General features: G+C 38.3%; 1 protein-coding gene and 2 long non-coding RNA genes across 4 annotated transcripts; 2 read left to right on the top strand and 1 right to left on the bottom strand.

Moving 5' to 3' along the window:
* Positions 1–35,537: 35,537 nt before the first annotated feature.
* Positions 35,538–39,946, bottom strand: LOC131995388 (uncharacterized). Its single transcript, XR_009397452.1, has 2 exons — positions 39,865–39,946; positions 35,538–35,834 (listed from the first exon to the last, which is right to left on the bottom strand). It is a non-coding gene; the product is annotated as an uncharacterized LOC131995388 (long non-coding RNA).
* Positions 39,947–46,722: 6,776 nt separating this feature from the next.
* LOC131995154 (uncharacterized) lies at positions 46,723–166,854 on the top strand. Its single transcript, XR_009397209.1, has 3 exons — positions 46,723–46,859; positions 166,456–166,608; positions 166,667–166,854. It is a non-coding gene; the product is annotated as an uncharacterized LOC131995154 (long non-coding RNA).
* An 87,905-nt stretch (positions 166,855–254,759) lies between these two features.
* Positions 254,760–265,955, top strand: LOC131995111 (uncharacterized). Of its 2 annotated transcripts, XM_059363064.1 has the most exons (3): positions 254,760–255,007; positions 255,131–255,278; positions 264,570–265,955. In XM_059363064.1, the coding sequence occupies exons 2-3, from the start codon at positions 255,268–255,270 to the stop codon at positions 265,468–265,470; spliced, it is 912 nt and encodes a 303-aa protein (XP_059219047.1). In that variant the 5' UTR covers positions 254,760–255,007; positions 255,131–255,267; the 3' UTR covers positions 265,471–265,955. The 2 variants fall into 2 exon arrangements, with proteins under 2 accessions (XP_059219047.1, XP_059219046.1); XM_059363063.1 differs by having other exon boundaries at positions 254,760–255,278.
* Positions 265,956–286,553: the final 20,598 nt, after the last annotated feature.

Raw genomic sequence — 286,553 nt, 5'->3', positions numbered from 1 at the left:
AGACGGACGGACAGACGGACGGACATGGCTAGATCGACATAAAATTTCACGACGATCAAGAATATATATACTTTATGGGGTCTCAGACGAATATTTCGAGTAGTTACAATCAGAATGACGAAATTAGTATACCCCCCATCTTATGGTGGAGGGTATAATAATTTGGTAATGTCGGCATCTTCCTTTATCAATTTTGTACATGGTAAGGCATTTTTATCCGCATTGAATTTTTGGACAAGTAACTTTTTTATTGCTTTATGTTTTAGGTAAAACTATTGAATTAAGAACAGTCATCATAGAATGGATTTCATTAGTTATCCATAATGATTTAATACAATAATATATTTTATTTCTATTAGTAAATCTCAGAGAGGAACAAGGTCATAGTAGTACTAACATAATATTTATTACGTTAAAATTCATCAATAGCCTTAGTGTATCTGAAGTGACTCGTCCGGAATTCAGATTAAACCACAAGAATATGCTTCATTATAATTTGAGTAAGTTATGTTAGGTTTAAGTGGCAGTCTGCCATCGTTGCTGGCAATCTTCAGTCTGTCAGCATGTTTTCCGATTAGACAGTTTTTTCCGATTAGTACCTGTCATTACGCACATAAAGACTGAGACGACAGTTCTTGCCAGTAAGAGGAAAGCGGTAGATCTCTTCAAGTCTAGATTTGGCAACATAGTTTTGGAAAGCTCACAGCCCCCTCTTTGTGACCATCTATCATTTGTCCTTCGGGCCTGGTCCTGAAAACTTAGCTTACAAGTCGCTAGAGGCATACCCACAGATTCCAGCTTCCCTGGAATGTTTAAGGTAGTTCCTAGTCTCGCAAGCTCGTCCACTTTACAATTCCCTAGAATATCTCTGTGGCCCGGCACCCAGAACGGGTGAGTTTGGAACTGTTAAGCCATCTCGTTGAGAAATCTGCGACAGTCGAGGGGGGTTTTTGTGTTCAGAAATACCAGGGATTTAATGGCTACCTGGCTGTCTGAGAAGATACTTATGCCAATTATTCTTATGATATTATATCTTAGCCATTCCACCACACTGCAGTGGTCGGGTAACCTTTGCAATATGATCAGTTTTAAACCTTTAAAGTACACCCCAAAGCCCACCTGGTCGTCTAGTTTGGAACCATCCGTATAGAAGTCTATGTAACTTCTATTACCATGGATACCGTAGATCCAACCAGTTCTATCAGGAACGGTGGTATAGTACTTTTTTTTTATCAAAAAGTGGTGTGTAATCCACACTGCCTGGAACATCGGACATTATATCAAGGATAAGCAATTTGTCTAGCCACAATGTACAGAGGCATAAGAAATAGCATTAAATTCAGTGCATCAGATGGTGTCGTCCTCAGTGCTGCTGTGATGCACAAACATACCATCCTTTGATCCGATTGAGTATGAACAGTATGTGGACTTTCGAAGCGCCGTCCACCAGCGCAATTCCATGGCAGCCGGTTGTACGCATCGGATTGACCCGATGGAATCCTCATCGGCATGGGCTTCATGAGTCGGAAGAGCATACTGGTCGCAGTGATCCAGGAGACAAAGCTGACCAACACCTGCAGGTTTCACAGTTGTCACGGATACAAAGTGCTACGTAAGGATCGCTCAAGGAACGGAGGTGGGGGATTGGGCTTCGTGATACACCATTCCGTGCAATATAGACCTATCTCGCCTGCGCATGCCGCTAGTGACCCCTACATGGAGTAAATGGGGATAGCAGTCAGGTCCGGTACTGCCGAGATAGAGCTATACAACGTGTACATACCACCGGTTGGTAGCTGTGTCCCAATTAATGGCCAAACCTACAACCCCGACATAAGTGGGTTTCTATCTGGCCATAATCGTCTGGTTCTAGGGAACTTTAATGCGCATCACACTTCATGGCATTCTCCCCTAGGTAACGACCAGCGTGGCATAGCTTTGTCAGAGCAGATTGAAAGCTCCACGTTTTGCACGGAGAATTAGGATGCCCCCACTAGGATTACGAGGAGTTGCAGCAGCTCGCTAGACATCCCCATTGCATCCCCTGATCTCCTGAGGGACGTATCCTGGCAAGCCGTCATCTCTTTGGGGTCAGACCACCTGCCCATAATTCTCACCATCGACCGACCACCCGACTTCATAACTTCTGAGCGCCGGACGTTTATCAATCATAAGAAGGCCGATTGGACTGGCTTCAGAGAGTATACCAATCGCCGCTTCAGTGAACTGCCACCCCCCTCTGATGTGCTTGTGGACGAGAGCAAATTCCGAGACATCATTAACGCAGCAGCAGCTCGCTTTATACCAGCCGGTCGAATACCCCAAGTGCGGCCCAATTTCCCGGCGCATGCAGTGGTACTCGCAGATGAGCGTGATGGGATTCGTGCTATGGACCCCACTAACCCCAGAATCAGCGAGCTAAATCTGGAAAAAAAACAGGTTAGTCAACGAACATAAGGGGAATTTGTGGCTGGACCACTTGGAGCAATGTAACTTAGGCACCGGTGTAGGCAAACTTCCGTCTACTGTTAAGTCACTCTCGAACCGCGGTAGACGGGATTACAGGACCTCAGTCACTTTTGGCGAAATAACCGTGACTGATCCGAAGAGATGCGCCAGGTTGATCAACCGTCAATTTATTGTGCATCCCGAGAGAGACAGGGCAAGGAGGAAAGCTATTGGCCGATGAACAGCCATCACAATTTACCGTGGGCGAAGTTACGAATGTCATTGGTGGCGCCAAATCGTCTAAGGCGTTGGGCCCCGACGGAATATCTACATTGATGTTGAAGAATCTGGATTCACATGAAGTTGAGTACCTTACTACTGTCTTTTAACACTTTTATAGTTCCCAATGTCTGGAAAATGGCAGAGTGATCCCGCTACTGAAGCCTGGGAAAGACCCGAGATTGGGGGAGTCGTACAGACCGATCTCCCTTTTCTCACCAGTGGCAAAGACGCTTGAGGCATTACTCCTCCCGAGCCTCGTAGGAGAATTTCCATTCGCCGAGCATCAACATGGATTTCGAAGACAGCACAGCAAAACAACAGCTTTGCTTGCCATCACCGCACACATTTGCCATGGCTTCAATCAGCCCAGGCCGTGTGATTGGACGGTCCTCGTGGCACCGGACCTATCGAAGGCATTCGACACGGTCAGCCATGCCAAATTACAAGCTTGGAACGCTGGGTAGCGTCCAGCCAGGCTTGAAACGCTGGGTCGCGAATTATCTGTGTGGTCGCCAGTCATTTGTGGAATTTAGGGATAAGAAGTCGAAGCACCGTAAATTGAAACAGGGAGTTCCCCAAGGTGGTGTCATATCTCCGGCACTGTTTATCCTCTACCTATCCTCCATTCCACCCCCCCATTCCACCCCTCCATTCCACCCCCCCATTCCACCCCCCATTCCACCCCCCTACCGGGTGAATGTAGTCCTTGGAGAATGACGCCTCCCATTGCACCTGAAGAAATTGACCTCCCCCGGTAAACCAGAATAGTTCTGGCTCAATTACCTTCCGGCATATGTAGCCGCCTCAACTCCTACAGAGCAAGGATTGTTGCCGACGTGCAAGAAGTATGTCCCGATTTTAATCAGGTGTTGCAAGATACACGTCTCCTGTTTAATTGCCCGGCCAGACCCACTCGACTCAGACACAGATCCCTGTGGACGCACCCCATCTTAGTCGCAGGGTTCGTGGGTTTTGATACTCAACAGGAAACAGGTGCCACTGTAGGTAACTTGTATCTCCTGCTGAAAGGTACAACTTCGATCTTACACGGATTTACACCTAGACCACTTTCGGTAGCCTACTTAGCTGTTGCACGTAGAGCTTCTTGAAATATATTCCTTATAATGCTGTTAAACTTTCCTCCAACCGCAATTGCCACGTCATCAGCATATGCGACCACTTCTACCAGAGACAATAGTATATTTTTATTGGTTTAATTCCAAAGTAAAGGGCACAATGCACCTCTTTGAGGTGTTCCTCTGATGACCCATCTTTTCAGATCCCAATACTGCCGTAATACATCTTTAAGTAAGTAATTAATAAACTTTCTTACAGTAGAGTAGATGTTTGGAAACGTCAACTTCTTAATGATTGACGTCGGTTTTACATTATTGATATATTGTATTATATATTCCCTCACTGCAAGTTAACCCTCTTTTTTTTTAACCCTGACAATACCATACATTCTTGATTTATAGAACTTGTTATTCCGGGCTTCAACTAGTATTTCTTCAAGGTGGGTATTGACTTTAGTTTTCACTGAGAAACTCCATAAAAAAATAATGAACATAATCTCACTGAATGGAAACTTAACATTTAGCCATCTTTCGACTTGGTAAAGCTACGCATTGAAATGTTGTACATATATGTAATGGGCTAACTGAAATACAACGAAATATTGATCTGAGGCCAAACAAAGCATATATATATATATATATATTCTTGATAGTGTTGACATTGCAGGTTGATTTAGCCGCTTTTGACTGAGTAAAGCTACGCGCTTAAAATTTTTCACAAATGCTATCTACTAGTGTAGGTCAGTTGGAAATGTAATGGGCTAATTACCACCCAACTTAACTGAAATTTGCACGTAAAGCTTTTATACGACTTTCAAGCATGGTTAAAATCGGGCCATAACCCAATACTGCCAGATCTTTTTCGTGAAAAATCGTTAAAAAATCGTAAATTTTTTTCTTAAAATATATCATAAAATCGTTACATTTAAATTCGACCTTTTCGTACAAATTTCCCAATTTTCCGTGGGTAGTAATCCTCTGGAAGGTCAAATTATGAGGTCTGATCGATTTAGTTTACTATGACATTAAAAAAACAAAAACATTTCAATATTTAATATCCAGAGGCAAAAATTCAATTAAATTTTCCTTTGTCACAAACTACTAATGCAATCATCTCTAGAGTCAAAACTTTAAGAAATTTTCTCCAAAGTCAAAATTTGACTGAAATTTTCCCTAAACATAAATTTCAATGAAATCTTTAATAGAATTTTCTCAAATGACAAACTTTCAATGAAATGTTGAATAAAGGCAAACTTTCAAATGGAAGACAAAGAAATTCTAAAAAGTAAATTTTATTGAAATTTCGATTTTCTTCTACAACTTATCCTGTTATTATAAAGAGCTAATATAGTACAGAACAAGTAAAAGCGTGCTAGGTTCGGCCGGGCCGAATCTTATATACAATCCACCATGGATCGCATTTGTCGAGTTCTTTTCCCGGCATCTCTTCTTAGGCAAAAAAGGATATAAGAAAAGAGTTGGACCACAATTAAATTATATGTTGGAGACCTGTGTGAAATTTCAGCCAATTCGAATAAGAATTGCGCCCATTGGGGCTCACGAAGTAAAATAGAGAGAACGATTTATATGGGATCTGTATCGGGCTATAGACCGATTCAGAACATAATAAACACGTTTGTTGATGGTCATGAGAGGATCCGTCGTACAAAATTTAAGGCATATCGGATAATAATTGCGACCTCTAGGGGTCAAGAAGTCAAGATCCCAGATCGGTTTATATGGCAGCTATATCAGGTTATGAACCGATTTGAACCTTATTTGACACAGTTGTTGAAAGTAAAAATAAAATACGTCATGCAAAATTTCAGCCAAATCGGATAGGAATTGCGCCCTCTAGAAGCTCAAGAAGTCAAATCCCCAGATCTGTTTATATGACAGCTATATCAGGTTATTGACCGATTTCAACCATACTTGGCACACTTGTTGGATATCATAACGAAATATTTATAGAGGCTCAAGAAGTCAAGACCCAAGATCGGTTTATATGGCAGCCATATCAGGTTATGGACCGATTTGAACCATACCTGGCACAGTTGTTGGATATCATAACAAAACACGTCGTGCAAAATTTCATTTCAATCGGATAAGAATTGCGCACTCTAGAGGCTCAAGAAGTCAAAACCCCAGATCGGTTTATATGGCAGCTATATCAGGTTATGGACCGATTTTAACCATACTAAGCACAGTTGTTGGATATCATAAGAAAACACGTCGTGCAAAATTTCATTCTGATCGGATAAGAATTGCGCACGCTAGAGGCTCAAGAAGTCAAGACCCAAGATCGGTTTATATGGCAGCTATAACAGGTTATGGCCCGATTTGAACCATACTTGGCACAGTTGTTGGATATCATAGCAAAACACGTCGTGCAAAATTTCATTCCAATCGAATAAGAATTGCGCACTCTAGAGGCTCAAGAATTCAAGACCCAAGATCGGTTCATATGACAGCTATATCAAAACATGGACCGATATAACCCATTTACAATACCAACCGACCTACACTAATAAGAAGTATTTGTGCAAAATTTCAAGCGGCTAGCTTTACTCCTTCGAAAGTTATCGTGCTTTCGACAGACAAACGGACGGACGGACGGACAGACGGACGGACATGGCTAGATCGACATAAAATGTCACGACGATCAAGAATATATATACTTTATGGGGTCTCAGACGAATATTTCGAGTAGTTAAAAACAGAATGACGAAATTAGTATACCCCCCATCTTATGGTGGAGGGTATAAAAATAACGTCTTAAAAAGACGGGCCTTTTTTGGTACAAAAATAGAGATAACAGACTACACAACTATATTCAGCAAAAAAGTTACCCCATTTTCATATATAGACCTGATACCCTGAATTATTATGTTACAAAGTAAAACAAGTAAAAGCGTGCTAAGTTCGGCCGGGCCGAATCTTATATACCCTCCACCATGGATCGCATTTGTCGAGTTCTTTTCCCGGCATCTCTTCTTAGGCTAAAAAGGATATAAGAAAAGAGTTGCTCTGCTATTAAAACGATATCAAGATATGGTCCGGTTCGGACCACAATTAAATTATATGTTGGAGACCTGTGTGAAATTTCAGCCAATTCGAATAAGAAATGCGCCCATTGGGGCTCACGAAGTAAAATAGAGAGAACGATTTATATGGGATCTGTATCGGGCTATAGACCGATTCAGAACATAATAAACACGATTGTTGATGGTCATGAGAGGATCCGTCGTACAAAATTTAAGGCATATCGGATAATAATTGCGACCTCTAGGGGTCAAGAAGTCAAGATCCCAGATCGGCTTATATGGCAGCTATATCAGGTTATGAACCGATTTGAACCATACTTGGCACAGTTGTTGGGTATCGAAACAAAACACGCTGTACGAAATGGGATAAGAATTGCGCCCTCTAGAGGCTCAAGAAGTCAAGACCCAAGGTCAGTTTATATGGCAGCTATATCAAAACATGGACCGATATGGCCCATTTACAATACCAACCGACCTACACTAATAAGAAGTATTTGTGCAAAATTTCAAGCGGCTAGCTTTACTCTTTCGGAAGTTAGCGTGCTTTCGACAGACAGACGGACGGACGGACGGACGGACAGACGGACGGACGGACATGGCTAGATCGACATAAAATGTCACGACGATCAAGAATATATATACTTTATGGGGTCTCAGACGAATATTTCGAGTAGTTACAAACAGAATGACGAAATTAGTATACCCCCCATCTTATGGTGGAGGGTATAAAAATTCGTCAAAACGTCAAGCGTCAAAGCAAAAATAGCCAAGCGCCAAAATGCAAAATTTCAGTGAACAAATTGTCAAAATGGCGTGAAATTGTCACGTCTGGCAGGCCTGCCGTAGCCCTAAGTACAACCGGTCGACTAATTTGGCTTCTTTAGTATCTAGAGGGCGTAATTATTGTATTATCCGATTTGGCTGAAATTTTTCACTTGGTTTTTTATGACTTTTAATAGGCAAAACAAATATGGTCCATATCATTTTTTAACATGATGTATCGCCTATATATTTGAAACAGTGTTTCGAAGAACGTGTCAAATGCAATCCATGGTGGAGGGTATATAAGATATTTCCCGGCCTAACTTAACGAGCTGTTACTTTTAATTTTCAAATACAATAGATTGTGTATTTTGCAAACTATACCATGTTCAATTTAATGTTGTAAAATAATAAAAGCTCTAACTTTTACCAATTACAAGCAGATCTCAGTTGGTAATTCAAACTTTTTCCGTGTTTACTTCAATTATATTGAAAGCCGTCCATTTTCGCTCAACTCCATTATGATTTAAGATCTTCTGTATTGCACATAATTGCAATTATTGGCATGGGATTATTTTTTTTTCTGTACGAACAGAGTAATGTGCAATAGTGTGTGGATTTTGCCCATCGTTGGTCTATGCGCTCATATTTCACTCGAGGTAGGAGAAAATAATTATTGGTCCAGTAAACAAATAATTTTTTTCGGATATCGAAACACTTTTTCCATCAAAGAGTTCTTTCAAAAGAAAGGTCTTTTTATCGTAGGCAAAGCTGCTAAAGGGTTTACAATAAACAAAGTTATTTACGTTCAATAATGGTAAATTTATGGTTAACATTTGATATGTTGAAACCAAACGTTACACAGTTACAAGAAAAGAAAATCTTTGTTATCAATGTATTTTTATACCCTCCACCATAAGATGGGGGGTATACTAATTTCGTCATTCTGTTTGTAACTACTCGAAATATTCGTCTGAGACCCCATAAAGTATATATATTCTTGATCGTCGTGACATTTTATGTCGACCTAGCCATGTCCGTCCGTCTGTCCGTCCGTCCGTCCGTCTGTCTGTCGAAAGCACGCTAACTTCCGAAGGAGTAAAGCTAGCCGCTTGAAATTTTGCACAAATACTTCTTATTAGTGTAGGTCGGTTGGTATTGTAAATGGGCCAAATCGGTTCATGTTTTGATATAGCTGCCATATAAATCGATCTGGGGTCTTGACTTCTTGAGCCTCGAGAGTGCGCAATTCTTATCCGATTGGGATGAAATTTAGCACGACGTGTTTCGATATTATATCCAACAACTGTGCTAAGTATGGTTCAAATCGGTCCATAACCTGATATAGCAGCCATATAAACCGATCTTGGGTCTTGACTTCTTGAGCCTCTTGAGCGCGCAATTCTTATCCGATCAGAATGAAATTTTGCACGACGTGTTTTGTTATTATATCCAACAACTGTGCCAAGTATGGTTCAAATCGGTCCATAACCTGATATAGCTGCCATATAAACCGATCTTGGGTCTTGACTTCTTGAGCCTCTAGAGTGCGCAATTCTTATCCGATTGAAATGAAATTTTGCACGACGTGTTTTGTTATGATATCCAACAACTGCGCCAAGTATAGTTCAAATCGGTCCATAACCGGATATAGCTGCCATATAAACCGATCTTGGGTCTTGACTTCTTGAGCCTCTATAAATATTTCGTTATGATATCCAACAAGTGTGCCAAGTATGGTTGAAATCGGTCAATAACCTGATATAGCTGTCATATAAACAGATCTGGGGATTTGACTTCTTCAGCTTCTAGAGGGCGCAATTCCTATCCGATTTGGCTGAAATTTTGCATGACGTATTTTATTTTTACTTTCAACAACTGTGTCAAATAAGGTTCAAATCGGTTCATAACCTGATATAGCTGCCATATAAACCGATCTGGGATCTTGACTTTATATGGCATATCCAACAAGTGTGCCAAGTATGGTTGAAATCGGTCAATAACCTGATATAGCTGTCATATAAACAGATCTGGGGATTTGATTTCTTCAGCTTCTAGAGGGCGCAATTCCTATCCGATTTGGCTGAAATTTTGCATGACGTATTTTATTTTTACTTTCAACAACTGTGTCAAATAAGGTTCAAATCGGTTCATAACCTGATATAGCTGCCATATAAACCGATCTGGGATCTTGACTTCTTGACCTCTATAGGTCGCAATTATTATCCGATATGCTTGAAAAAAATTTATAAAAATATAAAAATGTACGACGGATCCTCTCATGACCATCAACAAACATGTTTATTATGGTCTGAATCGGTCTATAGCCCGATACAGATCCCATATAAATCGTTCTCTCTATTTTACTTCGTGAGCCCCAATGGGCGCAATTCTTATACGAAATGGCTGAAATTTTACACAGGTCTCCGACATATAATTTAATTGTGGTCCGAACCGGACCATATCTTGATATCGTTTTAATAGCAGAGCAACTCTTTTCTTATATCCTTTTTAGCCTAAGAAGAGATGCCGGGAAAAGAACTCGATCTTGGGTCTTGACTTCTTGAGCCTCTTGAGCGCGCAATTCTTATCCGATCAGAATGAAATTTTGCACGACGTGTTTTGTTATTATATCCAACAACTGTACCAAGTATGGTTCAAATCGGTCCATAACCTGATATAGCTGCCATATAAACCGATCTTGGGTCTTGACTTCTTGAGCCTCTAGAGTGCGCAATTCTTATCCGATTGAAATGAAATTTTGCACGACGTGTTTTGTTATGATATCCAACAACTGCGCCAAGTATAGTTCAAATCGGTCCATAACCGGATATAGCTGCCATATAAACCGATCTTGGGTCTTGACTTCTTGAGCCTCTATAAATATTTCGTTGTGATATCCAACAAGTGTGCCAAGTATGGTTGAAATCGGTCAATAACCTGATATAGCTGTCATATAAACAGATCTGGGGATTTGACTTCTTCAGCTTCTAGAGGGCGCAATTCCTATCCGATTTGGCTGAAATTTTGCATGACGTATTTTATTTTTACTTTCAACAACTGTGTCAAATAAGGTTCAAATCGGTTCATAACCTGATATAGCTGCCATATAAACCGATCTGGGATCTTGACTTCTTGACCTCTATAGGTCGCAATTATTATCCGATATGCTTGAAAAAAATTTATAAAAATATAAAAATGTACGACGGATCCTCTCATGACCATCAACAAACATGTTTATTATGGTCTGAATCGGTCTATAGCCCGATACAGATCCCATATAAATCGTTCTCTCTATTTTACTTCGTGAGCCCCAATGGACGCAATTCTTATACGAAATGGCTGAAATTTTACACAGGTCTCCGACATATAATTTAATTGTGGTCCGAACCGGACCATATCTTGATATCGTTTTAATAGCAGAGCAACTCTTTTCTTATATCCTTTTTAGCCTAAGAAGAGATGCCGGGAAAAGAACTCGACAAATGCGATCCATGGTGGAGGGTATATAAGATTCGGCCCGGCCGAACTTAGCACGCTTTCACTTGTTTTTATATATTGTGTATCTTCCATTGACAGACAGTGGAACCTTATTTGACACAGTTGTTGAAAGTAAAAATAAAATACGTCATGCAAAATTTCAGCCAAATCGGATAGGAATTGCGCCCTCTAGAAGCTGAAGAAGTCAAATCCCCAGATCTGTTTATATGACAGCTATATCAGGTTATGGACCGATTTCAACCATACTTGGCACAGTTGTTGGATATCATAACAAAACACGTCGTGCGAAATTCCATTCCAATCGGATAAGAATTGCGCACTCTAGAGGCTCAAGAAGTCAAGACCCAAGATCGGTTTATATGGCAGCTATATCAGGTTATGGACCGATTTTAACCATACTTGGCACAGTTGTTGGATATAATAACAAAACACGTCGTGCTAAATTTCATTTCAATCGGATAAGAATTGCGCACTCTAGAGGCTCAAGAAATCAAGACCCAAGATCGGTTTATATGGCAGCTATATCAGGTTATTAACCGATTTGAACCATACTTGGCACAGTTATTGGATATCATAACAAAACACGTCGTGCAAAATTTCATTCCAATCGGTTAAGAATTGCGCACTTTAGAGGCTCAAGAAGTCAAGACCCAAGATCGGTTTATATGGCAGCTATATCAAAACATGGACCTATATGACCCATTTACAATACCAACCGACCTACACTAATAAGAAGTATTTGTGCAAAATTTCAAGCGGCTAGCTTTACTCTTTCGGAAGTTAGCGTGCTTTCGACGGACAGACGGACGGACGGACGGACAGACGGACGGACATGGCTAGATCGACATAAAATGCCACGACGATCAAGAATATATATACTTTATGGGGTCTCAGACGAATATTTCGAGTAGTTACAAACAGAATGACGAAATTAGTATACCCCCCATCTTATGGTGGAGGGTATAAAAACTAAACGAAATAACTTTTGTTGTAAACGAAACATTTTTGGTCTAAACTAATTTTTGAGCTTTCGCGTAAAAGAGTCATTCTTTATCATAGACGAAAATCCTAAAAGTTTTGTGATTCACAGAATCAAATATAGACCTAAATTTAATCGATTATTTATGGTATTGACTTTTAAAAAACTTATCAAACAATATAAGAAGGGCAAATGATTGTGTCGAATATATCTTTAACTGTACCAATTTAATTTATATTTAATAGCATAAATTATGCGTTGATCAAGAGTATATTATGCTCCCTGTCACACACATGTAATGCGTAGAGATGGGTTTCTACCGGGTAAATACCTAATGCTTGGGTATTTATTGGATAAATACCCAATAAATTCCTTTTTTGGGTATTTATTTGGGAATTAATAATTTTGCAAATATCTGGGGTATAAAAACAATTTGTATGTAAACCTGATCTCATAAAATCGGATTTTAGTTATATGCAGCCACTATTTAAACCGATCTACAGAATTCTTGAGGCAATAAATTTGTAATTTTTCCTCCGATTTCGATGAAAATTGTCACAGTCAGTTCTGGTAGACCCCTATTCATTTGTGTGTAGTGAGCACATTAAAGAAGCATTTTCCATCCGATTTTGATGAAATTTGAAATAATGAGTTTTGGTAGACCTCTACACCTGTTTGTTGAATATCGTTCAGATCGAAACATATTTGGATATAGTTGCCATATAGACCGATCTTCCGATATAGAATATTGAGCCTATTAAAGGAGCATTTTTCATCCGATTTGGTTGAAATTTGAAACAGTGCGATTCAGATCGTACCATATTTGGATATAGCTGCCATAAAGACCGACCTTACAATATAGAGTATTGTATGTAATATTGTGTATAGTATCTTGTCCACATTCTCTATATGGCCCATCGGAACGATATTCGACAAAAAGATTTAGAGGGGTACTCGCTGGAACTCGCTGTGCCAAATTTCATCGAAATAGGATGAAAAATGCTGCTTTTATAGGCTCATTACACAATATCGGGAGACCGGTATATATGGCAGCTATATCCAAATATGGTCCGATCTGTACCACATTGAGTACAGATGGTTAGGGGTCTACCAGAACACACTGTGTCAAATTTTATCGATTTCGGGTAATAAATGGCCTCATTACCCTTTATCGGGAGATCTGGTTTCATCGAATTCGTAGGAAAAATGACCAATTTATTGCTTCAAGACTTTAAGTCTGGAGTTCGGTCTATATAGCGGCTATATATAACTAAAATCCGATTTTATGATATCAGAAGATCAGGTTTATATATAAAGAATACGAAATCATCAAAAATTTTTTGAAAATGTTTTTATACTCAAGATATCTGCAAAATTAGAAATACCCAGCTTTTGGGTATAAATGGGTAAATACCCGGGTATTTATTTGTTTTTTTCGAATGGGTTATTAAACAATCCCTATAAAGTTTGGAGCAAATATGTTCAATATGTAATAACTACGGTTGACAAATGACATCTGTATGGCAGCTATATCTAAATCTGAACAGATTTCGAGCAAACTCAGATATTTGGGTAGTCGTATATATATTTATATATATATATATATATATATATATATATATATATATATATATATATATATATATATATATATATATATATATATATATATATATATATATATATATATATATATATATATATATATATATATATATATATATATATATATATATATATATATATATATACGACTACCAAAATATATATATATCGCCCGATATTCACTGCAAGAGCCGCAGCAAGCACATCTATTGGCCGATCCCACCTAAATTGTGTACAACGCTTTCCTCGACGACTACCAAAATATCTGAGTTTGGCACTTATATCTTAATCTTGACCGATTTCTATGAAATTCACCTGTATTTTCGAAAGTCAAGGGAAATCGTTCCTGCAAAATTTCAAGAGAATCGGTTTACAAATGACCATTTTATTGCATTACTACTGCAAATCGGACGAACATATATATGGGAACTATACCAAATTCTGAACCGAATTTTTACAATTTCAATAAGCCACAAAAATTTCTACGCCAAATTTGAAGACGATCGGATGAAAACTGCGACCTGCAGTTCGTACACAAATTAACATGGATTGACAGGCTGACAGACGGTGATTCTAAGTCGATTGGTATGCCTATCAATGGCTATATCTCTCTATGTTCTGGATGTTACAAACAAATTCACTAAGTTATAATACCCTGTACCACAGTAGTGCTGTAGGTAAAAAGACGTTTCTGCTGGGTGATGTTACGTTTTGACAGAATCGAATAAAATCCTACTTCTAATCAAGGTTTGAGTGGCTTGAACATTTTTCAATGTAAAACAAAGTTATTTTTGCTTTGCTGCCTCTATTTGGAAGTCAGAAATTCAAACCCTGCTTCTTATTCTTCTGAAGCTTTTCCATAAAATTAGAATGGTATTTGGTGAACTTTAGCATTAATACGCTATTTATAATTTATACAGGTGCAAATTGATTTAAAAGTTTGCAAACACCATATAAATTGTTTTTACATTAATAACACTTTTTAACTCGTTTACTTGTAGTAATGTATATAATGATGTACTTCGTCTGGAACCTTTATTAGTATTTAACAAGTAAAAGCGTGCTAAGTTCGGCCGGGCCGAATCTTATATACCCTCCACCATGGATCGCATTTGTCAAGTTCTATAAGAAAAGAGTTACTCTGCTATTAAAACGATATCAAGATATGGTCCGGTTCGGACCACAATTAAGTTATATGTTGGAGGTCTGTGTAAAATTTCAGCCAATTCGTTTAAGAATTGCGCCCATTGGGGCTCACGAAGTAAAATAGAGAGAACGATTTATATGGGATCTGTATCGGGCTATAGACCGATTCAGACCATAATAAACACGTTTGTTGATGGTCATGAGAGGATCCATCGTACAAAATTTCAGGCATATCGGATAATAATTGCGACCTCTAGGGGTTAAGAAGTCAAGATCCCAGATCGGTTTATATGGCAGCTATATCAGGTTATGAACCGATTTGAACCTTATTTGACCCAGTTGTTGAAAGTAAAAATAAAATACGTCATGCAAAATTTCAGCCAAATCGGATAGGAATTGCGCCCTCTAGAAGCTCAAGAAATCAAATCCCCAGATCTGTTTATATGACAGCTATATCAGTTTATGAACCGATTTGAACCATACTTGGCACAGTTGTTGGATATCATAACGAAATACTTCGTGCAAAAATTCATTCAAATCGGATAAGAATTGTGCCCTCTAGAGGGTCAAGAAGTCAAGACCCAAGATCGGTTTATATGGCAGCTATATCAGGTTATGGACCGATTTGAACCATACTTGGCACAGTTGTTGGGTATCATAACAAAACACGTCGTGCGAAATTCCATTCCAATCGGATAAGAATTGCGCACTCTAGAGGCTCAAGAAGTCAAGACCCAAGATCGGTTTATATGGTAGCTATATCAGGTTATGGACCGATTTGAACCATACTTGGCACTGTTGTTGGATATAATAAGAAAACACGTCGTGCAAAATTTCATTCCAATCGGATAAAAATTGCGCACTCTAGAGGCTCAATAAGTCAAGACCCAAGATCGGTTTATATGGCAGCTATATTAGGTTATGGACCGATTTGAACCATACTTGGCACAGTTGTTGGATATCAAAACAAAACACGTTGTGCAAAATTTCATTCTGATCGGATAAGAATTGCGCACGCTACAGGCTCAAGAAGTCAAGACCCAAGATCGGTTTATATGGTAGCTATATCAGGTTATGGACCGATTTGAACCATACTTGACACAGTTGTTGGATATCATAGCAAAACACGTCGTGCAAAATTTCATTCCAATCGGATAAGAATTGCGCACTCTACAGGCTCAAGAAGTCAAGACCCAAGATCGGTTTATATGGCAGCTATATCAAAACATGGACCGATATGGCCCATTTACAATACCAACCGACCTACACGAATAAGAAGTATTTGTGCAAAATTTCAAGCGGCTAGCTTTACTCCTTCGGAAGTTAGCGTGCTTTCGACAGACAGACGGACGGACGGACGGACGGACGGACATGGCTAGATCGACATAAAATGTCACGACGATCAAGAATATATATACTTTATGGGGTCTCAGACGAATATTTCGAGTAGTTACAAACAGAATGACGAAATTAGTATACCCCCCATCTTATGGTGGAGGGTATAAAAAAATACTCTAAAACTTTTCTTTTTCTTGCGCGTTTGCTTTTGTTTTATTTTTTGTCCTTTTAAGTTCTTAATAACCATTACCATAAAATAACTTTGAGGACCACAAAACCACGGAAATAAGCAGAAAAAGATACATTTCTTACAATTTTCTTGACAGTGACATCAAATATTACTATTTACTGCCAGAGGCAACGTAGACCCCCAGGAACACGTAAACCTTTGGAAATTGTTTTAAAATATCGAATAGCTTATTTGAAGCATTTACCATATTTGATTAATTTGGTATCCGTTTTCGACGTCGCAGAATTATTGACGTTGGTCTATAAATCTAGGTGAAGGTGGATATCAGGGACGTAGCCAACATTTTTGTAGGAGTGGGGGGCCCATCCCACTTTTTTCCAGAATCGGCAAATTCCAAAATTCTTTTACAAATTCCAAAATTCTTCTTGTGTTATTGGTAAAGATACCTAAATTTTTTTTTTTGAAATTGTGGTCGTTATTGGTTGCAGGAATTGACCAATCGGCGGTGGCGTTTGTCATAAATTCAAAGCTAAATTTAATCCTAACCTTTCAAAGCCTTCAAAGTGTGGTTGTCTTTGCAAATATCTCAGTTTTATAGTGAACGTTTTGGCGAACAAGCTTCAGTATTTTGATGATATTTTTTAATTGCGCTGATTTTTGCACTCAAACTTGTTTTATGACTTAAACATGTTATTATTTATGTCAGTCTATTGGTTTTAAATGACGTTTATTTCTATAAAATTTTACGCAAACGAACCGAAAACATTATGCAACTATAATTGTTAAATATTTCAAAAAAAAAAAAAAATTGCGGCCAATTTTTACGAAGAACCATGTTGGCGCTAATTTCTTCTTCAAACTTAATCAAATCGATCGAAAATCCGTCAACTGTTTCCGTATATGTTTATAATTTGTACCATGTCTTTATCAGTCCTAAAATATTCCTAATTTATTGGAATTGAAAAGGTGGTCGAACTAAAAACCAGAAACACGATAAGATTTTAACTTTATTACAATTGTAAACTTTTTTCTTTCTTTGCCCACTAATAGATGGTAAATGACCTAGCGGCATATGTAAGTGTTATATAAAAAATGGTCTGATAGATAAAAGTCTGCTGACTAATATGAATTTAACACATTTTATAATTTATTACTATTACCTTTTGTAGATAATGCATTATGGCCCACGAGTCCATAATGTACCATCCGTGCAAATTTCACGAAAATCGGTTCAGCCGTTTTGAATCTATATGGAACACACAAACAAACAATAATTTATTTGTATGTATATAGGTAGCTGAGCCCGGCCCGTATCGCTGAGCCTTCATTTTCACCACGCGAAAAATATGTTTCTTATTTTTACTCTACAATTTTTACAACATTTTAACTAATAAGATTTATCTCCAAAATTGCTTTTCTTTAGAAATTTTTGTATTTATATCTATTTTTTCTTTGGCAAAGATTAGCACTTAAGCTACCTTAAACACCGAAAACAACCGCAACGAAATTCCTATATTTTATTTTTCGTTATTCAAAGGACCGATAGGTTGTCAAAACAAAGATAAATGCTGTATGAGTAATTTTGACCACTCTACCCTCTGTCTGTTTATGTTTTCAAATTAGGACCATCTGCTGGCTGTTTTCAATTGGATCAACTAAATCAAATTAAAAACACCCAGTAGATGGCACTAATTTAAATGTTAGTGCTATTCGCTTGGAGTGGATCATATGACTACCTATTAAATAGTCACCATTTAGTCTTTTTTAAATTAAATCAAATTGCCATATTAATCGATTTTCTGAATTAATTTGCCAGTCTATATAATTGGTGCGGTGGCGATAGTTCTTACTATTAAAGCATGTAAAACTTTTGAACAAAGAAGTGCCGCCCAGCAGCCGTCGTTTGGTCTTGTCGATCGATGAGCAAAAATGGTTGCAACCTTAACGTTAGGGTTTGCAACTTATGCTATCACGCTGAACGTCATAATTTTGGGGGCATGGCGGCCTATATTTATTTATGTCCCCACACATCAAATCACACGGTGTCCTGTTTGGTCATTATGATTGATCGACTGTTTTGCGGTGAGGTGGTCAGCTAGATACATGAGCAGAATAAACATATCAGATTCGCAGTCCACAATCTTATACCTTTAATTTAACCCCATATTGTCATGATTGGTGTATTCAACGGTTTGATGGAGGGCGTCTATATGAGGATTGTGTCTAAAATCTTTGTCAAAATTTCGAACCGAACACTGATTTTGGTAATAAAATTCAATGATTTGCAAGCGTTGCTCGTTAGTAAGTCTATTCATGATGAAATGTCAAAGCATACTGAGCATCTTTCTCTTTGGCACCATGTCTGAAATCCCACGTGATCTGTCAAATACTAATGCATGAAAATCCTAACCTCAAAAAAATCACCCTTTATTACGCTGAAATTTGGTCATTAGAAGATTGCATTAAAATTTTGTTTTTACTAGAATTTCATTACAATTTTGTCCTCAACAAAATGTCGTCTTTCCTTGGCTACGTTTCTGGTAGATATATGCAAACGCAGAAATTAGCTTATTTTCCAATGCTTCATATTGACATTAGCGGCCAAAATAATCTCCAAGAACATTCTACCATTTCGGGATTTAAGTTGCATAATATATGATTGAATTTTGGCTCACACCTCTTTGGACAGAAGTTTTACATGGCATAGAACCTCACAAATGTTGTCAGCATTAGGAGGGGAAAACCACCGTTGAAAATTTTTTTATGGTCTCGCCGTGATTCGAACCCTGGCGTTCAGCGTCATAGGTGGACATGCTAACCTCTGCGCTACGGTGTCCTCCAGACAGATAGACATAACTAAATCGAATCAGAAATGAATTTTAAGACGATCGGTACATTTTATAATAGTTGAAGTTGATCTTCTTAGCGTTGCAAATTGTAAGAGTTTAAAGTGTCCTTCGAGCAATTTCATTAAATTTTTTGTGATGTATGGTTTTTATCGAAGTTGAAGTTTTGTTCAATTTGTTTGTAAATGGTAGCGAATGGGTTATGGTTATATGTATGAAATCTTGGTCATACGCTACCATGTCCACTTCTAATTATTGCTCACAACAAAATAAGTCATTTACATCAGATGTTATTAGTATATATCTAATTTACGGATTACAAATAAAAATGCGGTCTAAGTATGTATCGGCAAAGTAATTGATGATATGAGTGGTAATGGTATGAATACTCGTACATTAATTCTCATGCTTCGTATAAGACGCGAATGGAAACACCGCATTAATTCTACACAATCTCGAATCATAATTGCGGTGTTGTTTTCGAAGCGATCTAATATATATATATATATATATTTTTATACCCTCCACCATAAGATGGGGGGTATACTAATTTCGTCATTCTGTTTGTAACTACTCGAAATATTCGTCTGAGACCCCATAAAGTATATATATTCTTGATCGTCGTGACATTTTATGTCGATCTAGCCATGTCCGTCCGTCTGTCCGTCCGTCCGTCCGTCCGTCTGTCGAAAGCACGCTAACTTCCGAAGGAGTAAAGCTAGCCGCTTGAAATTTTGCACAAATACTTCTTATTAGTGTCGGTCGGTTGGTATTGTAAATGGGCCATATCGGTCCATGTTTTGATATAGCTGCCATATAAACCGATCTTGGGTCTTGACTTCTTGAGCCTGTAGAGTGCGCAATTCTTATCCGATCAGAATGAAATTTTGCACAACGTGTTTTGTTATTATATCCAACAACTGTGCCAAGTATGGTTCAAATCGGTCCATAACCTGATATAGCTGCCATATAAACCGATCTTGGGTCTTGACTTCTTGACCCTCTAGAGGGCACAATTCTTATCCGATTTGAATGAATTTTTGCACGAAGTATTTCGTTATATCCAACAACTGTGCCAAGTATGGTTCAAATCGGTTCATAAACTGATATAGCTGTCATATAAACAGATCTGGGGATTTGATTTCTTGAGCTTCTAGAAGGCGCAATTCCTATCCGATTTGGCTGAAATTTTGCATGACGTATTTTATTTTTACTTTCAACAACTGGGTCAAATAAGGTTCAAATCGGTTCATAACCTGATATAGCTGCCATATAAACCGATCTGGGATCTTGACTTCTTAACCCCTAGAGGTCGCAATTATTATCCGATATGCCTGAAATTTTGTACGATGGATCCTCTCATGACCATCAACAAACGTGTTTATTATGGTCTGAATCGGTCTATAGCCCGATACAGATCCCATATAAATCGTTCTCTCTATTTTACTTCGTGAGCCCCAATGGGCGCAATTCTTAAACGAATTGGCTGAAATTTTACACAGACCTCCAACATATAACTTAATTGTGGTCCGAACCGGACCATATCTTGATATCGTTTTAATAGCAGAGTAACTCTTTTCTTATAGAACTTGACAAATGCGATCCATGGTGGAGGGTATATAAGATTCGGCCCGGCCGAACTTAGCACGCTTTTACTTGTTTTTTTTTTTATATTACCAATATTTAATTTCGTTTCTGAATTTTTATACCCACCACCGAAGGATGGGGGTATATTCATTTTGTCATTCCGTTTGCAACACATCGAAATATCCATTTCCGACCCTATAAAGTATATATATTCTTGATCAGCGTAAAAATCTAAGACGATCTAGCCATGTCCGTCCGTCGGTCCGTCTGTCTGTTGAAATCACGCTACAGTCTTTAAAAATAGAGATATTGAGCTGAAATTTTGCACAGATTCTTTTTTTGTCCATAAGCGGGTTAAGTTCGAAGATGGGCTATAGCGGACTATATCTTGATATAGCCCCCATATAGACCGATCCGCCGATTTAGGGTCTTAGGCCCATAAAAGCCACATTTATTATCCGATTTCGCTGAAATTTGGGACAGTGAGTTGTCTTAGGCCCTTTGACATGTTTCTTTAATTTGGTCCAGATCAGTTCAGATTTGGATATAGCTGCCATATAGACCGATCCTCCGATTTAGGGTCTAAGACTCATAATAGCCACATTCATTATCCGATTTTGCTGAAATTTGGGACAGTGAGATGTGTTAGGCCCTTTGACATGTTTCTTCAATTTGGTCCAGATCGGTTCAAATTTGGATATAGCTGCCATATAGACCGATTTCTTGATTTTTGGTTTTGGGCCCATAAGATGCTCATTTATTGCCCGATGTCCCCGAAATTTGGAGCAGTGAGTTAAGTTAAGCCCCTTGACATACTTCTGCAATATCGCACAGATCGGTCCAGATTTGGATATAGCTGCCATATAGACTGATATCTAGGTTTTAGGTTTTGGGGCCATAAAAGACGCATTTATTGTCCGATGTCGCTGAAATTTGAGACAGTGAGTTTGGTTAGGCTCTTCGACGTCCTTCTTCAATTTTGCCCAGATCGGTCCAGATTTGAATATAGCTGCCATATAGACCGATCTCTGGATTTACGGTTTAGGGCCCATAAAAGAGGCATTTATTGTCCGATTTCGCCGAAATTTGGGACAGTGCTTAATGTTAGGCTCTTCGACATGTTAATGCAATTTGGCCCAAATCGGTCCAGATTTGGATATAGCTGCTATGTAGACCGATATCTCGATTTAAAGTCTTGGCCCCATAAAAGGCGCATTTATAATCCGATTTCACTGAAATTTGACACAGTGACTTATATTCGGCTTTTCGACATCCGTGTCGTATATAGTTCAGATCGGTATGAGGTATATGAGTATAAGGTATGAAATTTTCACTGAATTTTTATGAAAGGTGGTTTACATATATACCCGAGGTGGTGGGTATCCAAAGTTCGGCCCGGCCGAACTTAACGCCTTTTTACTTGTCATATATGTTTTTGGAATTTTTTCAAACTTTTTATGTTAAGAATAAAATTGCGGTGTTTCTATGGTTTTTCAAAAGCTCATCATAGCACGGCACATATAAAAGACACATGAGCATATGTATTTGCTGTTGTAGTTTGAACTCAGGCGTCGCCCGTTTTCTTTATACACATACATCAGCACCACCGCAAAATCATTAGTCTTTTTATATAAACCGGTTGCGTTGATTAGAGTTAAATAATTCCGTTAGTTGGATTGATTCACAACGACAAGTAATTATGCGGTGCACTGCCAATTCGATACATCGCCGCAGATCTCTGATTTACATTAAAGCAGTGCTTAAATAGCCACTGTAGGTCCAAAAAAGACACCCATCATGCAAATTCATTGTATTGTGTATAAACCGGAAATCCTTGCAATTAACGAGGTAGTGGAATAGTTAAGATATAAGTCATGAAGACTGGCATAAATATCTTTCAGACAGGCAGACACCCACTAAATCTCTGAGGAACATATTTCAGAATTCAAAAAAAGCCTTCGACTGTCGCAGATTGCTCAACGAGATGGCTGAGCAGCTAAAATTCACATGTTCTGGCTCCGGGCCTCAGATATATCCCAGGGAATTGTTAAGACGGCAAGTTTGCGAGACTAAGAACTTACTTTAATTGGCTATGATAGAATATTTGTTCCACTAGCCGAACGTAGAATAGCGTTCCAAGCGCCTCGATCTTCTGCGCTTATTATAAAATCTCTGACACCAAGTTTCGAGGTGTCTCCCACAGCTTGATCTTTCCATCGGGCTTTTGGTCTTTTGCGGTTTGCATGTACCACCGTGTTTGCCTTCAAAAGACTTCTTTGCTGGAGCTTCTTCATCCATTCTGACAATATGACCTAGCCAACGTAGCCGTTGTATTTTGATGCGTGTAACTATGCTATCGTCATCATACAGCTCATACAGCTCGAGGTTCATACGTCGCCTATATTCTCCGTTAACGTAAACTGGTCCATATATTTTACGAAGAATCTTTCTCTCAAATACTCCAAGCACTGCCTCATCTGCTTTCACAAGTACCCATGCTTCAGAACCATATAACAGCACGGGTAGTATCAGTGTCTTGTATAGTGCGATCTTCGTCTGTCGAGAGGTGGCCTTGTTTCCAAACTGCTTACTTAGTCCAAAGTAGCATCTGTTTGCGAGTATTATTCTTCGTTTTATTTCAAAACTGGTGACATTCGTTTCGGTTACGGCGGTGCCGAGATTGATAAAGTGACTGACTGTCTCAAAGTTGTGGTTCCCAACTTTCTCCATTTTCTTTATCTGCTCGGTTGTGCAAGGCTTTTTGGGAGTTGAAACCATCCATTTCGTCTTATCTCCATTTACTGCCAGACCCATTTTCACTGACTCTCTTTCGATTCTTTCAAAAGTTGCAGTTAATACTTCCGATGACCTACCTATGATATCGATGTCGTCGGCATGGGCGAGTAGCAGTGTTCTCTTGTGATTAGTGTGCCATATCTATTCACATCTGCATCTCGTATAATCTTCTCCAGCAGGATATTAAAGAGATCACACGATAGGCTGTATCCTTGTCTGAAACCTCGTTTGGTACTAAATGGTACGGAGAGATTCTTTCCTATTCTTACTGAGGAACGCGTATCAGCAAGTGTCATCCTGCAGAGTCTTACTTATTTAGCAGGGATACCAAACTCAGACATGGCTTGAAATACTTTTGAACGTAAAGGAGTGTCGAAGGCGGCTTTGTGGTCAACAAAGAGATGGAAGGTGTTGATTTGTTCTTCTCAGGTCTTTTCCAGGTTTTGGCGCAGTGTGAATATCGGGTCTAGGGTGGATTTACCTGGTCTAAAGCCGAATTAATAGGGCCCAATTATCTCATTGACTTTAGGTTTTAATCTTTCACGCAGTACGCTCGAGAGTATCTTGTATGCGATGGGGAGGAGACTTTTCCTCTGTAGTTGGCACATTCCGTCTTGTCTCCTTTCTTGTGTACGGGACATAGTATACTGAGGTTCCAATCATCAGGTGCGTTCTTCTAGCCAGATTGCGCAGATAAGCTGATGCATGCGCCTTATCAGCGTGTCGCCTCCGGTCTTAAATAGTTCAGCGGGTAACCCGTCGGCTCCTGCTGCCTTGTTGTTCTTCAGTCGGTTCACTGCTACTTGGACCTCATTCTGACTAGGAGGTAATTATTCTATACCGTCATCACAGATTGGTTCTGCGGTGTAGGTAGGTCCTCTTCGCCGCCAACGTCAGACACTAGCAGTTGGGTAAAATGTTCTTTCCATATCCTCAGCATGATATCTGTGTCAGTTACCAGATTTCCTTCTTTGTCCGGAGGATGTGCCTGCACCAAAGCCATCGGTTTGATGTTTTATTCTTTGGTAGAATTTCCGGACTTCATTCTGACTCCTGTACATCTCAATTCGCTCACACTCACGTCTTTCCATTTCCGTTTTCTTTCTACGGAATAGACGTTTCTCCTCTCTCCTTTGCTCCCAATACCTCTCCATCATCTGGCGCGTTGCTACTGATTGCAGGGTTGCTCTATATGCCGCATTCTTCGCTTCAGTAGCATCTCGACACTCTTGGTCGTACCATGGGTTTCTTGGAGGAGGCTTCCGATACCCAAGTACGGATTTCGCGGCATTTTCCATGGAGTGGGCAATAGTTTAGAGTCTAGGAACTTCCTTACACATTTCAGCGGAACTTTAATCTGATAGTACAGCTCTAGCGACATGTAAGCTAAGTCTTTAGGATCAGGCCCGAAGGGCAACAAATGATAGAGGGTTACAAAGAGGAATTGCGAGCCTTCCATAATTATGTGGCCATATCTAGACTTAAAGGGGTCTACCACTGTCACTGGCTAGAAAAGACGTCTCAGTTATAGTGTCCGTCGTGATAAGTTACAGTCTGATCGGTTGATATGCTGACAGACTGAAGATTGCTGGCAGATAGTAGGAGTTCCACTTTAGGTTCTTATTTCTTTGCGAACTTGTCTGATTTAGCGGATGTGAAAATTCGCAAGTTGTTGGGCTTTTTAAAACGATCTGGCTTGTTTAACGGAAGGACCTAGAAGGCATCATCTTTCTCCTGTTTCTGTGCATTGAAAAATTTAAAAACTTGGATAAATTTACAAAATTGTGCATTCAATTGAAAAATTAGCTGAAATCGGTCCTATAAAGTAATATGTTAGGTTTAAAGGAGGTTGCGGATATTAATCGGTCCTATGGCTCTATGGACCAAACGCCCCCAGTAGTCAGCTTGTTGTGCGCTCTAAGTAGTTAAAAGTTACCTCGAAAAAGAAAGTCAAGTTAGGAATTCCGTGCTACTTACAAAATCTTTAATTGTTTTCCATACCACTCCATTAAGTTGTTTCATGTGTGGTATTATGTTTGCACCTAAGAACTGGGTTCTCTACGCCGCGAAAGCTGGCCAAACGTCCCATTATCTACACATGCCCTACACTTGCAATCACTTGCCGCACCGATTTTCCATGAGTGAGCTCGTAGTTCTGTGTCTTGTTATGATACGGAAAGCTATACTGATTTCCTTCTTACTTCCTTTCAGTAATAGCCTTATCTTCTCACGATCCTGATCTTCTCATAAGATTTCCGCCATGTTTACGCCCTTACTCGAACTACATCGACGCCAAAGGCTTCGGGTCAACCAAGTTTGTTGACGGCAGTCCTCTGGCCTTCACTGCCAAACCGTCTGCTTTTTCATTTCCCCTTATTCATTTATGGCCCGGAATCTAAACGATGCGGAACGAGCCATCCTCAGAGAAGGCGTAAATCTCTTTCTTGAACTCCAAGGCTGTTGGTGATCTCACCGTCCTGGTTGTAAAAATGTTCACACTCGATATCCGCGTTAGCACCACACCACCTCACGCATTCCCTGATCGCCCAGATCTCCACCTGCAGGACCGTATTATAGTCAGGCAGTCTAAAACAGATTTCAGTTCCTGGGTTCTCAATGTATTGGACTATCCTCGGATTTAGGCCCCATTTGGAGCTTACGGCCCGTCTACATATTGCCCAACATTTGTGAGCCTTCAGGACCGTACCTGAATGTGACACTTCTAATTCGGTTTCCTGTCCAAGATCACACCCAAGTATTCGACCTTGTTAGATATCGAAATCGTTCTATTGAGGAAGCGTGGTGCGTCAAATTGGCCCAACCTATAAAGTGCGATAAAAAAAAACTATAAAAGGCGATAAAATGCCCCTCTGTATCGTGGCCTGTGCCACTTCCTCCTTAATATTTATGTCATGGGATACACAATTTATCCATCTGTTCTTTAGCATATGGTTTATCCAGTGTCTAGGAATCTGATCCACCCGTTACTGGTCTAAGGATTGTATCGGTGCGTCGGTCCGCACATTGTTAAAAGCCCCCTCGAAGTTAATACATACCGTCAGTGTGTACGTCTTGGCATCGGAGGATTTTTCTATTTTATGCACAACCTTGTACAGGGCAGTCTCCACCGACCTTTCGTTTTACTGGGTATGCTGTTTGTATTTGAACGGTAAGCTGGATGTCCTACTCTTTATCATAGTATCCATAATGCGTTCCATGGTTTTGAGTAGAAAGGACGTAAAGCTTATAGGCCTGTAAGCCATCATCCTTGCTTCCTGCAGGCTTTCGTAGTATATGCAAGTCACATGCACACTGTGAAAATAGTGGCCAAGTGGGGCGCCAGATAGTCCGCCCCTTTCTGTAGTAAGGCCGGAAATATTCCATTAGGTCCGGGTGACTTAAATGGTTTGAAGCTCCTCAAGGTTTCCTTTCTTTTGTTTTGATAAGCCTTCGATCAATGTCATTATTCCCTGATTCCGGCGTCTTAGGGAGTCCCGTCGTATTATGTGGAAAATGCGTTTTTATTAAAAGCTTCAATATGTCCTCCTTTGTCTTCTCTCACTACCATGTCGCCTACTTACGTTTCAGTTAGGACATAGGTTTTTGGCGGCGTCATTAACGCTATCGATCTATTCGCAGAAAAGCTTCCAAGAGTCAGCTTTTTTCGCGCTGGTAATCTTATTGTATACCTTGAGCCGTGTGTAATACACATCCCAATATAAATTCCGAGTTTTAATGACGTGCTCTGTTCAAAAGTCTGTGGACCTCTTTCCCAATATTGCGAATCTCCCCGGTCATCCAGGGTTTTTCTTGGGCTGATTTCCTTTCCCGACAACTATCTTCGAAGGACCCTGTTGATATTGTCGTCAATGTCTTCTATGCTTGGACAATCTAAATTATCATGCCCAAGTTATCTTCTGAGTAGTCTTCCGAATTTTGGTAAATTAGTTTTCAACTTATGCCATTCTAAACCTAATGTGGCGATGGTCAGAGAAAGAGTGTTCCATTAAGAAACCTTGTAATCCTGAATCTCATCGATTAGATTTTCCGAACATATTGTCACATCTAAAACCTCCTTCCAAATCCTATTAACAAATGTAGCTTTGTTACCAATATTAAGCGTTCTTAGATCTTTCGTATACAAGAATTCTGCCAGGGCTTGGCCCCGCTTATTAATGTTGGTACTACCCCATGAAATGAGAGAAATACCATCACACCCTATTAGTACCTCATTTCCTATCTGTTTTGCTTTCCTCACCAACCGTTGCAGCTCCGACGTAGGTGGCGGTGTCGGAGAGTCGAAAGGTAGATAAAGTGTTACCAGGTATGCTCCACCGTCTCCCTGTCTCACCACTGTTGCATCAGTCGTTGACATCTCTGGGGAAAATACATAATTTAAATTTGTATGACAAATAACGCAGGTCCCCGGCCGAGTTCCAGTATTAGCATAGAACAATTGGTAGTTGATATGGTTCAGTCCAGAAACTTTGTTCCGGGTCGTCCAGAGCGTGTGTAGCTTCCTCGACCCGGTGGAGGTTTATCTGGAAGACCTCAATCATTGGTCCTCCCTTAAATGGACTTAGATGGAGTTGGTGATGGTCTCATCACTGCTTCCTGTTCTTAAGGTTGCATTGAGTTTCCCGTTACTGCACAGCATAATGATTTAATACTTGGATCTTTGCCTATACTAGTCTTCCGAATCTTGAGAAAGCCGGTAATGGCTCCATCATTGGGTCCCTGGTCGTTAGGCTGTATTGAGTCTACCGTCCCTGCACTGCCTGTACTAGTCTTCCTTATCTTGAGTAAATGGGCTTCTTGGGAGAAGGTTATGTTCTCATCGTCTGCTCCCTGTGCGTTAGGCGGCATTGAGTTCTCTGTTACTGCACTGCCTGATGTTTCAGCATTGGAAACTTTATCCATCTAAGTCTTCCTAATCTTTAGAAAGTCGTTGGTGGTTCCGTAGTCGGATGTGTTGGATCTCACGCCCCTGCACTACCAGATGTTTTAGTATTAGGATCTTTGCTTGTCCTAGTCTTCCCAATATTAAGAGAGTCGGCGATTGTCTTGTCGTCGGCCCCCTGTCCGTTAAGCGGTATCGAGTGTCGAAGAACGTCGAGCTTTGCGCCCCAGAGAGTGTGGATACTTCTTTCGAGCTTTTTGACGGTATCAATTTATTTTGCTGACGCAAAGTACAGCGTTAAGATGCAGCCTCTATACTCGCAACTCATAAATTGTATATGTGGACCCCCTTCAGAGTTCAACACATGTTGGATAACTCGATCGTTTTCCAAATGCCTCACCTGGTACCGACGATCTGGTGGAATCCCACCGGATGCACAGCCGATATCGATGACTGTGTCGGCATCATTTCTGTTGTTCTTCCTTGCCACTCCGACGTAAATGCACCTTATCTTTCTCAGCGACCATCTTCCCCTACCGTGATGACTGTGGCTTCCTTTTACAAGTCATAGTCTTCCATGAACAGGGAACAGGGCAGTGCGCTTTTTCCGTTGCTGTTCCGACTTTGTCTCCCTCCTCAGGACACTGTCTGGCGTCTCCATTGCGGGGTGGCTGGATTGGTCTTCCCAGAGTACTTGAAAGCGGAGAGCTCTTTTTTTCTTCAGCGTCTTGGCAGTGTTATGCTCTTCGGGAGATCTTCTGCAGAAGTGCCTGGAATGTCAGTTCTATCCCTTCCAGCATCCTGCACTTTCGCCCGATAGTGCTGCCGGTACACACTTCGCTTTCTCGGATCGTAATGTGAGCTTAGCACGGCCATCGCTCACTTCTGCCGTCATCCCGCTATCCTCATCTCTCGATTCGGCTGCGATGATTTTTTCGTTGACACCGCCGCTGTCTGAATCTGAATCGGAAACACCACCTTTACCTAAAAGCTGGGAACGAATTTGGCATCCCTCTGATTTATTCATCTCTTCCTCATTTGTTAGTCTGACGACTGGTTGTGCGCTTGAAGCACCGCCTCCGGTCTTAAAGAGTGCAATTAGCAGACTGTTCGACCAAGTAATATAGGTTCATTACGATTAATAAATATAAACAAGTAAAAGCGTGCTAAATTCGGCCGGGCCGAATCTTATATACCCTCCACCATGGATCACATTTGTCGAGATCATTTCCCGGCATCTCTTCTTAGGCAAAAAAGGATATAAGAAAAGATTTGCTCTGCTATTAGAGTGATATCAAGATATGGTCCGGTTTGGACCACAATAATATTATATGTTGGAGACCTGTGTAAAATGTCACCCAATTCGAATAAGAATTGCGCGCTTTGGGGGCTCAAGAAGTAAAATAGAGAGATCGATTTATATGGGAGCTGTATCGAGCTATAGACCGATTCAGACCATAACAAACACGTATGTTGACGATCATGAGAAAATCCGTCGTACAAAATTTCAGGCAAATCGAGGCTCAAGAAGTCAAGTCCCCAGATCTTATATACCCTCCACCATGGATCACATTTGTCGAGATCATTTCCCGGCATCTCTTCTTAGGCAAAAAAGGATATAAGAAAAGATTTGCTCTGCTATTAGAGTGATATCAAGATATGGTCCGGTTTGGACCACAATAATATTATATGTTGGAGACCTGTGTAAAATGTCACCCAATTCGAATAAGAATTGCGCGCTTTGGGGGCTCAAGAAGTAAAATAGAGAGATCGATTTATATGGGAGCTGTATCGAGCTATAGACCGATTCAGACCATAACAAACACGTATGTTGACGATCATGAGAAAATCCGTCGTACAAAATTTCAGGCAAATCGAGGCTCAAGAAGTCAAGTCCCCAGATCTGTTTATATGACAGCTATATCAGGTTAACATTCGATTGGAACCATACTTGGCACAGTTGTTGGATATCATAACAAAATTACATTTAAATCCTATAAGAATTGCGCACTCTTGAGGCTCAAGAAGTCAAGAGCCAAGATCGGTTTATAAGGCAGCTATATCAAAACATGGACCGATATGGCCCATTTACAATACCAACCGACATACACCAATAAGAAGTATTTGTGCAAAATTTCAAGCGGCTAGCTTTACTCCTACGGAAGTTAGCGTGCTTTCGACAGACAGACGGACAGACGGACGGACAGACAGACGGACGGACATGTCTAGATCGACATAAAATGTCACGACGATCAAAAATATATATACTTTATGGGGTCTCAGACGAATATTTCGAGTAGTTACAAACAGAACGAAATTAGTATACCCCCCATCCTATGGTGGAGGGTATAAAAATATAAACCAAACCCCCGAGGTTTATTCAACCTATGAGGACTTTCAAGTTGATATTTCTATTTGTTCGACTGCTATAGTGATTTCGTCAGACGTACGGACGTTCATACCTAGGTCGACTTATAGCGTCAAGGAGATGAAGAATTTGAATATATAAACACACGAATCAGATTTCGTTTCTATTGAAGATTTACATAGATTCCTATTGCGATAACAAACATTGATACCGAGGTCATTCCCTACAATATATTGTCTAACCGCTGCCAAAAACAGTGCTGTTTGGAAAATTTCAAGTAGAAAACCTTTTAGATTTTGCTCTTTATTGAATGACCAATGATTCGAGGTGGTGGTTTATATAAAAAGGCTCTCTCAAAATCAATGGTCAATGCTTCAACAATTTTAACTTCTACAAATATTCTATCAAATTAATTCAAATTGGCAACTCGCTCCCAGCTGCCAGTGTCGAATGGATAGTGTCGTATTAAACAAAACCAAATATTCGAACATAAAAACCACAATTTAATTTTCCGTTTTAAAGCTCTTTCCATATTGCCATAAACTTCATTGGTCGGGGCTCTTTAGAGCTCCACCGAGACGTAAGAGGCAGTGGGAGGGAATATCTTATTGCCGATGATGATGTTGCGGGCTGGAAGTGTGGTCTGGTGGCGAAATGACGTTTGCTGCTGTTTTTTCTTCCTCCGGGCGGCCATCACTGACTACCACTGTCATTACGACTTTTTAAAGTTGTCAACACAATTTAAATATATAACCAATTCAAAGTAAATGTACAAAAATCCCATTACCCTGTATATGCCAAGTGGAGTATTTGACTCGGAGCAACCCTTCAGAGGATGCTGCAAAAGCAGCAGCTAGTCAGATCGAGGCGAACCAAGATATGATGGCAGAACTTTTGCTTTTAAACAATTTACACATAACACTTGCTTGGTCGATGGTGTTATGACCGTATGGTCGATTGTTTGGTCGAGCGTTGCTGGTGCCAATAAACTTTTCGCTCCTCCTTTGAATAGCCCACTCCAACGTCCACATCACTTCAGGGCTTTAGATGTGTATAGGACTCTATTTCAGGGATTGTGTGTGTGTGTGTGTGTGTGTATGAGTGTTTATATCCATGCTAGCCAGCATTTGTATTTGAAATCGGTAAATATCCTGTTTTTGGGTTTAGGTTTTTCATCCTTTCTGTGCCTAAAAACTTCAAAAGAACTCTTAACAAAATATCATCAATACCATGACAACAATTTCCAAATCACAACGGAACAGAAAGCAAAACATTAGCAACCAAAAAAAATGACTGGACAAAGGGGGGCAAAAGTGGCCTATAAGACACCCTAAAATTCGCTTTTGGCAATACTGAATATTTAAGATATGTGTTGCCGTATTAAGAAGTTGCTCCTTACTCAAACATAGTTTAGGTGTTGGCTGTGAATACTTACACTACACCCAGAGAAACTAGACTGCTGATATCAGAAAACACTGTCTGCTGACATGAAATCAAATTGTGTGAACTTATCAATAACAGTAAAAGTACTTACTACGTATTAGTATTTATTTCCCCAATTTTTGGCGTACGTTGTTTAAATATGATTTTAGGAGTAAATTTGTCTGCTGTTATTTCAAACCGTTAAAAATGTATACAATTGTAGGAAATTAGAAAAAACTTTATGTTATATCCCCACAAAATTTTGTAGACGATATGAAACATAAAACTTTTTTTTATGTATATATTACATATTTAGGCTGTATTTATTCATCATCATCTAAAGCAGCAGAAAATGTTTCAAATTTTTGCAAAATTTACTGCTGTTTCATTTTAACCTGATTTTCTGATGTTATAGCTAACATTTTTGATGTCTTTACCATCAAATTCTAAGAAACGACCCATCCAGAAGATGTTTTACGAACTACTATTCAGACTTTGCCATTTTCAATGATATACAAAAGAGTTTTTGAAATGTTTTAGTTTACGCTTGAAGAAGAACACAAATATTGATCAAAAGTTCTTATATAAGATTCCCTAACGCTGTAAGTGTTGTCTTACATCTATTCAATTTATTGTAATTTTGAGGTGCACAGGTGTGAAAAATGAAGGCCCGAAAACTTAATAACATTTTTAAATCCTTAATTTTGCATTATTTTACTACACTTTAAATTAGAGCTTAAGCCATTTCATAATTGTATGTCCTCACAGATGTGGTTAATAATCCACAAGTAAAGCTTAAGAACGACGAGACAACTGTTATTGTTTTAGGTAATCACACCAAGGCAATTGACTGCATCAACCACAATATCTCTTTGGGAAATAGGTAGATCATTTAAGATTTTCTTACACTGCCACCTGTCTAATATTATAACATTTCTCTAAGAACCAAAAGGTACACTTTCACCCATATCCGCAAATGATGTACCAAAAAAAGGATCCGATTGGTGCAAGCAAAATATAAATAAGTAAAAGCGTGCTAAGTTCGGCCGGGCCGAATCTTATATACCCTCCATCATGGATCGCATTTGTCGAGTTCTTTTCCCGGCATCTCTTCTTAGGCAAAATAGGATATAAGAAAAGATTTGCTCTGCTATTAGAGTGATATCAAGATATGGTCCGGTTTGGACCACAATTAAATTATATGTTGGAGACCTGCGTAAAATGTCAGCCAATTCGAATAAGAATTGCGCCCTTTGGGGGCTCAAGAAGTAAAATAGAGAGATCGATTTATATGGGAACTGAATCGGGCTATAGACCGATTCAGACCATAATAAACACGTATGTTGATGGTCGTAAGAGGATCCGTCGTACAAAATTCCAGGCAAATCGGATCATAATTGCGACTCCTAGAGGCTCAAGAAGTCAACCATACTCAGCACAGTTTTTGGAAGTTATAGTAAAACACCTCATGCAAAATTTGAGCCAATTCGGATAAAAAATGCGCCCTCTAGTGGCTTAAGAAGTCAAGACCCGAGATCGGTTTATATGGCAGCTATATCAGAATATGTACTGATTTCAACCATACTTAGCACAGTTGTTGTAAGTCGTAATAAAACACATCATGCAAAATTTCAACCATACTTTCAACCATACTCAGCACAGTTGTTGGAAGTCATAACACATAATACTTTTGAAATTTAGGCGCTTTTAACAATGAATAGACTAACACACTTCTGCAATTCTTGGACCGGTACCAGCTGGGCCGAACTTTCATAGACTGGATGCCATATTTAAGGTAAAAGATGGATAAGGTGTGTGTCTCATAGCATCGAGTTAAGAGATAATGTACCGCAGGACATGCTGCAGGGATACCACTATTATATTTGGTGACTACTACAAACTGCTTGCTGAAGAGCTACTTGAACCAGCCAACATGCATACTGGTTTAAAATACTCTTGACGGGAAAGTTTCCTAGCCATCTTTGGAATGGCATTTAACTGGGCAGTACCGATGGATATCACCATCAATCCAGAGAATACGGAGATCTGCATTTTCTTAAGGGGACCTTCGTTTCCGGGATAGAACGATCTCAGTATCAGATACAGTTAAATTCTTGAAATGATCTTGAACAGAAAACTGAGCTGGAAGTAGCACATTCAGGATCTTTGTTGAAAAAGCCGAGGACTGAATCTCAAGATGGTCCACTGGCTGGAAAGTTTGACTAGGACGATTCTGACTTACGCCGATTCTGACTTACGCATGGTGGACCACAAAGGAGAATAAGTGCAACGTAAAAATGTTAAAACAGCTCCATCGGACAGTTATCTTGGGATAAGTAGGGCTTTGAGAATCACGTCGACCAGAACGTTGGAAACCATTTTGAATATCAGCCCCTTAGTTTTACGGATAAAGTATGAGGTATTACTCGTAGCTAAAACAAAGTGAAATGGATTAAAGGTAGGAGCAGGCAGCATCAATGTTAGATTTTATATCTAAAACCATTAGGAAGTGATGGAGCTGCAGAGGTTTCGAATCGAAAACCTGTGTTATTACAACCAAGGATGCTGAATAAACGAGTGTTACCCTAGCTCCAATGCCACGTGGTACCTACTATCTTCACCATGAATACGATATCCAACATGTTGGAAAGTCAATTAACTTAAAATTTCAGCCAAAGCACCTTGTCGAAACTTGAGAAGTAGAATCAAGAGATCGGTTCATATGGGACCTATATCCAAATATGAACCTATTACCTTAGTTGTGTAAAATTTTCAAATGACCGGATTTATTTGCTGAAACGCTAGCGTAATTTTGACCCACCGTGAAATGGACAGAGCTTGACCGACTTGATCATAGTGATCAAGAATATTAATATTAAGGTCTTACAAATGGAATGAGGAAATTAGTGTATCACCATCCTACGGTGGAGTTTACAATAATAATGAGTCGACGATATGATGCAAAAAGGGAAAAATATTTAATATACCGCTGTCGGTATCGCTGGTGCTTTGAAAAGTTGAGCATAAAAGCTAACAAACCAAAATTTTGTTTAAGCATCTTGTACTTATTGTGCAAATCGTCTATATCTCTCCTCTATCTGTCAGCCAGGCAGGCCAGGCCATAAGTCTGCGTCTCTGGGAAACAATTTCTTTCTTGTGCGTGAGTTTGGTTGTGTATATTGAACGTCCGTTTATTTGTTTATATGTGTTTGTGTGCAATGCTAAATGGATGAATGAAATTCGATACTATTATTATGTGGATCGAATCTTGGGGATTCATTTTATTGTCAATCGTTGAAATTGTTGACGACGATGAGTTCGTTGTTGTTGCTTCTGTTGTCTGCTGTATTATTGAAGGTTGGTTATATGTTTGCTGTTCCAGCAAATGATTGCTGTTTCACATAATTATAGATTTCCTTATTTCTCGGTGTCATTTACCAAACGGTCCTCACTCCCCCATACAACATTACATCGTTGGATGATAATTGGCAAAATACAATGAGGAACTGGTTCCATTTGTTCCGGCTTCATCTTTGACAAACAACTGTAGGGATTTAATGTTATACAAATTAATAAAAATAAAATAAATAAAGAAAATAGCAAACTTTTACAGTCTAATGCATATACATTTAAAAAAAGCTCTATAAATCGAAGATAGGTAAAATATGCATTTACAAACAAAACATAGCCTATTTCATCCTCAATAAACCTATTTTAAATTTGAAAAAGTTATTATTGGTTTAACTTTTGTTTAGCACCATAATAAAATAACATATCTCAATGCAACGAGCATAAACCCATATGAATGAATGCGAAACAAGTAAAATCACGCTTAGGTCGGCCGGGCAAAATCTTTTTCATTTACTATTATGGTATTTTTATATTAATGGATCTGTCTTAGCATGAATATTTCCGCCAAATTCGACATAAATTTAAAAACAAGAAAAAGCGTGCTAAGTTCGGCCGGGCCGAATCTTATATACCCTCCACCATGGATCGCATTTGTCGAGTTCTTTTCCCGGCATCTCTTCTTAGGCAAAATAGGATATAAGAAAAGAGTTGCTCTGCTATTAAAACGATATCAAGATATGGTCCGGTTCGGACCATAATAAACACGTTTATTGATGGTAACGAGAGGATCCATCGTTTCAGGCATATCGGATAATAATTGCGACCTCTATGGGTCAAGAAGTCAAGATCCCAGATCGGTTTATATGGCAGCTATATCAGGTTATGAACCGATTTGAACCTTATTTGACACAGTTGTTGAAAGTAAAAATAAAATACGTCATGCAAAATTTCAGCCAAATCGGATAGGAATTGCGCCCTCTAGAAGCTCAAGAAGTCAAATCCCCAGATCTGTTTATATGACACCTATATCAGGTTATGGACCGATTTCAACCATACTTGGCACAGTTTTTGGATATCATAAAGCATATCATAAATACTTCGTGCAAAAATTCATTCAAATCGGATAAGAATTGTGCCTTCTAGAGGCTCAAGAAGTCAAGACCCAAGATCGGTTTATATGGCAGCTATATCAGGTTATAAACCGATTTCAACCATACTTGGCACAGTTGTTGGGTATTATAACAAAACACGTCGTGCGAAATTCCATTCCAATCGGATAAGAATTGCGCCCTCTAGAGGCTCAAGAAGTCAAGACCCAAGATCGGTTTATATGGCAGCTACATCAGGTTATGGACCGATTTGAACCATACTAGGCACAGTTGTTGGATATAATAACAAAATACGTCGTGCAAAATTTCATTCCAATCGGATAAGAATTGCGCACTCTAGAGCCTCAAGAAGTCAAGACCCAAGATCGGCTTATATGGCAGCTATATCAGGTTATGAACCGATTTGAACCATACTTGGCACAGTTGTTGGATATCATAACAAAACACGTCGTGCAAAATTTCATTTCAATCGGATAAGAATTGCGCACGCTAGAGGCTCAAGAAGTCAAGACCCAAGATCGGTTTATATCGCAGCTATATCAGGTTATGGACCGATTTAAACCATACTTGGCACAGTTGTTGGATATCATAGCAAAACACATCGTGCAAAATTTCATTCCAATCGGATAAGAATTGCGCACTCTAGAGGCTCAAGAAGTCAAGACCCAAGATCGGTTTATATGGCAGCTATATCAGGTTATGAACCGATTTGAACCATACTTGTCACAGTTGTTGGATATCATAGCAAAACACATCGTGCAAAATTTCATTACAATCGGATAAGAATTGCGCACTCTAGAGGCTCAAGAAGTCATGACCCAAGATCGGTTTATATGGCAGCTATATCAAAACATGGACCGATATGGCCCATTTACAATACCAACCGACCTACACTAATAAGAAGTATTTGTGCAAAATTTCAAGCGGCTAGCTTTACTCCTTCGGAAGTTAGCGTGCTTTCGACAGACAGACGGACGGACGGACGGACGGACGGACAGACGGACGGACATGGCTAGATCGACATAAAATGTCACGACGATCAAGAATATATATACTTTATGGGGTCTTAGACGAATATTTCGAGTAGTTACATACAGAATGACGAAATTATTATACCCCCCATCTTATGGTGGAGGGTATAAAAAGTTCATATGACAGCTATTTTCCATTTTTACACCAATTTAAGAGCCATTTTAATCAAATTGGATTCTAATCACCAGACCGTTTTTTTTTGGGGCTATACCTGTACGGTGCGTGATGTTGTAGTTTGTAGTGGACTCAGATTTTACCAATAGTGAATCCGTTTTCGGATTTATAATCTTCAACAGCTGCCCTCACTTTCGCTCCTGCTGAGAATGAAATAATGATATGGACAACCCTCAAGCAAGAATATTATACAGAGAAGATTAGACAGTTCACAGATAGCGTCGTCTTGGTGTAGGCGATACAATGAGAACCCATTAATTGTTTCTCATTGTATCGGTAAAACTATGAACACGGTAAAACTATGAACACTAGACGGGTTGGAACTTTGAGCTCCGATTTGTATGATTTGCAACTGCAGTCGCGGACAATCAGCGGTTTCGAGTGGAGATTCTCAGAGAAGCAACCCGACAACGGCTCTTGCTTAAATTCTGACTGCCTGTGATACGCGATAAGACAAGGCGATTTAGTGGCAACTTTAAATATACAATGGCTTTAACGATCCCGCAGCGATCGGTGGTATACACCGGAAGAAGCTTGCTTGACGACGACCATATACATATCTAGCGAAAAAAAAAAAACAATTGAGGTTGAGTGCGAAAAACTTTTTCCAGCGTCACATTATTTTATTGACGGAAAACTTATGTTGTTGCTGTCGAAGCCACATTTCCGTATATGAAGGTAGCGATCCTCGTAAAGCTCCATAGGTGAACAAGCTTATTCCAGTCTACAGGACCAATCGCCGCGGGAACATGATGGTTATTTAAAGGCGCCAATACCGTATGGTGCTCATAGCCCCGTGCCGAGCGGAAAACTAATAGTTAATTCTACTCGGACGAAGCAAAGCTAGAAGAGAGATCCCAAAGGCCAAGTTCTATTTCCTCTTGCTAACCATAGCAGGAATGCATCAGGTGGTATGGCTTTAATACTAGATTGTCGAGTGGATAATAATTGCGACCTCTAGGGGTCAAGAAGTCAAGATCCCAGATCGGTTTATATGTCAGCTATATCAGGTTATGAACCGATTTGAACCTTATTTGACACAGTTGTTGAAAGTAAAAATTAAATACGTCATGCAAAATTTCAGCCAAATCGGATAGGAATTGCGCCCTCTAGAAGCTCAAGAAGTCAAGACCCAAGATCTGTTTATATGGCAGCTATATCAAGTGATGGACCGATTTAAACCATACTTGGCACAGTTGTTGGATATCATAACAAAACACGTCGTGCGAAATTTCATTCCAATCGGATAAGAATTGCGCCCTCTAGAGGCTCAAGAAGTCAAGACCAAAGATCGGTTTATATGGCAGCTATATCAGGTTATGGAGCGATTTGAACCGTACTTGGCACAGTTGTTGGATATAATAACAAAACATGTCCTGCAAAATTTCATTTCAATCGGATAAGAATTGCGCACGCTAGAGGCTCAAGAAGTCAAGACCCAAGATCGGTTTATATGGCAGCTATATCAGGTTACGGACCGATTTAAACCATACTTCGCACAGGTGTTGGATATCATAACAAAACACGTCGTGCAAAATTTCATCCCAATCGGATAAGAATTGCGCACTCTACAGGCTCAAGAAGTCAAGACCCATGATCGGTTTATATGGCAGCTATATCAAAACATGGACCGATATGGCCCATTTACAATACCAACCGACCTACACTAATAAGAAGTATTTGAGCAAAATTTCAAGCGGCTAGCTTCACTCCTTCGGAAGTTAGCGTGCTTTCGACAGACAGACGGACGGACGGACGGACATGGTTAGATCGACATAAAATGTCGCGACGATCAAGAATATATATACTTTATGGGGTCTCAGACGAATATTTCGAGTAGTTACAAACAGAATGACGAAATTAGTATACCCCCCATCTTATGGTGGAGGGTATAAAAATCGTACATACCAGCACCAATAACTTGAGATGCAGCAGTATCTTCGCAAGGACGTCGAGGGCGAAGATTTTAATGGACTTCCCAATAGGGAAGTAACAACCAAAATGGTGAAGTCACGCACTATCTTGAAGTTCTCGTCTTCCCTATCTTGAAGTTCTCGCCTGCTAGTTCTCGCTAGCAGCAAAAATTTTAAAGAAAATAATTCCTTTTAAATTTTTATAGACAATTTGTCATTGTCAAATAACCGGAATTGCCAGATAAAACACCAAAAAATTCGAAAAATGTTCAATAATTATTTAATGAAATTATGTGTTTGTGAATACGAAATTTTAAAATCAATTTATTAAGAATAAGTGAAGACGTGCTGAGTTCGGCCGGGCCGAATCTTAGGACCAAGTATGATCGAGAGACCGGTTTACATGGGAGCTATATCAGGTTATAGACTGATTTAGATCGTATTTGGTACAGTTGTTAGAAGAAAATTCAGAATGCAAGATTTCAGCGAAATCGGATAAAAATTGCGGTTTCCAGGGTCTCAAGAAATCAAATCGGGAGATCGGTTATATGGGAGCTATATAAAGTTATAGACCGATGAACATTACTTAGCACAGTTGTTGGATGTCAAACAGAACACTACGTGCAAAATTTCAGCCAAATCGGACAAAAATGCGGCTTCCGGGGGCTCAAGAAGTCAAATCGGGAGATCGGTTTGTATATGAGCTATATCTTAATCTGAATCGACATGGCCCATTTGCAATCCCCAACAATGTTAAGTATACGTGCAAAATTTCAAGTGTATAGCTTTACTTGTTCTACAACTTCCGTGATTTCGGCAGACGGACGGAGATGGCTAGATCGACTTAGAACGTCGAGGCGATCAATAATATTCATACTTTATGGGGTCTTAGACAAATATTTCGAGGTATTACAAAGGGAATGACTAGATTAGTATACCCCCATCCTATGGTGGTGGGTATAAAACTTGCTAAGTTCGAACGGACCGAATCTAATATACCCTCCACCATCTATCTCATATTGCGTTGTTTTTTTAACACACAGACACTTAAAAATGATATTAGGTCAGGTAATAAATTCCAAGTTCCCCATTTTTGTATAAGAATTGTTTCCTGTAGTTGAGTTAAAAATCAAATGGAGAGATTGGATTATGTGATAGCTATTTCAGATTAAGAAACTATTCGGTTTATGCTTGGTATTGATATTGACGGACGAACAAATGGACTGGCCGACAAGGCTAGATCAACATAAAATGTCACGACGATCAATAATATATAAACTTTATAGGGTCACGAAACAATACTTTGAGGTGTTAACGTAATGCCTAGAGTAGTATACGACCTTCTAAGGGTAGAAGGTAAAAATACGCTCAGGATTAGATTATGTGATATTGTGGGAAGCGCATTTAATTGAGGATATCGATGAACGTAAAATAAAATAATTAGGGTATAAGCATTTGATAACTATTTCGGATTCAACAAGAACTGGAGATGTGATAACATATGTGGAAGACAAATTAAGCGTGGAGGCAGGCTATGAAAGCATCGAGTTTTATGACCATTTTCAGATGACTTCAATATAGACTGGCCGAAAAATAATACAAACAATTATATTACAAGAATAACATCATCATCAGAACTATTACTATATTATAACAAACTACTATAAAACAAGTAAAAGCGTGCCAAGTTCGGCCGGGCCGAATCTTATATACCCTCCACCATGGATCGCATTTGTCAATTTCTTTTCCCGGCATCTCTTCTTAGGCAAAAAAAAGGATATAAGAAAAGATTTGCTCTGCTATTAGAGCGATATCAAGATATGGTCCGGTTTGGACCACAATTAAATTATATATTGGAGACCTGTGTAAAATGTCAGCCAATTCGAATAAGAATTGCGCCCTTTGTGGGCTCAAGAAGTAAAATAGAGAGATCGATTTATATGGGATCTGTATCGGCCTATAGACCGATTCAGACCATAATGAACACGTATGTTAATGGTCATGAGAGAATCCGTCGTACAAAATTGCATGCAAATCGGATAATAATTGAGACCTCTAGAGGCTCAAGAAGTCAAGATCCCAGATCTGTTTATATGACAGCTATATCAGGTTATGAACCGATTTGAACCATATTTGGCACAGTTGTTGGATATCGTAACAAAACACGTAGTGCAAAATTTCATTCTGATCGGATAAGAATTGCGCACTCTAGAGGCTTACGAAGTCAAGACCCCAGATCGGTTTATATGGCAGCTATATCAGGTTAAAGACCGATTTAAACCATACTTGGCACAGTTGTTGGATATAATAACAAAACACGTCGTGCAAAATTTCATCCCAATCGGATAAGAATTGCGCACTCCAGAGGCTCAAGAAGTCAAGACCCAAGATCGGTTTATATGGCAGCTATATCAAAACATGGACCGATATGGCCCATTTACAATACCAACCGACCTACACTAATAAGAAGTATTTGGGCAAAATTTCAAGCGGCTAGCTTTACTCCTTCGGAAGTTAGCGTGCTTTCGACAGACGGACGAACGGACGGACGGACAGATGGACGGACATGGCTAGATTGACATAAAATTTCACGACGATCAAGAATATATATACTTTATGGGGTCTCAGACGAATATTTCGAGTAGTTACAATCAGAATGACGAAATTTGTATACCGCCCATCTTATGGTGGAGGGTATAAAAAACACACAAAAATAAATGAAAATTGGATAATTTGACAATATGAATGCATTAAAATATCAGCAGAATGCGAGAGCCAAGAACAATTAAAATCGTGCTAAGTTCGGAAGGGCCGAATCTCGGGAACCAACCAACATGGATTCTGCTAAAATATGGGAGCTATATCTGGTTATAGACCGATTTGGACCGTACATGGCACGGTTTTAGAGAGTCATAACATAAAATTTCAGCCAAATCGGATACAAATTGCGGCTTCAAGGCGCTTAAGAAGTCAAATCGGTTTATATTGTATATATATCAGTTTCTTAACCGATTTAAACTGTACTTGACACAATCGTTAAAAGTCTTAACAGAACGCCGCATGCAAATTTTCTGCTTAATCGGAAGTGAAATCGGGAGATCGGATTATATAGGAGCTATATCAAGTTGTTGGAAGTCATAACTAGTTGGAAGTCATAATTAGTATACCCCCATCCTATGGTGGTGAGTTTAAAAAGAAACAAAGTTGAATGCCTTAGATATTGTTTAGAGAATATATATGGATGACATTAGAATTCAAAAGCAATCGAAAATATGAACGATGAAAGTTTCATAGATCATTGTCTTGAGAATACTGTGAAATAAAGTCAAAGCTAATAAGTGTTGATAGTACTGCGATAGAACGTAATCTGCTCTTCAAGGTTTTATTACTATAAAATTCAGTCCCCAACTAAATATGATGTCGTCAAAATATAAATTTCTTCCAGCGTTATTTTGTAAAATTTATTAGGAGTAAAGGCAATGATCAATTAAAACAAATAAAGAGGCATTAAGTTCAGCCGGGCCGAACTCTGGATACCACCTCGGGTATATATGTAAACACCCTTTCGTCTTAATCCGTTAAAAATTGAATAACTTATGCACCCAAATTCGGCACGGACATTGATAAAGCTTTTATGGGCTTTAGACCCTTTATCGGCAGATCGGTCTATATGACAGCTATATCTAAATATAGTCCGATCTGAACTATATTTAGGTTCTACGTTGGGAATCATAAAACTACTCACTGTTTCAGTTTTCAGCGAAATCGGGTAAAAAATAAAGCTTTTATAGGCTTCAGACCCTTAACCGGGAGATCGGTCTATATAGCAGCTATATCTAAATATAGTCCATTTTGAACCATTTTTAGGTCAGATGTCGGTAGGCTTAAATAACCTACTGTTTCAAATTTACCCACCCACTGTTTATAAATTTATTTATCGGCAAATCGGTATATATGGCAGCCATATATAAATATGGTCCGATCTGAACCATATTTGTGTCAGATATCGGGAAGCCTTAATATACTCACTGTTTCCAATTTCAGCGAAATCTTATAAAAAATAAAGCATTCATGGGCATTAGACCCTTTATCGGCAGATCGGTCTATATAGCAGCTATATCCAAATATGGTCCGATTTGGCCCGTTTAAGAACTAAATCAGCGTGCATAAAAAATACGTATCTGTACCAAATTTCAGCTCAATATCTCAATTAGTGAAGTCCGTAGAGTGATTACAGCAGACGGACGGACAGACACAAGGACATCGTTAAATCGTCTTAGAATTTTAGGACGATCCGAAATATATGTCCTTTGTAAGGTCGGAAATTGATATTTCGATGTGTTGCAAACGGAATGACTAAATGAATATACCCCCTATCCTATGATGGGGGTATACATAGAATCTGTATATATAAAGGGTTATTTTTATACCCTCCACCATAAGATGGGAATATACTAATTTCGTCATTCTGTTTGTAACTCCTCGAAATATACGTCTGAGACCCCATAAAGTATATATATTTATGATCTGTCCATGTTTTGATATAGCTGCCATATAGAACGATCTTGGGTCTTGACTTCTTGAGCCTCTACAGGGTGCAATTCTCGTCCGATTTGACTGAAAGTTTGCATGTGGTGTTTTGGTATCACCTCCAACCATACTCCTAAGTATGGCTCAAATCGGTCTATGTTTTGATATAGCTGCCATATAAACCGATCTTGGGTCTTGACTTTTTGAGCTTCTAGAGGGCGCAATTCTTGTCCGATTTGACTGAAATTTGTCATGAGGTGTTTTGTTATGACTTTCAATAAATGTGCTTAGAATGGTATATAACCTGACATAGCTGCCATATAAACCGATCTGGGATCTTGACTTCTTGAGCCTCTATAAGGTGCAATTCTCATCCGATTTGGCAGAAATTTTATACAACGGCTTCTCTCATGACCTTCAACATGCGTGTTTAATATGGTCTGAATCGATCAATAGCTTGATACAGCTCCTATATAAACTTATTTCCCGATTTTGCTTCTTGAGAACCTACAAGGCGCAATTCTTATCCGAATGAACTGAAATATTACACAATGACTTCTGCAATGTTCAGCGTTAATTTACGGTCCAATTCAATATAAACCGATTTGACTTCTTGAGCGCCCTGAAGCCGCAATTTGTATCCGATTTGGCTGAAATTTTATTTTATGACTCTCTAAAACTGTGACATGTATGGTCCAAATCGGTCTATAACCAAATATAGCTCCCACATTTTAGCAGAATCCATGGTGGTTGGTTCCCGAGATTCGGCCCTTCCGAACTTAGCACGATTTTACTTGTTCTTGGCTCTCGCATTCTTTTGATATTTTAATTCATTCATGGTGTAAAATTTTGCAATTTTCAATTATTTTTGTGTGTTTTTTTATAGTAGTTTGTTATAATATAGTAATAGTTCTGATGATGATGTTTGTATTATTTTTCGGCCAGTCTATATTGAAGTCATCTGATAATGCTCATAAAACTCGATGCTTTTCATAGCCTGCCTCCACACTTAATTTGTCTTCCAAATATGTTATCACATCTCCAGTTCTTGTTGAATCCGAAATAGTTATCAAATGCTTATACCCTAATTATTTTATTTTACGTTCATCGATATCCTCAATTAAATGCGCTTCCCACAATATCACATAATCTGATCCTGAGCGTATTTTTACCTTCTACCCTTAGAAGGTCGTATACTACTCTAGGCATTACGTTAACACCTCAAAGTATTGTTTCGTGACCCTATAAAGTTTATATATTATTGATCGTCGTGACATTTTATGTTGATCTAGCCAATATCAATACCAAGCATAAGCCGAAAAGTTTCTTAATCTGAAATAGCTATCACATAATCCAATCTCTCCATTTGATTTTTAACTCAACTACAGGAAACAATTCTTATCCAAAAAGGGGGACTTGGAATTTATTACCTGACCTAATACCATTGTTAAGTGTCTGTGTTTTAAAAAAACAACGCAATATGAGATAGATGGTGGAGGGTATATTAGATTCGGTCCGTTCGAACTTAGCAAGTTTTATACCTACCACCATAGGATGGGGGTATACTAATCTAGTCATTCCCTTTGTAATACCTCGAAATATTTGTCTAAGACCCCATAAAGTATGAATATTATTGATCGCCTCGACGTTCTAAGTCGATCTAGCCATCTCCGTCCGTCTGCCGAAATCACGGAAGTTGTAGAACAAGTAAAGCTATACACTTGAAATTTTGCACGTATACTTAACATCGTTGGGGATTGCAAATGGCCCATGTCGATTCAGATTTAGATATAGCTTATATATTTATAAACCGATCTCCCGATTTGACTTCCTGATTTGGTTGATTTGGCTGAAATTTTGCACGTAGTGTTCTGTTATGACATCCAACAACTGTGCTAAGTAATGTTCATCGGTCTATAACTTTATATAGCTCCCATATAACCGATCTCCCGATTTGATTTCTTGAGACCCTGGAAACCGCAATTTTTATCCGATTTCGCTGAAATCTTGCATTCTGAATTTTCTTCTAACAACTGTACCAAATACGATCTAAATCAGTCTATAACCTGATATAGCTCCCATGTAAACCGGTCTCTCGATCATACTTGGTCCTAAGATTCGGCCCGGCCGAACTCAGCACGTCTTCACTTATTCTTAATAAATTGATTTTAAAATTTCGTATTCACAAACACATAATTTCATTAAATAATTATTGAACATTTTTCGAATTTTTTGGTGTTTTATCTGGCAATTCCGGTTATTTGACAATGACAAATTGTCTATAAAAATTTAAAAGGAATTATTTTCTTTAAAATTTTTGCTGCTAGCGAGAACTAGCAGGCGAGAACTTCAAGATAGTGCGTGACTTCACCATTTTGGTTGTTACTTCCCTATTGGGAAGTCCATTAAAATCTTCGCCCTCGAAGTTAGATACTGCTCCATCTCAAGTTATTGGTGCTGGTATGTAAGAGTTTTTTTAAAATATTACGTTAATGTAATGTTCAAAGTAGGTGACAATTACCTCCCTAAACTCCAAGACTTTTTCTTGACCCTACCGCCTTGGTAGTTATCGCTTCTACAATGTTCCGCGTTTATTTACGGTCCGAATCGGACTTTAACTTTAAATAGATCCAATAGCATAAAGTTCTTATTCATTATTCTTTGTTTGCCTAAAAATATAATACCGCGCATAGAACTCAACAAATGCGATCCATGGTGGAGGGTATATAAGATTCGGCCCGGCCGAACTTAGCACGCTCTTACTTGTTTGTTTATAGATTATTTCATGCAATTGTTGACCGTGACTGCGCCTCAAAAAGTCCATCCACTTAGTCCAATTTTGGCATACTCTTTCCAACATTTCGGCTGGTATCCCACGAATAAATGCTTCAGTGTAGTCTTCCAATGCGTCAATGGAAGCGGGCTTGTCTGTATAGGCATGAGCCTTAACATACTACCACAAAAAATAGTGTAAAACTCGCCCCTGTGGAATGTGGTGTTGTCTTGTTGAATCCACATGTTATGCAAGTCAGCCTCTTACATTTTGGGCAAAAAAACAAGTTTGATATCTTCTCACGGTAGCACTCACCATTTACAGTTAAGCTACGATTCGCATCATCTTAAGAAGTACGGTCTAATGATGCCGCCAGCATATAAACCGCACCAAACAGACTTTTGCTGAGTGCATTACTCTTGCAATGCTTCTGGATGATCTTCACTTCAAAATCGACAATTCAGCATATTTATGTACTCAGTGAGCCAAAAGTGAGCTTCATCGCTGACAACAATTTTTCGATAAAAAAGTGGATCAACTTTGCTAGAGCCCATTCACTAAAAATTCTGCATTGCGGAAGGTCGTTCGGCTTCAATTCTTGCACCTGCTGTATTTTGAAAGGCTTCTAACCTAAATCCTTTTGTAAAATTTTCCACGTTGTTGAGTAACGGAGGGTCAAAAGCTTTAAACGGCGATGTATCGATAGTTGATGGTCGTCATTAACAATGAAGATGTTTCACAGTGAAACAAAACACGAAACGTGCGTGAGCTGTTTAAACCCCAACGATGAAAGATACACCAAAAAGATAACAGCCTAAACAAGTAAGAGCGTGCTAGGTTTATATGGGAGCTGTATCAAGCTATTGATCGATTCACACCATATTAGAAACGTATGTTGAAGGTCATACTTGGATCTAGACTTCCTGAGCCAATAGGGCAATTCTCATCCGATTTGGCTGAAATTTTGCATGATGTGTTTTGTTATGACTTTCAATAACTGTGCTAAGTATGGCCAAATCGGTACATAACCTGATATAGCTGCCATATAAACCGATCTGGGATTTTAAATTCTTGAACCTATAGAGGGCGCATTTCCTATCCGATTTGGCTGAAATTTTGTATGAGGTGTTTTGTCATGACATCCAACAACTGTACTAAGTATGGTTCAAATCGGCTTATATGACAGCTATATAACCTGATATAGCTGCCATATAAGCCGATCTAGGGGCTTGACTTCTTGAGCTTCTGGAGGGCGAAATTCTTATCTGATTTTGTTGAAATTTGTGCATCAAAAATCGAAATATGATCCGATTTTTGAGTACAAACCACTGTTCAATTGTGTATAACAAAATATTGGTCTTTTTAGTAGCTATATCTAAAAATAAACCGATCTGAACCATATACAACATGGGTGTCGAAAAGCCTAAAATAAGTAAATGTGTCCAATTTCAGTTAAATCGGATTATAAATACGCATTTTTTGGGGCCATGGCTTTAAATCGAGATATCGGTCTATATGGCAGCAATATGCAAATCTTGATCGATTTAGACAAAATTGCAGAAATATGTGCAGGGGCTTAACTTAACTCTCTGTCCCAAATTTCTGCAACATCGGAAAATAAATGCGCCTTTTATGGGCCCAAAACATTAAATCGAGGGATCGGTCTACATGGCAGCTATATCCAAATCTGGACCGATCTAGGCCAAATTCACGAAGGATGTCACAACGCACTGTCCCAAATTTCAGCAAAATCGGATAATAAATGTGGCTTTTATTGGTCTAAGACCCAAATCTGCGGATCGGTCTATATGGGGGCTATATCAAGATATAGTCCGATATAGCCCATCTTCGAACTTAACCTGCTTATGTGACAAAAAAAGAATCTGTGCAAAGTTTCAGCTCAATATCTCTATTTTTGAAGACTCTAGCGTGATTTCAACAGACAGACAGACAGACGGTCAGACGGACGGACATTCCTAGATCGTCTTAGATTTTTACGCTGATCAAGAATATATATATATACTTAATGGGGTCGGAAATGGATATTTCGATGTGTTGCAAACGGAATGACAAAATGAATATACCCCCATCCTTCAGTGGTGTTCCTTATAGACTCAGAAACTGCTGAACCGATTTTCTTGACATTTTCACAGATGGTGCATATTGATCCCATGGTGAAAATGGGGTATTAAATTTTCTGATATCTAAAGGGGCGGACCCTCTCCCTTACCCTAATTTTAAAAAAATTTAAATTTCGGTGATGTGTATTGCTATTTAAGCGAAATTTTGTGTGCTATCTTATAGTAACCTACAAACAAAAATTTGGTATCCAAATTTTGGATGGGGTACCTAGGGGGCCGCCGCACCACCAAAACCAACCAAATATATATATATAGTCCAATCACGACAATATGTGACTCAAATGAAAGGTATTTAAGAGTAGAAAACGTATCTGATATCCAATTGTCTTACCAAGTGTTTGGGGGACCGCCCCAACCCCCAAAACACCCCTAAAACGGACATATTTACCGACCATGGCAATACGAATCTAATATCAAAATGTGTGACCAAGTGTTGGCCACCCAACCTAAAAACACCACCAAACAGGACTTATTTACTGACCATCGCAGTATGGGGCTCAAATAGAAGGTATTTGAGTGTAGAATACGAATATGATATCCAAATGTGGAACCAAGTGTTTTGGGGACCACCCCTTCCCTAAAACAACCCCAAAGGGCACAAATTTACGAGCATGGCAATATGGGGCTCAAATAAAAGGTCTTTGGAAGTACCCCACGGATCTGATATCAATATTCGGGAAAGAGTTTCTAAGGGGCCAACCCACCCCATAACACTTAAATAGGAAGTATTTGCTGACCATTGCAATATGGTGCTGAAGTAAAAGGTACTTTAGTACTCTAAAGCTTACACATATTTCCGAAGCTGATATATATATTCAGAGAAAGTCACTGAATGGCCGCCCCATCCCCCAAAACACCCCCCAAACCGGACATGTTTGCCGACTATGCAAGTATGGGGCGCAAATGGAAGGTGTTTTGGAGTAGGCCACGAATCTGATATCAACATGCGGGACCAACTGTTTAGGGGACGTCCCACCCCCAAAACAACCCCCAAATAGGACGAATGTGCTCACCATGGCAATTTGGGTCTTCAAGAGAGTGGAGCTCTCCACAAAGCGGACATATTTGCAAATTTTGCAATAAGGGGTATTTGAAGTTAGAAAACGAATTTGATATCCAATATCGGGTTCAAATAAATGATATTGAGAGTAGAGCACGATTATGATTTATTTTCAGGGCTAAGGGTTTGGGGGACAACCCCACTCAACAACACACACCTAAATCGGACATATTTACCGACCAGGTCAATGTGGGGCTTAAATGAAAAGTATTGGGAAGTAGAGCACGAAATTGATACCCATTTTTGGGACAAATTTTCTGGGGGTCTACAATTATATATTGACCATCGTAATATGGGGCTCAAGTAAAGGTATTTGGGAGTAGAATACGAATCTGATCACCAAATGTGGCACCATGTATTTGGGACACCACCCCTTCCCCAAGAGTACAAATTTACCGACCAAATGAAAGGTATTTGGGATTAGAAAACGAATATGATAACCAATTTTGGGGCCAAGTGATTGGGTACGTCTCATCCCATAAACTTCCCTCTAACCAATGGCAATATGGGATCAATATGTATGGTATTTGAGAGAAGAGAACGATGAGGATATTTTTGTTAGGGCCAAGTGTCTGGGGACCAACTCACCCTGAAAACACCCATAAATCGGACCGGTCAAGGCAATATGGGACTCAAATGAAGGTATTTGGGAGTAGATCACGAAATTCATACCCACTTTTGGAACCACTGGGGGTCCACACCACCCCCTACACCCAACAACCGCCACCCTGGGAGCCTTCTTACTCCCATAATCCCCATGAGTTTATCGGGCTCAAATAAAGTTCCTTAAGAATGGAATACATCTAATATCCAAACTCAAATGACCATAAACCCGTTGAGCGAATTCATAAATCAGTAAAGATCATATGGGATTCAGATTAAGGCATTTAATTGTTAAACTGCTAGCCAAGCGATATATAATTTAAAACTACTTTTTTAAAATACTGGTGTTAACTAGTATAATTCGTCGACGCGTGTATTTCGACATATGTACATAGAAACATACACATTTGAAAAGCATGTAATAATACTCCATTCATTGCTAGAACAGGCAAAGAAAGCACTAAGACTCATATTTGATTTGAAGCTAGATAATTGTAAAATCCCAACTTTGGCATGTTTTTTGACTAATTTTGACAGTACGGATACACACACACCCACGAACAGCTGTTTTTTAATGAACAAAACAGGGCTAAGTTAAATATAACAAATTGAAAATTGGTAAAGTTTCTTAAATTAATTCAAGTGCTGACAATCAAGTGTAAATTTCAATACAGACTCAGTTGTCACAACCAAACCCCCATCCTGCTATGTAGTAGTAGGATGTACAGTGAAGACGACCACACTCACACGTACGCAAACAAGGAAATGAATTCTCTGCCACGCTTGAAAAGCATTTTTCTGTGGTATGGCGAACGTGTACGTGAGTATGTCTGAATGCGCTGTTGGATGCGTGCGAATGTATTTGTCCTTCGTTTCTAGAGCCTATTATGCATGTATTTGAGAAGATATTTGAATTAATTTTTCGCATGAACAATTATGAAATTAATTTTCGTTTACATATTCACTTTTGTTCCCGTGCATGCCTTCTGGATTTCTTGACTTTGCTCGAAATTTCATGACAACTGACACATTAAATTTGTTGCCATCTGAATTGCCTTCTGTCATTCAATTGCGACCGACTTAATTTCCGTTTCCTACGACGTATATTTTGAAGTCACTTTATTCTTCAAAAAGAAAAAAACGAAATGAATGCACAGGCGAATCCTATTTAATCGTTATGCCAAATATTTCAATATTGAACCCAATGGACTTCTAAATAGCAAACATTAAAGCAATAAACAATGGCTATTCGCAATAACTATTTGTTGTCGGAAAATTCCATCGGAAAATCTTCCCATGTTTTCTACCCTCGGTCATGAAATATTTATTAGTTCGAATGATTTTTTTGAAATACAGCGCTAAATGTATGGATGAAGATAAGCCAAAGGACAAGCGGGCAATTAGAAAGGCAGTACAATTATACCTCGATTTAATTCGACATTAAAATTACTCTAAAATATACAAGTAGAAAGGCCACCACCACCTCGGCTGGTGGGCCGGGCCGGTGGTTATTATACCCTCCACCCTCTTTCATCAAAATCCGGTGAAAATTGCATACCTTATATCCCATAGCAGTTATATCGAAATATGAGCCGATTTGGACCAAATACTTATAAGTACAAGTCACTGTTCAATTGTGTTTAACAAAATATTATAATTTTTAGTGGCCATATCTAAAAATGAACCGATCTGAACCATATACAACATGGATGTCGAAAAGCCTAACATAAGTCAATGTGTAAAAATTCAGTTAAATCGGATTACAAACGCGCATTTTTTGGGGCCAAGACTTTAAATCGAGATATCGGTCTATATGGCAGCAAAATGCAAATCTTGATCGATCTAGACCAAATTGCTGAAATATGAGGAGGGGCTCAATTTAACTCTCTGTCCCAAATTTCTACAACATCGAAAAATAAATGCGCCTTTTATGGTCCCAAAACATTAAATCGAGAGATCGGTCTATATGGCAGCTATATTCAAATCTGGACCGATCTGAGTGAAATGGAAGAAGGATATCGAAGGGCCTAACACAACTCACTGTCCCAAATTTCGGCGACATCGGACAATAAATTAGTTTTTTATGTCCCCAAAACCTAAAACCGAGAGATCGGTTTAAATATCAGCTATATCTAAATCTAGACCGATCTGTGCCATAATGCAGAATTATGTCAAGGGGCTTAACTTAACTCACTGTCCCAAATTTCGGCGACACCCTAAATCAGACGATCGGTCTATATGGCAGCTATATCCAAATCTGGACCAATCTGAGCCAAATTAACGAAGGATGTCGAAGGGCCTAACACAACTTACTGTCCCAAATTTCACCAATGTCGAATATTAATTGTGGTTTCAACGGGCCTAAGACCCTAAATCGGAGGATCAGTCTATATGGCAGCTATATCCAGATCTGGACCGATCTGAGCCAAATTCACGAAGGTGGGCATAAAAATACTACAAAGTAAAGTTTTCATTCAAGTTTTTTTTGCTTGTTAAGGCGAAGATCATTTTATTATACCCTCCACCATAGGATGGGGGTATACTAATTTCGTCATTCTATTTGTAACTACTCGAAATATTCGTCTGAGACCCCATAAAGTATATATATTCTTGATCGTCGTGACATTTTATGTCGATCTAGCCATGTCCGCCCGTCTGTCCGTCCATCCGTCCGTCTGTCTGTCCGTCCGTCTGTTTGTCGAAAGCAAGCTTACTTCCGAAGGAGCAAAGCTAGCCGCTTGAAGTTTTACACAAATACTTCCTATTAGTGTAGGTCGGTTTGTATTGTAAATGGGCCATGTCGGTCCATGTTTTGATATAGCTGCCATATAAACCGATCTTGGGTCTTGACTTCTTGAGCCTCTAGGGGCGCAATTCTTATCCGATTGGAATGCAATTTTGCACGTAGTATTTTGTTATGATATCCAACAACTGTGCCAAGTATGGTTCAAATCGGTTCATAACCTGATACAGCTGCCATATAAACCGATCTGGAATCTTGACTTCTTGAGCCACTAGAGGTCGAAATTATTATCCGATTTGCCTGAAATTTTGTATGACAGATCCTCTCATGACCATCAACATACGTGTTTATTTTGGTCTGAATCGGTCTATGGCCTGATACAGCTCCCATATAAATCGATCATTCTATTTTACTCTTTGAGCCCACAAAGGACGCAATTCTTATTCGAATTGGCAGACATTTTACACAGGTCTCCAACATACAATTTAGTTGTGGTCCAAACTTGTGGTCCATATCTTGATATCGCTCTAATAGCAGAGCAAATCTTTTCTTATATCCTGTTTTGCCTAAGAAGAAATTCCGGGAAAAGAACTCGACAAATGCGATCCATGGTGGACGGTATATAAGATTCGGCCCGGCCGAACTTAGTACGCTTTTACTTGTTTTATAGTTGTCATTTCGTGACGAGCTCAATGATCGACGAGTTTTTGCAATGGAAAAGTCAAGCTAGAGGATTCCACAACACCAACTATGGTATCACTCGTTGTGAGCTCTTGGCTAAAGCTGCCATTTATCATAAAAGATTGGGTGAGCGGGCTTCAAGGTCGTACATTGGTAGGTTTTATTTATATCGAATTCATTGCGAAAACCGCTTTATGATATAGGTACAACACTAACCAAGTTCGACACCCTGTCTACAAGATGTTCTTTTCTATGGCATGTGTTTTGTGTTGTAGTGATGCATTTCTTGTACACACAACTAAAATTACTTCTATGGTACACACATATTCCTGTGGACCTTTCAAAAGTTTAGTTAATAGATCCGGACACTCGTTGCTATTCTGAGTGTCAAAGTTCGAATCCCGTCCGGGCAAGTTTTTTGCCCTAAAGGCGAAGATCATTTTATTTTATAAAGCTGTCTGTTGAAATAACGATACTGCCTTTTAAAATAAAGAGATGGGCTATATCGGACTATATCTTCATATAGCCCCCATATAGACTGATCCTCCGATTTAGGGTCTTAGGCCCATAAAAGCCACATTTATTATCCGATTTTGCTGAAATTTGGGACAGTGAGTTGTATTACGCCCTTCGACACCCTCCTTTAATTTAGCCGAGATCGGTCAAGATTTGGATATAGCTGCCATATAGACAAATCCGCCGATTTAGGGTCTTATTCCCATAAAAGCCACATTTATTATTCGATTTTGCTGAAATTTGGAACAGTAAATTGTATTACGCCCTTTGACATCCTTCTTCAATTTGGCCCAGATCGGGCAAGATTTGGATGTATATAGACCGATCCGCCGATTTAGGGTCTTAGGCCCATTAAGGCCACATTTGTTGTCCGATTTTACCGAAATTTGGGACAGTAAGTTGTGTTAAGCCTCTCGGCATACTTCTGCAATACAGCACAGATCGTTAAGCCCCTCGGCATACCTCTGCAATACAGCACAGATCGGTCCAGATTTGTATATAGCTACCATATAGACCGATCTGTCGATTTAAGGTTTTGGGCTCATTAAAGGCGCATTTATTGTCCGATGTCGCCGAAATTTGGGTCCGTGAGTTAGGTTAAGCCCCTCCACATATTTCTGCAATTTGGCTCAAAGCGGCCCAGATTTGCATATAGCTGCCGTATAGACCGATCTCTCGATGTAAGTTTTTTGGCCGCATTCATTGTCCGATTTCGCCGAAATGTAGGACAGTAAGTTGTGTTGGGCTATTCGACATTTTTCCGAAACTTGGTCGAAATCGGTATAGATTTGGATATGGCTGCCATATAGACCGATATCTTGGTTTAAAGTATTGGCCCTTTAAAAGGCGCATTTATAATCTGATTTCACTGAAATTTGACACAGTGACTTATTTGAGGCTTTTCGACATCCTTGGTGCATATGGTTCAGATCGGTTTATTTTTAGATATATCTACTAAAAAGACCAATATTTTGTTATACACAATAGACTTTTATTTATTAGTATTAGGTCCATATCGGAACATATTTCGATATAGCTGCTATGGGGCATATGCGCATTTTTCACCGGATTTTGACGAAAGGTGGTTTACATATATGCCCGAGGTGGTGGGTATCCAAAGTTCGGCCCAGCCGAATTTAACACCTTTTTACTTGTTTGTTTAAATTTAGATACAAAAGGCCATGCCAGTCATGTGCAAATTAGTAGAGCAATGACAAACGATGTAAGCTGGCTCATCTACATTTCAACATGAATACCTATGGATGGACCAGGTAGCTTCTTTACAATAATATTCCACAAATTAGAATCATCTCTTCCAACAAAATTTCTAAACAAATTCTAAACCATAAGAAGTAGGATAAAATTTTTAAAGCAGATTTGACAAAACCTCATATTTTTTAAGTAAGAAATGTAGTTTTAGCAGTAAGAAATGTTTGCTAATACAGCAGCACGATGTTTGCTGAAACAGTAGTAATGTTTGCTCTCCTATTTTCAGCTGACAGAATCTTCTGTTTTATCAAAGGTTTTTGCTGTTTTGTCCTGTTGCCATGTTGCAACTCTAGGTCTGTTATGGTACTGGTTGTTTGTTGAAGAAAATTTCATGTATCGTGGTATTTTGACCAATTTAATATATTCGCTTTTGTCAAATCGGATAAAAAAGTAAGAGGGTAGAAATTTTTGGTATGTTTTTGTTGTTGAAAAAGGATGCGTGTCGATCAATGGCTGTGTGTCTCGTTATTTGGTAGACACTTCGCTACTTTTTATGAAGAAATGAGGTTTGGAACAGAGCTACGGAAAAAAATGTGGCTAGAGTTGCTTAGCACAGTTGTTGGAAGTCATAACAGAACACTACATGCAAAATTTCAGCCAAATCGGACTCAAATCGATTTACATGGGAGCTATATCTAAATCTGAACCGATATGGCCCATTTGCAATCCCCAACAACCTACATCAATATTAAGTATCTGTGCTAAATTTCAAGCTGCTAGCTCTACGCGTTTGACCACTATCGTGATTTCGACAGACGAACGGACATGACTAGATCGACTCAGATCGTCGAGGCGATCGAGAACATATATAATTAGGCCTTTTATTCAAAGTGTGACTCTATAATCAACAAGCTAGGGCATGCTCCGCTGCGCCTTCTTTTACTTAATATGGAACAAAACTATCCTTTCCAAATTTATTTTCAACAATTAAAGAGATTTTAGTAAAATACCTTGCTACGAAAAATAGTATATGTATATGGCTTGACTAATAAGATAACAAAATAAATGCCTTTATCTGAATCCCATATTATCTTTATTGGTCTACGAATTCGCTCGAAGGGTTTAGTGTAATTTAAGTTTGGATGTTTGATGTACTCCACTCTTAAAAACATTATATGATCCCGACATTACCATGGGGATTTTGGAAATTGGATGGCCCATAGGGTGGTGATTGGTATGTTTATGTCTGGTTTGGGGCATGGGCCCAAAAAACTATAAATATCGAACTCCACTCTCTTTAAGGCCCAAATTGTCATGGTGAGCAAATGCGTCCTTTTTGGGTTTACTTAAGGGGGTGGGTCGTCCCCAAGACAGTTTGTCCGGAATGCTATCAGATTCGTGGTCTACTACCAAATACCTTTCATTTAAGCCCCATATTGCTATGGTCATAAATTTGTCCTCTTTGGGGGGTGTTTATAGAGGCGGGCAGCCTATGGTTTCTAGTCTTAAATAACTTTCATTTGCGTCCCATAGTGTCGTTTCAGAATTTGGATACCAAATTTTAGTTTTTAGGTTACTATAAGAGATCGTACAAATTTTCGCTTGAATCGAACTACCCCTCTCCAAGATCAGTCGTTTCTGAATTTTAGGATAAGGGGGAGGGTCCGCCCCTCCTTCAGACATCAAAAATGTAGTACCCTATTTTCAACACGGGATCGTTATGCACAACCTGTGAAAATTTTAACAAAATCGCTTCAGCCACTTTTGAGTCTATACGGAACACACAAACAAACAAACCAACAAACCAATAAACAAACAAGCACAAATTGATTTTTACACCCACCACTAAAAGATGGGGGTATATTCATTTTGTCATTCCGTTTGCAACACATCGAAATATCCTTTTAAGACCCTATAAAGTATATATATTCTTGATCAGCGTAAAAATCTAAGATGATCTAAACATGTCCGTCCGTTTGTCCGTCTGTCTGTTGAAATCACGATACAGTCTTTAAACATAAAGATATTGAGATCAAATTTTGCACAGAGTCATTTTTTGTTCATAAGCAGGTTAAGTTCGAAGATGGGCTATATCGGACTATATCTTGATATAGCCCCCATATAGACCGATCCGCCGATTTAGGGTCTTAGGCCCATAAAAGCCACATTTATTATCCGATTTGGCTGAAATTTAGCACAGTGAGTTGTGTTAGGCCCTTAGATATCCTTCATCAATTTGGCCCAGATCGGTCCAGATTTGGATATAGCTGCCATATAGACCGATCCTCCGATTTAGGGTCTAGGGCCCATAAAAGCCACATTTATTATCCGATTTGGCTGAAATTTGGGACAGTGAGTTGTGTTAGGCTCTTAGATATCATTCATCAATTTGGCTTAGATCGGTCCAGATTTGGATATAGCTGCCATATAGACCGATCCTCCGGTTAAGGGTCTAGGGCCCATAAAAGCCACATTTATTATCCGATTTGGCTGAAATTTGGGACAGTGAGTTGTGTTAGGCTCTTAGATATCCTTCATCAATTTGGCTTAGATCGGTGTAGATTTGGATATAGCTGCCATATAGACCTATCCCCCGATTTAGGATCTTAGGCCCATAAAAGCCACATTTATTGTCCGATTTTGCTGAAATTTGGGACAGTGAGTTGTGTTAGGCCATCCGACATCCATCTCTAATTTGGCTCAGATAAGTCCAGATTTAGATATAGCTGCCATATAGACCGATCTCTCGATTTAAGGTATTGCGCCTATACAAGGCTCATTTATTGTCAGATTTTGCCAAAATTTGGGGTAGTGAGTTATGTTAGGCCCTTCGATATTTTTCGTCAATTTGGCTCAGATCGATCCAAATTTGGATGTAGCTGCCATATAGACCGATCTCTCGATTCAAGGTTTTGGGCCAATTAAAGGCCTTTTTATTGTCCGATGTCTCCGAAATTTGGGACAGTGAGCTGTGTTAGGCCCTTCGACATCCTTCCTTAATTTGGCCCAGATCGGTCTAGATACGAATATAGCTGCCATATAGACCGACATCTCGAGTTAAAGTCTTGGCCCCATAAAAGACGCATTTATAATCCGATTTCACTGAAATTTGGCATAGTGACTTATGTTAGGCTTTTCGACATCCGTGTTGTATATCCTTCAGATCGATTTATTTTTAGATGTAGCTGCAAAAAAAGACCAATATTTTGCTATATACAATTGAACAATGATTTGTACTTGTTAGTATTTTGTCCGAATCGGAACATATTTCGATATAGCTGCTATGGGGCATAGGGTATGCATTTTCACCGGATTTTGGCGAAGGGCGGTTACGTACGCTACCAACTCGGCTACTGGGCCGCCCTATATAGGATTTAAGTTGTAAAAAAAAACAAACAAAAGCGTGCTAAGTTCGGACAGGCCGAATCTTATATTCCCTCCACCATTGATCGCATTTGTCGAGTTCTATGCGCGGTATCTCTTTTTAGACAGACATAGAATATTGAATTAGAACTGTTATGCTTTGAGAGCTATATCAAGTTAATGTCCGATTCGGACCATAAATGAATGCTGAACATTGTAGAAGTCATTGTGTAATATTTCGGTTCATTCGCATAAGAATTGCGCCTTGTAGGGGCTCAAGAAGCAAAATAGGGTGAGAGGTTTATATGGGAGCTGTATCAAGCTATTGATGGATTCAGACTATATTATACACGTATGATGAAGGTCATGAGAGAAGCCGTTGTACAAAATTTCAGCCCTCTAGAAGTTCAAGAAGTCATGATCCCAGATCGGTTTATATGGCATCGGTTCTAGAGGCTCAAGAAGTCAATACCCAAGATCGGTTTAAATGTCAGTTATATCAAAACATGAACCGATATCATAACAAACACGTCGTGCAAAATTTCATTCCAATCGGGTAAGAATTGCACCTTCTAGAGGCTCAAGAAGTCATGACCCAAGATCGGTTTAAATGGCTGCTCGATATGGCTAGATCGATATAAAATATCGCGACGATCAAGAATATATATACTTTATGGGGTCTTAGACGCATATTTCGAGGTGTTACAAAAAGAATGACAAAATTAGTACACCCCCATCCTATGGTGGAGGGTATAAAAATATATTAATGTTCACTCAAGAAGTCAATACCCAAGATCGGTTTAAATGTCAGCTATATCAAAACATGAACCGATATCATAACAAACACGTCGTGCAAAATTTCATTCCAATCGGGTAAGAATTGCACCTTCTAGAGGCTCAAGAAGTCATGACCCAAGATCGGTTTAAATGGCTGCTCGATATGGCTAGATCGATATAAAATATCGCGACGATCAAGAATATATATACTTTATGGGGTCTTAGACGCATATTTCGAGGTGTTACAAAAAGAATGACGAAATTAGTACACCCCCATCCTATGGTGGAGGGTATAAAAAGCCGTTGTAGCAGTCTGCTCTGATATTTAAAGGTGAATATTCCAAAAGAAATTTAATTATTTTGCAAACAAAAACATCATTTAATTTTCTCACAAAATTTACAGAAAGGGTGAACATTAATATATTTTTATACCCTCCACCATAGGATGGGGGTATACTAATTTCGTCATTCTGTTTGTAACTACTCGAAATATTCGTCTGAGACACCATAAAGTATGTATATTCTTGATCGTCGCGATATTTTATATCGATCTAGCCATATCGAGCAGCCATTTAAACCGATCTTGGGTCATGACTTCTTGAGCTTCTAGAAGGTGCAATTCTTACCCGATTGGAATGAAATTTTGCACGACGTGTATACACGATAGTATATACAATATATTCTTGATCGTCGCGACATTATATGTCGATCTAGCCATGCCCGTCCGTCTGTCTGTCGAAATCACGCTAACTTCCGAAGGAGTAAAGCTAGCCGCTTGTAATTTTGCACAAATACTTCTTATTATTGTAGGTCGGTTTGTATTGGAAATGGGCCATATCGGTCCATGTTTGGATATAGCTGCCATATAAACCGATCTTGGGTCTTGACTTCTTGAGCCTCTAGAGTGCGCAATTCTTATCCGATTGGAATGAAATTTTGCACGACATGTTTTGTTATGATATCCAACAACTGTGCCAAGTTTGGTAAATCGGTTCATAACCTGATATAGCTGCCATATAAACTGATCTTGGGTTTTGACTTCTTGAGCCTCTAGAGGTCGCAATTATTATCCGATTTGCCTGAAATTTTGTACGACGGATTTTTTCATGACCATCAACATACGTGTTTATTATGGTCTGGATCGGTCTATAGCCCGATACAGCTCCCATATAAATCGATCTCTCTAGTTTACTTCTTGAGCCCCCAAAGGGCGCAACTCTTATTCGAATTGGCTGACATTTTACACAGGTCTCCAACATATAATTTAATTGTGGTCCAAACTGGACCATATCTTGATATCGCTCTAATAGCCGAGCAAATCTTTTTTATATCCTTTTTTGCCTAAGAAGAGATGTGGGGAAAAGAACTCGACAAAAGCGATCCATGGTGGAGGGTATATAAGATTCGGACCAGCCGAACTTATATGGCAGCAATATGCAAATCTTGATCGATCTAGACAAAATTGCAGAAATATGTGGAGGGGCTTAACTTTCTGTCCCAAATTTCTGCAACATCGGAAAAAATTCGCCTTTTAAGGGCCCAAAACATTAAATCGAGAGATCGGTCTTCATGGCAGCTATATCCAAATCTGGACCGATCTGAGTGAAATGGAAGAAGGATGTCGAAGGGCCTATCACAACTTACTGTCCCAAATTTCGGCGGTATCGGACAATAAATAAGCTTTTTATGGGATTAAAACACCAAATTGGAGGTTAGGTCTATATGCCAGCTATATCCAAATCTGGACCGATCTGAGGCAAAATAACGAAGGCTATAGGAGCGCATAACATAACTTACTCTCCAAAATTTCAGCAATATCCGATAATAAATGTGGCTTTTACGGGCCTAAGACCCTAAATCGAAGGATCGGTCTATATGGCAGCTATATCCAAATCTGAACCGATCTGGGTCAATTTGAAGACGGGTGTCGAAGGGCTAAACACAACGCACTGTCCCTAAATCGGCGGATCGGTCTAAATAGGGGCTATATCAAGATATAGTCCGATATAGCCCATCTGCGAACTTAACCTGCTTATGGACAAAAAAAAAATCTGTGCAAAGTTTCAGCTCAATATCTCTATGTTTAAAGACTGTAGCGTGATTTCAACAAACAGACGGACGGACATGTCTAGATCATCTTAGATTTTTAAACTGATCAAGAATATATACACTTTATAGGGTCGGAAATGGATATTTCGAAGTGTTGCAAACGGAATGACAAAATGAATATACCTCCATCTTTCGGTGGAGGGTGTAAAAAATAAATGTTTAAGTTAATTTTTTTATAAATGCGAACGAAACGTGAATTGCAAGTGTTAGTCAGCTATATATTGGGTTGCCTAAAAAGTAATTGCGGATTTTTTAAAAGAGAGTAAATGCATTTTTAATAAAACTTAGAATGAACTTTAATCAAATATATAATTGCCATTTTGTTCGATAACCTCTTGCCATCTTCCTGGCAAATTTAGTATTCCACGCTCATAGAACTTCTGGCCTTTATCTGCGATTTTATAGCCAAGTGCGATTTTATAGCCTCATCATTGCCGAAAGTTTTACCATTTAAGGAGTTCTGCAAAGATCGAAATAAATGGTAGTCTGATGGTGCAAGGTCAGGGCTATATGGTGGATGCATCAAAATTTCCCAGCCAAGCTCGATCAGTTTTTGGCGAGTGACCAAAGATGTGTGCGGTCTAGCGTTGTCCTGGTGGAATATAGTACCTTTACGATTGACCAATTCTGGTCGCTTCTCCTTGATGGCTGTATTCAATTTGTCCAATTGTTGACAGTAAACATCCGAATTAGTCGTTTGGTTCCTTGGAAGCAGCTCAAAATATCGTTCTACTAATCGTACAAATCGTTTTCGACTAACGTTGTTGTAAACAATCCATTTTTCATCTCCAGTTATGATTCGTTTTAAAAACGGATCGAATTCATTGCGTTTAAGATGCATATCACAAGCGTTGATTCGGTTTGTTAAATGAATTTCTTTCAATACATGTGGTACCCATATGGTTACCCATGACGCCAAACAAACAAATGTAAACAAAATTTCGCGCACTTTTTTTTCTAAAGCAAGCAAAAAGTAACAGCTGATAACTGACAGAAGAAAGAATGCAATTACAGAGTCACAAGCCTTTGAAAAAATTTGTCAACGCCGACTATATTACTACTATATTACCGACAATTACTTTTTGGGCAAACCAATAATTTGTACTGTTAGCTTCACTGAAACTTAACAAGTAAAAGCGTGCTAAGTTCGGCCGGGCCGAATCTTATATACCCTCCACCATGGATCGCATTTGTCGAGTTCTTTTCCCGGCATCTCTTCTTAGGCAAAACAGTATATAAGGAAAGATTTGCTCTGCTATTGGAGTGATATCTATGTATGGTCTGGTTTGGACCACAATTAAATTATATGTTGGAGACCTGTGTAAAATGTCTGCCAATTCGAATAAGAATTGCGCCCTTTGGGGGCTCAAGAAGTACAATAGAGAGATCGATTTTTATGGGAGCTGCATCGGGCTATAGACCGATTCAGACCATAATAAACACGTATGTTGATGGTCATGTCGTACAAAATTTCAGGCAAATCGGATAATAATTGCGCCCTTTAGAGGCTCAAGAAGTCAAAACCCAAGATCGGTTTATATGGCAGCTTTATCATGTTATGAACTGATTTGAACCTTATTTAACACAGTTGTTGAATATCATAACAAAACACGTCGTGCAAAATTTCATTCCAATCAGATAAGAATTGCGCACTCTAGAGGCTCAAGAAGTCGAGACCCAAGATCGGTTTATATGGCAGCTATATCAAAACGTGGACCGATAAAAAAAAATTTCAAGCGGCTAGCTTTACTCCTTCGGAAATTATCGTGCTTTCGACAGAAAGACGGAAGGTCGGACGGACATGGCTAGAGCGACATAAAATGTCACGACGATCAAGAATATATTGTATATACTTTATGGGGTCTCAGACGAATATTTCGAGTAGTTACAAACAGAATGACGAAATTAGTATACCTCCATCCTATGGTGGAGGGTATAAAAATGAATAATCATTATTCAATGTTCCCTCTTTGATTAGGCATAAACTGAACATGTTAAACAATTCCATATTTGCAAATAAACTTTTACTTTTAAACCACAGTTTATTACTCGATATAAAAGCTTTAAGGTAAAATATTCATGGGAAGAAGTTATGGCTACTACCTATTTGTATTAGGTAGTAGCCATAACTACTTTATTCGTTCTCTTTATACCTGATACGTTAAAATTAATTGTCATAGAACATGAAAAAAAAAACATTTCTAAGAAATACTTCACTATTTCCAAATTTAAATGTAACGGGGCCATGGCCGTCTTTTTCAAGTTTGGGAAGACTATGATAGGCAAATATCCTTATATTGAGTCATCAGGCGGCGCACTCAATACCGCTTAACGGACAGGGGGCGGACGACGAGACAATCACTAACTTTCTCAATATTGGGAAAACTAAAATAAACAAAGATCCAAATACTAAGGCATCAGACAGTGCAGGGGCGAGATATCCAACAAAACCTAACGAACAGGAACCCGTCGACGGAACCATCAATGACTTTATAGAGATTAGGTAGACTAGGATGGATTAATATCCTAATATTGAAACATCAGGCAGTGCAGTGACAGATAACTCAATGTCATCTAATACACAGGAAACAGACGGTGAGCCATAACATACTCCCAAGAAACCCATTAACTCAAAAATTGGAAGACAAGTATAGGCAAAAATCTTAATATTGCAACATCAGGCAGCGTAATCACGCCACAAAGATGAAAAAGTTTCTCTCAAAAACCCATGGCCAAACTGAAACATTAGTAGACGACATGTTGAGGCTTTAATGAAAAAGCATTTTCCCCAGGTTAACGCGGGACTCACGTAGACACCGGAATCTTGAAATAATCAGGTTGATCGAAGGTTTATCATAACGAAATTTATGGTCAAGGAAGCCATGAGGAGCTTCAAACCACTTTAGTTACCCGGAACTGATGAAATATTACCGGCATTACTACAGAAAGAGGCAGACTATCTGGCGTCTCCTCTGGCCACTATTTTTTTAGCGTGCCTGGGTCCTGTATAAACTCCGAAAAACTGACAGGAGACAAGGGTGGTATTTATACCTAAGCGCGGCACGGCAAGTTATGCGGCACCAAAGGCCTACAGACTTGTAAGCTTTACGTCCTTTCTACTCAGAACGATGAAACGTATTGTGGATACAATGATTAAATACAAACAGCATGCCTATATCAATGAAGGGTCAGTGGAGACTGCCCTGCACGAGGTTGATCATAAAATAGATGAATCCTTCCATGCCCGAACGTACACATTAGCGATTTGCATTGACATCGAGGGGACGGTGCGTACCAACACATTAATCCAATCCTTAGACCAGTACCGGGTACTTAGAGACTGGATAAACCATATGCTAAGGAACAGGTTTTGCTGGCGATGTGGTAATACTTCCTATGGGTAAGAATCCAAACCAGCTATGCAGAAGGGCCAAAAGGTGGACTAATTTCAAGTACCACATTTCATCAACAAAACGATTTCGATATCTGACAGGGTCAAATACTCAGGAGTGATCTTGGATAGGAAACGTAATTGTAAGTGTCGCTCGATATGGGGCCTGAATCCGAGGACAGTTCACTGGCTCGACAGGAGCGTGATAAGACAAATACTTACTTACGCCTCTGTAGTTTGGTGGACTGTTATGGAAAAGGGGTGCAACAAAAGTCCATAAAACAGGTTCAGAGAACATGTTGTATTTGCATGGGCGGAGCGATGAGGACCACGCCCACTAGGGCACTGGATTCTAGACATATAGATTAAGTATTCTTGTTTTTAATTCAAGCTCGAGGTCTTTCTGGAATTTCTCTTTTCTTTATTATTTATGCATCGACATTTCGCATTTCAATCAAATGCATTTTCAAGATATGGTCTACAAGAAATTAAATTTATTTTTAAACTATTGACATCACTGTATCTATTTTTTATTTAACTTACATACTTAAGTGAGAAACAAAACACAAACAACAATTTTATAGTTATGCGAACGTCTGCAACAGTCGTTGTCTGCTTTGCTACTGTTGTGAAGTTATTATTGTACTTTGTTCACTCGTTGTACCAATATTCTATAGTCTCGCGTATCCCTCTGTGTCTGCTTTGTAATTCATGCGTTTTGTTGTTGTCGTGTTGATGATGTGCATAGTTTTTAGTGTTAGTCTCTTGTTGTAATTTATCTCGTAATCTATTATTCTTACTTTCTCTAAGTCTGGCTCATGGTGTTCTGTTGCACAGTGCTCTGCTAATACCATTTTTTGGTGTGTGTTTCTACTTCTTTATTTAATGTCAGATTTATGGCCTGCCAGTCTAGTTTTTAGTTATTTTTGGTGGTTCCGATATATAATTTTTGGCACCCGGTAGTTGCATCTTCATTTGATTTGATCTCGTTTACTACATTCGATTTCTCCATCAGTGTCAGTAAATAAGGATCTAAGTGTGTTTCTGGTTTTGTGTGCGATTTGTATTTTGATTTTTCTATGCAATTTGCGTTTTTAAATCTCTGACAGTTTTGGTACATATGTTATGGATTTGTATGTTATTGGTTCTCCCCCATACTGTTCATTGATTTTTTTTAATAATGATTCAATGACTGTTAATGGGAAACTATTATTTTGAAGGATATTGATGATTTTCTTTTTGGATGGTGTAAATGATAATTTAATATTCTGCCTGATGATGAAGGCTTCTGATACCAGTTGATTAAAATATTGCTGTCGTATAAATTGCATATCCAAGTATGGTAAACTATTGTTTTCTTCTGTTTCTATTGTGAAATTGATGCTTGAATTAAAACCATTGGATGTTGCCAAGATTTGTCTATTGCACTTGTTTTGCTTATCCTAAAAAGGTGGTCCACATATTTCGTCAAGATCCTAGGTCTAACATCATAGTTTGAAAGGCATTCATCCAGTAGCTCCTTCATTATAATATCGGCCAATATTGGTGATGCCCCCGAACCCATGGACAAACCTTTCTTTTGCATATATAGCTTGTCCTTATATTTAAATGCCGATTTTCTTGGATGCTGAATCGTAGTATTCTGAATAAAAGACCCTTTGTCATGGTTGTAAAATTTTGAAGAATTGTCCACTTACTTTCTATCTTTCTTCTTATATTTAAAAATCAATTTGTGTTTGTTTGTTTGTATGTTCCTTATAGACTGAGAAACGGCTGAACTGATTTTCTTGAAATTTTCACAAATGTTGCATAATGACCCCGTGGTGAAAATAGGGTACTATATTTTTTGATATCTGACGGGGGGCAGACCCTCCGCCTTACCCTAATTTTCAGAAACGCCAGATCTCGGAGATGGGAGGTGTCATTAAAGCTAAATTTTGTGTGCTCTCATATAGTACCCTAAAAATAAAAATTTGGTATCCAAATTTCGGATGGGGTACCTAGGGGGGCTGCCCCACCCTAAAACCTACCAAACACATATTTAGACTAATCACGACAATATGGGACTCAAATGAAAGGTATTTAGGATAAGAAAACGTATCTGATATCCAATTGTCGGACCAAGTGCTAGGCGGACCACCACAAGCCCCAAAACACCCCTAAATCGGACATATTTACCTACCATGGCAATATGGTACTCAAACCAAAGTTATTTGCCAGTAGAATACGAATCTGATATCCAAATGCGGGACCAAGTTTCTGTGGGTCCACCGCTTCCCCAAAACACCCCCCAAACTGGACTTATTTACTGACCATGGGAATATGGGTTTTTAATAAAAGGTATTTGGGTGCAGAATATGAATCTGATATCCAAATATGGGATCAAATTTTTGGGGGGCCGCTTCTCCCCAAAAACATCCCCCAAAGGGTACAAATGTGCGACCATAACAATATGGGGCTGAAATGAAAGGTCTTTGGTAGTAAAGCACGAATTTGATATCAATATTCGGGAAAAGTGTCTATGGGGCCACACCACCACAACACCACCCAAATAGTAAGTATTTTCTGACGATTGCAATATGAGGCTCAAATAAGAGCGTTTTTAAAGTTGAACACGAACCCGATATACATTTTCAACTCACTGAGGGGCCGCCCATTCCACAAAACACCCCCCAAGCCGGTCATGATTGCCGACATGGAAATATGGGGCTCAAATTAGAGATATTTGGGAGTAGACCACGGATGTCCCACCACCATAACAACCACTAAATAGGACGTATTTGCTCACCAAGACAATTTCGGTCTTAAAGAGAGTGGAACTAAATATTCATAGTTTTTAGGGCCAATACCCCAAACCGGACATATTTACTGACTTTTGCAATAAGGAGTTTAAATCAGATTAGAAAACGAATTTGATATCCAATTTTGAGGCCAATTCCAATAAATAAATGATATATAGTTATATGAGAATAGAACATGCTGCTGATATATCTTCCGGGCTTAGTATTTGGGGGACCACCCCAATCCCCAAAACACCCCTAATTTTTTACTGACCATCGCAGTATAGGGCTCAAATAAAGGTATTTGAGATTAGAAAACGAATTTGATAACCTATTTTTGGGCCATGTGTTTGGGGGACGCCTCATCCTGTAAACTCCTCTTAAGCCAATGGCAATATGGGGTTTAAATAAATGGTGTTTGAGAGAAGAGCACGATGCTGATATTTTTTCAGGGCCAAGTATCTGGGGGACCACTTCTCCCCCGAAAACACCACTAAATCAGACATCATGAGAATATCGGTCAGCTCCCATATAAATCGATCTCTCTATTTTAATTTTTGAGCTCGCAAAGGGCGCAATTCTTATTCGAATTGGCTGACATTTTACACAGGTCTCCAACATATAATTTAATTGTGGTCCAAACCGGACCATATCTTGATATCGCTCTAATAGCAGAGCAAATCTTTTCTTTTTTTTTGCCTAAGAAGAGATGCCGGGAAAAGAACTCGACAAATGCGATCCATGGTGGAAGGTATATAAGATTCGGCCCTGCCGAACTTAGCACGCTTTTACTTGTTTTTATAAAAGACGCTATCAAAAACTGGAAAATAAACAATCTGCTATTCGTTAGTAAACTTTAAATATAATTACATTTGATTTAATTCATCTTTTACAATTATCGTCAACTTTTCCTCTGCACCTCCTCTGCACCTCCACTGGCCTTGACTATTTGTTACTCTTATTCTGTTTATTATTTTTCATACGTTCCACCATTTGTATGGGGTATATTAATTTCGTCATTCCGTGTAAAACCTCAAAATACTCGTCTAAGATCCCGTAAAGAATATATATTCTTGATATGACATTTTAAATTGATCTGGCCATGTCTGTCCGTCCATCCGAATCTTTGCACAAATACTTCTTATTAGTGTAGGTCGGTTGGAATTGCAAATGGGCCATATTGGTTCACTTTTTGATATGGTTGCCATATAAACCAATATTGGATCTTGACTTCTTGAGCCACTGGAAGCCACAATTTTGGTCCGATTTGGCTGAAATTTTACGCGTAGTGTTCTTTAATGACTTCCAATAAACTTTACATGCCACAATTTTTGTTTGGCTGAAATTTTTTATGTAATGTTTTGTTATGACGTCTAACAACTGTGCCAAGTACGGCCAAAATCGGTCTATAACCTCATATAGCTCCCATATAAACCGATCTAACGATTTGACTTCTTGAGCCCTTACCAGCCGAAATTTTTCCCGGCTTAGCTGCAATTTTGCACGTAGTGTTCTATTACGGCTTCCATGTGGTGTTCCGTTATGACTTCCAACAACTGTGCCAAGTACGGTCCAAATTGGTCTATAACTTGGTATAGCTCCCATGTAAACCGGTCCCTTGATTATTTTTGTTCTGTTCCTAGAAGCTTTATTTTTTGCTGGTTTGACAAAGTTTGGTATGCAGAATAAAATAATGTCCATCAACAAAATTTATTTTGTATACATTTTTAGCAGAATCCATGGTGGTGGGTTCCCAAGATTCGGCCCGGCCGAACTTAGCGCGCATTTACTTGTTTCTTCTTACATCCCCTACATAATTAAGCAGCAGTCATTTTAAGCAAACAACAGACTTTTCGGCAGTAAGCCTGCTATACTTAAATTGCAGTACTACTGCGGTAATAGCGGAACTTTAAAGGAAATTACTGAGGAGCAGCAAATACTGAATATCTTATGCTATCTGCGGATGCCACTTGTATTCATACAATAATACCGAAAAACTTGCTTGTTGTAAAAGCATTGCTTATTATTTGCTACATTGAAAATAATTTTTCAGAGTAGAGGATTTCTTGTTCGATTTGCAAAAACTTCAATTCATTTTTTCTTTGGCCAAACTTGGGCATCATTTACGAGTCTAATTGCATTGCAACCAAAGCTTTAAAGTTGTTGTGTAAATATTCCGTCAACTTTGTAAATAATCACTGACGATAACTCTATTTAACGGCATACCAATCGAACGTTTTATGCGTTCGGGTTTTTGTGTTTGCAATTTCTCCATTTCGCTACGACTTGCTTTGTTTCTTGTTTTATGTTGCTGACTTTCATACATCACAACAAACGAATCACTTAATCAGCATCGACGGAAACGGAAATTGTTACACTTTGTTCGTGCACACCCTCACAGTGAACACAGGCATAAACATATGTGCACTTATATTCATATATATATAAATGAATGAATGTTTAAGGGCTAACGAAAAAAGTGTGCATTAAGGTGGCAAAATGCCTATAACGCCGATCGCCTGGGTTCGAATACCCGCGTGACCACAGAAAATTGTTTCAACGGTGGTTATCTCTAAACAAATGCTGGCTACATTTGTGTTGTACAAAGTGGTGTCGCTATGCTGCACGCCGTTCGGACCCGGCATAAAAAAGAAGACCCCATATCATTGAGCTTAAAACTTTATTCGGACTGCACTCATTGATATGAATGAAGTATCCCCTGATCCTAAATGGAATGTTCATGAGAATTTAGTAGTTAGTTTTTGACCTTTTTATACCCACCACCGAAGGATGGGGGTATATTAATTTTGTCATTCCGTTTGCAACACATCGAAATATCCATTTCCGACCCTCTAAAGTATATATATTCTTGATCAGCATAAAAATCTAAGACGATCTAGACATGTCCGTCCGTCTGTCTGTTGAAATCACGCTACAATCTTTAAAAATAGACATATTGAGCTGAAACTTTGCACAGGTTCTTTTTTTGTCCATAAGCAGGTTAAGTTCGAAAACGGGCTATATCGGACTATATCTTGATATAGCCCCCATATAGACCGATCCGCCGATTTAGGGTCTTAGGCCCATAAAAGCCACATTTTTTATCCGATTTTACTGAAATTTGGGACAGTGACATGCTTCGTCAATTTGGATCAGATAGGTCCAGATTTGGATATAGCTGCCATATAGACCGATCCGCCGATTTAGGGTCTTAAGCCCATAAAAGCCACATTTATTATCCGATTTTGCTGAAGTTTGGGACAGTGAGTTGTCTTTGGCCCTTCGACATCTTTCTTCAATTTGGCCCAGATCGGTTCAGATTTGGATATAGCTGTCATATAGACTGATTTCTTGATTTAAGGTTTAAGCCGAAATTTGGGACAGTGAGTTAAGTTAAGCGCCTTGATATACTTTTCCAAAATCGCACAGATCGGTCCAGATTTGGATATAGCTGCCATATAGACCGATATCCAGGTTTTGGGTTTTGGGGCCATAAAAGACGCATTTATTGTCCGATGTCGCTGAAATTTCAGACAGTGAGTTTAGTTAGGCTCTTCGACGTCCTTCTTCAATTTTGCCCATATCGGCCCAGATTTGAATATATAGCTGCCATATAGACCGATCTCTCGAATTAAGGGTTTGGGCCCATAAAAGAGGCATTTATTGTCCGATTTCGCCGAAATTTGGGACAGTGCTTTGAGTTAGGCTCTTCGACATTTTAATGCAACTTGGCCCAAATCGGTCCAGATTTGGATGTAGCTGCCATGTAGACCGATATCTCGATTTAAATTCTTGGCCCCATAAAAGGCGCATTTATAATCCGATTTCACTGAAATTTGACACAGTCTTATGTTAGGCTTTTCGACATCCGTGTCGTATGTGGTTCAGATCGGTTTATTTTTAGATATAGCTATTGTACTTAGGGGACCACCCCAATCCCCAAACACCCCGAAATCTGGCATATTTACCGACTATGTCAATGTGGAGCTTAAATGAAAATTATTGGGGGTAGAGCAAGAATTGATACCCATTTTCGGTACCAATTTTCTGGGGTCTAACCCTTTCCCAAAATGCCCCACAAACAACAATTTTTTAGTGACCATCGCAATATGGCGCTCAAGTAAAGGTATTAGGGAATAGAATACGAATTTGATATCCAAATGTAGGACCATATATTTACGGCATCACCCCTTCCCCAGAGGGTTCAAATTTTTCGACCATGCCAATATGTGGCTCAAATGAAAGGTATTTCAGGTATTCCTCTTAAGCCATATGGGGTTAATGGCCTCCCATCCTTTAGTGGAGGGTATAAAAATAAACCGATCTGAACCATATACAACATGCATGTCGAAAAGCCTAACATAAGTCAATGTGTCAAATTTCAGTTAAAACGGATTATAAATGCGCATTTTTTGGGGCCAAGACTTTAAATCGAGATATCGGTCTATATGGCAGCAATATACAAATCTTGATCGATCTAGACCAAATTGCAGAAATATGGGGAGGGGCTCAACTTAACTCTCTGTCCCAAATTTCTGCAACATCGGAATATAAATGCGGAAATTTTATAGGCCCAAAACATTAAATCGAGAGATCTCTCTATATGGCAGCTATATCCAAATCTGGACCGATCTGAGCCAAATTGACGATGGATGTCGAAGGGCCTAACACAACTCACTGTCCCAAATTCCAGCAAAATCGGATTATAAATGTGGCTTTTATTGGCCTAAGACCGTAAATCGGCGGATCGGTCTATATGGGGGCTATATCAAGATATAGCGCACCCTCGAACTTAACCTGCTTATGGACAAAACAAGAATCTGTTTATACCCCCCATCCTTCGGTGGGGATTGGGTTATCAGATTATTGGGCCAAAAAATGGAATGTTTCCCATTTCTTGCTTCCGTCGTCCATTTTATCATGGTTTCGTCAACATGTGAATGCTCATGCAATCTAACATTCCGAAATTTACTGGATACAGATGACGTACTGGCTCTTTGGATGAATTCTTCGTTTTTAGAGCCTTCGTCAATTTATGTATTAAACGAATTTGCCAAAAGTTCGTTATAGAGAGATTAGTTTGTGTACGAATTTCAATTTTCGCCCTAAAAAATTCTTTACAGAAAAGTTTTTGTTATAGAGGGGCTAAAATAGCTGAAAAAAACTGAAAAAATTGTGTTTTCAATTCTTATTCGTTATATTGGGTTGCCCAAAAAGTAATTGCGGATTTTTTAAAAGAAAGTAAATGCATTTTTAATAAAGCTTAGAATGAACTTTAATCAAATATACTTTTTATACACTTTTTTTCTAAAGCAAGCTAAAAGTAACAGCTGATAACTGACAGAAGAAAGAATGCAATTACAGAGTCACAAGCTGTGAAAAAATTTGTCAACGCCGACTATATGAAAAATCCGCAATTACTTTTTGGGCAACCCAATAGCTAACAATTCGTTATAGGGGCGTTGTTTATAGAGAAGTTCGACTGTATTCTAAAATTATAATGGGACAATCTCTAATTAGGAACTATGGAAAACAACTTAATAGAGATATATCGCTACCTACATCACGATGAGGAAATATGTCTGGATGATCTCCAATGTTGGTGCTACCTCGAACATAGGTGTGCAACGTAGTGAAAGCAACAACATAATAGAAATAAATGAAAATCTCTGAAGGTATTAATGACATATAAATTAACTAAGTATATTCATATCGTTTGGCAATTTCAAAATTTTGGACATCTGGTCTTTTCAAATATGGTCTGGCTTTTTTTGATTGAAATGGCTTTTCAACATGATTCTCACACCTATTGCACCCATCTTATTGTCTGTACGTCCGTATAAATACATGGATGTACAGACATTCATTTATATGCCAATATGGTGCAATATAACTCTGATTGTTAGTGTATGATGGTAGCTCTTAAATTACACTTTATTCAATTTTTTCATTACCATTTTCGGTGTGCTATTTTCGCCGTCGTTCGGTTTGGCGTTTGTTTTTTGCTCTTTATTGGTGGTATTAAAATTGCACAACACGTGCATTTTACCTTTTTCACAATGTAACTTTATGGAATAAATGAATGGGTTCCATGTTGAACCTCCCATGTACACTTTAGGCGTTAGTGGCCCGACAGTGAACAGAAGGACCAGCGTTTGACAAGCTCAATGATGTACACAATTTATGGGAACTAGCGGAAGTGTTTACTTACTGCCACCGGATTTTCGCCTATTTTTGCCAGAGGAGAATAAAGCCGGTTGCTCTTTTCCGAATGCGTGCGTTTGAGGTTGATGTCGCACTAAGAAGGAGACATGCATTGGTACGGACGATATTCGTTGTACTCTTTGATATCACGTTAAAGTGATTTTCACATATAAAACGTGATTGTAATTCAAATATGTTCTTTATTTTATTTTTGTTGCTGAGTGAGGAAGAGGTGGTTTTACACGTAACAGTCTACTAAGGCGGAAACGGAAACGTTAAAATTTTAACATTCGAAACTCTATCAGATTGGGGAATTGAGGCGCTAGTCACCTGAGACTTGCGCATATACATACATATGTATGTTTGGTCAGGTGATGAAAGTGGAGCAATCTCTGTAATATTGCTTTCAGTCCAATAAAGGAATTGCAAAAATTTAAACATTCTTATGGAATTGTGCTGACATAAATTGAATATGTAGAATATTATCAAGATTTTTCTAATACTAGCCGGTACGTATAGATTTCTAATAACAAAAAATGGTATTCATATCTAGTCAACAAATTGTCAAGAGAAGTAGTTGATTGTTCTAATTAAATTGAAAATAAAAAAATCATGCACTCCACCGTAGCGCAGAGGTAAGCATGTCCACCTTTGATGCTGAACGCTAGGGTTCAATCCTAATCCCAATCCGAGAAATAAAAAAAAAAAGTTCAGCCGTGTTTATCGCCTCCTAATGCTGACGCCATTTGTGAGGTACTTCGCCATGTAAAAACTTTCTCCCCAAATAGGTGTCACTCTGGGGCACGACGTTCGGACACGGCAGTAAAAAAAAGAGGCACTTTATCATTGAGCTTAAACTTGAATCGAACAGCACTCATTGATATGTGAGAAGTTTACCTCTGTTCCTCATGGAATGTTCATGGTTCAAATTTGCAATACAAACCAGTAAGGAAAGGCAAAGTCGGGATGATCCAAAAATAGAATACTAATAATAGTCTACGTGTTACTTCTAATGCATGGAACCGATGCATACCTATTGAAATATTGTACAGAACATTGTATGGCCATTAAAGGGCCATTTCGGATAAAAGATACATCTGGAAGCTATGTCTAAATCTGATTTAATTTTAATGATATTTTTTTGGGACGACAAATAAAATATCTCGTGCCAAATTTTGTAAATATCGGACCGAAATTGTGTCTACTACAGCCTTAAATGGCTATATAGGATGAAAGATATATATCGGAGCTATATCTTAATCTGGTCAGACTTTGATGAAGTTTCGCAAACGTATTGGGACGTCAAATAAAACATCAAATGCTAAATTTTGTAACGATCGGATCAATACTGCGGTTACATCAGGCTTAAAAGGCGATATCGGATGAAAGATATATAGTTGAGCTATATCTAAACCTGAACAGATTTTTATACAATTTCGCAAGTTTACTATGGACGTCAAACATGTCATGCAAATTTTTGTAAGGATGGGTCTAAAACTATGAGAAATATATCTAAATCTGATCGGACTTCGACGAAATTTTGCACACATACTGGGGACGTGAAATAAATATCGGAACAAAATTGTGGCTACTAAAGACTTTACAGGCCACATCGGATAAAAGATATATGTGGGATATATATCGAAATCTGAATCGATTTTGATGAAATTTTGAACACATTTTTGGATCAATAGCGTTCGTCCTTTGCCCAAAAAATGACTTGTGCAAAGTTTTATGGCAGTGGGACAACAAATGCGACATGTACTTTGGTTACAAGAATACATGGACTCACAGACAAATAGACGAACATGGCTAATTCAAATCAGAAAGTGATTCTGAGTCGATCAGTATACCTATCAATGTATCTAGCTCTTCTCCTTCTTAGCGTTGCAAAAAAATGCACACATGAATAATACCCTGTACCACAGTGGTGGTGTAGGGTATAATATTAAAAAGTTGGACCAGTTCCATTTAGCCAGTACTTATGAATAAGGAAAAGCGTGCTAAGTTCGGCCTGGCCGAATCTTATATACCATGGATCGCATTTGTCAAGTTTTTTGAATGACTTCTTCAATATATATATGAGCTTCATCAAGTTATTGACCGATATGGACCGTACTTGTCATGGCTGTTAGAAGTCATAGAAAAATATCACCTACAAAATTTCGGGCAAATCAATAAATATTGCGCCCTCCAGTGGCTCGGAGTGTCAAATTGAGAGATCGGTTTATATGTCAGCTATATCAGGTTATCAACCGATTTAGACCATACATGGCACAGTTGTTGCGCTCTCTAGAAGCTCAAAAATTCTAATCGGGAGATCGGTGTTTTTTAGTTGTTGAAAGTGATACCAAAACACCACGTGCAAAATTCCAACTAAATCGGATAAGAAGTTCGCCTTCTAGAAGCTCAAGCCAAGATCCAAGAACGGTATATATGGCAGCTATATCAAAACATGGACCGATTTGGCCCATTTACATATTCAACTGAACTACACTAATAAGAAGTATTTGTGAAAATTTCAAGAGCTTAGGTTAACTCCTTCATAAGTAAGCGTGCTTTTGATAGACAGACGGACGGACATGGCTAGATCGACTTAAAATGTCATGACGATCAAGAATGTATATACTTCATGGGGCCTTAGACGCATATTTTGAGGTATTACAAAAGGAACGATGAAATTAGTATAAGCCCATCCTATGATGGAGGGTATAAAAAAATTTTACAATTGCAAACCTAATGTTGATAAAGCGATGTCCACTTACTTCACCCCTCATTTAATTATACAATAGTAATAAATATTTGCAATTTATTTTTGTACCCACCACCGAAGGATGGGGGTATATCCAATTTGTGATTCCGTTTGTAACACATGGAAAAATTAATATCAGACCCTATAAAGGGTATTTATTCTTGACCATCATAAAAATCTAAGACTATCCAGCAATGTCCGTCCGTCTTTCCGTCTGCCTATTGAAATCACGCTACAGTCTTTAAAAATAGAGATATTGAGCTGAAACTTTGCACAGATTCCTTTTTGTCAATGTTCTTGTTTGAACCGTTGAATGGAGCGAACGTTTTGTTCTTTCACTCCGCAAGAATTTTCCTGTAACCCGTCATAGGTCATTATTTTTTTAAGAAAAATTTTAAGTCACTCAAGGATAGCTGCAATAGAGGTATCCAATAGATGACTATTCAACATGGACTTTTGGCGAAGACACCTGGTTCGAGTCTTAGTTTTTCTTCGCATGCCTATAGTTTACCTAGGCCATCGACCTTCCCCGTCAAACATACACGCTCTTTAAGAGGTTGGAATAATAGAAGACACATCGCTCTCAGGTTTATTGAGAGGCTCAGTGCGAATGATCCTAAGACTCTCACCAATAGGGAGAGAGACTTCCTAAATTGAGCTCGGGAATTCGCTACACAGGCAACCTCAAAGACTACACGTCTAGATTCGGGCAAACCAAGAACCTTTGCTAATGTCGTAAAGGACAGTTTGGTGATGGCAGTTGTCGACAAGGGAGAGAAGAGGGCTGGATACTTAGGAATAATTGGAGTGGGGTGGTCAATGGACTGTCATCAGTAAACTCCGATGTCTTTGCGGAATTTCTTGGGTCTCCTCCAGTTTGTGACTATGCAGGCTGGTTTCGGATCCGCTACAGACTAATTGCCTTCGGGATCAACGCTCAATTGAAATGTATCGTTGTGCGATAAAGATTGGTGAGATCAGGCCAGGTGCAACACTAGATTTAGTCAAGAAGGAAGATATTCCTTCTCGACCAAAGGCGCATGCTTAGATACCAAGGATTTCCTCAGATCCTGAATCCATGCTTGGAAGACTAAGGGAATGTAATATCAATCTTTCAACCACCGACTGGATGTTTGGTAGATTGGATGAGGCTGACGGTGACCGGGGACATGCAGTATTCGTACTAAACTCCGACTGTCTCGGAGACCTCACCAAGTCTGAAGGGGTTGTATCCTACGGATTCAACAAGATGACACTAGAGGTCTATAGAAGCGGTGGTGTTGGAGAATCTGGAGACGCCTCATCAGTTGATACTGAACACTTGCCTGAGGAATTATCGACCATATCGCTAAAGCCTGGCAGATTGCAGGAGACTAAAAATCCCCCTGCCACAATCGAGACAGGAGGGGATGGCATCGAAACGGGTCCCGACTATTCCTGTTTGGGTGGATCATCCAGTTTGACTGGGCTCAAGGTGTGCGCCAGCGGGGAAGCACGGAACTCAAAGAGTACTTCGACTGCTTCAGTTAGTGAAGCATCTAAGAAGAAATCATTTACACCGCAAGTGTCCAGTGTGCTGAGGAATAGTGCTTCCACAGGTTTCTCACCTGCCCCTGGATGCGTACGGAAGCTTTTCATGACAGATCGGATCTTGTGAGGATGAACTCCAGGCGTAATCGGAAAACGAGGCTAACACAACAGTGGTGGAAGTTCTGCATCCTGACTATTGTCCGGTTTCTACAGATAAATCTCCATAATTGTATGGCCGCTTCGGCGGCACTAAAGGCCTTCCTGATGGCAGGGGTATTTGACGTGGTTCTTATCCATGAACCATGGGTGTGTGGAGGGATGGTTCGTGGACTAAGAATTCCGGGATTTAATCTACTCAAGGGTGCGGGGAATGGGAGACACTGAGCCTTTATTACTCGGTACAGGCAGGAGGTACTACATATTACCTTTGTATCGGAAGATATCAGTGGAAGAACATGCGACTGAGAAGTTTTGGATGATCACAGCTTCTCTGATCACCGTTTCATTAGTTTCTGCCTTGGAGAAAATACTACAGAAGTGGTCCCTCGGCTAAACAGAAGAAAGGCGGATTGGAATAAATTTCAGTACAAATTCTGCACGTCTATCCCTTCTAGAATAGAAAGAAGTAGAAACTGCGGAGGCATAACGATCAAGCGGATCTAGAAGGCCCTGAATGACTCGCTTGTGTCAGCATGTCCTAGTACCAAGCCAAGGGGCAAACAGTGACCGCCATAGTGGATCTCAGAGCTGGTTGGTCTAAAGAAGGACTGCAGAAAACTCTTCAACAGAGCAAAAGCCACAAGAGCACACCCCGATTGGAACATCTATAAGGCTGAGCTAAGAAAATATTAGGGCGAACTGAGAAAGACTCAGAAGAAAATCTTTGAAGAATTCTGAAACTCCGTTGAGGATACATCTGAGGCCCCTAGACTAAGGAAGATTCTGTCCTCTGACTGTTCAGAAGTCAGAGAATGTATGGACAATGTCTAGTGAGGAAACACTAGATCTACTCGTTAATACACATTTCCTGGGAAATTCTCTAACGCACATTTATGCTCTCCTTTATGCTGAAGACTCTTGATAGGATGATAGAAACATATCTTAGGGCAAAGATACCTGGAGATCGCCCGTCGCGGCATGCATATAGTAAAGGCAAATCCACTGAAACAGCCCTTCACGACCTAGTCGGTCTCTCGCTGTCAAGGAATATATGACTGTTCAGAAGTCAGAGAATGTATGGACAATGTCTAGTGAGGAAACACTAGATCTACTCGTTAATACACATTTCCTGGGAAATTCTCTAACGCACATTTATGCTCTCCTTTATGCTGAAGACTCTTGATAGGATGATAGAAACATATCTTAGGGCAAAGATACCTGGAGATCGCCCGTCGCGGCATGCATATAGTAAAGGCAAATCCACTGAAACAGCCCTTCACGACCTAGTCGGTCTCTCGCTGTCAAGGAATATACAATGGTAGCATTACTTGACATTGAAGGTGCTTTCACTAATGTAAAACCAACATCAATCATGAAGGAGTTGGAGCATCTGGTCTAGGCATCATCTCCACCGTAAGAACGTTTTTTAACAACTCACTTACTAAAAAATGCAATACGGCAGGCTTGGGATCTGTGGATCTAAAAAGGTGGGTCAGCCGAGGAACACCTCATGGAGGTGTACTGTCTCCCCTACTTTGGAATATAGCCATTAACAATATATTTTTGTCTCTGGAAGAAAAAGGCGTAAAGTTGTCGCGTATGCTGATGACGTAGCAATTGCGGTTAGGGAAAAGTTTCCCAGCACTCTAAGATATAAACTTCAGGAAGCTCTACGTGCAACAGCAAAGTAGGCTACCGAAAGTGGTCTGGGTATAAATCCGTGCAAGACAGCAGTAGTTCTTTTCAGCAGGAGATACAAGTTGCCTACAGTGGAACCTCGCTTCTTGGGTGGAGAGAATGTTCCACCGTCAGAAAGCGCACAATATACTTTGCTGGACAGGAAATTGAACTTCAAATCCAACATGTTGGAAAAGGCAAGAAAGGCCACTCTTGTTCTATACACCTGCAAGAGAGCTATTGGCAAAAGCCATGCATTGGGTATATATTGCAGTTGTCAGACCAATAATGCTATATGGCGTTGAGGTCTGGTAGACGGCGCTTCAAAAGTCCACATACTGCTTAATACTTAACCGGATCCAAAGGATGGCTTGTTTTTGCATCACAGCCGCACTTAGGACAACACCATCTGATGCACTAAATTTAATGCTACATCTACTGCCTCTGGACATTGTAGCTAGACACATGGCAGCGACCTCCAGTAAGGTTAAAGGAGCTTTCTCATTGGTCATGTGGCGGCTACGGACACTGTGTTATCCTTGCTACAATATTCGATGTTCTAGGCAGTGTGAATTACACCCTACCTGAACCGCTTTTTTGGTAAAAAGTACTGTACCACTATTCCCGATAGAACCGATTGGAACTACGATATCCCTGGTAACAGAAGTTACATGGACTTCTATACGGATGGTTCCAAGCTAAACGACCAGGTGGGCTTTGGTGTATACTCTAAAGATTTAGAACTGGCATAAACAACTTCTCAGACAGTCAGGCATCCATTAAAACCCTGCAGAATGCATTTTTAAATTCAAAAGCCGCTCTCGGCTGTCGCAAATCTCTCAACGAGATGCCTGAACAGTTCAAAATTCACCTGTTCTGGGTGCGGGGCCACAGAGATATCCCATGGGATTGTAAAGCGGACGAGCTTGTGGATATAACATATTCAAGGGGGCTGAAATCTGGGGGAATGCCTCTAGCAACATCTAGCGACAAGGTTAGTCTTCAGGATCAGGCCTGAAGGGCAACGAATGATAGCTATGAGCCTAATCAAGACTTGAAGAGGTGAACCGCTTAGCTGTCGCTGGCTAGAACAGACGTCCAAGTCATAGTCCTGACAGGTCACTCTCTGATCGGAAGACACTTACAGACTGAAGGTTGCCAGTACCGACTTTTACAGAAGCTGCCGAGACTTTTTGACATGTGCTGTTTCTGTCTACCTCACTGGCAGTCAGAAGGAATTCCACTTAAGATTCTAATTTAGAACTTGTCGGATCTGAAGTTGTTGGGCCTTTTAAAACGGTACGGATGGTTTAACTTCACGAACTTGTTCCTGTGGTATTACAATGGACGAAACATCTAAGAGAGCCTGATGGCAGACTATCACTTAAACCTAACCTAGCAATTTATTGGGACAGTACAGCTCCAAAATAACGCAAAATGAAATAAGTTGGGCTTTATGTGATGTTACTTACCTCTAATTTTATTTTACAATCACGAATCTCGATATTCAATAGGCCGAGCAATTGATCTTACCTGTACAAAAACTATAACGAATTTCGTACATCTTCAAAAAGTTTTTTATTATTCTTTGTATTACAGTGTACTACTGATAAATTACAAATAGTGGCTAAAAAACAACTATCGTCTTAGCTTAGCATAAAGCATAGCTCGTTTTGTATTTATTATGAAAGTTATTGTTAATTTACATTGGCGTAGCTGGCTGGGCGAAATCTTTAGCTTTCCAGAGTTTTCATCGCAGTGTATATTTTTAAATGAATATAACTATAACTATAATTAACTATAGAATTATTAAGTTGAATTCCATTGCGATATTTAGATTTAACAAGTGAAAGCGTGCTAAGTTCGGCCGGGCCGAATCTTATATACCCTCCACCATGGATCGCATTTGTCGAGTTCTTTTCCCGGCATCTCTTCTTAGGCAAAAAAGGATATAAGAAAAGAGTTGCTCTGCTATTAAAACGATATCAAGATATGGTCCGGTTCGGACCACAATTAAATTATATGTTGGAGAACTGTGTAAAATTTCAGCCATTTCGTATAAGAATTGCGCCCATTGGGGCTCACGAAGTAAAATAGAGAGAACGATTTATATGGGATCTGTATCGGGCTATAGACCGATTCAGACCATAATAAACACGTTTGTTGATGGTCATGAGAGGATCCATCGTACAAAATTTCAGGCATATCGGATAATAATTGCGACCTCTAGGGGTCAAGAAGTCAAGATCCCAGATCGGTTTATATGGCAGCTATATCAGGTTATGAACCGATTTGAACCTTATTTGACACAGTTGTTGAAAGTAAAAATAAAATACGTCATGCAAAATTTCAGCCAAATCGGATAGGAATTGCGCCCTCTAGAAGCTCAAGAAGTCAAATCCCCAGATCTGTTTATATGACAGCTATATCAGGTTATGGACCGATTTCAACCATACTTGGCACAGTTGTTGGATATCATAATGAAATACTTCGTGCAAAAATTCATTCAAATCGGATAAGAATTGTGCCCTATAGAGGCTCAAGAAGTCAAGACCCAAGATCGGTTTATATGGCAGCTATATCAGGTTATGAACCGATTTAAACCATACTTGGCACAGTTGTTGGATATCATAACAAAACACGTCGTGCGAAATTCCATTCCAATCGGATAAGAATTGCGCCCTCTAGAGGCTCAAGAAGTCAAGACCCAAGATCGGTTTATATGGCAGCTATATCAGGTTATGAACCGATTTGAACCATACTTGGCACAGTTGTTGGATATCGCAACAAAACACGTCGTGCAAAAATTTGTGATCGGAGAAGAATTGCGCACGCTAGAGGCTCAAGAAGTCAAGACCCAAGATCGGTTTATATGGCAGCTATATCAAAACATGGACCGATATGGCCCATTTACAATACCAACCGACCTACACTAATAAGAAGTATTTGTGCAAAATTTCAAGCGGCTAGCTTTACTCCTTCGGAAGTTAGCGTGCTTTCGAGAGACAGACGGACGGACGGACAGACAGACGGACGGACATGGTTAGATCGACATAAAATGCCACGACGATCAAGAATATATATACTTTATGGGGTCTCAGACGAATATTTCGAGTAGTTACAAACTGAATGACGAAATTAGTATACCCCCCATCTTATGGTGGAGGGTATAAAACCAGTACTGAAGAAAACTTCCGAGCAATCTAAAAGAGCGAGTATTAAATACCTTTTGTTACATCTTGAAATTGAGATATATTCAAGAGCATATAGCTCTGTCCGCCTGTCAATAGAAATCGAACGAAATTCACAAATCTAAGTGATATTTAGATATAGCACTTATATGAACCGATCTTTCTAATGACTTCTTCAGCCCCTAAAAGGCACACATTTTATCCAAATATGCTAACATTTTGCAAAAGGAGTTATTGATTAGTTAAGATGTGGAAACGATTTAAATTCCAGATTACAAAGAACACAATAAATGCCACCCTTGGTGAAGAGTCTATAAAGTTCGGCCCAGCTGAACTTCTCTTTTACTTGTTCTTTTTGTAGTTTTTGAGATATCAGCGAAAATTCATTGAATCAGCAAACTTTTTTTTTTTAATTTTCTGACTGCAGTTATTCTAAATTTTATGCAAATTTTACTGGCAAGGTGCGATTAGTTATTTTAATAAATACGCTTTCATCAACATCAGGGAAGGCCAATAAGGACCAACAAATACACACCAAACGGCTGTTTAAATGGCAGTGCACGACAAACTCTAAAATGTTTTGCCAAGAAACCATGCCTTTAAGATCAAAATCGTGCTTCCGAATTTTAACGACAAAATTCGGTTTTTGATCTTATATTAATAAAACTTCCGTTTTTGTCGTTTATATGCTGTACAAATGGCTTATATAGCGAAGAGATGGATAACATTTTGCCTTCTATCCGAAATTTTGTTACCAAAGAAACGAGATATTACAAAGGAATGTCCATTTATGAATATCATTTTGTACAACTGATAATCGTTGCTTTATCCAAGGTGGTTTCGACAGCGCCAAAACTAACATTCACAAAAAAAAAAAAAAATGATAAAAATTGGTTTCAATAACAAAATAAATTAATCCAACTAATTTTTAATTGAAACTGCTTCAATCTCGAAAATGATACTAACAATCACAGTTTTTGAAAAAGGTATTTGAAAAAATTTTCAATTAAATAAATAACATATTCAAATAAAAATTTATTGAAAATTTTTAATTTTCCAATTAATTTTTTAATCGATCCAATTAAACAAATGAAAGAATTTTTCAGATTTTCAATCATTTTTTAATTGATCCAATTAAAACCAGTAAGGAAAGGCAAAAGTCGGGCGTGGCCGACTTTATAATACCCTACACCTACCCTATAGGTACAAAGTGTTTTTTGATGGATTATTAGACAATCGTATCAAATTTCGTACAAATATGTTCAAACTGTAATAAATACGGTTGACAAATCACAACATTATTGTAAATTACCCAAAATCTGACGAACATATATATGAGAGCTACATCTAAATCTGAACCAATTTTGAACAAACTTTTTAGATATTATGGTAAGCATCGAGGAAAGCGTTGTGCACAATTTTGGCAATATTTCTCTATAAATGCGCTTGCAGTCGCTCTAGACGTGAAAATTGGCGGATATACATATATGGAAACTATATCGAAATCTGAACCCATTTCTATGTAATATTGAGAGTCGAAAGAAAATCCTTCCTTCCAAATTTCGAGAAAATTGGTTAACAAATGAGCACTTTATTGCAATATTTCTCAAAATCGGACGATCATATACATGATCAAACTTCTTACATATTGTGGTTGGCATCGGGGAAAGCGTTGTACAAAATGTTGGCAATACTGGTCAATAAACGCACTTTCAGTGGCTCTAGAAGTGAAAATCGGGCGATATATATATGGCAGTTATATCTCAATCTAAACCGATTTCTACGAAATTCACCAAAAGTCATAAGAAAATGCTTTCTGCCAAATTTCGAGAGAATCGGTTAACAAATGAGCACTTTATTGCAATATTTCTCAAAACCGGACGAACATATGCATGAGAGCTTTATCTAAATCCGAACCGATTTCGACTAAACTATAAAGATATTGTGGAAGTCGTTATCGAGGAAAACTTTGAACAAAATTTTGGGAAGATTGGTCAATAAAGGCGCTTGCAGTGTCTCTATGAGTGAAAATCGGGCGATGTATATATATAAGAGACATATCTAAATGTAAGCCGATTTCTATGAAATTCACCAGTTATTGCGAGAGTCAAGATAACAAATGACCATTTTATTGCATTATTACGGCAAATCGGAGAAACATATATATGGGAGCTACATCTAAATCTGGACCGATTTTTGCAGTTTCAATAGGCTTCGTTTCTAGGCCGAAAAACATCCCTGTATCAATTTTCAAGACGATCGGATGAAAATTGACACGTGCAGTTTGTACGCAAATTAACATGGACAGACAGACAATCAGACGGACATTCTGAGTCGATCGGTATACTTATCAATGGGTCTATCTCTATTTGTATTTGTATTTTGTATTTGTATTTTATTATGATAAAACCCATACAAAAGACAGTGTCTTATATAAAGCATGGGTTAGTAAATTGATAAATACAATGAGTTCAACAAGTTTTCATTTAAATAGAACAATAATTGGTACAAAATATTTAACAATTTAAGCAAAGTTACTGATACAATATTTAAGTTAAAAAAAGGTTTAAACAAAACAAAAAAAAGAAGAAAAAGAAACTTTAAAGAAAATTTAACAATTTAATCAAAGTTACTAATAAAATAAATTTAAAAAAAATAGTTATAAAAAAACAAAACAAATAATTAATTAAAATGATTATAAATCAAAGATTTGAACTGACGTTCATTACTTATAATTTGAATACTATTGGGAAGATTATTCCAGAGACGTATAGCATTAACAAAGAACTGTTGTTCAGATACACGATATTGATGACGTATTTGTATTACTTGTTTACCTCTTGTAGAGTTAGCAAAACGCAAAACAGAAGCCAGATATGACGGTTCATTGGTATAAATTATCTTGTGGATCATTTGCAACAAGCGTATCTTAAGGAACGAGTTAAAAGAGACACCATATACTTGTCTGGAAAAGTCAGATACCCGGTCTCTTCTACGCAAACCAAAAATGTATCTAACGACATCGTTAAAGGCCACGTGCAATTTATTCCTATGAGTTACATCACAACCGTAAAAAACCTCGCAAGAGCATAATAGTTTCGGCAGAATAAATGTCCTAGCCAAAAGCATTCTTATTGACAAAGTGGTATACTGTCGACTCATATATAAGTTTCGTAAAACGCCGTAGGTCCTGCCCACTGTCATACTGACATGATTCTTCCATGAAAGTCTATCATCAAACTCCAAACCAAGGTTTCTTGCAGATGAAACAATCTCAATTGGGGCTCCAGCAATTGCCACATCAAGATTGGGCGGCATTGTCACCCGATTCCTACCAATTACAAGGCACTTTGACTTTATTGGATTTAAAAGTAGTCCGTTGGCGTTTGCCCATGTGTTTATCCTATCCAAGTCATTATTTAGTCGAAGTACGCCATCGATCAACCTCCCCGGCGAGGAGCTCATATACAGCTGTACGTCGTCGGCATACATATGAATACCACATACATATGAAAACCACATACATATGAATACCACAACTGTCCAGGAAGGTCATTGCTATATAAGGAAAAAAGGAGTGGGCCCAATACAGACCCCTGTGGAACACCTCTTGAGACTGGAAGATAACTAGAACAGCGGCTATCAACACATACCGATTGGCTTCTATTAGTAAGATAGGAATATATAAGATCCGTTGTTCTTTCAGAAAATTATATTGGGATCAACGGAATCAAAAGCTTTCGAATGATCTAAAAGAACAAGAAAGGAAACTTTATCGCTGTCAATATCACTCCTTACATCTTCAACTACTTTCAAAAGTGCAGTAGTGCAACTGTGCTTTGGCCGGAAACCAGATTGAAAATCTGTTAGCAGCGAATTATTCGCAATATATTCAGATATTTTCCGGTTGACTAGAGTCTCAAATACCCCTCCCTATTCCTTCTGGGAGTTACAAACTAATGCACTTAGTTATAATACCCTGTACCACAGTAGTGGTGTAGGGGATAAAAATTATCGAAATTTTCGAAATATCTAATTAATCAATCAATAAAAAATACAATTGAAAATATTCGATTTCGATGCAACATGGTTCACATGTGTAAAACTCCTAGAACAAGAGTTTCAGGTTTCTTTGGGTCCATGTTCACTCCTTAAGAACAAACAACTCGGGGGAGTTTTCCAAACCCGAAGCGGAAAATATTGTTTCCCGAATTATAAAAGAGTAGCGAAACGTATTTGGGTCTAGCTACCGACATAGACTATCAGTTAATAATATATTTTTATTGCAGTAGATTTGTGAATTAAATGCATTGGGGAAGTAAATACAACCGAAAAACATTTATCTAGAACATGTTATAATTAATAAAGGTAATCGAAAAACTGTTAGTGGGAGAGTTTTATCTTCTATATTCTATATTATCTTCTATATTCATAACAGTGCTGTTGGATCTAGAAATGTTTCGATTGCCTAGACCAACAACATTTTTCTGTCACTCGTTTCGTTCGCCAATTTAGTAGTTTTCCCTCTATAAAATCAGTTGTTTTCAATGATTTGGCGAAGGAATTGAGACAAAAAATAAAGAAAAACAAAGTTTTTGGTCTTGGCCGTTATTGTTTAATTAAGAAATATTTAATTTTCAATCACATTTTATATTGGGATGCCCAAAAAGTAATTGCGGATTTTTTAAAAAAAGTAAATGCATTTTATAATAAAACTTAGAATTAACTTTAATCAAATATACTTTTTTTACACTTTTTTTCTAAAGCAAGCTAAAAGTAACAGCTGATAACTGACAGAAGAAAGAATGCAATTACAGAGTCACAAGCTGTGAAAAAATTTGTCAACGCCGACTATATGAAAAATCCCCAATTAATTTTTGAGCAACCCAATATATTGATTGAATCAATTAATGTTTTTATTGAAATTTTCAAAAATTTTAATCACAACCGTTATTGAAAAAAAGTTCAGATTCAATTAAATAAATCAATCAATTAATCTTTTAATTGAAAATCAAAAAATGTTCAATCATGATCGTAATTGGAACAAGTAAAAGCGTGCTAAGTTCGGCCGGGCCGAATCTTATATACCCTCCACCATGGATCGCATTTGTCGAGTTCTTTTCCCGGCATCTCTTCTTAGGCAAAAAAAGGATATAAGAAAAGATTTGATCTGCTATTAGAGCGATATTAAGATATGGTCCGGTTTGGACCACAATTAAATTATATTTATGTTGGAGACCTGTGTAAAATGTCAGCCAATTCGAATAAGAATTGCGGCCTTTGTGGGCTCAAGAAGTAAAATAGAGAGATCGATTTATATGGGAGCTGTATCGGGCTATAGACCGATTCAGAACATAATAAACGCGTATGTTAATGGTCATGAGAGAATACGTCGTACAAAATTTCAGGCAAATCGGATAAAATTGCGATCCCTAGAGGCTTAAGAAGTCAAGATCCCAGATCGGTTTATATGGCAGCTAAATCAGGTTGTGAACCGACTTGTACTTTATTTGATATAGTTGTTGAAAGTAACAATAAAAAACGTCTTGCGAAATTTCAGCCAAATCGGATAGGAATTGCGCCCTCTAAAAGCTCAAGAAGTCAAGTCCCCAGATCTGTTTATATGACAGCTATAGCAGGTTATGAACCGATGTGAACCATATTTGGCACAGTTGTTGGATATCATACCAAAATTCTACGTGCCAAAATTCATTCAAATTGGATAAGAATTGCGCCCTCTAGAGGCTCAAGAAGTCAAGACCCAAGATCGGTTTATATGACAGCTATATAAGGTTATGGACCGATTTGAACCATACTTGGCACAGTTGTTGGATATCATAACAAAACACGTCGTGCAAAATTTCATTCCAATCGCATAAGAATTGCGCACTCTAGAGGCTCAAAAGTCAAGACCCCAGATCGGTTTATATGGCAGCTATATCAGGTTATGGACCGATTTGAACCATACTTGGCACAATTATTGGATATCATAGCAAAACACGTCGTGCAAAATTTCATTCCATTCGGATAAGAATTGCGCATTCTAGAGGCTCAAGAAGTCAAGACCCAAGATCGGTTTATATGACAGCTATATAAGGTTATAGACCGATTCGAACCATACCTGGCACAGTTGTTGGATATCATAACAAAACACGTCGTGCAAAATTTTATTCCAATCGGATAAGAATTGCGCACTCTAGAGGCTCAAGAAGTCAAGACCCAAGATCGGTTTATATGGCAGCTATAACAGGGTATAAACCTATTTGAACCATACCTGGCACAGTTGTTGGATATCATAACAAAACACGTCGTGCAAAATTTCATCCCGATCGGTTAAGAATTGCGCACTCTAGAGGCTCAAGAAGTCAAGACCCAAGATCGGTTTATATGGCAGCTATATGGAAACATGGACCGATATGGCCCATTTACAATACTAACCGACCTACATTAATAAGAAGTCTTTGTTCAAAATTTCAAGCGGCTAGCTTTAGTCCTTCGGAAGTTAGCGTGCTTTCGACAGACAGACGGACGGACGGTCATGACTAGATCGACATAAAATTTCACGACGATCAAGAATATATATATTTTATGGGGTCTCAGACGATTATTTCGAGTATTTACAATCAGAATGACGAAATTATTATACCCCCCATCTTATGGTGGAGGGTATAAATAGTTCAGATTCAATAAAAACAAGTAAAAAGGCGTCAAGTTCTGCCGGGCCGAACTTTGGATGCCCACCACCTCGGGTATATATGTAAACCACCTTTCATCAAAATCCGGTGTTAATTGCATAGCTTATGTCCAGTTATATCGAAATATGTTCCGATTTGAACCAAATACTAATCGGTACAAGTCATTGTTCAATTGTGTATACAATTGGTCTTTTTAGAAGCTACAACTAAAAATAGACCTATCTGAGCCATGTGCGATACGGATGTCGAAAAGCCTAACACAACGAACTGTCCCAAATCTCGGCGAAATCGGACAATAAATGCGCCTTTTGTGGGCCCAAAACCTTAAATCGAGAGATCGGTCTATATGGCAGCTATATTCAAATCTGCGCCGATATGGGCCAAATTGACGAAGGACGTCGAAGAGCCTAACATAACTCACTGTCCCGAATTTCACCAAAATAGGATTATATATGTGCCTTTTATAGGACTAAAACCCTAAATCGGAGGATCGGTCTATATGGCAGCTATATCCAAATCTTAACCAATCTGGGCCAAATTGACGAAGGATGTCTAGGGGCCTAACACAACTCACTGTCCCAAATTTCAGCAAATCGGATAATAAATGTGGCATTTATGGGCCTAAGACCCTAAATCGGAGGATCGGTCTATATGGCAGCTATATCCAAATCTTAACCGATCTGGGCCAAATTATCGAAGGATATTGAAAGGCCTGATACAACTCACTGTCCCAAATCTCAGAAAAATCGGATAATAAATGTGGCTTTTATAGGCCTAAGAACCTTAATCGGAGAATCGCTATATATGGCAGCTATATCCAAATCTGGACCGATCTGAGTCAAATTGACGAAAGAAGTCGAAGGGCCCAACACTGCCCACTGTCCCAAATTTCAGCAAAATCGGATAACTAATGTAGCTTTTATTTTCCTAAGACCCTGAATCGGCGAATCGGCCTATATCGAGATATAGTCCGATGTAGCCCATCTTCGAATTAAACCTGCTTATGGACAAAAAAGGAATCTGGGCAAAGTTTTAGCTCAATATCTCTATTTTTAAAGACCGTAGCGTGATTTCAAAAGTCGGGCGGAGCCGACTACATAATACCCTACACCACCTGGTGTACATAGTACTTTTTATATATAGAACTTATCTCAAAATCTTTTTAGACTTTAATTTGGTTACTTATAGAAATATCAAATAGAACTTTTCGTACGAGAGGACAATAAATTTGGATTTCCACATCCTTAGAAGGCCGTATCGGATAAAAGATTATATGGGATTTACATTGAAACCTGTGCCAATTTTGATGACACATACTGGGACGTCAAATAGAACATCTCAAGCCCCATATTGTAGAGATGTGGCCAAAATTGCGGCTTTTACTGCCTTAAACGTTCATATAGGATGAAATATACACATTGGGGCTTTATCTAAATCACGACCGATTTAAGTGAAATTTTGCGCTCGTGGTGGAACGTCAAATAAAACGTCTCATGCAAAATAGGACGAAACTTGTGGTTTCTACAAGCTAAAGTCTATTTCGGAATAAAGATATATCGGGGACCTATATCTAAATCTAAACCGAATTTTATGAAATTTTGCACACATATTAACACGTAAAATAAAACACCTCGTACTATATTTTGTTAGGATCGGACTAAAATAGTGGCTGGTACAGCCTTAAAAGTCAAATCGGATGAAAGATATATATGGGAGGTATATCTAAATCTGAACTGATTTTTATCAAATTTTGCACACATGCTAAATTTTTTAAAGATGGGACCAAAATTTTGTCTTATACAGCCTTTAAACTCCGTGTAGGATAAAATATATATATGGGTGCTATATCTAAATCTGATCCTATTTTTATGAAAGTGCAAAATTTTGCAAAGATCTGAACAAAATTGTGGCTGCTATAGCCATAGAATTCCATATCGGATGAAAGTTATATATGGGAGCTTTATGTAACTCTTGGCCGATTTTGACGAACTTTTGCACACATGTGAGGACATTGCATAAAACACCCCGTGACAAATTTTGTAGGAATCGAACATAAATTATGGCTGCTACAGCCTTAAAACTCCATATCGGACAAAAGATATATATGGGAGCACACATACATGAAGACGTCAAATAAAGCACCTCATGCCAAATTTTGTAACGATCGGACCAAAATTGTGGCTTCTACAGCCTTAAAAGGCCATATCGGATGAAAGATATATATGGGAGCTATATCTAACTCTAAACCGATTTTGTTCAAAATCAATATCAAGACGGACATAGCTAAATCGAATCAGGAAGTGATTCGAAGCCGATCGGTTTACTTATCAATGGATCCAGCTCTTCTCCTTCTTAGCGTTGCAAACAGATGCACAAAGTTATAATACCCTGTACCACAATGGTGGTGTAGGGTATAATTATTGATTTATAATTGAAAATTGCCAGAATTTCAATCATCAATTTTAATTAATTATTGATTCAATTAATTTTTTAATTGAAAACATTTTTATTTTCAATTAAATTTTTAATTGAAATAATGTTCGTCATATTTCTGTGTTGTAATGAATTTCCAAACTTAATTTTGTGTTTCACACACAATTTTATACAGATTATTGTTTAATTTTTTTTGAATAATTACCAAACCAGTCCAAAATCGAATACACGAAGACCACGAAACTCAAAATTCGTGATCACTTTTGTGCAAACTTGTGCTTTCATTTTCAAAAGTATGGATTTGATTATTAAGCAATACTTTTTTTAAATTTGTAGTGACAGAACATTTGCCTCATAAGCCGAACATAGAATAGATTTCCAAGCGTTTCGTTCTTCAGCGCTCCTTCTAAAATCACTGACACCTCGTTTCAAGGTGTCTTTCACCACCTGATCTTTCAATAGGAGTTTTGGGCGTCCCAGCTTGCGTATACCACAGTGCTTGCTTCAAAAGACTTCTTCGCTAGAACTTCTTCATTCATTGTGACAACATGACCTGACCGAAGCCGATATTCTCCATTTCATGAATTTAACGAAGAATCTCTCTCGAAACACACCTAGTACCACCTTGTCAGCTTTAAAAAATACCCATTCCTCGGATCCATATAGCAATACGTGCAGTATCAGTGTCTTGTATAAAGTAACCTTCGGCTATCGAGAGGTTGCCTTATTTCTACACTGCTTGCTTAATCCAATAAAGCATCTGTTTGCCACTACTATTCTTCGTTTTATTTCAAAACTGGTGTCATTCTTTTCGGTTACAGCGGTGCCGAGGTAGATAAAGTTGCTGACTATCTCAAAAATGGGATTCCCTTCTTTCTCCGTTTTTATACCCTCCACCATAGGATGGGGGCATACTAATTTCGTCATTCTGTTTGTAACACCTCGAAATAGGCGTCTAAGACCCTATATAGTATATATATTCATGATCGTCATGACATTTTAAATCGATCTAGGAATGTCCGTCCGTCTGTTCGTCCGTCTGTCTGTCGAAAGCAAGTTAACTTTCGAGGGAGTAAAGCTAGCGGCTTGAAATTTAGAACAAATACTTTACATTAGTGAAGGTCGGTTGGGAATGTAAATGAGCCAAATCGGTCCATGTTTTGATATAGCTGCTATATAAACCGATCTGGGGTCTTGACTTCTTGAGCCTATAGAGGGCGCACATCTCGTCCGATTGGACTGAAATTTTGCATGAGTTGTTTTGTTATGATTTCCAAAAACTGCTTTAAGTATATCGCAAATCGGTACATAACCTAATATAGCTCCCATATAAACCGATCTGGGATATTGACTTCTTGAGCCTCTAGAGGATGAAAATTTAATCTGATGTGGCAGGTTTTTTTTGTACAATGGCTTCTACCATGCGTGTTCAAGTTCAATATGGTCTGAATCGATCTATAGCTTGATACAGCTCCCATATAAACCGATCTCCCGATTTTGCTTCTTAAGCCCCTAAAAGGCTCATTCTTATCCGAGCGCACCGAATATTACACAATGACTTCTACAATGTTGATCATTCAATTCATTTATGTTCCGAATCGGACTATAATTTGATATAGCTCGAAAAGCATAATATATCTTATTCATTATTCTTTGTTTGCCTAAAAAGACATACCGCGCAATCAACTCGATAAACGCGATCCATGGTGGAGGGTATTTAAGACTTAGCTAGGGGTGGGCCACTCAAAATGGTTTTGTCGAAGGAAAAAGTTTAAATTAAACTTAATCTAAACAAAAAATTTTAGTATAATTTTTAGCAAATAAAAGCGTGCTAAGTTCCGCCGGGCCGAATCTTTTATACCCTCCACCATGAATCGCATTTGTCGAGCTCTTGCAACGGTATCTCATTTTAGGCAAACAAAGGATGTAAGAAAAGATTTGCTCTGCTATTAGAGCGATATCAAGATATGGTCCGGTTTGGACCCCAATTATATTATATGTTGGAGACCTGTGTAAAATGTCAGAATGGCGCCCTTTGGGGGCTCAAGAAGTAAAATAGACCGATCGATTTATATGGGAGCTGTTTCGGGCTATAGACCGATTCAGACCATAATAAACACGTATGTTGATGGTCATGAGAGGATCCGTCGTACAATTTCAAGCAAATCGGATAATAATTGCGCCCTCTAGTGGCTCAAGAAGTCAAAACCCCAGATCGGTTTATATGACAGCTATATCAGGTTATGGACCTTTTTGAACCATACTTGGCACAGTTGTTGGATATCATAACTTAATACTTCGTGCAAAAACTCATTCCAATCGGAAAAGAATTGCGGCTCAAGAAGTCAAGACCCAAGATCGGTTTATATGGTAGCTATATTAGGTTATGGAGCGATTTGAACCTTATTTAACACAGTTGTTGAAAGTAAGAATAAAATACGTCATGCAAAATTTCAGCCAAATCGGATGGGAATTGCGCCCTCTAGAAGCTCAAGAAGTCAAATCCCCAGATCTGTTTCTATGACAGCTATAGCAGGTTATGAACCGATTTGAACCATATTTGGCACATTTGTCGGATATCATAACTTAATACTTCGTGCAAAAACTCATTCCAATCGGATAAGAATTGGGCACTCTAGAGGCTCAAGAAGCGAAGACCAAAGATCGGTTTATATGGCAGCTATATCAGGTTATAAACCGATTTGAACCATACTTGGCACAGGTGTTGAATATCATAACAAAACACGTCGGATAAGAATTGCGCACTCAAGAGGCTCAAGAAGTTAAGACCCAAGATCGGTTTATATGGCAGCTATATCAAAACATGGACCGATATGGCCCATTTACAATACCAACCGACCTACACTAATAAGAAGTATTTGTGCAAAATTTCAAGCGGCTAGCTTTACTCCTTCGGAAGTTAGCGTGCTTTCGAGAGACAGACGGACGGACGGACGGACAGACGGACGGACATGGCTAGATCGACATAAAATGCCACGACGATCAAGAATATATATACTTTATGGGGTCTCAGACGAATATTTCGAGTAGTTACAAAAAGAATGACGAAATTAGTATACCCCCCATCTTATGGTGGAGGGTATAAAAACAGTACTGAAGAAAACTTCCGAGCAATCTAAAAGAGCGAGTATTAAATACCTTTTGTTACATCTTGAAATTGAGATATATTCAAGAGCATATAGCTCTGTCCGCCTGTCAATAGAAATCACAGTAATTTTTTAATGAGTACAGCACGCATAACGAAATTCACAAATCTAAGTGATATTTAGATATAGCACTTATATGAACCGATCTTTCTAATGACTTCTTCAGCCCCTAAAAGGCACACATTTTATCCAAATATGCTAACATTTTGCAAAAGGAGTTATTGATTAGTTAAGATGTGGAAACGATTTAAATTCCAGATTACAAAGAACACAATAAATGCCACCCTTGGTGAAGAGTCTATAACGTTCGGCCCAGCTGAACTTCTCTTTTACTTGTTCTTTTTGTAGTTTTTGAGATATCAGCGACAATTCATTGAATCAGCAAACTTTTTTTTTTAAATTTTCTGACTGCAGTTATTCTAAATTTTATGCAAATTTTACTGGCAAGGTGCGATTAGTTATTTTAATAAATACGCTGTCATCAACATCAGGGAAGGCCAATAAGGACCAACAAATACACACCAAACGGCTGTTTAAATGGCAGTGCACGACAAACTCTAAAATGTTTTGCCAAGAAACCATGCCTTTAAGATCAAAATCGTGCTTCCGAATTTTAACGACAAAATTCGGTTTTTGATCTTATATTAATAAAACTTCCGTTTTTGTCGTTTATATGCTGTACAAATGGCTTATATAGCGAAGAGATGGATAACATTTTGCCTTCTATCCGAAATTTTGTTACCAAAGAAACGAGATATTACAAAGGAATGTCCATTTATGAATATCATTTTGTACAACTGATAATCGTTGCTTTATCCAAGGTGGTTTCGACAGCGCCAAAACTAACATTCACAAAAAAAAAAATGATAAAAATTGGTTTCAATAACAAAATAAATTAATCCAACTAATTTTTAATTGAAACTGCTTCAATCTCGAAAATGATACTAACAATCACAGTTTTTGAAAAAGGTATTTGAAAAAATTTTCAATTAAATAAATAACATATTCAAATAAAAATTTATTGAAAATTTTTAATTTTCCAATTAATTTTTTAATCGATCCAATTAAACAAATGAAAGAATTTTTCAGATTTTCAATCATTTTTTAATTGATCCAATTAAAACCAGTAAGGAAAGGCAAAAGTCGGGCGTGGCCGACTTTATAATACCCTACACCTACCCTATAGGTACAAAGTGTTTTTTGATGGATTATTAGACAATCGTATCAAATTTCGTACAAATATGTTCAAACTGTAATAAATACGGTTGACAAATCACAACATTATTGTAAATTACCCAAAATCTGACGAACATATATATGAGAGCTACATCTAAATCTGAACCAATTTTGAACAAACTTTTTAGATATTATGGTAGGCATCGAGGAAAGCGTTGTGCACAATTTTGGCAATATTTCTCTATAAATGCGCTTGCAGTCGCTCTAGACGTGAAAATTGGCGGATATACATATATGGAAACTATATCGAAATCTGAACCCATTTCTATGTAATATTGAGAGTCGAAAGAAAATCCTTCCTTCCAAATTTCGAGAAAATTGGTTAACAAATGAGCACTTTATTGCAATATTTCTCAAAATCGGACGATCATATACATGATCAAACTTCTTACATATTGTGGTTGGCATCGGGGAAAGCGTTGTACAAAATGTTGGCAATACTGGTCAATAAACGCACTTTCAGTGGCTATAGAAGTGAAAATCGGGCGATATATATATGGCAGTTATATCTCAATCTAAACCGATTTCTACGAAATTCACCAAAAGTCATAAGAAAATGCTTTCTGCCAAATTTCGAGAGAATCGGTTAACAAATGAGCACTTTATTGCAATATTTCTCAAAACCGGACAAACCGATTTCGACTAAACTATAAAGATATTGTGGAAGTCGTTATCGAGGAAAACTTTGAACAAAATTTTGGGAAGATTGGTCAATAAAGGCGCTTGCAGTGTCTCTATGAGTGAAAATCGGGCGATGTATATATATAAGAGACATATCTAAATGTAAGCCGATTTCTATGAAATTCACCAGTTATTGCGAGAGTCAAGATAACAAATGACCATTTTATTGCATTATTACGGCAAATCGGAGAAACATATATATGGGAGCTACATCTAAATCTGGACCGATTTTTGCAGTTTCAATAGGCTTCGTTTCTAGGCCGAAAAACATCCCTGTATCAATTTTCAAGACGATCGGATGAAAATTGACACCTGCAGTTTGTACGCAAATTAACATGGACAGACAGACAATCAGACGGACATTCTGAGTCGATCGGTATACTTATCAATGGGTCTATCTCTATTTGTATTTGTATTTTGTATTTGTATTTTATTATGATAAAACCCATACAAAAGACAGTGTCTTATATAAAGCATGGGTTAGTAAATTGATAAATACAATGAGTTCAACAAGTTTTCATTTAAATAGAACAATAATTGGTACAAAATATTTAACAATTTAAGCAAAGTTACTGATACAATATTTAAGTTAAAAAAAGGTTTAAACAAAACAAAAAAAAGAAGAAAAAGAAACTTTAAAGAAAATTTAACAATTTAATCAAAGTTACTAATAAAATAAATTTAAAAAAAATAGTTATAAAAAAACAAAACAAATAATTAATTAAAATGATTATAAATCAAAGATTTGAACTGACGTTCATTACTTATAATTTGAATACTATTGGGAAGATTATTCCAGAGACGTATAGCATTAACAAAGAACTGTTGTTCAGATACACGATATTGATGACGTATTTGTATTACTTGTTTACCTCTTGTAGAGTTAGCAAAACGCAAAACAGAAGCCAGATATGACGGTTCATTGGTATAAATTATCTTGTGGATCATTTGCAACAAGCGTATCTTAAGGAACGAGTTAAAAGAGACACCATATACTTGTCTGGAAAAGTCAGATACCCGGTCTCTTCTACGCAAACCAAAAATGTATCTAACGACATCGTTAAAGGCCACGTGCAATTTATTCCTATGAGTTACATCACAACCGTAAAAAACCTCGCAAGAGCATAATAGTTTCGGCAGAATAAATGTCCTAGCCAAAAGCATTCTTATTGACAAAGTGGTATACTGTCGACTCATATATAAGTTTCGTAAAACGCCGTAGGTCCTGCCCACTGTCATACTGACATGATTCTTCCATGAAAGTCTATCATCAAACTCCAAACCAAGGTTTCTTGCAGATGAAACAATCTCAATTGGGGCTCCAGCAATTGCCACATCAAGATTGGGCGGCATTGTCACCCGATTCCTACCAATTACAAGGCACTTTGACTTTATTGGATTTAAAAGTAGTCCGTTGGCGTTTGCCCATGTGTTTATCCTATCCAAGTCATTATTTAGTCGAAGTACGCCATCGATCAACCTCCCCGGCGAGGAGCTCATATACAGCTGTACGTCGTCGGCATACATATGAATACCACATACATATGAATACCACATACATATGAATACCACAACTGTCCAGGAAGGTCATTGCTATATAAGGAAAAAAGGAGTGGGCCCAATACAGACCCCTGTGGAACACCTCTTGAGACTGGAAGATAACTAGAACAGCGGCTATCAACACATACCGATTGGCTTCTATTAGTAAGATAGGAATATATAAGATCCGTTGTTCTTTCAGAAAATTATATTGGGATCAACGGAATCAAAAGCTTTCGAATGATCTAAAAGAACAAGAAAGGAAACTTTATCGCTGTCAATATCACTCCTTACATCTTCAACTACTTTCAAAAGTGCAGTAGTGCAACTGTGCTTTGGCCGGAAACCAGATTGAAAATCTGTTAGCAGCGAATTATTCGCAATATATTCAGATATTTTCCGGTTGACTAGAGTCTCAAATACCCCTCCCTATTCCTTCTGGGAGTTACAAACTAATGCACTTAGTTATAATACCCTGTACCACAGTAGTGGTGTAGGGGATAAAAATTATCGAAATTTTCGAAATATCTAATTAATCAATCAATAAAAAATACAATTGAAAATATTCGATTTCGATGCAACATGGTTCACATGTGTAAAACTCCTAGAACAAGAGTTTCAGGTTTCTTTGGGTCCATGTTCACTCCTTAAGAACAAACAACTCGGGGGAGTTTTCCAAACCCGAAGCGGAAAATATTGTTTCCCGAATTATAAAAGAGTAGCGAAACGTATTTGGGTCTAGCTACCGACATAGACTATCAGTTAATAATATATTTTTATTGCAGTAGATTTGTGAATTAAATGCATTGGGGAAGTAAATACAACCGAAAAACATTTATCTAGAACATGTTATAATTAATAAAGTTAATCGAAAAACTGTTAGTGGGAGAGTTTTATCTTCTATATTCTATATTATCTTCTATATTCATAACAGTGCTGTTGGATCTAAAAATGTTTCGATTGCCTAGACCAACAACATTTTTCTGTCACTCGTTTCGTTCGCCAATTTAGTAGTTTTCCCTCTATAAAATCAGTTGTTTTCAATGATTTGGCGAAGGAATTGAGACAAAAAATAAAGAAAAACAAAGTTTTTGGTCTTGGCCGTTATTGTTTAATTAAGAAATATTTAATTTTCAATCACATTTTATATTGGGATGCCCAAAAAGTAATTGCGGATTTTTTAAAAAAAGTAAATGCATTTTTAATAAAACTTAGAATTAACTTTAATCAAATATACTTTTTTTACACTTTTTTTCTAAAGCAAGCTAAAAGTAACAGCTGATAACTGACAGAAGAAAGAATGCAATTACAGAGTCACAAGCTGTGAAAAAATTTGTCAACGCCGACTATATGAAAAATCCCCAATTAATTTTTGAGCAACCCAATATATTGATTGAATCAATTAATGTTTTTATTGAAATTTTCAAAAATTTTAATCACAACCGTTATTGAAAAAAAGTTCAGATTCAATTAAATAAATCAATCAATTAATCTTTTAATTGAAAATCAAAAAATGTTCAATCATGATCGTAATTGGAACAAGTAAAAGCGTGCTAAGTTCGGCCGGGCCGAATCTTATATACCCTCCACCATGGATCGCATTTGTCGAGTTCTTTTCCCGGCATCTCTTCTTAGGCAAAAAAAGGATATAAGAAAAGATTTGATCTGCTATTAGAGCGATATTAAGATATGGTCCGGTTTGGACCACAATTAAATTATATTTATGTTGGAGACCTGTGTAAAATGTCAGCCAATTCGAATAAGAATTGCGGCCTTTGTGGGCTCAAGAAGTAAAATAGAGAGATCGATTTATATGGGAGCTGTATCGGGCTATAGACCGATTCAGAACATAATAAACGCGTTTATTAATGGTCATGAGAGAATACGTCGTACAAAATTTCAGGCAAATCGGATAAAATTGCGATCCCTAGAGGCTTAAGAAGTCAAGATCCCAGATCGGTTTATATGGCAGCTAAATCAGGTTGTGAACCGACTTGTACTTTATTTGATATAGTTGTTGAAAGTAACAATAAAAAACGTCTTGCGAAATTTCAGCCAAATCGGATAGGAATTGCGCCCTCTAAAAGCTCAAGAAGTCAAGTCCCCAGATCTGTTTATATGACAGCTATAGCAGGTTATGAACCGATGTGAACCATATTTGGCACAGTTGTTGGATATCATACCAAAATTCTACGTGCCAAAATTCATTCAAATTGGATAAGAATTGCGCCCTCTAGAGGCTCAAGAAGTCAAGACCCAAGATCGGTTTATATGACAGCTATATAAGGTTATGGACCGATTTGAACCATACTTGGCACAGTTGTTGGATATCATAACAAAACACGTCGTGCAAAATTTCATTCCAATCGCATAAGAATTGCGCACTCTAGAGGCTCAAAAGTCAAGACCCCAGATCGGTTTATATGGCAGCTATATCAGGTTATGGACCGATTTGAACCATACTTGGCACAGTTGTTGGATATCATAACAAAACACGTCGTGCAAAATTTCATTCCAATCGCATAAGAATTGCGCACTCTAGAGGCTCAAAAGTCAAGACCCCAGATCGGTTTATATGGCAGCTATATCAGGTTATGGACCGATTTGAACCATACCTGGCACAGTTGTTGGATATCATAACAAAACACGTCGTGCAAAATTTTATTCCAATCGGATAAGAATTGCGCACTCTAGAGGCTCAAGAAGTCAAGACCCAAGATCGGTTTATATGGCAGCTATAACAGGGTATAAACCTATTTGAACCATACCTGGCACAGTTGTTGGATATCATAACAAAACACGTCGTGCAAAATTTCATCCCGATCGGTTAAGAATTGCGCACTCTAGAGGCTCAAGAAGTCAAGACCCAAGATCGGTTTATATGGCAGCTATATGGAAACATGGACCGATATGGCCCATTTACAATACTAACCGACCTACATTAATAAGAAGTCTTTGTTCAAAATTTCAAGCGGCTAGCTTTAGTCCTTCGGAAGTTAGCGTGCTTTCGACAGACAGACGGACGGACGGTCATGACTAGATCGACATAAAATTTCACGACGATCAAGAATATATATATTTTATGGGGTCTCAGACGATTATTTCGAGTATTTACAATCAGAATGACGAAATTATTATACCCCCCATCTTATGGTGGAGGGTATAAATAGTTCAGATTCAATAAAAACAAGTAAAAAGGCGTCAAGTTCTGCCGGGCCGAACTTTGGATGCCCACCACCTCGGGTATATATGTAAACCACCTTTCATCAAAATCCGGTGTTAATTGCATAGCTTATGTCCAGTTATATCGAAATATGTTCCGATTTGAACCAAATACTAATCGGTACAAGTCATTGTTCAATTGTGTATACAATTGGTCTTTTTAGAAGCTACAACTAAAAATAGACCTATCTGAGCCATGTGCGATACGGATGTCGAAAAGCCTAACACAACGAACTGTCCCAAATCTCGGCGAAATCGGACAATAAATGCGCCTTTTGTGGGCCCAAAACCTTAAATCGAGAGATCGGTCTATATGGCAGCTATATTCAAATCTGCGCCGATATGGGCCAAATTGACGAAGGACGTCGAAGAGCCTAACGTAACTCACTGTCTCAAATTTCGGCAAAATCGGACAATAAAAGCGCCTATTATGGCCCCAAAACCTATAACCGAGAGATCGGTCTATATTGCAGCTATATCCAAATCTGGACCGATCTGGGCCAAATTGACGAGGGATGTCGAACGGCCTAACATAACTCACTGTCCCGAATTTCACCAAAATAGGATTATATATGTGCCTTTTATAGGACTAAAACCCTAAATCGGAGGATCGGTCTATATGGCAGCTATATCCAAATCTTAACCAATCTGGGCCAAATTGACGAAGGATGTCTAGGGGCCTAACACAACTCACTGTCCCAAATTTCAGCAAATCGGATAATAAATGTGGCATTTATGGGCCTAAGACCCTAAATCGGAGGATCGGTCTATATGGCAGCTATATCCAAATCTTAACCGATCTGGGCCAAATTATCGAAGGATATTGAAAGGCCTGATACAACTCACTGTCCCAAATCTCAGAAAAATCGGATAATAAATGTGGCTTTTATAGGCCTAAGAACCTTAATCGGAGAATCGCTATATATGGCAGCTATATCCAAATCTGGACCGATCTGAGTCAAATTGACGAAAGAAGTCGAAGGGCCCAACACTGCCCACTGTCCCAAATTTCAGCAAAATCGGATAACTAATGTAGCTTTTATTTTCCTAAGACCCTGAATCGGCGAATCGGCCTATATCGAGATATAGTCCGATGTAGCCCATCTTCGAATTAAACCTGCTTATGGACAAAAAAGGAATCTGGGCAAAGTTTTAGCTCAATATCTCTATTTTTAAAGACCGTAGCGTGATTTCAAAAGTCGGGCGGAGCCGACTACATAATACCCTACACCACCTGGTGTACATAGTACTTTTTATATATAGAACTTATCTCAAAATCTTTTTAGACTTTAATTTGGTTACTTATAGAAATATCAAATAGAACTTTTCGTACGAGAGGACAATAAATTTGGATTTCCACATCCTTAGAAGGCCGTATCGGATAAAAGATTATATGGGATTTACATTGAAACCTGTGCCAATTTTGATGACACATACTGGGACGTCAAATAGAACATCTCAAGCCCCATATTGTAGAGATGTGGCCAAAATTGCGGCTTTTACTGCCTTAAACGTTCATATAGGATGAAATATACACATTGGGGCTTTATCTAAATCACGACCGATTTAAGTGAAATTTTGCGCTCGTGGTGGAACGTCAAATAAAACGTCTCATGCAAAATAGGACGAAACTTGTGGTTTCTACAAGCTAAAGTCTATTTCGGAATAAAGATATATCGGGGACCTATATCTAAATCTAAACCGAATTTTATGAAATTTTGCACACATATTAACACGTAAAATAAAACACCTCGTACTATATTTTGTTAGGATCGGACTAAAATAGTGGCTGGTACAGCCTTAAAAGTCAAATCGGATGAAAGATATATATGGGAGGTATATCTAAATCTGAACTGATTTTTATCAAATTTTGCACACATGCTAAATTTTTTAAAGATGGGACCAAAATTTTGTCTTATACAGCCTTTAAACTCCGTGTAGGATAAAATATATATATGGGTGCTATATCTAAATCTGATCCTATTTTTATGAAAGTGCAAAATTTTGCAAAGATCTGAACAAAATTGTGGCTGCTATAGCCATAGAATTCCATATCGGATGAAAGTTATATATGGGAGCTTTATGTAACTCTTGGCCGATTTTGACGAACTTTTGCACACATGTGAGGACATTGCATAAAACACCCCGTGACAAATTTTGTAGGAATCGAACATAAATTATGGCTGCTACAGCCTTAAAACTCCATATCGGACAAAAGATATATATGGGAGCACACATACATGAAGACGTCAAATAAAGCACCTCATGCCAAATTTTGTAACGATCGGACCAAAATTGTGGCTTCTACAGCCTTAAAAGGCCATATCGGATGAAAGATATATATGGGAGCTATATCTAACTCTAAACCGATTTTGTTCAAAATCAATATCAAGACGGACATAGCTAAATCGAATCAGGAAGTGATTCGAAGCCGATCGGTTTACTTATCAATGGATCCAGCTCTTCTCCTTCTTAGCGTTGCAAACAAATGCACAAAGTTATAATACCCTGTACCACAATGGTGGTGTAGGGTATAATTATTGATTTATAATTGAAAATTGCCAGAATTTCAATCATCAATTTTAATTAATTATTGATTCAATTAATTTTTTAATTGAAAACATTTTTATTTTCAATTAAATTTTTAATTGAAATAATGTTCGTCATATTTCTGTGTTGTAATGAATTTCCAAACTTAATTTTGTGTTTCACACACAATTTTATACAGATTATTGTTTAATTTTTTTTGAATAATTACCAAACCAGTCCAAAATCGAATACACGAAGACCACGAAACTCAAAATTCGTGATCACTTTTGTGCAAACTTGTGCTTTCATTTTCAAAAGTATGGATTTGATTATTAAGCAATACTTTTTTTAAATTTGTAGTGACAGAACATTTGCCTCATAAGCCGAACATAGAATAGATTTCCAAGCGTTTCGTTCTTCAGCGCTCCTTCTAAAATCACTGACACCTCGTTTCAAGGTGTCTTTCACCACCTGATCTTTCAATAGGAGTTTTGGGCGTCCCAGCTTGCGTATACCACAGTGCTTGCTTCAAAAGACTTCTTCGCTAGAACTTCTTCATTCATTGTGACAACATGACCTGACCGAAGCCGATATTCTCCATTTCATGAATTTAACGAAGAATCTCTCTCAAAACACACCTAGTACCACCTTGTCAGCTTTAAAAAATACCCATTCCTCGGATCCATATAGCAATACGTGCAGTATCAGTGTCTTGTATAAAGTAACCTTCGGCTATCGAGAGGTTGCCTTATTTCTACACTGCTTGCTTAATCCAATAAAGCATCTGTTTGCCACTACTATTCTTCGTTTTATTTCAAAACTGGTGTCATTCTTTTCGGTTACAGCGGTGCCGAGGTAGATAAAGTTGCTGACTATCTCAAAAATGGGATTCCCTTCTTTCTCCGTTTTTATACCCTCCACCATAGGATGGGGGCATACTAATTTCGTCATTCTGTTTGTAACACCTCGAAATAGGCGTCTAAGACCCTATATAGTATATATATTCATGATCGTCATGACATTTTAAATCGATCTAGGAATGTCCGTCCGTCTGTCTGTCGAAAGCAAGTTAACTTTCGAGGGAGTAAAGCTAGCGGCTTGAAATTTAGAACAAATACTTTACATTAGTGAAGGTCGGTTGGGAATGTAAATGAGCCAAATCGGTCCATGTTTTGATATAGCTGCTATATAAACCGATCTGGGGTCTTGACTTCTTGAGCCTATAGAGGGCGCACATCTCGTCCGATTGGACTGAAATTTTGCATGAGTTGTTTTGTTATGATTTCCAAAAACTGCTTTAAGTATATCGCAAATCGGTACATAACCTAATATAGCTCCCATATAAACCGATCTGGGATATTGACTTCTTGAGCCTCTAGAGGATGAAAATTTAATCTGATGTGGCAGGTTTTTTTTGTACAATGGCTTCTACCATGCGTGTTCAAGTTCAATATGGTCTGAATCGATCTATAGCTTGATACAGCTCCCATATAAACCGATCTCCCGATTTTGCTTCTTAAGCCCCTAAAAGGCTCATTCTTATCCGAGCGCACCGAATATTACACAATGACTTCTACAATGTTGATCATTCAATTCATTTATGTTCCGAATCGGACTATAATTTGATATAGCTCGAAAAGCATAACATATCTTATTCATTATTCTTTGTTTGCCTAAAAAGACATACCGCGCAATCAACTCGATAAACGCGATCCATGGTGGAGGGTATTTAAGACTTAGCTAGGGGTGGGCCACTCAAAATGGTTTTGTCGAAGGAAAAAGTTTAAATTAAACTTAATCTAAACAAAAAATTTTAGTATAATTTTTAGCAAATAAAAGCGTGCTAAGTTCCGCCGGGCCGAATCTTTTATACCCTCCACCATGAATCGCATTTGTCGAGCTCTTGCCACGGTATCTCATTTTAGGCAAACAAAGGATGTAAGAAAAGATTTGCTCTGCTATTAGAGCGATATCAAGATATGGTCCGGTTTGGACCCCAATTATATTATATGTTGGAGACCTGTGTAAAATGTCAGAATGGCGCCCTTTGGGGGCTCAAGAAGTAAAATAGAGCGATCGATTTATATGGGAGCTGTTTCGGGCTATAGACCGATTCAGACCATAATAAACACGTATGTTGATGGTCATGAGAGGATCCGTCGTACAATTTCAAGCAAATCGGATAATAATTGCGCCCTCTAGTGGCTCAAGAAGTCAAAACCCCAGATCGGTTTATATGACAGCTATATCAGGTTATGGACCTTTTTGAACCATACTTGGCACAGTTGTTGGATATCATAACTTAATACTTCGTGCAAAAACTCATTCCAATCGGAAAAGAATTGCGCACTCTAGCGGCTCAAGAAGTCAAGACCCAAGATCGGTTTATATGGTAGCTATATTAGGTTATGGAGCGATTTGAACCTTATTTAACACAGTTGTTGAAAGTAAGAATAAAATACGTCATGCAAAATTTCAGCCAAATCGGATGGGAATTGCGCCCTCTAGAAGCTCAAGAAGTCAAATCCCCAGATCTGTTTCTATGACAGCTATAGCAGGTTATGAACCGATTTGAACCATATTTGGCACATTTGTCGGATATCATAACTTAATACTTCGTGCAAAAACTCATTCCAATCGGATAAGAATTGGGCACTCTAGAGGCTCAAGAAGCGAAGACCAAAGATCGGTTTATATGGCAGCTATATCAGGTTATAAACCGATTTGAACCATACTTGGCACAGGTGTTGAATATCATAACAAAACACGTCGGATAAGAATTGCGCACTCAAGAGGCTCAAGAAGTTAAGACCCAAGATCGGTTTATATGGCAGCTATATCAAAACATGGACCGATATGGCCCATTTACAATACCAACCGACCTACACTAATAAGAAGTATATGTGCAAAATTTCAAGCGGCTAGCTTTACTCCTTCGGAAGTTAGCGTGCTTTCGACAAACAGACGTGCGGACGGACGGATAGACGGACGGACATAGCTAGATCCACATAAAATTCCACGACGATCAAGAATATATATACTTTATGGGGTCTCAGACAAATATTTCGAGTAGTTACAAACATAATGACGAAATTAGTATACCCCCCATCCTATGGTGGAGGGTATAAAAATGCTTTGCTCCCATAAATATGTTCGTCTGATGAGAAATATTACAATAATTCTTTCGTAATTCGGAAGGAGGGATTCTCTTATGACCCCCGACATTTTTGATGAATTTCATAGCAATCGGTTCAGATTTAGATATAGCTGATATATATGGTCCGATTTTCACTTCTAGACCCACTGCAAGCGAATTTATTGACCAATCTTGCCAAAACATTGTACAACGCTTTCCTCGACAACTACCACTATATCTGAGAAATTTGCTCGAAATGGGTTCAAATTTAGATATAGCTCCCATATATATGTTCGCCCGATTTTGAAAATATTGCAATAAAGTACTAATTTGTTAACTGATTCTCTCGAAATTTGGCAAGAACGGGTTTCTTATGACTCCCGTCATTACTGGTGAATTTTATAGCAATCGGCCCAGATTTACATATACCTCTGATATATGTATATCGCCCGATTTTCACGCCTAAAACCACTGCAAGCGCATTTATTGACCAATTTTGAAAAAAATTCTGGGAAGTTTGCTCGAAATCGATTAAGATGTAGACATATCTCCCTTATATATGTTCGTCAGTTTCTGAGTAATTTGGAATTTGTAAACCGAAGTTATTACAGTTTCAACATATTTGCTCGAAATTTGATAGGGTAACAGATAAGCCATCTGAAAACATGCTCCGAGGACTATCAAAATTGGTTCAGAATTGGATATAGCTCCCACATTGTACTTATTGTGTAGGGGTAGGATATTATACAGTCAGCACCGCCCGACTTTTGTCTTAGTTACTCGTTTTTATACCCTCCACCATAGGATGGAGGGTATATTAATTTCGTCATTCTGTTTGTAACTACTCGAAATATTCCTCTGAGACCCCATAAAATATATATATTCTTGATCGTCGTGACATTTTATGTCGATCTAGCCATGTTCGTCCGTCTGTCCGTCCGTCCGTCTGTCTGTCGAAAGCACGCTAACTTCCAAAGGAGTAAAGCTAGCTGCTTGAAATTTTGCACAAATATTGGGTTGCCCAAAAAGTAATTGTCGGAAATATATTGTAGTAGTAAAATAGTCGGCGTTGACAAATTTTTTCAACGGCTTCTAACTCTGTAAATGCATTCTTTCTGCTGTCAGTTATCAGCTGTTACTTTTAGCTTGCTTTAGAAAATAAGTGCGCGAAATTTTGTTCACATTTGTTTGTTTGGCGTCATGGGTAACCATATGGGTACCACATGTATTGAAAGAAATTCATTTGACAACCCGAATCAACGCTTGTGATATGCACCTTAAACGCAAAGAATTCGATCCGTTTTTAAAACGAATCATAACTGGAGATGAAAAATGGATTGTTTACAACAACGTTAGTCGAAAACGATCATGATCCAAGCATGGTGAACCAGCTCAAACCACTTCAAAGGCTGATATCCACCCAAAAAAGAAGGCTATGCTGTCTGCTTGTTAGGATTGGAAGGGTGTGGTAATATTTGAGCTGCTTCCAAGGAACCAAACGATTAATTCGGATGTTTACTGTCAACAATTGGACAAATTGAATACAGCCACCAAGGAGAAGCGACCAGAATTGGTCAATCGTAAAGGTGTCATATTCCACCAGGACAACGATAGACCGCACACATCTTTGGTCACTCGCCAAAAATTGAGTGAGCTTGGCTGGGAACTTTTGATGCATCCACCATATAGCCCTGACCTTGCACCATCAGACTACCATTTATTTCGATCTTTGCAGAACTCCTTAACTGGTAAAACTTTCGGCAATGATGAGGCTATAAAATCGCACTTGGTTCAGTTTTTTGCAGATAAAGGCCAGAAGTTCTATGAGCGTGGAATACTAAATTTGCCTGGAAGATGGCAAAAGGTTATCGAACAAAATGGCATTTATATATTTGATTAAAGTTCATTTTAAGTTTTATTAAAAATGCATTTACTTTCTTTTAAAAAATCCGCAATTACTTTTTAGGCAACCCAATACTTCTTATTAGTGTAGGTCGGTTGGTATTGTAAATGGGCCATATCGGTCCATGTTTTGATATAGCTGCCATATAAACCGATCTTGGGTCTTGACTTCTTGAGTCTCTAGAATGCGCAATTATTATCCGATTGGAATGAAATTTTTCACGACGTGTTTTGTTATGATATCCAACAACTGTGCCGAGTCTGGATCAAATCGGTCAATAACCTGATATAGCTGCCATATAAACCCATCTTGGGTCTTGACTTCTTGAGCCTCTAGAGTGCGCAATTGCTATCCGATTGGAATGAGTCTTTGCACGAAGTATTTAGTTATGATATCCAACAACTGTGCCAAGTATGGCACAAATCAAATCGGTCGATAACCTGATATAGCTGTCATATAAACCGATCTGGGAGCTTGACTTCTTGAGCCTCTAGAGGTTGCAATTATTATCCGATTTGCCTGAAATTTTGTACGACGGATCTTCTCATGAACATCAACATACGTGTTTATTATGGTCTGAATCGGTCTATAGCCTGATACAGCTCCCATATAAATCGATCTCTCTATTTTACTTCTTGAGCCCCCAAAGGGCGCAAATGGAACAAGACATTTAAACTGATTTTAGAAATCTCACTCCTTAGAATTTTAAGAAATGTTTTACTTTGATTTTGCTGAGTTTTAAATTCTTTTGAACCATTTGAATGGAGCGGACGTTTTCTATTTCGCTCCGCAAGAATTTAACTTTGACTCGTAATAGGTCAATTTTTGGAAGAGAAATTTAAGTCACTCAACGATAGCTGCGATAGAGGTATCCGAATTTTTATTTTGAATTTTTTTTGCCTTTTAGGGCGAAGAGCATTTAATTTCACAATTTTTCGTTTCAAGACGAGCTCAATGATCGGAGATTCGAATGGTTGGGATTCGAACCTGAGCACACGGAGCAGTAGTAAGAGCCGTTTTCTAGCGTTCGAAGGAATTAATACATCTTCCAAAAATATTCGCGAAGACAATCACACGTTGAAGGTTTTGCAAGATTACGATCGGCCTATAAATAGTGTGTTGGTAGTCATAAATAGTGTGTTGTGTAGACTTTATGACCAAATGTCACCGCCGATGGGCTATTGCTACCAATAGCGTCTACAATTTTCAAATCAAATTTAAGGAATCTTTACCAATTTTACGGTTACAGAATAGTTTTTTTTTAGATTTTGAAAAAATCCTCCCAATATAAATAATATCCTGGCTACGTCCCTGGTGAAGGGTATATAAGATTCAGCCTTGCAGAACATAACGCGCTTTTACTTGTTTTATTTTGACAGTGGGTGAGGTAACTTTGGCTATGCACTTACTTTGTGTACAATGGTTTGGCATACAACATGAAGGAATATTAAGATTTGTACAAATACATGGTTTTTGCATTTTTACACTTTTCTGCGATATTTATGTCTCCCTTATGCTGACCACATTTGTGAGATACTTGCCATGTAAAAACTTCTCCCCAAAGAGGTGTCATTCTTCGGCACGCTGTTCGGATTCGGCCATAAAAAGGAGGCCCTTATCCTTGAACGTAAAGTTGAATCGGGCAGTGTTATATGAGATATACCCCTGTTCGTAATGGAATGTTCATGGTCTAAATTTGTATTAATTTACAAATACATGGTGCGCCAGAGAAACTTACTATTAAAAAAACCCCCTTAGTGGTGAGTTGGGTGGCAAGGAGGTCTAGAGTGGGCGCATCTGTAGGGGGATGTCCCCAAGTTTGTTTCTCTCTTCTAACGTTCGCAGTTACCGTAAATTCAGTTCGTTACAGGAAAATGGAGGAACTATAGCACACACAGCACGGGGCTCATTGAATTTGATGCGTCAACATTTCCCCGACCGCCTCATCTCACACAGAGGCGATCTCCAATGGCCGGCACGCTCTCCAGATTTGAGCACGTGCGATTTGTTTTTTGGGGTTATTTGAAATCCTTGGTTTATGTCGAACGACCATAGCACACCTCAAGAAAAACATTCCCGCAAAGAGTGAACACGAATTTTAAAAATCGACTCAATCAGTGTATGGGCAAGAGGGTCATCATATACCCGATGTTATTTTCAAGACTGCGTGCAAAAAATTTGGGATATTGTATTCTCAAATAAAAAAAACTGTAACGAAAGCCAAAAGTCGGGCGGAGCCGACGATATAATACTATACACCACCGAGTCTACAATACATGGAAGCTATGTTGAAAGCTAGTCAGAATTTAATTTTGCATCCCTATTGAAATATTGTATAGAACCTTGTTAAATTTTCTTACGATAGGACCTAAATTGTGGCTACTACAGCCTTAAATCGGATGAAATATATATATATATGGGTGCTATATCTTAAACTGGACCGAGTTTGATGAAATTTATCACACGTCTATGACTTCAAATAAAACATCTCAAGTTAAATTGTATAGAGATCGAAATAAAATTGTAGCTTCTGTAGCCTTAAAAGGCCATATCGGATGAAATATATATATGGGATCTATATCTAAATCTTAGCCGATTTCGAAATTTTGTGCACGAACTGGGACGTCAAATAAAACATCTCATGAAAAATTTTGTTAAAATCGGACAAAAATTGTGGCTTCTACAGCCACATTAATAACAATATGACTGCTGGAAAGGATTTCTAGATATATAGTTGTGAATGAGTACTCAGGCATAATACAAATTGGTCTACGGAAATAGTAAGTTGTTATGATCCAATTGGCAATGTTTAGTTATTTTTCGATGCTAATCTAAATTAGCCCATGAATATTCCATTAAGGAACAGGGGCCAGCACTAAGATTAAAATCGCGACGGACCCCAAACATTGATTTATCCGTTCGCTACATTTTTAATTATTACGCCATGCAAATGCAAATTTTGCCCACTAACATTCCACTAAGGAACAGGGGCAAACTTCTCACATATCAATGAGTGCAGTCCGATTCAAGTTTAAGCTCAATGATAAGGGGCCTCCTTTTTACAGCCAAGTCCGAACGGCGTGTCGCAGTGCGACACCTCTGTGAAGAGACGTTTTACATGGCATAGTACCTCACAAATGTTGCCAGTATTAGGAGGGGAAAATCACCGATAAAATTTTTTTCTGATGGTCTCACGCCGGGATTCAAACCCAGGCGTTCAGCGTCGTAGGCGGACATGCTAACCTCTGCGCTACGGTGGTCATAGTTGTAAGAATTATGTATTGTTAATAATAGGGTAACAGGTATGCAGTAAGTATTCAAGGGAGCCACTGTGGTATGTTGGCATGCCCGCCTACCGTTTAAACATTTTTCAACGGTGGTTATCCCCTTACCAAATGCTGATAACATTTGTGAGTACTTCAGCCATGTACAACTTCTCAACAAAGAATTGTCACTTTTCAGTGACGAGCCGTTCGGAGGTCTCCTATCATTGAGCTTATATTTAAATCGGAGAGCACTCAATTGGGATTGGGGTTTGGGATTGCCATCTAGTACGTAGAAAGTTTTAAATCCGCATAGTGTCTGTTTTTATGCGTGTCAATTTTGATCACCACGTAGAAAATTTTGCTTTGTGCATTTGATCTGATAGTATAGAAAATTGTGAATAGTGGATAGAAATTCTATATTGTTTACTGGCTTTTGCTCCAATACCCGGAATAAAGTTTTAAACATCCATGCCCAGATTCTCACTAGGACGCAACGACGATAAATCCGAAGATTTATGAGAACTGGTAAACTCCTATAGCAATATGTTGGTATGTGATACCACATAATGTACTTATTTTAAAATTTCAAGTCAGACAACACTAACGTGGTCTCCCACCTCCCACTTTATATGCTCCACTTCAAGATTCTTAGTGATAAGTCCTTTCAAGAAGCGAAGAAAAAAATTAACAATTTTATTATTCAAAGAAAAATCCTTGTTAATTTTTAATGCAAAAACATTTCCAAATAAACATGCAAAGTAAGTATGTTTGCCAAGTACATAAATAACAGTGGCACACATTCCCCGCCACGTACAGGGAGCGACCCATGGTTACGCTCAACTTGTGGCATCCATTTCTAAGGACCCGCCGAATCGTGGCATTAAATAGGAAAAAATGCTACCTTGGTGTCACATCCAAAAGTACTTTTTGCTTTCAAAATAGCACATTTTGACTTATATGTTTGAGAATAAAAAACGCTTGAATCGAAAAGCTTAGCAGACGAATGAACACGACTGTAGTAATTCGAGTACTCGAATGCAAAGTAGTAGTTTTTGCCCTAAATGGTGTCTCTGCACACTGTTCCGAGTCGGCTAAATATTTAAAATTAATTTGTACAAAATTATAAAGTATTTATTTAATGTATTATATATTTAAATGTATCCTCATATTGTACATTTGGCTTATAAGAAATAATACTAATAAATATAAATTGTGTAAAATTTTAGAAATAATTTAGAACATAGCTTTATTTTAGAGACAAAATTTCGCCATAATGATTTAAAAATGATTTCGGTCAAAAATTCATCATTTTCGACAGCATTTGATGTCGTTTGCAAAATTCGACAAATATTCCCTTCCAAGACGCCAATCGGGTCGCGCATTCCACATAAAAGCACAAAAAGTCTATAACATATTGAGACAGCTTATCCGACCGAAAATTTTTTAGGCTGATAAATTTTCTTTCTTTCGGTGCGCTCCACCCTGCAAGCATTTTTTTAAATTTGAAATGATTGTTTGAAAAAATAATCATCTGCTGATCTTTTCGGAAATTGTTTCACGATTTTCTTTTTTCAATTTTGGTTATGAAACTGTACAGACAAGCATAAAACTAACGAAACAGCCGCCCTGATGATTCATTGGACAATCATTCTGCGCACATATACATACACTCAACCAAATTTGTTATTCAAAACAGCAAAAATGTTTGCTAAAACTGCAGTTTTTGTCTACCGAAAATGGGAAAGCAGATACTACATTTTCAGCAAACATAGGGCTGCTGTATTAGTAAACACTACATTCAGCTAAGTCAGCAAACAAAATCTGCTATTTTAAATACAAAAATCTACCGAAAAATAATTAATGCTATTTTTATGTTTGCCTGTTACTTGTATTGATTACTTTAGGCATTCTTTAGAATTTTTGTTGGAAGAGATAAATAATATTAATTTGTGAAATATACTGTAAATAAGCTACCTGATCCATCCATTGGTATTCACTTTTGAAATGTGCCTGAGCTCGCTTGAGTTTTTTGTTATTGCTCTACTGATATGTACATGACTGACATGGCTTTCTGTATCCAAGTTAAAAAAAGATTATTCAGTGGTGATTATAAATATCCACTGAGACACACATTTTCATATATGTTATATTTGTATACCCTCCACCATAGTATGTGGGTATACTTATTTCGTCATTCTGTTTGCAACTACTCGAAATATTCATCTGAGACCCCATAGGTCGGTTGGGATTGTAAATTGCACATATCGGTTCATGTTTTGAAACAGCTGCCATATAAACCCATCTTGGGTCTTGACTTCTTCTAGAGTGTGCAATACTTATCCGATTGGAATGAAATTTTGCACGACGCGTTTTGTTATGATATCCAACAACTGTGCCATGTATGGTTTAAATCGGTCAATAATCTGATATAGCTTTCATATAAACCTATGCGGACTTGATTTCTTGAGCTTCTAGATCGGTTTATATGGAAGCTATATCAGGTTGTGGACCGATTTGAACCATTCCTAGCACAGTTGTTGAAAGTCATAACAAAACACCTCATGCAAAATTTCAGCCAAATCGGATAATAATTGCGTCCTCTAGTGGCTCAAGAAATCAAGACCACAGATGGGTTTATATGACAGCTGCCCTCTATCGGCTCAAGAAGTCAAGATCCCAGATCGGTTTATATGGCAGCTATATCAAAACATGGACCGATATAGCCCATTTACAATCCCAACCGACCTACAGTAATAAGAAGTATTTGTGCAAAATTTCAATCAGCTAGCTTTACTCCTGCGAAAGTTAGCGTGCTGTCGAAAGACAGACGGACGGACGGACAGACGGACATGGCTAGTTCGACTTAAAATGTCATGACGATCAGGATTATATATATACTTTATGGGGTCTTTAACGAATATTTCGAGGAGTTACAAACAGAATGACTAAATTAGTATACCCCCATCCTATGGTGGAGGGTAAAAAAGAGTGGCAGATTTGCCAAACGAATGCATAGTTTTTGTCACCATGTGTTTGCGACCGAAAATTTTGCTTGAATTGATTATGACTTCTAACAACTGTGCTGAGTATGGCTGAAATCGGTTCATAACCTGATATAGCTGTCATATAAACATATCTGGGGTCTTGATCTCTTGAGCCGCTAGAGGGCACAATTCTTATCCGATTTGGCTGAAATTTTGCACGAGGTGTTTTTTTATGACTTCTAACAACTGTGCTGAGTATGGTTGAAATAGGTCCATAACCTGATATAGCTGTCATATAAACCTATCGGGGGTCTTGACTTCTTGAGCGTCTAGAGTGCGCAATTCCTATCCGATTTGGCTGAAATTTTGCACGTAATGTTTTGTTACGACTTCCAACAGCAGTGTTATAGTATATATAAGAATAGTTCAAATCGGTCTGTAACCGGATATAGCTGCCATATAAACCGATCTGGGGTCTTGACTTCTTGAGCCACTAGAGATCGCAATTATTAATTGATTTGGCTGAAATTTTGCGTGAGATGTTTTGTTATGACTTTCAACAACTGTGCTAAGAATAGTTCAAATCGGTCCATAACGTGATATGGCTGCCAAATAATCCGATCTGAGGTCTTGACATCTTGAGCCTCTACAGGAAGAAATTCTTATCCGATTTGGCTAAAATATTGCATTATGTGTTTTGTTATATCTTCCAACAACTATATTAAGAATGGTTCATAACCTGATGTAGCTGCCGTTTAAACCGATATGGGTTCTTGACTTCTTGAGCCACAATAGTGCGCAATTATTATCCGATTTAGCTGAAATTTTGCATGAGGTGTTTTGTTACCCCATATAAACCAATATGGGATATTGGCTTCTTGAACCTCTAAAGGGCGCAAGTTTTACACGATTTGCCTGAAATTTTGCACAACGGCTTCTCTCATGACCTTTAACGTACGTGTCAAATATGGCATGAATCGGCTTATAGCCTAATACAGGTCCCCAATAAACGGATCTCCCTATTTTACTTCTTCGGCCCTCAAAGTGCGCAATTCTTACCATATTTGGCAGAAATTTTATACAATGACTTCTACTATGGTCTTCAATATTTAGTTCAATTATGGTCCGAAATGAACCATTACTTGATATTGTTCCAATAACATAGCAATTCTTTTTTATCCTTTGTTTGCCTAAAAAGAGATACCGTGATAAGAGCTCGACAAGTGCAATTCATGCTGGATGGTATATAAGATTCGGCCCGTCCGAACTTAGCACGCTTTTACTTGTTTCTTTTTTTCATTTTATTTTTTTGCAGAAATGTATTCTTTTTAGGCTTGGAGTCGACGACTAGCAAAATTTTTTTGATTTCTTTTTTTTTCTGTGTGTAAAAACTTTTCCTGAAAAAGGTGTCGCACTGCGGCGAGCCGCTCGGTCTTGACTTATTTTTGAGTTTAAACTTGAATTCGACAGTACTCATTGCTATTTGAGAAGTTTACCTCTGTTCCCTAATGGAATGTTCATAGGCAAATTTTCATGAGCAATCCTGATGTATAATTCTTGATTAATGCTATTTTCTTCGTACAATTTAGGTTTAAAAGAGGATGCGGATGTCAATCCGGCCTTGCCAATATGGACATACACCTAAGCCAGTAATCGGTTTGTTCTGCGCTCTAAAAAGTAACCCCGAAGAACATCTAAATCAGGAATTCCTTGCTCCTTACAAAATTCTTAAGTTCTCCACTTATATATAGCTCATACTAAAGTCTTTACAAAATGCCCATACAAATGGATTTGCTGCAAACCTTGCCAATGAAGAAACGCAGCGGCTTATTTATACACATAGATCTAATAATTCTACGTCATACGCTGGTCAAAATAAAACAATTGCACATCTTCATAAAATAAATAAAAATTGTACAATTGCCGCCTGATTAGTCATATACTATACCCTCTACCATAGGATGGGAGGTATACTAATTTCGTCATTCTGGTTGTAACTACTCGAAATATTCGTATGAGACCCCATAAAGTATGACTATTCTTGATCATCGCGATATTTTATGTCGACCTAGCCATGTCCGTACGTCTGTCCGTCCGTCCGTCCGTCCGTCGGTCCGTCCGTCCGTCTGTCGAAAGCACGCTCACTTCCGAAGGAGTAAAGCTAGCCGCTTGAAATTTTGCACAAAAACTTCTTATTAGTGTAGGTCGGTTGGCATTGTAAATGGGCCATATCGGTCTTGACTTCTTGAACCTCTAGAGTGCGCAATTCTCATCCGGTTGGAATGAAATTTTGCACGACGTGTTTTGTTATGATATCCAACAATTGTGCAAAGTATGGTTCAAATCGGTCTATTACCTGTCTTGGTCTTGACTTCTTGAGCCTCTAGAGTGGGCAATTTTTATCCGATTGGAATGAAATTTTGTACGATGTGTTTTGTTATTATATCCAACAATTGTCCTCACAATGATTCAATCCAGCTATATCAGTGCCATATAAACCGATCTTGGGTCTTGACTTCTTGAGCCTCTAGAGTGCGCAATTCTTATCCGATTGGAATGGAATGTCGCACGACGTGTTTTGTTCTAATATCCAACAACTGTGCCAAGTATGGTTTAAATCGGTTCATAACCTGATATAGCTGCCATATAAACCGATCTTGGGTCTTGACTTCTTGAGCTTCTAGAGGGCACAATGCTTATCCGATTTGAATGAGTTTTTGCACGAAGTATTTCGTCATGATATCCAACAACTGTGCCAAGTATGGTTGAAATCAGTCCATCACCTGATATAGCTGTCATATAAACAGATCTGGGGATTTGACTTCTTGAGCTTCTAGGGAGCGCAATTCCTATCCGATATATCTGAAATTTTGCATGACGTATTTTATTTTTACTTTCAACAACTGTGTCAAATAAGGTTCAAATCGGTTCATAACCTGATATAGTTGCCATATAAACCGATCTGGGATCTTGACTTCTTGAGCCTGTAGAGGTCGCAAATATTATCCGATTTGCCTGAAATTTTGTACGACGGATCCTCTCATGACCATTAACATACGTGTTTATTATGGTCTGAATATGTCTATAGCCCGATACAGCTCCCATATAAATCGATCTCTCTATTTTACTTCTTGAGGCCACAAAGGGCGCAATTCTTATTCGAATTGGCTGACATTTTACACAGGTCTCCAACATATAATTTAGTTGTGGTCCAAACCGGACTATATCTTGATATCGCTCTAATGGCAGAGCAAATCTTTTCTTTTCATTTTTTGCCTAAAAAGAGATGTCGGGAAAAGAACTCGACAATTGCGATCCATGGTGGAGGGTATATAAGATTCGGCCCGGCCGAACTTAGCACGCTGTTACTTGTTTTTTCTTCACATAACCTTAAGGCAGACTAAAAACGAAATAGCATTAAAATAAATGCAATAAAATCTTAATTGTCCTTTAAGCTTAAACCATCTATACGATTTCAGTGAGTTGCAACTTAAAATTTGCCCTAGAACATTCCATTAAGTAAGAGTTCAAACCACTCACATATTAATGAGTGTTGTCCGATTCAAGTTTAAGCTAAATGACAAGGAAACTACTTTTTATGGCCGAGAAACGTATCGCAAGGGGACACCCCTTTTGTGAAGAAGTTTTTACATTGCCTGATAACTCACTATTGACGCCAGCGTTGGGAGGGGATAACCTTCTGGTCTAATGTTCTTGCCTGGAATTGAACGAGGGAGTTCACCGTTACAGGCGGACAAGCACCACGGAAACCTTATTTTGTAGAAAATTCTTTCGGGAAATAACTTGATACCATCTCTTTCAGACTTGGAATAGAACGAAAGATGAGCACAAAATACATATCAGTAGATCTTTGTAAATGCAGAGCATTAATGATTTATGCCATAAATATAGTTTGTATTCAGCGAATTTTGGTTAGAAAAGTTTCGATGCTCTTTATTTTCTTTGATATAAGCATTGGCTCTTTTTCGTAAACAAACAGTTGGTAATTCTTTGCAATATAAGGTGCAGTCATAAACGATTAGGTTATGTTGAAAAGGGGGTGCGGATATCAATAACATTAATATTTAACCTAAGCCAGTGAATAGCTTGTTGTGCGCTCTAAATACTAAAAAGGAACCCCGAATAAATCTTAATCACGAAATCCGTGGTACTCACAAAATCCCTAGTTGTTCTACATTTCACCCTTCTAAGTTAGTGCAAGTCTAGTATTGTACGCCTTAATCTGTTAAGCTGAGTCTTTTGAAGTGTAAGCGATTAATCAATCGGGCCGAATCTTATATACCCTCAACCATGGATCGCATCTGTCGAGTTCTTTGCGAAGTATTTCTTTTTGGGCAAACAAAGAATAATGAATATGGACAGAAGAGGAGGAGGAGCTATATCAAGATATAGTCCGATTCGGGGCTCAAGAAGCAAAATCGGGAGATCGGTTCATATGGGAGCTGTGTCAAGCTATAGATCGATTCAGACCATATTGCATACGAATGTTGAAGGCCATAGGAGAAGCCGTTGTACAAAATCTGTGCCAAATCGGATGAGAATTGGGCCCTCTAGAGGCTCAAAAATTCAAGATTTCAGATCGGTTTATATGGCAGCTATATCAGGGTATAGACCGATTTGGACCACAGTTCGCATATATGTTGTAAGTGATACCAAAACACCACGTGCAAAATTACAGTCAAATCGGATAGGAATTGCGCCTTCTAAAAGCTCAAGAAATCAAGACCCAAAATCGGTTTATATAGCAGCTATATCAGGTTATGGACCGATTTGAACCATACTTCGCACAGTTGTTGGAAGTGATATCAAAACTCTATGTATTTCAATTAAATCCGATAATAATTGCGCCCTCTAGAGGCTCAAGAAGTCAAAACCGACGATCGGTTTATATGGCAGCTATATAAAGTTATGTACAGTTGTTTGAAGTGATATCAAAACACTATGTGCAAAATTTCAGTTAAATCGGATAAGAATTGCGAACTCTAGAGGCTCAAGAAAGACCCAAGATCGGTTTATATGACAGCTATATCAGGTTATAGACCGATTTGGACCATACTTATCACAGTTGTTGGATATCAATACAAAACACGTCGTGGAAAATTTCAGCCAAATCGGATAAGAATTGCGCTCTCTAGAGGCTCAAGAATTCAAGACCCAAGATCGGTTAATATGGCAGCAATATCAAAACATGGACCGATATGGCCAATTTGCAATACCAACCGACCTACACTAATAAGAAGTATTTGTGCAAAATTACAAGCGGCTAGCTTTACTCCTTCGGAAGTTAGCGTTCTTTCGACAGATAGACGTTCGGACGGACGGACATGGCTAGATCGACATAAAATGTCGCGACGATGAAGAATATATATATTTTATGGGGTCTCAGACGAATATTTCGAGTAGTTACAAACAGAATGACGAAATTAGTATACCCCCATCCTATGGTGGAGGGTATAAAAAACGTTAATATTTCTTTGAATAATTTTTTAGAATCGATCCAATTAATTTTGTAAGAATGTCAGTCAGTCAGGCATCTTTTCCCCAATTGTAAAGTAATTTGTGTGTAAAGCGAAAATGCCTTGCATAATTTGGTCCGCTGTGCCTTCTTCAATACACAGAATAGGAATTAACTTATATTTATAGTCTAAACTTTTAGGTCTCATGGGCGTATCTTGCCTTCAAAAATACTCCATATTGTTGGCATACACAACATGCCAATACCTTTCGGTTGAATGCAGTTCATATTTCAAAATGGTAAAATGGTGAAACCGCACAGGCACTTAGCCCAAAATGTTTCTTGTTCATTTATTATTTGTAGGATTCGTACCCCTCATCTTTAATTTATGTCCCATATTGTTATTATCGGGTTATATGTCCGTTTGATGGGAATTCAAAGAGGGTGAGCGCTAGAAAATTGACCTTATATAGCAATTTCAGGTGCTTATCATACATACTGTTTGGAGTTTTTACATGTGGATGGAACAAATGTTTACTCTACTGTCATATACCCTTCATTTGAAAATCATATTGTTATTATTAGGCAACAAGTCAACTTAGTTATAGTTGGGCTCTCAGCTACTTGCTAAATGTTTAAATATTACGATCGTACTCTACTCCTTGAACCCTTTCATATAGACACAGATTTTATTGAAACGGCAACATGTCATTTCGAGCAGGTTTAGCGGCCACGCGCATCACACCACCAAACACCCGCACCCCAATGGTGACCTCTTTTAGCATACTCTTTCTTTTCTACACAACAGTTACCTCTCGCACTCTCCTCAATAATACTCCCACATATGGCTTTGCATTCGCACATGACGGACGCTTAATAAAAAGCAACAAAAATTTTTTTGTTTCAGCTTCTTCTTCTTTTATTGAAAATTAGTTCTTCATAGATTTTCTTTTCATAAAAATGAAAATTCTGCACATCTCTGGAAAAATATCTTTTGATTGATGCCAATTTCCTACATGCCAAGTAGAGCCTCACACACCATGCCCCCACAACTAGCTCACCTAAATAATGATACTCTTTCATTCGCACCACTTGTTTCTCTTACTCTCACCACTAATACTCACACCTATGGCTTTGCACTCACACCTATAACGAATGCTAAAAAAAAAAAAAAACAATAACAATTTGATGTGTTTATGCTTCTTCTTTATTGTAAACTAATTCCTCATTTTCATGGCTTTTCTTTTCACAATTAGTTACTTTGACTGAGCAGAATCATTCATTTCTTTTTATACTCTCCACCATTGGATGGGGGTATACTGATTTCGTCATTCTGTTTGTAACTACTGGAAATATTCGTCTGAGACACCATAAAGTATATAAATGTCATTTATGTCGATCTAGCCGTGTCCGTCCGTCCGCATGTCTGGCGAAAGCACGCTATCTTACGAAGAACCAAAGCTAGCCGCTTGAAATTTTGCACAAATATTTCTTATTAGTGTAGGTTGGTTGGGATTGTAAATGGGCCATATCGGTCCATGTTTTGGTACAGCTGCCATATCTGGAATCTTGACTTCTGGAGCTACTAGATTTCGCAATTCTTATCGGATTTGCCTGACGACGTGTTTTCTTGTGATTTCCAACAACTGTGCCGAATATGGTTCAAATTAGTCTAAAATCTGGGATCTTGACTTTTTGATCCTCTAGAGGTCGTAATTATTATCCGATTTGTCAGAAATTTTGTACGATGGATCCTCTCATGACCATCAACATACGCGTTTAATATGGTCTGAATCAGTTTATAGCCTGATAAAGCTCCCATATAAACCGATCTCTCTATTTCCTTTTTTGGCCCCAAAGGGTGCAATTCTTATTCGAATTGGCTGACATTTTACACAGGTCTCCAACATATAAATTACTTGTGGTCCGAACCGGACCAGATCTTGATATCGCTCTAATAGCATAGCAAATTTTTTCTTTTATCCCTTTTTTTGCCTAAGAAGAGATGCCGGAAAAAGAACTTGACAAATCCGATCTATGGTGGAGGGTATATAATATTCGGTCCGGCCGAACTTAATACGCTTTTACTTGTTAATTTTCACTTATATGTATTAGTACAAAAATTGACACCCACCCACCTACTGCATACGACCTGGGGCTCAATTCTCTTTCTACGAAAACACAACACGAGCATGTTTTACGTTTCCGTAGCATTTCTGATTCTTGTTTACCCAAAACAAGAACACATAAACAAAAAAAAAAACATTTTGCCAGCATGTTTTCAAATGTAATCAAAAATGAAAAAATATTTTTATTTCATGTTTTCATAGAAAGAAAATGAACCCATGTACTGTTGTTACAAAATTTGTTGTCTTGTTGTGTAGGTTCCCAATAGATATACCTACAAACAACAACAAAACCGAGTCTTTAGAAATTGTGTGGCCAACATGCCGAATAGGGCCACGCACATCACACCCCCACATCTACCTCACTAACTATAAATAGTGACACTCTTTATTTCGCACTCGTTGTTTCTCGTTGTTTCTCTTATTCTCACTACTAATACTCCCACCTATGGCTTTGCTTTCGCACCCGTAAGGAACGCTTTAGAAAAAACCAACAACAATTTGCTGTGTTTATGTATCTTCTTGTTTTATTGAAAATCAATTCCTCATATTCATGGCTCGTCTTTAAGAAAAATCCAATTTTATATATATTCGTCGCTTCTCCGTAAAAATTTCTTTTCATTGATGCCAATTTCACTAAAATCCATACAGCCGCATGGCTAATGTTTTGTATTTCAGATAGTTCTTGAATGGGCAAAATTGGACTATATTTCGATATAGCTGCCATATTGGCCATTATGGCGAATTAGAGTCTTAAGCCCGCACTAGTCGCAATTTTGTCTGACTTCGACTAAATTTGAAACAGTGAGTAGTTTTTAACCTCCTGACATCCGACTCAAAAATGGTTCAAATCGGATTATATTTAGATATAGCTGTCATATAGACCGATCTGCCGATTAAAGATCTTAAGCCCATAAAAGCTGCAAATATTACCCAATTTCGCTGGAATGTGACACAGTGACTTGAATTGAGCCTGCCGTCATCTGACCAACATATGTTCCAGATTGGAATATATTTAGATATTGCTGGCAATTAGACCTCTCTTCCAAATTACGGTCTTAATCCCATTAAAATCGGATTTTTTGCCCGATTTTGCTGAAACTGACTTGTAAAAGAGTGTTCGGGGCCTGAATCAAATATGATCCAGACCAGCCCACATTTTCATATTATTATGGATATAGTAGTGGAGTTGTTATAAAGGGGATGGATAATTTATCCATGGTGAATGGTATTCAAAGTTCGTCACGGCCTAACTTAACACGTTTTTACTTGTTTACATACCACTTTTTTACAAGATTTAGTGCATAAAAGCTAATCCGAATGTATTTGTAGCTCAAAATCCAATTTTATAAAATCGTATATTATCTGATCCAATTATATACAATTGCATGTGGGACAAGTTAGAGATCAAATTGTTTCTAATAATGTCTAATTGTAGCAATCAATTGAGATCTTGTAAGATCTAATTAGACTCAATGATATAAGTTAATGGCACACCACCCAATTGGTATCATTTGCTCCTACTCTATATTTATTCGGCAAAAAAATCACTTTATACGGCGCACCTCCGATTTCGTTGAGAATTGGGTTGACCCCATGAACACTGAAGAATTTGAAATTCATTTTTAGGGAAAAGACAGTGAACCTCTTAAAACATTTAACATCGCTCAAGTCAATAGACTAAAAGTTACAGTATTCGTTTGTGCAAATATTGAATTTTAAACAATTCTGAATTTCTGAAATTTTGCACAAGTACTTCCAATATGCGTGTCAATATGCGATTTTACTTCTAGAGCATCTTCCGGAAGCAATTCCTAACCAAATGTATAAAAAGATCGTATAAAGAGAAATCGTGCAAAAAAACTTGACAGATACTACCCACGGTGGGGATATATAAAATTTGTCCCGGCCGAACTTAGCATGTGCATTATTGTTGTAATGGCTTGCTGCTTTTGTCTTGGGTATACTAATCTAATAGTCATTTCCTTTGTAACGCCTCGATCTGCGACCCCATAAAGAATATTCATTCGTGCATTCTCTGGAAAACAGTCAGAGCGATGCACATATGTATAAGTTATATCTAAATCTGAACCAACTTCACAATTTCGTAGCAAACGGCAAAAAATTACAATGTTATTACAATCGGATGAACATTGAGAGAGTTGGGCTATGCTGATTAATTAATTTGTATCTCATACAAATATGTCTGTCCCAAAATTTTATTTGTAGGATAGAATGGTGATGAAATAAGGAACATTTTTAAGTAAGTTTACAAAAATCAGTGGCGGTATAAAGAATTACAATTTATTTTCTTTTTTACTTTGAATCCTGAAAATTTGACAAGTGCGCATTACACGGACCTAAAATCATACTCCTTCTTTTAGTTTTTAGATATACTAAAACATGTGTAGTTGCCAAAAACTATGAGTCCTTCTTTTAAGTGGATTTTTTCCAGAGAGTACCTCAGATATGTTCTTGATCATCTTGACATTCTAAGTTAAACTAGCCATGCCCGCCAGTCTATTAAATTGAGGATAGTATTCGAACGAACTAAGATGTAAGGTTACATATGAATGCATAAAGCAACTTGTATTCTTGAGCCCCTAGAACACTAAATTTTTTTCGGATTTGGCTGAAATTAGGTATGTGAAGTACGTTGATACCCATCAACACCAACATCAAATCACGACCTGATAGTTTAACAAAGAAATATAGCCAGCATATAGACCGATTCCGGGATTTTAATTTTTTAGAAGCCCTAAATCCCTTAGATTCATAATTTTTTCTCGGATTTGGCTGACATTTAGTATGTGCGTTTATGTCTTTCAAAGCCCACACTAAGTCTCGCCCACGTATAAATTCAGTCGCCACATAAACTCATCACATGATATGACTTCTTCTACCCTTTGCCCAGTTTGGCAACAATAACCTAACCAAATACTGGCCGGATGGGTCTATAATTAGATACATCCACTATATTAAATGATCCCGGGTTTTGAGTTCCCGAGTCTCTATACACATCCAATTTCCACCAAGTAATTATCGCCCCCAGAAAACTAGCTTCCCCCATATGACTTTTTGAGGGCCTAGAAGAGCTAATCAAGTTACGATTTGATTTATTTAAACTCATCCTGATATGAACCAAGTTAATATGCTTTAACTTTTTGGAGAACCCGTGGTGGTGGATATCCAAGATTCGGGCCGGCCTAACTTAGCAGGTTTTTACTTTTTTTTAACTTTTTACAGTAGCCACAATTTTGCTCCGATCTATTAGACATTTTTCGTGAGGTATTTTAATTGAAATATTTGTGCCCATTATTTCATCGAAATTGGAACCGATTTGGGAGGATGGGTTGGGCGACATTTGCAAAATGATATCCCGTGTAAGTGCAACAATAGTGTAACATGTTTTTTCAGAATCGAAATCAACACAAGTATTTTATGAGTGGGCAGGGTGTCGTATCATGTATATGGGGGCTTAATTACTGAACAGTAATCATAAGCACCCAAGTCCAATAAATTTAATGATATGGTTTGTGAAGTGTCAGAGTTTCACGACAAATCATCGGATTGCGTATTATGTCTACATAACCGTAGACATACTACGCATTTGAGACATTTAAATTGAGGAATCTATGACTTATCCTAATGACGTGCTTATATTTGAAAGTACAGTTTATATGCATTTCAGATATTTTTAAAATTTCATCATGTTATATTGTGTATTGTTGACCTTTATTGATTATAATTTCATGAATAGTTCGGCTTTAGTAGGAAGTAATTAAAAATCAGTTTCAATGCTCTTAAGTTCATATTTTTTTCGATGTTTCCCACTGTGCGGTGGGAGAACGGTTAGATGATTGGAGCAGGACAGCAGCCAACTATCGCGGTACAGTCGAGACGACGATAGGAAACGGGGAAGGAAGTTAAACCTCTTCCATATTAAGTGCGAGGCAGTCACTTCGGTTGGGAGAGGTGATGGGTGAATGGATAGAGGTTAGGAGCAAACTTAAATCGAAAAGCTTTTATTGACGTGTGAGAAGTGTGCACCTTTATAAAATAGGGAGGTGTTTTCGGGTGGGGCAGTTCCCCAAACACATGGCTCTTGAATTGGATATCAATTCGTTTTTTTTTTTTTTTTTTTTTTTGTCTCAAGCACCTTTCGTTTGAGCTCTATATTATCGTGATTGGCCTATATACCCATTTAGTGGGTTTTAGACGGCCCACGAGGCACCCGACCCCAACATTTGAAACCATGTTTTGTTTTGACTGTGAGAGTGCAAATAAATTTTAAACGAATCGCATTACCAATCTCCGAGATCTGGTGGTTTTGGAAATTAGGGTAATGAGAAGTTCTTTTTAGGGGAGAGATGACACTCAGACATTTCGACTCAAATATGGATATCAAATTGGTGCTGCACGAATTTAATGTGAAACCCATATTTCCATGGTCAGTAAATAAATGTTTGGAGGGTGTTTTGGGGCTGGGGCGGCCATCGGCACTTTGCCCTGAAAATAGATATCACATTTGTTCTTTACTCCCAAATACCGTTGATTTGAGCTCCATATTGCCATAATCGGAAATGAAGTTCTGTTTAGGGGGCGTATTAGGGCGTACCCCCAAAAACTTGGCTCCAAAATTGGATTTGAGTCCGACATTTTCATTATGGGTCAATCAACCTATTTGACTTATTTTTGGAAAAGTTTTAGAAGAGTTTTTGGGATGGGGAGGACCGCTGGGTACTTGGACCCAAATTTCAATACGATTTTCGTTTTCTAGTCTCCAATAACTTATATTTGAAGCCCATATTGTGTCTATCGTTCAACTTTTGGTTTTGGATGGCGTTGTTGGGCTTGGAGGGAGGGGGAGGGACCGCCCCCATCCGATATCTAAAAATTATATAACCTATATTTCCTTCAAGACACACCAACTCAATCTACGAAAATTTTAAGTTCAGTTCAGCCGATTTTGTACCCACCACCGAAAGATTGGGGAATATTAATTTTGTCATTCCGTTTGCAACATAGCGAAATATCCATTTCCAACCCCATAAAGTATATATATTCTTGATCAGCGTAAAAATCTAAGACGATCTAGACATGTCCGTCCGTCTGTCTGTTGAAATCACGCTACAGTCTTTAAAAATAGAGATATTGAGCTGAAATTTTGCACAGATTCTTTTTTTGTCCATAAGCAGGTTAAGTTCGAAGATGGGCTATATCGTACTATATCTTGATATAGCCCCCATATAGACCGATCCGCCGATTTAGGCTCTTAGGCCATTAAAAGCCACATTTATTATCCTATTTTGCTGAAATTTTGGACGGTGAGTTGTGTTAGGCCCTTTGACATCCTTCGTCAATTTGGCTCAGATAGGTCCAGATTTGGATATAGCTGCCATATAGACCGATCCTCCGATTTAGGGTCTTAGGCCCATAAAAGCCACATTTATTATCCGATTTAGCTGAAATTTGGGACAGTAAATTTCGTTGAGCCCTTCGACATCCACCGTTAATTTGGCCGTGATCGGTCCAAATTTGGATATAGCTCCAATATAGACCGATCCTCCGATTTATGGTCTTAGGCCCATAAAAGCCACATTTATTATCCGATTTAGCTGAAATTTTGGACAGTGAGTTGCGTTGAGCCCTTCGATATCCTTCGTTAATTTGGCCGAGATCGGTCCAAATTTGGATATAGCTGCCATATAGACCAATCTTCCGATTTAGGGTCTTAGGGCCATAAATGCCACATTTATTATCCGATTTTGCTGAAATTTGGGACAGTGAGTTGCTGTCGGCCCTTCGATATCCTTCGTCAATTTGGCCCCGATCGGTTCAGATATGGATATAGCTGCCATATATACCGATCCTCCTAACTAAGGGTCTAAGGCCCATAAAAGCCACATTTATTATCCGATTTTGCTGAAATTTGGGACAGTGAGTTGCGGTGAGTCCTTTGACATCCTTCGTCAATTTGGCCCAGGTCGGTCCAGATTTGGATATAGCTGCCATATAGACCGATCCTCCGATTTATGGTCCTATTTTGCTGAAATTTTAGACAGTGATGAAAATTTCGACATCCTTCGCCAATTTGGTTCAGATCGGTTCAGATTTGGATATAGCTGCCATATACACCGATCCTCCGATTTAGGGTCTTGGGCCCATAAAAGCCACATTTATTATCCGATTTTGCTGAAATTTGGGACAATGAGTAGTGTTAGGCCCTTTGACATCCTTCTTCAATTTGGCCCTGATCGGTTCAGATTTGGATATAGCTGCCATACAGACCGATCTCTCGATTTAAGGTTTTGGGCCCATAAAAAGCGCATTTTTTGTCCGATGTCGCCGAAATTTGGGACAGTGAGTTGTGTATTTGAATTTTGTCTTCAGTTTGCCTCAGATCGGTCCAGATTTGGATATATCTGCCATATAGAACGATCTCTCGGTTGAAAAATGACTTGTACTTATAAGCATTTGGTCTAAATCGGATGATATGTCTATATAGCTGCTATGGGGCATAAGGTATGCATTTTTAACTGGATTTTGACGAAAGGTGGTTCACATATATACCCGAGGTGGTGGGTATCCAAAGTTCGGCCCGGCCGAACTTAGCGCCTTTTTACTTGTTGATTCTACGGAACTAGAAAAAAAAAAACGAGTCCCATATTGTCATGATGGGTCATATGCCCATTTAAGGCGTTTTTGGTGGTAAGGTGGCCTCCTATACTTCGATCTGATTTTGTATGCCAGATTCGTAAACTACTCAAGAATAACTTTCATTTGAGGCCCATATTGACGTGAACGGCCAATATGTCTGTTTGGGGGAATTTTAGGGTTGAGCGGCCCGATGGGTACTTAGACCCAAATTTTAAGATCATATTCGTATTCTATTGTATTTTCCAATACTTATCATTTGATACCCATATTGTCCCAATCGGTCCACTTTTGATTTTGGGTGGAGTTTTTATGTAAAGAGGGAGAGTTCGCCCCATCCGAAATCAACAAACTACAAAGTCTATTTCTCCTTCCTGACCATATTCGCAATCTACTCCCGAATACCTTCATTTGAATCCAATATTGTCATGAACGTCCAAAAAATCAATTTTAGGGGGTTTTGGGGTTGGGGCGGCCCCCCGGTTACTTGGACCCAATTTTTAATATGAAATTCGTTCTCTACTCCTGAATACCGCTCATTTGAGGCCCATATTGTCCCGATCGGTCCACTTTAATTTTTGGGTAGTACTTTTGTGGTTAGGGGGAGGGTCCGCCCCCTTCCGATATCAAAAAATTATATAGCCTATTTTTCCTTCCAGAACAACCTACACAATCTGTGAAAATTTCAAGGTAATCGGTGCATCTGTTTTTGAGTCTATACGGAACAAACAAACCGACAAACAAACAAAAACAAATTCAATATTATATATAAGACTAGCTGACCCGGCCCGTTCCGCTGCGCCCGATAATGCTATGTTGGAAAAAAGTATTCTTAATTTGGATATTTTGGCTAAATTTAAGTTGAAAATGTATTAAAATGTGGATTTTTCTACTCCCAAATACCTCTTATGTAAAACCCAATAAGTTAAAGACCTGTTTAAGAGTATGGTGAATCCCCAGAGACTTGGTCTCAAAAGTGGAAATCAATTTCGTGATCTACTCCCAAAGACCTTTCATTTATGATTCATACTGCCATGGTCGGTAAATATTTCCGGGGGGTGGGATGACTTACGAATCACTTAGCCCCACAATTGGATATCAGATTCGTTCTCATCTCTTAAATACCTTTAATTTCATTCCTATACTGTAGTGATTGGTCTATAAGTCCGATTCGCGGGTTTTGGGGTTGGGCGGCCCTCCCAGGCACCTCACCCTAGATTTTGATACCAAATTTTTGTTTTTAGGTTGCAGCAAGTGTACAAACAAAATTTCGCTTAAATCGCCCTACCCATATCCGAGATCTGGTGGTGGTGGTGTTTTTGAAAATTTTTGTTTGGGCCCGTCTTAGAGCGGGATAGTTAAAAATAATACCGCAAACCACCGCAACGAAGTCATAACGAAGATAAATGCTGTATGATCAATTTTGACCACTCTGACCTCTTCCTGTTCATGTTGGCTTCTCCAAATAAGTGCCATTTACTGGCTGTGTTCAATTAGAACAACTAAATCTATTTGAAAACATCCAGTAGATGGCGCTAACTTAAATGTTAGTGCTAATATTCGCTTGGAGTGGTTTAACGCCTATAACATTGATCATCATGTGGTAGTTCTCTATAAATGACTACCTATTAAATAGTCATCATTTAGTCTTTTTATACCCTCCACCATAAGATGGGGGGTATACTAATTTCGTCATTCTGTTTGTAACTACTCGAAATATTCGTCTGAGACCCCATAAAGTATATATATTCTTGATCGTCGTGACATTTTATGTCGATCTAGCCATGTCCGTCCGTCTGTCCGTCCGTCCGTCCGTCTGTCTGTCGAAAGCACGCTAAATTCCGAAGGAGTAAAGCTAGCCGCTTGAAATTTTGCACAAATACTTCTTATTAGTGTAGGTCGGTTGGTATTGTAAATGGGCCATATCGGTCCATGTTTTGATATAGCTGTCATATAAACCGATCTTGGGTCTTGACTTCTTGAGCCTCTAGAGGCCGCAATTCTTATCCGATTTGAATGAATTTTGGCACGACGTGTTCCGTTACGATATCCAACAACTCTGCCAAGTATGGTTCAAATCGGTCCATAACCTGATATAGCTGTCATATAAACCGATCTTGGGTCTTGACTTCTTGAGCCTCTAGAGGGCGCAATTCTTATCCGATTTGAATGAAATTTTGCACGGCGTGTTTTGTCATGATATCCAACAACTGTGCCAAGAATGGTTCAAATCGGTCTATAACCTGATATAGCTGTCATATAAACCGATCTTGGGTCTTGACTTCTTGAGCCTCTAGAGGGCGTAATTCTTATCCGATTTGAATGAATTTTGGCACGACGTGTTTTGTTATAATATCCAACATCCAACAACAACAAGTATGGTTCAAATCGGTTCATAACCTGATATAGCTGTCATATAAACCGATCTGGAATATTAACTTCTTGAGCCTGTAGAGGTCGCAATTATTATCCGATTTGCCTGAAATTTTGTACGACGGATTCTCTCATGACCATCAACATACGTGTTTATTATGGTCTGAATCGGTCTATAGCCCGATACAGCTTCCATATAAATCGATCTATCTATTTTACTTCTTGAGCCCCCAAAGGGCACAATTCTTATTCGAATTGGCTGACATTTTACACAGGTCTCCAACATATAATATAATTGTAGTCCAAACCGGACCATATCTTGATATCGCTCTAAAAGCAGAGCAAATCTTTTCTTATATCCTGTTTTTCCTAAGAAGAGATGCCGGGAAAAGAACTCGACAAATGCGATCCATGGTGGAGGGTATACAAGATTCGGCCCGGCCGAACTTAGCACGCTTTTACTTGTTTTAAATCAAATCAAATTGCCATATTAATCGATTTTCTGTGGTAAATAACTAATTTGCCAGTCTAAATATTTGGTGCGGTGGCGATAGTTCTTACTATTAAACCATGTAAAACTTTTGAACAAAAACGTGTTGCCCAGCAACACATCGTTTGGTCTTGTCTATCGATGAGTTAAAAATGGTTGCAAACTTAACGTTAAGGTTTACAACTCCTTCTATCACGCTGAACGTCATAATTTTGGGGCTACGGAGCTTACATTTAATTGTGTCCCCACACATTAATTAAATCATTATGATTAATCGACTGTTTTTGGGGTTAGGTGGTCCGCTAGATATATTAGCAGAATAAAAATATTAGATTTGCAGTCGATATCCTTTTACCTTTAATTTAACCCCATATTGTCATGATTGGTGTATACAGCTGTTTGGTGGAGGGCGTCTATAGGAGGGTTATGTGGAGGCGATTTTTGGAGGCAAAGCACCACCTTGCTTCTTGGACACAAATATTTATGTCATATTCGTAATCAATTTTCGAATACCTTTCATTTGAGTCTTATATTGCTATGTTCGAATAAAATTTACATTTGGGGGTGGAGCTACCCGCAAATTCTTAGACATCATTTTTTATATCATATTCGTTATCTTCTCCCGAATACCTTTCATCTGAGTCCCATATTAATATATCCAATATGTTTCTTTGGGGAACTTTTGGGGTTGGAGGGTTCCTTGGACTCAACTTTGTTACAATTGTAAAGATCGGTCCGCTTTTATTTTTGGGTCGTCCTTCTGGGGTAAGGGAAAGGGTCCACCCCCTTCAGATATCCGCAAATTATAAAGTATATACCTCTTTCCCGACCACATTGGCAGTCTACTCCCGAATACCTTTCATTTGAGTCCCATATTGTCATTATCGTCCAATAAACCTATTTTTGGGGGTTTTTTATGGGGTCGGGGCTTCCCTCAGTTAATTCGATCCAATTTTTGATATTATATTTGTATTCTACTCCCGAAAACCTTTCATTCGAGTCCCATATTGTCGCGATCGGACTACTTTTATTTTTGGGTGGTACTTTTGGGATATGGGGGAGGGTCCGCGCTCCTTGGGATATCAAAAAATTATATAGCCTATTGCTCCTTCCGGACCACTCCCCAAAATCTGCGAAAATTTTAAAGAAATCGGTTTAGCCGTTATTGAGTCTTACGGAACAAACAAATTTACAAACCCACAAACAAACACAAATTAATTTTTATATATGGAAGAAAGAAGAAAATAGATAGATAGAAGATAGATATTACAATAAAATATAACCAATGGTGAGATATGTTCAGTGTGAGCATAAGGGCCAAGGCCGTTGGCCAAGATGGCTTGATTCCACGACATATGGTTGATTCCTACTCTCTTTTCGTACTGCGGATCCATGTGTTTCTCGGTCGTCCCCTCCTGCGCTGTCATTGCGGGTTCCAATCTAGGACATTTCTCGCTATATCATCGCGCGAATGGTATAGGATATGACTGAGGGGAAGTGTTTGTGTTTATTTGCAATTCTTCATTTTAAATACGGCTCCTCCTGAAAATTCGAAGTATTTGTCGGGGGCAGCGATTTATAAAAATTTGAATTTTGCGGGTAGTCGCTGGTGTCAAGCTCCGCTACTGGTGAGTTTTATGACTTTTGTATAATGTGTGACTGCATCTCCAAACTTTGTTGAGTTTAAGAAAGGCACTTCTAGCCTTGTTGGTGGGTTTGCAGATGTCGACTTCCGAACCTCTGTCCTTTGTAATTTTGCTGCCTAGATTGGAAAAGTTATTAACATCTTAAATGACATGGCCGTTCATAGTGGGCGGTATCATATATTTTGTACCTATCGGCATCAATTTGGTCTTAGCTATGTTCATTTTCAGGTCTATTTTGGGCCGCGTTTTCATTCAAACGTTCCACTTTTGCTTTTATGGGCGCAAGGCAATGCACAAAGAGGCATATAGCATCCGCACAATCGATGTCGCCAAGGAAGTCGTTTGTACTCCAGCAATGACGGAATCTAGTAGAATCACTCCCTTATGGATCCCGGAATGATGACTATATTTTCCTTTGAAACGGACTGAAACTTCGGCATTCCTATACAGCACCCTAATTACCATCACGATCTTTTCTGGGATGCCCTTATTCTACAGCGTACTCCGCATAAAGCTTCACGAAATTGTGTCGAAAGCAAGCTGCAGATTGTTCTATGATGATACGCAAAAAGTTGATATGGTCAGCACGTATCCTGGTCGGAATGTAGCACCTCTCAGGAAATATGTCGAACTACGTCAATGGTCTAGGGGCTCAAAAAGCCAATTTGTGAGACGTTTTAATATGGGAGCCATATCAGCTTATTGACCGATTTGGACTATATTCCACACGAACATTGGGAGTTAAAGCAGAAGTCATCGTGCAAAATAGCTAACTCGTCCAGCATTGTGCACTCTATGGCAAGTCAAATATGCAAAGGCAAATTCAGAGATTGGTTTATTTGGGAGCTATATCACCGATTTGATACAAATTTATCCTATAAAATGACAGTCATAATAGTTAAGTTGGGTCTAATCGAACTTTGATTGTGCCTTGTAAGGACTCCAGAAGTCAAATTTGAACATCGGTTTATATGGGAGCTATATCTAAACGTAGACCGATTTGGTCCATTTACAACCCAACCGACCTAATTCAATGAGAAATACTTCTGTAAATTTCAAGAAGTTTGCTTTACTCATTCGGTTAGTTAGCATGCCTTTGGGCAAACAGATTATCCTTTGTTGGAAGGTATAAAATACTATACCCTAAGAGCCCTGTAGTAAACTATTTCAAAGTAAATCATTTAGTTAAAAAGCGATAACATCAAAGTTAATGAATTTGGTATTCAGTAGCCACTTTTAACAATAACCGACATCATTAAAAGCAGCTGTTTTCGCTAACGAAGGATTGGTACTCTTTCCACATAAACAACTGTCAAACTCCATATAAAAAAATTAGAAATGAAAAATGTGTGAAAAACTGAATTGCTTTTTTATACAAAGGACTTAAAAATAACGATTATACACAATTTGGTGTAGAATATTTACTATAAATAGGTTTAATTAAATTATGATATTTTTTGAAGTTTTTCACAGTTCCGAACGTTGAACTGTTTCGAAGGTTGAACAAAATACCCTGCTTAAACAACGGACAATGACTTGGTGTTTACTTTAACGACGGGAACTAAAATCATTATTTACAGTGGCTTTAGAGTATTTTTTTAACATTTCGGATAAGTGTGCTTTTCTAAATGTGAAAAAAGGTCTGCAAAAGTTTTATACGAATAAATTGGCATTGATAACACTTTTTCTTTATAATTGGTATATTTAATTTGGGTTTTTGGTGTTTTCAAATTTAAATAAAAAGAATTTCAGGTTATGAAAGAATCCTTCATTATTTTTGTCGATTCTTCTTCGTGCTTCTCTTTTTTGGTAGAGAAAAAACATATATCGATCTGTTAACTAGAATTAGAGAATAACATAATCGTTAGTGCAAAAAATGTTTTTGTTGACAGATGTAACTAAACGATGTTCGTTAAAAGTTACAGAATTGCAGTACTGGCGTTGCCATATGGCAACGCTCTGTTTTATTGACATAAAACTCTTGAAAAATCTGAAATTTATCAATAAAAATTTACAGTTAACTTTAAAACAACTTCAAATCTTTGCAGAAAGCTAAAATAAAAAATTGTCAATTTTGCTTGCTCAAAAGCAATCACACGACTAAAACAAACGACCACTTGTTAGAAAGAGGCACTTCTCATCTTTCAGAAACATGCATTAACAACAACGACAAATCGTGGCAATTTTATAGTGATAAAGCAGCGTCTAATTTTGCGTTGCCATATGGCAACACCAGGGCGATCCGGGTTAATAGAAACAATTCAGCTGTTAATAACAAATATGCCTGATAGCAAAACATTTTCGAATATCAAGCTCACTAATTAAAAATATATTGTTTGCTAAAAATGTCGGCTGCTCTAAATATTTCAATATGTATAGTTAATACTACTTCTGCTGGGCTTTCTACCGATTCCTATTCACGTTTTAAATCATATACAATAAATCAAACCAGATCGGGTGTATTTAGTAACTGAAATTGTTTGAACAATGTTGCTGTAAAGAATTGTAGAATCTCCCAATTTAAGGTCTTTGGCCCTTAAAAGCCGTATTTATTTCCCAATTTCGCTGAAACGAGTTGTTTTTAGATCTTTGATAACTGTGCCGAATATGGTTCTGATCGGTCTATATCTTAGCATAGCTCCCATACAGACCGATCTCATAATGTAAGGTCTTAGGCACTTTAAAGCTGTATTTATTTCCCAATTTCGCTGAAAATTAACAAAACGAGTTGTGGTTAGATCACTGATATCTGTGCTAAATATGGCTCAGATCGGTCTATATATTAGTATAGCTCCCATATAGACTGATCTTATTATTTAAGTTAATCAGATTTTTAAAAATTTGCCTTCCGCATTTTCAATGTATCGGGGTTTTGCAAAAAAAAAGAAGCCGTTTCTTTAAATACATTTTAATATTCGTATATGCTATTGTGTAGGAGAGAAGTATTCTAAATTTGAAAATTTCTGTTAAATTATAGTTGAAAATGTATTCAAATTTTCTTATGGATTTTTCTTCACTCAAGTACCTTTTATTTAAATCCCACATTGCAATTGTAAGTAAAAGTCCTTCTTGGGGTGGGGTGGACCCCCAGAGACTTGGTCCCAAAAGTGAATGTCAATTTCGTGCTCTATTCCCAAAGACCTTTCACTGATCTGTAAATATGTCCGATTTCAGGGGTTTTATGGGGGTGGGATGACCCACGAAATACTTTGTTCCACAATTGGATATCAGATTCGTTTTCTATTCGCAAATATCTTTAATTTGAATCCCATGTTGTTTTGTACATTTAACTAATACGATTTTTGCAAATTTTAATTTTCTATAGAAATTTTTTTGTATTTACATCTATTTTTTCTATTGGCAATTAAACTACCTTAAACATTGTCTTGGGTGGAAAAGTTAAAAAAATAATGCCGCAAATAACCGCAATGAGATTCCTATATTTTATTTTTCTTCATTCAAAAGTCCGATAGGTTGTCATAACAAAGATGCTGGATGATTAATTTCTACCACTCCGCCCTCTCTCTCTCTCTTCATGTTAGCTTCTCAAAATTAGTGCCATTTACTGGCTGTTTTCAATTGGATCAACTAAATCCAATTGCATCAAATAAATCCAATTGAAGACAGCCAGATGGCGCTAATTTAAATGTTAGTGCTACTATCTTAGAGTGGATCATCATGTGGTGGTTGTCTATGAATAGTCATTCATCGACAACCACCATACCATAAGACTATTAAATCGTCATCATTTAGTTTTTTTTTAATCAAATCAAATTGCCATATTAACTAATTTGCCAGTCTTATTTGCCTGTCTATTTATTTGGTGCAGTGGCGATAGTTCTTACTATTAAACCATGTAAAACTTTTGAACAAAGAAGTATTGCCCAGCAACACGTCGTTTGCTCTTGTCTATCGATGAGCTAAAAATGGTTGCAAACTTAACGTTAAGGTTTGCAATTCCTGTTATGACGCTGAACGTCACAATTTTCCCCACACATTAATTAAATCACACAGTGTCCAGTTAGGTCATTATAATTGATCGACTGTTTTGTGATGAGGTGGTCCGCCAGATATATGTGCACAATAATGAGATTAGATTCGCAGTTCTCAACCTTATACCTTAAATTTAACGCCATATTGTCATGATTGGTGTATACAGGCGTTTAGTATATGAGGGTTGTGCACCACACTGTCACTTGAGCACAAATTTGAATGACGCAAATTAACAGGTTAAATAACCTATTGAAGACGATTTTAGGAGTTAAGCACCACCTAGATTCATGGACGCAAAGTTTAATGTCATATTCGTAATTGGGGGACTTTTTGTGGGTGGGACGACCCGCAAATACTAAGACATCATTTTTTATGTCATATTCGTAACCAACTCCCGAATATATTTCATTTGAATCCCATATTTATATGTACTTCCAATTTGTTTGGGTCCAACGTTTAATACCGTATTCGTATTCTACTCGTCAATACCTTTCATTTAAGACCTATATTGATTTTAATTTGTGTTTGATTTTAAGTGGTGTTTTTGGGGTAACGGGGAAGGTCCGCCCCCTTCCAATATCAACAAACTAGAAAGACTTTTCCTCCTTCTTGACCATTTTCATAATCTACTCCCAAATACCTTTCATTCGAGTTCCATATTGTCATTATCGTCTAATAAAACTATTTTAGGGAGTTTTGGGGTCGGGGCGGCCCAGCAGTTATTTGGATCCAATTTTAAATATGAAGTTCGTAGTCTACTTCTGAATATCTTTCATTTAAATCCCACATTGCTTCCGATCGGTTCACTTTTATTTTGGGATCGTACTTTCAGGGAAAGGGGGAGGGTCCGCCCTCCTACCGATATCAATAAATTATATAGCCTATTGCTCCTTCCGAATCATTCCCCACAATCTGCGAAAATTTTAAAAAATCGGTTCAGCCGTTTTTACAAACCCACAAACAAACACAAATTATTTTTTTTTTTATATATATAGACATATTTTACTCATTAATAATGAGTAAACTAACTGCATTCTTCATTTATTGTGAGTTGCTGTAAATATCAAAATGAACAACATAAATCAAAAAGACTGGAGCCTATGAAGCAAAATATGTTTGCCTTGTTAGGAAAGAAGGTCGAGGACGAACATATTTTAAAAACGTTAATATCCAAATGATGTTATTAACCGTAGCGCAGAAGTTAACATGCCCTACTATGACGTTAAACACTTGGGTTCGAACCAGGCGAGAACATAATGTAGCCTAGAGCTGGCGATATTTGTGAGGTACTATGCCAAGAAAAACTTCTCGCTAAGGAGGTGTCGGACTGCGGCATGCCGTTCAGACTCGGCTATAAAAAGCATTGAGCTTAAACTTGAATCGGATAGCACTCAATGATTTGTGAGAAGTTTATGTAAATTTGCAACCAAATGCTGTCGTTATTAACCAATTGGTTCAGAACTCTACTTCCAGAGACGTTTCATTTGAGCTCATATTGACGCGATCGGTCTAAATGTCCGCTAGGGGGGCTTGCTAAGTCAATTCGACTCAGACTCGAACTCCACACTTATTTGCCTTTTATTTAAGCCCCATGTTACCTTTATTGTTCTACTTGTTCGTACAACACTCAATAGCTTCTATACAACACTCATCAACGCCATTTGCAACACATCGAAAAATTCATTTTCGACCCTACAAACTATGTTTATCCATCGATTTGTCTGCAATTTGCTGTTGCTAATGTTAGTAGGCCCCATCGATATCTGTGTTGAATATGGACCTATCTCTCATATTAGCATCTTCGGTGAATGAAAAGCGTATTTATTCGTGCCCGATTTGGTCCCGATTGATCCATAATTTACAATATTCACATAAAAAATATTTGTGCTAAAATTTAAGATGAACATTCCACTACGGAACAGCGGCAAACTTCTCACATATCAATGAGTGCAGTCCGATTCAAGTTTAAGCTCAATGATAAGGTGCCTCCTTTTTATAGCCGAATCCGAACGGCGTGCCGCAGTGCGACATCTCTTTGGAGAGAAGTTTTACATGGCAGTACCTCACAAATGTTAAGATGGTATATTAAAATATAATTTCCTATGTACTAACCGACATGACCATCCGTTTAAAATTTTATAGCTGATTGATCCTTATTTTATTTCAGAAACGACTGTTCAATATTTTTTTAACTTAGCAACTTAACCAAAACAAATTAATTATTAAAAGACGCTCCTATTTGTAAAACTATTTTGCGTCCTTAAGTACGGTTAACTGTTGTCTTGTCTCAAGGTCAATTTCGTAACTTTTAACGATATTTTGACCTTCATTTTCGATTTTTGTCTTGAATAGCAAAACCTTGAGTTAAGGATTTATTAACCTACCATTTAAAATAAAAAAAAAACCTTAATATAAAGAAAATATTTTTCCAAAATTCATCATCAAAATACATTGAATTAAATTTCCTGTTCTTTGGCTGGAATCTTTAAAATAAGGATAAAAATTTAGTTTACATGTTTGATTTCGACAAAATGTAGGTTACATATATATAGCCGTTGTGGTGGGTATCCCAAGTTCAGCCATGTCTAACTTAATGATTTTTAAGTTGTTTCAATTTTGATTGCCTTTAAGTATACTCAAGATATCAAACAGTGACACTGTGCTGCTCTTTTTGTTGCTCTGTCGTTCTTTAAAATGGCAGGCGTAAAACAAACTCGAAACATGTATAGAATAGTAATCATCCAAATGGTTGGTAGAAACGATTCGGCAGACACAAACGGCAATGACTATAGAGGTGGTTTCTGGGTCTGTACCAACAATATGATGAATATTTAAATTTGTTTTGCCAAAGGTACACGAAGAAGCATTGTGCATGAAAACTATACTTTGTAGACTAAGATATTACATTCTCATACAACGATGCTGTGCACTTTGCCAAGGTGCGAAGGTGTGCTTTGAGGACAGTGCCAAGTTGAAAGCTGGAAGGGTTGTTTTATTCATTTTAATGGGTTTGCATGATAAATGCTTCGCTTATTACCAATTCTGGATTGAGGGAGGAAATTTGGTTGTAGACCATCAAAATGAATCGATTGGTTCATGTTAAGACTGACAATCAAGACGTTACTTGCCTTCAAATAATTTTTATTCCCTCCACCGTAGAATGGGTAGTATACTAATTTCGTCATTCCGTTTGTAACACGTCGAAATACTGGTTTGAGACCCAACAAAGTATATATATTTAATATCGTCTTGACATTCTAAGTCAATTTAGCCCTTCAGTCCGTCTGTCGAAAACACGCTTACCTTCGAAGGCATAAAGCTAGGCGCTTGAAATTTTGGACAAATACTTCCTTTTAGTGTGGGTCGGATGGGATTTTGAATGGGTTATATCGATCCATGTTTTGATATAGCGGCCATATAAATCAATTTCGGATCTTGTATTCTTAAGCCTCAAGAGGGCGAAATTCTTATCCGATTCGGCTGAAATTTTGAATGCTAAACTGTTTATTTTAACTTCCAACAACTATGCCAAGTACGATCTAAACCGGTTCATAACTGATAAGGCTCCCATATAAACCGATCTCCCGTTCAAATTTCTTGAGCCTCTAGAGGGCGCAAATCTCATCAGATTTGGCTGAAACTCAGCCAAACCAAGCACGGTCCCAGTCAGTTCATAACTTGGTACAGCTCTAATTGTATACCAATTCTTATCTATTATACTATGTTTGCCTAAAAAGAGATATTGGCCAAAGAACCTGACAAAAGAAATCCATGACGGAGGGTATATTAGATTCGGCCCGGGCTGACATATCACGCTTTTAATTATTTGTATCTAATGTATTTCACCCGACACTAAGGGACGTGGACGATAATGGTGTGTCCGTGATTTGAAGGTGAAATTTTCTGTCACTCGTCACTTTATGCACATTCATAGGTCATTCGGAGATAAAATTTGAATTACAAATTTTTCTTTATAGTTTCGCTCAATTAAGAGCGATGATTTTTAAAGCATTAATACAAATCACTGTAAGATCGCCAAGAACAAATGGTTTACTTGGTCCAAATTTTCCATAAAATCCCATAAATGAACTCTTATAAATGACATATGCCTCTGTTTTATTCCATTAATTTTATTATTGATTATTTCACACATTGCTCATAAAAATAACTTAATTAGATGTACAATACTATGAAAAATATCATTCTATATCCAATCAAACAGATTTGTTTGCCTCAAAGATATTCCAAACGTTTTTTTTTTTTGCGAGTCAACAAATTGCTGCGACCTCGGCCTTGAGGATAAGGAAGCCTTCTCTTTGGTCTAGCAGCAGGTACAAGCATAGTGTTATCCTTGGTCATATTTGACCAATTGCTACAACATGTACAAATACTTCTTTATGGATTGGTACAGACTGTATGACTGGGTCTTATTAGTGTTCTCTGAAGAATGATGGCTACATTGACAAGGTTGCCGAATCACTGTGTATATTAAGCGGAGATCTTTGAAATAAAAAAATGGTGGAATGGTTAAGATATATGATATACTAGCTGACCCGGGCCCGCTCCGCTGCGCCTTCTTTTACTTTATATGGAACAAAAGTTTACTTGGAATATTTATTTTTGACAATTAAAGATCTTTTAGTGAAATACCATGCTAACTTGACTAACAGTTTAACAATATAAGTGCCTTTGTCTGAATTCTATATGGTCTTTATTGTTCTACGAATTTAAGTTTGGATGTAAGGTGTACTCCACTCTTAAAATACTTCATTTCAGGCCGATATTCTCATGATGTCTGATTTAGTGGTGTTTTCGGGGGAAAGGTGTTCCCCAGATACTTGGCCCTGAAAAAATATCAGCATCGTGCTCTTCTTTAAAATACCATTTATTTAAACTCCATATTGCCATTGGCTTAAGAGGAGTTTACACGATGAGGCGTCCCCCAAACACATGGCCCAAAATAGCTTTTCCTAATCTCAAATACGATTCATTTGAGCCACATATTGACATGGTCGAAAAATGTGAACCCTCTGGGGAAGGGGTGATGCCGTAAATATATGGTCCTACATTTGGATATCAAATTCGTATTCTACTCCCAAATACCTTTATTTGAGCCCCATATTGCGATGGTCACTAAAAAATTGTTGTTTGTGGGGTATTTTGGGAAAAGGGTAGACCCCCAGAAAATTGTTACCGAAAATGGGTATCAATTCTTGCTCTACCCCCAATAACTTTCATTTAAACTCCACATTGTCATGGTCGGTAAATATGCCAGATTTAGGGGTGTTTGGGGATTGGGGTAGTCCCCAAACACTAAGCCTGGAAAATATATCAGCAACGTGCTCTATTCTCATATATCTATATATCATTTATTTTTAGCCCATATTTCCATTGCCCTAATCTCATTTAAACTCCTTTTTACAAAAGTCAGCAAATATGTCCGGTTTGGAGTATTGGCCCTAAAAACTATGAATATTTAGTTCCACTCTCTTTAAGACCCACATTGTCATGGTGAGCAAATACGTCCTATTTGGGGTTTGTTATGGTGGTGGGACGTTCGCTAGATAGTTGGCCCCTAATGTTCATATCGGATGCGTGGTCTACTCCCATATACCTTTAATTTGAGCCCCATATTTCCATAGTCGGCAAACACGACCGGCTTGTGGGGTTTTTTTTGGGGATGGGCGGCCATTCAGTGAGTTGGCCTTGATAATATATATTGGATTCGTGTTTCACTTTAAAAGCACCACTTATTTGAGCCTCATATTGCAATAGTCAGAAAATACTTACAATTTGGGTGCTGTTGTGGGGTGGCGTGGCCCCATAGACACTTTTCCCGAATATTGATATCAGATTCGTGCTTTACTCCCATAGACTTTTCATTTGAGCCCCATATTGCTATCGTCGTAAATTTGTCCCATTTTGGGGATGTTTTTAGTGGGAGGCGGCCCCCCAAGCAGTTGGTCCCATATTTGGATATAAGATTCATATTCTACATTCAAATACCTTTTATTTAAGCCCCATATTACTATGGTCAGTAAATAAGTCCTGTTTGGTGGGGTTTTGGCGAAGTGGTGGACCCCTAGAAACGTGGTCCCACATTTGGATATCAGATGCGTATTCTACTCGCAAATACCTTTCATTTGAGTCCCGTATTGCCATGGTCGGTAAATATGTCCGATTTAGAGGTGTTTTGGGTCTTGGGGGGGCCCCCTAGCACTTGGTCCGACAATTGGATATCAGATACGTTTTCTTATCCTAAATACATTTCATTTGAGTCCCATATTGTCGTGATTGGTCTAAATATATGTTTGGTAGGCTTTAGGGTGGGGCAGCCCCCCAAGGTACCCCATTAAAAATTTGGATACCAAATTTTAATTTTTTTAAGTACTGTATAAGAGCACACAAAAATTCGCTTAAATCACACCACCCATCTCCGAGATCTGGAAAATTTCCAGAAAATCGGTTCAGCCGTTTCTGAGTCTATAAGGAACACACAAATATACAAACAAACAAACAAACAAACAAACAAACAAACAAACAAACAAACAAACAAACAAACAAACAAACAAACAAACAAACAAACAAACAAACAAACAAACAAACAAACAAACAAACAAACAAACAAACAAACAAACAAACAAACAAACAAACAAACAAACAAACAAACAAACAAACAAACAAACAAACAAACAAACAAACAAACAAACAAACAAACAAACAAACAAACAAACAAACAAACAAACAAACAAACAAACAAACAAACAAACGAACAAACAAACAAACAAACAAACAAACAAACAAACAAACAAAAAAACAAACAAACCATAAGATGGGGGGTATACTAATTTCGTCATTCTGATTGTATTTACTCGAAATATTCGACAAACAAACAAACAAACAAAACAAACAAACAAACAAACAAACAAACAAACAAACAAACAAACAAACAAACAAACAAACAAACAAACAAACAAACAAACAAACAAACAAACAAACAAACAAACAAACAAACAAACAAACAAACAAACAAACAAACAAACAAACAAACAAACAAACAAACAAACAAACAAACAAACAAACAAACAAACAAACAAACAAACAAACAAACAAACAAACAAACAAACAAACAAACAAACAAACAAACAAACAAACAAACAAACAAACAAACAAACAAACAAACAAACAAACAAACAAACAAACAAACAAACAAACAAACAAACAAACAAACAAACAAACAAACAAACCATAAGATGAGGGGTATACTAATTTCGTCATTCTGATTGAAACTACTCGAAATATTCGACAAACAAACAAACAATAAACCATAAGATGGGGGGTATACTAATTTCGTCATTCTGATTGTAACTACTCGAAATATTCGTCTGAGACTCTATAAAGTATATATATTCTTGATCGTCGTGAAATTTTATGTCGATCTAGCCATGCCCGTCCGTCCGTCCGTCTGTCTGTCGAAAGCACGCTAACTTCCGAAGGAGTAAAGCTAGCCGCTTGAAATTGCACAAATACTTCTTATTAGTGTAGGTCGGTTGGTATTGTAAATGGGCCATATCGGTCCATGTTTTGATATAGCTGCCATATAAACCGATCTTGGGTCTTGACTTCTTGAGCCTCTAGAGTGCGCAATTCTTATCCGATTGGGATAAAATTTCGCATGACGTGTTTTGTTATGATATCCAACAACTGTGCCAAGTATGGTTTAAATCGGTTTATAACCTGATATAGCTGCCATATAATCCGATCTTGGGTCTTGACTTCTTGAGCCTCTAGAGTACGCAATTCTTATCCGATTGGAATGAAATTTTGCACGACGTGTTTTGTTATTATATCCAACAACTGTTTTGATATAGCTGCCATATAAACCGATCTAGGGTCTTGACTTCTTGAGCCTCTAGAGTGCGCAATTCTTATCCGATTGAAATGAAATTTAGCTCGACGTGTTTTGTTATTATATCCAACAACTGTGCTAAGTATGGTTCAAATCGGTCCATAACCTGATATAGCTGCCATATAAACCGATCTTGGGTCTTCACTTCTTGAGCCTCTAGAGGGCGCGATTCTTTTCCGATTGGAGTGGAATTTCGTACGGCGTGTTTTGTTTTGATACCCAACAACTGTGCAAAGTATGGTTCAAATCGGTCCGTAACCTGATATATCTGGGTCTTGACTTCTTGAGCCTCTAGAGGGCGCAATTCTTATCCAATTTGAATGAATTTTGGCACGTAGTATTTTGTTATGATATCCAACAACTGTGCCGAATATGGTTCAAATCGGTTCATAACCTGATATAGCTGTCATATAAACAGATCTGGTGACTTGACTTCTTGAGCCTCTAGAGGGCGCAATTCTTATCCAATTTGAATGAATTTTGGCACGTAGTATTTTGTTATGATATCCAACAACTGCGCCGAATATGGTTCAAATCGGTTCATAACCTGATATAGCTGTCATATAAACAGATCTGGTGACTTGACTTCTTGAGCTTCTAAAGGGCGCAATTCCTATCCGATTTGGCTGAAATTTTGCAAGACGATTTTATACCCTCCACCATAAGATGGGGGGTATACTAATTTCGTCATTCTGTTTGTAACGACTCGAAATATTCGTCTGAGACCTCATATAGTATATACATTCTTGATCGTCGTGGCATTTTATGTCGATCTAGCCATGTCCGTCCGTCCGTCTGTCCGTCCGTCCGTCCGTCCGTCCGTCCGTCCGTCTATCTGTCGAAAGCACGCTAACTTCCGAAGGAGTAAAGCTAGCCGCTTGAAATTTTGCGCAAATACTTCTTATTAGTGTAGGTCGGTTGGTATTGTAAATGGGCCATATCGGTCCATGTTTTGATATAGCTGCCATATAAACCGATCTAGGGTCTTGACTTCTTGAGCCTCTAGAGTGCGCAATTCTTATCCGATTGAAATGAAATTTAGCACGACGTGTTTTGTTATTATATCCAACAACTGTGATAAGTATGGTTCAAATCGGTCCATAACCTGATATAGCTGCCATATAAACCGATCTTGGGTCTTCACTTCTTGAGCCTCTAGAGGGCGCGATTCTTTTCCGATTGGAGTGGAATTTCGTACGGCGTGTTTTGTTTTGATACCCAACAACTGTGCAAAGTATGGTTCAAATCGGTCCGTAACCTGATATATCTGCCATATAAACCGATCTTGGGTCTTGACTTCTTGAGCCTCTGGAGGGCACAATTCTTATCCGATTGGAATGGAATTTCGCACGTTGTTATGATATCCAACAACTGTGCCAAGTATGGTTGAAATCGGACCATAACCTGATATAGCTGTTAAACAAATCTGGGGATTTGACTTCTTCAGCTTCTATGTTATGATATCCAACAACTGCGCCAAGTATGGTTGAAATCGGACCATAACATGATATAGCTGTCATATAAACAGATCTGGGGATTTGACTTCTTCAGCTTCTAGAGGGCGCAATTCCTATCCGATTTGGCTGAAATTTTACATGACGTATTTTATTTTTACTTTCAACAACTGTGTCAAAAAAGGTTCAAATCGGTTCATAACCTGATATAGCTGCCATATAAACCGATCTTGGATCTTGACTTCTTGACCCCTAGAGGTCGCAATTATTATCCGATATGCCTGAAATTTTGCACGATGGATCCTCTCATGACCATTAACATACGTGTTTATTATGGTCTGAATCGGTCTATAGCCCGATACAGATCCCATATAAATCGTTCTCTCTTTTTACTTCGTGAGCCCCAATGGGCGCAATTCTTATACGAATTGGCTGAAATTTTACACAGTTCTCCAACATATAATTTAATTGTGGTCCGAACCGGACCATATCTTGATATCGTTTTAATAGCAGAGCAACTCTTTTCTTATATCCTTTTTTGCCTAAGAAGAGATGCCGGGAAAAGAACTCGACAAATGCGATCCATGGTGGAGGGTATATAAGATTCGGCCCGGCCGAACTTAGCACGCTTTCACTTGTTTATTGTTACTTTCAACAACTATGTCAAATAAAGTACAAGTCGGTTCATAACCTGATTTAGCTGCCATATAAACCGATCTGGGATCTTGACTTCTTGAGCCTCTAGAGGTCGCAATTATTATCCGATTTGCCTGAAATTTTGTAGGACGGATTCTCTCATGACCATTAACATACGTGTTTATTATGGCCTGAATCGGTCTATAGCACGATACAGCTCCCATATAAATCGATCTCTCTATTTTACTTCTTGAGCCCACAAAGAGCGCAATTCTTATTCGAATTGGCTGACATTTTACACAGGTCTCCAACATAAATATAATTTAATTGTGGTCTAAACCGGACCATATCTTAATATCGCTCTAATAGCAGAGCAAATCTTTTCTTATATCCTTTTTTTTTGCCTAAGAAGAGATGCCGGGAAAAGAACTCGACAAATGCGATCCATGGTGGAGGGTATATAAGATTCGGCCCGGCCGAACTTAGCACGCTTTTACTTGTTATATATAAGATTTGGGATATTTCTTTTACTGATACTATGCCCCTAAAGTAGAAAATTGTATAAGATTTTGGTTAAATTCGAAGATATGCCATATACGACACGGATGTCCAAAAGCCTAACATAAGTCACTATGTCAAATTTAAGTGAAATCGGATTATAAATGCGCCTTTTATGGGGCCAAGACTTGAAATCTAGATATCGGTCTACATGGCAGCTATCTTGACCGATTTGGGCGAAGTTGCCGAAAAATGTCGAAGAGCTTAACACAAAGCACTGTCCCAAATTTCGGCGAAATTAGACAATTAATGCGCAATTTATTGGCCCAAAACCTTAAATCGAGAAATCGGACTGTATGGCAGCTATATTCAAATGAAGGCCGATCTGGGCCAAATTAAAGAAGGACGTTGAAGTGCCTAACTTAACTCACTATCTCAAACTTCAGCGACATCGGGCAATAAATGCGCTTTTTATGGCTTCAAAACCTAAAACCGAGACATCGGTCTATATGGCAGCTATACACAAATCTGGACCGATCAGGGCTAAATTAAAGAAAGATGGCGAAGGGCATAAGAAAACTTATGTTCCAAATTTCAACAAAATCTGATAATAAATGTGGCTTTTATGGGCTTAAGACCCTAAATCGGAGGATCGGTCTATATGGCAGCTATATCCAAATCTTGACCGATCTGGGCCAAATTCAAGAAGGATGTCGAAGGGCCTAACACAACTCACTGTCCCAAATTTCATCAAAATCGGATAATAAATGTAGCTTTTATGGGCCCAAGACCCTAAATCGGCCGATCGGTCTGTATGGGGGCTGTATCAAGATATAGTCCGATATAGCCCATCTTCGAACTTACCTGCTTATGGACAAAAATAGAATCTATGCAAAGTTTCAGCTCAATATCTCAATTTTTAAAGACAGTAGAGTGATTTCGACAGACAGACGGACGGACATGTCTAGATCGTCTCAAATTCGATCTGTCTGTTCAAATCGCGGTACAGTCTTTAAAAATGCAGATATTGAGCGGAAACTTTGCACAGATTTTTTTGTGTTCATAAGCAGGTTAAGTTCGAAGATGGGCTATATCGGACTATATGTTGATATAGCCCCCATATGGACCGATCCGTCGATTTTGGGTCTTAGGCCCATAAAATCCACATTTATCATCCGATTTTGCTGAAATTTATAACAGTGATTCGTGTTAGGCAAGTCGACATCCTTCTTTAATTTGGCCCAGATCGGTTCAGATTTGGATATAGCCATATAGACCGATCTCTCGATATAATGTTTTGGGCCCATAAAAGGCGCATTTATTGTCCGATTTCGCTGAAGTTTTGGACAGTGAGTTGCGTAGGTCTCTTCAATAACTTTCTGCAATTTGGCCCTGAACGGTCCAGATTTGAATATAGCTTCCACATAGACAGATCTCTCGATTTAAGGTTTGGGCCTATAAAAAGCGCATTTATTTCCTGATTTCGCAGTGGGATTTGGAACAGTGAGTTGTGTTAGGCCCTTCGACAGCCCTCTTTAATTTGGCCCAGATCGGTTTAGATTTGGATATAGCTGCCATAGAGATCGAGCCCTCGATTTAATGTCTTGGCCACAAATTTGACACAGTGACTTATATTAGGCTTTTTGACATCCGTGTCATATATGTCTATATTTGGATATGGCTACCAAAAAGACCAATATTTTGTTCTACGAAATTGAACAATTTCTTGTACTTATTAGACCTCTCCATATCCGTGTCGAATTCGGTCCAAATCGGACCATATTTCGATAAAGCTGCTATAGAATTAATCCTTTGTTTCATCGTCATCATTTTGCGGAATTTTGAATTTAATCTTCCTGTAATGATGTTAAGATGTGACAATTTATGATAGAAGAAAGACAGACCCCGTTTATTCGGTGGATTTCATTGACATCTCGTTCTGGACTTGGTAAAGTCTGGATGTTTCTGTGAGAGTTTTAATATTTAATGTTCCTATCATGTTCTGAATCCATAGGTCGTCATCGGAGGTTTGTCCGTTCCATCATTTCTTGTTGATGTTTATGTTTATATAATAGTATTTTTTTAGTTGAATGACGGATTTGGCCATCGCATTAGTACCCAGTGCCGGGGCTGCCAGCGACCCTCTAGGCTGGGCTTTCTTGATGGTAAATCTTCTGGAGATCTGCGAGCGCCACCATTGGACGTTTCTTTTGGATCATCCTCACCATATTCCATAGACCCATCGTGTTCGTATTTATATCCGTGCAAGCGGGACAAACTGATTGTGCTAACTTTTGGTTCGCCCCGCATATTTTATTTCTGTGGTAGCTTTCCCCTATCCAACACCTGAGGAGGCGTCCGATGGGAGAAGTAGCATGGAAACTCCTTACGGATATCATATGATCACAAATGATTACAAAAAAAAACAAAAGCAAGCAAAACTGCACTTATTTTGGCCAGTCCGAATAAATTGACTTTATTCAGTTCTTTGGGAAAACTGTTATATGAGAGCTATATCGAATTAGTTACCGATTCATATTAAACTCGACACAGTGTCCTACCAGAATGCCACATGAAAATTGTGAGTGAAATCGGATCAAAATTGCGCCTTCTAGGTGCACAAGAAGACAAAGCGGGGATGGGTTTACATCCGTTACGACTGATTTGTCCCATTAACAACCCAATCGGACATGCTCTAAGAGAAATTATTCATGAACAATTGTCGAGGCTCTAGCATAACTCCTAAGTTAGCGTTTAGTTTAGCTGACGCATAAGACTAAATCAACTAAGAATCTCAAGACGGTTAAAAAATATAATTTCTGTGGGATCTAAGATCATTATTTCGATAAGATAAAATACTTTAAGCTCAAACATTATAAGTGTTCCAATTTGAGATAAAATTCGTAGATATCAAACAAGTCAAAGCGTGCTAAGTTCGGCCGGGCCGAATCTTATATACCCTCCACCATGGTTCGCATTTGTCGAGTTCTTTTCCCGGCATCTCTTCTTAGGCAAAAGAAAAGGATATAAGAAAAGATTTGCTCTGCTATCAGAGCGATATTAAGATATGGTCCGGTTTGGACCACAATTAAATTATATTTATGTCGAATAAAAATTGAGCTCTTTGTAGGCTCAAGAAGTAAAATAGAGAGATCGATTTATATGGAAGCTGTATCGGCCTATAGACCGATTCAGACCATAATAAACACGAATGTTAATGGTCATGAGAGAATCCGTCGTACAAAATTTCAGTCAAATCGGATAATATTTGCGACCTCTAGAGGCTCAAGAAGTCAAGATCCCAGATCGGTTTCTATGGCAGCTAAATCAGGTTATGAACCGACTTGTACCTTATTTGACATAGTTGTTGAAAGTAACAATAAAAAACGTCTTGCGAAATTTCAGCCAAATCGGATAGGAATTGCGCCCTCTAGAAACTCAAGAAGTCAAGTCCCCAGATCTGTTTATATGACAGCTATATCAGGTTATGAACCGATTTGAACCATATTTGGCACAGTTGTTGGATATCATAACAAAATACTATGTGCCAAAATTCATTCAAATTGGATAAGAATTGCGCCCTCTAGAGGCTCAAGAAGTCAAGACCCAAGATCGGTTTATATGACAGCTATATCAGGCTATGGACCGATTTGAACCATACTTGGCACAGTTGTTGGATATCATAACAAAACATGTCGTGCAAAATTTCATTCCAATCGGATAAGAATTGCGTACTCTAGAGGCTCAAGAAGTCAAAACCCCAGATCGATTTATATGGCAGCTATATCAGGTTATGGACCGATTTGAACCATACTTGGCACAGTTGTTGGATATCATAACAAAACACGTCGTGCAAAATTCCATTCCAATCGGATAAGAATTGCGCACTCTAGAGGCTCAAGAAGTCAAGACCCAAGATCGGTTTATATGACAGCTATATCAGGTTATGGACCGATTTTAACCATACTTGGCACAGTTCTTGGATATCATAACAAAACATGTCGTGCAAAATTTCATCCCAATCGGATAAGAATTGCGCACTCTAGAGGCTCATGAAGTCAAGACCCAAGATCGGTTTATATGCAGCTATATCAAAACATGGGCCGATATGGCCCATTTACAATACCAACCGACCTACACTAATAGGAAGTATTTGTGCAAAATTTCAAGTTGCTAGCTTTACTCCTTCGGAAGTTAGCGTGCTTTCGACAGACAGACAGACGGACGGACAGACGGACGGACGGACGGACAGACGGACGGACATGGCTAGATTGACTTAAAATTTTACGACGATCAAGAATATATATACTTTATGGGGTCTCAGACGAATATTTCGAGTAGTTACAATCAGAATGACGAAATTAGTATACCCCCCATCTTATGGTGGAGGGTATAAAAATGTGAGTTCTAAGCTAAATTTCTAACAAGCCATCGTACATAAATCGTCAACTTTCTCATGAACATTCCATAAATGGACAGCGGGGGTACTTCTCTCATATCAATAAGTGCTCTTCGATTCAGGTTTAAGCTGCACACATTATCGAAACCAGTCGATCTGTTTGGAGAAGTGGGCTAAAACCCCTAGTGATGGTTAGGTTAGGTTAGGTTTAAATGGCAGTCTGCCATCAAACTCACTTAGACGTTTTCGTCCATTGTCATACCACAGGAACAGAAAAAGGAAGATGCCTTCTAGTTCCTACCGTTGAACCATCCATGTCGCTTTAAAAAGTCCAACAACTTACGAATTTTCACATCCGATAAATCGGACAGGGTGCTACAACTCACAGCTTCTACAAAAGTCGTTACTGGTAACCTTCAGTCACCATGTTTTCCGATTAGACAGTGACCTGTTATGACGAACACAATGACTGAGACGTCTTTTCTTGCCAGTGACATCAAAGCGGTAGACCTTTTCAAGTTTAGATTAGATCACATAGTTTTGGAATGCTCACAGCCCCTTCTTTGTGGTCATCTATCATTCGTTGTCCTTTTTGCCTGGTCCTGAAAACTTAGATTACATGTCGCTAGAGGCATACCCACAGATTCCAGTATCCATGAAATGTGCAGGGTAGTTCATTGTCTCGCAAGCTCATCCACTTTACAATTCCCTGAGATATCTCTGTGGCCCGACACCCAGAAGATGAGAGTTTTGAACTGTTCAGCCATAACGTTGAGAGATCTGCCACAGTCGAGGGCGGTTTTTGTGTTCTGAAATACTTTCTCCAGGGATTTAATGGCTGCCTGGCTGTCTGAGAAGATATTTATGCCAATCGTCGTTATGACATTTTACGAGGGTTGCCTTTTATATTTCGGGACAAAAGAACACAAACACAAAATATTCCCCATTACGATCTATACACTTTTGCATACGTTTCAACCAATTGTCGAAGCACTTTTGCCACTCTGATTGAGGTATCTCCAAAACATGCATTTTACTTTTTACGTATTGGAATAAAAGTCAGGACTATACGGCGGTGCCTAGTCAGGACTATACGGCGGATGACTCATCAAATCGATGATTTTAGTGCTCACAAATTCAGTTGTTTTGTATTTTTGGAGCATTTCTTTCGACCAATCGACACGAGCCTTTTTTGAGCTATTGAAAAATTGTGTGGAATCCAATGTGAAAGCATTTTTATAACCACCACCGAGGGATGGGGGTATATTCATTTTGTCATTCCGTTTGCAACACATCGAAAAATTCATTTCCGACCCTATAAAGTATATATATTCTTGATCACCGTAAAAATCTAAGACGATCTAGACATGTCCGTCCGTCTGTCTGTTGAAATCACGCTACAGTTTTTACAAATAGAGATATTGAGCTGAAATTTTGCACAGATTCTTTTTTTTTTTGTCCATAAGAGCTACATTCTTTATACGATTTTGCTGAAATTTGGGACAGTGAGTTGTGTTATGCCCTTCGACATCCTTCGTCAATTTGGCTCAGATCGGTCCAGATTTCGATATAGGTGCCATATAGACCGATCCTCCGATTTAGTGTCTAAGGCCCATAAAAGCCATAATAATAATCCGATTTTGCTGAAATTTAGGACAGGGAGTTGTGTTAGGCCCTTGGACTTCCTTTGTTAATTGGGACCAGATCGGTTCAGATTTGGATATAGCTGCCATATAGACCGATCCTCCGATTTAGGGTCTTAGGTCCATAAAAGCCATATTTATTATCCGATTTTGATGAAATTCGGGACAGGGAATTGCGTTAGATCCATCAACATCCTTCGTCAATTTGGCCCAGATCAGTCCAGATTTGGATATAGCTGCCATATAGACCGATCCTCCGATTTAGGGTATTAGACCCATAAAAGTCTCGGCCCCATAAAAGGCGCATATATAATCCGATTTCACTGAAATTTGACACAGAGACTTATGTTAGTCTTTTCGACATCCGTGTCGTATATGGTTCAGATCGGTTCATTTTTAGATATAGCTACTGTACTTATTAGTATTTGGTCCAAATCTGAACATCTTTGATATAACTGATATGGGGCATAAGTTATGAAATTTTCACCGACTTTTGATGAAAGGTGGTTTACATATATACCCGAGGTGGTGGGCATCCAAAGTTCGGCCTGGCCGAACTTAACGCCTTTTTTCTTGTTTGACGAACAAATGTTCATGCAGTTTTGAACCTGACATGCATTCATTCACATTAATGCCTAAGGTTGTCTCATTCTCACGATAGGTCACATCACGATCTTGCGATATCAGTTGGCGCACAGCATCAATGATTTTGGACGACCTTCACGAAATTCGTCTTGTAGTGAGCTACGACCTCGGTTAAATTTATTATTCCTTAATGGAGCTGCATCGCCAAAAATTACATTCAGCTGATCGATGCACTGTTGTTGAGCTAATCCACGTCGAAAGTTGTAAAAAACAATCGCTCGGAAATGTTCGCGATTTAATTCCATTTTTTGTGCGAGATTAATCTTTTAAGTACCTGTAAACTAAACAAATAGCGCTTGTATTTAAAACGTTCTGAGTACGTATAACCCCAAAGAAGTCAAGTTTTACGATAGAGCTGTCAGTTGGCGGATTGCAACACAATGGCTGTCCAATACCAAAATATCAAAGGCAACCCTCGTATCTTAGCCATTCCTCCACTTACTTAATTACAAGGATTTCCGCTTGATACACACTGCAGTGGTCGGGTAACCTTTTCGATATGACCAGTTTAGATCTTTAGAGCACACCCCAAAGCCCACCCGGTCGTCTAGTTTGGAACCATCCGTATAGAAGTCTATGTAACTTCTATTACCAGGGATATGACAGTACAGTTCTTTTTATCAAAAAGCGGCTCAGGTAGGGTGTAATCCACCCTGCCTGGAACATCGAATATTGTATCAGGGATAACACAGTGTCCGTAGCTGCTACATGACCAAAGAGAAATCTTCCTTAGCATCACAGCAGTGGTCGCTGCAATTTATCTAGCCACAATGTCAAGAGGCATTAGATGCAGCATTAAATTCAGTGAATCAGATAGTGTCTTCCTCAGTGCGGCTGTGATGCACAAACAATCCATCCGTTGGATCTGGTCGAATATTAAACAGTAGGTGGACTTTTGAAGTGCCGTTACCCAAACCACAACACCATATAGTGTTATAGGTCTGACAACTTCAGTATAAACCCAATGCATGACGCGTTGTCTAAACCCCAAACGTTTACCAATGACTCTCTTGCATGTATATAGGGCAAGAGATGCATTTCTTCCCCTTTCCAAAATGTTGGATTTGAAGTTAAATTTTCTGTCCTGCAAAACACCCGGGTAATTTGCGCTTTCTTTAAATGGAGCATTCTCTCTTCCCATGGAGACAGGTGCCACTTGTGTCTCCTGCTGAATAGAACAACTTCGGTCTTACACGGATTTACGCCTAGATCACTTTCTGTAGTCCACGTCGCTTTTCCACTTAGAGCTTCCTGAAGTATATCTCTTAGAGGACTGGGAAACTTTTTCCTTAACGGCAATTGCCACGCCATCAGCATACGCGACCACTTTGACACCTTTTTCCTCCAGAGACAATAATTTATTGTTAATGGCTATATAAAATTAGCAAATTTTGTCCAAACCAGCGTAATTTCTAGAATTCTGAGGCCGCAGAGCGACTCTACTCAGTGGAGTTTCAGTTTTACTTTACTTAATTTATTGGGTTGCCCAAAAAGTAATTGCGGATTTTTAAAAGAAAGTAAATGCATTTTTAATAAAGCTTAGAATGAACTTTAATCAAATATACTTTTTTTACACTTTTTTTCTAAAGCAAGCTAAAAGTAACAGCTGATAACTGACAGAAGAAAGAATGCAATTACAGAGTCACAAGCGGTGAAAAAATTTGTCAACGCCGACTATATGAAAAATCCGCAATTATTTTTTGGGCAACCCAATACTTTAATTGGCTATTTGTTCCACTAGCCGAACGTAGAATAGCGTTCCAAGCGCCTCGATCTTCTGCGCTCATTCTAACTCTCTGACACCAAGTTTCGAGGTGTCTCCAACAACTTGATCTTTCCATCGGGCTTTTCGTCTTCTCGGTTTGTGTGTACCACCGGGTTTGTTTTCAAAAGACTTCTTTGCTGGAGCTTCTTTATCCATTCTGACAACATGACCTAGCCAACGCAGCCCTTATTTTGATGCGCGAAACTATGCTATCGTCATCATACAGCTCATACAGCTCGTGGTTCATACGTCGCCTATATTCTCCATTAACGCAAACTGATCCATATATTTTACAAAGAATCTTTCTCTCAAATACTCCAAGTACTGCCTCATCTCCTTTCACAAGTTCCCATGATTCAGAACCATACAACAGCACGGGTGGTATCACTGTCTTCTATACTGTAATCTTCGTCTGTCGAGAGGTTGCCTAGTTTCTAAACTGCTTATTTAGCCCAAAGTAGCATCTGTTTGCCAGTATTATTCTTCGGTTAATCTCAAAACTGGTGTCATTAGTTTCGGTTACGGCGGTGCCGAGGTAGATAAAGTTACTGACTGTCCCAAAGTTGTGGTTCCATTTCCTTTATCTGCCTTCTCCATTTTCTTTATCTGTCCGTTTGTGCAAGGCTTTTTGGGAGTTGAAACCATCCATTTCGTCTTATTTCCATTTACTGCTAGACCCATTTTCACTGACTCTCTTTCGATCCTTTCAAAGGCTGCAGGTACTACGTCCGGCGACCGGCCTCTGATATCGATGTCGTCGGCATAGGCCAGTAGCAGTGTTCTCTTGTGATTATTGTGCCATATCTATTCACATCTACATCTCGTATAATCTTCTCCAGCAGGATATTAAAGAGATCACACAATAGGCTGCATCCTTACCTGAAACCTCGTTTGGTATTAAATGGTTCTTTCCTATTCTTACCGACGAACTCGTATCAGCAAGTGTCATCCTGCAGAGTCTTATTATTTTTGTAGGGATACCAAACTCAGACATGGCTTGAAATACCTTTGAACTTAAAGGAGTATCGAAGGCGGCTTCTTCTCCTTCTCGCAGATAAGCTGATGCATAAGCCTAATCAGCGTGTCGCCTCCGGTCTTAAATAGTTAAACGGGTAACCCGTCGGCTCCTGCTGGCTTGTTGTTCTTTAGTCGGGTCACTGCTACTTAGACCTCATTCTGACTAGGAGGTAAACATTCTATACCGGGATTGGTTGGTTCTGCGGTATCCTCTTCGCCGCCAACGTCGGACACTAGCAGTTGGGTAAAATGTTCTTTCCATATCCTCAGCATGTTGTCTGTGTCAGTTACCAAATTTCCTTCTTTGTCTCTGCAGGAGGATGTGCCTGCACCAAAGCCATCGGTTTGATGTTTAATTTTTTGGTAGAATTTCCGGACTTCATTCTGACTCCTTCACATCTAAATTCGCTTACACTCACGTCTTTCCATTTCCTTTTTCTTTCTGCGGAATAGACATTTCTCCTCTCTCCTTTTCTCCCGATACCTCTCCTTCATCTGGCGCGTTGCTACTGATTGCAGGGTTGCTCTATACGCCAAATTCTTGGATTCAGTAGCATCTCGACACTCTTGGTCATACCATGGGTTTCTTGGAGGGGGCTTCCGGTACCCAAGTACGGATTTCGCGGCATTTTCCATGGAGTGGGCAATAGTTTGCCACTGCTCCATTATATCATCGAAACAAGGAGTGCTTTCATCAAGCAGTTGGGTCACTCGAGTGGAGAATGCCGCTGCCATTTGTTGTGTTTGCAGCTTTTCAATGTCCAGCTTCCGTGCAGTGTCAGATCGTACTTTCCTCGTCATGTTCAAACGGGTGCGAACCTTTGCTGCAATAAGGTAATGATCCGAATCTATATTCGCTCCACGGATCGATCGTATATCTAACACGCTGGATGAATGCCTTCCATCTATCACAATGTGATCAATTTGGTTTCTCGTGTTTTGATCGGGTGACAGCCATGTGGCTTTGTGAATATTTTTGTGTTGCAATCTGGTGCTACTAACTACCATGTTTTTTGCTGCGGCGAAATCTGTCAGCCTCAATCCATTACTAGACGTTATCTCGTGGAGGCTAAACTTTCCGACCGTTGGACCAAAAATGTCTTCCTTCCCAATCTTCGCATTAAAATCTCCCAGAACGATTTTAATATCATGGGCGGGGCAGCTGTCATATTCTCTCTCTAGGCGCTCGTAGAAAATATCCTAGGTCTGGTCGTCTTTGTCTTCCGTCGGGGCATGGTCACAAATAAGGCTGATGTTGAAGAATTTGGCTTTTATGCGGATTGTGGCTAGCCTCTCATCCACCGGGGTAAAGCTGAAGACAAGGTGTTTCAATCTCCGACCACACAAATCCACAGCCCAATTCATGCCTCGTGTTATGTCAGCTATAATATAGTTCGTCACCATTTGGTGTTGTAGTGACGCCATTCCCAATCCATCGCACTTCCTGTAAGGCGGTAATATCTGCATTGTACTTCTCTAATACATCCGCCAGGTGCAGATCCGCAAATCATGGTCCTTTTTGCGTTTGCGTGGGTCGTCAACGTTGGTGGGTCCGTTTTTACTATTCCTTTGTTTTTCATAGTAGTTCTCATAGTTTTCCGGGCGGGTTATTGGTCCAGCACACCAACCGAATGGGTTTTGTGGGATTGCACATGTATCCCTCGTTGTGGTGAGCCGCTTGCTCCAAGATCCGACGCTCGCCTCCAACCGCCCCTAACCTGGGAACAGGCGCCAATAACTCGCCTTGTCATCTCGATTATCATTGACCCTCAGTATTTAATTAAGAGCCAGTGCCACCTGACTCCTCATTAAGACTCTCCTCTCGAAAATCGCTGACTGACTGGAGAAGTTTTACATGACTGAAACCTTGTAAAATCGCCAGTATGTGCTTTTGTTCTGGCCAGTATTTAAACCCAGGCGTTCAGCCTCCATCGCATGATTATATGCCTTTTAAACTATAAAAATGCGGCATCAAACCATTTAACTCCTACTACGAGGAACATTCTGCGAATAGAGCTATATTCATAAAAATATTATTTAAAGTTTGCAAAACTGCACCAAAAGATTAAAAAAACAAGTAAAAGCGTGCTAAGTTCGGTCGGGCCGAATCTTATATACCCTCCACCATGGATCGCATTTGTCGAGTTCTTTTCCCGGCATCTCTTCTTAGGCAAAAAAAGGATATAAGAAAAGATTTGCTCTGCTATTAGAGCGATATCAAGATATGGTCTGGTTTGGACCACAATTAAATTATATGTTGGAGACCTGTGTAAAATGTCAGCCAATTCGAATAAGAATTGCGCCCTTTGTGGGCTCAAGAAGTAAAATAAAGAGATCGATTTATATGGGAGCTGTATCGGACCATAATAAACACGTATAGTCATGAGAGAATCCGTCGTACAAAATTTCAGGCAAATCGGATAAGAATTGCGCACTCTAGAGGCTCAAGAAGTCAAGACCCAAGATCGGTTTAAATGGCAGCTATATCAGGTTATAAACCGATTTAAAACATTCTTGGCACAGTTGTTGGATATCATAACAAAACACGTCGTGCAAAATTTCATTCCAATCGGATAAGAATTGCGCACTCTAGAGGCTCAAGAAGTCAAAACCCCAGATCGGTGTATATGGCAGCTAAATCAGGTTATGAACCGATTTCAACCATACTTGGCACAGTTGTTGGATATAATAACAAAACACGTCGTGCAAAATTTCATTCCAATCGGATAAGAATTGCGCACTCTAGAGGTTAAAAAAGTCAAGACCCAAGATCGGTTTATATGGCAGCTATATCAGGTTATGAACTGATTTGAACCATACTTAGCACAGTTGTTGGATGTCATAACAAAACACGTCGTGCAAAATTTCATCCCAATCGGATAAGAATTGCGCACTCTAGAGGCTCAAGAAGTCAAGACCCAAGATCGGTTTATATGGCAGCTATATCAAAACATGGACCGATATGGCCCATTTACAATACCAACCGACCTACACTAATAAGAAGTATTTGTGCAAAATTTCAAGAGGCTAGCTTTACTCCTTCGGAAGTAAGCGTGCTTTCGACAGACAGAAGGACGGACGGACGGACAGACGGACGGACATGGCTAGATCGACATAAAATTTCACGACGATCAAGAATATATATACTTTATGGGGTCTCAGACGAATATTTCGAGTAGTTACAATCAGAATGACGAAATTAGTATACCCCCCATCTTATGGTGAAGGGTATAATAAATCGAAGTGGTCACCCGGTTGGGTATTGGTAAGGCAAAGGTTAAAGACAGCTTTTAAATAATATTTTTTCCTTACCCCTTAGAAGGATTATAACATTGTCTGCGTAGCAGACGGGTTCAAATCCCTCCTCAGTCAGCATCCTTAATAGGTCATTTATGGTTGTCACCTATGGGAGTGGCGATAAAATGACCCGCTGTGACGTGCCCTGTGCCACTTTCTCCCTTATATTTATGCCATGGGGCGCACAATTTATCCACCTGTTCCTTAGCATATGGTTTATCCAGTCTCTAAGGACCGGGTCCACCCGGTACTGGTTTAAGGATTAGATCAATGTGTCGGTCCGCACATTGTTAAAAGCCCCCTCGATGTCAATGCATACCGCCAGTGTGCACGGTTTGGCATCGAAGGATTCTTCTATTTTATGCACAACCTTGTGCAGGGCAGTCTCCACCGACCTTCCCTTGACATAGGCATGCTATTTGTATTTGAGCAGTTCGCTGGATGTCCTTCTCTTGATCATGGTGTCCACAATACGTTCCATGGTTTTGAGTAGAAAGGATGTAAAGCTTATGGTTCTGTAGGCCTTTGGTGTCGCATAACTTGCCTTGCCGGGCTTGGGTATAAACACCACCCTTGCCTCCTTCCAGGCTTCCGGAGTATATGCAAGTCCTAGGCACGCTGTGAAAATTTTGACCAGATGAGGAACCAGATAGTCTGCCTCTTTCTGTAGTAACGCCGGAAATATTCCATCAGGTCCGGGTGACTTAAATGGTTTGAAGCTCCTCAAGGATTCCTTCACCATAAATTCCGTTATTATAAACCTTCGATAAACGTCTTTATTCCAAGATTCCGGTGTCTCCGTGAGTCCCTTCGTATCCTGTGGAAATTGTGTTTCGTTTCTATGAAGAAAATCAAAAAAAAAAGAACTTTAAAAAAGTTTAGGACAAACGAAATGTCGCAAAATGCATTGAGCAGGTACAAAAACTTTTATAGAAATTTTGGATTTAAGAAACGTTCCTCTTTGGAGAAATTTTCTATGAAATTTAGGCGTTAGAAAAAAATTATTACAATTTAGGCTTTAGAAGAATTTTAATTGAAATTTTATATTTTGAAAAAATTTTTTATTATTTCATCTCTAGAAAAAAATTAATTAAATTTTCGTTTTTACAAAAATTTTAAATGGTTCGGCCTTGCCCGAAATTTTGTCGTAATGCTGATATTTTGTATTAAGAAAATATTCCATTAACAATTATTTAGAAGAAATTGCATTAAAATGTTGCTTTTAGTAAAAATGTCAATACAATTTTGTCCTTCAGAAAAATGATTTTGAGACGGCCCAGGTCTGAGCTTAAGTTTTTCTTTACAGAACATTATAAATATGCAATTTTGTTATTAAAGAAAATTTTGCAGAAATTTTGTGTTTATAATAAATTAAATTTAAATTTTGAACATTCCTAATTATGTGGCCTAATCTGGACTCGAAGAGGTCTACCGCTTTGCTGTCGCTGGCCAGAACTGGCGTTTCAGTCACTGTCTGATCGAATTTGGTAGCGAACTTGAAGAAGCTGTGACGTCGTCGGGGAAGAATAGAGTATAGAACATCTGCTGTGTGTTCCTCACTGACAGGCAGAAGGAGCCTGCTTCTCATTTCTTCCAGATTCTCGGATGTGAATATTCGCAAGTTGTTGGGCTTGTTAAAACGATTTGGATGGTTCAACGGTAGGAACGAGAATGCGTCTTCGTTCTCTAATTCCTGTGTTATCATAATGGACGAAAACGTCTATGTTAGTCTGATGGCAGACTGCCACTTAAACTAAACCAAGTTCAGTTGATGTTATGTATGTCATTCATGGTTAAATACCGCGCTTGCCACTTGAACTTAATTGGGTATTGCAACAAAAGAAATTTCTGTAAGAAGATCTATTGTATAGTGGAAAAATTTGCCGCATCTGCAGTATGCTTCACATTATGGAGATTGAAATTCCTTGACATTAGTTTCAAGGAAATTTATAATTATCTCCCAATTAATATGAAAATATATATACTTTTACTTGCAACCAAATTTAACTTTTTAGCTCAAAATTTTTATCTGTATTTGTTCATCTCGTAATAAAAATTTGTTGTTTTTGTTTGTTATGCGTTCGTTGGTTCTATTCGATTTTTCTTTTAAAAACCTATGGTGTTTACTTAGAATTTTTTCCATTGGGAAACACAGATTCTTAAATAAATAGATACAATGTTTAAAAGAGACTCCTTTAAAGATTAACCATTAAACTCTCTCTCTTAAAAAAAAAAAGAAAAAAATTAAACACGTCTTCATACTGCTTATGGCATAAATTGCAAAAGTTACTCCTTTGGTAGACTCTCACACTCCATCTGCAAAGTACAAACACGCACTTGGTGTGCGATGTCCTTCATATTATTTTATGAAATGTACAAACCAGCACACACACTCAGCCACACGTATAACCTAATTCACACCCAATGAGAGAGGAGTAATATTTTAGCACACCGTGTCCTAAGTTTTTTTTTTACAAAACCACTGACTGCTGAAAAGTGCTGAACTTGTTTTTGTCAGCCTGCCTGTCGGTGGCTTTGTTTGTTGTTTCTGTACATACCAGTTGTTTTCTTACAGGATTAAGGGAAATTTTAATGAATGTGAATGTGTTACACAAACACCTATGCTAAACATGGTGTTCAAAGGAAATTTCCATGTTTACTGCTATGAAAACATTTATTAAACATGCTCAGAAGATGTTATTGTAGCTCGTCTTTTAGTACTTGCTGTGTATGAAAAATGCGAAATTACACTTCGTCGGTTGAGGAAATATGTTAATTTGCTTCAAGGATCTTAATGCCAAGAACTGGACAAAGCTCGTAATTTATTAACTTAACTTCCAAACGCTGGCTCCGTCCTTGAGGATAAAAATGGTGATATATTATCGAATTTTAAAGATAACCTCCAGATGAGTTGAAGAAGAATCTGGTTTCTAAACAATGATAGCCAACCTGAAATTTAAAATGAATTTTGTTAGACGTTTTATTTTATTTTGTTGCCGCTTTATTCCAAAGACAAGTAAAAAGGCGTTAAGTTCGGCCGGGCCGATCTTTTTATACCCACCACATGTATACTCGAGACATGTAAACCCCTTTCGTCATAATCCGGTGAAAAATGCATACCTTATGCCCCATAGCAGCTATATCGAGATATGTTCCAATTTGCACCAAATTCGACACAGATATTGAGAGGTCTAATAAGTACAAGTCATTGTTCAATTTTGTAGAACAAAATATTGGTCTTTTTGGTAGCCATATCCAGATATGACCGATCTGAACCATATACTACGCGGATGTCGAAAAGCCTAACATAAATCACTGTGTCAAATTTTGGGCCAAGACTTTAAATCGCAAGATCGATCTATATGGCAGCGATCTGAGGTAAATTGAAGAGGGCCTAATACAACCCACTGTCTCAAATTTTGGCAAAATCGGACAATAAATGCGCCTTTTATAGGCTGTGCAAAGTATCAGGTCAATATCTCTATTTTTAAAGACTGTAGCGTGATTTGAACAGACAGACGGACGGACATGATTTTAACGCTGATTAAGAATATATACATTATAGGAATATATACATTATAGGGTCGGAAATGGATACCTGGATGTGTTGCAAACGGAATGAGAAAATGAATATACCCCCATCCTTCGGTGGCGGGTATAAAAATGATAATAATTTGGCATTCACGGAGGCAGGAGGACAATGTTTTTGGTTTCTACCATACGTTTACATACCAGGTCTTAATATTTTTCCTGTACCATTTTTCATTTCTATTTAGTTTTTTTTTTTCCACAGCCCACAACTGTATGATGGGGAACGGGGACCTATCCAGAGTGGGGCTATATATTGCCAACTGGACAAAATTCGGAAGACTGCGCAGAAGAAGACTTGAGCAAGATTATTCAGCATTCAAGACATTGACTTTCCTCTTCGGGAAAAGAATACAGCCCGAAAACGCTGAATGACCGGGGAGATTCGCAATATTGGAAAAGAGGTTCGCAGACTTTTTAAACTTCGTTATTCATATCATTTGAATAACAGTAAGAAATTCTGTGGTGTTAAATAATTTTCTTTTTTCGGTTGGAACAAATTTTTGAAAATTATATTTGCAATTAAGCTTTGGGTCAGTTGTCTAAAAGCGAATTACAAGTTGTAAGTTGTTTTTGTAGGAGGTGAATATAATGAATATATTATTATATCCGTTTTCAGGAATTCATTCTCCCCAATATTTTTATACCCACCACCATAGGATGGGAAGTATACTAATTTCGTCATTCTGTTTGTAACTACTCGAAATATTCGTCTGAGACCCCATAAAGTATATATATTCTTGATCGTCGTGAAATTTTATGTCGATCTAGCCATGTCCGTCCGTCTGTCCTTCCGTCCGTCCGTCCGTCTGTATGTCGAAAGCACGCTAATTTCCGAAGGAGTAAAGCTAGCCGCTTGAAATTTTGCACAATTAATTCTTATTAGTGTAGGTCGGTTGGTATTGTAAATGGTCCATATCGGTCCATGTTTTGATATAGCTGCCATATAAACCGATCTTGGGTCTTGACTTCTAGAGCCTCTAGAGTGTGCAATTCTTATCCGATTGGAATGAAATTTTGCACGACGAGTATGGTTCAAATCGGTTCATAACCTGATATAGCTGCCATATAAACCGATTTTGGGTCTTGACTTCTTGAGCCTCTAGAGTGTGCAATTCTTATTCGATTGGAATGAAATTTTGCATAACGTATTTTATTCTTACTTTCAACAACTGTGTCAAATAAGGTTCAAATCGGTTTATAACCTGATATAGCTGCCATATAAACCGATCTGGGATCTTGACTTCTTGAGCCTCTAGAGGTCCCAATTATTGTCCGATTTGCATGAAATTTTGAACGACGGATCCTCTCATGACCATCAACATACGTGTTTATTATGGTCTGAATCGGTATATAGCCCGATACAGCTCCCATATAAATCGATCTCTCTATTTTACTTCTTGAGCCCCCAAAGGGCGCAATTCTTATTCGAATTGGTCCAAACCGGACCATGTCTTGATATCGCTAATATCAGAGCAAACCTTTTCTTATATCCTTTTTTGCCTAAGAAGAGATGCCGGGAAAAGAACTCGACACATGCGAACCATGGTGGAGGGTATATAAGATTCGGCCCGGCCTAACTTAGCACGCTTTTACTTGTTTTATTTGAGGACTTACGCGAAAAAGCCAAGAAAGCGCATCTCCAGAACATCAAATTATGAATTTTTTGCGGAATTTGGGGCACCATGACGAATGATTGTTGGCGTAAATTTTCCTGTTGACCATATCGTATACGCCAGCAAGGTACCAAGTGTAATTCATTGACCGTTTCAAATAGACGACCATACCAATGCGCATAATTTGAGAAATTTTTTTTTTTTTGGAAGTGGAACGTCAGAAGGACTTTAAGATTATCTGGACTATCAAATAATTGAACTAGTATATATGAAATAGATGTTACTTACATTAGTCTACATTTTCGTTTTTTTAGCAAAACATTTGTTCTTCGTCAAGTATTTTCGATTCCATGAGGAACTTGTTCGGTTAGTAAAATCATAGTGGGTTATCCAGTAACATTCTAATGAATAATATTGCAAGGGTGGGTTTTGAACGGAAGAGGCTTTAACACCGTGTCCTCTTTGCTAACTAGTACAGCTGAAATCTTTCCCATCACCTCTACTTCTTTCCGTATTAAAGTCGGACTCCGTTATGCAGGGTTTAGCTTCTTAATTTTTGATTTAGTAGCGTGCAGAATGTATTTTTTCTAGACATAGTACACCTCCCTGAACCCCTGAGCACGGCCGGTAAATAAAGGTAGCACTAGGTCTGGGAAAAACACTTCTAAGTTCGGACGTAACATAAATTAAATGGCGCCCAACGGCATCGGCAATAGGCAATATCTTGCGTTTATTGGAAACACCTGAAAGTTTTGTACTTTCACTCGCATTAGCTAATGTCCCAAAGTAAATTTTATTTTATCTTTTACGTGATAATGAAGACTGACTTTGATATTCTCTCTATTCTTTTTATTTTGTTAGATATTTACGTACATGGATATGAGAAGCCTTGTGCTAGACTCAGGTTTCTACGCCACACGAAAATATCCTGACATTTGTTGCTGTTTGTTTTTCTGTTTGAGATTTTTGATATTGGGGACTATCGATGACTTTCTCACAGAATTCTAGCAGTTAAATTTGGATTGCTATTTTACTAAATTACATATTTGATTTGCAGCGTCAGAGATTTCACAGTTTGGTTATAATTTTGGACTTGACTTACATTGACATTTTAAAGATGGAATATAATTTAGGCGTCTTGTTTAGATCAGGAATGATGAGAAATGAGAAAAATCTTGTTCAACAAACCTGTTAAGTAAGTGGCTTTATTAATTTTGTTTTTTCCTTTAGTAGTACTGATAAATATTATTTTTATGATTGTGCTATCGGCAAGACTGAGTTTGGTTATTATTTATTCAATATTTTTCAAGTCGTTGAATTTTTTTTGGAAATTGAAGAACCAATGAACATTAGTTGTACGATTGACATGAGTGGTGACAAAGTAATTGCACGTAACACGCGGGGTGCTACTGCAAGATGGCGCGTAAATACCCCAAATCGAAATAGTAAAGTACAACAGATGGATATGGCGATGCTGACGTTAGATATACACAAAGGATTTCCGAATCTTTAGACAACTTTCGAAATAAAATTAGAAATCTCGTTTCTTCAGAACTACGAATGGTAGTTTAGAATTTCAATTCGAATGAATATAAACCCTGACGTGGGAAATGTGCAAAATAGACGAGATAGATATTCTGTGGTCGATAACGGCAGGCATTCTTCTTCCTCTACCCCGACTGGTTTGGACATATCTAGTGAACCATTCTTAACGGAGAAGGTTCTCTGTATAATTCGTAACTGTATAATTCGTAACAATTGATGAATTTATATAAAGAATTAATATTTTGGATTCCACTAATCTGGGAGGAGACAATGAACTCTTGTGCAAATAGTTTATTCGAAGGTAAGGCCTTAGAGTGGAACTGGCGGTATCATCGTCAGAACGACCACATAGAACGGACTTCTTTAACTAATGCTTTATAGAGACAATATAAAGTCGATTACTCTAATTTTGACGTAATGGAGGATATACGCAGGCGTAAACTAGGGCCTAACGAAACCTTTGATGAGTATTTGGACACGATACATGAAATGACTGATCGACTACCTACGAACACTATTTCCGACGCTGACTTGCTTGAAATTACTCTACGGAATTTACGAACAGAAATTCGACACGAACTATTACATTTAACTATAGCATCAGTGTCCGAGTTGCAAACGGCTGTAAGGAAACATAAACTTTTCGTGAAAGACATAAATGAATCGGAACAAAGTATGTTTTCAAAAAAGAAGATCTTTAATATTGAAGAACAAAATAAAAATAGGTTTAGCAATGAAAGAACCAACAAAGTTTTGTGAGCTGCGGTTAGGGGTGACATGAGATGTTGGAATTGCGACAAAATAGGTCATACTTTCTTTGAATGCATGGAATCAAGGACTATTTTTTGTTACGGATGCGGTCTCAAGGACAACTACAAGCCGACTTGTCCAAAATGTACAGGCAGGAAGCAGGGAAGCGAACAGAGGAATGTTCGTCAGTAGGAGAGCTGACATCCGAACATCATGAAAACTCCTTTCGAAAACTTGTGGATGAAAATGACAATAACGCTCGACCAGTACATCCACTGCTGAGACCATTCCATCCACGCTTGAGGGAATATCAGGAAGCACGAAAAAGAATTTTTGGCAGGAGTAAGGAAAAGGTTAGGTCTTCCAGACGCATCCGACAATACTATTCAAAAATGAAGTCATACAAATTGTATATGATATCACCAATTATTGACCTTGAGTCAGACAGTAGACCATTTATAAATTTAAGGATTCATGACGATAACTATCTAGCACAATTAGACAGCAATTCCCAACAAGGTACAGAAGTGGAGCGGATTTTGTAAATGTTTTGGTAAGGTCAATAAAACAGTCGGTAAGAGTTAGTGTGTGTTGGGAACAGTTAGCATTGACATTCAGTTTCAAGGACAGGCTAAGAGGATATGGATATTTGGTAGTACCATCCATACGACAAAATATCATTTACGGCTACGATTTTTGGAACACATTCGGATTGAAGATTTCAGTTCCTTCTATAGCAGAGATTTCTCGTTGACAGACTGATCCAGGCAAACTTGCTCTCACGGACGAACAACAAAGGAGGCTTGATAAAGTAGTTTCAGCCTTTCCAGATTCCGAAGTAGACGACGACACTAATTGAACCTGTGATGGTCTCTGGAGACGCCAAACCTCTGAAACAACGTTATAACCCAATTTCGCCAATTTTGCTGTGGAGAAATTTCTTTGCAAGAAATTATACCGAATGATCGCATTGGGTGTTATTGAGGAAGCTTCAAGTTAACCGTTGTCATCTCCAGTAGTTGTCGTTGTAAAACCAGGGAAGGTAAGAATGTGCGTGGACAGTAGGGAGCTAAGCTGGCAAGACTTTCTCCAGTACACTGTATCTCGAAGATTGCTTGAATTTATTTTTATTGTCATAGGTTATGCGCTGACGTACGAGATTACGACTACAACGGAGCGACCGTTTCAAAAGTTTTACATTGATCTTATTGGACCGCATCCTAGATTACATAATTTATGGTGAAGGAATCTTTGAAGAGCTCCAACCTGATGGAATATTTCCGGAGTTACTACAGAAGGAGGCAGACTATATATACTCCGAAAGCCTGCAGGAGGCAAGGGTGTTATTTGTACCCAAGCCTGGCAAGGCAAGTTATGTGACACCAAAGGCCTACAGACCTATAAGCCTTACGTGCTTTCTACTCAAAACCATGGGACGTATTGTGGACACCATGATAATGAGTAGGACATTCAGCAAACTGCTCACATACAAACAGCATGCTTATATCAAGGGAAGGTCGGTGAAGACTGACCTGCACGAAGTTGTGCAAAATCTGAAGAATAGAAGAAAGTAATTGTGGCACAAGGCACACCACAGGGGGCGTGATGCTGACTAAGAAGAGATTTGAACCCTTCTACTACGAAGACGCTGTTATAATACATCCAAGGGGTAAGGATTCGAACCAGCTATGTAGAAAGGCCGAAAGGGTCTTGCATATGATTGGACTAGACCCAGGTGTCCCAAAGTTAACCTAGAAATATACCTGTTTACGAGGAACAGGAAATTGAATTGGAAGTGGCATATTCAGGAGCGTACCGAGAAGGCTCACATATTTTGGGCACTATGTAGACGGGCCGTAGGCTCGAAATGGGGTCTGAATCCGGGGATAGTCCACTGCCTCTACAGAAACGTGATTAAACCAATATTTACTTAAGCCTCAGTAGTTTGGTGGACTGCTATGGAGAAAAAGTGCTACACAAGGACCATACAACACGTTGTCTCAGCATAGGCGGAGCGATGAGGACCACGCCCACTAGGGCACTGAAGACTATTCTAGGTATCCGACCCATTGATATACAGATTAAGTGTGATGCAGCCATTGCGGCTATGAGACTAAAGGCGATGGAAGATTGGATAGAGGATAGAAATAGGTCATACCATCGCGGTCGAGGTGACGATAGGAAACCTGGAAGGAATAGAAGAGGTTTCCGATCGGATACCTGAGACGACGCTTGAGTGCGAGGCACTACTGCTAGCGGCACAGTCTTGGATTGACGGAACCCTATTATTGCCATCCGAACAACATGTTGTACGGATGCATCAAAGTTAGATGACAGAGTGGGTGTCTCCGCACCTTTTTTTAAACCTAACCTAAAACGACCTAGCCATGTTCGTCCGATTGTCTGTGGAAATCACGATAGCTTCTAGATGAATAAAGCAATTCTCTTCAAATATTTCTTATCAATGAAGGTCATTGGGATTGTAAATGGCCAAGTCGGCCAATGTTTAGATTGAGCTCCCATATAAAAAACACTTCCGATTGTACTTCTTGAACCTTTAGAAGGAGCAATTCTTATCGATTGCACAATAACTTATACTGTGGTATCAAGCATCTATTTTGACTATGGTTTAAATTGGTCCATAAGTATTGGGTTGCCCAAAAAGTAATTGCGGATTTTTTAAAAGAAAGTAATAGATATAGCTCATAGCATAAACCGATATAGATACTCCCGATTTAACTCCATAAGCATATGGCGGATGTAATTTTAAACATAAATTATTATGTCTTACACCATATCAGTGGTACAGCATATTATAAATTAGTCCATTGATTCTAGCTTGAACCGTTCGCATCGGAAAAATATTGAAACCTATAGAAACGATGGTGTTAGGGGATCAGGTTAGGAACTCTGCAGTTGTTGCTGAATACTTGTCTGAAGAACTATCGACCATATCTCTATAGTCTGGCGGAATGCAGGAGACTGAAAATCCCCCTGCCATGATCAAAACTATTGTAGATGACCAGATGGGCCTTGGTGTGTACTTCGAAGAGGTAGGACTGGTCATTTCGATGTGGTTCCCATTGTAGTATATATTAAGCGAAGATCCTTGCAATATAAAAAGTGGTGGAACGGCTAAGATATAAGGTCATAACGACGATTGTCGTAAATATCTTCTCATCCAACCAGACAGCGATTAAATATCTGGGGAACAGATTTCTAAGTTAAAGCAGTAAGGAAAGGCAAAAGTCGGGCGGACCCTACCCAAACAAAATAATTCGTGCCAAATTTTGTGCAGATCGGTTACATATTGTGTTTATTACAGTCTGATATTGGAGTTATATCCAAATCTGAACCGATTTTGATGAAATCAAGGAGATATGTTAAGATCAGTAGCAAAACAATTTGTGCCAACATTTTGTGGATATCGGTTGAAAAATTTAGCTAGTACAGCCAATTAAGTGCAAATCGGGCTATACATATATATATCTAAATCTGAACCGATTTTTATTTTCGTCATTAGGCCAAAAAAGTGATATGTGCAAAATTTCGTGATGATTGGACAACAAATACGACCTGCACTTTGATTACAAGAATACATGGACTCACAGACGGACATGGTTAAATCGAATCAGAAAGTGATTCGGAGTCGATCGGTATACTTATAAATGGGTCTAGCTCTTCTCCTTCTTAGTGTTGCAAACAAATGCACAAATCTATAATACCCTGTACCACAGTGGTGGTGTATTTATGTATTATCCCACTTTGGACTAATAATCCAAACTTGTGGTCATATCTTAAATGATTCTTACAAAATGTGCCACGAAGGATTCTCAAATGATCACAAAAGTCAAAAGAAAAAGGTTCATGCCAAATTTTGTTGGGATCTGTTCACAATTGATGATATTATTGCAATACTAGTTAAAATCTCAACCAACCTCAATCAAAATTACCAAACAAAGTAAAAGCCACAACAAAGGTATTGTGCAACATTTTGAGAAAGTCGGTTAGGAGATACTCTGGCTAGAGTTTTAAAAGTGAAATTCGGTAATTGTACCCAAATCTGGAGCAATTGCCACCAAAAACCATAAGTATTCTGAGAATTTGAAAGGAATTTTGCAAAACTTTGCGATTGAACCCGCATAACTTTTGACTTAAGAAGCGGATATTGTAATATGATGAACCAAAATAATTGTAAAATACACTAAGGAACAATTTCAGACTCATGATCTGAGGCATGTAACACCTTCTGTGTATGTGTGAGTTTCACTTTAGGTTCTCATTTCTTTCAGAACTTGTCTGATTTAGCAGATGTATACATTCGCAAGTTGTTAGGCTTTTTAAACCGATCTGGATGGTTCAACGGTAGGAACTAGAAGGCATGTTCAATGGATGAAAACGTCTTAGTGAGTCTGATTGCAGACTGCCACTTAAACCTAACCTAACCTAAGTAGCACGGAATTTCTTACTTAGATTTTCTTTATCGGGGTCACTTTTTTAGTATTTACAGCGCAAAACAAGCCGAATACTGGCTTAGGCGTATGTCCATAACGGCATGGAACTGATTAATATCTTCACCCTCCTTTCAACCTAACCTATTGGTAGCGATGCATTGGTCTTCCATTGGATATGTCTGAGTTCGATGTCCCAGTCCTTGAAATTCGTTGAAGTCCTCAATAAAGACAAAATAGTTTGGTTCACCCGTTCGGCCAACACATTCACTCGGGGTGTCCGTAAAGCAATCTTGATGTGTTAAGTATCAATCTCTTTAAAATAATCGGCAAGCATTGAAGATGTGAGAGCTGTTCCTCAATCAGTTACTATTCGTCTTGGCAAACCAAAGTTTAGCAGCTGGTTAAGCTCGTCCAGCACTGGCCTAGCCTTCGTGGATCGAACAAGAATAGTCGCAGAGTAACGAGTCATTGCATCAACAATCATCAATATCAGTTCGACGCCGACTTTTGATGAAAGGACCAAAGTGATCCACATGAATCACTTTATACCGGACCCGTGGGATATTCATCCCATAAAACTTCATCATGACATTGTCGAACAATTCTCCATCGCAAACCATTTGGAATGACCAACAAATCATTCTCCTCGCTGGTTCGTCTTCTTTCAAACAGACTGTGTAATTTAACCAAAATTTTCTTGAAGTAATGCGTCCGCTGAAATGACTCAACTTCACCTTTCATTATGGCAAGACGAGAGCTCTATTCATTATGTCATGGAACCAGCGTTTCACACTAGAAATAGCAGAGCCATCAGTGTTAACAGTAAAATGCTTTTAAATGAGATACATTCTGAATCGATCACCAGCTTGCACTAGCGCAAGAACCTCCAATTCATATGCATGGTATTTCCCCTCCGAATCGCTGCACATTCAACTAAAATATGCAATTGGTCTTAACGACCCGTCATCTTCAACCTGGATGAGAATTTCTATGCTATTCGCATCTGTGTGCAGTTCTTGGACCTCGTTGTCATCGTCCAATTCATGTCCTATGAATATTACGCTGTCCTTCATAAAGAAACATTTCGATATGCGAAGAGTTTACCCCTTTCGTCGTATATTTTCCATAATTTCTTCCAAATTTCGTAGGTCTTCCTCAATAGTATTGGACGCACCAATAACCTCGTTAATATAGCTAACAACTTTACCCCTCATCGGCTTACATTCGTCTGACCAATCGAATGAAACATCCTTCTTAGTCAATCTGGTCAGAGATTCGTCCAAATTCCGCAGGCCTTTCTCAAAACCTCGTCAACATAGCTAACATATTTACCCCGTCATCGGCTCGATTAGATTCATCATCATCTTCTGATACGTGCACGACGCGTTCTTAAAGGCATTCGTTTAAATTCAAAATGACCTAATTATCATTGTCAGTAATGAACGCAGTGTACCCCTTCGACCGTTTATTTACTTCAATCTTGTAATACCCTCACATTAAATCAGAGTTGTAAAATACTTTTTACCTGAAAGTGTCGACGCCACACCATGGGGCGGTGCCCCATATACATGGTCCCACATTTGGATATATCATTCGTATTCTATTTCCAAATATCTTTACTTGAGCCCCATATTACGATGGTCAATAAATAATTGCTGTTTGTGGGGTGATTTTGGAACAGAAACTGGTCCGAAAATGGGTATGAATTTCGTGCTCTACTCCCCAATATTTTTTATTTGAGCCGCACATTGGCCTGGTCGGTAAATATGTCCGATTTAGGTGTGTTTTGGGGAGTGGGGTTATCCCCCAAACACTTAGCGCTGAAAATAAATCAGCATCGAGTTCTACTCTCAAATATCATTTAATTGAACCCCCAATTGCCACTGGACTCAAATTTAGATATCAAACTCGTTTTCTAATCTCAAATACCTTTCGTTGAAACCCCTTACTGCTAACGTCAGGAAATATGTCCGCTTTGTAGAGAGCTGCACTCTTTTCAAGACCCAAATTGCCATGGTGAACAAATACGTCCTTATTTGAGGGTAGTTATGGGGGTGGGTCGTCCCCTAGACAGTTTGTCCACAATGTTGTCAGATTCGTGGTCTAAGACCGAAAACCTTTCATTTGAGCCCCATATTCCCATAGTCTGCAAACATGTCCGGTTTGCGAAATGTTTTGGGAGTTGGCCACTCAGTGACTTGGCCCTGAAAACATATATCAGATTCGTGTTCCACTCTAAAATACCTCTTCATTTTTCCCGAATATTGATATCGGATTCTTGCTTTACTCCCAAAGGCCTTTCATTTGAGCCCCATATTGCTATGGTCGTAAATTTGTCCGCTTTGGGGGGTGCTTTTGGAGACGGGCGGCCCCTCCCCCAAACACTTGGTTCCACATTTAGATATCGCATTCGTATTCTACACTCTTTGGGGAAGTGGTGGACCCCCAGAAACTTGGTCCCACATTTGAATGTCAGATTCGTATCCTACTTAAGTTAAGTTGAAAAGAGGGTGCGGATATTAATTCTCCCCATGCCACAATGGACATACACCTAAGCCAGTAATCGTCTTGTTGTGTGCTCTAAAAACTATGAAGTAACCTCAAAAAAGAAAATTTTAAATAAATGATATTTGAGAGTAGATGTCCGTGCTACTTTCAAACCCCTTAATTGTTTTCAATACCACTCCCATAAGTTGGTTCATTTCTGGTATTGCTTTTCCACCTAAGTGCCGGTATCTGTTAGACGCGAAAGCCTGGCAATGACAAAGGAAATACTCCAACGTCTCATCATCCTCCCCTCTTGCCCTACACATGCTATCATTTGCCGCACCGATTTTCATAAGTGAGCTCGTAGTCCTATGTGTCCCGTTATGATACCAATAGCTTTACTGACCTCCTTGTTTCCTTTCAGTAATAGCTTCGTCTTCGTCACGATCTGGACTCCCCCATAGGATTTTCGCCGCCCTACCGACCATTTCGCTGTTCCACAATGTTGCAAGCGCATTAGTCGCCCACTTCTTAAACTCTGACTGTGTCGACCCGAAAGGCTTCGTGTTAACCAAGTTTATTGACGGTCGGTAAATATAGAATAGAAAATCGGTTTAGCCGTTTCTGAGTCTATAAGGAACACACAAACAAATAAAATTTGTGTTTGTTTGTAGGTTTGTTTGTGTGTTCCTTATAGACTTCGAAACGGCTGAACTGATTTTCTTGAAATTTCACAGATGGTGCATAATGATCCCGTGGTGAAAATAGGGTACTACATTTTTTGATATCTGAAGGGGGGCGGACCCTTCCCCTTAACCTAATTTTCAGAAACACCAGATCTTGGAGATGGGTGGTGCGATTTAAGCGAAATTTTGTGTGCTCTCAGATAGTACCCTAAAAATAAAAATTTGGTATCCAAATTTCGGATAGGGAACCTAGGGGGGCTGCCCCACCCTAAAGCATTTTTTGTGTGTTCACTTTTAATTCTAGTACAGTCAATTATAAGATATTTCATCTTGTTGTACTAGTAATGTCAATAAATAAATCAAAAAAAAAAAAAAAAAAAAAAAAAAAAAAAAAAACATATATTTAGACAAATCACGACAATATGGGACTCAAATGAAAGTTATTTAAGATAAGAAAACGTATCTGATATCCAATTGTCGGACCAAGTGTTAGGGGGACCACGCAGACCCCCAAAACACCCCTAAATCGGACATATTTACCGACCATGGCAATATGGGACTCTAATGAAGGGTATTTGCGAGTAGAATACGAATCTGATATCCAAATGTGGGACCACGTTTCTTGGACTCCCTGAGACTTGGTCCCAAAAGTGTCAGTTTCGTGCTCTACTCGCAAAAGCTTTCATTTGAGATCCATATTGCCATGATCGGTAAAAATTTTCGAACACTTAGTCCCACAATTGGAAATCAGATTCGTTTTCTACTCTCAAATACCCTTATACTAGTCCATTTGGAGGGTTTTGTGGGTGGGCGGCCCTCCTTGGCACCCCACCCCAGACTTAGATACCAAATTTTTGTTTTTAGTGTGCAAACAAAATTTCGTTTAAATAGCCCTACCCATCTCCGAAATCTGGCTTTTTTATACCCTCCACCATAAAATGGGGGGTATACTAATTTCGTCATTCTGTTTGTAACTACTCGAAATATTCGTCTGAGACCCCATAAAGTATATATATTCTTGATCGTCGTGACATTTTATGGCGATCTAGCCTTGTCCGTCCGTCTGTCCGTCCGTCCGTCTGTCCGTCCGTCTGTCCGTCCGTCCGTCCGTCTGTCTGTCGAAAGCACGCCAACTTCCGAAGGAGTAAAGCTAGCCGCTTGAAATTTTGTACAAATACTTCTTATTAGTGTAGGTCAGTTGGTGTTGTAAATGGGCCATATCGGTCCTTGTTTTGATATAGCTGCCATATTAACCGATCTTGGGTCTTGACTTCTTGAGCCTCTAGAGTGCGCAATTCTTATCCGATTGGAATGGAATTTCGCACGACGTGTTTTGTTATGATATCCAACAACTGTGCCAAGTATGGTTTAAATCGGTTCATAACCTGATATAGCTGCCATATAAACCGATCTTGGGTCTTGACTTCTTGAGCCTCTATAGGGCACAATTCTTATCCGATTTGAATGAATTTTTGCACGAAGTATTTCGTTATGATATCCAACAACTGTGCCAAGTATGGTTGAAATCGGTCCATAACCTGATATAGCTGTCATATAAACAGATCTGGGGATTTGACTTCTTGAGCTTCTAGAGGGCGCAATTCCTATCCGATTTGGCTGAAATTTTGCATGACGTATTTTATTTTTACTTTCAACAACTGTGCCAAATAAGGTTCAAATCGGTTCATAACCTGATATAGCTGCCATATAAACCGATCTGGGATCTAGACTTCTTGACCCCTAGAGATCGCAATTATTATCCGATATGCCTGAAATTTTGTACGATGGATCCTCTCATGACCATCAACAAACGTGTTTATTATGGTCTGAATCGGTCTATAGTCCGATTCAGATCCCATATAAATCGTTCTCTCTATTTTACTTCGTGAGCCCTAATGGGCGCAATTCTTATACGAATTGGCTGAAATTTTACACAGGTCTCCAACATATAATTTAATTGTGGTCCGAACCGGAAAATATCTTGATATCGTTTTAATAGCAGAGCAACTCTTTTCTTATATCCTTTTTTGCCTAAGAAGAGATGCCGGGAAAAGAACTCGACAAATGCGATCCATGGTGGAGGGTATATAAGATTCGGCCCGGCCGAACTTAGCACGCTTTCACTTGTTTACACTTTTTTTCTAAAGCAACCTAAAAGTAACAGCTGATAATTGACAGAAGAAGGAATGCAATTAAGAGTCACAAGCTGTGAAAAAATTTGTCAACGCCGAATATATGAAAAATCCGCAATTACTTTTTGGGCAACTCATAGCAAACACTTTCTGTTTGCTGCAGTAGTTCTGCTACAATAGCAGCTGAAAAGTCTGTTGTTTATTGAACTCCTACAAGGCGCAATTCATATCCGAATGAACTGAAATATTACACAATGACTTCTACAATGTTCAGCATTCATTTATAGTAGCATAACAGTTCTTGTTCAATATTCTATGTTTGTTTAAAATTTCAGTTAAATCGGATTAATGCGCATTTTTTTGGGGCCAAGACTTTAAATTGAGATATCGGTCTATATGGCAGCAATAAGCACATTTTTTTTTTTTTTTTTTTTTTTTTTTATTTATTTTCATTACAACTGAGTTACACTCATCTAGTAATTTTAAGATAGCGTATAGATAAATAATACAAACTAGAGAATTTAGCCTAGTTCGAATTCATTTTGTGGAAATAGTTCAGTAACTACATCCTAGTTCTTGGGATTTAGGGCCTCTTAAGGGACTAGATCCATTGGTATAGTTCTTTGAAGTCTTCTGGTGGCTGGATAGTTTCGAACAATATTATTTAAGTCAGAGTTAACGTGACTATGTAACTTGTTCGCATGTTTCAGGGCGTGAATGGATATTTCCTCTGATATTGTCCTCACTCCCAAGTCTCTGTGCAGATCGGTGTTTCGTATGTACCAAGGTGCATTAGCAATGGTACGAAGGATTAAATTTTGGGTTTTTTGAATCTTTTCTACTTCATTCTTGGCAGCGCAACCCCAAAGTTGTATTCCGTAGGTCCATATTGGTTTAATCATTTGATTATACAAAAGAAGTTTGTTTTGAATCGATATTCTATTGTCCACTAGCATCCAGTACAGCTCTGAGAATTTTATTTTTATTTCCTTATTTTTTTTCTTCACGTGCTCTTTCCATTTAATTTTAGTGTCTAGGGTCATTCCCAAATATTTTGCTGTGTTTGCGATTGGTATTACTTTACCATTTAGATATAATGGTAAATAACGAAGCTCTTTGTTTGTGAAAAGTATGTGGATTGACTTGTTTTCATTTAGATTCATCCTCCATTTGTTTATCCAAAGTAAAATGTCCGACAGAGCTGCTTGAAGTTTATTTGTAGCTTCAATTTCACTATTGGCAGTCGTAAGAATTGCAGTGTCATCGGCAAATGTTGCAATTGTTGCATCAGGCGGGTTTGGTATATCTCTGGTGTAAAGAAGGTATAAAACAGGGCCTAGGACACTCCCCTGAGGTACTCCAGCCTTTATTGGTTTCAGTTTTGAATAATTATTTTCTATTTTTACTCGAAAGTGTCTGTTGGTTAAGTATGATTCCAAGATTTCATAAAATTCCTTTGGGAGATCGTTATGAAGTTTGGTTAAGAGCCCTTGGTGCCAAACTTTGTCAAATGCTTGTCCCACGTCTAAAAACACGGCAGAGCAGACGAGTTTGTTTTCAATGGCTCTTTCGGCTATATCAACTATTCGGTGAACTTGTTGTATAGTTGAATGATTATTTCGGAATCCAAACTGATGGTCAGGTATGAGAAGCCTACTTGTTAATAAGGGACGCAATCTTTTTAATAGCAACTTTTCAAATATCTTTGACATAACCGGTAGTAGCGATATCGGACGGTATGATGTTATTTCATGATCAGGTTTTCCAGGTTTCTTGATTACGATAACTTCTGCAACTTTCCATTCTAATGGAACATGTCGCAGACGAAAACATGCATTTATTATAAATAAAAGCTTTTTAACAGCTATATGTGGAAGCTTTTTAAGTATTTTGGTTGTTATTAAGTCATAACCTGGAGATTTCTTAGCGCTCAGATCTTTGGCGATGAGATTTTCTAGCTCTTTAATTGTAGCTGGTTTAATGACTTGGTTGTCACATTTTTCTAATTTATAAGTTTCTTCATTGTCAGACCTACATTCAAGTGGTTTAAATATGTTGCTAAAATAATTTGCAAACAAATCTACTTTTTCTTCGGCTTTTTTTACCCATGATCCATCTACATTTTTAAGTGGTGGAATGGTTGGGGAAGCTTGATTTAATTGCCGCGTGGCCTTCCATAGATTGTAGTTGGTTTCTTTGGTTGCTGTTAGGTTTCCTAAGTATCTAGACATAGCCTTATTTTTTGACTCCTGTGTGATGCGTTTGAGTTCATTAACAAGCCTGTTCAATGTTCTTTTATTTTCGATTGTTCTTTCTCTTTGCCATTTCTTCCTAGCTTTTCTTTTCTTCGATAAAAGGTCTCTAATTTCCTTCGGATATGTGCCAGTAGTGTTGGTATGACTTGTAGTAGGAGTACTTTCCCATGCAGACGTTTGTATTGCGTTGATGAAGCTTGTCAACTCTTCATCAATTTGATCTTTGGTTCTAAGGGGAATCTTTAGTTCAATTTTCTCAGACAATATATATTTGAAAAATTGCCAGTTAGTACGATTATTCGAGAGAAAACTTGGAGTTTCTTTTTCGATAAAATTATCACTGACGGTCATTATCACTGCAGAATGATCCGATGATGATAATGCAGCTGTGTTCTCAATGTAAATAAAGTTTTTAGGTATATTTTTAGTAACAAAAAAATCAATTAAATCTGGAATACGTTGCTCATTCGATGGCCAATACGTAGGCTCGTTTCCTGAATATATCTCACATTTTAGAGCTCTGCATGCTTTGTGAAGTTGGTGTCCTTTGGGTGTAGTTAATCTAGAACCCCAGAGTTTGTTTTTAGCATTGAAATCTCCTCCTAATATAAAGTGATTTTGAAAACCTTTTAAAACTTCAATGTAGTGTTCGCTTTTAATGTTATGCCTTGGAGGTGAATAGATAGCACATATTTTAAAGGTCTTATTATTTTTTAAGCTCACTGATACACATGCAATTTGAAACATTTCATTCTCTATTTTCTCTTCTTCTTGGTGTTCAATATTATTTTTGATTATTATTGAGGCTCCTCCTCTCGGTCTTTGGGAAGGATGAACTGCATTATAAATCATGTACCCTTTGACACTGACATGTGTATGTCTAGTCAGATGGCTTTCTGAGATTAATAATATATCAATTTTGTGGTCGTTGAGAAAATATTCTATTTCATTAATGCGGCTCACTAAGCCGTTACAGTTCCATGTTGTTATTCGCAGAGTAGCCATTATTGTGGGACTATATTTTGCGCGTTTATTATGATAGCGTTTATTTTATCTATTAATTTTTCATTTAATACCGCTTGATCATCCAAACGGCGATTAATTTTTTGCATATTTTTTAGGATTTCGTTTAAGATCAATGAATTATCTGTTGCATTTTGTGCGTTGTTTGGGCTCAAAGCCTCTGCAAAAGTTTTTGGTTGCATGTTTTGCCGGTTCATTCCTTGAAATGGTTGTTGGACACGTGCTTGTTGGAGTCTTTGGAAGGTTTGGTTTTGATATTGAGGTTGTAGCAATTGGTGGTCTCTTGTACGTGTTCCCAGTGGTTCTTCGTTATCCTGAATTTTTCTTGTTCCCTCTTTCATGAGTCTAGTTTTATTTCTCATTTTTTGCAATTCCTTTGCCACTTCGCAACCTCTATAGCTGGCTGGGTGGTTACCTTTACAGTTAATACATTTTGGAACTATTGTTTTAGGCTTTTCACAGTTTTCTGTGTCGTGTTTACCAGCACATTTAACACATCTCGCCTCCTTTTGGCAATATCGTTTAGTATGATTGAATCCCTGGCACCTTTTGCACTGCGGAATTAATCTCGTTTGTGCACGTACCGCTTCTACTTTAACTCTTAAGTTGAGAATGCTAGTAATTTTAAAGATATTTTCCATGTTATCATCTCTGTGGAAAGTGACTCGAAATATAGGCAGTTTTCTGTATGTATAAGAGTTGCTTTCTTCTTTTCTCTCTTTCTTTAAAATGTTAACTGCATCAAGGGGATTGAAGCCTTTGTTTTGAAGATCTTCTATGATGTCTTCTTTAGTGCATGTATGGTGGAGGCCTCTTATAATTACTTTGTTTGGCCTCTCTGTTTTATTTTCATATGTGTACCATTCGAATTTCATTGAATTTAATGTTGCTGATAAGTTTCTGTACCCTGTTGAGTCAGAAGTGTTAATTTTCCACACATTATTGTTCAAAGAAGTAATAGTAACATTTTGGACATTTGCAGATTTTAGAATGTTTTTTATTCCTTCATAGCTAGTTACTCCTACAACATTAATTGGAGGAGGTTTATCAACCCATCCTTGTTTCACTGCGTTTTGTTTATTTATATTGTTGTTTTCACTATTAGTTTTAGGTGGGTTGTATTGTTTATTACCTTGGTCTTGGTTGACTTTGTTAGCAGTTGATCTGTTCTTTTTTGACCTCTGGACGATCCAATTAGTTTCCCTTTCTAGTTCCTCTTCATCTGTTACATATTGATGAGCATTTACATTCACGTTTTGTTCCTCTTCGGAGTTTTGATCATAGTTTACGATGTTTTCATCAACCATGGAAGCGCTATCACTATATCTTTCATGTTGAAAATCGTTATTGGAATGCAATTGTTCTTTAAGGGCAATGTTTTCGTGCTTCAAATGTTGTAGTTCAGCAAGAATGTTATCAATAGAATGCTGCATTTCATGAATTTGCTGCTTTAACTTAGTGTTTTCATTCTGAATAATCTGTATTCTATTACCTCGTAAAGGCGTTCCTCCGCCAGGAGGCGGGTTATTAAAACTCATTTTAAATTTTAAATACAGTGACCGTTAATAACAGGGTGACTATATGTATATTTTCTTTAAAGTCATGAACACCACCACAGTTGTTTGAACTAAGTCTGGCAACACCATTTGACTGTCAGAATAAGCACATCAAGACCAAATTGCAGAAATATGTGGAGGGGCTTAACTTAACTCTCTGTCCCAAATTTCTGCAACATCGGAACACAAATGCGCCTTTTATGGGCAAAAAACATTAAATCGGGAGATCGGTCTATATGGCAGCTTTATCCAAAACTGGACTGATCTGTAAAATAATGCAGAAGAATGTCAAGGGGCATAACTCAACTCACTGTCCCAAATTTCGGCGACATCGGACAACAAATGCGCCTTTTATGGGCCTAAAACCCTAAATCGGAGGATCGGTCTATATGGCAGCTATATCCAAATCTGGACCGAACTGGGTCAACTTCACGAAGAATTTCGGTGGGCCTAGCACAACTCACTATTCCAAAATTTAGCAATATCGGATAATAAATGTGGATTTTACGGGCCTAAGACCTTAAATCGGGCCTAAGACCCAAATCCAGACCGATCTGGGCCAAATTGAAGACGAGTGGCGAAGGGCCTAACACAACGCACTGTCCCAAATTTCATCAAAATCGGATAATAAATGTGGCTTTTATTGGCCTAAGACCCTAAATCGGCGGATCGGTCTATATGGGGGCTATATCAAGATATAGTCCGATATAGCCCGTCTTCGAACTTAAAGTTTCAGCTCAATATCACTCAAAGAACTATTATGATATTGGATTTATATCAAGTTTTAGCCCGATTCGGACTATAAAAGAATGCTGAACATTGTAGAAGTCATTGTGTAATATTTCAGTTCATTCGGATAAGAATTGCGCCTTGTAGGGGCTCAAGAAGCAAAATCGATTCATCGATTGAATCAGACCATATTAGACACATATGTTGAAGGTCATGAGAAAAGCCGTTGTACAAAATTTCAGCCAAATTGGATGAGAATTGCGCCCTTTAGAGGTTCAAGAATTGAAGAACACCTCATGCAAAATTTCAACCAAATCGAAAGAGAATTTCCCGCTCTATTGGCTCAACAAATCAAGTTCCAAGATCGGTTTATATGACAGCTATACTAGATTATTAACCGATTTGAATCATACTTAGCACAGTTGTTGGAAGTGATACCAAAACACTACGTGCAAAATTTCAATAAAATCGGATAAGAGTTGCGCCCTCTAGAGGCTCAAGAAGTCAAGACCCAAGATCGGTTTATATGGCAGCTATATCAAAACATGAACCGATTTGGCCCATTTACAATACCAACCAACCTACACTAATAAAAAGTATTTGTGCAAAATCTCATGCGGCTAGCTTTACTCCTTCGAAAGTTAGAGTGCTTTCGACAGACAGACGGACGGACGGACGGACAGACGGAAGGACATGGCTAGATCGACTTAAAATGACATGACGATGAAGAATATATATACTTTATGGGGTTTTAGACGCATATTTCTAGGTGTTACAAACAGAATGACGAAATTAATATACCCCCATCCTATGGTGGGGGGTATAACAAGTTAAAGCGTGTTAATATATCCTCATGCTATATTCCCTCCTTTGTCTTTTGACCTATGAGATATAGAAAGTTATTGTTCAATATTTCATTCAAATCGAATATTAACTGCGTCTCTAGTGGCTCCAGGAGTCAAGATCCGAGATCGTTTTATGAGGGAGCTATATAAGGTTACTGCCCGATTTGGACCATACTTAGCACAGTTGTTGAAAGTCAAAACAAAGCATCTGATGCAAAGTTTTATCCAACTCGAATAAGAATTGCGACCTCTAAAGCCTCAAGAAGTCAAAGTACAAGATCGGTTTACGTAGGAGCTATAACAGGTTATGAACCGATCTGAACTATACTTGGCGCAGTTATGAGAAGTTAAAACAAAACACTTCACTCAAAATCTGTTAATAATTGCGACCTCTTGCGACTCAAGAAGTGAAGATCCGAGATTGGTTAATATTGGAGCTATACCAGGCTATGAACCGATTCAGACCATAGTTGAGACAAATGTTGGAAGTCAAACTATTTAAAACCTGGTGCCAAGTTTCAGCCGAATCGGGTAAGAATTGCGCCCTCTAGAGTCTCAAGAATTCAAGTTCCAGGATCGGTTAATATGGGAGCTTTATCAAAACATGAGCTGATGTAGCCCATTTACAATCCCAACCGTCTCATTCAAATATGAAGTATTCGTGCAAAATTTCAAGCGCCTAGCTTTATTCCTTTCAAAGTTAACTCGCTTTCGAATACTAAAAATCAACAAGTAAAATCGTACTAAGTTCGGCCGGGCCGAATCTTATATACCTTTCGCCATGAATTGCATTTGTGAAGTTCTTTGACCTGTATTTGTTTTTAGGCAAACAAATGATAATGCATAATAATTGCTATGCTATTGGAGCTGTATCAAGTTATGGTCGGATTTTGACCATTCATGAATTGAGTGTTGAAGACCATAGTAAAAGTCACTGTGTAATATTTCAGCCAATTAGGGTAAAAATTGCGCATTTTAGTGGCTCAAGTAATAAAATCGAGAGATCGGTTTATAGTGGAGCTGAAGGTTATGGGAGAAGCCTTTGTACAAAATTTCAGCCAAATCGGATAAGAATTGCGACCTCTAGAGGCTTAAGAAGTCAAGATCCGAGATCGGTTTGTATGGCAGCTATATCATATTATGGACCTATTTTAATCATACTTAGCACAGTTGTAGGGAGTCATAAATAAATCATAAACTCCTCATGCAAGATTTCAGCCAAATCGGATAAGAATTGCGCACTCTAGTGGCTGAAGAAATCAAGATCCAAAATATGGCAGCTATATCAAATATTGAGTGATATGGCCCACTTACAATCGCAACCAATCTACACTGATAAGAAGTATTTGTACAAAATTTCGGCCGCCTCCTCCTTCGAAAATTGGTGTGATTTCGACAGAAGGACATGTCTAGATCAACTCAGAACGTCGAGACAATCAAGAATATATATATACTTTATGGGGTGTTAGACAAGTATATCGAGGTGTTGCAAACAGAATGACTTAATTAATATACTACTATACTACTTTTTAATGATCTTCCAGTAATAGCGTTTTGGTAATAATTACCAAAAATTTAAATCAGTAAATAGTACAACAAAATTGGTACATGCATTCGGTTTTGCACTTTTTAAATCCTTTTAGAAAATATTTTGTATTTTATACTTTATTCATAAACCGTTATTTTTTAGAGATAAGTTACCATGAAATGTTTTCTACCAATTTCAGATTTATTTTGTTAGAAATTATTTAACACTAGCCGGCCCGGAGCGCTTCGCTACACTATAAAATGGTTTTTTGAAAATGGATTTTTCTTTAAACATTTTTAAGCTGGTGATCAAGACATTCAGGGCAACGGGTCTCATTCAGATACACACTAATTAATTTTTTTGTGTTGGTCTACTTTCTACTACTTTCAAAATCATATTTCAAAGCTATCACTTGGGATATCACATTTTTAAAGATCCGCTGGTCCTTTCTGTGCCCATCCCAATTTGAGGCAAAAATTGTACTCTTCTACCAAAGACCTTTTATTGCTCTCCAATTCTATCCTGATCGGCCATCGTTTAGAATTTTTAATTCCTTTTTGTTTGGGTTGGATGGGGGGATTGCCCTCTGACACGTCCTTTCATTGGTGTACAATACGTTCTCAGTGGTCTTATATGACAGTTTGGTGTTGTTTATATTGGGAAGAGAGTGTCGATCGGTCCCCCGACGCTAAGACCTAAAAGACCATTTATCTAATATCGCAATCTACATGTCCTGCTGAAAGGATCATTTGATACCCATACCGGCCCAATCGGTAAATATGTTTCGTTGAGGGCTTTTAAGTGGTAGGTAGGCGCCTCAGACACCAAGGAATAAATTTTTATATCAGATTCTTACTCTACTTTTAAATACCTTTCAGTTGGTGTCGACATTGTCGCATTTGGTAAATACGCCCTGCTGGGTGGTTTTGGTGTGGAGGCACCTCAGACACTAAGGAATAAATGTCAGATTTGTACTGTACTTTTAAATACCTTTCATTAGATACCCATATTGCCCAAAGCGGTGAAAGTGTCCTGTTTTTGGGGCCGGGGACCCCCCCAACACCTAGGGTGAAGTTTGTTCGAATTCTAAGGTATTTATGAGTAGAAGTTCGAATTCGACTCATAAATACCTTTAATTTTATACCCATATTGTTCCAATCGGTTAGCATGTTCGTCCAGGTGAGTTGTGGGATTTTATTTCCTTTAAATCAGTGAACCATTTCTGAGATCTGGCGTTTTTGAAAATTGTGGTAAGGGGGAGGGTCCACCCCCCTTCAGATATCAAAAAATTTAGTATCCTGTTTTCAAACAAACAAAGCGCAACAATTTAATTTTTATAAAATTTTTTGCAATTGGGATAGACTTTATAATTTCTTTCTTTAGACAATAAGAATGTGGATTTGATTAATATACTAACTTTTTTACATGCTAGGCGCTTGAAATTTTACACAAATACTTCCTTTTAGCGTAGGTCGGTTGGGATTGTAAGCGGGCCAAATCGGTGCGTAACCTGCTATAGCTGCCACATAAACCGATCTCCCGATTTCACTTCTTGAGCCTGTAGAGGAAGCAATTCCTATCCGAAATGGCTGAAACTTCACAGGTGGGATTTTGTTATGACTTCGAATTTCTGTGCCAATATAATCTGATATAGCTGCCATAGTAACCAACTTTCTATTTTAAGTCTTCAGCCTCTTAGGGGCGCAATTCTTATCCGATTGAGATGCAATTATGCAACTGCCATTATATTATCACTTTCAACAACTGTGCCGGTTACGGTATAAATCTGTCCATGTCTCGGTCGGCTAGAAGGTATCTTCCATCACCTGTTCACGTCGAATCAAAATAGACTAAAATATATAAGTGAGTCTGATTGCAGACTAAAATCTAGCCTAACCTATTCTGTTTCCACCGTATAGATAAAATAGTCTGTATTCAAAGTTGAGTCAGAGCGAACTTATAGCGTTTTTACTTGCTTTATTATGATAAAAAGCAATTTTCTTTTTAATAAATTGAAGCAACTAATGAAAAATTTGGAAAAAATTATTGTGAATAAATAACTACAAGTAAAAATGGGAAAGTGAAATTTCGTTGATTTCTTCATATCATTCATGAAAAATGTCTTGGAATCTAGCAAAGATTGAAACATCTTTCGTTGAATGTTATCATTTGGAGACTATTTAAGATCCCTTTTGCTGCACATCTCATGTTTTTTTAAGGGTCAATCGTAACAATTGCTTAAAGCATTTTGTTTTTTCTTGGCATTTAAGTCAAATCGCCACCAACTTGTCCTGAGTTTTTACAACGTGACCCGTTCTACATATGTTGAAGCACACAAAATTGTATGTGTGACTTAGAGTTCCTTTTTGTTCGGGATATGAAATTCGTTTGGTATTTCACTTACGCCCTCCAGAGGATTTTATTCCATTTTTCTCAAAGCGTTCTAGCAAAACCCACTCTCCATTACTATGGCGACTAAGAAGACATCCTGCAAATTTGCTGCGGCGGTGGTGTGGGAATGAGTAATGGTCCCATGTGTTAAACCCATCCTGCTATTTAGTAGCGTTAGTACTGGTGTAGGTAGTGGGGGTGGTCGTACATATGCCGTATTCCATGAACGAGATGGATGGAATAATGTAAATGGTATTGGTGGTTGCCTTGCGATCCTTTTTTTCGTTTGCCTCTGTTGTCCATTTCGGATGGAACTTATGTCCCGCATAACGTTTCGTTTAAGTTCTTAAGATTATACACATTATTATCTAAATCCTTTAGGCTTTTACAGTCATGTCCATAATGACACTTGGTCAGGGTGATAAATAAACAAATCAAAAAAGTCAAAATAAAACCATTTTATGAACATATACGAGCGAAGGATACAACACAACAATAATAACAAACAGCCATCATACTCTCAACCATAAAACATCCATAAACGAAGAATAATGTTGTCTTGCAGGAAGCACACAAACACACGAGGTCACTCATACTCCTCGGCAAGCGGCAAAATAGGAGGCCAACAACAATACCAGAAAAAAAAAAACAAACTGATGATGCCCATGGAAAAGAGCCAGAAAATAGATGAAGGAACAAACGATGTACAACAGTGTGTAGATTTTATGACCTTTTCCGTTTATTTCCCAGGAGACCGATAAAAAATGAACAGTGTTGTTTTGCTTTCCTTTGTTTTTATCACAATGCAGTGTGTCAATGATTTACTGTTAAATCCCTTTAACACGAATCACTTCTTTATGTTTTTAAACACTTTCGGGGCAATAAGGAAACATATGAGACGTTCTCGCCCAAAGAATAACCGCAAAGGACATTTGATACGTGGCCATGTCAGCTGCCCGAAGACTATGGATGCAATAAATTCCAAAAATATATACTAGAGGCGATTCGACTCCGCAAGAACTAAATTATTTGACTACCAGAGTGAATTTTTATTCTCATGAGTTCTAATCCGTCAAGAGATATAAAAAACGTATACTTACATACGCACACACATGTATAATAATTTAAATTGCAGAAAAATGTCCCACTTATTTATTCATTACGTCTTCATACACTACCCTGAAAGGTGTACAGTGCACAAATGTCATAAATTGCTATGCTCAATACACAAATATTACATACACAAATATTAAGTATTTTAATTTGCAAAATATGTAACGCAAGATGCAACAGACCAAAGTTTTGATGGGTATCAAATACACAGCCCCGCATCTTTAAGCCGAACCGTATTGCAAGTAGCTAGTGCTTAGTTAAAAGCAATGCGGAGCATTTGGTTTGTCCAACTACACCAAAAATTACTATCGGTTAGTTAATCAGGAATAGAGAATAGAAAGTAAGCAAGAAAATTAGTCTGTTTGCCAAGTAAAACAAGTTTTATATCCCAAAATAAAGGTGAGATTACACTTTCAAAGGCTAAAAATAGTATATAAAATGCATTCATTCATATAAAAAAATCTACTGGTTATAGCAACTCATTGTTCATAGCTTATTTTGAGCCCAGTAATCCTGCTGTTATAGCAAAAAGTTTGTAGAAGCAGAACAGAAGGCAGGCTGCTGAAAATGGCTAATGTTCAGCTTATGATGAGATTTGTGATAGGTGTAATCATGTAAGGTTAGGTTAGGTTAAAAGGAGGGTGCGGATATTAGTCCGGCCCATGCCATACACATGCTATCACTAGCTGCACTGATTTTGCATAAGTGCGCTCCTAGTCCTATGTATCCCGTTATGATACCCAAAGCCATTCTGAGCACCTTCATACTTCCTATCAGTAATTATCCATTCTCCCATCGCCTTTAGTCTCATAGCCGCAGTGGCTGCCTCACATATAATCTGTACGTCAATAGATCGGATATCTAGTGGTCCTCCGCCTATGCCAAGACAACATTTTCTCTGAAGCTGTTGTATTATCCTTAAGCTACTGAGCTGAAAGTAAATATTGGTCTAATCACGCTACTGTAGATCCAGTGGACTTTCCTCGGATTCAAGCCACATTTCGATCCTATGGCCCGTCTACATAGTGCCTAACATCTGTGAGCATTCTCAGTACGCTTCTGAATATGACACTTTGAGTTTACTGTCTAAGCTCACACCCAAGTATTTGACCTTCTCGGATATCGAAATCGCCCACTTTCGTCTTCCTCGTGAACAGGCATATTTCAGTCGACTCTGGGTTAACATTTAGTCACCTAGGTCTAGCTAGTGGTATGTCATCTGCAAGACCCTTTCGGCCCTTCTGCATAACTGGTTCGGATCCTAACCTCTTAGAAGTACTATAACATTTTCGGGGATTTTGGCATTCTTCTATTTGGCATTCAACTCCGTGCAGGGCAGTTTCCATCTACCATCCCTTAACATAGGCATGATGTTTGCATTTGAGCAGTTCGGTGGATGTCCTACTTATTATCATGGTATCCACAATACGTTCCATAGTCCTGACGTCCATAGAAAGGACGTAAGGCTTGTAGGCCTGTAGGTCTTTGCTGTCGCATTACTTGTCTTGCCGGGCTTACGTATAAATACCGCCGTTGCCTCCTGCCAGTCTTTCGGAGAACATGCAAGACTTAGGTATGCAGTGAAAATAATGGTCAGACAAGGCGCCAGATAGTCGGCCTCCTTCTGTAGTTACGCCGTCAATATTCCATTAGGTTCAGGTGACCTAAATGGTTTGAAGCCCCTAAAGGCTTCCTTTACCATAAATGTCGACCAACCTTAGTATTCCAAGATTCCGGTATCTCCGTGAGTCCCGTCGTATCCTGTGGAAAATGCGTTTTCATCGAAAGCGTCAATATGCCGTCCGTTGTCTTCGGTCTCACACTCATGTCATGTACTAACGTTTCAGTTGGATATGGGTTGTTAATAGAAACTTTTTCATCTTGGTGTCGCCATTAACGCTATCGAACTGTTCGCAGAAAAGTTTCCAGCAGGCACGTTTTTCCGCTTTGGTAATTTCATTTTATTCCTTGAGCCGTGTGTAATACACATTCCAATATGCGTCCACTTTTTTACGACCTGCTCTGTTAAAAAGTCTGCGGACTTCTTTCACAATATTGCGAAACTCCCCGGTCATCCATGGTTTTTCTTGGGCTGATTTCCTATACCTAAAAGGACAACTATCTTCGAAGGACCCCACCAGTGCCGTAGTCCTGTTGACGTTGTCGTTAATGTCTTCTATGCTTAGACAACTAAATTTTGTTGCCAAAGTCTTCTTCTGAGCAGTCTAGCCGAACCAGGCCCGCTCCGCAGCCCAGTGCGATGGTCGATACATAAATCCTCTTTTAGTAGAGTTTTAAGACGGGGATATTTCTCCCCGAATGTGGATATCGAATTCGTGTCATTAAAACGCAGTGGTAAGCAAGTCCGCCAGTGATGCTAAAGGCGTGAATTAAAATCCTGACGACAATACGGGAACAAATTTAAGAGGTGGTTATCCCCTCCTTATGTTGGCGACATTTGTGTGGTACAATGCCATGAATAGAAATGATGTAAAAAAGGAGGTTCGTAATTATTGAGCTAACTTGAATCGGACAGGACTAATTAATGTGTGAGAATTTTGCCCCTGTTCTGTACTGAAATGTTTATGGCCAAATTTTTGCTCTCTCTCTGTTAATTTCTCCAAATTATCGTCATTCACTGGCTGTTTTCAATTGCATCAACTAAATCCAATTGAAAACACCCAGTTGATAGCGCTAATTTAAATGTTAGTGCCACTCGCTTGGAGAGGCCTAACGCCTATAACATTGATAATCATGTGGTAGTCGTCTACAAATTACTATATGACTACCTATTAAATAATCATAGTTTAGTCTTTTTTAAATCAAATCAAATTGCCATATTTAACGATTTTCTGTGGTAAATAACTAATTTGCCAGTCTATATATTTGGTGTAGCGGCGATAGTTTTAACTATTAATCCATGTAAAACTTTTGAAAAAAGTGTTGCCCAGCTGCATGTCGTTTGGTCTTGTCTATCGATGAACTAAAAATAGTTGCAACCTTAACGTTAAGGATTGCAACTCCTCCTATCACGATGAACGTTATTTGTGCCCCCACACAATTATTAAATCACACAGTATCCTGTTAGGTCACTTTGATTGATCAACTGTTTTGGGGTGAAATGGTTCCCCAAATATATGAGCAGAACAAGTAAAAAGGCGTTAAGTTCGGCGGGCCGAACTTTGGATACCCACCACTTCGGGTGGGTATGCAAGCGTTGCTCGTTAGTAAGTCTATTCATGATGAAATGTCAAAGCATCTTTCTCTTTGACACCATGTCTGAAATCCCACGTGATCTGTCAAATACTAATGCATGAAAATCCTAACCTCAAAAAAATCACCCTTTATGTAAACCACCTTTCATCAAAATTCGGTGAAAACTTCATAACTTATGTCCCATATCAGTTATATCAAAATATGTTCCGATTTGGACCAAATATTAACAAGTACAGTAGCTATATCTAAAAATAAACCAATCTGAACCAGATACGACACGGATGTCGAAAAGCCTAACATAAGTCACTGTGCCAAATTTCAGTGAAATCGGATTATAAATGCGCCTTTTATGGGGCCAAGTCTTTAAATCGAGATATCGGTCTACATCGCAGCTATATCCAAATCTAGACCGATTTGGGCCAAGTTGCATAAAAATGTCAAAGAGCCTTACTCAAAGCATTGTCCCAAATTTCGGCGAAATCGGACAATAAATGCCTCTTTTATGGGCCCAAAACCTAAAACCTAGATATCGGTCTATATGGCGCTATATCCAAATCTGGACCGATCTGTGCGATATTGCAGAAGTATGTCTAGGGGCTTAACTTAACTCACTGTCCCGAATTTCGGCGACATCGGACAATAAATGAGCATTTTATGGGCCAAAAACCTTAAATCAAGAAATCGGTCTATATGGCAGCTATATCCAAATCTGAACCGATCTGAGGCAAATTGACGAAGGATGTCGAAGGGCTTAACACAACTCACTGTCCCAAATATCAACAAAATCGGAAAATAAATGTGGCTTTTGCGGGCCATAGACCCTAAATCGGCGGATTGGTCTATATGGGGGCTATATCAAGATATAGTCCGATATAGCCCATATTCGAACTTATCCTGCTTATGGACAAAAAATTTCAACAGACAGACGGACGGACATGTCTAGATCGTCTTAGATTTTTACGCTGATCAAGAATATATATATACTTTATAGGGTCGGAAATGGATATTTCGATGTGTTGCAAACGGAATGACAAAATGTATATACCCCCATCCTTCGATGGTGGGTATAATAAAGATATCAGATCCGCAGTCCACAACCTTATACAGCCGTTTTGTGGAGGGCGTCTATACGAGGGTTGTGGCGCCACATCCCATCTGACACTTGAGCACAAATTTTAACGACGCACTCTGCTCAAAAATATCTATCACTTGATCACCCATTGTTTTAATGGGTAAAATAATCTATTGAAAGCGATTTTAGTAGGTAAAGCACCACATAGATTTTTGGACACAAAGTTTAATATCATATTCGTAATCTGCAAAAACTTACGGCCTATACCACTTACTTTTTTTTTCTTTTTCTACCCTCCACCTTAGGATGGGGGGTAAATTGATCGTCCGGACATTTTAAGTCGACTTAGCCATGTCAATTCGTCTATCAGTCCGTCCGTCTGTGGAAAGCACACTTAATTTCGAAGGTATAAGGCTAGGCGCTTGAAATTTTGCTCAAATACTTCCAATTAGTGTAGGTCCTGTTGCGATTATAATTGGGTCATATCGGTCCATGTTTTGATATTGCTGCCATATAAACCGATCTTGGATCTTGGCTTCTTAAGCCTCTAAACGGCGCAATTCTTATCCGATTTGGCTTAAATTTTGTGTAAAGTATTTTGTAATGACTTCCAATATCTGCCCTAAGTATGGTCCATATCGGTTTAAACCGATATCGGATCTTTACTTCTTTAACCTCTATAATGCACAATTAATACAAGATCTTGCTGAAATTTTGCACGAAGTCTTTTATTTCGACTGCCAACAACTATGCTAGGTATGATCCAATTCGGTCCATAACCTTATATAGCTCCTTTATAAACCGATCTCCCGATAATACTTCTTAAGCCTCTAAGGGCGCAATTCTTATTCGATTTGGCTGAAATTATGCACAATGTCTTCTACTATTGTCCCCAACATCCAAACCAAGTATGGTCCGAATCGGCCTCTAACCTGATATGGCTCCAATAGCATGCCAATTTGTATCCATTATCCTTTGTTTGCGTATAAAGAGATACTGGGCAAAGAACTTAACAAATGCGATCCATGGTGGTTATATAAGATTCGGCACGGTCGAACTTGGCACGCTTTTACTTCTTCTGAATTCAAAAGCAGCCATCGACTGTCGCAAATCTCTCAACGAAATGGCTGAACAGTTTAAAATTCACCTGTTTCTGGGTGCCGTGCTCACCTTGCACATTTTAGGGAAACAGGAATCTAGCACTATGTTTGGTAAGTCTTCAGAATCAGGCCCAAACGGAAAGGAATGTTAGGTTTTGAACACTCCAAAATTACTTACTTTATCTAAATCTGAACCAATTCTGACATACTTATTTTTTGCAGAAGAAAGTGTTGTGCAAAATTATGAAAACAACGTTTGATAAATTTGCTTGCAAAGGATCTATAAGTGAAAATTGCTTTGGCAAACTGCGTTACCACCTCATAGCAAATAGACAAACCTGCACTGGAAACATTTTTTGCATTTTTATTTTTACTCTTCACGGCTTGTCTATCCAGTACTAAAATAAAACAAAGCTAATATCGTAATGCATAAACATAGATGTGAGGTTTTTATTATTTATCTGAACCGATTTTTTTTAGTTTCAACACCACGCGGTGTTGGCGAAGAGCATAAAAACAAACGCACCAAGTTTTAATACCCTGTACCGCAGTAGTGTTAAAGCTTCGGGAACACTGTTCTCGCATATCAAAAGTATCGTCACATTTCCTACATCACGGCTAGAGGTAGAAGGTAAAAGTCATTGGACGATATGTGGTATATAGATATGTATATGCAGCAGATACTAAGATGGGTCCAACCCCAGGAAGGGAGTGTTTCGAGATCATTAGATTCGCCGATAATTTAGGGAGAAATAAAAAATATATTCATGCATCGTAGAGATGGAATTGCTGGACCAAGCTATCTTAACAATTTACCGTTTGAGTTAAAGAACTTGAGAAATATTTTGCCTATGAAGATAACATAAATAAATAAATTACTTTACTTTAATTGGCTATATATAAAATATCTGATACCAAGTTTCGAGGTGTCTCCCACCACTTGATCTTTCCATGGGGCTTTTGGTCTTCCCGGTTTGGGTGTACCACCGTGTTTGCATTCAAAAGACTTCATTCCTGGAGCTTCTTCATCCACTCTGACAACATGACCTAGCCAACGCAGCCCTTGTATTTTGATGCGTATAACTATGCTATCGTCGTCATACAGCTCGTGGTTTATACGACGCCTATATTCTCCATTAACGCAAACTGATCCATATATTTTACGAATAATCTTTCTCTCAAATGCTCCAAGCGCTGCCTTATCTGCTTTCACAAGTATTCATGCCTCAGAACCATATAACAACACGTGTCTTGTTTAGTGTAATCTTCGCCTGTCGATAGGTTGCCTTGTTTCTAAACTGCTTTCTTAGTCCAAAGTAGCATCTGTTTGTCATTATTATTCTTCGCTCTATCTCAAAACTGGTGTCATTCGTTTCGGTTACGGCGGTGCAGAGGTTGATAAAGTTGTTGACTATCTCAAAGTTGTGGTTCCCAACTTTTTCCATTTTCCTTATCTGCTTGGCTGTACAAGGCTTTTTGGGAGTTGAAACCATCCATTTCGTCTTATCCCCATATACTGCCAGACCCATTTTCACTGACTCTCTTTCGATTATTACAATGCTGTAGGTACTACTTCCAGTGACCGACCTATGATGTCGAGGTTGTCGGCATAGGCCAGTAGCATGTGTTCTCTTGTGATTAGTGTGTCATATCTATTCACATCTGCATCTCGTACAATCTTCTCCAGCAGAATATTAAAAAGATCGCAGGATAGGCTCTCTCCTTGTCTGAAAACGCGTTTGGTATTAAATGGTTATAAGATATTCTTTCCTATTCTTACTGAGGAACGCGTAGCAGCAAGTGCCACGCTGCAGAGTCTTATTCATTTTGCAGCGATACCAAACTCAGACAAGGCTTGAAATACCTTTGAACGTAAAGGAGTATCGAAGGCGGCTTTGTAGTCAACAAAGAGATGGTAGGAGTTGATTTGTCCTTCTTAGGTCTTTTCCAGGATTTGGCGCAGTGTGAATATCTGGTCTAGGGTGGATTTACCAGGTCTAAAGCCGCATTGATAGGGCCCAATTATCTCATGGACTTTAGGTTTTAATCTTTCACACAGTACGCTCGGGAGTGTCTTATATGCGATGGGGAGGAGACTTATTCCTCTGTAGTTGGCAAATTTCGCCTTGTCTCCTTTCTTGTGTACGGGACATAGTATGCTAAGGCTCCAATTACCTGGTATGCGTTCTTCTAGCCAGATTCTTCAGCAGGGTCACTGCTACTTGGACCTCATTCTGACTAAGGGGAAAACATTTTATACCATTATCATTGATTAATCCTGCGGTATCCTCTTCGCCGCCAACGCCGAACACTAGCAGTTGGGTAAAATGTTCTTTCCATATCCTCAGCATATTATCTGTGTCAGTTACCAGATTTCCTTCTTTGTCTCTGCAGGAGGATGTGCCTGCGAGGAAGCCATCGGTTTGATGTTTAATTCATTGGCAAAATTTCTGAACTTTATTCTGACTCCTGTACATCTCAATTCGCTGACACTCACGTCTTTCCATTTCCTTTTTCTTTCTGCGGAATAGACGTTTCTCCTCTCTCCTTTTCTCCCTATACCTCTCCTTCATCTGATGCGTTGCTATTGATTGCAGGGTTACTATATATGCCGAATTCTTGGCTTCAGTAGCATCTCGACACTCTTGGTCGTACCATGGGTTTCTTGGGGAAGGCTTCCGGTACCCAAGTAAGGATTTCGCGGCATTTTCCATGGAGTGGGCAATAGTTTGCCACTGCGCCATTATATCATCGGAACAAGGAGTGTTTGCATGGAGCAGTTGGGTCAGTCGAGTGAAGTATGCCGCTGCCATTTGTTGTGTTTGTAGCTTTTCAATGTCCAGCTTCCGTGCAGTGTCAGATCGTACTTTCCTCGCCATGTTCAAACGGGTGCGAACCTTTGCTGCAACAAGGTAATGATCCCAATCTATATTCGCTCCACGGATCGATCGTTCATCTAACACGCTGGATGAATGCCTTCCACCTATCACAACGTGATCAATTTGGTTTCTCGTGTTTTGATCGGGTGACAGCCATGTGGCTTAGTGAATATTATTATGTTGAAATCTGGTGCTACTAACTACCATGTTTTTTGCCGCAGCGAAATCTATCAGCCTCAACCCATTATTGGACGTTATGTCGTGGAGGCTAAACTTTCCGACTGTTGGACCTAAAATATCTTCCCTCCCCATCTTCGCATTAAAATCTCCCAGAACGATTTTAATATCATGGGCGGAGCTGCTGTCATATTCTCTCTCTAAGCGCTCGTAGAAAATATCCTTGGTCGGCTCGTCTTTGTCTTCCGTCGGGGCACAAATGGTCACAAATAAGGCTGAATTTGAAGAATTTGGCTTTTATGCGGATTGTGGCTAGCCTCTCATCCACCGGAGTAAAGCTGGACACAAGGTGTTTCAGTCTCCGACTAACCACAAATCCGTAGCCAAATTCATGCCTCGTGTTAGGGCAGCTATAGTATAGTTCCAACCTGTGTGGTGTTCACAGTTATCCCGTGTCGGCCGGGGATTAAATAAATAAATATCTTTGTTAATTTGTGAAAAAATGTTCTGCCCTTCCCTGGGGGCAGAAAATTTGGTCTGGGAATAGTACGCCTTTCGCAGTCCATCACACTTTCTCTAAGGCGGATATATCAGCCTTGTACTTCTCTTATACAACCGCCAGCGCGTATACAGCACCTTATCTATGGGGAATGTCGACATTACAGTTGCAGATCCGCAAATCATGGTCCTTTTTCGTTTGTGTGGGTCGTCAACGTTGGGCGGGTCCGTTTTTACTATTACTTTTTCCACTTAGTTTTCCGGGGGCGGGTTACTGGTCCAGCGCCCCAACCGCATGGGTTTTGTGGGATTCCACATATATTCGTCGTTGTGGCGGGCCGATTGCTCCAAGATCCGACCCTCGCCTCCAGCCGCCTCTAACCTGGGAACAGACGAAATGTTGGCCATTGGTTATTTGAAGGCGCCAGTAACTCGCCTTGTCATCTCGAGTATCATTGGCACTCAGTATTTAATAAAGAGCCATTGCCACCTGTCTCCTCACTGAGACTCTCCTCTCGAAATTCAAATAGTTATCCCCTGTCGGCCGGGGAATAAATAAATAAATATCTTTGTTAATTTGTGAAAAAATTTGTATGCCCTTCCCTGGTACTGAAGAAAGTCGACCGCTATAAGCACAAAGGACCATTAACTTATATTCATGTATGGTGGGCAACTAGCTTACTTACGTTTTTATGAATATTTTGATGTAATTTTGAAGTCTCCCTAAATAGCTTCAATTGAAAATTCTTTTGTGGGAATAATTATATTAACCTCATTAGGCAACCGTTTATACATCAGCTGGGAGGACGGAAACAGATGTTTCATAAGCATCGACACACAATCCCACACAGAAACGTTCAAATATGTGCGAATTGTTAATAATAACAAGGCCATATTGCCTGACATTTATCGTACATTTGTACGTACATACATAAGTGTGCCTTAACTTATCACCACACAGTCGAGCTCCTGGAGAACTTACGTTTGCTTTTATGTATGTTAGAGATGTCTCGCTGGTACCACATAATAAGGACATGCTGTCGAGCAATGCGTATTTAGCCATACAAGCGCCCGCACACAAACAACCACAGAACATGCACATGGCAGGACGTAGGACTGACTGATAATGTTTAAAGTTACTGTCTAAACTATGCCAACTATTTTAGCCACATTACTTTAGTGACATTAGACATAATTTAGCAACAGCTTAATCAACATCAACATTAACGTATTGGGGTTGAATAGGATTTTGAGTGGGGTACGAAGAAGTGTCACTTTTTGTGTGGAGTTATGGGTGTAATATAATGGAGTTATGGGTGTTTCCATCTCTTCTGTGTTTCCCTTCAAGGAAACTTGTAGGGGTATATTTCTAGTTTGAAAGCAAAGCGTTCTACCCGGTCCAATGAGTGTTAATGACAAGGGGGAATACTATTGTGGCTTAATCAAAGCTACATAGTTTTTGGTGATAAAGTTGCGATTTGTTTTAAGAATTCGCTTTTGAATAAGTAATACGAGGGTTGCCTTTTATATTCCGGGACCAGAGAACAAAAACAAATATTAATCGTCAAAAACCGCTTTACATTTTTGCAAAATATTCCTCATTAAGAACTATTCACTTTTGTATGCGTTTGAACCATGCGTTTCCTGAAATCTTGGACGACAACTGGCAAACAAATGGTTGTGTACCACTCAGAATTGACTGTTCTGCGTTGTTCTAGTGGTACGGTTGCGACATGTCCAGTTTTTCCAAAAAAAAGGGGTGATAATTTGCTTGGAGGTGCTTCGTGCGCGAGCAACTTTTGTTGGATTTGGCTCATCTTGAAACTCCCATATAGTCGACTGATGTTTACTTTCGGGCTCATACGCGTAAATCTCCTATTCATCACCTGTCACAATGTCATAGAAGTGTTTTGATGCACCGCGACCGTATTTTTTTATCATTTCTTTCGACCAATCGACACGAGCCTTTTTTTGTTAACGATCGACAAATTGTATGGGATCCAACGTGAACAAAATTTTTTGACGGTAAATGTTCATGCAATATTGAATATATGCTGGTCCCACAAATGCCTAAGATTGTCTCAATCTCACGATAGGTCACATGACGAGCAACATGAGTTGGCGTACAGCATCAATGATTTTTGGAACAACAACTGATTTTGGACGACCTTCACGAAATTCGTCTTGGAGGGAACTACGTCCTCGGATGAATTCACCATACCATCGATAAACGCTGGACCTTGATGGAGCTTCATCGCCAAAAATTTAAATAAATTCATGGATGCACTTTTGTTGAGTTATTCGACGTCGAAATTTGTAAGACATAATCGCACGAAAATTTTCATGATTTAATCAATTTTTTGGGGGAGATGAGTCTTTCAAGTAGCTGTAAACTATACAGATAGCTCTCGTATGTTAAATATAAAAAATAAAAGGCAACCCTCGTAATAAGAATTGAAATGGTTTAAAATAAATTATAGACAGATAGTCCCATTTTCTCCTATTTGTCTATTATTTTAAAACAGTTAGACATTTTTAAGCTGGACAATATCCATGTTCAACTCATAATTTCATAAAATATTTCAAATGTCATAATATAACTCGTGCCGTGGAGAAGCCCATAGTATTGGTTTGTAACCATATATGTACATGTCTTAGGGAAAATTTCATCAACACACATTGCCGTAGTCATTAATATGTCACACCAGAAACGAAATTCGTTCATATTTTGGAATGCGGTTTTGAAAATCTCACTCGTATCAATGATGACCACATAAGTCCAAAACATATGTTTTACTCTGTTCCAAGAATTATGGAACAGTATGAACACATAAATACGCATTTAAATATTTCATCTACAGTTTCATAAAAGACAAGTAAAAGCGTGCTAAGTTCGGCCGTGCCGAATCTTATATACCCTCCACCATGGATCGCTTTTGTCGAGCTCCTGCCACGGTATCTCTTTTTAGGCAAACAAAGGATAAAAGAAAATAATTGCTATGTTATTGGAACAATGTCAAGTTATGGTTCATTTCGGACCATAATTGGAGACCATAGTAGAAGTGATTGTGTAGAATTTCAACCAAATCTAGTAAGAATTGCGCACTTTAGAGGCTGAAGAAGTAAAATAGGGAGATCGGTTTATAGGGGAGCTGTCTCAGGCTATAAACCGATTCATGCAATTTTCGACACGTATGTGAAAGGTCATGAGAGAAGCCGTTGTACAAAATGTCAGCTAAATCAGATAAAAATTGCGCCCTCTAGTAGCTCAAGAAGTCAAGACCCCAGATCGGTTTATATGGCAGCTGTGTCAGGTTATGGAGCGATTTAAACTATTCTTAGCACAGTTGTTGAAAGTCATAACAGAACACCTCATGCTAAATTTCAACCAAATCGGATAATAGTTGCGTTGTCTAGAGGCTCAAAAAGTCAAGGTCCCAGATCGGTTTATATGGCAGCTATATTAGGTTAGGGACCGATTTCAACCATGCTCAGCACAGTTGTTGGAAGTCATAATAAAACACCTCATTTCAGCCAAATCGGATAAGAATTGTGCCCTCTAGCCGCTCAAGAAGTCAAGATCGCAGATCGGTTTATGTGGACCGAAATAGCCTATTTACAATCCCAACCGACCTACACTAATAAGAAGTATTTGTGCAAAATTTCAAGCGTCTAGCTTTACTCTTTCGAAAGTTAGCGTGCTTTCGACAGACAGACGGGCGGAAATGGATAGTTCTACTTAAAATGTCGCGACGATCAAGAATATATATACTTTATGGGGTCTTAGACGAATATTTCGAGGAATTACAAACAGAATGACGAAATTAGTATACTCCCATCCTATAGTGGAGGGTATAAAAATGAATCTTGTAGTTGAATTTTTTGGTTGCGACAGCCTATTGTCCTATAACTTGTCTTTCGGGTGCCTCATTTAAAAGGAAAAGAAAGATTTGTGATGTTGTTTTACTTGATATTTATGGTTTAATGTAAATTTCGAGCCCTTTCCGCGAAAATGATGATGAGGCTAGAGACAGAGCATTCTTAAAATGGTTCAAATCGGTTCAGATAAGTTATAGCTCCCATATATTTATTCTTTCGATTTTCACTAATATTGTTATAATGAGGTCATTTGTTAGGTGATCTCCGCGAAATTTGGTGCGAAGAATTTTCTTGGCTCTTGAGATTACTGGTGAATTTCATAAAAATCAGTTCAATTTTATATATAGCTTCTATTTATATATTTTGACCGATTTTCACTTCTGGAGCGTTTGCAAGCTACTTTATCAACAGATCTTCATAAAATGTGTAAAATTTGCTTTTATGCAAATTTTTATGACTTCTAATGGATAACACCAAATCCATTAGAAGTCATACAAATTTGTCAGTCATACGTTTTGGTACTAAAAAGTACGAAAGGTATTTAAAAAAATCAAAAAAGGTACGATATAGGTGAACTTTGTACAGGACGTGTGGATAGAGTTACAATTTTGAAATTTAACTTGAAAGACTTCTGGTTAAAAAGGACGAGAGAGAGAAAATAAAAATTAAAAAATATTACTTGCACCGGGAGAAACCGTAATTTTAGTACCGCAATTGGTACCATTTGGTACTTTCTTTACATATGGAGCTAGAGGTCTGAAATTTGGCATGTAGATAGAACTAAGAAATATATAATGAGTGAATAAATGATCTATTCAAAATTCGCAAATGTTGGTACCATGAGGTACTTTCTTTACAGATGGAATTAGAGGTCTGAAATTTGGCATGCAGGTACAACTAGGAAAAATATAATAGGTGACTATGACCTTTTTACAATTTCTATATTCTGGCACCAGAATTGGTACTATCTATGCAAATGCAGCTAGAGGTCTGAAATTTGGTATTGGATAAAATTTAGAAATATATGATGGGAGACTAAATAATTTTTTCACAACTCGAACATTTTGGTACCAAAATTGGTACTTTCTTTGTAGATGGAGCTCGAGGTCTGAAATTTGGCATGTAGGTACAACTAAAAAATAAAAGATGGGAGACTAAATTATCTATTCAAAGTTCGTACATATTGGTACCAAAATTTGTATCATTTTGCACTTTCTGTTCAGATGGAGCTTGAGGTCTGAAATTTGGTATGTAGGTACAACTAAGAAATATATGATGGTTGACTAAATGTTCTATTAAAAATTCTTACATTTTGTAAGCATTTGGTACTTTCTGTTGGAAAATAATTAAGGATTTTGTTAGTAGCACGGAGTCCCTAGCTTTGATTTTCTTTTTCGAGGTTACTTTTTTGTATTTGAAGCGCACAACAAGCCGATTACTGGCTTAGGTGTATGTTCATAGTGGCATGGCCGGATTGATATATGCACGCCCATTTAACCTAACCTAAATGATCTATACAAAATTCGTACATTTTGGTACCAAAATTGGTACCATTTTGTACTTTCTGTCCAGATAGAGTTTGAAGTCTGAAATTTGGCATGTAGGTACCACTAGGAAATATATGATGGTTGACTAAATGTTCTATTAAAAATTCGTAGCATTGGTAGCATTTGGTACTTTTTGTTTAGATGGAGCTAGAGCTTTGAAATTTGGCAAATAGGTACAAGAAGAAAACATATAATGGGCGACTAAATTGTTCATTAAAAAATCGTACATTTTGGTACCATTTTTCTTCCATTCATTTTCAAAATCATCTTTATTGAATAGAGTATTTCGATATTTACAATTCATTTTATAAGATTCTTTCGCAGTAGATATTACAGCAAATAAAAATAAGTGCTGTTATTATTAATTTACAATATTTCGTTAATGTATATGTTTGTAAAGGAAAATTTTAGGGTAAAACCTTTATTTGAAATATAGAATTTACAAATAAAGTTTGAAAATTAGTATATTGTAAAAGATTATTTATAAAAATATCCTGGCGCAAAAAACGTTTTCAAATTTGCTGAATTTCAATTTAATACATAAAATATTTAACTATGTGCCATCCATGCAGAACCTTATGATTTGATAAGTGGAATTATTAATTTTAAGAAATACTTACAATTTAATTTATTTACAAATTCAGAAATTTCTAAATATTTTGTTTCAGAATGGAGAAGCGACTGGGGTATCTCCAATATTTTTTATTTATAATTTTTAAACATTTATTTTGAATTATTTGTAATTTCTTTAAAGAAGTATTTGCAGCCTTATACCATATTGGACAAGCGTATGTCAATATCTGTCTAATGACAATTTCATATAGGAGGTTTTTGTTTAGGTAATTGAGATATGACTTTTTGTTTAACAGAGGCCACAGAGTCCTTAAAGTTTTAACAGATTTCCTTCGAATTTCATCAATATGCCTCCCGAAGGTGATTTTTTTGTCTAATGTTACGCCAAGGTATTTCACATGGTTTCTGAGGACAATACTCTCGTTACCAAATCGAAGATTACGGTTCGGTATCCTTTTAGAAAAAATTATTGCATGGGTTTTCGAAACATTAAATTTGATCGACCACTTTGAGAAGTAGTTGTTAATCGCCGAGATTCCACTTTCCATTTATTTCAAAAGAGCTGTAGTTAATTTGCTGAATGAAATGTGTGCAGTATCATCCGCGTAGTAGGCGATTTGCATGTATGATGGGAGAGAAAAATCATATGTATAGATAGAGTACAGTAGGGGAGAGAGTACTGATCCTTGTGGCAGTCCCGTTGGTAATGTTTTAAGAGTTGAGCAAGAGTTATTGACCGAAATAATGAATGACCTTGAATCGAGAAAACTATAAATAGTTTTACAAATATATTTTGACACATTTTGTCGAAGCAGTTTGAAGATTAATTGATGTCAAAGGCCTTTTCAATATCGAGAAGTACCAGTCCCGTAGAACTTTTCTGGAAAGTAGTTGAGGATGAGTCAGCTGTTGAAAATAATGACAAATTGTTTCAGCGCATTCTCTGGAAGCTGCTTTATTAGTAGATTTGAAATGCCATCGAAACCTGGAGACTTTGAAGACTTAAGGCCCCATATTATACTTACTATTTCACTTCCAGTGATATGATTTATCCTATCAGGATTTTGGTTATATATTAATAAATGGCTTACTTCGTTGTCTACAGTGGAGTCGATCGAGTGTCTGTAACCAGATGTGATATTATGGACCATTATAAACGTGTCTGCAAGTATTTGCGCCTTTCCCATTTCCGTAATAATTTTATCATTGCCGTGAATGTGGATCGGAATGTCTGTTTTCTTTTGGTACCAAAAAGTGCAAAATGGTACGAAAATAGCTTATCTTCGCCTACAGCGAACGGGGATTGCTAAAATTTAACAATTTGACAAATATTATCACAGTCTTGAAAAAAACACGGTATGTGGACGAAAACATACTAATTGTGGTGTAATTGGTAGCTTGAAAGAATATATTGGGCAACTAGAAGATATTTTTATTCCCTCCACCATAGGATGGGGGGTATACTAATTTCGTCATTCTGTTTGTAACTACTCGAAATATTCGTCTGAGATCCTATAAAGTATATATATTATTGATCGTCGTGACATTTTATGTCGATCTAGCCATTTCCGTCCGTCCGTCTGTCTGTCGAAAGCACGCTAACTTCCGAAGGCTAGCTTTACTCCTCCGCTTGAAATTTTGCACAAATACTTCTTATTAGTGTAGGTCGGTTGGTATTGAAAATGGGCCATATCGGTCCATGTTTTGATATAGCTGCCATGTAAACCGATGTTGGATCTTGACTTCTTGAGCCTCTAGAGTGCGCAATTCTTATCCGATTTGAATGGAATTTTGCACGACGTGTTTTGTTATGATATTCAACAACTGTGCCAAGTATGGTTTAAATCGGTCCATAACCTGATAAAGTTGTCATATAAACCGATCTTGGGTCTTAATTTCTTGAACCTCTTGAGGGCGCAATTATAATCCGATTTGTCTGAAATTTTGTACGACGGATCCCCTCATGACCATCAACACTCGTGTTCATTGTGGCCTTAATCGGTCTATAGCCTGATACAGCTCCCTTATAAATCGATCTCTCTATTTTACTTCTTGAGCCCCCAAAGGGCTTAATTCTTATTCGAATTGGCTGACATTTTACACAGGTCTCCAAATATAATTTAATTCTCCTTGTCTGAAAACGCGTTTGGTTCCCCCAAAGGGCTCAATTCTTTTTCGAATTGGCTGACATTTTTCACAGGTCTCCAAATATAATTTTATTGTGGTCCGAACCGGACCATATCTTGATATCGCTCTAATAGCAGAGAAAATCTTTTCTTTTATTCTTTTTTGCCTGAGAAGAGATGCCAGGAAAAGAACTTGACAAATGCGACCCATGGTGGAGGGTATATAAGATTCGGCCCGGCCGAAGTTAGCACGGCTTTACTTGGTATTTATTTTAATGCTTCCATTTATTAAAAAAAATATATTTATTTGAATTCTCAAGTATATATACACTTTAAAATGAAACAAGTAAAAAGGCGTTAAGTTCGGTCGGGCCAAACTTTGGATACCTACCAACTCGGGAATATATGTAAACCACCTTTCCTCAAAATCCGGTGAAAATTGCATAACTTATGTCCCATAGCAGTTATATCGAAATATGTTTCGATTTGCACCAAATACTAATAAGTATGAGTCATTGTTCAATTGTGTATAGCAAAATATTGGTCTTTTTAGTAGCTATATCTAAAAATAAAAAAATCGCAACATGGATGTCGAAAAGCGCCCTTATTATTATAAGGATTATAAATGCGCCGTTTTTTGGGCCAAGACTTTAAATCGAAATATTGGTCTATATGTGGAGGGGCGTAACTCAACTCTCTGTCTCAAATTTCGGCAACATCGGACAATAAATGCGCCTTTTATGGGCAAAAAACATTAAATCGAGAGATCGGTCTATATGGTAGCTATAACCAAATCTGGACCGATCTGCGCCATATTGCAGAAGTATATCTAGGGGCTTTACTTAACTCACTGTCCCAAATTTCGGCGACATTGGACGACAAATGCGCCTTTTATGGGCCCAAATTATCGAGGGATCGGTCTATATGGCAGCTATATCCAAACCTGATCCGATCAAGGCCAAATTGACGAAGGATGGCGAAAGGCCTAACACAACTCACTTTCCCAAATTTCAGCGAAATCGGATAATAAATGTGGCGTTTATGGCCCTAAGATCCTCAATCGGAGGATCGGTCTACATGGCAGCTATATCCAAATCTGGACAGATCTGGGCCACATTGACAAAGGATGTCGTAGGGCGTAACACAACTCACAGTGCCAAATTTCAGCAAAATCGGATAATAAATGTGGCTTTTATTGGCCTAAGACCCTAGATCCGAGGATCGGTCTATATGTTAGCAATATCCAAATCTGACCGATCTAGGCCAAATTAACGAAGGATGTCGAAGGGCTCAGCACATCTCACTGTCCCAAATTTCAGCGAAATCGGATAATAAATGAGGTTTTTATGGGCCTAAGACCCTAAATCGGCCGATCGGTCTATATGGGTGCTATATCAAGATATAGTCCGATATAGCCTATCTTCGAACTTAATCTGCTTATGGACAAAAAAAGGAATCTGTGCAAAATTTCAGCTCAATATCTCTATTTTTTAAGACTGTAGCGTGATTTCAACAGACAGACGGACAGACGGATGGACTTGTCTAGATCCTCTTAGATTTTTACGCTGATTAAGAATATATATACTTTATAGGGCCCGGCCGATACGTGATGACTATGAGCACCACACAGGCTGGAACTTTGAGCTCCGACTTGTGTGGTGCCCATCGTTATCACGGGAAGCTTAGCTGAAATCTACCGGGCGCGTCCACAGGTTGCGGGTGGGAAAGCTCCGTTTTTATGCGGAGTAGCTGCAAATGCGGCCGCGGGCAGTCATCGATTTTCGAGAGGAGAGTCTCAGTGAGGAGTCAGGTGGCACTGGCCCTTAATTAAATACTGAGTGCCAATGATACTCGAGATGACAAGGTGAGTTATTGGCGCCTTCAAATAACCATTGGCCAACATCAGCGTCTGTTCCCAGGTTAGGGGCGGTTGGCGGCGAGCGTCGGATCTTGGAGCAAGCGGCTCGCCACAACGAGAGATACATGCAATCCCACAAATCCCTGCGGTTGGGGCGCTGGGCCGGTAACCCTCCCCCGGAAAACATAGAACTACTATGAAAACCAAAGGAATAGTAAAAACGGACCACCCCCCCAACGTTGACGACCCACGCAAAGGAAAAAAGGACCATGATTTGCGGATCTGCACCTGGAATGTCGACATTCTCCATAGATAAGGTGCAGTATACGCGCTGGCGGTTGTATAAGAGAAGTACAAGGCTGATATAACCGCCTTAGAGAAAGTGTGATGGACTGCGAAAGGCGTACTATTCCCAGACCAAATTTTCTGCCCCAAGGGAAGGGCAGAACATTTTTTCACAAATTAACAAAGATATTTATTTATTTAATCCCCGGCCGACACGGGATAACTATGAACACCACACAGGTTGGAACTTTGAGCTCCGCCACAACGATGGATACATGTGGAATCCCACAAAACCCTTGCGGTTGGGGCGCTATATCCGCCCCCGGAAAACTAAGAGAAAGAAAGGAATATTAAAAACGGATTCGCCCAACGTTAACGACGCACGCAAACCGAAAAGAACCATGTTTTGCGGATATGCACCTGGAATGTCCACACTCTCTATAAAGAAGGATGTGCGATGGACTGGGAATGGCGTCACAGCAACACCTAACGCTGATGATCTATACTATAGCTGCCCTAACACGAGGCATGAATTTGGCTGCGGATTTGTGGTTAGTCGGAGACTGAAACACCTAGTCTCAAGCTTTACTCCGGTGGATGAGAGGCTAGCCACAATCCGCATAAAAGCCAAATTCTTCAACATCAGCCTTAATTGTGCCCATGCCCCGACGGAAGACAAAGACGACCAGACCAAGGATATTTTCTACGAGCGCCTAGAGAGAGAATATGACCGCTGCCCCGCCCATGATTTTAAAATCGTTCTGGGAGATTTTAATGCGAAAATAGGAAAGGAAGAAATTTTTGGTCCAACAGTCGGAAAGTTTAGCCTCCACGAGCTAACGTCCAATAATGGGTTGAGGCTGACAGATTTCGCTGCGGCAAAAAACATGGTAGTAAGTAGCACCAGATTTCAACACAAACATATTCACAAAGCCACATGGCTGTCACCCGATCAAAACACGAGAAACCAAATTGATCACGTTGTGATAGATGGAAGGCATTCATCCAGCGTGTTAGATGTACGATCGATCCGTGGAGTGAATATAGATTCGGATCATTACCTTGTTGCAGCAAAGGTTCGCACCCGTTTGAACATGGCGAGGGAAGTACGATCTGACACTGCACGGAAGCTGGACATTGAAAAGCTACAAACACAACAAATGGCAGCGGCATACTTCACTCGACTGACCCAACTGCTCCATGCAAACACTCCTTGTTCCGATGATATAATGGCGCAGTGGCAAACTATTGCCCACTCCATGGAAAATGCCGCGAAATCCTTACTTGGGTACCGGAAGCCTTCCCCAAGAAACCCATGGTACGACCAAGAGTGTCGAGATGCTACTGAAGCCAAGAATTCGGCATATAGAGCAACACTGCAATCAGTAGCAACGCGCCAGAGGAAGGAGAGGTATAGGGAGAAAAGGAGAGAGGAGAAACGTCTATTCCGCAGAAAGAAAAAGGAAATGGAAAGACGTGAGTGTGAACGAATTGAGATGTACAGGAGTCAGAATGAAGTCCGGAAATTCTACCAAAGAATTAAACACCAAACCGATGGCTTTGGTGCAGGCACATCCTCCTGCAGAGACAAAGAAGGAAATCTGGTAACTGACACAGACAACATGCTGAGGATATGGAAAGAACATTTTACCCAACTGCTAGTGTCCGACGTTGGCGGCGAAGAGGATACCGCTGAACTAATCCCAGATGATGGTATAGAATGTTTACCTCCTAGTGAGAATGAGGTCCAAGTAGCAGTAACCCGACTAAAGACAAACAAGGCAGCAGGAGCCGACGAGTTACCCGCTGAACTATTTAAGACCGGAGGCGACACGCTGATAAGGCGTATGCATCAACTTATCTACGCAATCTGGCTAGAAGAACGCATACCCTATGATTGGAACCTCAGCATACTATGTCCCATACACAAGAAAGCCAACTTCAGAGGAATAAGTCTTCTCCCCATCGCATACAAGATACTCTCGAGCGTACTGTGTGAAAGATTAGACCCTAAAGTCAATGAGATAATTGGGCCCTATCAATGCGGCTTTAGACCAGGTAAATCCACCCTAGACCAGATATTCACACTGCGCCAAATCCTGGAAAAGACCCGAGAAGGACCAACCAACACCTACCATCTCTTTGTTGACTACAAAGCCGCCTTCGATACTCCTTTACGTTCAAAGGTATTTCAAGCCTTGTCTGAGTTTGGTATCGCTGCAAAATGAATAAGACTCTGCAGGATGACAATTGCTGATACGCGTTCCTAAGTAAGAATAGGAAAGAATCTCTCCGAACCATTTAATACCAAACGCGTTTTCAGACAAGGAGAGAGCCTATCGTGCGATTTTTTTAATATTTGCTGGAGAAGATTATACGAGATGCAGATGTGAATAGATATGGCACACTAATCACAAGAGAACACATGCTACTCGCCTATGCCGACGACATCGACATCATAGGTCGGTCACCGGAAGTATCTGCAGCCTTGAAATAATCGAAAGAGAGTCAGTGAAAATGGGTCTGGCTGTAAATGGAGATAAGATGAAATGGATGGTTTTCACTCCCAAAAAGCCTTGCACAACCGAGCAGATAAAGAACATGGAGAAAGTTGGGAACCACAACTTTAAGATAGTCAGTAACTTAATCTACCTCGGCACCGCCGTAACCGAAACGAATGACACCAGTTTTGAGATTAGGCGAAGAATAATACTGGCAAACAGATGCTACTTTGGACTAAGTAAGCAGTTTAGAAACAAGGCCACCTCTCGACAGACGAAGACTACACTTTACAAGATACTGATACTACCCGTGCTGTAATATTGTTCTGAAGCATGGGTACTTGTGAAAGCAGATAAGGCAGTGCTTGGAGCATTTGAGAGAAAGATTCTTTGTAAAATGTATGGATCAGTTTGCGTTAATGGAGAATATAGGCGACGTATGCACCGCTAGATGTATGACGACGATAGCATAGTTACACGTATCAAAATACAACGGCTGCGTTGGCTAGGTCATGTTGTTAGAATGGATGAAGAAGCTCCAGCAAAGAAGTCTTTTGAAGGCAAATACGGTGGTACACGCAAACCAGAAAGACCAAAAGCCCGATGGAAAGACACCTCGAATCTTGGTGTCAGATTTTAGAATGAGCGCAGAAGATCGAGGCGCTTGGAACGCTATTCTACGTTCGGCTAGTAGAAGAAATATTCTGTCATAGCCAATTAAAGTAAAATAGCGTCGGTAATGGATATTTCGATGTGTTGCAAACGGGATGACAAAATGAATATACCCCCATCCTTCGGTGGTGGGTATAAAAAGTATAGGACCAAGATGGCTCCTTTGTGGAAGCCCAGAACTCACATTAATTTTATTAGACACTGCATTATAAAATTTCACCATTTTAATCTGCCAATAAGGTACGATTTAATAATGAAGGACCGAATCCCATGTAATGTAACTTGGTTAATGACAATCTATAAATTATTGAAGCCTTACTGAAATCAGTAAAAATACAGTCTGTCTGGTATTTCTTTCAAAATCCGTCGTTCACAACGTAGTGGGCTCTATAATATTCTATGTTTTCGAAAACCATGCTGGTATTTTGATAAAATAGACGATATTTGGAATGATACTGAATCTGTTACCAGTTTCTCAAATAATTTTGGTATAGCATTAAATTTCGCGATACATCTATAAATGGAAACGTCAGTTCTCTTACTACACCTCAATACCGGTACACTATTTAAGGCAGATAGATAAGGATTTACAACTTATCGATTGCAAAAATGTTAAAAAACTTTGTACTTTTAGTAGAGCGATTGAAAAATATGTCCTCATAGCACAGTTGACAATATGAGAAGAATAAAAGACGTTGTGTAGAATAAAAGACGTTTCTTAGGAAAACAATTATTAAAAATGAATTTTTGATATTATATTTTTTTTTTGTCCTTGGCATAAATCAGATAATTTTTGTCTTTTTCATTGGCCAATAAATGGCATGTCTAGGGCGATTTTGCTAAAAATTTTAGCAGTGTATTGTGTGTATTTTTAGCGTTGTAGTACTAGAGCCATCAAATCTTAGCCGAATATATTCTGAATCGAACCATATTTGTGAATATGTAATTACAAAATATACCGATCTCCCGAATACATAATTTCTTGGCTTTCAAAAAAGCAAATTTTTTCCAACGTCATAATGGTGTCTAAAATCAAAAGTATTATATAAAATAGTAATGTATGATTTTTGCTATTTTTAAATTTAGCAGAACCATGTTAAGAATAACGTATTCTGAAATCAAGAAGCTGTAGAGGCTATCGATTACCTTCTCATTCCCCATTGATTATACAGGGTGGCTGATGAATATTGCTACAATGATGAATATTGCTACATTTTTTTTTCGGTGTATGGAATACATTTTTCTTTTATTCATGTTAAATTAAATTATTAAATTAATTATTAAATTATTATTAATTAAATTAATTAATTAATTAATTAAATTAATTATTAAATTATTATTATTAAATAGAAAAAAAGTTATTACATTTTTTTTTGGTAGCGGCTTTCATCAGCCACCCTGTATCTTCCCACTGAGTAGGTAAACATACATTCTCTTGTGTGTGATTTTTTGAGTTAGAGTAGCAATAACAAACAATCTATCTAGAATTGCGCACTCTAGAGGCTCAATAATTCAAGACCCAAGATCGGTTTATATGGCAGCTATATCAAAACATTTACAATACCAACCGATCTACACTAATAAGTAATTGAATTTTATTACCAAAATCAGTGTTCGGTTCGAAATGTGTTCATTCACCGTAACGTTGCGTCCAACAGCATCTTTGAAAAAATACGGTCCGTACAAACCACACCAAACAGTGCATTTTTCGGGATGCATGGGCAGTTCTTGAACGACTTCTGGTTGCTCTTCACTCCAAATGCGGCAATTTTGCTTATTTACGTAGCCATTCAACCAGAAATGAGCCTCATCGCTGAACAAAATTTGTCAAAATTTGAACACATTTCGAACCGAACACTGATTTTGGTAATAAAATTCAATGATTTGCAAGCGTTGCTCGTTAGTAAGTCTATTCATGATGAAATGTCAAAGCATACTGAGCATCTTTCTCTTTGACACCATGTCTCAAATCCCACGTGATCTGTCAAATACTAATGCATGAAAATCCTAACCTCAAAAAAATCACCCTTTATTTGTGCAAAATTGCAAGCGGCTAGCTTTACTCCTTCGGAAGTTAGCGTGCTTTCGACAGAAGGACGGACAGACGGACGGCAGGGCTAGATCGATATAAAATGTCGCGACGATCAAGAAAATATATACTCTATGGGGTCTCAGACGAATATTTCGAGTAGTTACAAAGAGAATGACGAAATTAGTATACCCCCCATCCTATGGTGGAGGGTATAAAAATTGTAAATTCATCGAGGTATTGAGCAAATCACTCTCAATTGTTTGCAGGGTTACCATCCCGTACTTCTCCTTGTTCAATTTAGTGCTAAGTAGTCAAATTATTTCATACTCTGTTAATGTCCAACTTTGATATAAGCTAGATATGGCGGTCACGCCAAAATGTGAAAAAAGAAATTAAACGCTGTCAACTCCAAAATCATTTCTGTTATCATTTCATATCGGCACATGGTATAACTTCGATATTTAAAGAAGGGACGAACTTCAATCAAAATTAGTGGAAAAACAAACAGTGATTCTTGTCGAATTGTATAATTAATAAACATTTGTATGTAGCCATGGCTTGATGTCATGTATTAAAAAGTTATCTATACAATACAATATATAATTATGTCTGTATTTACATGTATAAAAAATTAAGTGGATGAATTATTTAAAATTCAATAATATTATTAAGTAAAATTTACTGTCGAAAGCACAATAACATTCGAACAAGTAATGCTAACCGCTTGAAATTTTGCAATTTTTACATTTTTCTTTGAGTGTATTTTGCAAAGTAGATTTAAATTACGCCTCCAGACTCTCATGAACTAATCTGGAAACGATTTTTATGGGGCCTAGCCTATTTACAATTTCACCTTCAGATATTTGTTTTTAGCAAGAACGGCAAAAATATTTGGTATATTAACAGAAAATATACTGAGAACGGGAGAGTAGTATTTCTTTGTTCAGCAAACAACTGTTTTCAGATAGTACAAATTTGATAATAGCTTAAAACATAAATATCCATCAAATAATTTTTATAAAATTGGAAGCACCAACATTCTTCCTTAAACACTGTAATATGATCATCGACATTACGAGAAGTTTAGCTGAGCGCTACAGTGCTCGTCCACAGGGTGCAGGTGGTGGAATGCTTTGTTCGTATGTGGAGTAACCCAGAGTGGAGAATCTCAGTGAGTGCCCGGGCGGCACTGGCATAATTTTATTCTACATATCAAAATTCCGTCAAACCAACAAAAACTAGTGCTTCCAATAACCGAACAAGGATAATCGAGATACCGGTTTATATAAGAGCTATACCAGCTTATAGACAGATTAAGATCGTACTTGACACAGTTGTTGGAAGTCATAACATAAAAACAATGTGCAAAATTGTAACTAAATCGGACGAAAATTCTGGCTTCCAGGGGCTAACGCTGTCAAATCGGGAAATCGGTTTATGTGGGAGCTATATCAGGTTATAGACCGAATTCGGCCGTACTTAACACAGTTGTTAAAAGTCACTACAGAACACTACATGAAAAATTTCGGCCAAATCGGCAAAAATTGCGGCTTGTAAGGGATCAAGAAGTCAAATCAGGAGATATATTTATTTCATCATTCCGTTTTTTACACTTTGAAATATGCGCCTAAGACCACATAAAGTATATATATTATTGGTCGTCATAATATTTTAAGTGGATCTAGCCATGTCCGTCCGTACACCCGTCCGTCTGTCGAAAGCACACTAGCTTTCGAAAGAGTAAAGCTAGGCGCTTGAAATTTTGCACAAATGCTTCTTATTAGAGTAGGTCGGTTGGATTGTTAATGGGCCAAATCGGCCAATGTTTTGATAAAGCTGCCATACAGACCACTGTGGGGTCTTAACTTCTTGAGCTTCTAGAGGGCGCAATTCTTACAATTGTGCCCTCTAGAATTTGGCTGAAATTCCAACAATTGTGCTAAATATGATTTAAATCGGTTTATAACCTGATATAGCTGCCATATAAACTAATTTCCCGAGAAGACTTCTTGAGCTTCTGGTTTGGCTGAAATTTTGCACTGAGTGTTCTGGTATGACTTAAAACAATTATGCTAAGAATGGTTCAAATTTGTTCATAACCTGATATAGCTGCCATATAAACCGATCTCCATATTATACTTCTTGAGTTTCTAGAGAGCGCAATTCTTATCCGATTCGGCTGAAATTTGGCATGACTTCCAACATCTTTACCAAGTATGGTCTAAATCAGTTCATAACCTGATATATCCGCCATATAAACTGATCTCCAGATTAGACTTCTTGGGCTTCTAGAGGGTGCAATTCTTATCCTTTTGCTTGAGATTCATTAATTCATTTTCCATTTTGGGACTTAGTTCATTTATTGGGGAATTATTTCATTTAAATTTTTAGGGATTAATTTCATTTTCAGTTTTAGGGAGTTATTTCGTGGCTCCCAAAATTGATTATTGACTGGGTAGTAGACCGTTCCATGCTATAAGAGAGAACAATTTTTTTGCAAATAGAGAAACGGATACCAAACATTTGTTTTTACTTTTTATCTCAATAAGAAAACTACGAGTTATTATGATGATCGGTTAACGACGTGACGCCACGGCGTCCAAATTTAGAAAAAGTGAATTTTTTGACAACAACTGGAGATTTTATGCCTTAGAATTTTATCCGCTTGTCTGTCTGTCACTGTTTTGTAATTAAGGTAGACGTCGCACAGTGGGCCAAATGGCAAAAAAATTGGAAATAAGTCTACAACTTTTTATCTAAACTTTTTATCAAAAACTAGTGCTTCCAATAACCGAACAAGGATAATCGAGATACCGGTTTATATAAGAGCTATACCAGCTTATAGACAGATTAAGATCGTACTTGACACAGTTGTTGGAAGTCATAACATAAAAACAATGTGCAAAATTGTAACTAAATCGGACGAAAATTCTGGCTTCCAGGGGCTAACGCTGTCAAATCGGGAAATCGGTTTATGTGGGAGCTATATCAGGTTATAGACCGAATTCGGCCGTACTTAACACAGTTGTTAAAAGTCACTACAGAACACTACATGAAAAATTTCGGCCAAATCGGCAAAAATTGCGGCTTGTAAGGGATCAAGAAGTCAAATCAGGAGATATATTTATTTCATCATTCCGTTTTTTACACTTTGAAATATGCGCCTAAGACCACATAAAGTATATATATTATTGGTCGTCATAATATTTTAAGTGGATCTAGCCATGTCCGTCCGTACACCCGTCCGTCTGTCGAAAGCACACTAGCTTTCGAAAGAGTAAAGCTAGGCGCTTGAAATTTTGCACAAATGCTTCTTATTAGAGTAGGTCGGTTGGATTGTTAATGGGCCAAATCGGCCAATGTTTTGATAAAGCTGCCATACAGACCACTGTGGGGTCTTAACTTCTTGAGCTTCTAGAGGGCGCAATTCTTACAATTGTGCCCTCTAGAATTTGGCTGAAATTCCAACAATTGTGCTAAATATGATTTAAATCGGTTTATAACCTGATATAGCTGCCATATAAACTAATTTCCCGAGAAGACTTCTTGAGCTTCTGGTTTGGCTGAAATTTTGCACTGAGTGTTCTGGTATGACTTAAAACAATTATGCTAAGAATGGTTCAAATTTGTTCATAACCTGATATAGCTGCCATATAAACCGATCTCCATATTATACTTCTTGAGTTTCTAGAGAGCGCAATTCTTATCCGATTCGGCTGAAATTTGGCATGACTTCCAACATCTTTACCAAGTATGGTCTAAATCAGTTCATAACCTGATATATCCGCCATATAAACTGATCTCCAGATTAGACTTCTTGGGCTTCTAGAGGGTGCAATTCTTATCCTTTTGCTTGAGATTCATTAATTCATTTTCCATTTTGGGACTTAGTTCATTTATTGGGGAATTATTTCATTTAAATTTTTAGGGATTAATTTCATTTTCAGTTTTAGGGAGTTATTTCGTGGCTCCCAAAATTGATTATTGACTGGGTAGTAGACCGTTCCATGCTATAAGAGAGAACAATTTTTTTGCAAATAGAGAAACGGATACCAAACATTTGTTTTTACTTTTTATCTCAATAAGAAAACTACGAGTTATTATGGTGATCGGTTAACGACGTGACGCCACGGCGTCCAAATTTAGAAAAAGTGAATTTTTTGACAACAACTGGAGATTTTATGCCTTAGAATTTTATCCGCTTGTCTGTCTGTCACTGTTTTGTAATTAAGGTAGACGTCGCACAGTGGGCCAAATGGCAAAAAAATTGGAAATAAGTCTACAACTTTTTATCTGTTGATTTTAGCCATACAAAATGTTCTAGACATTTGTAGAGGAGGACATAGGCTTTCAGAAAAGTGCTGTTGTTGGTCCATATCTTTAATACAGGGTGAGCTACAGGGTGTCAAAGTTGACCACTTTTGACTTCTCCAAGCTTCTGGGGGCCATAACTTTTGATCTACTCAACCGATTTACATGATTTAGGACTCTAGAGAAAGAGCTTGACAAGATCTAAAAAACTTATGCATAAAGTACCATGCCATCGTGTACTGTTAAGGAGTTATGAATTGTTTAATTTTAAAATATGAAAATTTGGCCTTGGTTTTTTTCAGTGTTTTTTAAATAACTCCGTCAATTTTAAAGCTATAAACTTCATACTTCACACAAATTATGCCAGCATATGTGTGCATAAAATACAAAAGGAATCACGTGAATATCTTTGGCGGTTTAAAAATGGCATCGTTTTCAATATGAAAAATATTTTTTTTGTCAAAAAATTGCAAAATTTTTCAAAAAAGATACTCCCATTTCCTTTAAGTTTTCGCAAACTTTGGCCGTCAAAGCATTATCATTTCTTTCCATTTTCACAAAGTCGAGGTATTAAGAAAAGTTTTAAGTGCTAATTTGGCTAATTTCGATATCAAACAACACCGTTATCTTAAGACCAAAATGGCCAATTTTTTTACTAAACTTCAAAAGTTTCTCACTGGAAAAAAAGTTCCACAGGGATTTTTTCGCTTTTTTTTGAACTTAAATGAAAGCTTAAAATGTTCCCAACATTTTAAGGTATGTCTCGCCATATCCTAGCCATAAATGAGATCGTAGCGATCAAAATACTGAAAAAAGTCAATTTTCAAGTAGTGCTATATTCATTGCTAAAAAACAAGTATTACGTCACATTTTATTGCAAAGATGTTAAATAAACTTTTATTTGGTAACACTTCTTCTACAAAACACAAAAAGAATCATGGAAATATCTCTATTCTATTCCATTTTATGGAACCGGCAATAAAAAAGTCAATTTTTCAAAAAAGTCGAATTTCCCAAATTTTGTTTTTGTTGTCCTAATTGCACATGACACACTATAGCCATATTTACGCAACATACCTTATCGTAAAGGAAATTTTCATACCTTTCCAACGATGTATAAAACATTTCTCAACTCGGATTCTATCTACTCTAAAATTCATTTACACTTCATTAAACTCTATATAAAAATGTCTATTTGTGAAATGGAACCTTATATGGGGCCTACACTAAAACATTGATAGATTTGCCCAGGGTTTACAATACAAATGTGTTAGAATAAAAAAAGGTCTCCTGCCAAAGTTTAAAAAAATTGGAATAAAAATATGTGTTTTAGAGCGAAAACACTTCGCATCGTTGGAATAAAAATATGTGTTTTAGAGCGAAAACACTTCGCATCGGCGTGCGTTTATATGTATATTAGCTACTCCCAAAATAAAAAAGCATTTTAGTTTTGTATTATTTGATTTTATTCTCTACCAAATAATCTAAGGTATCAAAATTTAAAAGCTCTTTAATTTGAATGGCATCGGGATCGTCCTTATCTATATCGTCACATATTTTTGGTAGCCATTTAGTTCTGATGCTGTATAGTACCGGATCAGACGATAACAATAAATATTGAAGTAAATCATAATTTTGGTTAAATTTGGTGCTCTTTCGGGTATTGAAAAGCCGGAACTGTTTAACATCTCTATTACGGGATTCCTGAGCTTCTTCTGTAAGTTCTCCTAACGGAAGTATGTTGTATTCCACAATTTCCTTGCCATGATGTAAGACTTTATGTACTGTCGGTGTTAAAGCTTTCCACGAATATAAATCAGATAAAATGTTTTTTGTGTCATTACTATAAGCTTCAAATTTGGTTGAATTTATCATCTTTTTGCTATTGATTACAGCCAAAATCACTTTGAATCGTCTTAGCAAGTGTTCATCAAGACCGGTTATTTTAGATGTCGATACGGGGTCCTCAAAAAACCGCCTTGCCGAGTTGCCATCATTTGTGCTTCCGTATCCGTAAAGAGGTTTATCTATTATAAGTCCCTTTTGTTTAAACTCCAACTGGATTCGATTCTTCTCTTCCTGCCTCATTTTGTGAAGATCTTGGTTGTTTCTAGCAGAGACATCGCGGTTTCCAGGGCTAGTCCGATATTTAAGGTCATACGATAAATGCAAACAATACTCCATGAATCGAATTCTACAGTGCAGGGGCGAAATACCGAAATTGAGCGCATTTTCGTTTACTAAATTTTCATCAGACTTGTCCTCGAATTGCCCATTCTTCTTGCCACAAATATTGCATCTCCAATTGGACATAACGCCAGTTAATGCGTTTGCCACCTTTCCATCGATCATAGTGAGTTGTAGTTGAAACGAAACTTTTATATTTCTTCCCAATTGGTTTATAACAATCATGGGTAATGCAGCAATTTCTTCCTTTATTTCGTTCACCAAAGATCGTGTTGTGTTCCGGTCTTCCTTTGTATACTCAAACCGAATTGGGCGACATAAATATTTTGACCCAGGTGTTCTATTTATCCATATATCTTGAAATGCATTTTCTTTCGATGATGAAGATTGGTCCTTGTACAATCTCATTCTCAATGGTACTAATGATGCCATGAAAATTGATGCGAAGTTGGTATCTATTTCTGTTTGTTGCTTATATTCGGAAAATCCAGATGATCCATCACAACCCCATTTGCTGATCAAAACCACTTCGGAATTATTACATGTGTTCAACTGTTCTTCAGTAAAATTAGAAATAATTCTAACAGCTGTATTTTCAACAAGATCAGCAAGTTTCACTCTTGCTTTTAATTCGTCCACGTATATATTTGATGGCACCATTTTCGTCCTGGTGTTGTACAATTTATGTTTTGAGGGTAAACAACCCCATCCTTTTTCACGAAGAGCCTTCCTCATTGTTGAGTATTTGTTTCTTGAGAGGCCTAGGTTCAAAATCAGGGCCAGTGCATCTTCCTCCGTGAATTCTGTAGTCGATTTTGGAGTTGGAATACTTTCTACCATTCTCTTTACCCTTTTCGGAGATGCTAATGGTAAAACATCGACAATTCGTCCAACATTTTTTGGTTGTGTTTTTAACAATGCTGTTTTGAACGTATCTTTTATTAAATTTGGCGGATGTGCCGCCAATAGTTCCTCTTGTTTTTTCTTTTTGGTTTTCTCCGTAACTTCGTCGTATGCTTTGCTAGGCCGGCCGGGAATCAGCGGTTTAATTTCAATAAGTAGATCCGATTTCAGCCACTTCTCATACATTTTGAAAAACTTGATTTTTGCGAATGAACATTCTGGCAACCTTCTCTCAAATGATTTGTAGAATTTTTCAAGTTTGTCTAAAGCGTCTTTATTTAGCCTTATTCCATATATGTGGTCCAAAGTGTAAACAAGTTCCTTAAATGACTCCGTGTATGATTTGGAATCATTTTTGATGTCCCAAACAATTTTCGAAAGAGTGGAATACTTCAGTATGACTTCCATAACTTATAAATGTCCTTTACGCCTCTACAAAATATAATGAAGAAAATTTGGATTTTGTTCAAATATTTATGCAATATATTCACAATTAATGACCCATTTCAGGTATCAGACGCAATCGTAAAAAGGGGTCCAAAGTGCCTCTTTTTACTTACTCTTCTATAATTATTTACCTGGACTCGAATTTGGTTAAAAAAAATGACAATGAATTTTTTATGGGTAGGTTTTTTCACATTCATTGATACGGTGGATTTCCTGGGAATTCGACATAGCGAAACAGGTAACATTTGTCTGCATCAAATCTTAACACAAATATATATATATATGCAGGTATATTTCTAGGTTACTTTTTATTCAAAAATCATCAGCTTACATTAAAAATAGATGTAGGTACTATACAAACGCACGCCGATGCGAAGTGTTTTCGCTCTAAAACACATATTTTTATTCCAATTTTTTTAAACTTTGGCAGGAGACCTTTTTTTATTCTAACACATTTGTATTGTAAACCCTGGGCAAATCTATCAATGTTTTAGTGTAGGCCCCATATAAGGTTCCATTTCACAAATAGACATTTTTATATAGAGTTTAATGAAGTGTAAATGAATTTTAGAGTAGATAGAATCCGAGTTGAGAAATGTTTTATACATTGTTGGAAAGGTATGAAAATTTCCTTTACGATAAGGTATGTTGCGTAAATATGGCTATAGTGTGTCATGTGCAATTAGGACAACAAAAACAAAATTTGGGAAATTCGACTTTTTTGAAAAATTGACTTTTTTATTGCCGGTTCCATAAAATGGAATAGAATAGAGATATTTCCATGATTCTTTTTGTGTTTTGTAGAAGAAGTGTTACCAAATAAAAGTTTATTTAACATCTTTGCAATAAAATGTGACGTAATACTTGTTTTTTAGCAATGAATATAGCACTACTTGAAAATTGACTTTTTTCAGTATTTTGATCGCTACGATCTCATTTATGGCTAGGATATGGCGAGACATACCTTAAAATGTTGGGAACATTTTAAGCTTTCATTTAAGTTCAAAAAAAGCGAAAAAATCCCCGTGGAACTTTTTTTCCAGTGAGAAACTTTTGAAGTTTAGTAAAAAAATTGGCCATTTTGGTCTTAAGATAACGGTGTTGTTTGATATCGAAATTAGCCAAATTAGCACTTAAAACTTTTCTTAATACCTCGACTTTGTGAAAATGGAAAGAAATGATAATGCTTTGACGGCCAAAGTTTGCGAAAACTTAAAGGAAATGGGAGTATCTTTTTTGAAAAATTTTGCAATTTTTTGACAAAAAAAATATTTTTCATATTGAAAACGATGCCATTTTTAAACCGCCAAAGATATTCACGTGATTCCTTTTGTATTTTATGCACACATATGCTGGCATAATTTGTGTGAAGTATGAAGTTTATAGCTTTAAAATTGACGGAGTTATTTAAAAAACACTGAAAAAAACCAAGGCCAAATTTTCATATTTTAAAATTAAACAATTCATAACTCCTTAACAGTACACGATGGCATGGTACTTTATGCATAAGTTTTTTAGATCTTGTCAAGCTCTTTCTCTAGAGTCCTAAATCATGTAAATCGGTTGAGTAGATCAAAAGTTATGGCCCCCAGAAGCTTGGAGAAGTCAAAAGTGGTCAACTTTGACACCCTGTAGCTCACCCTGTATTAAAGATATGGACCAACAACAGCACTTTTCTGAAAGCCTATGTCCTCCTCTACAAATGTCTAGAACATTTTGTATGGCTAAAATCAACAGATAAAAAGTTGTAGACTTATTTCCAATTTTTTTGCCATTTGGCCCACTGTGCGTCGCATTCTTTATCCAATCATCACGAAATTTTGCACACATCACTTTTTAAGCCTTGAATTTTGATGAGTATCGGTTCAGATTAAGATATAGCGCCCATAAATATAACGATGCACCTGAGCCAACATTAAGCAAAAAGTCTTACACTTGGAAAATTATTAGAGAATTTGAATATTCAATGTTAATAGACGAAATAATCCAAGAAGCTCAAATAATCTGTGGAGAAATTTTGAAATAAGTCCCCTTTTCAAATTCGAGCGCACGAAATGTGGTTAAATTTTTTTTTTTTGAAAACGAAAACTCGAATTGTAGTGGTTCTAAAAAAATTAATGAAGATGTCTTAATGATTTTTTCTGTGCTTACAGATAAAAGGGTCCTTCAAAAAAGTTCTAGAGTACTGCATAGTTCTAGAGTACTGCAAAGTTCTTGAGTACTGATAAGTTCTTGAGTACTGCTAAGTTCTTGAGTACCCACCACCATGGAATCCGCTTAAGATGAACCTTATTAACTGAGTTTTAATTTGAATTATTTTGGTCTCAAGAAGTCATATCGGGATATTGGTACTAAGGGGGCCGATGTCACCATATTGACCGATTCGGATAAAACATGGCACTGATGTTGTAAGTCATAAGGTAGGTTTTCGGGCCAAATTTCAGCCAAATCAGGTGAAAATTTACGCTTCTAAGGGCTGAAGAAGTCCAATCCGGGGATCGGTTTATATTCATTCATTCATCATACTTGGCATGTATTTTGGAAGTCATAACTCACGTCTTTCTTCTAACTTTCTGCCAAATCGGATGATAATTGAGGCTTCTAAGGGCTCAAGAAATCAAATCCGGGCTTATATAGGGGATATATCTTTTTACAGACCGATTCATATCATATTTGTCATGGATGTTGGAAGTCATAACTCAAGTCTTTGTTCCAAATTTTAATCCATTCGGATGAAAATTGAGGCTTCTATGTCGGGAGATCGGCATATATGAGAGCTATTTCAAAAGCTGAACCGATATGGACCATCTGCAATCCCCAATGACCTACATCAATAAGATGTATCAATGCAAAATTTCAAGCGGCTAGCTTTATGCGTTCGACCGCTATCGTGATTTCGACAGACGGACTAGATCGACTCAGAACATCGAGACGATGAAGAATATATATACTTTATGGGGTCTCAGATCAATATTTCGAAGTGTTATAAACGAATTGACTTTGTTTGTATACCCCCATCCTATGATGGTGGGTTTAAAAGGGTATGGCATCCATGTAAAATCTTCTCCCTAAATAAAGGGTGATTTTTTTGAGGTTAGGATTTTCATGCATTAGTATTTGACAGATCACGTGGGATTTCAGACATGGTGTCAAAGAGAAAGATGCTCAGTATGCTTTGACATTTCATCATGAATAGACTTACTAACGAGCAACGCTTGCAAATCATTGAATTTTATTACCAAAATCAGTGTTCGGTTCGAAATGTGTTCAAATTTTGACAAATTTTGTTCAGCGATGAGGCTCATTTCTGGTTGAATGGCTACGTAAATAAGCAAAATTGCCGCATTTGGAGTGAAGAGCAACCAGAAGCCGTTCAAGAACTGCCCATGCATCCCGAAAAATGCACTGTTTGGTGTGGTTTGTACGCTGGTGGAATCATTGGACCGTATTTTTTCAAAGATGCTGTTGGACGCAACGTTACGGTGAATTAACACATTTCGAACCGAACACTGATTTTGGTAATAAAATTCAATGATTTGCAAGCGTTGCTCGTTAGTAAGTCTATTCATGATGAAATGTCAAAGCATACTGAGCATCTTTCTCTTTGACACCATGTCTCAAATCCCACGTGATCTGTCAAATACTAATGCATGAAAATCCTAACCTCAAAAAAATCACCCTTTATTTGTCCACTACTGCATTCCTTTCGGACTCGGCTATAAAAGGAGGTTCCTTATCATTGAGCTTAAACTTGAATTTGACAGCACTCATTGATATGTGAGAAGTTTGCCCCTGTTCCTTAATGGAATGTTCATGAGCAAATTTTCGCTGGTCCGGTCAACCTTTCGACTAAATTTTTATACCCACCACCGAAGGATGGGGGTATATTCATTTTGTCATTCCGTTTGCAATACATCGAAATATCCATTTCCGACCCTATAAAGTATACATATTCTTGATCAGCTTAAACATCTAAGACGATCTAGACATGTCCGTCCGTCTGTCTGTTGAAATCACGCTACAGTCTTTAAAAATAGAGATATTGAGCTGAAATTTTGCACAGAGTATTTTTTTGTCCACAACCAGGTTTAGTTTGAAGATGGGCTATATCGGACTATATCTTGATATAGCCCCCATATAGACCGATCCGCCGATTTAGGGTCTTAGGCCCATAATAGCCTCATTTATTATCCGATTTTGCTGAAATTTGAAACAGTATGTTGCGTTAGGCCCTTCGACATCCTTCATCAATTTGGCCCAGATCGGTCCAAATTTGGATATAGCTGCCATATAGACCGATCCTCCGATTTAGGGTCCTAGGCCCATAAAAGCCACATTTTTTATTAGATTTTGCTGAAATTTAGGACGGTGAGTTGTGTTGAGCCTTTCGACATCTTTCATCATTTTGGCCCAGATCGGTCCAGATTTGGATATAGCTGCCATATAGACCGATCATCCGATTTAGGGTCTTAAGCCCATTAAAGCCGCATTTATTATCCAATTTTGCTGAAATTTGGGTCAGTGAGTTTCCTTAGGCCCTTCGATATCTTTCTTCAATTTGGCACTGATGGGTTCAGATTTATATATAGCTGCCATATAAACCGATCTCTCTATTTAAGGTTTTGGGCCCATAAAAAACGCATTTATTGTCCGATGTCGCCGAAATTTGGGACAGTGAGGTGTGTTGGGCTCTTCGATGTTGGTCTTCAATTTGGCTCAGATCGAACCAGATTTGGATATAGCTGCCATATAGACCGAACTCTCGGTTGAACAATGACTTGTACTTATAAGCATTTGGTCTAAATCGTTTGATATGTCTATATAGCTGCTATGGGACATAAGGTATTAATTTTTCACTGGATTTTGACGAAAGGTTATTCACATATATACCCGAGGTGGTGAGTATCCAAAGTTCGGCCCGGCCGAACATAACGCATTTTTACTTGTTTTTTTAACAATTGGATTTAAAAACAATTGGAGACTACCATTGGTTTGGTAGTTATTTTCTAAAAGCCAAATAAAAACACATGATCTTTAACTCATATAGACAACAAAAAAATTATGAGAAACAACCCAGCGGCGGTAAACAGTTGCTCTTCTCGTAAAAGCTAATGAGAGTTGACCTTACAAGAGAGCTCATACGCATATTCACTTAACTTCTAGCATCTTACATTATAGAAGGCCTAAAAGACAGCATTTTGTCAGCCAATGAAAATGCCATTAGTCACTCCATGACAACTTCTCAGAATATGGCTAAATGAGTGAGATGTAATACATTTGTCTCTTTAATTTGCTTTTATACCTTACTAGCTGACCCGGGCCCGCTCCGCTTCGACTTCTTTTGCTTTATATGGAACAAAAGTTTCCTTGGAATATTTTTTTTCGACAATTAGTGAAATACTATGCTACGAAAATAGTATATCGCTTGACTAACAATTTAACAATATAAGTGCCTTTGTCCGAATCCCAAATGATCTTTACTGGTCTACGAATTTAAGTTTGGATGTAAGGAGTACTCCATTCTTAAAATACTTTATCTGATTTAGGTGTGTTTTCGGGGGTGGGGTGGTCCTCCAGGCACTTGGCTACAGAGATGGTCTGTCAGAAACAGTGACGTATATGACATACATTTCCGACGTATATTACATACGTCGAAAACGTCGTAAACCTAGCCAAAAAACTAGGTTTCTGACAGAAAAAAAAAATTCGAACGAAAATATGTCGAATTTTTGATCTGATTAACTAAAAATTTTGGCATAAGTAATTTTTTCCTCCTGGAGACGAACAATATTGAAATTGGAAAAAATCGGTTCAGAATTAGAAAAAGCTACCGTAGGTTTACACGATTTTTACCAATATTGTTATAAAATGAATGACATCTGAGGTAGTGTCAAGTGAAATGGTAGATGGCGTGTTAAGTATGCTAATGTGAGGTAATGTCAAGTGAAATGGAAGATGGCGTGTTAAGTATTTTATTGAATAAGTAATGTTATTTTTAAGTATTGTTATTGAATAACATAATTAACACTCCATGTACCATTTCACTTGACACTTCCTCAGATGTCATGCATTTTCAACATATGTCATTTACAACAGCTTTCAAAAAGCAAATTAAAACGGGAGAAGCAAATAATTTTGCAAAAGGATACAAAATAATTGCAATTTCTAAATATAATTGATGAAAACTAATAATTTATTGATTTTTTGCTTCACAAAAAAATCCTTAAACGTTACTTTATAAATTGACTTGAAATTTGCGTATATTTCCAATTTATTGTGTGAAAAATGTAAAAGCAAAAATTAAAAAAAAACTTAATATTTCTTTTATTGCGAAATTTTTTTACATATAAACTCTTCTATATACAACAAATAAGTGACAATAATATTTGTTAAAAATCAAACTTTTACACTGAGTTATTAAGGTTTATGACGTTTGCGACTTTTTCTACGTTTTATACAAGTATACGACGTTTTCGACTTTTACAACTTTTTGACAGTCGGAAACCTAAAAAATCGTCTTACGGACCATCTCTGCTTGGCTATGAAAAAATATCAGCATCGTGCACTTCTTTCATTTTCATTTATTTATTGCAAAAGTCAGCAAATATGTCCGGTTTGGGGTATTGGCCCTAAAAACTATAAATATTTAGTTCCACTCTCTTTACGACCCAAATTGTCTATTTGGGGGTTGTTTTGGTGGTGGGACGTCCCCTAGACAGTTGGCCCCTAATGTTGATATCAGATACGTGATCTCCAATACCCAAATACCTTTAATTTGAGCCCCATATTTCCAATCGGCAAATGTGACCGGCTGGGGGGTGTTTTGGGGGATGGGTGGTCTTGTGGGGGTGGGGTGGCCCCATAGACACTTTTCCCGAATATTGATATCTGATTCGTGCTTTACTCCCAAAGACCTTTCTTTTGAGCCCCATGCGGCTATGGTCGTAAATTTTTCCCCCTTGGTGAGAGGCGGCCCCCCAAACACTTGGTCCCATATTTGGATATCAGATTCTAATTCTACACTCAAATACCTTTTATTTAAGCCCCATATTCCCATGGTCAGTAAATAAGTCTTGTTTTGGGGGGTGTTTTGGGGAAGGTGTCCACCCATTAGAAACGTGGTCCCATATTTGGATATCAGATTCGTATTCTACTCGCAAATACCTTTAATACCATTTGAGTCCCATATTGCCATGATCCGTAAATATGTCCGATTTAGGGGTGTTTTGGGGGTTGGGTGTTGTTGTGGGGGTGGGTTGGCCCCATAGACCCTTTTCCCGAATATTGATATCAGATTTGTGCTTTACTCCCAAAGACCTTTCATTTGAGCCCCATGTGGCTATGATCGTAAATGTGTCCCCTTTGGGGGGAGGTTTTTGGGGAGAGGCGGCCCCCCAAACACTTGGTCTCATATTAGGATATCAGATTCTAATTCTACACTCAAATACCTTTTATTTAAGCCCCATATTCTCATGGTCAGTAAATAAGTCCTTTTTGGGGGGCGTTTTGGGGAAGGGGTGGACCCCCAGAAACGTGGTCCCACATTTGGATACCAGATTCGTATTATACTCGCATATACCTTTCATTTGAATCCCATATTGCCATAGTCGGTAAATATGTCCGATTTAGGGGTGTTTTCGAGGTTGGGGTGGTCCCCCTAGCACTTGGTTCGACAAATGGATATCAGTTACGTTTTCTTATCCTAAATACCTTTCATTTGAGTCCCATATTGTCGTGATTGGTCTTAACATATGTTTGGTAGGTTTTAGGGTGGGGCGGCCCCCCTCGGAACCCCATCCGAAATATGGATACCAAATTTTTATTTTTAGGGTACTATATGAGAGCACACAAAATATCGCTTAAATCGCATGGGATCATTATGCACCATCTGTGAAAATTTCAAGAAAATCGGTTCAACCGTTTCTGAGTCTATAAGGAACACACAAACATTCAAACAACCAAACAAACCTACAAACAAACACAAATTGATTTTTATACCCTCCACCATAAGATGGGGGGTATACTAATTTCGTCATTCTGTTTGTAACTACTCGAAATATTCGTCTGAGACCCCATAAAGTATATATATTCTTGATCGTCGTGACATTTTATGTCGATCTAGCCATGTCCGTCCGTCTGTCCGTCCGTCTGTCCGTCCGTCTGTCCGTCTGTCTGTCCGTCTGTCTGTCGAAAGCACGCTAACTTCCGAAGGAGTAAAGCTAGCCGCTTGAAATTTTGCACAAATACTTCTTATTAGTGTAGGTCGGTTGATATTGTAAATGGGCCATATCGGTCCATGTTTTGATATAGCTGCCATATAAACCGATCTTGGGTCTTGACTTCTTGAGCCTCTAGAGTGCGCAAATCTTATCCGATTGGAATGAAATTTTGCACGACGTATGTTGTTTTGATATCCAACAACTGTGCCAAGTATGGTTCAAATCGGCCCATAACCTGATATAGCTGTCATATAAACCGATCTTGGGTCTTGACTTCTTGAGCCTTTAGAGGGCGCAATTCTTATTCGATTTGAATGAATTTTGGCACGTAGTATTTTGTTATGATATCCAACAATTGTGTCAAGTATGGTTCAAATCGGTCAGTAACCTGATATAGCTGCCATATAAACCGATCTTGGGTCTTGACTTCTTGAGCCTCTAGAGTGCCCAATTCTTATCCGATCACAATTAAATTTTGCACGACGTGTTTTGTTATTATATCCAACAACTGTGTCAAGAATGGTTCAAATCGGCCCATAACCTGATATAGCTGCCATATAAACCGATCTTGGGTCTTGACTTCTTGAGCCTCTAGAGGGCGCAATTCTTATGCGAATGGAATGGAATTTCGCACGACGTGTTTTGTTATGATTCCCAACAACTGTGCCAAGTATGGTTTAAATCGGTCCATAACCTGATATAGCTGCCATATCAACCGATCTTGGGTCTTGATTTCTTGAGCCTCTAGAGGGCACAATTCTTATCCGATTTGAATGAATTTTTGCACGAAGTATTTCGTTATGATATCCAACAACTGTGCCAAGTATGGTTCAAATCGGTCCATAACCTGATATAGCTGTCATATAAAGAGATCTGGGGATTTGACTTCTTGAGCTTTTAGAGGGCGCAATTCCTATCCGATTTGGCTGAAATTTTGCATGAAGTATTTTATTTTTACTTTCAACAACTGTGTCAAATAAGGTTCAAATCGGTTCATAACCTGATATAGCTGCCATATAAACCGATCTGGGATCTTGCCTTCTTGACCCCTAGAGGTCCCAATTATTATCCGATATGCCTGAGATTTTGTACGACGGATCCTCTCATGACCATCAACAAACGTGTTTATTATGGTCTGAATCGGTCTATAGCCCGATACAGATCCCATATAAATCGTTCTCTCTATTTTACTTCGTGAGCCCCAATGGGACCAATTCTTATACGAAATGGCTGAAATTTTACACAGGTCTCCAACATATAATTTAATTGTGGTCCGAACCGGACCATATCTTGATATCGTTTTAATAGCAGAGCAACTCTTTTCTTATATCCCTTTTTGCCTAAGAAGAGATGCCGGGAAAAGAACTCGACAAATGCGATCCATGGCGGAGGGTATATAAGATTCGGCCCGGCCGAACTTAGCACGCTTTTACTTGTTATTATATATAAGATAGCACCACTGTGGTACAGGATATTATATTTTTATACCCTCCACCATAAGATGGGGGGTATACTAATTTCGTCATTCTGATTGTAACTACTCGAAATATTCGTTTGAGACCCTATAAAGCATATATATTCTTGATCGTCGTGACATTTTAAGTTGATCTAGCCATGTCCGTTCGTCTGTCCGTCCGTCCGTCCATCTGTCTGTCGAAAGCAATTCTTATTCGAATTGGCTGACATTTTATACAGGTCTCCAACAGATTTTTCTTTCTTTCTTTTCTTATATCATTTTTTGCCTAAGAAGAGGTGCCGGGAAAAGAACTGACAAATGCGCTCCATGGTGGAGGGTATATAAGATATGGCCCGGCCGAACTTAGCACGCTTTTACTTGTTTTTTTTATAACCTCCACCATAAGCTGTGGGGTATACTAATTTCGTCATTCTGTTTGTAACTACTCGAAATATTCGTCTGAGACCCCATAAAGTATATATATTCTTGATCGTCGTGGCATTTTATGTCGATCTAGCCATGTCCGTCCGTCTGTCCGTCCGTCTGTCCGTCCGTCCGTCCATCCGTCCGTCCGTCTGTCTGTCGAAAGCACGCTAACTTCCGAAGGAGTAAAGCTAGCCTCTTGAAAATTTGCACAAATACTTCTTATTAGTGTAGGTCGGTTGGTATTGTAAATGGGCCATATCGGTCCATGTTTTGATATAGCTGCCATATAAACCGATCTTGGGTCTTGACTTCTTGAGCCTCTAGAGTGCGCAATTCTTATCCGATTGAAATGAAATTTTGCACGACGTGTTTTGTTATGACATCCAACAACTGTGCCAAGTATGGTTCAAATCGGTCCATAACCTGAAATAGCTGCCATATAAACCGATCTTGGGTATTGACTTCTTGAGCCTCTAGAGGGCGCAATTCTTATCCGACTGGAATGGAATTTCGCACGACGTGTTTTGTTATGATATCCAACAACTGTGCCAAGTATGGTTGAAATCGGTCCATAACCTGATATAGCTGTCATATAAACAGATCTGGGGATTTGACTTCTTGAGCTTCTAGAGGGCGCAATTCCTATCCGATATGGCTGAAATTTTGCATGACGTATTTTATTTTTACTTTCAACAACTGTGTCAAATAAGGTTCAAATCGGTTCATAACCTGATATAGCTGCCATATAAACCGATCTGGGATCTTGACTTCTTGACCCCTAGAGGTCGCAATTATTATCCGATATGCCTGAAATTTTGTACGATGGATCCTCTCATGACCATCAACAAACATGTTTATTATGATCTGAATCGGTCTATAATCCGATACAGATCCCATATAAATCGTTCTCTCTATTTTACTTCGTGAGCCCCAATGGGCGCAATTCTTATACGAATTGGCTGAAATTTTACACAGTTCTCCAACATATAATTTAATTGTGGTCCGAACCGGACCATATCTTGATATCGTTTTAATAGCAGAGCAACTCTTTTCTTATATCCTTTTTTGCCTAAGAAGAGATGCCGGGAAAAGAACTCGACAAATGCGATCCATGGTGGAGGGTATATAAGATTCGGCCCGGCCGAACTTAGCACGCTTTCACTTGTTTTATATTGCTTGCAACGCCATGGAGGAGAATCATTTGCCGAATCTATTTAGCCGCCCGTCTGTCGAAATCACAATTGCGTTCGAACGCATAAATATATCCGCTTGAAATTTTGCACCGATAATTCGTATCGATGTTCGTCAAATAAACCGATCCCCATTTTGGATTTCCCTTAAAGGCCTCAATTTTCATCTGATTTGGGCTGAAATTTGGCACAAAGACTTCTGTTCCGACTTCCAACATGCCAAATATCTGAATACTGATGTAGCACCCATATTAAACTACCCCCGGATTTGACTTCTGAGCCCCAAAAAGCCCCGGTTGGCACCTGATTGGCCAGAAAATCAGCACAAAGTCTTCTGTCTCAATTTCCAATACACATATGTGCCAAGTACGATCCGAATCTATCTAAATACTGATATAGCCCCCAAATTAACTTGACTTCTGAGCCCATATTTTCATCTGATTTTCCTGAAATTTTCACGCCGACTTCCATCATCTGCGCCAAGTATGATATAAATCGGTTTATATATTGGTATAGGCCTCCTTGAATATCGATACCCAGATATGCCTTCTTGCGATCATAAAAGTCGTAATCAAGACCAGATTTGATTGTTGCAAAATAATTACTCTAATACGAACTGCATTAATAAAGGTAGATTTCTAGCGGAATCCATAGTAGTAGGTACCCAAGACACGCCCCGTCCGAACTTAGCACGTTCTTACTTGTTTCTTTTTCTTTTATTAAGAAGATATTATTATATGTGTTTTAAGTGAAATTTGAACAACATATATCCACTTAAACGTGTGCTAATGAATTTCAACATAAGCATTTTTTTATCAAAAAATCATAAAACCCCCTTTTTTCTAAAAACGCAAAGTCCCCCCATTTGGATTATTTTGGTTTCCTTTATATGTCCTTTAAACTCATGCAAAATATTCTTGAAACCAAAGTATATTTGTAGCCTCCACAATCAATTTACTTCAAAAAACCGATTTGGAAGCCATCTTTGCCTGAAAGGGTATTTTGGTTCTTTGTTTTTTCAGGACTCTTTAATCTGCAAAAGGAAATAATTACGAAAATTCAAAAGAATCGAAAGACATTTATTAATATATCTCTTATTATTATTTGTCCTATTTTGTTGATTTGTTTTTACACAATCATTCCTCTGATACTGTTTCCAAAAATAATGTCAAAATTTGCAAATTTTCTAAATACGAAAATTCGAATTGAATTCTATTGCTCTCAAACGGCAATGTTTTTTGATTCTATACCACTGTTTGTTCCTCGGTTAAGAGTTCATTTTTACAAAAAAAAAAAAAAAAACAAGTGAAAGCGTGCTAAGTTCGGCCGGGCCGAGTCTTATATACCCTTCACCATGGATCGCGTTTGTCGAGTTCTTTTCCCGGCATCTCTTCTTAGGCAAAAAAGGATATAAGAAAAGAGTTGCTCTGCTATTAAAACGATATCAAGATATGGTCCGGTTCGGACCACAATTAAATTATATGTTGGAGAACTGTGTAAAATTTCAGCCAATTCGTATAAGAATTGCGCCCATTGGGGCTCACGAAGTAAAATAGAGAGAACGATTTATATGGGATCTGTATCGGACTATAGACCGATTCAGACCATAATAAACACGTTTGTTGATGGTCATGAGAGGATCCATCGTACAAAATTTCAGGCATATCGGATAATAATTGCGACCTCTAGGGGTCAAGAAGTCAAGATCCCAGATCGGTTTATATGGCAGCTATATCAGGTTATGAACCGATTTGAATCTTATTTGACACAGTTGTTGAAAGTAAAAATAAAATACGTCATGCAAAATTTCAGCCAAATCGGATAGGAATTGCGCCCTCTAGAAGCTCAAGAAGTCAAATCCCCAGATCTGTTTATATGACAGCTATATCAGGTTATGGACCGATTTCAACCATACTTGGCACAGTTGTTGGATATCATAACGAAATACTTCGTGCAAAAATTCATTCAAATCGGATAAGAATTGTGCCCTCTAGAGGCTCAAGAAATCAAGACCCAAGATCGGTTGATATGGCAGCTATATCAGGTTATGGACCGATTTAAACCATACTTGGCACAGTTGTTGGGTATCATAACAAAACACGTCGTGCGAAATTCCATTCCATTCGCATAAGAATTGCGCCCTCTAGAGGCTCAAGAAGTCAAGACCCAAGATCGGTTTATATGGCAGCTATATCAGGTTATGGACCGATTTGAACCATACTTGGCGCAGTTGTTGGATATTATAACAAAACACGTCGTGCAAAATTTAATTGTGATCGGATAAGAATTGCGCACTCTAGAGGCTCAAGAAGTCAAGACCCAAGATCGGTTTATATGGGAGCTATATCAGGTTATGGACCGATTTAAACCATACTTGGCACAGTTGTTGGATATCATAACAAAACACGTTGTGCAAAAGTTCATTGTGATCGGAGAAGAATTGCGCACGCTAGAGGCTCAAGAAGTCAAGACCCAAGATCGGTTTATATGGCAGCTATATCAAAACATGGACCGATATGGCTCATTTACAATACCAACCGACCTACACTAATAAGAAGTATTTGTGCAAATTTTCAAGCGGCTAGCTTTACTCTTTCGGAAGTTAGCGTGCTTTCGACAGACAGACGGACAGACGGACGGACGGACGGACAGACGGACGGACAGACGGACGGACAGACGGACGGACATGGCTAGATCGACATAAAATGTCACGACGATCAAGAATATATATACTTTATGGGGTCTCAGACGAATATTTCGAGTAGTTACAAACAGAATGACGAAATTAGTATACCCCCCATCTTATGGTGGAGGGTATAAAAATATGTAGACTCCATAATATATAGGTATAAATGAATCCCAATTTGAAGCTCTTTAGTTCAATTCGTAAAGAAAGTACAATTTTGTATGATTTAGTACCTAAATGTACGATTTTGAAAAAAATCTTCTGGTCACCCAAAGTTTATAGTCAAGGTGTACTTGTATCCTAATTTTGAAAGTTTTAGCTCCGTTAAGAAAGCACCATTTTATACGTTTGAGTACCCAAATATATGAATTAAAAAATATTTTCTAGTTGCCCAATATATTCTTACAATGTACTAATTTATGTCAATACTGCGATTATATTTGTCTAATTGCTTAATTTAGCAGAACCGGTTCACTGTAGGCGGAGATAAGCTATTTCATAATATTTTGTACTTTTTGGCACCAAAATGTTAAAATTTTAAATGGATTTAGCTTGGTCATCCATCATATATTTCCTAGTCGTACTTACATGCCAAAATTCCGCCCTGTACAAAGTCCACCTATTTCATACCTTTTTTGGTACTTATTTTAGTAGCTAAATGTACAAGTTTTCAAAAACACTTATAGTCACCCAATTAAGTTTGCCGTAGTGTATCTAAGTACCAAAATTCGGAGCCCTAGTTCAATTTACAAAGAAAGTACCAAAAAGTACCAACTGCGGTTCTCAATGTACTATTTCTCGTACTACCGGTACGATTTTCCAACATTTTTTTCTACAAACCTTACTATTTCGAGACGCTTTCAAATTTGAGCAATTTGAACATAATTCTAGCCCTCTCTGTTCTCTTTGTACTTTTTAGTACCTAAACATACGAATATTACCAAATCCAGCTTTATCCAGTGCCTATGACCCAAGATCGACATACGTGCATTATTTCACGATTCAAGCTTTAGCCGTTTGGGCTGGGCGATGATCAGTCAGTCAATCAGTCAGCAAGCAGGCATCACACAACTCTTATATATATAGACTACAAACATAAGCTACGTTCCCATTATCAAATATTTCACCCAACTTGTTTACCATTTTTGCCCAAAATATGTCACATTTAAACTTATTGATTATGTATTCACATAAGACACACTTATTTGACACATTTTGTTTGTACAAAATCAAATCATATAGCTTAAACATTAGATCAATAAAGGCTTTTTATTTGCCCTAGATTCCATTGAATGTAAAATTTATGTTTTCTTATATGATGACTCAAAAAAATTTTAAGATATCCAAAAATGATCCGATTTGGACCACATTTAACAAAAACTCAGTGTTTTAAATTTCACCGAACTCGGAAAAAAATGCTCCTTTTATGGGCCCAACACTTTATTTCGACAAATCGGTCTATATGGTAGCTATATCTACATATGGTCCGATCTGGACCACATTTGACAAAAATATGTAGGGGTCCACCCTACACATTTTCCTTTTATGGGCTCAATACTCTATTTTGAGTGATCGGTTTATATGGCAGCTATATCCAAATTTGGTCCGATCTGGACCATATTCAACAGACAGATGTAGGGATATATCAAAACTCACTGTTTTAAATTTCATCGAAATCGGATAAAAAATGCTGCTTTTATAGGCTCAATACTCTATTTCGCGAAATCTGTCTATATGTCAAATTTCACCGAAATCGAATAAATACTTAGACATGAACGAAATATTGGATGTGAGAAAAGATGAAGAGTAAACTCAAATTCATAACTACTTTCCAAGATAAGGCAAAAAAAAAAGTAAAAAGGCGTTAAGTTCGGCCGGGCCGAACTTTGGATACCCACCACCTCGGGAACATATGTAAACCACCTTTCATCAAAATCCGTGGAAATTGCATAACTTATGTCCCATAGCAGTTATATCGAAATATGTTTCGATTTGCACCAAATACTAATAAGTACAAGTCATTGTTCAATTGTATATAGCAAAATATTGCTCTTTTTAGTAGCTATATCTAAAAATAAACCAATCTGAACCATGCACAATATGGATGTCGAAAAGCCTAATATAAGTCACTGTGTAGAATTTCAGTTAAATCGGATTATAAATGCGCCTTTTTTGGGGCCAAGACTTTAAATCGAGATATCGGCCTATATGTGGAGGGGCGTAACTCAACCCTCTGTCCCGAATTTCGGCAACATCGGACAATAAATGCGCCTTTTATGGGTCCGAAACATTAACTCGAGAGATCGGTCTATATGGCAACTATATCCAAATCTGAACCCATCAGTGCCAATTTGAGAAAGATGTCGAAAGGCCCAAAACAACTCACTGTTCCAAATTTCAGCGAAATCGGATAATAAATGTGGATTTTATGGGCCTAAGACCCTTAATCGGAGGATCGGTCTATATGGCAGCTATAACCAAATCTTGACCGAACTGGACAAAATTAACGAAAAATGTCGAAGGGCCTAACACAACTCACTGTCCCAAAAATTTCAGCAAAATCGGATAATAAATGTGGCCTTTATGGGCCTAAGACCCTAAATCGGTCTATATGGCAGCTATAACCAAATCTGGACCAATCTGGCCCAAATTGACAAAAGATGTCGTAAGGCCTAACACAGCTCACTGTCCCAAATTCCAGCAAAATCCGATAATAAATGAGGTTTTATAGCCCTGAGACCTTAAATTGGATGATCGGTCTACATTGTAGCTAAAGGGTGATTTTTTTGAGGTTAGGATTTTCATGCATTAGTATTTGACAGATCACGTGGGATTTCAGACATGGTGTCAAAGAGAAAGATGCTCAGTATGCTTTGACATTTCATCATGAATAGACTTACTAACGAGCAACGCTTGCAAATCATTGAATTTTATTACCAAAATCAGTGTTCGGTTCGAAATGTGTTCAAATTTTGACAAATTTTGTTCAGCGATGAGGCTCATTTCTGGTTGAATGGCTACGTAAATAAGCAAAATTGCCGCATTTGGAGTGAAGAGCAACCAGAAGCCGTTCAAGAACTGCCCATGCATCCCGAAAAATGCACTGTTTGGTGTGGTTTGTACGCTGGTGGAATCATTGGACCGTATTTTTTCAAAGATGCTGTTGGACGCAACGTTACGGTGAATGAACACATTTCGAACCGAACACTGATTTTGGTAATAAAATTCAATGATTTGCAAGCGTTGCTCGTTAGTAAGTCTATTCATGATGAAATGTCAAAGCATACTGAGCATCTTTCTCTTTGACACCATGTCTGAAATCCCACGTGATCTGTCAAATACTAATGCATGAAAATCTTCAAAAAAATCACCCTTTATAACCAAATCTGACCGATCTAGGCCAAATTGACGAAGGATGTCGAAGGGCCTAACGCAACTCACTGTTTCAAATTTCAGCGAAATCGGATAATAAATGTGGCTTTTATGGGCCTAAGACCCTAAATCGCAGAATCGGTCCATATGGCAGCTATATCCAAATCTAGACCGATCTGAGCCAAATTAACGAACGAAGTCGTAGGGCCTAACACAACTCACTGTCCCAAATTTCAGCAAAATGGGATAATAAATGTGGCTTTTATTGGCCTAAGACCCTAAATCGTCGTGTCGGTCTATATGGGGGCTATACCAAGATATAGTCCGATATAGCTCATCTTCGAACTTAACCTGCTTATACACAAAAAAAAAAAAAATCTGTGCAAGGTTTCAGCTCAATATCTCTATTTTTAAAGACTGTAGCTTGATTTCAACAGACAGACGGACAGACGGAGGGACATGTCTAGATCGTCTTAGATTTTTACGCTGATCAAGAATATATATACTTTATAGGGTCGGAAATGGATATTTCGATTTGTTGCAAACGGAATGACAAAATGAATATACCCCCATCCTTCGGTGGTGGGTATAATAATGACAGTCGACGGAAGGAAACGACGATGCTGTTTGTTTAAAAGTAGACAACTATATTTGTTTACCTTTAGCCGCGCACATTGAAAACAAGTTGTTAGCTGACAAAAATAGTCAAAATAAGAGTTTAATAAAAAACAACAACATTTAAAGCAAAATAAACAAAACACCGATCAATTTTTATACCCTCCACCATAGGATGGGGTGTATACTAATCGTCATTCTGTTTGTAACTACTCGAAATATTCGTCTGAGACCCTATAAAGTATATATATTCTTGATGGTCGTGAAATTTTATGTCGATCTAGCCATGTCCGTCCGTCCGTCCGTCTGTCTGTCGAAAGCAAGCTAATTTTCGAGCTAGCCCATTGAAATTTTGCACAAATATTTTTTATTAGTGTAGGTCGGTTGAGATTGTAAATGGGCCATATCGGTCCATGTTTTGATAAAGCTGCCATATAAACCGATCTTGGGTTTTGACTTCTTGAGCCTTTAGAGTGCGCAATTCTTATCCGATTGGAATGAAATTTTGCACGACGTGTTTTTTATCATATCCAACAACTGTGCTGAGTATGGTTCAAATCGATCCATAACCTGATATAGCTGCCATATAAACCGATCTGGGGTCTTGATTTCTTGAGCCACTAGAGGACGCAATTACTATCCCATTTGGCTGAAATTTTGCATGAGTTGTTTTATTATGACTTTCAACAACTGTGCTATGAATAGTTCAAATCGGTTCATAACCTGATATAGCTGCCATATAAACCGATATAGGGTCTTGACATCGTGAGTCTTTACAGAAAGCAATTCCTATCCGATTTGGCTGATATATTGCGTTACGCAGTTTTTATACCCTCCACCATAAGATGGGGGGTATACTAATTTCGTCATTCAGATTGTAACTACTCGAAATATTCGTCTGAGACCCCATAAAGTATATATATTCTTGATCGTCGTGAAATTTTATGTCGATCTAGCCATGTCCGTCCGTCTGTCCGTCCGTCCGTCTGTCTGTGGAAAGCACGCTAACTTCCGAAGGAGTAAAGCTAGCCTCTTGAAATTTTGCACAAATACTTCTTATTAGTGTAGGTCGGTTGGTATTGTAAATGGGCCATATCGGTCCATGTTTTGATATAGCTGCCATATAAACCGATCTTGGGTCTTGACTTCTTGAGCCTCTAGAGTTCGCAATTCTTATCCGATTGGGATGAAATTTTGCACGACGTGTTTTGTTATGACATCCAACAACTGTGCTAAGTATGGTTTAAATCGGTTTATAACCTGATATAGCTGCCATATAAACCAATCTTGGGTCTTGACTTTTTTAACCTTTAGAGTGCGCAATTCTTATCCGATTGGAATGAAATTTTGCACGACGTGTTTTGTTACGATATCCAACAACTGTGCCAAGTATGGTTCAAATCGGTCCATAACCTTATATAGCTGTCATATAAACCGATCTTGGGTCTTGACTTCTTGAGCCTCTAGAGTGCGCAATTCTTATCCAATTTGAATGAATTTTGGCACGTAGTATTTTGTTATGATATCCAACAACTGTGCCAAATTTAGTTCAAATCGGTTCATAACCTGATATAGCTGCCATATAAACCGATCTGGGATCTTGACTTCTTGAGCCTCTAAAGGTCGCAATTATTATCCGATTTGCTTGAAATTTTGTACGACGGATTCTCTCATGACCATTAACATACGTGTTTATTATGGCCTGAATCGGTATATAGCCCGATACAGCTCCCATATAAATCGATCTCTCTATTTTACTTCTTGAGCCCACAAAGAGCGCAATTCTTATTCGAATTGGCTGACATTTTACACAGGTCTCCAACATATAATTTAATTGTGGTCCAAACCAGACCATATCTTGATATCGCTCTAATAGCAGAGCAAATCTTTTCTTATATCCTTTTTTTGCCTAAGAAGAGATGCCGGGAAAAGAACTCGACAAATGCGATCCATGGTGGAGGGTATATAAGATTCGGCCCGGCCGAACTTAGCACGCTTTTACTTGTTTATGACTTCCAACAACTGTATCAAGAATGGTTTAAATCGGTACATAACCTGATATAGCTGCCATATAAACAGATCTGGGGTCTTGACTTCTTGAACCTCTAGAGGACGCAATTACTATCCTATTTGGCTGAAATTTTGCATGAGGTGTTTTATTATGACTTTCAACCACTGTGCTAAGAATAGTTCAGATCGGTCCATAACCTGATATAGCTGCCATATAAACCGATCTAGGGTCTTGACATCGTGAGCCTTTAAAGAAAGCAATTCCTATCCGATTTGGCTTATATATATCGCGTTACGTATTTTTTTATAACTTTCAACAACTGTGCTAAGAATACTTCAAATCGGTCCATAACCTGATATAGCTGACACATAAACCAATCTGGGGTCTTGTCTTCTTGAGCCACTAGAGGGCGCTGTTATTATCCGATTTAGCTGAAATTTTGTACAACGGCTTCTCTCATGATCTTAACATTTGTGTCGAAAATGGCATGAATCGGTTTATAGCCCAATGCAGCTCCCATCAAACCGATCTCCCTATTTTACTTCTTCAGCCCATAAAGTGCGCAATTCTTTCTAGATTTGTCTGAAACTTTACACAATGACTTCTACTATGGTCCCCAATATTCATTTCAATTATGGTCCTAAATGAACCTTTACTTGATATTGTTCCAATAACATAGCAATTATTTTCTTTTATCCTTTGTTTGCCTAAAAAGAGATACCGTGGCAAGAGCTCGACAAGTGCGATCCATGGTGGAGCTTTTACTTGTTTTAAAATATTTTGTGTAATTTAAGGCGCTCTAAAATGTAGAAAAAGAGGTCTGTTTTCAACGATATGTTAGAAAGCAATTTTTAAGCACCCTTTCAAAAGGGCTTATATAAGTACTAATTGTAGAAATGAAAGGTGATGCCCTGTTCGCCAATGACACGCCGTGTTTGTCCTTGGAATGCCTCCAGACTTCTTTGCAGGCATTTAAGAAAAACCTGCAATACACCTCTTTCCGCCGCTCGAAAGTTCGGCCGAGCCGAATCTTGTATACCCTACACCATGGGTCGCATTTGTCAAGTTTTTTGCCCGATATCTCTTTATGGGCAAACAAAATATAGTGGATGAAAAGTGCCATGCTTTTGGAGTTATTTCAGCTTATCGACAGATTCGGTCAATAGTAAAAGTCATTGTCTAAATTTAGCCAAATTGGATATAAATTGAGGCGTATAGTGGCTAAAAAAGTGAAATCGGGAGATCGCTTTATATTGATGCTATATCAGGCTATGGCCCGATTCAGGCCATATTAAGTAGAAGGTCATAGAAGAAGTCGTTGCAAAATCGGATAAGAATTGCTCCATCCGGAGGCTCAATAGTCAAATCAGGAGATCGTTATATATGCGAGCTATATCAAGTTTTGTACCGAGTTGGACCATACTTGTCAAAGTTCTTGCAAGTCAAAACAAAACGACTTCATGCAAAAGTTTAGCCAAATTGGATAATAATTACGCACTCTAGAGGCTCAAGAAATCAAGATCCGAGATCGGTTGATATGGAAGCTATATCAAGTTTTGAACCGTTCTTGAAAGTCATACCAAAACACATCATACAAAATTTGAGCCAAATCGGGTATGAATTGCGCCGTCTAAAGACTTTAGAAGTCAAAATCCTCGACCAATTTATATGGGAGCTATATAAAAACATGGACCGATATGGAAAATTTACAACCCCAATCAACCTACACTAATAGGAGATATACTCTGCTTGCATCAGATTGTCATATATATCTGTGGGATGGAGGGACACGAAGGTCATTTTCATTGCGAAAGCAGGAAAACCCTACCATACGAAGACGAAAGATTTTCGACCTATAAGTCTGTCATCCTTTATGATGAATACCCTTGAGAGGTTGATAGAAACATATCTTAGGGCAAAGATCCCTGGAGATCGCCTGTCGCGGCAGCAGCATACATATAGTAAAGGCAAATCCACTGAAACAGCCCTTCACGACCTAGTCGGCTACATAGAGGGCTATCTCGCTGTCAAGGAATACACAATAGAATCATTTCTTGACATTGATGATGCTTTGGAATTTGTAGGCATCAACACTACCGTAAAAAAGTTTATTAATAACTTACTTACTAAAAGATATATTAGAGCAGGTTTGGGATCTGTGGATTTAAAAAGATGGGTCACGCAAAATACCTGTGTGTTTTGCTGGACAGGAAATTGAACTTCAAATCAAACATTTTGGAAAGGCAACTCTTGCAAGAGGGCCATTTGCACTGAGTATATACTGCAGTTGTCAGACCTATTATGCTATATGGTGTTATGGTCTGGTGGACGGCGCTTCAAAAGTCCACCTACTGCCCAATACATAGACGGATCCAAAAGATGGCTTCTGCATCATAACCGCAGTGAAGACGACACCATCTGATGCACTGAATTTAATGCTACATCTTATGCCTCTGGACATTGTGGCTACACAAATTGCATCGACCACTGCCGTGAGGCTAAGGGAGCTTTCTTATTGGTCATGTGGCGGCTACGGACACTGCGTTATCCTTGATACTATATCCGATGTTCCAGGCAGTGTGGATTACACCCACCAGAGCCGCTTTTTGATAAAAATTACTGTACCACTATTCAGATAGAACCGATTAGAACCACGATATCCCTGATAACCGAAGTTACATTGAACTCTATACGGATGGTTCGAAACTAAGCGACCAGGTGGGCTTTGGTGTGTACTCTAAAGATCTAATAGAACTGGTCATATCGAAAAGATTACCCACCCGACCACTGCAGCATGCATCAAGCGGAGGTCCTTGTAATTGTGGAAGTTATTGAATGGCTGAGATATAATGTCACTATGACGATTAGCATAAATATCTCATGAGACAGCCAGGCAGCCATTAAGTCCCTGGAGAATTAAATTTTCCTCGACTGTCGCAGATCTCTCAACGAGATGGCTGAACAGTTAAAAATTCACCTGTTCTGGGTGCCGAGCCACAGGGATATCCCAGGGCACTGTAAAGCGGATGAGCTTGCGAGTCCAGGAACTACCCTCCACATTCAAGGGTACTGAAATATGTGGGTATGTCAGCTAAGTTTTCCAAACCAGGCCCGAAGGGCAACGAATGATAGATGGTCACAAAGAAAGCTGTGAGCATTCCAAAACTATGTGGCCTAATCTAGACTTGAAGAAGTCTACTGCTTTGCTGTCATTGGCTAGAATTGACGTTTCAGTCATTGTGTCCATCATGACAGGTTACTGTCTAATCGGAAAACATGCTGGCAGACTGAAGGTTGCCAGCAACGTCTTTTGCCGAAGCTGTAAGGACATCGAAGAAGAAGAGACTATAGAACACCTTCTGTGTGTGTGTCCCGCACTAGCAGTCAGAAGGAGTTCCACTTTGGGTTCTCATTTCTTTGAGAGCGGGATCTTAGCGGATGTGAACATTCGCAAGTTATTGGGCTTTTTAAGGCAATCTGGATGGTTCGACGGTAGAAACTAGAAAGCATATTCCTTCTTCTGTTCCTGTGGTATCACAATGGATGAAAACGTCTAAGTGAGTCTGATGGCAGACTGTAACTTAAACTAACCTAACATACACTAATAGGAAGTATATTGTTACTTGTTTTCGAATGTTTTTCATTAAGTTGTATTTCCTTTTCTATAATGCTACATTTTCAAATTGAAAATTTCGTATGTTTGTTATTTTAGAATTGAGAAAAAAAAATATTCTAAAGCATTTTCTAATAATAGTATGAGCAATATGTCAGTATGGAGAATAGGTCAGCACTTGGAAAGAATTTCTTCTAAGATGACAAAAATTAATTATACATTAGCAGACAATATTTGCTGTTGACATCCACTTTATTTCTCTTGGTGGAACCTATCTGCCCCAATCAAAGGTTTTTACTAATTTTCCAGCGGCTAACTTTACTCGTTCGAATGTTATCGTACTTCGGCATTTCCTTTTACTTACTTACTTTAATTGGCTACGACAGAATATTTGTTCCACTAGCCGAACGTTGAATAGCGTTCCCACAGCGCCTCGATCTTCTGCGCTCATTCTAAAATCTCTGACAACAAGTCTTAGAGGTGTCTCCCACAACTTGATCTTTCCATTGGGCTTTTGGTCTTTCCGGTTTGCGTGTACCACTGTGTTAACCTTCAAAAGACTTCTTTGCTGCAGCCTCTTTATCCATTCTGACAGCATGACCTAGCCAACGCAGCCGTTGTATTTTGATGCGTGTAACTATACTAACGTCGTCATACAGCTCGTACAGCTCGTGGTTCATACGTCGCCTATATTCTCCGTTAATGCACACTGGTCCATACATTTTACGAAGAATCTTTCTCTTAAATACTCCAAGCACTGCCTCAGCTGCTTTCACAAGTACCCATGCTTCAGAACCATATTACAGAACGGAACATATCAGTGTCTTGCATAGTGTAATCTTCGTCTGTCGAGATGTGGCCTTGTTTCTAAACTGCTTACTTAGTCCATAGTAGCATCTGTTTGCCAGAATTATTCTTCGCCTAATCGCAAAACTGGTGTCATTCGTTTCGGTCACGGCGGTGCCGAGGTAGATAAAGTTACTGACTGTCTCAAAGTTGTGGTTCCATTTCTATACCCTCCACCGTAGGACGGGGGGTATACTCATTTCGCCATTCTGTTTGTTACTACTCGAAATATTCGTCTGAGACCCATAAAGTATATATATTTTTGATCGTCGCGACATTTTATGTCGATCTAGCCATGTCCTTCCGTCTGACCGTCCGTCCGTCTGTCTGTCGAAAGCACGATAACATCCGAAGGAAAAGAGCTAGCCGCTTGAAATTTTACACAAATACTTCTTATCAGTGCAGGTCGGTTGGTATTGTAAATAGGCCATATCGGTCCATGTTTTGATATGGCTGCCATATAAACCGATCTTGGGTCTTGACTTCTTCAGCCTCTAGAGTGCGCAATTCTTATCCGATTGGGATGAAATTTTGCCGATCTGTGATCTTGACTTCTTGAGCCTCTACAGGTCGCAATTATTATCCGATTTGCCTGAAATTTTGTACGACGGATCCTCTCATGACCATCAACATACGTGTTTATTATGGTCTGATTCGGTCTATAGCACGATACAGCTCCCATATAAATCGATCTCTCTATTTTACTTCTTGAGCCCCCAAAGGGTGCAATTCCTATTCAAATTGGCTGACATTTTACACAGGTCTCCAATATATAATTTAATTGTGGTCCAATTCGGACCATATCTTGATATCGCTTTAATAGCATAGCAAATCTTTTCTTATATCCTTTTTTGCCTAAGAAGAGATGCCGGGAAAAGAACTTGACAAATGCGATCCATGGTGGAGGGTATATAAGATTCGGCCCAGCCGAATCTTAGCACGCATTTACTTGTTTTTATCTGCTTTCTCCATTTTCTTTATCTGCTCGGTTGTGCAAGGCTTTTTGGGAGTTGAAACCATCCATTTCCCATTTCACTGACTCTCTTTCGATTCTTTCAAAGGCTGCAGTTACTACTTCCTGTGACCGACCTATGAGGTCGATGTCGTCGTCATAGGCAAGTAGCATGTGTTCTCTTGTGATTAGTGTGCCATATCTATCCACATCTGCATCTCGTATAATCTTCACCAGCAGGATATTAAAGAGATCACACGATAGGCTCTCTCCTTGTCTGAAACCTCGTTTGGTATTAAATGGTTTGGAGAAATTCTTTCCTATTCTTACTGAGGAACGCGTATCAGCAAGTGTCATCCTGCAGAGTCTTATTCATTTTGCAGCGATACCAAACTCAGACATGGCTTGAAATACCTTTGAACGTAAAGGAGTATCGAAGGCGGCTTTGTAGTCAACAAAGAGGTGGTAGGTGTTGATTTGTCCTTCTTAGGTCTTTTCCAGGATTTGGCGCAGTGTGAATATCTGGTCTAGGGTGGATTTACCAGGTCTAAAGCCGCATTGATAGGGCCCAATTATCTCATTGACTTTAGGTTTTAATCTTTCACACAGTACGCTCGGAAGTGTCTTGTATGTGATGGGGAGGAGACTTTTTCCTCCATAGTTGGCACAATCTGTCTTGTCTCCTTTCTTGTGTACGAGACATAGTATGCTGAGGTTCCAATCATCGGGTATGCGTTCTTTTAGCCAGATTGCGCAGATAAGCAGATGCATACGCCTTATCGGCGTGTCGCCTCCGGTCTTAAATAGTTCAGCGTGTAACCCGTCGGCTTCTGCTGCCTTGTTGTTCTTTAGTCGGGTCACTGCTAGTTGGACCTCATTCTGACTGAGAGGTGAACATTCTATACCGGGAGCAGTTGGGTAAAATGTTCTTTCCATATCCTCAGCATGTTGTCTGTGTCAGTTACCAGATTTCCTTTTTTGTCTCTGCAGGAGGATGTGCCTGCACCAAAGCCATCGGTTTGATATTTAATTTTTTGGTAGAATTTCCGGACTTCATTCTGACTCCTTCATATCTCAATTCGCTCACACTCACGTCTTTGCGTTTCCGTTTTCTTTCTGCCGAATAGACGTTTCTCCTCTTTCCTTTTCTCCATATACCTCTCCTTCATCTGACGCGTTGCTACTGATTGCAGGGTTGCTCTATATGCCGCATTCTTGGCTTCAGTAGCATCTCGACACTCTTGGTCGTACCATGGGTTTCTTGGAGGAGGCTTCCGGTACCCAAGTATGGATTTCGCGTCATTTTCCATGGAGTGGGCAATAGTTTGCCACTGCTCCATTATATCATCAGAACAAGGAGTGCTTTCATCAAGCAGTTGGGTCAGTTGAGTGGAGTATGCCGCTGCCATTTTTTGTGTTTGGAGCATTTCAGTGTCCAGCTTCCGTGTGTCAGTGTCAGATCATACTTCCCTCGCCATGTTCAAACGGGTGCGAACCTTTGATGCAACATGGTAATGATCCGAATTTATATTCGCTCCACGGATCGATCGTACATCTAACAGGCTGGATGAATGCCTTCCATCTATCACAACGTGATCAATTTGGTTTCTCGTGTTTTGATCGGGTGACAGCCATGTGGCTTTGTGAATATGTTTATGTTGAAATCTGGTGCTACTTACTACCATGTTTTTTGCCGCAGCGAAATCTGTCAGCCTCAACTCATTATTGGACGTTATCTCGTGGAGGCTAAACTTTCCGACTGTTGGACCAAATATGTCTTTCTTCCCTATTTTCGCATTAAAATCTAACCTTCAAAGAATAAAGCTACCCGCTTGAAATTTTGCACAAATACTTTTTATTAGTCTATATCTGTTGAGATTGTAAATGGACCAAATCGGTCCATGCTTTGATATAGCTGCCATATAAACCGATCTTGGATCTTGATTTCTTGAACATCTAAAGGGCGCAATTCTCATCCGATGTGGCTGAAATTTTGCATGTGGTGTTTTAGTATCACTTCCAACAACTGCGCAAAGTATGGTTTAAATCAATTCAAAACCTGATATAGCTGCCATATATAACGACTTCTTAAGCCAATAAAAGGAGCAATCCTCATCCGATTTGGCTGATATTTAGCATAAGGTGCTTTGTTATGACTTTCAAATGTGCTAAGTATGGTTTAAATCGGTTCATAACCTGATTTAGCTGCCATTTAAACCGATCTCCAGATTCGACTTCTTAAGCCTCTAGAGGGCGCAATTCTCATCCGATTTTACTCAAATGAGCCCGAAGTGTTGTGTTATAAATTTCAACAACTGTGCTAATTATGCTTTAAATCAGTCCATAAACTAATATAGCTGCCACATAAACCGATCTTGGATCTTGACTTCTTGAGTCACTAGAGGCCGCAATTCTCATCCGATTTGGCTGAAATTTTGCATGAAGTGTTTTGTTATGACTTCCAACAACTACAATAAATATGGTTCAAATCGGTAACCTGATATAGCTGCGATTAATCCGAGCCCCTACAAGGCGCAATTCTTATCCGAATGGACTGAAATATTACCCAATGACTTCTACTATGAACTTCAACATTCAATGACAATTATCCATTATTCTCTATTAGCCTAAAAAGAGATACCGCGCAAAGAACTCGACAAATGTGATCCTTGGTGGAGGGTAGATATGATTCGGCCCGCCCGAACTTAGTACGCTCTTACTTGTTTTTAAATGGAATGCAAACCATTTGAGTTGTATCAAAAACTTTATTATCGGTTGGAAGTGTATTCAATTTATTTATGAATGGAACTCGACTTGGTTCATATGGCCACCGCGGGCACGTTTGCATTTGTCAATTTATTGGATCATATTTTCGGCCACACATTTCTGCCAAAACCGTCGCTATTTCCGTTCAATGTTGGCTCTGAGCTCTTCCATTGTCGTCGGCTTGTTGACGTAGCCCCATAGAAAATAGTTTAGAGACGTCAAAACGTACAATCGTGGCGACCAATCAACTGGGCCAATTCTTGACATGACATGCGCATCAAACTTACACTTCAAAAAATCAATTGTAACGTGCGCTGTGCGGCTTGTGTGTGGCAACGTCCTATTGAAACCACATACCATCCAGGTCCATATCTTCCAATTCAGGCCAAAAATAATCTGTGAGCATGGTGCGGTAGCGTTATCCATTCCCGCGACAATTGGAATCGTCGACGAAAAAGTTTGGCCCAATGACGCCGCCGGCAACCAAACCGCAATAAACAGTTATTTTTTGTAGATGAAGATGATTTTGCTCTTAAAGTAGCGGTTACCGAATTTAAATTATTTGAAGATGTTGTTCATCCATGCACTTGGCCATGATGACAATGCTGAGTTTAATGACAGTTGATTATTAGAAATTCAGAAATAATGTTCAAAGTTTTCCCTATTGGAAAACCCTTTACTTGCTCTGCGTTAGCACTCCCATATTAAATTTGTTGGATGCAGTGAACCAGTGTCAAGTTGCGCCATTTTAAAACGATGACGCCAGTTTTACCATGAACGGATTTTCATATTCTCGTATGAGCAGGTGTGGGTAGATTTACTGAATAAGCTAATAAAACTTTTCTTTCCGTTTGTCGTGTTTGTAAAAACTTTTTTCGTCACTCAAAATTGGAAGTCCCTTCCGCATACCTTTGCAAACAGGCATTTTTGTTGGTATGCTGATACACACTTAGCTTTTAGGAAAAACCAGGAGCTGAGACAACATTTAGCTTTTAACGATTATGCTGTTAGACTATAACAGACAGACCCTAGGACCTCACAATTTACACTATTACACTTTACACTGATCAAAGTAGTGTAGAGCAAACGCTTTGTAACGGGTGATGAGGAAGGGGAGAATCATTTAAGCTGCAGTTTTAAATTCTAAACTATAAAATAACACACTGATATACGTGTTTTCCACATTGTCATTATTTTTGACTTACAAAGCTGATGGTTTGATGTCAATGTACGTGATAAGCCGTACAACGTGTGACAATGCAGATTTGCGCCATCGAAATTTTACATCGCCTTACAATGCCTTCACACATCTATTTACAAAATGGGGACCAGGGTAAGTTTTGACACCAGCAATGACTTAATAAAAAACACTATTTTTGTTAAAACAGTCAATAAAATGTCCAAATATATTTTGAAAAAAAAAAAAAACAAGTAAAAGCGTGCTAAGTTCGGCCGGGCCGAATCTTATATACCCTCCACCATGGATCGCATTTGTCAAGATCTTTTCCCGGCATCTCTTCTTAGGCAAAAAACGATATAAGAAAAGATTTGCTCTGCTATTATTGCGATATCAAGATATGGTCCGGTTTGGACCACAATTATATTATATGTTGGAGACCTGTGTAAAATGTCAGCCAATTCGAATACGAATTGCGCCCTTTGTGGGCTCAAGAAGTAAAATAGAGAGATCGATTTATATGGGAGCTGTATCGGGCTATAGACCGATTCAGACCATAATAAACACGTATGTTGATGGTCTTGAGAGGATCCAGGCAAATAATTGAGACCTCTAGAGGCTCAAGAAGTCAAGATCCCAGATCGGTTTATATGGCAACTATATCAGGTTATGAACCGATTTGAACCTTATTTGACGCAGTTGTTGAAAGTAAGAATAAAATACGTCATGCAAAATTTCAGCCAAATGGGATAGGAATTGCGCCCTCTAGAATCTCAAAAAGTCAAGGTTTCCAGATCTGTTTATATGACACCTATATCATGTTATGAACCGATTAGAACCATACTTAACACAGTTGTTGGATATCGTAGCAAAATACTTCGTGCAAAAATTCATTCAAATCGGATAAGAATTGCGCCCTCTAGAGGCTCAAGAAGTCAAGACCCAAGATCGGTTTATAAGGCAGCTATATCAGGTTATGGACCGGTTTGAAACATACTTGGCACAGTTGTTGGATATCATAACAAAACTCATCGCACAAAATTTCAGGCAAATAGGATAAGAATTGCGCACTCTAGAGACTCAAGAAATCAAGACCCAAGATCGGTTTATATGGCAGCTATATCAAAACATGGACTGATATGGCCCATTTACAATACCAACCGACCTATAGTAGTTAGAAGTATTTGTAAAATTTCAAGCGGCTAGCTTTTTTCCTTCGGAAGTTAGCGTGCTTTCGACAGACAGACGGACGGACGGACAAACGGACGGACATGGCTATATTTATAACTTAGCCATGGCCGGTCTATAACCTGATGTAGCTCGCATATAAGCCGATCTACCGATTAGAATTCTTGAGCCCCTGGAAGCCACAATTTTTGACCAATTTAGCTTAATTGTTGCACATTTTGTTCTCTTATGACTTCCAACAAGTGTGGCAAGTACGGTCCAAATCGGCCAATAACATGATGTAGCTCCCATATAAACCTATCTCTCGATTTGACTTCTTAAATCCTTATGTTGAATGCCCATTCAACAATAACGTGTCGATTCTGACATTTTTATCCATAGTTTAAATTATTACTTAAATTTAATTAAAAGAATTGAAATGAATTACATTATAATGAATTGAACGATAAATGTTTACTCCTCATATATTAAATATTAGTTCAAATAGCGGTAACTCTAGGCTGTTCTCTGCCACGAAGGGAAAGCTTTTACTTAAATTTCATTTAAAAGATTTGTCCTTTTCTATCTTAACAATTAATAGCTGAATTTAATTTCATAATGTCTGACTATTTTTAACTGAAATTCATAGCGTCACTTGTGCATCAACTTCCATAAGGGTAAGACGCTGCCATCCTTAAATAAACTGCTGTCACTTTGGATTGAAAGAACTGACATACTACCTTTTATTTCTTTTCGTTTCACTGATAACTTACTGTTCTGGGAGCTACATTGATATACAGTCCATTCTAGAAAACCCATCTCGGAATTGTACATGGTCCTTCGAACCGTCAGAGAAACCAAGAAGATTTGTTTGGAAAATTTTAGGACGTCGTCCACCGCTGTTAAAATCTCAATTTTTAAATAAGTCTTCACCGCAATGGAAAAAAGGTATGTAAAGTTTGTTACCTTGTGAACGGCAGGAATTAAGGAATTACATTTTTAAACTCATGGCAACTTATTGGATTAACTTCTTACAAAACTGAGGAAAAAATTGAGGATTTTTTTTTTATTGTTCCGAAAAGCACAAAGTCAAACTGTTCTTACACATAGCTCGTGTAGGAAACTATTTGGTAAACTAACCTGTTAAACACAACATTCATCGCTGTGACAACATAATTAAATGCTTCTCGAGCATAATTTTAATATTAATTTCGCGTTTCAACTGACGCACCGCACGAAATAAATACAGATATAACCTGTACTGCACAAAGTGGCTTTGGAATAAGGAGCACAGGTCTCGTTAAAAGTTCATCTTTGGTTGATTTCGCACTTCGACAGAAATAAAGGAAATATTTTCTTTGCTACTTTGAAACATGCTTAACATTGCTTTTATAAAGAAATAAATGAAAATATCTCGGCTTTAAGAGCAACAACAATTTATGCTCTTAAAAATTACTTTGAAATTAAAAGAAATTAGACTTCTGTTAACAACATAATATTCTCAAAAGCAACAAATGTTGCCTGAATTATTCATGGCAACATTTGTTTCGACAACCGCATTTTACATTCATTCTCATGTTAGAGTCATCAAAACACATGATCTGTGTCTAATATTTGCTCTTTAAATCCATCATTCACCACCAAAGTATTCCTTACTTGACATTCAGTTCCAATCGTCGATGCTATTTGTTCAAGAGAATCCAAATGTCAAGAAAGTTCGTTCTTTAAAACACTCACCCTTCCTCTTACGAGACATATGATTTTTGGCATTCCTTTGTTTTGCTAAAATCCATCACATTTATACACAAGTGACCGCACATACTTACCCCCACAAGGTAGACTCATTGCCATGCGCTCATCATATTGGTAATCAACAAGGCGAAGACCAAGTGGATTTCGAAGTCCAGTATCAGAAACACGAAAGTTTTTTTTACTATTTCTTTTAGGAGTTATTGTACTCCTACATTCATAGCCAATGCAAAGAGCTTATGGCTGTGTTGCGTTGAAGCAGAATTGAGAATTTTTTTTCTTAGAAATAATTAGATAAAGGCTTTTAACTTTTGCCTACACCATCTTTCTGTCAAATTGCCACACTTCAATTGGGTTGCTGCAGACATTAATAAGCCATCACATTTTCTCCACATCGCCAAATCTTTTGCACTCCATTGAAGCTGCTATTGGATGCAACGCTGACAGCGCAGCTTGAAATCGCTGTTGGTAATGTGAGCCAGAAGGTGCATTGCGCATGTCCCAAATATTACTCTCTCTCTACTCACGGTCTCTCTATTTTCACTTGTATGGGCTGCATGAAGGTTGCCAAAAATTTAAATTCCTAAAGCAGTGGCGTAACTAGAGAACGCGAGTTTTTTTTGTCTGAAAAACTATAAATTTACGCTGAATTTGAAGTTGTGTAGGTTAAGTTACTTCGAAGAATATTGAGCTAATTCCATTTACACGAATTAGTGAATATAAAAGTCGAATTGATAATTTTACCAGGCGAGAAGATTCCCGAAAAAGCAATAGGCACCCTCGTTTATTTGCAAGAGCACACATTCGTCAGCAGCAGCATATTTATGCCGCTGCATAATAGAGAGAGAATTAAGCTGTCAAAAAAGACAGTTGGAAATCCATCATACTTATTTAGAACAGAGACAATAAAGATCACATGTGCTTTGAGAAAACTATTTGAAGAGGAAGAGAAGTGAGGAAATTTAATAATTTTATGGAAAAGTGAAATATTTAGACATTGCATAAAGAATAAGGCGAAGTGAATGCGAATTTAGTGGAGAAATTATTTAATTTGAAAAAAATAAATCTATATAAAAGAAGAGGATACTATTGGCTACAGATTTGTCGAAATTGCTGAAGCTTAAAATAAATTGGAAGACGTGTGGAGTTTGGAGGTACAGACAAGCCTTATTGGATAATCTAGACAGGCAGAACGTTGGATATTTTATTGCCATTACGGTACGCACCAGGTTATACAGAGGAAAGGCGTATAGACAGATCGTTGTTGAGTGGATAGGAGGAGGTGAAGGCAAGAAGGCAACAAGTAATGTGGGTGAGTGCATTTCAATGTGTAGGGTTACCAAATATATTTTAAAAGAAGAAAGGAAAAAGTGCTTAAATGGTGAGGGAATAAACTGGAAAAAGGCATTATTGAAATAATTTTATTTTGTTTGTGTAAGATAGTTACATAGATCCAATTCTATATATAAATTGGTCCACAGAACAAACAAATTCCTGAAGCCGGAATTATTTTGCTTTTACATAGCTCGGAGGTTTCTGAGCAAGAAAAAGGAAATAGATTGTTCACACACCTGTCCGGAAAATTTAAACTGCATCCATCGTTGAATAGATCAGAACGAATTGATCAAAAAGAAGCACATATAAACCATAAATTTGATTTGGATATTATATATATATTTAATAACACATAACTAAAGGGAAAACCACGCTTTTCAAATATCGACACCATATATGAAAATATTTTGTTCACAGTGCATGAAATTCCTAAGATTCTACAATAGAAACAACTACATCAATCTTTATATTCTAATAAAAGTTAATTTAATAATTGGATTTTACGAAATTTTGACAATATATAACTGAATCTTAAAATTTTGCCATTTTTTTGGGACACGGAAATTGAAATTTTACAAAACCACACATACAATTGTTCTATGGAGTTTTTTTTTTTGTATGATGTACTGCAGATTTTGGTTCAATTTGGCACCGAAACGTCTATTACACCATTTCCAATGAGAAATTATTTATACCAGCAAGACAAGGTTTTTACGAATGTAGTCCACTAACTTGGATACCGTTAGCGTTGCTCACACTTACTACAAAATTTATCAACGATTTTAGAAGATAAAGGGATAGTCTGATTTTTAAAAGGAATTTTTTGTGAATTTTGTGTGTGCCAGTGTAAGCGACACATTGGCAATTCACCTCATCAAAACCTTTATCACTTATCTGCACTTATTCTTCTGTTTACGTGAAGAAGTCTGTACTGACCATTGTTCGGCATTCATATCTTGCTCAAACTTGAACATATTTTGGAATTTATTCGCCATTTCAGATGCAGCTTAAGAGAGCGTAGTGCGAAATTTAATTTCAAATAAACATAGCGAGTATTTTCAATGTTCTCTGTACTTCCTAACAGTCTGTTTTGATGTTGCTTGCAACTGTTATCATCGATTTTACAAGCCTGTAAAACCATAACATTCGGTCATAAATCGTTCGGTATAATTTGGAAGGAACCTACACTGTTGGAGTTAGAACTGCTCTTATTTGTTTTTCGATCTCTCTTTTCCTTTACACAAGCACGATTTCCTGCTCTCGCTCTTAAAACCTTTCGTGAGTACTTTCCAGGAAGATAGTTTAATGCATACTAAAGCTGTTCTACTGCGTTCTTGAAGGTTTAATTCAATTCCTGTGAATTCAGTTTAGCTGTTATTGGATTCAAACAGTAAGACTGGACAGAAGAAATTTCGATTGGCACTACACTGTTAAAAACTAACATCGTTTTTCTCTTTATGCTAATTCAATTTTTGAAAATCAAATGAGGGCTCCGATGAGCTGGAAATCTGATAGAAAAGTTCAGATATTACGTTTATGCTGTTGTATTGCATTGAGGTTTGGATTTTTTAATGTAATTGATAATCATTACATTTTCCCTTGATTTATTTGGTCTTATAATTTTATTTGTTTGAATATCTTCAAATTTTATCTTGTTGAGCTAAAACTGTTTATACTGGTTTGAGATACTTCTATTGGCCTTGATTTGTTTGGGAAATTACTGCTGGCTTGGTATAGTTGAAATTGGTACGGAATATATCGCTCAAGCATTTATTATCGATCAGTACTGACTGGTTAACAATTGTACTCTCATTCATCTCCTCGGTTTGGAACCTTTATTTGCATTATCGCGAGAGTTTCTGGGATTTTGGAATAGCTTCTGATCGGATTTTCTTTGAGGGAATATGTCATCCAAGAAATTTATATTCTTCTCTGACCAATTGGTCACTTATTGCGCCAATTTTGCTGCCATCGATGTGTTAGAACACACCTTGTCAAGTTTACGGGTGGATCTCGACGACTTGGAACGTCGTTGGCATACCTTAACTCAAGTCTATGAGAAAGAGATGACAACTGAGGAGAAGCTCTCTCAAGAAGAGAAAGAGTCTATTCATTCCAAGTTTAATGAGTCTTGTAAGTCATTTAAAAGGTGTAAGACATCAATGCTTGATTTGATGGAGCTTGAAACTAGGAGAATGGAAAACTCGTTACGACAGACTGAGACAACTGAAACCAGGTCTTCGGATGAAACTGGTTATTCGTTAAAGGTGCCCCCATGTGACACTGAAATTTTCAGCGGTGGTTACGATAAATGGCCAAGCTTTAGAGACATGTTCTCTGCCATTTATATAAAACATCCGAAGTTATCTCCTGCTCAAAAATTATTCCACTTGAGAGCAAAGACAAGAGGGGAAGCGAATCAGATCGTGAAACAATATGCACTGACCGACAATAATTTCGCATTGGCATGGGATGCACTGCGACAGCGCTACGAAAATAAGCGTATACTTGTTAATCATCAACTTCGAAAAATATTTGAGACTGAAAGGGTTACATCTGAGAAAGGGAGAGCTTTGCGAAACTTGCAATATACTATTAATAACTGTCTTTTGGTTTTGAAAACATTTAACATTTCGGTTCTTTCGTGGGATCCTATACTGGTTTACTGGGTATCCTCAAGACTTCCAGATGAGACTTTGGCGGCTTGGGAAAATTCTCTTGCTGATCATAAGCAGATGCCTTCTTGGGATCAGCTTGACGAGTTCATTTCGAAGAGACTTAACATGTTGGAATCGATTTCGGACATGAGAAAACCATCGAATCAACCTACAACTTCTCAAAAATCGCAAAATTATCATGTTAAAACAGGAAAAAATTACAAACCGTGCAAGGCTTGTAAGGAAGACCATTCACTTCGTACTTGTCCCAAATTCATGTCGTGGCAACTTCCTCAAAGGCGAAAATTTATAACTGCTAACAAAATATGCGGCAATTGTTTGTCTTACGGACATATCGCTCAGAATTGCAAAAGCGAGAAACGTTGTCAGAAATGTCAGCAGTCGCACCATACCTTATTACATCCCGAATTTAACGCCACAGGAGCTAGGGAGATAAATCGAATGGAACCGCCGGCACAGGTATCGGCTTATCATGTTGACACGCAACTGGGAGATCAACCGTCCACTTCGGCTGCCGCATATGCTGATCCGGTTTCGTATGTTCAATCCAATTTTGCGAATTCCGGGGATTGTACTATTTTGCCAACTGCATTGATTGACTTGGAACACTTGGGGTCCAACTTTACAATTCGGGTTTTTATTGATCAGGGATCACAAGAATCCTTTATATCAAGCAGAATTGTTAATAGGTACTCAATACCGACTAGGAAAGCATTCACGACAATTTCTGGTTTGGGAGGCACTGTTTTAGAGAACTCGTCAAAGATCTGTAACTTAATATTGAAATCTCGAAATTCTAACTTTAAACTGAAGGCAACCGCGGTGGTTATTATGAATATGAATCATTTAATGCCATCTTCCACAACTCGGGTTTCTGATTGGTCCGATTTGAGAGGACTTGACCTAGCTGACCCGAATTTTAACAAACCAGCGCAGATTGATATGTTGTTGGGTAGCGATGTACTTCCATTTATTCTGAAAGCTGGTGTACGAAAGAATATATCGGGGAATCTGTTAGCACAAGAAACTGAATTTGGTTGGATATTGAGCGGTCCACCGAAAACTCGATCTACATCTTCCTTTGCGTCTTTCATAACTTGTTCGGACACTACAAATGACGAAGTTAGAAAATTTTGGGAGCTTGAAGAAGTTCCATCGTGTCGAAATTTGTCCGAAAATGACATTTGGTGTGAAGAATTTTACAAGGATACAACTGTTCGCCAAGCTGATGGGAAATATTTGGTAAGACTGCCATTTCGTCATGATCTGCCTCCAAATGTAACACTCGGGTTATCAAGAAGAGCTGCGATGGGACAATACCTTCATATGGAGAAATCTTTGAAAAAATCTTCCGCTCTTTCAACTGAATATACAAAAGTTTTATCAGAATATCTAGATCTTGATCACATGGAACCAACTTCTTCAACTGAAATGTGTCATAATGGAAAATATCTCTCATTCTATCTCCCTCATCACGCTGTTGTCAAACCTGAACGGACTTCCACTAAAGTTAGGGTTGTATTTAATGCTTCAAAAAGGACGTCTACTGGGTTTTCTTTGAATGATGTTTTGCATACTGGCCCCGTACTTCAAAACGATTTGATGAATGTCATTTTGCGCTGGAGATTTTTTAGATATGTTTTTAATGGCGACATACAAAAGATGTATCGTCAAATTTACGTGCATGAAAATGACAGGAAATTTCAACGAATTTTGTTTAGAGATTCGCCAACTAAAGAAATAACTGATTTTTGTTTGAAAACTGTTACTTTTGGTGTAAACTGTGCACCATACTTAGCAATTCGAACCCTTTTGCAACTGAGCGATGACGGAAAATCGACTCATCCAACTGCTTCAGATATCTTGAAAAATCAAATCTATGTGGATGACATACTTTCTGGTGGATATTCGTTATCAGAAACTGAATCTTATTTAAAAGAACTTATTGATTTGCTGAATTCTGCTGGGTTTCCTTTAAAAAAGTTGACAGCAAACCATTCACTTATTCTGCGACACATGCCCCCGGAGGATCTTCTAAATGAAGATTTTTTGAAGCTAGAGAATACTAGCGAAACTAAAACATTAGGCATTCGTTGGAATGCGATGGCTGACACTTTTTCGTACGTTTCAAATGTAATTATTCCCACGAGTCCGCTAACTAAACGGAAAATATTATCAACTGTGGCGAAAATCTTTGATCCCGCTGGCTGGTTAGCGCCAATTATAATTGTGGCGAAAATTCTTCTCCAGCAACTATGGATTGATGGAACTGACTGGGATGAAGAAGTTAAGCCACACTCACTTGAGAAATGGTTAAATTTCACTTCAAACTTTCTGGATCTTGAATTAATTAGAATTCCTCGGTGGATCGGGTATACTCCTGTGAAGCAAGTTCAAATCCACGGATTTTGTGATGCCTCTGAAAAGGCATATTGTGCTTGCATATATATTTGTGCAGTCTCTTCTGCAACATGTATCACATCTAACTTACTTGTGTCAAAAAGCAAGGTGGCACCGTTAAAAACTGTCAGTCTTCCAAGACTGGAGCTATGTGGAGCTGCACTACTTGCAAAACTTTTGAAATCAGTTTCTCAAAATCTGGACATTGCTATTACTGATATTTATCTCTGGTCTGATTCCACCATAACTTTAGCGTGGCTGGACAAACCACCGTTTCACTGGAAGACATTCGTAGCCAACAAAATATCGGAAATTTTAGAAAATGTTGGGAACGCCACATGGAGGCATGTACCAACAAGTGAAAATCCAGCTGATCTTGGCACTCGTGGATGTACTGCAGCAGAACTAATGTCCAACTCATTATGGTGGCACGGACCGAAGTGGTTAGGAAAACCACCGGAATTCTGGCCAAAGTCTACCACATTTAAAGAGCCTGATCTTGAAAGAAAGGTCGTCAACTTTCAAACTGAGACACAGATAGAGGATATACTAGAGAGATTTTCATCCTTTAATCGGGCATTGCGAGTAATCTGTTTTATGTATCGTTTTATAAGAAAATGCAAAAAAAAGAGCTGTTCTGATATGGGAAATACTTTTATTACGGCTGCAGAAATTCGTACTGTAAAGTTCCAGTTGATTCGTTTGGCTCAACTGAGGTTTTATTCTACTGAGTATCATGCACTTGAAAACAACCAAGCAATTTCTTCGAAAAGCAAACTACTAACTTTGAACCCCTTTCTGGATACAAACAAATTGTTGCGAGTAGACGGTCGCCTCGCTAATTCTAATTTATCTTATAATGAAAAGCATCCCATCATTTTACCTGAGCATTCGCACTTTTGTAAACTTCTCATAACTTTTACTCATCATATTCTTTTACATGCTGAACACCAAAGCATGTTACGTGCAATAAGATCTGAATTTTATGTAATTCGCCTGAAAAATTCTATACGATACTGTATTCGAAACTGTCGGACTTGTACAATATACAAACAAAGAGTCAGAAATCAGATAATGGCTGCTTTGCCTCCTGAGCGCTGCAACTTTTCTTTGCCCTTTTCAAATACTGGTATAGATTTTGCGGGACCCTTCGACGTAAAGACTTCCAGACTCCGAAATGCAAAACTTCAAAAAGGATACGCTGCTGTTTTCGTGTGTCTCTCTACTCGAGCGGTTCACTTGGAAGCGTGTTCTGAGTTAACAACTGAGGCTTTTCTGGCTACTTTCGATCGATTTGTTGGACGGCGGGGGTTTCCGAACAAACTTTTCTCTGACAATGGAACAAATTTCGTCGGAGCAAATCGTGCTCTCACCCGGGAATATCAAAATTTTCTCAAATCTGCTGAAAGTCATCTTGTCGATAAATACAATATTCATGGTTTTACTTGGCAATTCATTCCTCCTCATGCCCCACATATGGGTGGTTTATGGGAAGCCGCAGTGAAAAGCATGAAAACACATCTCCGAAAAGTAGCAGGCAATTTGAAATTTACATATGAAGAATTCTCTACTTTACTAATTCGAATTGAAAGTATTTTGAATTCTAGACCCTTATCTCCCACAAGCGAAGATTCTATTGAGATAACTGCTTTGACCCCTGGACATTTTTTACGAGGTGCGCCTTTAACAACTGTTCCAGAGGATTTCTCTGACAATTTGTCTCTTATTAACAGATGGAAAAGACTGAAAACTGTTCAAATACACTTTGCGAAAAGATGGAAAAATGAATACATATCTAATTTACAAAGAAGATACAAATGGAAGAATGAGCAACAAAATTTGAAGGAAAATGATCTTGTAGTTATCAAAGATGATAACTTGCCCCCAACTGAATGGCGTCTAGGTCGCGTTACTAAAGTATATTGTGGTCCTGACTCACGAGTTCGAGTTGCCGAATTAAGAACCCAAAATGGGACACTTGTGCGACCATTAGTTAAGCTGTGCATTTTACCTGTTGCCAATTGAATTCCTTAGTTCCCTTTGTTCCGTTCACATTTTAATAAACTTTACCTTACAGCAAAGCACTCTATGTTCCAAAATGCCGTATCTGTCAAGAAAGACATACACTGAGACACTGTTTGCGATTCCAACAAATGGATATCACTACACGCCGTCAAGAAGTAAAAAATAAGAGATTTTGCTACCGATGCCTATGCTCGTCTCATACCCGAGAGTGGTGTGGGTCCAGGATGGCTTGCCTTGTCTGCAACAAAAATCACCATACCATGCTACACTTACATGATCGGCAAAATAAACACAAACACTCTACTGATTATAGATCGCAACGGGAGACCAATAACAGAGTTCATAGAAACTACCAAAAAAAGAAGTCAAACTCCCAAAATTCTCCTCCAAGGTACACAACTACCGCCCCTCGCCAACATTCTGATAGCAAGTGCAAAGAAACTTCTAGACCACTTGTACGTGAAAGGTTGGATCTAAGGTCTAGGAAACACGTTTTTCTTCCCACTGCATTGGCTCGAGTATTAACGAATAGTGGTCCTGAGAAAGCGAGGCTTATGTTGAACTCTGCTGGCTTACAGACGGTCATTCTTAGGTCTATGGTAAATCGATTGAATCTCCGCACTACCAAGAAGAATGGTGAAGTGTTTTGCACGGTCAGTTTGCAGTCCTATCAGGACTCAGCTGCAAAAATTCAAATATCGGGAATCGTCAAAACCAATTGCAACATTACACTGCCTGAATCGACGTCTGAAAAACGGTTACAATCTGTTTATGATCACCTTACAGACTTGGCTGATCCTCATTTCTTTAAGCCAACGAACATAGAAATTTTTATTGGGAACGATCAATTGTCAAAAATTCTGCTTGCCGGTTTAATTCAGACATCGTCATCGATGCCAATTGCACAAAGTTCAATATTTGGATGGATCATCTCTGGGGCGTGTCTCTACTGAGGTTGCAGTCTTGCAAGGGGGCCGGCATGTTGAATGCCCATTCAACAATAACGTGTCGATTCTGACATTTTTATCCATAGTTTAAATTATTACTTAAATTTAATTAAAAGAATTGAAATGAATTACATTATAATGAATTGAACGATAAATGTTTACTCCTCATATATTAAATATTAGTTCAAATAGCGGTAACTCTAGGCTGTTCTCTGCCACGAAGGGAAAGCTTTTACTTAAATTTCATTTAAAAGATTTGTCCTTTTCTATCTTAACAATTAATAGCTGAATTTAATTTCATAATGTCTGACTATTTTTAACTGAAATTCATAGCGTCACTTGTGCATCAACTTCCATAAGGGTAAGACGCTGCCATCCTTAAATAAACTGCTGTCACTTTGGATTGAAAGAACTGACATACTACCTTTTATTTCTTTTCGTTTCACTGATAACTTACTGTTCTGGGAGCTACATTGATATACAGTCCATTCTAGAAAACCCATCTCGGAATTGTACACCTTATAAGCCGCAATTTTTGTTCGATTTGGCTGAAATTTTGCATGCGTTGTTCTGATTTCCAACAAATGTGCTTCGATTTCTAGAAGCTTTAATTTTGCAGGTTTGAGAGAAGTTTGGTATGTAAAATAAAATTATGCCCTTCAAGTAAATTCAGTACGTATAAATTTTTTAGCAGAATCCATGGTGGTGGGCTTCCAAAAATGGTCTCGGTTGAACTTAGCACGCTTTTACTTGTTTCTTGATAAGCTGATTTTCAAGTACACATATTTTTATACCCTCTACCATAGGAGGGTAATTTCGTCATTCTGTTTGTAACACCTCGAAATATTCGTCTAAGACTTCATAAAATATATATTCTTGATAGTCATGACATTTTAAATTTGTATCCAATTTTTATCCGATTTGGGCGAAACTGCATGAAGTGCTCTGGTATGACTCCCAACAACTGTGTTAAGTATGGCTTAAATCATTTTAAAACCTGATGAAGCCGCCATATAAACCGATCTCCAGATTAGACTTCTTAATCCTCTAAAGGGTTCAATTCCTATCTGATTTGGCTGAAATTTTGCCCGACGTGTTCTGTTATGACTTCCAACTGTGCTCAGAATGGTTCAAATCGGTCTATAACCTGATATAGCTGCCATATAAACCGATCTGCGTTTTGACTTCTTAAACTTCTAGAGGGCGCAATTCTTATCCGATTTCGCCGAAATTTTGCATGAATTGTTTTATTTTGACTTCAAACTGTGTGAAGTATAGCCTGAATCAGTCCATATCCTGATATAGCCGCCGTATAAATCCCGATTAGACTGGGCTTCTAGAGGGCACATTTCTTATCTTATATCGTTGCATATGTCGTTATGGTATGACTTCCAAAATCTGTTCCAAGTATGGTCTAAATCGGTATATAAACTGATATACCTGCCATATAAACCGATCTCCAAATTTTTTACCGATCTTTACAAAATTCAGCATTGGGTATTATATTTGAGGTCTACATATGTGACCAAAATTTTATAAAAATCGGTCCAAATTTAGATATAGCTCCCATATCTATCTTTCATCCGATATGGACTTTTAAGGCTGTAAAAGCCAAAATTTTCGTCCGATCTTTACAAAATTTGGATTTGGGTATTTTATTTTAGACTAACATATATCTTCATCCAATGTGGACTTTTAAGGCTGTAGAAACCACAGAAACCACAAAATTTTGTAAAGATCGGACTACTTTACAAAATTTTGCGCGAAGTGTTTTATTTGTCGTCCTAATATGTGTGAAAAATTTTATAAAATCGGTCCAGATTTAGATATAGCTAACATATATATCTTTCATCCGATATGTCCGTTTAAGGTTGTAGAAGCCACAATTTTTTACCGATCTTACAAAATTTGGCGTGGGGTGTTTTATTTGATGTATCCATATGTGTGCAAAATTTCATAAAAATGGGTCCAGATTTAGATATAGCTCCCATATATATGTATCGCCCAATTTGCACTTCAATGGCCGTAGTAGCTCCAATTTTCCAACGATCTGCACAAAATTTGGCACAGACTGTTTTGTTACCGATCGTAACATATCTGGAAAATTTCATCAAAATCTGTTCATATTTAGATATAGCTCCCATATATATCTTTCATCCGATTTGAACTATATATAAGCCACAATAATGGTCCGGCTATATAAGCCACAATAATGGTCCGATCTTCACCAAATTTGGCGTGGAGTCGTTTATGTGAAGTCTCAATGTATGTGCAAATTTAATAAAAATTGGATCAGATTTAAATATAGCTGCCATATATATTGGGTTGCCCAAAAAGTAATTGCGGATTTTTTAAAAGAAAGTAAATGCATTTTTAATAAAACTTAGAATAAACTTTAATCAAATATACTTTTTAACACTTTTTTCTAAAGCAAGCTAAAAGTAACAGCTGATATCTGACAGAAGAAAGAATGTAATTACAGAGTCACAAGCTGTGAAAAATTTTGTCAACGCCGACTATATGAAAAATCCGCAATTACTTTTTGGGAAACCCAATATTTTGCCACAATTTTGGTCCGATCTTTACAAAAATTAGCATGAGGTTTTTTATTTGACGTTCTCATATGCAAAATTTCATAAAAATCGGTTCAGATTTAGATATAGCTCCCATATATATCTTTTATCCGAATTGGCCTTTTAAGGCTGGTCCGATCTTTACAAAATTTTGCATTGGGTGTTTTATATGACGTCTTCATATGTGTGCAAAATGTCCGATACGTGCGCAAGATTTCATTAAAATCGGTCCTAATTTAGATATAGCTCCAATGTGTATATGGATTTTTAGGCAGTAAAATCCACAATTTTCGTCACATCTCTACAATATAGGTCGTTCGATGTTCTATTTCATGTCCCAGTATGTGTCATTAAAATTGGCACAGGTTTCGATATAACTCCCATATAATCTTTTATCCGATATGGCATTTTAAAGATGTGAAAATCCAAATCGTTTGTCCTATGGTAGGAAAATCTTACAAGGTGCTAAATTGCTATTTTATTTGGTATTCAAATTAAAGTCTGACTACATTTCGAGATAAGTTCTACATATAAAACTACCTACACTATGTGATGTAGGGTATTATATAGTCGGCACCGCCCGACTTTCTATTTGAAAACGTCATTAAAAGATCTTGCCAAATGCGATCTATGGTGGAGGGTACATAAGATTCGGCCGAACTTAGCAAGCTTTTAATTATTTGAAATAAAGTCATCCTTTTTATACCCACCACCGAAGGGTGGGGGTATATTCATTTTGTCAATCCGTTTGCAACACATCGAAATATCCATTTCCGACCCTATAAAGTATATATATTCTTGATCAGCGTAAAAATCTAAGACGATCTAGACATGTCCGTCCGTCTGTCTGTTGAAATCAAGCTACAGTCTTTAAAAATAGAGATATTGAACTGAAATTTTGCACAGATTCTTTTTTTGTTCATAAGCAGGTTAAGTTCGAAGATGGGCTATATCGATCTATATCTTGATATAGCCCCCATATAGACCGATCCGCCGACTTAGGGTCTTAGGTCAATAAAAGCCACATTTATTATTCGATTTTGCTGAAATTTGGGACAGTAAGTTGTGTTAGGCCTTTCGAGATCCTTCGTCAATTTGGCTCAGATCGGTTCAGATTTCGATATAGCTGCCATATAGACCGATCCTCCGATTTAGGGTCTAAGGCCCATAAAAGCCACATTTATTATCCGATTTTGCTGAAATTTGGGACAGTGAGTTGTGTTAGGCCCTGCGACATCCTTCATCAATTTGGCCTAGATCGGTTCAGATTTGGATATAGCTGCCATATAGACCGATCCTCCGATTATTCGATTTTGCTGAAATTTGGGACAGTGAGTTGTCTTAGGCCCTTTGACATATTTCTTTAATTTGGCCCTGATCGATCCAGATTTGGATATAGCTGCCATACAGACCGATTTCTCGATTTAAGGTTTTGGGCCCATGAAAGGCGCATTTATTGTCCAATGTCGCCAATATTTGGGAAGGTGGGTCAAGTTAAGTCCCTTGACATACTTCTGCAAAATGGGACAGATCGGTCCAGATTTGTATATAGCTGCCATATAGACCGATCTCTCGGTTAAAGATTTTGGGGCCATAAAAAATTTGGGACAGTACTTTGTGTTAGGCTCTTCGACATTTCTCTGCAACTTAACCCAGATCGGTTCAAATTTGGGTTGGCTGCCATATAGACCGATATCTCGATTTAAAGTCTTGGCCCCATAAAAGGCACATTTAAAATCCGATTTCACTGAAATTTGACAGAGTGACTTATGTTAGGCTTGTCGACATCCGTGTTGTATATAGTTCAGAACGGTTTATTTTTAGATATAGGTACTGTACTTATTATTGTTTGGTCAAAATCGGAATATATTTCGATATAACTGCTATGGGACATAAGGTATGCAATTTTCACCGAATTTTGATGATGATAAGGTGGTTTACATTTATACCCGAGGTGGTGGGTGTTCAAAGTTCGGCCCGGCCGAACTTAACGCTTTTTTATTTGTTTGGGAATTATTTCGTAATAAAATAATATGCAAACAATATAGACGAAATAAACCCAAAATAAGATGAAATATTCCTCAAATCACTGTTTTGCGTTGGAGGTTATTTCATTGTGGGTTATTTCGTAGTGCCGCTAAATTCGGATTTTTTTCTAAATGATTTAACGAAATTCAAATTAACCTTATTGAAACGAAAATTTTTGTTTGTTTTGTTTAATTTGCTATGAGAGAACATTGTCAATGCCGAACGCAGAATAGCGTTACAAGCGCCTCAATCGTCTGTCTCCATCTGATTTGTGGTCGTCCCGTTTTGCGTGTACCACAATGATCGCCTTCAAAGGAATTTTTCGCTGGTGCTTCTGCATTCATTCTGACAACATGACCAAACCAATTTGCTAACCACATTGATCAATAATTTATCATAAATAAGTAAAGCGTGCTTAGGTAGGCCTGGTCGAATTTTATATACTCTCTACCATATATCTCAAGAAGTCAAGATCCCTTATTAGTTTATATGTCAGCTATATCAAGTTATGGATCGACTTGAACCATACTTAACACAGTTGTTGTCAAATAAAATAAAACACTTTATGCAAAATTTCAGCCAAATCGGATAAGAATTGCGCGCTCTAGATGCTTAAGAAGTCAAGATCTGAGATCGGTTTATTTGACAGCTATATCTGGTTATGAACCGATTTGGACCATACTAAACACAGTTGTTGGAAGCCATTACAAAACATCTCGTACAAAGTTTCAGCCAAATCGGATAAGAACTGCATTACTCTTTCGACAGACAGATGGGCGGACATGTCTGGGTCGACTTGAAATGTCATTACTATATACTTTATGGGGTCTTAGACGAATATTTCGAGGTGTTACAATCTGAATGACGAAATTAGTATACCCTCATCCTATGGTGGAGAGTATATTAAAAAAATTGGCGGCCGGGGGACTCGAACCTTGGTTTGCGAAACTTTCAGTGGCGTATGAATTTTTGTTGATGCAAATTCTTCCTTGTACGCAAAAAGCATGATGATTTTTTTGAACCGACCGACCCCTCTTAGCACTACTTATTACTAGTTCAGTAAATAGTAGTTGAGGGCTAAATGCATAAATAACTAAATTTTTCTTAGAATTTCCCGTGAAATTAAACTGTAGAGACACAATTGGCTTGAATAGTTAGCTATTAAACTAGATGATGGTGCCAACTGGTTACTGGCTGGGCAACTGGGATGAATATGGAAATATTTTTTGTGAGTGTGTGTGTGTGGCCTGGACGACATCTACACCTAAATTTAAAGGTAAAAACCTGTATCTTCACAAAGGAATGAGAATAGTTTGTTTCGGGTACCAACACCAAAGTCAACGGATTCATTAAGTACGTAGGCATTGCCGTCAACCTGATGACTATCATTACCGTGGAGACTAGAACTACACCATTCCCCCAAACGAAAATTTAAATATTACGAAATTTTTTGTTATGTTACCCACATACGATTTGGCAGGGAAATCGTTACAAGGTGAAAGAGGCGGCCTTTTAATTTTACCACGGGCAAACTCTATCGGAAACATCTCAAATGCTAAAGTATTAGGCATTTCCATTTCCATGATTATGGAGGGAAAATGAAACAGAAAGGACACAAGCCGGATCTGAATTGCCGCAATAGCTTACTTAAGTCGCAGTGTAACTCCAAATTAATAACATTGTAATTGAAGAAGGTTGTAGTTGATGACCAACAATTTTGTCAATACATTGTTGATGAAGTTGTCTTCTTATCCACCAAACAATCAAGCAGTTCATTGAAATGAGCACCGTACGACCAGAAACCAAGCATTGCAACATACGTTTTTGTTTGTTTAGACTTTCCGTTACTTTGCCTTCCGATTTACAATGCCTTGAAATTTTTATACCCTCCACCATAGTATGGGGGGTATACTAATTTCGTCATTCTGTTTGTAACTACTCGAAATATTCGTCTGAGAAACTATAAAGTATATATGTTCTTGATCGTCGTGACATTTTATGTCGATCTAGCCATGTCCGTCCGTCCGTCCGTCTATCTGTCGAAAGAACGCTAACTTCCGAAGGAGTGAAGCTAGCCGCTTGAAATTTTGCACAAATACTTCTTATTAGTGTAGGTCGGTTGGTATTGTAAATGGGCCATATCGGTCCATGTTTTGATATAGCTGCCATATAAACCGATCTTGGGTCTTGACTTCGTGAGCCTCTAGAGTGCGCAATTCTTATCCTATTGGGATGACGTGGTTTCTTATGATATCCAACAAATGTGCTAAGTATGGTTCAAATCGGTTTATAACCTGATATAGCTGCCATATATACCGATCTGGCGTCTTGACTTCTTGAGCCTCTAGAGTGCGCAATTCTTATCCGATTGGAATGAAAGTTTGAACGACGTGTTTTGTTACGATATCCAAAAACTTTGCCAGGTATGGTTCAAATCGGTCCTTAACCTGATATAGCTGCCATATAAACCGATCTAGGGTCTTGACTTCTTGAGCCTCTAGAGTGCGCAATTCTTATCCGATTGGAATGAAATTTTGCACGAGGTGTTTTGTTACGATATCCAACAACTGTGCAAAGTATGGTTCAAATCGGCCCTTAACCTGATATAGCGGTCATATAAACAGATCTGGGGACTTGACTTCTTGAGCTTCTAGAGGGCGCATTTCCTATCCGATTTGGCTGAAATTTTGCAAGACGTTTTTTATTATTACTTTCAACAACTAAGTCAAATAAAGTACAAGTCGATTCATAACCTGATATAGCTGTCATATAAACCGATCTGGGATCTTGACTTCTTGAGCCTCTAGAGGTCGCAATTATTATCCGATTTGCCTGAAATTTTGTACGACGGATTCTCTCATGACCATCAACATACGTGTTTATTATGGTCTGAATCGGTCTATAGCCCGATACAGCTCCCATATAAATCGATCTCTCTATTTTACTTCTTGAGCCCACAAAGGGCGCAATTCTTATTCGAATTGGCTGACATTTTACACAGGTATCCAACATATAATTTAATTGTGGTCCAAACCGGACCATGTCTTGATATCGCTCTAATAGCAGAGCAAATCTTTTCTTGTATCTTTTTATTTTTGCCTAAGAAGAGATGCCGGGAAAAGAACTCGACAAATGCGATCCATGGTGGAGGGTATATAAGATTCCGCCCGGCCGAACTTAGCACGCTTTTACGTGTTATTTTATAAATTCAGAGACTCATTCTGTAGATCAAGCTATGTTCGTAAATATATATTAGACCATCTCATGCTTTAAAGAAGAATTTTTTTTTGCAATTAGAGAATATAACCAAGACTTTTTCCCTTTTGATCCCAATAGGCAAAATAGCAAATATTACGACGATCGGATAACGATAACCCATGCCGACACGACATCCAAAGTTGAATGTAGCACTCTCTATGAAAACCAGTTGAGGGTTTTAGGACCTAGCATGAATAAAATACATAAGCGAAGTACGTATTCAAATGAAATTAATGGTTGAAACATCAACTGTACCCTGTGCCACTACTATGGCTGTGATAAAGTGTATGTTCTGTCTCAGAACTTCTGCTTGATTTGGTTTAGCCATAAAAAAATCATCTAAATCGTTTCAGATATTTTAAATTGAAACTAGCAGAAAAAGGATAGGCCCATTGATAAGTATACCGGGAGCATAAAGACTTATTTTCCACTATATCGACAAAAACAAATCATCAATGCTTAGAACAACAACAAAAATTGACATTGCCAAACTCTTCCCCCTTATTGCACGGCATTTGGGAGGGCTAGGAGACTTATTGAGCCCTATTTCAGAAAAAAGAGTGCTCTGAACAGTACTCAATAGTCGTTGGGTATTTTGAGCACCTTAACCCTTATATGCAAGGCGTATCAGAAATCGCAATGCATCATGCCATTCAAAGTGTATTTGACTACAGCCACTCTTGATAAACTTTTGAAAGTTCTTTGCTATGCTATTCTCTGAATTGAAAGCATTGTATTTAAATGACCTTGAGCTGAGATATGTTAAAAAATCACCAAAGGATTTTAAAGACCGAAAAAAAGAGCGCAAACAAACAGGCAAAATATATTGTATCTTTTGAACGAAATAAAATAATTGAATCAAGTAAACGGCATATGATAAGTGTTCAGCCTATGAAATGGATGATTGAAAATTTATGTTAATTGTCTGCAAAATTTTCACCCCAACTCATAATTTAGTTTTTTCAGAAATTTTTAATTGTGAAGCCTATTTCGGAGATAATTGTAACCTTTCCAACGGTGTAATCAATTTACAATCGGTTAGTATATAGTCCTACAATATGGGCATGTGTCTTGTGTGGTTTTTCAAGCTCAATCTTTTGAAAAAGAATCGTGATCCGCCTATAAACGTTTATTTGACAGCACCTCGACATTTGAAATGCTCGAGGTGAACTATATTCATGACACATCAACCACTGAACCTACAAGGACCCCATACTTATTGAAAGTCATTCAAATGTTATAGAACTATTCCCAATATTGTTCGACTGTGGGGCATGCTCTTCATAGCATTCTTGAACCAATTGCCGAAGCACTTTTGTCACTCTGATTGAGGTATCTCCAAAACATGCATTCTGAACGCTTCAACCGCTTCTTCAGGTGTCGAAAAACATTGATCTCTCAATTTATTTTTTACGCACGGGAATAAAAAGTAGTTATTCGGTGCCATGTAACGACTATACGGCGGATGACTCATCAAATCGATTTTCTGAGTGCTCAAAAATGCAGTTGTTTGAGCCGATGTGTGAGAGCTCGCATTGTAGTGGTGAAGAGTGATCCGTCTCTGGCGGTTGGTTTTCTTGATTTCTTGGAAGTCAACTGGCAAACAAATGGTTGTGTGCCATTCAGAATTGACTGTTCTGCGTTATTCTAATGGTAAAATTGCGACATGTTCAGTTTTTCCGAAAAAAGCAGTCGATAATTTGCATGGAAACATTGAAACACCCATAGAGTCGACTGCTGTTTACTTTCCTGTCACGTCCTGTCACCTGTCACGTTGCCATAGACGTGTTTCGAAGCACCGCGATCGTATTTTTGGAGCATTTCTTTCAACCAATCGACACGAGCCTTTTTTGAGCGATTGACAAACTGTGTGGGATTCAATGCGAACAAATTTTTTTGACGGCAAGTGTTCATGCAATGTTGAATGTATGCTGGTCCCACTAATTCCTAAGGTTGTCTCACACTCGCGATAGGTCACATGCCGATCTTGCAATATCAGTTAGCGCCCAGCATCAATGGTTTTTGGAACAACAACTGATTTTGGACGACCTTCACGAAATTCGTCTTGGATTGAACTATAACCTCCGTTGAATTCACCATACCATCCATAAACACTGGTCCTTGATGGAGCTTCATCGCCAAAAATTGAATTACGTTCATCGATGCACTGTTGTCGAAAATGTTCACGATTTAATTCCATTTTTTGGACGAGGTGAATCTTTCAAGTTACTGTAAACAACACAAATAGCGCTCTCATTTCAAACCGTTCTGAGTACGTATAACCTCAAAAATGTCAAGCTTTACGATAGAACAGTCAGTTGGCAGATTGCAACATAAGGGTTGTCCAATCCCGAAATATAAAAGGCAACCCTCGTACGCTATTAGCTCTTTTTGAATTACGTTAGATTTTAGTGGCAGTCTACCATCAGACTTACTTAGACATTTTCGTTCATTGTGATACCACATAAAAAGGAAAAGGAAAATGCCTTCCTTCCTTGTACCATCCAAATCGCTTTAAAAATACCAACAAGTTTCGAATGTTCACATTCTCTAAATCAGACAAGTTCTCAACGAAATGAGAACCTAAAGTGGAACTCCTTCTGACTGCCAGTGCGAGACACACATATAGCAGATGTTCTATAGTCTCTTCTCGACTTCCTCACAGCTTCAGCAAAAGTCGTTACTGGCAACTTTCATGATGGTTTTCGATCCGACAGAGGCCTGGCATGCTGGACACAATTCCGTTCTAGCCAGTGACAGCAAAGCGGTAGACCTCTTTAAGTCTAGACCAGGCCATATAGTTTTCGAAATGCCCACAATCCCTCTTTGTCACCATCTCCCACCCGTTGCTCTACAGGGATGATCTTGAAGACTTAGCTTACATATCGCTAGAGGCATACCCACAGATTCCAGCTCATTTGGAATGTGTAAGGTAGTTCCTAGTCTTGCAAGCTCGTCCGCTTTAGAATTCCCTGGAATATCTCTGTGGCCCGGCACCCAGAAAAGGTGCATTTTGAACTGTTCAGCCATCTCGTTGAGAGAATTGCCACAGTCGAGGGCGGTTTTTGTGTTCAGAAATACGTTCTCCAGCGATTTAATGGCTGCATGGTTGTAAAAAAAGATATTTATGCCAATCGTCGATATGAAATTATATCTTAGCCATTCCATCACTTCTTTAATATGCTAGGATCTCCACTTGTTACACACTGCAGGGGACGGGTAACCTTTTCGATATGACCAGTTCTAGATCTTTAAAATACACCCCAAAGCCCACCTGGTCGTCTAGTTTGGAACCAAAAGTATTCAAGTCTATGTAACCACGGATATCGTAGTTCCAATCGCTTCTATCAGTAATAGTGGTACAGTACTTTATATCAAAAAGCGGCTCAGGTAGGAACAACATATAGCATTATAGGTCTGACAACTGCAGTGTATACCCAATGCATGACACGCGGGCTTAACCAAGATATATTTATTTGCAGGTAGTGGCAATTGCCTAACAACAAAATATTGAGTGCACTATCTGTCAATATCAGTGATTAATGCAACTTTGATTTTGCGTATGTTAGTAGTTCGCGCCATTTTTCGTTTAAAGATAGTGCACTTCGCGAGAAAAATTTGTACTCAGTTGTTTACAGTACACTACCTGGTAATTCTATAATGAATTTAACCCCCCAACTTTTGCCAATAGCCCTCCTGCTGGTGTAGGGAAAGGGTTGCCATACTTGCCCTATCCACAATGTTGGATTTGAAGTTACATTTCCTGTCCAGCCAAACACCGATGTATTTTGCGATTTCTGTAAATGGAACATTCTCTCCTCCCAAGAAGACAGGTGGCACTGTAAACAACTTGCATCTCCTGCAGGAAAGTACTACTAGCTTCTGGTTCCACAGCTTTCTCACCTGGCCCTGGATGCATTCGGAAAAAGAAGAATGAACTCCTGGTGGAATCAGAAGACGAGGCTTATACAACAGTGGAGTGGAGTCGAATCTTTTTTATCTCCCAAAGGATTTCCGGCCCCACGTTGTCTTTTGGAAAATTTCCCCGGAAATATGTATCGACGAGTAGTTCTAGTGTTTCCTCGCTAGACTTCTAACTTCTAATATACCCCACCGTAATAGGTCCGAGGACAGAATCTTTGAGGCCTCAAATGTATCCTCCACGGAGCTACAGAATTCCATCCTGGATTTATTCTGAGCCTTTCTCAGCTCGCCCTTATATTTTCTTAGCTCAGCCTCATAGATGTAACAATCGCGTGGTGCTCTTGTGGCTTTTGCTCTGTTGAAGAGTTTTCTGCAGTCCTTTCTTAGACCAACAAGCTCTGGGGTCCACCATGGCGGTCGCTGTGTGCCCCTTGGCTTGGCACTAGGACATGCTGATACAAGCGAGTTATTCAGGGCCTTCGTGATCCGCTTGACCATAATGTCTATATCCTGCGCAGTTGCCACTTCCTTTTCTGCTCTAGAAGGTATAGACGTGCAGAGTCGAAATTTATCCCTATCCGCCTTTCTTCTGTTTTGGCAAGGGACCACTTCTTCAGTATTTTTCTTCAAGGCTGAAACTAAAGTAATGATGAACGGAGAAGCTGTGGTCATCTAACGCTTCCCAGTCGCATATTCTTGCGCTTATATCTTCCGATACAAAGGTAAATCCTGCCTGTTTCTGGTAATAAAGGTAGTTTTATCCTCTCTATTACAAATCGCTAGATTGCAACTTATAATATATTCGAAATTCAAATCCGAAATTCTTAGTCCACACACCCATGATTCCTGGATAAGAATTAGGTCAAATCACGCTGCCATCAAGAGGGCCTTTAGTGCCGCCGAAGCGTCCTTACAATGGTGGAGATTTAATTGCAAAAACCGGACCATAGCACAGTGGTCCCTCCCATACGACAAAATTCATATCATTTGCCCCAAGGCCCTCAACAATCCCCATTAATGCCAAATAATCAATTAATCGAATTAATTGAGATTCGACATATTCACAAAAAGATAAACAATGAGAGCAGTCAAATATCAACCGGTTTTTGCTTTGAAACTACTGAAACAACATAACATTTAAGTACCTTTTTTATTTTTAGGGCACAATTTTATAAATAAACTGCAAAAAATCATGACGATAACTCTATTTTGATCTTTATAGCTCCTCAAAGTTAAACTTTATTTAAAACCAGTAAGGAAGGACAATAGTCGGGCAGTGGCGATTGTATACTAAATTCACCGGTACGTGAGAGTCAAAAGAAAATCCCTCCTGTCAAATTTTGAGAGAATCGGTTTACAAAAGACCATTTTATTGGAATATTACTGCAAATCGGATGAACATAGGTATGGGAGCTATATCTGAATCTACTGATTTCGAGCAAACTTCTCACATACTGTGACAGTCGTCGAGAAAAGGGTTGTACGAAGTTTTGGGAAGATTGATCAATAAATGCGCTTGCAGTGGCCCTAGGAGTGAAAATCGGTCGATATCTAAATCTGAATCGATTTCCATAAAATTCACCAGTAAGAGAATCGGTTAACAAATGACCATTTTTATACCCTCCACCATAGGATGGGGGGTATACTAATTTCGTCATTCTGTTTGTAACTACTCGAAATATTCGTCTCAGACCCCATAAAGTATATATATTCTTGATCGTCGTGACATTTTATGTCGATCTAGCCATGTCCGTCCGTCTGTCTGTCGAAAGCACGCTAACTTCCGAAGGAGTAAAGCTAGCCGCTTGAAATTTTGCAAAAATACTTCTTATTTATATAGGTCGGTTAGTATTGTAAATGGGCCATATCGGTATATGTTTTGATATAGCTGCCATATAAACCGATCTTGGCTCTTGACTTCTTGAGCCTTTAGAGAGCGCAATTTTTATCCGATTGGAATGAAATTTTACACGACGTGTTTTGTTATGATGTCCAACAACTGTACTAAGTATGGTTCAAATCGGTTCATAACCTGATATAGCTGCCATATAAACAGATCTGAGGATTTGACTTCTTGAGATTTTAGAGGGAACAATTCCTATCCGATTTGGTTGATATTTTGCCAATTTTTTATCTTTACTTTCAACAACTGTGTCAAATAAGGTTCAAATCGGTTCATAACCCGATATAGCTGTCATATAAACCGATCTGGGATCTTGACTTCTTGAGTCTTTAGAGGGCGCAATTATTATCCGATTTGCCTAAAATTTTGTACGACGGATTCGCTCATGACCATCAACATACGTGTTTATTATGGTCTGAATCGGTCTATAGCCCGATACAGTCCCATATAAATCGATCTCTCTATTTCACTTTTTGAGCCCCCAAAGGGCGCAATTCTTATTCGAATTGGCTGACATTTTACACAGGTATCCAACATATAATTTAAATGTGGTCCAAACCGGACCATATCTTGATATCGCTCTAATAGCAGAGCAAATCTTTCATATATCCTTTTTTTGCCTAAGAAAAGATGCCGGGAAATGAACTCGACAAATGCGGTCCATGGTGGAGGGTATATAAGATTCGGCCTGGCCGAACTTAGCACGCTTTTACTTATATTGCATTATTATATATATGGGAGCTATATCCAAATATGAACCGATTTTTTTCAATTTTAATAGGCTTCGTCTCTAGGCTGAAAATATGACTGTGCCAAATTTTAAGACAATCGGATGAAAACTGCAACTTGTACTTTGTACACAAATTACCATGGACAGACGGACAGACAAACGGACATAGGTAAATCGAATCAGAAAGTGATTTTGAGTCGATCGGTATACTTATCAATGGATCTATCTCTCTTCCTTTTGGGTGTTACAAACAAATCCACTAACTTATAATACCCTGTACCACAAAAGTGGTTTAGGGTATAAAAACCCGTTGAACCGTTGAATGGAGCAGAAGTTTTGTTATTTCGCTCCGCAAGAATTGTTCTGTAACTCGTAGTAAGTCATTATTTTTGGAAAAAAAAATTTATGTCACTCAAGGATAGCTACGATAGTTGTATCTATTGGGCGCACATAAAAAATGGAAATCTTGGTTTGATCAAGAGATTTGTATAATTAATTAAATATTTTGTTGAAATCGCACCTACAAACAAATTTTTATTATTAATAAACGATTTTGTAATTAGCATTTATGACAAGGTGAATAATTCAATTAATTTCTTCAGTCGAATAATTGCGAACACAAAATGGAAAGTATTGCATTAAAATTTTTTGGCTTTTTATTAACAACATGAAAACTAATTGGTATAACAAGCGTAGAAAGTCTTAATGGTACAACTAACAACAATACAAGTCAACTTTTCAACCGTGATTGCATTTTTTGGAGTTCATGCCAATATGGGGCTCTGATGAAAGGTTTTAGGGAGTAGATTATCAAGTCCATTATTAGGACTTGTTTTTTATGCCCCACCTCCAAAAACCTCTACAAATGGGCATATAAGTCGATAATGGCTATATGGGACTTAAAAGAGAGGTCGTTGGGAGTAGATTACGAATATGAAATTAAAACTTGTATTCAAGTATCTAGATGGCGCTTTACCTCCTAAAATCACCTCATACCCGAAGATGTTTGGAGGATCCATAACACTCCCAAGTGGTACATATTTACCGACAATGGCAAAATAGGTCTCAAATTAAAGGTATTCGGGAGCACGAACGATATCCATATCTAAGGTACAATATCTGGGGGTTATCCCACCCCAAAAATAACTCCTTATTTCCTAATTTTCAAAAACGCCAGATCTGGTCCAAGCAAACCAAAATTTTTTTTGTACTCTTATTCTTATTGGTATCCATTGTCCCATTGGGGGCCTAGGGATCGCAACACCCAAAGCCGCCATATTGACATAACGATCAATCATGACAATAAGCGACTCAAATGCAACTTAATGCCTTTTTATACCCACCTCTATAGGATGGGGTTATACTAATATAGCCATTCCGTTTGTAACACCTCGATCTCCCGATTTGACTTCTTGAGCCATTATAAGCTGCAATTTTTGTCTGATTTGGCTGAAATTTTGCACATGGTGTTCCATTATGACTTCCATATGGTGTTCAGTTATGACTTTCAACAACTGTGCCAAGTTCGATCCAAATCAGTCTATAAATTGGTATAGCTCCCATATAAACCGGTCTCTCCATTATCTTTGTTCGCTTCCAAGAAGCTTTATTTTTTGCTGGTTTGACAATGTTTGGTATGTAGAATAAAATTATGTCGTTCAACTAAATTTTTTTTGCATTTTTAGCAGAATCCATGGTGGTGGGTTCCCAATATTCGGCCCGGCCGTACTTAGCACGATTTTACTTGTTACTTGTTTAATCTAAAACGTTTTAGTAAACAAGTAAAAAGGCATTAAGTTCGGCCGGGCTGAAGTTTGGAAACCTACCAACTCGGCTAAATATGTATGTTAACCACCTTTCGCCATATCCTGGTGAGAAATGCATCATTTATGAACCCATAGCAGCAATATCGAAATATGGTCCGATTTGGACCAAACTCGGCGTCAAGTAGTCTAATAAATACAATTGCTGCTCAAGTTTGTAAAACAGAATATTGGTCTTTATGGCAGCTATAACCAAATACACGCCGATCGAAAAGTCTACCATAGATCTCTGTGCAAAATTTCAGCGAAATCGAGTAACAAACGCAGTCTTTATGGGCCCAATAATTAAAATCGGCAGATTTTACTATATCTAAATATCGTCCGATCTAAACGAAATTCGGATGTCGGGTAGCTTATTAAAATTCGACGTTTATTTAATAGCTTGTTTATTATATATTCTTCTACCACATAATAGCATTTGTATACCCTCAACCATAAGATGGGGGGTATACTAATTTCGTCATTCTGTTTGTAACTACTCGAAATATTCGTCTGAGACCCCATAAAGTATATATATTCTTGATCGTCGTGACATTTTATGTCGATCTAACCATGTCCGTCCGTCCGTCCGTCTGTCTGTCCGTCCGTCTGTCGAAAGCACGCTAACTTCCGAAGGAGTAAAGCTAGCCGCTTGAAATTTTGCACAAATACTTCTTATTTATGTAGGTCGGTTAGTATTGTAAGTGGTATAGTTGCCATATAAACCGATCTTGGGTCTTGACTTCTTGAGCCTCTAGAGAGCGCAATTCTTATCCGATTTGTATGAATTTTGGCACGACGTGTTTTGTTATGATATCCAACAACTCTGCCAAGTATTGTTTACATCGGTCCATAACCTGATATAGCTGCCATATAAACCGATCTTGGGTCTTGACTTCTTGAGCCTGTAGAGTGTGCTATTCTTGTCCTATAGGAATGAAATTTTGCAGGACATGTTTTGTTATAATGTCCAACAAGTGTGCCAAGTATGGTTCAAATCGGTTCATAACCTGATATAGCTGCCATATAAACCGATCTTGGGTCTTGAATTCTTGAGCCTCTAGAGTGCGCAATTCTTATCCGATCGGAATGACGTTTCGCACAACGTGTTTTGTGATGATATCCAACATCTGTGCCAAGAATGGTTCAAATCGGTCTATAACCTAATATAGCGGTCATATAAACCGATCTTGGGTCTTGACTTCGTGAGCCTCTAGAGGGCGCAATTCTTATCCGATTTTAATGAATTTTGGCACGACGTGTTTTGTTATGATATCCAACAACTGTGCCAAGTATGATTCAAATCGGTTTATAACCTGGTATAGCTGTCATATAAACAGATTTGGGGACTTGACTTCTCGAGCCAATAGAGCGCGCAATTCCTATCCGATTTGCCTGAAATTTTGTACGACGGATTCTCTCATGACCGTCAACATACGTGTTTATTATGGTCTGAATCGGTCTATAGCCCATATAAATCGATCTCTCTATTTTACTTCTTGAGCCCCCAAAGGGCGCAATTCTTATTCGAATTGTCTAACATTTTACACAGGTCTCCAACATATAGTTTAATTGTGGTCCAAACCGGACCATATCTTGATATCGCTCTAATAGCAGAGCAAATCTTTTCTTATATCCTGTTTTGCCTAAGAAGAGGTGCCGGGAAAGAACTCGACAAATGCGACCCATGGTGGAGGGTATATAAGATTCGGCCCGGCCGAACTTAGCACGCTTTTACTTGTTAATCATATCTTTTGATAGGATTTTTACTGTGTATCACTTTAATGTTTTTTTAAACACTTATAGGCGTTTTAAATTCAATCTTGCCTTTCATCAAGGAAATTCTATATGTAATTGCGCTGCTGATGCCATATTCCTTATTTTTTTAACATTGATAAATGATGCAAATTGGTAACGTTAATACAAATTTCAAAGACGGAACAAAAAACTTGGTCCGAATATTGGCTAGGCAAAGAAATGGTTTAAAGATATGCCACATAAATTCTCAGTCTGGTAAGGAAGATTGATGAATTTAGATATATTTTTGAAGGATCAGGCATTGATATCATATGCCTCTTAAAAACATGTCTTAGTGCTTCCATAGCTGACAGTCTCGTCAACTTAAATAGATATATTCTGTGTTTTGATCTGACAGGGGAAGTCGCGGAGGTGGTGTTGCCATTTATGTCAGAAGAAACCTGAAAGCTAAAATTCGTTTAAAGTCTGAATTCGGGGACCAGATAGAATACGTGTTTGTTGAACTATCTTCAAATGTTCGAATAATACGATTGACATACATAGGCTTCAGGTTGTATTGGAGTCCGTAACACTGGGTAATACTGATGTTATAATCACTGGGGACTTTAACTCAAACATACTTATAGATTCAACTCTGACTGATGCTATGTTGGCACTTGGGCTATTCGTCACCAATAATACAAACTCCACACATTTCACGTCAACCGTCAATACACTCTTAGATTGGTTCTTTGTCAATAATTCTTTGAAGATATCATTGTATGATCAGATTTCTGTTTCATGTTTCTCTAAGCATAATTTGATTTGATTTACGGGAGGAAGAGGAGGACATATCTTATCGTGACTATGGTAATTTGAGTTATGAACATTTAGTTGGTATGGTCTACCACGTGAACTGGTATGACATATTTACACTTTTAACTGTCGATCAGCAGACGGCTTTCATTACGGACAACATTTTACGTCTCTATGATGCAACAGTTCCAATACGGATTAAAAGGGCTTCGGCCAAAACAAAGCCATAGTTCAATTCAAGAATCAAGGCGCATATCGGGGATAGGAACTTAGATTACAGTAGATGGAAGCGTTTCAAGTCTTCAGAGCTGAAAGAAAAATTACGTGAAGCAAGGAGGAAAGTTAGCAGTTTCATTAAAGCGGCTAAAATGGAGTATAATTCTTCAAGACATGATTGCGCAATGGACTCGAAGAGTAAGTGGAAGGTGATACATGACATCGGAGTGGGTAAACCCAAGTCAAACACTCGATACCAGGATTCACTGAATAAGGTTAAGCCAAGCGATCAGCCGATATACTTTTTTTTAATATTTGGCAGTACTTGGCATTGAGGATGTCAACTTGTTCTCTTTTTACATTCATTCTTTGTTTACGTTTTCTCCTATATGATGACATTTTCAATCGTCAGATTTGACATCCTTAATGATGTTTATGGGGCCTATCCACTTTGTGTTTTTGCATGTGACCTAACCTTCTATTAGTGAATCCTGACTCAATACCATGGGGATCTAGATAAACTCAACATGACCTTCGTAGGCATACCCGATATACAAACGAACACGCAATTTTACAGTGATGATGATGGGCCGGCTTTCGTTTTTGATGCCCGTAGTCCTTTAAGTTTCAAGTTTAGATGTGTTAGCCATGAGGAAGTTTATGAGAGTTTTGTCCGTGTTAAATGAAATGCAATCGGCATGGACGGAGTTGTTCCGAGATTTGTACGAATGCTACCAGTGTGTATTTGAGGTCCAGTGTGTATCCCCATTCCCAAATCCAACGTTGATAATCGGCCGATATCAATTCTATGCTACCCCTCTAAGGTTCTCGAGAAAATTCTTCATGGACAGATGTCGGTATATCTTCACCAAGTGTTCCTGTTGTCAGAAAGACAGTCCGGCTTCCGTTCTGATCATAGTTGCATTACTGCATCGGTTGAAGTGGCTGAATCGATCAGAAATGACATTGATGAGAACAAAATTGGCTTTCTTGATCTTTTGGATCACTCCAAATCTTTTGACACGGTAGATCACCTGAATTTGTGCATGAAACTACGGAATTTGTTTAACTTCACATCAACGGCAACGAGTCTGATTATGTCGTATCTGAGCGATAGACGGCAGTCTGTATGCGCACGGAATATATATTCTCTAACCCCTTGTTCGTACCTAAGGGGGTTCCCCATGGCTCGATTATAGGTCCACTCTTTTTTCATTATATGCGAACGACTTGCCTCGTCAACTAGCACACAGTCAGATTATGATGTATGCTGATGACGTGCAGATTTTTCAAAGCGGCTTTGTGGACAATGTAGACGACTGCAAAAGTAAATTTAACGCGGACCTACATCGCGTTTATGACTGGGCGCCTGCAAATGGTTTGTTGTTAAATCCAAGTAAGTCCAAATGTTTGGTTGTTCCCAAAAACAAGAATTTCAACATGCGACAACCGGATATTTACCGTTATGGTCAGAGGATAGAATTTAGGCGTGGTTTTTAACAGTCCGATCATGCAAGCGTTCCAGCCGGGCAGACTTATGCAAAGCTTTGTGCCTTATGGATCACATTCTCTTTTACACCCATAAATATCCGAATTATTCTGGCGAAAACATTCCTACTTCCAGGTTTGATATACGGTTGTGAACTTTTTTCGAATTGTGATTCTTCAAGCCTCCGAAAATTTAATGAAGCTTTTAACAGCATAGTCCGTTAGGTGTATGGTTTAAAAAGGAGTCAGCATGTTTCACAATATGTAGATTCTCTATTTGGACTTAGTTTCAACAATCTTCTAAATAACAGATCATTAATATTTTAACATAAGAATATTGTGGTTAAGAAACGGAGATATTTGTGTGAGGGACTGAGATTCGCCCAATCTGATAGAGGAAGAAATTTAATACCTTTTAGACGACGGAGTCTTATGTCTGAACGGCAATTTTGTATTAGCAGTATACGTCTTTGGAATAATCTACCACACGATATTCAATGCATCAGCAACACGATTACATTTAGAAAACGGCTTATTAAATTTTTCTCATAGTTAACTGATATTTCATTTCTTTAAATTTTGCTTTAAAAATTTTATACCCTCCACCATAGGAT

This window comes from Stomoxys calcitrans, chromosome 2 (assembly GCF_963082655.1).
Source record: "Stomoxys calcitrans chromosome 2, idStoCalc2.1, whole genome shotgun sequence".
Classification (NCBI taxonomy): Eukaryota; Metazoa; Arthropoda; class Insecta; order Diptera; family Muscidae; genus Stomoxys; species Stomoxys calcitrans.
The sequence above is the reverse complement of the archived record's forward strand: the minus strand, read 5'-3'. Positions and strand labels throughout refer to the sequence as shown.